This window comes from Callospermophilus lateralis, chromosome 1 (genome assembly GCF_048772815.1).
Source record: "Callospermophilus lateralis isolate mCalLat2 chromosome 1, mCalLat2.hap1, whole genome shotgun sequence".
Lineage (NCBI taxonomy): Eukaryota > Metazoa > Chordata > Mammalia > Rodentia > Sciuridae > Callospermophilus > Callospermophilus lateralis.
This window is the reverse complement of record NC_135305.1, coordinates 1,979,287-2,267,644: the sequence shown is the minus strand read 5'-3', so window position 1 is coordinate 2,267,644 and position 288,358 is coordinate 1,979,287. Positions and strand designations below refer to the sequence as shown.

Genomic DNA, 288,358 nt, shown 5'->3' with positions numbered 1-288,358 from the left:
GGGCTGTCTCCCCTCTAGAGGGACTGGTGGGTGCACAGGAAAGAAAGCACCTCCTCTTCTACTGGGTCCCAGAGAAGTGTGAGCAGCAGTGCACTGAGGGCAGAGGTCGGTGAACAGGGAGCCGCTGGCTCTGGGCGTCCTGCCCTACCCACCTGGCCCTGAACTGAGCACTGCAGGGCTCTGGTTCCCGAGACCATTCCCCACACCCACAAGCAGCCTGGCAGACTGCACCATGCGTGCGCCCTCGATCCACCCCGATCCCTCTCAACAGTGCTAGGCCCCTCAGCCCTCCCACACCAGCAGCAACAGGGCCACCCTGCACCCTCCTCACTGCTTCCCATCTCTGGATCTCAGCTCCTGTCCTCAGGCCCTCTGAGCCTGGCGCCCCCTGCCCTCCTCGTCACCTGAGTGGACCCTTGGCCACTCTTCCGACCGCTTGGTGTGTGCTTCTACCTTCTTAAACAAAAAGTCAACATCTGCAACGAACTCAAGGCCTGAGAGCCCATGACTGACCCCACACACCTGCAGCTTGGCTCTGCCGGAGCCTCCTCCTCCACCCCCTGGGGCAAGGAGGGGACCCACTTGGGGCTGTGGCCTGGCCACCCCATCCTCTAGGCCTGGAGAGGGCCAGGGAGACCAGAGAGGCAGAACACCCTTCCAAGCATCCCTCCCTCCAGCCAAAGGTCACCAGCTCCTACACTGCGCAGGCACTGTCCCAAATGCTGAAGGTAAACAGGATGGATGCGAAACAGCTCTGCCTTCATGGATGTGCACTCTAGAGAGAGAGGAAAAAACCAGAGAAACAAAACAAAACACACTAGCATGTCAGATGGAAGAGTTTTGAAAACACAGAGGAAACAAGACCTCTGGACTGTCCAGGGCAGCTGCTGGTCACAAGAACTCGGGCTTGCAGCTCCCTGGGAGGGGGCCACACAGAGTGGTGGGTGCCCGTGGGAAGAGGGAGGCAGAGGGGGAGGACTCTCACATATTCTGGAAGCACAAGGCCAGGTTTGCTGTAGAGGGAGCAAAGGGAAGAAGACCCTGGAAATCAGGGCCAAGCAAGTGTATGGCCAGTACGGCCCAGGAGACCCGGGAGGTGGGCGTCTGTTTGAGGCAAGGACTCCCCATCCCATGGCAAGTCATGCCTGGTCTGACACCCACATCTGCCTCTTCTGGGTCCTGGCGGCTCCTTCTCCCACCTTCCGGTCCCCACCACACTCATCCCATGAAGGCCTGCAACCATCCACGGCTCTGTGCCGCACACTCCCAGCTTCAGGCCTACTCACCCTGGGAGAGCAGTTGGAATAGCAGTTTCTGCCAGGCGCTGGACCCGCAAACAAAGGTACAACCCATCCCCAAGAAGCTCCAATCTTATTAGAAAGAAAAATACACTTAAAATGGGGAAAATCATTGAAAGGCTATTGCACCACAGAAGAAATAGTCCACCGACTGCAGAAGTACAGATTGGGAGAGAAGCAACACTTCCCGCGTATCCCCGTCACCTCTGTGTAGGAATTCGAGACCAAGACCAAGCCCCTCGCCAGGCCCTTCCCAGGCACGCTCTGTCACTGCCCAGTGCTGTCCCCACTATCACCCACCTCATCCCTTTCTTCTGGACAAGTCTTGGTCTCCCCACCTTCCTGCAGTGGGGACATTCCTGCCCTGTCCCCACCTGGAGAGTTCCACCCTCAGGACCATCTGACAAACCTGTCTATGGGGACACCTCTGGCCCGGCCGGCCCTCCTATGAGGGGCTTCTTGTGTTGCAGACCAGGTTGCTTCTTACTGGTGTAGAAGCTGCGTCTTGGTAATGCTACGCCTCACCCCTCACAGGTGTCTGGAACCATCTCAGGTCAGATGTTCCCTGGGTTTTGACGTAGTAATCGGAGGGCCTGTGCAGCTCACTCACCTCTCCTCCGTTCCTCTTCCTCAGGCTGTGCTGCAGGGCATCTGTCCTCTGAGGCCCCTCAGGTCAGTCCACAGGGAGCGAGTTTGACAGACCCCACTTCCTGACTCTCCTCTCTTCCCATCTCACCTCTAAGGCCAGAAGATACCAGCCCATATAATCCCTGCTTGGTGTGCTCCCAGCCCGCCTCACACTCCTGTAACTCCAGAGCCAAGTCCCCCAGGCAAGCAAAGGCCACGAGGCGCCCCCTACTCGGCAGGTGCTGCCGTCCTTTGGAACTGAGCTCTGGGCAGAGGCCCTAACCCGCTGCTCGACCTGCGTGATGCCAGGCTGCGTGCTCCGATGACCCACAGGGAATGCAGCTTGAGTCAGTCAGCTTTTCCCTCCAGTTACACACACTGGACCTGGAAAATTCTGCTTTTGGTTCAGACCTAAATACGTATTTCCTGCCAGAACTTTCTCTAGTCAGTTTTCAACTGTGCTTTCCAAGTCCCTGCCTGTCTGTGCCCCGTATGACCACTGTCCCTGACCCTTTGGGGAGAACAAACAATGAGGTGCTATGCCAGCAGTTCTGGCCCTTGGGCCTTGTCCTCCTGAGCTCTGGTGGCCCATTCCTGGGTGGTGCCAGTGGACTGTGCGCCAAGCCTGACTCTGCATGCCCCTCGCTGCCCAGGCATGTACAGGGTGCGACAGAACAGGAGCTCGGGCCCAGTTCTGCTCAAGCAGCTTCTACCTCCAGGATCTCCACAGGCCGAAGGAACGGCTTTGCTTCTGTGGGGCCTGGAGAACAGCTGCAGGCCCAGCAGCGATCCTGCCCAGGTTGGGCAGCATCCGGGTCTCTGTGAAGAGGAAAGACAGGGGAAAAGGGGAGGGAGCACGATCTGCTGGCAACACCCAGGAACGGACCACCAGAGCTCAGGAGGACGTGCCCAGGGGGGTCTGAAGGTCTTCTTAATAGATCCAAGTCAGATGTGTGAGGATTCTGACAACCCTTTTCTTGTCATTGAGCCCTAGCGCCTGTAACCTCTGATTTTAAGAATCTTATCTACTCCTCGTACTCCAGTATGACCATCTGCAGACATCTTCCTGTGTTGTGCTACTATAACAGAACACCTGAGTCAGGGTGGTTTATAAAGAAGAAATGCTCATTCTCTGACAAAAGGCTGGCCACCCACAGTTAAGGCAATAGCCTCTGTGCTGTGGCCCTCGCATGGCGTCTCTGGGAAAGACTCTGTCAGAATCTTACATACCTGGTAAACTTGAGCACACTCACCACAAGACCCAGCAACCCCACTCTTAAATATTCATCCAAGAAAAACACAAATGTGTGCTCACACAGAAACCAACCCATGAACATTTACAGCGGCTCATTCCTAGCTGCAAAAAAGCTGGAACCACTCACTGCCCCTTCAACAGCAAAGAGATAAACAGAGGGAGGGGCCTTCACCAAGTGGAATACATCTTGGCAATAACAGGGAGCTGCGGGCACAAGTAGCAACAGGAGCACGTCTCGCACTGCACCCAGGGGAAGAGCCAGTTAGAGCGGCTGCTCGCTGTCAGGTTCCCGGCACACAGCATACTGGACAGGCAGAGCCACAGGCCCCAAAGGCCAGTGCGGTGGGGCGCTGCATGAGGGAGGGACCGGCAGAAATGCACTCAAGGGAGATTTTCCTGACTCTGGATATGTTGTAAGGCTTGCTTTGGGTGGTGGTTACACCACTGCCTCTGTCAAAAATCAAAGAACTGAGAGATTAAGGTGCTTGTATTTTTTACCTCAATATATTTAACTTTAAAAATATGCCAGGTAGATAGATGTCAATTGACAAGAAAGCAATTACTGCAGCCCAGGAAAAAAGGAGGGCAGCTGAGGGGGGTGCTGGGGTAATGACCCACGTCCGTGCCTCGTGCTGTTCTGCACTATTAATCACACTGTAGTACACATGCTTAGACACCAGGTCAACACCAGGAATGCAGGTTGGACAGAACAGCGACATTTCCCTGAGAGGCCCAGTCTGAAGATGTGAAGCTAAGCACACACCAGAGCTCAGCCTCGCAGGCCTCCCTGCTTCTCCATCCACCTGAGCATGGTTTGTGAGAAGCTAGAAGAGGAACAGAAGCATAAGTGTGACCCTGAGAACCAATGCCTCGGGGGCCACCAGTCCCGGATCAGCCACAGAGTTGGGGCCACACGCTCTGCTTCTCATCCAGCATCTGTAGTGTGCAGACGGCTTCGAGAGCCATGACTTCTGGAAGGTCACACAGGCAGTGTTCTCCTTCGCTCTGCCCGCCTCACGACCAGGCGTTTCCTCAACGCTGCATGGAGCAGGTAAGAGGTCCTGAGGCGAAGGTCAAACAGGGAGCCACCTCAAATGCACCTTCCAAGGCAAACACGGGCCTGCCAGGTACCAAAAGCTCGTCCCCAGAGCCACTCTGCTGACAGGTGAGGAAAGCCCTCTCACGCCCAGGAGCTGGCTCTGCGAGGCCTCTTGAACACGAGTGTCTACCTGCAGGCCAGCCAGGACCTGAACCTGCGCTTGACGGCACTGCGAGGCCCCTTAGCTGGCACCCTGCTCCACACCTGGGTCTGCCGGGCAGGGCTTCTTCTCCAGCGCCAGCGCACTGACTCGGCGGCTGTTGGCAGGCACATCACTAGGGTTTTGTTTTTTTAGTATTGCCATCTGCACGACAGATTGTCTTTTGACCCAGGTAAAACTGGAAACCTTCTAGAAAGACGCATAGATGGCAATGTGACAAACAACACACGTGTCTGACATGCAAACAATGCGTCACTGTCATCTATCCGACGAACAGCCCCATGTTTTCAGTGCTAATTCTGATGTCTGAAATGGTGGACTTCACTACGTCTCCAACGAGGAAGACCATGAAAACAAGTTGGAGACCATTCATGCTGAGGTCCGTGTTGCTCAGACTCTGGTTGTGAGCCAAGTCAAGTTTCCCTTCAAGCGAGACAAGCTGTCAGGTGTCAGTACCTGCCCACCTATCACACCTGGCCTTCCGTTATTCAGGGAGACACCACCACTGGCATTTTTGCTTGGAACTTGACCTTGGGTGCCCTTCCCTAAGGAACAACACTAAGCAAAGCTGGGACAGAAACACAGCTTCACCTGGATCATCTGTAACACTGTCTGGCCACCAAAACCAGCAAACGTGGATTGCACTCACTGAGCACTCACCCTCCCTGGATGATGCTTCCGTGTGTTATCCACCTCAATCCCTACAAAAGTCCTGCAGGCAGATGCCATTACTCCCATTTTCCAGATGAGGACACTGAGGCACAGAAAAGGTTTACTACCTTGCCCAGGATCATATGCATCTAATAAGCAATGGAGCCTGACACGAACCTGTCTCTTTATTTCTGAAGCCAAACTTCCTCACATTCCTGTATTTCTGTATTTCTAAAAATACAGGCAATACCATAGTGGTTCAAAAATGGATGGAGTGACTTTTTGTTTCAGAATCTTTCCTTAATCAAAGAGGCGAAAGAGGCTCCTGTTTTATCTCCTCCATAGGAAAGAAGAGGAGTTCAACAAACTCCATGCTGGGTGCCTGCTCTGTGCTGCTTACTGGGATTACCAGAATTAAGAAAACAGGCAGAAATGACTTGGGATTCTGTGACAATGATGTTTTCTTTCAATTCATTAAAAAAAAAAAAAATGTATCTTTGGATTCAGAACCTGCTAGAATCCAAATCTGAAGCAAATGGTCAATTCCCCAAACTCCATGCCCTGTATTGTGGTGACTTCCATGACTCAGAACAGCTGAGAACCACAGTATGTACAATGTGGGCAACAATTTGTGGTCACAGAGCCGTAATGGAGAGACGGCAAACAGGCATCAAAGCCATGGGCCATTTGACGTATAAGTGCCCAAGTACCAGCAGCCCTGGGCCAACAGTCAAGATGGTGGGCTCTTGAGCTGCACATGCCGACCTGGGTATGCTTGGTAATAGTTGTTTTACAGCTATAGAGATATGCTTTCATGGTTGGTACTGAGAGTCATTTTAGGAATCTGAAACTCTTCTTTCCCCCCCTGGAGTATCTTTGGGAGCAGTCTGGATCATCCAAGGCAATCCCAGGAGCACCGGCCCTCCACAGCAGAACATACTTCCTTCTAACTTCATGAATCCAGTTTCCAGAGCTCACCCAGAGCCCATCCACACTCCTTCCCTCCCACAGGTGGTGTTCCGGGCAGGGCCAGCCTCCTACAGCCCAGCACTGACAAAGTGTCCTCCCTACACTCCCTCAACTCTGTTAGTTCCCATCTCCCACCAGCAGAACATCTCTCACCTTCCTGATGGCCCCCGACTGCTCTTGGTAAACACCCCACCCCACCTGTCCTGTGGCCATGCCTGTCATGAGGCCCTGGAGCCGGGCTCCTCATCCCTCACACTTTGGCCACTCCACCTTGGCCATTCCACCTTCACCGCTCCCTTGGCCGCTCCACCTTCGCAGCTCCACCTTGACCGCTCCACCATGGCCGCTTCACCATGGCCGCTTCACCTTGGCCGCTCCACCTTCACCACTCCCTTGGCCGCTCCATCTTGGCCGCTCCACTATGGTTGCTCCTTTAGGATACTCTCGCTCCTTATTTTGCCACGTCTTGACCTCTTCCTCCTCTCACTACCACTGTTTTCCTCCAATTCTTCTGATTCTGAGTCTCACCTCCAAAAATGCTCTCCTCTCTGCCTTCTACCCCTCAACAGCCCATCCTTCTTCCCAACCTGTTTCCGTTCTTCATGGACTCGTTTTTCTTTCCCGCCTAAACCAGAGCTTCCTTGAGGGTAGAGCTCTTTACTGACTGGACCTGGTCGTCACTGGAGTTCCTGGCAGAGCACTTGTAGAAAACATACCAGTGTAATGAATAAAACAAGGGACATAAAAATGTGAAAACATGCCACCAACTTCCCCCATGGTTATGCCGCGAATAACCCAGGATGGACATAAAAATATGCATATGCATAAAAATGTTGCAATACCAAGCCACAGAGAATTATAGAGCGATTTTTGAAACAGAAGCAGCACCTTATATATTATGCCTTCACTTCAGTATTCGTATTTCTACATGCATGAAGCAACTTATTAACGAAGGTTCGACTCAGTAGAAGTTCTTACATGATGTTTATTGGGAGGTCATGTTTGTTACCTATTTGTGTCTTCAGAATACAAAAGCATTTCAGGGCAACCACAAGAGGCTCTCGCCTCTCCTGGTATGGAACGGTTCACAGTGATACACACGTGAAACACAATGGGACTTTTACGATCCACACACCTGCTGTATTAAATATGGTCTCAACTAAATTTCTCGATGAGTCCTTTTAAGCGTAACAAGGGGTAGTGACAGTTATTGTAGCAGGATTTAAGGTAAATGGAAATAAAGCCCAGCAACAAGATCACTGCTATCTCAAGGCCCTAATCAAGAAGTTAAGTCCAATCAAAGTGAAATGAAAGGCTGTTTACTGGGGAAACTCCTGGAGGATTTAAGAAACGGTGGAGAGAACTACTATATGAACAAAAGAGCCACCTAAGACACTTGAAACTTTCATAAAATATGCACTGCCAAACTCTTTATGTAATAAGATATATTATATATATATAAAAGAATGAACTGAAGAAGGTAATTAGTGGTCTCATTTTAAACTCTTTATGAATTCATAAATTCTGGACTCATGGACTGAGGTCTCATTTAAAAGGTAGTGTTGATGTGTGACAGTTTCTGAACTGTGAAGCCACGGGTGAAGCTGTTTTCTCTCTATCCAACCATTTTCACCTGCACAGACAAAGCAAATCATGTGGCCTCACCCAGGGCTGAGGGGTGGCAGGAGATTGCAAGAGCAGCTCCCTGCCCTCCCGCCTGCGTGCACCTCTGTGCCAGGCATCCCCCAGCACCTCCCCTCTGGTTCTGGGCTCGGCCACGTGACTTGTTTTGCCTGGCGGCATACCCACAGGTGTGCAGGCACAGGCTCAGAGCAGGTATGGCCTCCCTGCCCCAGGAAGGGCATGCCTGGGCTAGCCAGCACAACAGTGAAAGGCTGTGGAGCAGGGCTGAGTTGGCCCTGGCCCCAGTCAGCGCCAGCCCGTCTTGGCGCACTGGCCACTGGCTGAAGGTTAGCTTGCTTTGGTTTCTTTTTCAGCAAACTGCCTGTTCATCCGAGACCAAAACAATCTTCAGCTGAGCCTGGATAGAATCTCCTACCTGCAAACTTGCCTATGTTTGAAACCCTGTGCTGGAGATGAGGGGTCGGAATTCAACAAGATGGCAGCCACATACTGACACAGCATAGAAACACTGAGGCTCAGGACTCAGGCGCACAACGCCAGGCCACACCCGGCTGCAGAACACTGACCCACAACCTACAGCAACCAGCCCTGAACCCATCTGGACCATCAGGGCCAGGACGTCAGGACAGTGGCCAGCTCCAGTATGCTTCGCCCCACCCTCCAATCAGGACCTAGCAGAGGAAGCCCAGCACAGGCTGGTTACAGTCACAGAGCTGAAAGACAGGATCCACCCAAGAAGTTTAAAGGAAATCAGAGACAATTCCGAGAGGAAAAAAAGGTCCTGGAGGGACGCAGAGGCCTCACCCTCAGCTGCAGCCAGCAGTACGACTCCCAGCAGGGGTGCCACACCCCACGCTGGGCCCGGCCTCAGCTCTGACTTCCACTGCACACATCCAGCTTCCAGCAAGGAAACAGCAACCCACAGGGGACAGAAAACAGCCACAGACGCAGCCATGGCAGAGAACGTGCAATCCGCAAATGGGGCTTGAAAACGATAATTGATAAGATTAAGGCTGCTATGGCTTGGATGGGGTCTGTCCTCCAAAGCCTCCTGTGCTGGAGGCTGGTCCCAACTGTCATGGTGATGAGATAGGACCTTAAGAGGTGGGAGATCCTCAGGGCACTGGGGTCAAGGTAGCTCCGTGGGACCCCAGTTAGGTCCTGCAAGAGCAAGTTGTAACGAAGCCTGAGCACGGCCCTGTTCACTCCCTGGCCTCCCGCCTGGCCAGCGACCTTCTCCTACTCAGACACTTTTGCCCTGGGAGCCTTCTACCAGGAGTCCCTCACCAGAGCCAAGCCAAGGCCAGTGCCACACCTTTGAGCCTCCAGAACTGTAGCCTGAATGGACCTCTTTTCTTTGTAAAGTAACCTGCCTTGGGAACAAATCAAACCATCACCTGACTCTGGTGGAAAAGGTAAGCAGCAGGCAAGAAGAGATGGGTAATGTAAGCAGAGAGAGGGACACTTCAGAAAGACCCAGAAGGCAACACCAGAACCTGAGAACACAGTCACAGGAGTGAAAACTGATGGAGCATGCCCAAGGCAGGAATCAGTGGGTCCACAGACACGTCACAGGGAACTTCCCAACTACACAGCCACAAGATGGAAAGATGCTCCACAGCATCACTGTCACAGAAATGCACATCAAACACAATGAGGTGCCCTTGTGTCCTTCAGGACAGCTAGCAACCAAAGTAGAAAACAGCAAGTGCTGGCAGGGACATGGAGCAACAGACCTCAGCTCCTGGAACCTACCCAAAAGACCTGACTCAAAGAAGTCACCAGCGCTGAAGGCAGCACTCCTGACCCAGCTAAAGGGGACAGCCCAACGTTGGTCGACTCCACCAGATGGACAAGTTGGTACACACACAATGGAATGTGATCGTCCTAACAAGAAACAGCGTTCTGACGTGTGCTACAACAAGGATCACCCTCCAACATGCCAAGAGACAGCAGCAGACGTGGAGGGCCACACGTCGTATAAAAGGCCCAGAACAGGCAAATCCACAGACACAGAATTCAGACTGGAGGTAGCCAGGGGCTGGGGCAGAGTGGGGGGAGACTGGGGTGGGGTCTGGCCCCACTGCGGAATCAGAGACGTTTTAGAACTAGATAGGGGGTTTCACAGCTCTAGCTGAACTAAATGCTAATGAACCACTCACTTAGTAATGGTCAACATTATTATGTGTGAATTTACCTCAAAAATTCTCTTAAAAATTAAGGAGAAATGAAGATTTTTTTTTTTTTTTTTTTTTTGGACAAATGAAAATGGAGGGAATGCCATCAGAAGACGTGTCTTGCAAGGAGAGTTCAAAAGGCTGTGCAGAGAGAAAGAAAGTGATATAAGTCAGACACTCAGATCCCCTTGATGAAGAGTGTTAGGAAGAAAGAATGAAGGCCAAACAAGCTTTTGCTTCTCATTTTCCTAATATCACAGTTCAATATAATTAAAAGAAGCAAAGCATTGGATGATTGCAACTTAGAAGTAAGTGGAATGGGTGGAGTGGTTTGGGGAAGGACAAGAGGGAAGGATTGGGAGCAGTCTCATAAGGCACCCACCCTGGCCATGGCACAGTGTAGTGTCACTTGAAACTGGACTTAGATTAGTTCTAAATGTCTACTACAGCAAACAGTAGGGCAACCACTAAAATACATTTTAAAAGAAGTAGAATTGATAAACTTGGAAAGGAAACAAAAAAGAATCATAAAAAATGCTCAATTAAAACCACAGAAGGCAGAAAATGGGAAATTTTTTAAAAATAATGAGTTCAAAAACTAGAAAAAGGTTACAAATATGCTAGATATCAATCTGTCAAGATAATGAATATATTAAATGTGAATATCTTTGTTTTAATTGGTATATTTAGATATACCAATTAAAATATACCAATTAAAACAAAGCTTGGGCTGCAGTTGTAGTTCAATGAGAAAGCGCTTGCCTACCACATACGGGGTGGTCCTGGGTTCAATCCCTAGTGCCATAAAAATAAAACAAAAGGATGGACAGCCCCAGCTGTGTGGATCTACAAGAAACCCACTTTTAATACAAAGATGATGACATGTTAAAAGTAAAGGGCTAACACCAAACAAAGAAGGCTGCAGTAGCTATATTAATTCCAGATACAGCAGACTCTAGAACAAGGAAGACTGACAGGGATAAAGAGGGGCAACTGCATAATGACGTGGGTCAACTGCCCAAGGAGTAGGAGCAATCTTCACAGTGTATCCATCCAACAGCAGAGCACTCAAATACACAGAGCAAAAGCTGACACACTGCAAGGACAGACAGATGAATGCACCATTGCGTTGGAGAGCTCCAGACAGCAGGTGGAAAGGCAGCAAGGATGCCGTCCATCAAGTGGGAAGCACCAAGGATCTGCTGAATCAACTGAGAACTGCAGAACACTTCCTCGACTCAGATGAAACACTCACCAAGACACACCACACTCTGGGCCTCACAGATGCCTGCACACTTGGAAAGAGTGGAAGCCATACAAAGCATCCTCTCAGACTACAAAGGAATTAACTAGAAATCATTGATAGAAACAGATGGAAAATTCTCAAATATTTGGAGATCAGAGAACATCATGAAATAAGACATGAGTCAAACAGGAAGCCACAAAAGAATTTTTAAAAAATATTTTGAATGCAATGAAAACATAAAATCTGAGATGCAGCAAAGGCAGTGCTTGAAGAAAAATGTGCAGCACTGAATGCAGGCCCTAGAAAGTCACAACCAGAGCCACTGCCAGCTCCCACCCGGACACCAGAGGAAAAGCAGACAGACCTAAAACAAGCAGAAGAAGAGACATTCTACACATTGAGCAAAAATATAAATCGAAAACAGAAATACATAGAGAAGCTCCAGAAAAACTAAAATTGACAGACCTATACCGCATGAAAAGAAGACAGAAGAACAAGTTACTAATCAGAAATGAAAGCGGGCACTGAGCCCCTGTGCGTTGAAAAGGTGGAAAAGGAATATATGAGCAACTGTATGCCCCCCACCTTGACGACTTAGATGGGAGGGGCCGATAGGGAAAGACGATGGGAACAGATCTATAGTTATCAAAGATATTCAGCCAATAGTTTAATAAGTTCCAAAAGATAAAGTACTCGGCCCAGAAGGTTGCATTGGTGAATTGTACCAAACACTTAAAAGAAGAAATGATACCAATTGTTTACAACCTCTTCCAGAATATACAGAATCTGAAATTTCCTGACTCATTCTGTGAGGACAACATCACCTAATATCATGGCTTGGATCTGAGGTGTCCCCAAACTTCTTTAGTGCAGGAATATTCAGAGGTGCAATGATCGGACTGTGGGAACTGTAACCTGATCAGTCCATCTTAGTTGGAATGGACTGAGTTGGTGGGGTGTGCTGGAGGAGTGGGTCCCAGGGGGCTGCCCTGGAAGGGGGGCTCTTTCCTGCAGCCCCTTCTCTCTGCTCCCTGACCCCCAATGGGCTGAGCAGCTTTCTTCTGTGGGCCCTCCCCCATGATGAGCTGCCTCTCCTGGGTCCCGGCAATGGAGTCAGCCTTCCGGGACTGAGACCTCTGAGACCATGAGCCCCACCTAAACTTCTCCTCTAGGTTGTTCTTTTCAGATATTTTGGTCACAGTGATGTAACAGCTGACTAAAACACCTGACCTCATAGATCAGACAAAATATAAACAAAAGAAAATTCAGACTAATCTCTCTCATGAACATAGATATAAATTCCTCAACAAAACAATAGCAAATAGAATCCAATAATGTATAAGAAGAATTATACACCACAACCAGGTGGAGTTTATCCTGTATATACAAGGCATATCATATTCAAAATCTAATTAATTTTATCTACTATATAAATAAGCTAAAGAAAAAGAGTCATATGATCATAGCAACAGATGAAGAAAAATTTGAAATTTAACACCCATTCTTGATTTTTAAAAACTCAGCAAACTAGAAATAATTGGGAATCCTCTAATATTGACAAATAACACCAAAAAAAAGCCTACAGCTAGCCTTGTATCTAATGGTGTAAAGCTAGAGGCTTTGTCTGTAGAATCAGGAACAGCAAGAGTGTTCCCTCTCCTCACTTCTGTTCAGCTCATCCTGAAAGCCCTAGGTAAAGCTGTAAGACAAGAGAAGAAAAGTAGACAGGAAGGAAGAAAGACCACCATCTTAGTCTGCAGATGACACAACTAACTGCCTATGCAGAAATTCTGATTATTTAGCAAAAATAAAATCCTAGAACCAACAAGCAATTATAGCAAGGTTGCTGGATACAGGTAAGTAAACAAAAGTCAATTGTTTTTCTATATATCATCAATAAATAAGTGGATTTTTAAACTAAAATCAGAATACCATTTATATTAGTAACCCCCCAAAACGAAATATTTAGGTATAAGATAGGTATAATATGTACAAGTTTTATATGAGGAAAATTATAACATTCTGATGAAAGAAATAAAAGAACATCTAAACAAATGGAAAAACATCCCATGTCCGTAGATAGGAAGACTCCATGTTTTTAAGATGTCAGTTCTTCCCAACTCGATTTACAGAGTCAACACAGAATCCCAACAAGCTGTACTGCAGTCCAGTTACTCTGCAGTTTACATGGAGAGGCAAAGACCCCAAGAGCCGCACGATGCTGAGGAGAGCCAAGTCGGAGGACAGCACCACCAACTTTAATTCACTGTGCAGCTGTAGTGATAAGGCAATGAGGGGTATTGACAAAAGAATAAAACAATAAGACAGAACAGGGGACCCAGAAGTAGTCTCACACAAATATAATCAACTGATTTTTGACAAAAAATAAAAAATAAAAGGCAATTCAATCGAGAAAGGACAATCTTTCCCATAGATGCTGCTGGAAATGCAGGACTTCTGCATGGAGGAAAAAGATCTACATACAGATCTTTTGAGGGGGTGGCTATTTTTAGTAGTAGTTGGACACCATACCTTTATTTAATTTATTTATTTTTATGTGGTGCTGAGGATCGAACCCAGGGTCCCACACATGCTAGGCAAGCGCTCCACCACTGAGCCACAACCCCAGCACCCCCAGCCCTCTTTTGTATTTTATCTAGAGACAGCGTCTCACTGAGTTGCTTAGCTCCTTGCTGTTGCTGAGGCTGGCTTTGAACTCGCCATCCTCCTGAATCAGCCTCCTGAGCTGCTGGGATCACAGGCATGCACTACTACACCCAGGTATATACAGACCTTAGCACATTTCATAAAATGTGTAATTCAACAAATCAAAGATCTCACTGTGAGATGAACAACCGTAAAACTTCCAGAAGATAATATGTAAGAAAACCTAGTTAACTTTGGTTTTGGGAATGACACTACCAAAAGAATAATCCATGAAAGAAATAAAATGACAAATAGGACTATGTTAAAAACCAAAACTTCTATGCTGTGAAAGGCACTTGGAAGAGAATAAAAAGAAAAGTCACAGAGAAAATCTTTGCAACACACATATCTGATCATGGACTTGCATATAAAATATACAAAGAAAGGGGGCTGGGGCTGTAACTCATGGTAGAGCACTTGCCTTGCAGCTGTGAGGCCCTGGGTTCGATCCTCAGCACCACATAAAAATAAATGAATAAAGATATTGTGTCCATCTACAACTAAAAAATAAAAATAAAATAAAATAAATAAATAAAATATACAAAGAATTCTTGTCACTCAACAACAAAAAAGAAACTATTTTTTTTTTTAATGGTCAAAAGATCTGAGTGGACAATTCACTGAGGTAGTTTTGCAAATGGAAAATGATCATGTGAAAGATGTTCAATCTCACATGTCATTAGGAAGTTGTAAACTGAAACAAAAATAAAATATCCCTACATAACTATTAGCAATGGCTGAAGTCTAAATGACCTGCCCCATCAATGGCTGCGAGGACGTGGAGCGGCAGGAATCTCAGGCACGGTAGCAGGGGTTTGCGAGGGCACAGCCACCAGGGAAGACAGTTGGTGGTTCCCTGCAAGAGTAAACCCATTCTCACCACATGACCAACCATCGTGCTCCTATTATCCATCCAAAGAAGCTGAAAACCTGGGCCTAATAAAAAACCTGGACAGAATGCTAGGCCACTTTATTCATGATCACAAAACTGGAAGCAACCAAAAGGCCCTTCAATAAAGAGAAATGGGATCCACCATGAGAAGACTCTGAGGAACCTCAAGGGCTGCTGCCAAGAGGAACCAGTCAGACATGCTGCCCGGTTCCCGCTCGATGACATGCCTGAAAGGCCAACTTCGAGACAGTCATAGGGCAGGGCTGCCAGGGTTCTAGTGGGCAGCTGGGGGGTAAGGAAGCAGAACAGTTGTGAATGCTGCACAATGACGGGTACATGACATTATGCATTTTTCAAAACTCTTAGAGCTACAAAAAAAAAAAAAGAGTGAATTCTGATGTAATCAGAATGTACAATAAAAATGTCAATAAAGGTAATGAGGAGCCAGGCATGGTGGCATATGCCTTTAGTCCAAGCTGCTTGGGAGGCTGAATAAGAGGATTGCTTGATCCTGAGTTTGAGACCAACTGTAACATAATGAGACCTCATCTCAAATATATGTGTGTATATATACACACACAAACAAATATGATAAATATAAAATAGACATTTATGTATTATTTATATATGTGAATACACTCACACACACACATATGTACCTGGGACCTAGAAATTGCAGTATGCTTAGCCTCAATACCTTTATCATGTCACACATTAGACACAGAGTGAAAACTAGTTGTAATATATTGGAGTCAACAGCAAAGGATGGATTTGCTCCCTTCTCTATTCAGAAAACAGTTTTTAAAGGAGATCATTTGTGTCACCCACCACTTTAGGTCACAGTTGGAGGACTGAAATACGATTCCTTCTGCCTTCCCAGAATAGGAGGCGTTTCTATTGTTCCTCATGATCATGTGACATCTGTCAGGGCACTCTAAACTGTCGGGGGAGGTATTTATGAACATTTTAAAGAAGAGTTGAAACATCTTTTCCTAAGCCCGTTTTCACTACTTTATTAATATAAAACAAAACCATAGCACAATCTGTAGGAACAAAAAAATTTCAGAAAGTCCCACTGGTGTACCTGAATCTTCATAGCAATGGCTGCTGCAGAACACTCAAGAGATTGGCAACTCCTAACAAATTTCTGGACCTCACATATTGCAAAACACAGAAATGACTAAGGGTCATTTGAAGAAAGTAAGTAGATGCGAACAAGCTTGGGATAGAAGCTGGCGACTGTGACATGGCTGTGGGAAGTCAAGGGCAGTACCAGATCAAGAGAAGTACTTGAAGGAAGGTGGTGACGGTGAAGGTTAAGGGCTCTGCTTAGGTTAAGCTGGACGTCCAGGGCTCGATAGAGAGGTGGGAGCAGGAGCTGTTCTGACAGCCTGGGAACAGAGGCCCTGGACTTGCAAGAAGGCTGCTTCCCAGCAAATCTACCTGAGTCAAAAATATCAACAGCCAAAAGCACTCAACAGCCTGATAGGCCCATTGAGAAGTCAAAGGCCCTGAGTCACCATGCCTCCCAGCACCTACTTGGCCCTCTGGTCTTCTCTTTCATCCATCTCCACCATTCCTAGGACAGCCAATAAAGATTCTGAAATTCTAAAACCAGTTAGTTGAATGAGTCCAACACAAAGAGAGAGTGGGCTCAGGACGGCCTCCCGAACAGGCTCTGCAGCTCACCAACAAATGCCCTGCAGGCAGACCATGGAAGATACATGCCTGGTGGGTTAGAGATGGTAATAAACCCTGTCTGAGAATGTTGCATCCTGATTATCTAACTTAACCCAACAAAACATACTATCTTGAGAAAGGATGAATAATTGTTCCTTACTCTTCAAATATCAACCATCCATATCAGGTCTGCTTTTGTTGAGAATCACAAAGTAGTAATTACAGGCTAAAATTTCAAGCAAAATCCTGCAGAAAATACTGTGTGTGACTAACAAGAATGACCAATCTATTTTGGATAGAAAACTTAGATAATCCAATCAATAAATGGTCAAAGGAACTGAACAGGCATTTCACAGAAGAAGAAATATAAATGGTCAAAAACTATATGAAAAAGTGTTTAAAATCTCTAGCAATTAAGAGAAATGCAAATTAAAACTACATTGAGATTCCATCTCACTACAGTCAGAATGGCAACAATCAAAAATACAAGTAACAATAAAATGTTGGCAAGGATGTGGAGAAAAGGTTCACTCGTACCAATTTGCTGGTGGGACTGCAAATTGGTACAACCACTCTGGAAAGCAAAATGGAGATTCCTTAGAAAACTGGGAATGGAACCACCATTTGACCCAGTCATCCCACTCCTCAATTTATTCCCAAAAGACTGAAAAGCAGCAAACTACAGTGAAGTGTCCACATCAATGTTTATAGCAGATCAATTCACAATAATTAACCTATGGGAACAACTTAGGGCCCTTCAACAGATGAATGTATAAAGAAAATGTGGTTCATATACACAATGGAATATTATTTATCAATAAAGAAAAATTAAATTATGGTATTTGCTGGCAAATGAATGGAACTGGAGACTATTATGCCAAGTAAAATAAGTCAATCCCGCAAAACCATAAGGTGGAATGCTTTCTCTGATATGTGGATGCTAACACATAATAAAGTAGGGGAAGGAAGAATAGAAGTTCATTGGATTAGACAAAGAGGAATGAAGGGAGGGATGGAGATGGTGAAGACAGTAAAATGGATCAGACATAACTTTCCTACATTTATATATGAATATACAACCAGTGTAACTCCACGTCATGTACAACCACAAGAATGGGATCCTAATTAGAATAAGTTATACTCCAAGGATGTACAATATGTCAAAATACACTCTACTGGCATGTATATCTAAAAAGAACAATTAAAAAAAAGTAAAAAAAAAACCTTGCAGACAGAGGAACTGTCATGAAAATTTAAGCAATTGGATGGCGGCAGAAATTTTTAAAAAAGGAATGTTTTTGAATTTTGGAAAGTTCAAGAGAAATCCCCTAAAACATACAAAATTGGCAGGCCCTGTACCAAGCAGTCTGCTGCAGTACCCTGTTTTAATCTCATCGAAGTTCCAGGGTGGCAATAGCATCTCCATTTGTCATTCAAATAACAACAGGAAACCAGGCCCACATGGGCTGCAGTGGCAAGAGGAGTGGGGCGAGCTCCAGGGCTCCCACCAGGCTCCAGAGCTTGACCTCTGTGCAGATCTCACTGTCTTTTCCTGCATAAGCCTCCTTCTGAGGCCCAGGCGGTAGCACCCACAGCTCCAGGCTCTCACCAGCATGCTGAGAGCTCCTCCACATTGGGGGGAATGTGGAGGAATTTCCCAGTACCACAGGGAAAGTAGCTGAGTGCCTCTGATTGGCCCATGGAGGTCACATGCCCACCCCTGGCTGTCCCCAGGGACAAGTCACCAGGTTTTCTGACTAGCTGAAGCTGGCCACCTGTCCCTCCCAAGACGGGTCCCCAGGCTACTCCTGGAAGATGCTGAGGGAGAAGGAACAAGATCCCCTTTACAGTTCAGGAGCCCATGGTCTAGGAAGATAAAGTGACTTGCTGAAAATCAGACACCTAGAAATAAGTCTAGGTTGACCTCAGGTCTACTTGCCACACCCATATGTACCTGTTTAGCACTAGAATTTAACACTGCAAAAAGAACCTTACTTAACTTCTAGATATATCACCAAGTTGAAACATAACATTACAACACTGCTCATTATGAATTTAATTTGGCTAATCAAAAAAAAACTCATAACCTATTTTAAATATGCTTTTGAAAATTTCAAAAAGGAGTTTCCAGTTTAGAAAATTCATTTCCACTAAGAAAAAATTAGAACCTTAAGTGGAGTTTTATTGTCTTCTTTCATAGAGATATCCAAAATCTATGTTAATTTTTAAGGTCCTTGGTGATCAATGACTACTTTCCAATCTACCTTGGTAACTTTTTCAGATTTTGCTTTCCAGGAAATTTTTAAAAAAAAATTTACATTTACATTTTTTGTACTGTCATATTTTATTCCAATTAAAGTACAAGAAAGTTAAACTAACAAAATAAAGTCACTGTTGTTTGAAAGCAGAAGAAAAAACTTCTACTGACCATGATGAAATATGAGTTAGATTTAAACAACTCAAAAATCAGATGAAAAGCGTAAACTGGTGGTTTGCAGACCTCGACAGCAGGCAGCACAGGACTCTGGTCCTAAGGAAAGGCCGTTTCAGCAGCCTGTGGAGTTCCCGGGCCCCAACGCAAACAGGCGCTTGTGGTGGAGGTGAGCACACAGCTCGGACTCCAGGCCAGGACAAAACACCCAGCAGGGAAGACCTGTGGAGGCTGCTCCCAGGCTCCTTGAGCTCCTCTAGGTCGTCACCTGAGCATGCACCCGCTCAGCCTGTGGGGATCGACCCGAAGCCCGGACAGCCCGGGCACTGCCTGGGGCATGAGGGCTGTGGCCGTGGGAAAGCAGCCCTGGGCAGCAAGCCTCTTTCAGCAGCTCACACCAGCGCCCACAAGGCCTGGCACACAACCGAAACTCCCAGGCACACACAGGGGACAGGAGACCCACAGAAACAGGCCCAGCCGTGGACATGTGTAACAAAGGCATGTGTGACCATGCCAGGTGAGTGACAGGACAGCTTCGGACACAGGTGACCAGGTCTGACAGTACCATCACGGCAGGCGGGTGAGCACGCCTCGCAACCCTGCACACCCACGGACCTGGCTGACCAGGCCCTGTGACCAGCGTAACCACAAGGGTGACCAGGCCCTGTGACCCAGCCTAACTGCGGCACTAGTGGACCAGGCCTGTGTGGCCTATGGCCAGGCGACGGCTGGTGCACCTGTAGACACCTGTGACCAGGCCCTGTGGCTGATGACAAGGCGGCGGGCAGGCGACCCAGCGGTGGGCGGAGGGCGCGCGGACCGCTGGAGGGCAGGTCGGCGGGGCGGACCGGACAAGCGCGCAGGCACAGCCTGGACCCCGAGGGGCCCGCGGCGCTGGGAACGGTCGCAGCCGACTGCCGCGTACTGCCTCACGGGTCCCCGCGCGCTCCCCTCCACACTGGCCAAAGGCGCGGTCCCGCGACGCACTGGCGTCGGGTCGTTGGCGCGACGCACGGGGAGAGGTCGACGCGCGTGCGCAGCGGCGGTGGCCGGCGCGCGTGCGCGTGGAGAGGACAGCGGACCGGTTGGGGGGGGGAGCATGCGCACCGCGGCCTGTGCCCAGGCGGCGGTTGCTACGGCAACGGCCAGAGCGGCCGACGAGGGCGCGCAATCGGTGGCGGAGCTGGGCGTCCAGACGGCGCGGCCGTGTGGCCGGGGCCCGCGCAGTTCACTAGCGACCAGCGCCTGGTGGCGTCCAGGCCGTGCACTGCGCGGAGCTGGCGGCGACCGCCGCTGCCGTACAGCGTTAAGGCGCGGGGTCCTCCACGGCCCGGCTCTGGGCCCGCCCTCGACGCCTGGGGACTGGATGAGAACCTCCTTCCTGGTCTCTCGAGGCAGTGACCGAAGGGACGAGGAAAGGTGACAGCACAACTGCAGGGCCAGCCTTCACTGAACCGAAGGCTGTAGAAGGTTCTCCGGTTCCCCGCTGCCTGCGCCGCCGCTCTCCTGGGTGCCGGTCCTTCGAGAGGCTGCCCAGTGCGGGTGACGGGCCAGCCCCGCACGTGCCGGCAGCCGCCGCCCCCGGACGCGCGGGAAGGTGGCCCTGGCTCTGCGCTGGGCCTCGGGAACGCGCGCTGCCGGAGAGGCCCGCTGGGGGGAGCCGGGGCCACCGGCCGTTCCCGGCACCCGGCGTCGAGGGGGCGTCGAGGGGGCGTCGAGGGCCGCGCACCCGGCTGCTTCCTGGAGGAGCGAGCAGACAGCGCGGCGGAAGGCAGCGGTGTGCGGGGCGACCCAGCGCGGCGGGATTCCCTTCCCTCCAGAGGCTGGCTGCCTCTTTCTCCCACTGGCCTCGAGTGCCCTCGCGTCCCCGCCCCTGGTGCCACTCGGTCCTTTCTGTTCCTCGGATCTCCGCTGTAGGAGGGTTTCATTTACTAGTCTTAGTTCTCTGATTTGGTCTGAAGTTTTGTTGCATTTATGTCTTATTTACCAGTAGCTTGTTCTTGTTTATATTGATATGTTCTCTCAAAGTACTCGACCACTGAGCCACATCCCCAGCCCTATTTTGTGTTTGATTTAGAGACGGGGTCTCACTGAGTTGCTTAGTGCCTCGCTTTTGCTGAGGCTGGCTTTGAACTCAGGATCCTCCTCCCTCAGCCTCCTGAGCCACTGGGATTATAGGTGTGCACCACCAGCCCAACATCAGTTAGACTCTTAATGTGTATGTTCCCAGAAAATCCATAAGAGCTTTTTATGTACACTCTGATTTTCTGTTCACTGTGTTTTTTGCAGCAGAATAATGAAAGCAATGTGACATGGTGTGATGATAGGATTTGTTGAAGCCAAGTCACAACTTTTCCTGATTCAGCATGCTAAAACATAAGGTACACCATCCTTCTTAAAACATACACACGCTTTTACTCATAGGATATATTTTAACTCGGCCTTTTGAGAGTGTATAAATAGTATTTGTACATTCTCAGTGGTGTTTCAGTGAGGAATTGTGAGCAGAGAGGAGAAGCATATGGTGTGGGGCAATGGAAGGTAGAGACAAGTGTTTCTGAGAGCTGCCCAGGCATCCGGTATGGGGAACTCGTCCATAGGAGAAATGTATTTTGACCAAAAAAAAAAAAAAATACAGGGGGCTGGGGTTGTGGCTCAGTGATAACAGCGCTCACCTAGCATACGTAAGGGTTTGATCCTCAGCACCACATAAAAATAAGTAAATAGAAATAAAGTTATCATGTCTACCTACAACTAAAAAAAATATTTTTTTAAAAAATGCACTGAAGTGCAAGATGCTCTTTAGGATTTGCCTGGAGTCTAATTTAATTAGTATGAAACAGTAGGTTTGTTTAGACATGCATAGGTTTATAGGTCATAATGAATTTATTTACACTATAATTAAGGCTTTAATAATCAAATAAGCAGATATTCCTGTTGTTAACCTTGCTGATGAGCCTGGGGTTGGCTCTGGTATAGAAGCAATGGCTTGAGTTCCTTTGCCAGGTGATTCCATCTCCCGTGCCATCAAGGGCCAGGCCTCATGTTTCTTCCCAATGATACATTACACAGTGCTCTTGTAAATGAGACCTTTTTCCTATTTTTTAGGATCACTCATCTAAAAAAGATAACTTAGCAATCACTGCGGTTGCTTTACAAGATCACATTTTACATGACCTTCAACTTGGAAATCTTTCAATAGCAGATAATTCTAAGACAGAAGTACGAAAGAAAGAGAACAAGGCAAAATCTCTGAAGAGAGATGCAAAAGCAGTAGTAGATACTGGACTTAAAAAACCCACGCACAGCCCCAGGGTAGAAGATCCGGAAAGAGAGTACGTTCTTGATCCCACACCACCACCGCTGACTTTAGGTAAGCTGATCTGACTGTCCCCACATTGGCTCGTTAGTGCTGATGAACCTGCTGAGTTTAGTAATAAAGGGTTTTTGATACAGAGATCCTGTGCTTACCCAGAAAGGTGTGTATGTGTTGAAGCTTACAAACAATGAGGGACAATGAGGGACAATTTTTGATCCAGAGATCTGTGCTTACGCAGAAAGGTGTGTATGTGTTGAAGCTTACAAACAATGAGGGACAATTTGAACAAGATCATAAAGACAGTAATATTTGGCAGAATGAGAATAAAAAACAGCAGATTGGAAGAAATACCCATTAATCCATACCAATAGAAACAAATAATTGAATAAATAAATTTTGTAAAAAAAAAAAAACACTCCTGAGAGTGGAATGACAACTAATTGCAGCTGCCAGGGTGATAGAAAAACCTCCACTTGGTGACCACCACAAGAATGGTCAGCAGCAGAAAGGAATTCAGGGAGAACCATGTGCAGACAGTGGACACTCAGTTGGAAAGGCAGTAACTCATTGACCTCGGCACACAGCACCTTCACTCAGCAAATTGTCCCAGTAGAGACTCGACTTCGTGTGCCTCCTGATAAGAGGTGTGACTTCACTCTGGGCGCTCTTGCCCCAAATGCACATCTGAATGTGACCATGAAGAAACCTCAGACCCAGATTTCCTGCCAGCACTCTTCAAAAGCCTCCTGAGAAGCAGAGACCTAGAAACTCCCAGGTGACAGGAGACTACAGGGACATGATAACTTAACACAATGGGACATCCACTCCGAGATCAGGAAAAGGACGTCAGTGAGACAGTGGAATTTAAATGAGGTCTGTGACTATGCAGTCCAACCCATCTGAGGAGAGTGTGTTCCCAGACCCCCATGGGTGCCTGAAGTCACAGATAGTGCGGAACCCCGTATGTAGTGCTTTTCCCCTATACATACAGACCTATGATGAAGTTTGGTTTGCACGTTAGGCACAGTAAGCGGTTAGCAGCATGAACAGTAACAGAACAACCTTGATACCCCGTGATAGAAGTTAAGTGGACATGTCTCTCAAAATACTGTCCTGTACTCACCCGTCATCTCATGATTAGCTGAAGTGAGCGACGTTCCTTGACACAGCCCTGGGCCACATTGGTGTCAGGAGCGTCTGCTTTGGGTGACCACAGATCCTTGAGCCCTGATGATGCCGATGGCTGGGGAGCTCCACGGTTGACAGTTCTTTTTGCCGAACCCTTTGGAGAGCGCTGTAGTGGGAAGTGGTGGCCGCTTTCCTTTTAACTCACTGAGCCATTGCTGTGGGGGTTGGTGACCACATGGCGACTTCAGTGCTGTGTGGCGTGGGAGGACATAGTTCACACTCTCGTCCTTGAGTGTCCTGCCGTGTAAAGCACTTTGGTGGGTTTGGGTGACGTCCATGCTGCTGGTTCTGCTCTGTTTCTTCCTCCTCTTCCTCTGTCCTTCCACGGTCACTGCACGGTGGCAAATGCTTCTCCATCTCCTTGTCTTGCTGCATGAACAATTCTCCTGACTTCACAGCCGATCCCAGGAAGCCTTTTAAAACATCCTCCACTTCACTCCCTAAGTTCTTCCAGCGGAGTCTCCCAGCTCTGCCCCACGTCCAGAGTAGGGTCTGCATCACTTGTTGGTCAGAGGTGGTCACACAGCAGGCACTGGGCCGGGTGACGTCCTGGTCAAGGGGCTGGTGCAGGTGGTGTCTGAGACGAAATACAGCCTTGACCTTGTCATTTTCACAGCAAACAGATTCAGGATGACCAGGTGCACTGTCTGTCATTGATAAGGCTTTAAATTCCAACCCTTCCTGTCCGAGTAAAAGGGCAGCAGCGTCTTCCTTGGCAGGCAGTCTCGCCGCAGTTTCCATGCTTTCAGTCCAAACCTGTCCCTGAATCATCCCTCAGGTGCAGCGAGTGTCTTGGTGCCCCTTGTTGCAGGGGACCCCTAGCTGAAGGCTTCACGGGCTTCAGGCTTCTGCTGCAGCTTGCTGCTGTCCTTGGAACATGTTCCTGTCTTCCACCCACAAGTATTTTAAACCTTTTCCATCTTAACTAGGCCCCTGGGATGCACGGTGGCTGTGACTTCTGCAGAGGTGTGATGGTGAAACTGGAGTGTGAGACAAAATGTGATTCTCTGCTTCTGCTGGTGGGGGAAGCCTGTGACCTCTGCTGCTGAGAAAGCCTGTTTTGTGTTGGCAGCTAATCACGGCAGGGGATACCTGCTGGCACCCACTCCAAGGGTCATGCCCAGCAAAGTCAGATTCTTCTCCACTAGGTGTGTTGAAGTTCTGTGCTGTAGTAGTAATTGTGGGCTGTGCCCTCCAGTGTTGCAATAGACCCCAGAGCTCACTACAACTTCTTTCTGACTTATTGTCTCACAAGACAGTGGAAGGCACGGGTTAAAGGAGTAGGGTTTATTCAAGTGAGAATGATAAAAACAGAACTCTTGCAGAATAAGAGGGAACCCCAATAGGGTTGCCACCTAGTATGCTAGTGTAGGGATTTGTAGGGTTTGGAAAAGTGCTAATGCTATTGTTCCAAATTTATGCTTATCAGGATTTGGTCTGCCCCACTTGCACTTCCTTGCTGCTCCTCGGAGTTGGGAGGTGAGAGGCTGAGGCTGCAGGATGGTGGATGCTTAGGGTTTGGGGCGCAGTGCTGTGCAGAGCAGGTGTCTGCACCAGGCCTGGGTTGGGCTGCTAAGGCACGGCAGGTTGGCACACCCTGGCTTGCCACGGCTCAGGCTCATTGCACCACAGCTGGTATGGCGGGCTCTGTGCAGCTGTGGCCCATGATCACCACACACTATCCAGTCCACCCTGCTGGATTGTTCCACTGCTCTGGCTCAGAGGTTTGGCTTCAGTGGCAAAACTTGCATGAATTTTATTTTTCCTTCTGCACAATTTCATGGATAGAAGATTTTGTTCTTACCACAGATATTAGCAACCTCATTGTACTGTTTTGTTTTCATGTTGTCAAGAATTTTCACCCTTTCACTTAAAGGAAACACTTTACAGCTTTTCCTTCTTGTATTTGAATTGCCAGCATCACAGTTCTTACATTTTGGAACCATTACTAACACAAGCATTGCAATACTGCAAGAGTTGATCCTGAATACCAAGATAGTGACTAAGGGTGGATAGTGTATGCTGTGTGGATACTGTGGACACAGGGATGGTTCATTTCCCAAGTGGATGTGGATTGAGACAGTGAGGTTTTATCATGCTACTCTAAATGCCATGCAATTTTGAAGCATTATTTCCATAATTTTCCACTCAGTATTTTCAGGCGTGGTTGACTATGACTAACTGAAACCTCAAGAAAGTGAAATTACAGATAAGGGGGACTGCTGTAATTGACAGATCATGTCAACATTGATGTCCTGGTTTTGATTGTTGTGCTAGGGTTATATGCTATGTTATTTTGGGGTTAAGAACATATGAGAATTCTTTCAGCCTTTCATAAATCTGAAATGATTTTAAACCGAAATGTTAAAGATTTTTTTTTTTTTTTTAAATGATGAGCATGGAGAATAGATTTGGTTGGAGTGTTGTGTCCTGATGCAGGTGGATGGACTCAGGGTTGTGCAGACCTGTGGGTTGGCGTGTCACCAGGCAGAGCTGTGCCACAGGGTTCTTTCCATGTCTGCTTGGAGAACATGGTTGGTCTGGCAGTCTGCTGAGGCTTGGAATGACATCACACAGTGTATCAGTGGACAGCGCCTGTGCATGTAGAGCTTATGTAGATGGTCAGATAGATTCAGCATGGTCAGTCTTAAAAATTTCATCAGGAAAGATTTATATTGGACATCAGGAAGAACTTCCCAATATGGAAAATAAAAGTGTGAAAGAGAGTGAATGAGCAGAACACTGTACTTCACGTCAGGTACAGACTCACCCACCCCCGGACATCAGGAAGAACTTCCCAATATGGAAAATAAAAGTGTGAAAGAGAGTGAATGAGCAGAACACTGTATTTCACGTCAGGTACAGACTCACCCACCCCCACCTCACTGCCCTGGGGCTCCTGTCTCTTCACTCTGACTCTCTGCAGTTCTCTGTGAGTTCTACGTACAGACCTCCTGGGATCCGACCACTGTGATGTCTTCTGTCTGGCCCTCCTTCTACCTTATCTGCTATTTTATAATAAATACATTTCATTTCAGTTGATGCCCTGTCCATTGGTTTTTCACCTTATTGTGTTTTGTAAAATTTTTTAGTTGTAATGAACATAATACTTTTATTTTGTATGTTTTTAATCTGGTGCCAAGGATGGAACCCCGTGCCTCACACGTGCTAGGCCAGCGCTCTGCCCCTGAGCCCCAGCCCAGCCCACCTGTTGGGTTTTGGGAGAGTGAAGAATCCTTCCCATTCGGAGCTGGAGCTCGCAGGGGTTTTCTTTATCTGCCTTTAAAGCTTTGTCTTGCACATTCCCGGCTCCCTCCCGCCTCAGCTGATCCTGTTCATTGGGAAACTGGTTGGAATGAGGCTTTGCTGCGTCCTCTTGTGGCTTTTGTTTCCAAGTCACTTTCTGTTTTAATTAATGTACTTTTGTAACGTGTTTTAATAGAGGTAAGAAAAGGCCCTTCTCATGCTTCCCCTAAGGGTTGTACACAGTTCTGCTGGAGATCTTGATGTCTTGGTTGGTGGAGGGGGAGTAACACATTTGTAGAGATGGGATCTGTTCCACAAATGTGGGGACTCTGTTGTCACTGTCAGCCATCGGTCCTCGACCCCGGGGTTCGCTGAGTAAGTTGCCAGGTCTGCAGGGGTGATTACTGTCTCTTCCCCTCCATTTTTCTGCCCTCTTTTTCCACTTTCATCTCTTTTTGCTCTGGCCAGGATTTTCTGAACTGTGTTAAATGTAAGTGGTAATTCTTGGCTCCCACCTCGAACCACCCGGTAGGGCAGCAAGGATTACTCAGGGCTAGCAGGAGAGAGAGAGAGAGCACGCCAGGGAGTAGCCTTTTATTGGGGAACAAGAAATTCAGGGGAGAATTCCATCCGATGAAGATTGAGGGGGGCCGCACTCCAAGGTCAGGGTCAGTGATTGGCTGCAGGGTCAGTGGTCAAGTCACACCCCCACACGGACAGGCTCTGCACCAGGAGAGGGTCGGGAAAGCTCTGACGCAGTTTAGCCAGAGCGCCTCAGACCCAAACCGGGAGTTGCCCAGTCACGTGTGAGAATGGCTCCCCACAGATGTCCCTTCGCCCTCCTGTCTCCCGCAGGGTGAGCTCGCCTTGCCCACTGCCCGCCCTCGGTGGAGGGCATTTCCACTGCGAGGTTTCCATGGCCCAGAGCTCCCTCTGCACTGGGAGGAGTCCTCTGTCAGGCCTCCCGCTCAGGGTCTGTGGACGTCTCTCTTGCCTCCTCCTCTGCAGAGCCCTCGTGGGCTGATGTCCATCACTCTTCTGCACAGGGCGTGGAGGGACGTCAATGTCCTGCTCAGGTGTGCTGCTTCTCCACGCCACGCGCTTCCCGTGGTGCGTGTGCCCAGGTCTGACGGAGCGGATGCCTGGTGGGTGCTCAGGCAGTGCTGGACCGGGAGTCCCAGGCGGGGATGAGTTGGCAGGGCAGATGTGTGGTTGCTGCACCCTTGTCATGGTCCCTGGGGGCAGAAGCAAGTCAAGGTGCAGGAGGAGGTGCTGATGGCCATGGGTAAATCAGGCAGGACACAGGGAGGAAATTTTTGAAAAAATTAGTACCCCTCAATTTCTCTTCTATAAAATTAAATATCCTGCTTGCCTTGTAGAATTATTGTGAATGCTAAATAAGATATGGGAGGTTCTTTGTAAAAACATAAATCACTATTGATAATGTAAGGTACCACAGTGACACATGCACGGCTGTGTTCGTAGCAGCACAGTTCACAACAGCCAGACCACGGAACCAGCCCAGGGGTCCGTCCATGGATGAAGGTAAAGAAAACAGGCTGTCTGTCCAACAATGGAGTTTTTTTTTCTTCCATAAATAAGAATTTATGGAATGAAATTACATCATTTGCAGGAAGTTGGATGGAACTGGAGACCATTATGTTAAGTGAAATAAGCCAATCTCAGAAGGTCAAGGGTTGTATGTTTTCTCTCATAGGAAAGATAGAGAGGAAAAGGGAAAATAAAGGTGGGGCGGGGGGGACTCATTAAAAACTGAAGGAAGAGCAGTAGGAAAGGAAGGGTCGGGAAGGAGGAGGGGAGGAAGGGAAATAGTGGGGAAGGCTATGGGCCAAATTGTGTTGCAGTGCTGTGTGCATGTAGGACCAGGAACAGCCCCACCACTGTGAATGATCACAGTGCACCAGTAAAAATGATCACCAGCGGAGGTCTAGGGAATGTTCCACCACTAAGTTCTCCACCGCTGTAGAAACGGCATTGTGCGCTGTTCATGGAGTGTGAGCCAGAATGCACTGCCTGTCCTTACTACCATCACGGGGCGGTCCATACTCTAATCATCACCCTCGTTTTTTGCTGTCTTCCCTGCAGCCCAGAAGCTGGGCCTCATTGCGCCTCCCCCGTTGCCACTGTCCTCAGAAGAATGGGAGAGTGTGAAACAGAGGTCCGTCCTGCACGGGGACTCCATGCAGCCGTGCCCCATATGCAAGGAGGAGTTTGAGCTGCACCCCCAGGTGCGTGGCATGCAGAGGAGCAGGTCAGGCTAGGGGCTGCCTTCTCGTCACAGTGAGCCAAGCTGGACGCGCCTGGATGCCAGGCCAGGCCTGCTCTCTCCAGCCCCATCCTCCCCTGACCCTTAAAGACGTTCCCCATGTGGCCAGTCAGAGGTGTGTGTGAAGGAGCAGACAGCTCGTGAGGCAGGTTGTGATTCACTGAATGATGCCAAGTCTCAGGGCAGGAGCATGCGCAACAGGAAGTGTTCCGTTGCGTGAGCAGAGGTGGCAGGTAGAGGGGCAGGGAGGCCCGTGAGTCCCAGGGCAGGGGAATGGGCACAAAGGGACTTTAAGTGAGTCATAAAAGAGGAGAGAGACTGTTTGAATGCCTTCAGAGAACTTGGGGGAGAACCCTAAGAAGGCCGCATCCTTTCCTCTTGGCCTTGAACCTGTGGTGCGTGAGCAAGGATCCCACCTGGGTTTGTAAATGGCTCGTGACCAGGGGCCCACTCTGCCTGCTGCTCTGTCGCCTCTGGGGAGCCAGACTCAGGCTCAGAGCGTCCTTGGTACTGACGACTGCCCTTCAGGGACTGTCTGCTGGCCGCAGCACCCTGCTCCCCCAGGACAGGCCCGCAGAGACCAGCAGCTGCGGTCAGAGCCGGCGCGGACCCCGGCCGCAGGAGCTCCAGGCTTCCCTGCACCTGGCACATAGTCTCTAGGGTTAATTTGCTTCAAAAAGCTTAATTATCGGGCTGGGGATGTGGCTCAAGCGGTAGCGCGCTCACCTGGCATGTGTGCGGCCCGGGTTCGATCCTCAGCACCACATACAAACAAAGATGTTGTGTCCGCCGATAACAAAAAATAAATAAATAAATATTAAAATTCTCTCTCTCTCTCTCTCTGCTCTCACTCTCTCTTTAAAAAAAAAAAAGTTTAATTATCAACAAGTAAGTTCACAATCATTAGACTTTTGTTCTTCACTAATTTGAATTTGCAGGTTATTTGAAACATGCTTATTATATTCCAGTTCTCTATCAGGACCTAATCTCACATACGTGAGTTGAGCATTTTAGAAGAGAGTTTAGAACAACAGATTGCCAGGTAGGACGATTTATAACTCAGTGCTGAGTGTAGCAAGAGAGTTAATAAACCCACGGGGATCTTCCCGGCCTCAGCAACCTCTTTCTTAATTACCCTGTGAACATTTAGCCTGATTGTTCATATGAAGATGGAAAACTCAAATATCTTAAAGGGTGTAAGGATACATCCTGCCCAATATTTCTTCCATTCTGCTCTTTGTTTCGCACTAAATTCTATTATTTTTGTTTATTTTGCATATCTAATAATCATTTCCATGTTAGCATTTTCCCAACACTTTACCATTTCAGAGGGCCTGCCGGTCAGGCTCACAGTTCTGAGGTGGGCACATGCCCACTTAGCAGATGAGGCAGTAATCTAAGTGCTCCACAGGCCAACTGGGAAACACGGGAGAGCCCAGCTAGAATTCAGTCCCGACTTCTAGGCCACTTTAGTCTGTTGACTATCAATCATTAATTTTTTATATCACCAGATGTTTGCCAGTAATGCATATTTGTGGACGTTTACATCTAGAAGTGTAATATTTTAAGTCTAGAGAAGTATAGTGTTATTTATTGTTGGTCAATCATCTGTTGATAAAACACCTGATTTTTCTACCAAGAGTGAGTAATTAAGTTCTCGGATGATTTTAAGCACAAATTTATCCAATTTAGACTTATTGTTGACAGGAAGCATCAAGGAAAGGTTTTAAAACTTTCTGAATTCTCCATTTCTTCCTTCGTTCCTATTTAAGAATCATGGCATGAGTGAGGGCAAGGAGGACGGGGCTCTTGAAACAGAGCCTCCCCGCCTCCCAGGGCCTGCATCTGAGACTGGGCCTCCAGGGCCGTGGGCACCTTGTGCCCAGGTGGAGGTGGGTACTGGGGGACTGAGCTCACTCAGAGACCACCCCTGCTGGTCTGTCTGCTTTTCTCTACTGGGCTAAGCTCATGTCCTTGGTCCCAGCACATCACTTTTGGTGGGGAATATGGGTCACAGAAAGGTAAGGTTTTCTTGTAAGCACTTTCCCCCAAATTTACAAAAGAAAAACTGGGGCTGGGGATATACTCAGTTGGTAGAGTGCTTGCCTCACACGCACAAGGCCCTGGGTTCAACCCCGAGCACCTCAAAAAAGGGAAAAACTGATTCCTTTATCTCCGTGATTTCTTGGTACTTAAGTCTCTCAGATTATATTTTAATAAAGCTGTGATTAAAAGTTAAGTTGGACAAAGCATTCTTCTGCTCCTTCCCACAAGACCTCGCCCTGTGCACGTCTGTCCCTCTCAGCCCCCATCTGCCTGAAAATAGCCCTGTACCTGGCGGCCCCACCCCTAAATCCACTCATTAGCGGGGCAGGCATGAGGCCTGGCTGCCACGGGGTCACTAGCCATGTTCTCCTGTGGCCCTGAAACAGAACGGTGTCAGTGACAGTCTGCCTTTCTGTGTCCCGAGTGTAATGCTGCTGCCCTGTAGGCCCTGACAGTCGCCTTGTAAGGATGCTGTGTTGACTGGCCCCTCTGTCTCCCGCGGACAGGTGCTGCTCTCCTGCTCCCACGTGTTCCACAGGGTGAGTCACCCCCGCCCCGCCACACTGCCCCCAGTAGCTTGCTCATCATCTTAGAGCGTCCCCAGAGAGCCCTCTGTTTTACCCATGATCACCACTTGGAGTTAGCACTGTGACTGTAGGCCACACTGCAGTTCATCCTGTTTTGAAAGCCATGAGTTTTATGTGACAAAAGAACCACAGACATTTGTGCAACAGATTGTCGCAGTGAGGCACCTCAGGGTGAGTGACGGACGGCGTGATTCCTGCCGTGGTCTCCGAGGCCGTCTTGTACACGGCTGCTGGCCTTACCACCCATAGGTTTTCAGGAGGTTTTGATGTCTCTGCATGTGTATTCTTGTAAAAAGTCATTTTTGGAACAGGTTTCATGAGGAAGGTGTTGACATCTGATGAAACTCCTTCACTTCATAGTCTAAATTGGACTAAGTCTCATAATTATGAGAGAATAGAACACTATAATTATATTAGAAGTAAAAATGTTGTTCATAAGTAATTACTCATAAAATGTTAAATGAAATCTTTTTTGCAGGCATGCCTTCAAGCTTTTGAAAGGTTCACAAATAAAAAAACATGTCCTCTCTGTAGAAGGAACCAGTATCAAACCCGAGTGATCCATGATGGGGCCCGTCTGTTCAAAGCCAAGTGTGCTACCAGGTAAGAGCTCTGCCCAGCTGTGGCCAGTGTCCTGCCAGGTGAGGCAGGTGTCTGGGGCCCCAGCTGCTAAGCCTAAAAGCAGAGGGTTTCATGTCCCTGCTGGATTCTGGTCACCTTGGTCTCCCTTGGGCCTGACTCAGCACAGGGCTCACAGAAGCACTGAAATATTTGTGGAAGTCACTTTAAGGCAACAGCAAGCAAACCTGTGTGTTGTAGGATCCAAGCCTGCTGGAGAGGCTACGTGGTTAGAAAGTGGTACAGAAGCCTGCGGAAAGCAGTGCCTCCCACAGATGCCAAGTTAAGGAAGAAGTTCTTCGAAGAAAAGGTAGGCATGGGTCGCTCGTCTCCGATGGTCTCTGTGTGCAGGTTCTCACACCTGGTCCGTAGAGCCAACAGGGGCAGGAGAACTTTGAGGCTCAGTTCATTTTTTAGGGCGTTTAGACGAGTGAAGGCCTGAGAAAACCCCACTCTCCACAGTGGCTCTCCGACCTTGATCATAAAACGACAACAGGTTAGACTGCAAGCAACTTTCGTTTCCCCATTTGGAAACTGGCTTGAGTTTTCACGTCCTGGTAGTTCTAAGGGAAGCAGAAGCCAGAGTTGGGAAGGAAGACGGCGGCGCTCTGGCTGGACGCCCCTGGGCTGTGGGCCACCGGATTGCAGCACGCAGAGCTTTGTACTGCTCTTTACTTCTATTTTTACTGGGCTGGGGGGTGGGGGGCGCTTATTTAACAATTTCAATGATTTGTGCCGTGTAACAAAGGCCAGGCATAGCAGAGGGGAGGGTGCCCCCAAACCTGGAGCCCACCCGATCCTGCCTTCTTTGTTCGGCCTGGTGGGCACAGGCAGGTCACAGATGCTCCCAGGCCTGTCTCCTGTGTGTGACAGGAGAGGGATTTCGGCTTGCAGTCTGAGCCCTGGTCAGCGTGTTTACGGAGGCCTCGCTCACAGCAGCACTGGGAGTTCCCACTGTGAACACGGCGTGCTGTCCCAGCTGATGTGCATGGGAAGGGCTTTGGAGCTACTGACACTCTGTGCCTTAGTCAACTCATTCGCTAAGCTAACCCTCACCACCACAGCGCCCTGTGATTGGCTCTCTGCTGAGCTCCTTGGACTCCCACTTGGACTAACGCGAGGTGGGAGCATGCCTCCCTGTCTGGAGCTGTCCCCTTCCCCATGTGCCCTGGGCCTGGGGCATGGCATAGTAGATCTTTTGCTTTAGGGATAAGGTCTGGGCTCATCACGGCTTGCTGCAAGGTTTCATGTGACTTGGTGTGACCTTGGACGAAAGCTCAGTGTCCTTGTACCTCACGTGCGGCTTCAGAGACCCCTTTGTTACCTGAATCATCCCAGAACCACATATGAGTCTGCAAGCCCTGGCCTCGGTGACTCTAACACAGGATGATCTTTTTCTAATACTGTTCCTCGTCACTTAAGTGTTTGTTTCAGCAACACAGATGTGAATGAGGGTAACAGTACATCCCATTGGCTTACTGTGGTGGACTATGCTGTCCCCTCTTGGCCTGGGTCCCAGGCTGTGGGAGGTGGGGGCCCTGCAGAGGGGAGTAAGGAAGACTGAGGTCCCACCACTGAACTGGGAGGCAGGGATATTTGAGGAAGGGCCACCTTCTGGTGCAAGACCTCCCCTGCTGTGTGCTGTTGGTGGTGAGAAGCTTTCCACCTGCCCACACTGCCTGGTTCTTTTTCAGACATCCCCATTTACAGAAAACACAGCAAATGGGCTAAAAGTTCTGACAAGTAACTGGATAAAGAATGTGTGTGGCCTCTACTTCTCTCGACAGCCCGTCCTCTCTTGCTGCAGAGAAAGCAGCAGCCAACTTCTTTCTAGGTCTCCGCTCTGGTCCTGGCCCCCGGGCCAAGGTCGCAGTGGCAGCCACGTTTGCAGCTTTGCAGATGGGAACAGGTTGGGGCGCCGTGTGTCCAGGCGGTGGCTCTCTCCCCACATGGAGGGAGCTGTAGCGGTCCTTCTCCCGCCAGGGGATGGTGGTCTCCCCTGTGGTTTCAGTCCTCTTGAACCCACCTTCTTGTGCGTTTTTGCAGCAGCAGTCCACGGTCAGGCTGTCCCTGGGGCCACTCTCCGTGGTCAGGCTCGCCTGGGGCTGCTCTCAGCATTAGGTTTCTGTTCATTTATTTGCGATGGATCTCACTGTTGCAGCGCGTAGGTTCCAGGTGACTACTGACCCAGTGGCCGGAAAGGAGCACACGTATGTTGCACGAACTGGTGTCACGGGCCTGGTCTGCACTTGGGGCTGAGATGACCCTGTAAAGTTTACCAGCTGACAAGAACCCGGGAGGCACAGTTCCTGCCATGTGTGTGCCCCTGCACTGGGCTGGGGGCAGAGGGTTAGGGACAGGCTCTGGAGAGCTGCCCTGCAGGGGCGCAAAAGCCACTGCAGCGCCCTCAACTCGAGCAGGAAATGCACCCTCACAGCGATGGCATGTGCCCGCCGCACAGGAGACCCCCGGGCTTCCTGCACCCCGCGCTCACATCTCTGTCCTGCTTCCTCTCCACAGCCCCGTCCCACGTGGCAGTGTGCTACTCACCTGGGGTGGTCCCTGGCTCCTGGGGAAGAAGCCCTGCACATTCCACAGAGGGACTTGCTGAAGAGGTTCTGAGGGAGGCCTGGCCTCTTGTCATGTGGAAGGGGGGGGAGGATAGGGCTTGTGTGAATTTGGAGCACTCTGAGGTCCTGCCAGAGCTCATGACACACACAGGAGTGTCACAAGTGTCCTGGGAGATCTGCTTTAGACTCTTGACCAGTTCAGAAACCCGCGAGCAGCCAGCCTTGGTGCTGCAGTTCTCACACCTCCTTTCTGAGCACTGTCCCCTCCCCTGGCCTTAACACATGAGGACTTAGGTCAGGGGAGGTGTTCCACAGCTCCTCCCAGCTCCTCAGCCCTGTCCCAGTCACAGGACCCCTGCAGTGGGGCCTTCTTCCTACCTTTAAGACTTTAAGGCTCCATTAGACTCCTTCCCTGAGCTATAGAGACACAAGGGACCGTTAGTCTGTAGTTTTAAAGGTCAGCCTGTTCAGGAATCTGAGGGCGCTCTGAAGTGCCTTACTGAATTCACCATGACCAAGGTGTCCTGTGACTGGGCTGAGGGTGGCTCAACTATCTGTTTGATGTTATCTCTGGGTGTGTCCATGAGGACACAAGCAAGATTAGCATCTGAATCTGTAGAATTAGAAAAATAAATGACCCTTCCCAGCGTGGGTGGGCAGTAGCCAGAGCAGAACAAAATGGCGGAAGAAGGAAAATGGCTTAAGAAGGAAAATGGCTTGGAACAAATAGTTAAACAACAAAATGGACTCGGCAGCTCAGGAGGCTGAGGCCAGAGGACCACAGTTTTGAGGCCAGCCTCGGAAACGTAGCAAAGCCATAAGCAATTTAGGAAGAGCCTGTCTCAAAATAAAAAGGGCTGGGGATGTGGCTCAGTGGTCAAACACCTCTGTGTTTAATCCCTGCTACCAAAACAAACAGATGGAAACAATGTGTTTGGAGGAAAGCATTACAAAATGAATTCATGATCTGGGATAGAAAGGACTTTTCTGAATGTGTTTTTGCATAAGCCATAAAGGAAATGATAACAACATAAAATTTCAAAACTTCTTTATAGGGGGATAAAAATTAAAAGATGACCACATCAGGGAAATGTCTGTAAGCACACATGTCTTTAATACACTGTGACAGGCAGTCTGCAGAAGAGGGACTGCGGTACAAGCTACGGTGCGGGGAAGGGACGTCTTCCTGTGGTTAAAATGAAAGGTAAGAACCGCCTCACCTGAGAGGCAAGAACTGGAAAGCAAGGTGATGACTTTCCAGCCCAGAGGCAGAGGGGGAAGGGACGTCCTGATGACCGTCCGTGGAGTGCTCGGAGGTTGCCCATACATGCCCGATAACAGCCACCTTTCTAAAGAGGAAGAGCACCAGCTACCAGAGAGGCTCCCACTGAGGACACCTGGGTGACCACTGCACAGCAGCCACAGAGCCCCAGGTAGATGTGCAGAAAGGAAGATTTTCAAGATAACGTGGAAAAGCAACGTGTGGAATATTTGATAGAATTTTTTAAAACATAAATGAGAAAAAAGTGAATCTGAGTAATCTTTAGGACAATATAGTAGCAATCTTAACAGTAGTTTTCTGTAGAGAAAAATGGGAAGACGAGGACAGGAAGAGAATCACCTTTTCTTTGAGCCTTTGTGGACTTTCTGACCTTATACACATAGGGTGAATTCTGTTTCCTTCACCAAAAATTATCTGTAGAGAAAATTTGTGTTCTCTGCTTTTTCTGCTTGGTATATTTCTATATTAAATTAAAAAATTGTCTAATATGTTAAAAATTATTCCAACAAAAGTCAGGAAAAGGGAAAAAGGCAACAAGGAAGGATGATCAATAGAAGGTAAGATGACAGAGTAAAACAGCAGTAACAGACATGACCAGGACAGACTTCCCTGTCTCATAGCAAACTCTTGGAGAACAAAATGAAACAAAAATGCTCCGTGTAAAGGCATGCTCATCACAACCATGCCAGCGACCAAGACGAGATCCCATGAAAATCAAAATAGCATGATTGAATGTTAAATTATGTATTTTGAAATTTAAACTCTAAATTCTGATGTTCATGACCAGAATACCAGTCTTATTTGGTGAATAGCTAAAGCTATTCTTAGAGGCAAATTAGTAGTGTCAGATAGAATTATTACTAAGCACAAAATATTAACAATAATGAACCACTCATCCAAGTCAGAAATCTGGAAAACAACACTGAACTTTCTCTTAGATAAAGGAAGTAGACAATATAAAGATAAAATAGATATTAGGAAAAAAGCAAAGCTGGTGGATGAGCTGGTATTTGGGGAGAATACTTTAAGACAAATATGTCACCAGAGTTTAAAAATACTGTAAAACCATTTCATGGGACCCAAAGCCTGTGGTTCTAGCACATACAAAGCTCTCAAGCAGCTTAGCAGAACCACCTGTCAGCACTCTGCAGAACTCGACTGTGCTCCACGCCCACGCAGGTCACTCGGCTGCTACCTACCCACAGCACAAGGTCATCACCCAGCTCCCCACCAGACACCCCAGTGCCGCAAGCAGACCAAATCCATCTTGGAAAAACCTTTCTCGCCATATTTGGTGGGTGTGGCTATCAGATCAGGTCTCCATCTGAGCAGCATATCGTCCTAGGCCCGACCCTCAGCTCATCGTCCACCGCTGGAGACTGTAAACCTTTTTATGAGACTACTAATTATCTTTTAAATAATCATTGATCCAACATTTCTGGACATTGAGGCCAAACTGTAAATGTCTTAATAACAACAATTTGTTCATAAGTGACATTGATATTGGGATCTGTTAACATCGTCCTTCCCCACACAGGAGGGATCTTGGAACCCTACACGAGCGCTGCAAATCTATAGGGTAAAACAGTAACACACCAGACCCACAGAGGTGGAAAGGAAGACACGTGAACAATGTGAAAAGACAAGGGAAGAAAGTGCTACAAACAAATTAAACCACACATCATTAGAATCATTGGCAGCTACAGCAGAAAAAAAATGACAGAATAAAGATTTCAGGATATACATGGTTAAAATGTTCTGTGAACTCAAAGAAACATAAGAGAACAAATACAGGCAGTGAAAGATCACTTCAACAATGAGCTACATAAACAAATCCAAAAAGCAAAATATCACCTCAACAGGGCAATAGAGGTTCTATAAAAACACCAAACAGAAATACTTGAAATTAAAGAAATAATAAACCAAATTAAAAACTCAAATGAAAGCATCACCAACAGAGTAGGCCACTTAGAAGATAGGACATCAGACAATGAAGATCAAATAAATCATCTTGAAAAGAACATAGACCACACAGTGAAAATGGGCAGAAACCATGAGCAGAGCATTCAAGAAATAGGCACAGCCTAAAAGACCAAATTCAAGAGTCATTGGGACAGAGGAAGGCACAGAGGTCCAAACCAAATGGATGAACAATCTATTCAATGAAATAATATGAGAAAACTTTCCAAACATGAAGAATGATTTGGAAATCCAAATTCAAGAAGCCTACAGGACGCCGAATGTGCAAAATCACAACAGATCCACCCCAAGGCACATAATAATGAAAATGCCCAACATACAGAAGAAGGGGAGAATTTTAAAAGCCACAAGAGAGAGGAATCAGATTACTTATAAGGGAAAACCAATTAGGATAACGGCAGATTTTTTAACACAGACCCTGAAGGCTAGAGGATCCTGGAACAACATATATCAAGCTCTGAAAGATAATGGGTGCCAACCAAGAACTTGTATCCAGCAAAACTAAGCTTTAGATTTGAAGATGAAATAAAAACCTTCCACAATAAACAAAAGTTAAAAGAATGTATAGCTAGAAAACCAGCACTACAAACCATCCTTGGCAAAACATTTCATGAAGAGGAAATGAAAAACAGCAATGAAAATCAGCAGAGGGAGGTATACATTAGAGGAAAAACTACCAAAGAGGAAAACCAAGTCAAGTAAACAAATATGGCTGGGAATACAAACCATGTCTCAACAATAACCCTGAATGTTAATGGCTTAAACTCACCAATCAAAAGACATAAGCTAGCTGATTGGATTAAAAAAGGCTCAACAATGTGCTGCCTTCAGGAGACTTGTCTGATAGGAAAAGACATCCACAGACTGAAGGTGAAAGGTTGGGAAAAATCATACCACTCACATGGACTGCAGAAGCCAACAGGGGTTTCCATCCTTGAATCAAAGTAGACCTCAAGCCAAAGTTAATCAAAAGGGATAAAGATAGACATTACATACTGCTCAAGGGAACCATATACCAACAAGACGTATCAATTATAAATATATATGCCCCAAACAATGTCTATCAAACAAACTCTTCTCAAGTTCAAGAGTCAAACTGACCTCAACACAGTTATCTTGGGTGACTTTAACACACCTCTCTCACCACTGGATAGATCTTCTAAACAAAAGTTGAATAAAGAAACTATAGAACTTAATAACACAATCAATAATTTAGACTTAACTGACATATATAGAATATTTCAACCTGCATCAAGATAGATTTCTCAGCAGCACATGGATCCTTCTCTAAAATAGACCATATATTATGCCACAAAGCAACTCTTAGCAAATACAAAAAAGCAGAGATACTACCATGCATTTTATCAGATCATAATGGAATGAAATTAGAAATCAATGACAAAATAAAAAACAGAAATTTCTCCATCACCTGGAGACTAAACAATATGCTACTGAATGAACAATGGGTTAAAGAAGACATCAAAGAGGAGATTAAAAAATTCTTAGAAGTAAATGAGAACATAGACACAACATATTGAAATCTCTGGGACACTATGAAAGCAGTAATAAGAGGAAAATTCATTACATGGAATTCATTCCTTAAAAGAAGAAAAAGTCAACAAATAAATGACCTCACACTACATCTCAAAGCCCTAGAAAAAGAAGAACAAGCCAGCAGCAAAAGCAATAGAAGGCAAGAAATAATTAAAATTAGAGATGAAATCAAAACAAAAGAAACAATTGAAAAAATTGACAAAACTAAAAGTTGGTTCTTTGAAAAAATAAATAAGATTGACAGACCCTTAGCTACATTAATGAAGAGAGGGAGAGAGAAAACTCAACATATGCGATGAAAAAGGTAATATCACAACAGACATTACAGAAGTAGAGAAGATTTGAGTCAGGAAGATATACACAATTTAAACAGATCAGTATCAAGTGAGGAAATAGAAGATGCCATCAGAAACTTACCAACCAAGAAAAGCCCAGGACCGGATGGATACACAGCTGAGTACGACAAGACCTTTAAAGAAGAACTAATGCCAATACTCTTCAATTTATTTCAGGAAATAGAAAAAAGAGGCAGTAATTCCAAACTCATTCTATGAGGCCAATATCACCCTGATCCCCAAAGCAGGTAAAGACACCTCAAAGAAAAGAAACTTCAGACCAATCTCTCTAATGACCATAGATGCAAAAATTCTCAATAAAATTCTGGCAAATTGAAAACAAAAACATATCAAAAAGATTGTGCACCATGATCAAGTGGGATTCATCCCAGGGATGCAAGGCTGGCTCAACATATGGAAATCAATAAATGTAATTCATCACAATAATAGACTCAAAGAGAAGAATCATATGTTCATCTCGATAGACGCAGAAAAAGCATTTGACAAAATATAGCACCCCTTTATGTTCAAAATACTAGAAAAACTACGGATAACAGGAACATATCTCAACATCATAAAGGCTATCTACGCTAAGCCTGAGGCCAACATCATTCTATATGGAGAAAAATTGAAGGTATTCCCTCTAAAAACTGGAACAAGACAGGGATGCCCTCTTTCACCACTTCTATTCAACATAGTTCTTGAAACACTGGCCAGAGCAATTAGACAGATGAAAGAAATTAAAGGTATATGTATAGGAAAAGAAGAACTTAAATTAGCACTTTTTGCTGATGATATGATTCTATACCTAGAAGACCCAAAAAATTCCACCAGAAAACTTCTAGACTAGTAAATGAATTCAGCAAAGTAGCAGGATATAAAATCAACACCCATAAATCAAAGGCATTTCTGTATATCAGTGACAAATTCTCTGAGAAGGAAATGAAGAAGACTGCCCCATTCACAATATCCTCAAAAAAAAAAAAAAATAAGATACTTGGGAATCAACGAAAGAGGTGAAAGACCTCTACAATGAAAACTACAGAACCCTAAAGAGAGAAATAAAAGAAGACCTTAGAAGATGGAAACATATACCTTGCTCTTGGATAGGCAGATTTAATATTATCAAAATGACCATACTACCTAAAGCACTATACAATTTAATGCAATTCTGATCAAAATTCCAATGGCATTCCTCATAGAAATAGAAAAAGTCATCATGAAATTCATCTGGAAAAATAAGAGACCCAGAATAGCTAAAGCAATCCTTAGAAAGAAGAGTGAAGTCTACTAGACCGTAAACTATACTACAGAGCAATAGTAACAAAAACAGCATGGTTTTGGCACCAAAACAGACTCATAGACCAATGGTACATAATAGAGGACACAGAGACTAACCCACAAAATTACAATTATCTTATATTAGACAAAGGTGTCAAAAACATGCATTGGAGAAAGGATAACATCTTCAACAAATGATGCTGGGAAAACTGGAAATCCATATGCAACAAAATGAAATTAAACCCCTATCTCTCACCATGCACAAAACTCAACTCAAATGGATCAAGGACCTCGGAATTAAACCAGAGACTCTGCGTTTATTAAAAAGAAAAAGTAGGCCCTAATCTTCATCATGTGGCATTAGACCCCAACTTCCTTAATAAGACTCCTATAGCGCAAGAATTAAAACCAAGAATCAATAAATGGGATGGAATCAAACTAAAAAGCTTTTTCTCAGCAAAAGAAAAAGGTGAACAGAGAGCCTTCATCCTGGGAGCAAATCTTTACCCCTCACACATCAGATAGAGCACTAATCTCTAGGGTATATAAAGAGCTCAAAAAGCTAATCACCGAAAAAACAAATAACCCAATCGACAAGTGGGCCAAGGACCTGAGCAGACACTTCTCGGAGGAGGACATGCAATCAATCAACAAATATATGAAAAAATGCTCATCACCTCTAGCAATCAGAGATATGCAAATCAAAACCAGTCTAAGGTATCATCTCACTCCAGTCAGAATGGCAGCCATGATGAAGACAAACAACAAGTGCTGGTGAGGGTGTGGGGAAAAGGTACACTCAGACATTGCTGGTGGGACTGCAAATTAGTGCAGCCAATATGGAAAGCAGTATGGAGATTCCTTGGGAATCTGGGAATGGAACCACCATTTGACCCAGCTATCCCTCTCCTCGGTCTATACCCAAAAGACTTAAAAACAGCGTATACTACAGGGACACAGCCACATCAATGTTTAGAGCAGCAAAATTCATAATAGCTAAACTGTGGAGCCAACCTAGATGCCCTTCAGTAGATGAATGGGTTAAAAAATGTGGAATATATACACGGTGGAATTTTACTCACCAATAAAAGAGAACAAAATCATGGCATTTGAAGGTAAATGGATGGAGTTGGAGAAGATAATGCTAAGTGAAGTTAGCCAATCCCAAAAAACAAATGCTGAATGTTTTCCCTGATATAAGGAGGATGATTTATAATGGGGTAGAGAGGGGAACATGGGAGGAATAGATGAATTCTAGATAGGGCAGAGGGGTGGGAGGGAAAGGGAGGAGGCAGGGGATTAGCAAGGATGGTGGAATGTGATGGACATCATTATCCAGAGTACATGTATGAAGACTCGAATTGGGTGTCAATCTACTTTAGGTACAAACAGATATGAAAAATTGTAGTATATATGTGTAATAAGAATTGTAATGCAAAAAAAACCAAAGTACATGAATAAAGACATGAATTGGCGTGAACATACTTTATATACAAAGATATGAAAAATTGTGCTCTGTATGTGTAATAAGAAGTGTAATGCATTCCACAGTCGTGTATTTTAAAAAATAAAATCAATTTAATAAATTTTTTAAAAAACCATTTCATGAAACAGAATACAGACATACAGAAAAGGAGGGTACCCAGTAATCATTTTAAAATTAGAAGGCTATTTTTTATAACTATGTCATTAAAGCTGAAAATGTAATTGAAATCATTTCCTATAAAAATAACAAACATGGAAATAAATTTAAAATATGACAGAAAAATTATAAGCATCCCAATTTTTATTGATAAGACATCAAAATTTAACAGCCGTTCCTAATCCTGGCAGTCAGCACCAGAGCCAGGTGAGATTTCCTTGTGACAAAGTCTGTGTAGGAAACTAAAGGCACCCGTTTCCCATGGTGAAGCCCTAGAGATACAAAATGAGCCCCCTGTCAGCGCACCTGGCCAGGCTTTGCTGGAAAGCAGCATGGGAGACAAGACAATGCCCGTATTTATGGGTCAACACGTAGCACATTTATGATGTCATCGTTTCCTGAAAAATAGCAATAATCAGAAATAAAACTCAATGAGAAATGATCACTTTCCTCGTAGTTGACACCAAGACCAAACTGAAAGAGGAAGTGCATGGCTTAAGACAGATTTTCTTCTAATGAAATAAAAGACTTTCATAAAATGGTGAATGCAAACAAAAATGTCTGTTTTCTCCAGATTATATGAACTCCGTATCCTTTTTAACTCACCAAAGAGTAGGCTTGACCATGCACTTGGAATTTTACAGGTGAATTATAAAGATTATCTCATCAAGTACAAAGAGCTAAACATTTTTTAGAAGAAAGATTAATGATCCTTGCTAGATATCTATATCTATCTATGCATCTATCTACCTATCCATCTATATATTTGGCAACTAAGATTCTTATGAAATAATAGAAAATCGATAAGCCGTAGAAAGTTGCATGTATCAGCCTAGAGGAATTCTTAGTCTGCAGTCAGGGGGACATTTCAGGTGAGTCGAGAAAGGCAGTCCATGTAGTGGGGGAAAGGGAGCATCCCTTCACACCACCTCCCCAGAAGGTGCATTAGCACTTGAATAAATGAAATGTCTGGAGCCAAGGACAGCTTCCTGGGTGCTGTGCTTTGTTAGGCAGGGGCGTCACCAGCCAGCATCCTCACCGCAGAGGATGGAAGACCCTGTGTTCAGGTGCCCCTGCTCCAGCAGGCTGGTACCAAGGAAGGGCCTGCAACTGGTCCTTGGCAAGGCAAAGTGGTCATCTTTATTTTTAGCAAGATAATAAAAGTAAGCTTTAGTAAAAGTGGAATATTTCTTTATATACCAATGTTTGGGGTTGCAACTGTTTTCTTGTGCTTTTTTAATTCCTTCTGTCCCATCATCCCAGATGATATGGGACACCCATCAGAACCTAAATTTAGCAACACATATTACCAAATATATGGTAACTTTGAAGTAAGTTATTAATTTTATTGAATTAACTGAACACTTGGGACTTAATGAGTTTTAAAATTGCATCATACAGTGAAGTATTTCACAGCTGTCTGAACATTACAAGCAACCCAGTAACAAATGCTATAAACACAACTTGACCCGCGCCCTGTGCTGGCAGGGTCCACTCTCATCACCGGGCAGCGCCACAGTACTGCTGGCCCAGGGTACGCCACCTTAGGGAATCGTTAGACATGTCTGGTAATGATAGAGACGGGATTTTATTATTTTCATCAAGGAACAAACTTGTGCTTCAGTAAAAAGAGTTTGAAACTTTTTTTCTTTACAGTTTATTTTCCTTTAAAAAAACCTATAAAATACTTTGCTTAATATGAGGTTGTAAATGAAGTGAAGATTTAAGATCTAGATGTCACGAATTAGGATATTTAGACTGAGAACATTATTGCTGGTCTTAGGTTCTTTTATTCATTCTTTTACTTCTGAAAGTTCTTTTCAGAACCAAAATATGCAATAAAGTAAGGCGTCCAGCTTTAGCTGAGCCAGGGATGCTATCTGTAGGCCTCCTAGTAATCGCTTCCACTAAAAGGAATAAGTCCAAGGCCAACAGGGACAGGCCTCTGTCGAGGCTCCTTGGGGCAGCAGACTGCTCTGCCAGGTGTGTGTCTGTGAGTGGGGGAGCTCACCACCATCCAGGCCTGCTCACTGCTGCCCTCGCACAGCTGCGGTGTGTGCGGGAGCAACCCACAGTTCTCTGCAGTTAGAGAAGTACTGAAGATCAAAGGTCTGGATTTTAGAAACTGGACATTTTTACAAAATGGGATGTGACTAGTTGTTAGTTATGTGTCAGTGACCACAGTTCTTGAGTCGGAGTGGCATGTGAAACCACCAGCCATGTTTCTAAGCTAATGTCCATTCTCACTGCTGGTGAAAGTTAAACTGAGGCAAATTCATTTTATTTTTAATTTTTAAAAAATGAAATTGCCAAAAAAAAATGAAATTGCCAATTACTAGGAGAAATAAACCATGTGGCACATTTGAAAGGTAGGTAGATAAATGTTGGAGAAATGGCAGCTGAGCTTCCTGTCTCTAAACAGCCCCTCTCACTCCTGCATCTCAGGGGCTTCCAGACTTTGAGATCTTAGAAGTGTGACAGAAATCTGGGGCTTCAACAAGTCATACCAACTTTTTATTTTACCAACTAGGAGTTGTATAAAACCCAAACACCATATACTCTCAGAATCATTTAGTAAAAGAGCCTTTAGCCTGGCAGGTGGCAAGGCCGTGCCCGGCCCTGCACACACTTACCTTCACCCATGTTCCAGCCTTGACTTTAACTTTCCTCTGCTGCATGAGAGTCAACGCTTCTCTTTGCTTCACTTAGGAATTACTGGTTTGGGTCAAAGATAAATCACCTTCAGGGAAAAGGAAGTGCAGCCAATAGAAAACGGGAAAGAGGATCATAATCTGTGTGATAATTTTAATGCAATAAATTAGGAAGAGTTGTTTCCTTGTTTCCCTGCTAGGAGGGATGTATGTATGACGCTCCATATTAGATCAGCTCGGGCCATTCTGGTTTTATGATTAATTTACTTTACTTGTAAAAGAACTGTGGTTTTGCATCTCTACTCCTCTGTTCCCAGGAGAGTCAGTGGTCTTTTCTTTGTTTTTCCATGTGTCTTTTGTGTCAACTAATAAACACAGGGTTCATCTCCGTACAAGTAAGAATACATACCCTGGGACTTTCTCTTCCCATAAATAGGCTTTAAAGTACCATTCGCACATTCCTAACAAATCAGCCACCACAAGAGGATGTGGTGCTACCACACAGGTACACCCACAGTCAAGTGTCAGAGAGGGCACTGGAGCTGTCTGGGGAGGACAGGCTAGTCCCTCCCACTTACGCAGATCTTGGGAACTCAGATCAAAGAGGGCTGGAGAGGCCACTGGAGCTGTCACGCTAAGTCCCACCAGCAGTGTGTACAGAAAGCCCAGGTTGCCCAGAGCCGGTGGCTGGTCCTTGAAAGCCTCTGATCCTTATCTGGGAACTCTGCTAGCATATGTCATGTAATTGAGGCATGGTCTTTTATTGCTGCAATTAAAACTTCTCAGATGCATTATGTTATCTCCACCCCAGCCAAAGCCAGGACCCTTGTTTGAAAGGCAGGTCAGCGATCTGTCAGGTGCTGCACCGGCTACAGGGGCCACGGCTCCCACCCTCCAGCCTGGGACTCCGCGGGCTTTTCATTTCCATCTTACCAAACAGCATAATGGTCTTGAAGTTTGTTCAGTCCTTTGACTTCCTTTATCACATAGAGATGGCAAACATTCTGTTGCTAACTTCAAGTGGCTCCAACCAGCAAGACTGGAAGGATATTAAACCAGTAAAAGCTTATCACCTGATTCATTGATATGCTGTAAATTCCAGGCTTTTCATTTTGCTTTTGAGGGCGGCCATAAGTCAACACATTAGTAAGCAATTTGCTGACATTAAGATGGATCGCTCAGGACAGCCTTCTGGGCAGACAGAGTTCACCTGGAATTCTGTTAGTAATTTTTTTTTTAATGTTTAGCCAGTATGTTATTTGTAAATGACCAGTAATTGCTTTACATATCAATGGCCCCCCAACTCTTGGTTACTTAATTTATCAAGTGTCTGAAATAGAAGACTGAAAAAGAAAAACATATTCTTTTTAAAATTGAACATTTTGTGTTCTTATCTGTTTGTGTGGAATTCATGATGTTGACCATAGTTTAAAACCCACTTGTCAGTCTCTTTTGTTTTCCCCCCTTTGGACACTTATTTCCATTTCATTTACTAAGGTCATCTCACCACAAGAAAAGTGAGAAAATAAAGGAAGAGAGAACGTTGAACACCTAAGGATCTATATTTCAGAAATGTTTCACAGTAGCCACCCTTGCAAAATTGCCTTGAGTGACTACAATAGTGGCCAGCCAATATACCTTGATGTTTAAAAATACTTTCTAGAACCCAGAGGCTTGCACATACTGATAAGCATGCCCTGCCACTGAGATGCACCCTAGACCCCAAAACATCACCCTTGCTAGCTCTCAAATACTTGGGGCTACAAGAAGAGTCGTATCAGACCACTTTCAGGAGCACATCATAAACACATGCCAAAGGACTTTGAGTATATTTGATAACAAGCTAGCACCAATGTTTCTGTTAATAACCTAAATTTTTTTAAAAATTCTGACACCAGAAGTAACTTCAAAATCACCAAAGGCTCGCATCACTCCTTTCTCTCCCCCCAAGAAGGAATTCTATTGCAGTCCTTTCAGATATATACACTCCCTCTGGGGCATATATTTGTCCCTATTTTTAATCCACTGCAAATCTGAAGTCAGAATATTTCATTGAATGCTAAGGGCTTTACACAGAGGACCCAGGTGCTTCCCTGCATCTGAAGGGCGCATTTGAGAAGAAGGACACCCTCCAGCAGGCAAAGGGACCAGAAGGTACTGAGAGCCAAGAAGAGAAAATGCACCTCCAGCCGAGCACCAGGGTGCCTGTGGAGGACTCCCATGGCCCACGGCGGTCCCAGGAGTGGCATGAGGGAGACGGAGACGGAGACCAGACAGGTGTTGAAGAGCTGGGTCAGGAGCCCACCTCCCAGGACCAGGGCGGGAGGTCTGGAGCAGAGCATCACGCTCACACAGAGAAGTGATGGCAGCCTGCAAAGAGGCAGCCGTGGGAAGCACGGCGGATGGCCAGGGCAGCACTGGGGCCACCTAGCCCTGGCCACTCGCCTGAGCTGTGCTACCCCTGGCCCTGTGCCCTGCTTCCACTTGCCAGCCCCCTTTCAGAAGGCACCACAGGTGGCGGGGCTGCCTGTCCTGCCACACGGAAGTGCTCCTTAGAGGAGTGACTGTGGTCACAGGCCTCGGGGCAGCTCGGGGCCGGGGGAGCAGCTCCGCAGCCCCCCAGCTGTTCTGAAAACCGGCTTAACCTCGTGTCATTCACCATGCAATACCTGTGACGGAATCAAAGAGCAGCTTTTGACCACTACTGCATATAAAGGGAGGTTCTTTTTCTCATTAAAAAAAAAGCCTTTAATTTCATAAGGGGGTGTAGGTGTTAAGTGTGAAAGTGTTCTTTGGTGAGGCAGACTCAGTGGTACCAGAGTATAAATTTGACTAACAGTGGAAAGTCCACCTCAACTGCCCTCCTGGGCTGACGCTTGGAGTGTCTGCACTTTGCAAAGCCGCATTCTCAGTGAGGAGCTGACCAGGATTGGCTGCTCAGCGCAGCCACAGTCACCCGTACACAGACGGCTCAGGGAGAGCTGGCTCTGCTGCCAGGTGCCTGCCTTTGCCGAGTCAGGAGAGACAAGAACATTTCGGTAAAAACACTGGAAACTGCAGGAAAGAGTAAATGCCACAAGGACAGGCCAACCGGAAATCAAGGGTAAAGTGGGGAGTGTGGCGTTTTAAAGGAGAGGAATGGAGATGAAACAGACACAGGGCCCCACCCCAGCTCCCAGAGGGTGTCCATGACCGGACCACAGCACAGGAGGCCACCCAGCCCACCTCCCAGGACCGGGGCAGGAGGTCTGGTGCTTCACTGGTGACTCTGGAAGCTAACCAGTGGGAACCCACGGTGACAATTTCGATGTGATCACACAGTTGCTGGGGGAGCAACCTAGGTAGCTCCCAGTTTGGGGAAGTGTTCAGGGGCAGACTGACCAGATTTGCTCATCAGCTGGACATGGGATTTGACGATAAAGAGACACCTGTGGGTGACAACTGGGACCTGGACCAAAGCAACCTGAGTGTACTCTACGAAGAGAAGGAGAAGATGGGGGAGAGGAGGCTGAGGGGCTGGGCCGGGACTACCTTGGGCTTGCTGCAAGTGACTGTCCATTGGCAATGGATGGACAACCTGGAGGTAGGGAAGAGGATTCCAAGCCGTGGGAAGCTGCAGGGCGATGGCAGGGGAGGAACAGAGAAGGTGGCATGTCTTCAGTCAGGAGACCAGCAATGCTAGGGAGAGCAGATAGGTGGCTTGTCCTGGAAGAGAGGAATGGTCCCCAAGAGAGAAATGACCAGGAGTCTGTGTGCTCCCAGCACCACCTCCCTGGTGGGAGGAGCAGCCCAGGGAGGGAGGGCCTGGCGGCCTGTGTAGGAGGAGACAGGTCCAGAGCCACGAGGGGAGAGAGCAGTGGGCGGGTGTCCCATAGGGGCTGGAAGGAGGAGCGTGGTCCAGGGCCGGGAAAACAAAATGCAGGCGTAAAACTTTCCTTTCTCCTCTTGTGCTGTTTCTTATTTTCTTAAAATTTAATGTTGTTCCAAGGAAAAGTTTTAACTTAGTATGGATTTTACCAGTTATCTTTAAACTGCACCATGCCAGGTCAAGTACAGACATAGTCATAATTCAAACATGGAACCACCAAATCACAGTTTGAATTTCTATCTTGTAATACCTGTGCAGCTCGTTCTGACCGGAGCAGCTGAAGGGTTAAGCGGATACTCGCCCTCGGTCCCTGGCGAGTGAGGCCTGGACACCCTGCGGCTGGCTCTCCTGTTCCTCCAGAGCATCGTTTCCCATGAAGTGGCTGTGAGGCCCTCACTTGCTGCGAGGATGTGTCGGCCCTGCCAGTCACCAGAGCTGAGAAGGGAAGGGAACGTGGGACAGAAGTCTGAAGCCCAGGACACCACTACAGTAGAAGAAGGCTGGCCACAGGGCCCCGGAGGGAGCAGCAGAAGCACATCTTGGAAAAGTCGAAGTAGGGAGCACAGAATCGGTGTGTACCAAACGAGAACCACGTGCAGGATCAGAGGCAAAAGGAACACCGTTTTACACCGACCCACCCGGCTTCCTCCAAATGCCTTCATTAAGGCGTGCTAAAGGATGCGTTCCATAGAGAGAGTGCCTGGATGAGAGGCCGAGGCCCTCGTGGCGGAAAACAGGAGCTCACGTGGACGTTGATTCTGCCCAGTGCGAACAGTGGCGCCCACCCGTTGAAGAAGAGGAATAAGGCAGGAGAGGGCCTGGAGTTCAAGTGCCCCAAGATCCCGCACTGTCTCAGAGGCTGTAGCTTCTGATACGCTGTGTGATTGTAAGTATGCATTTCTAGGGTGACAGCAACAAGAATAGAAACAGGCTTCATCTTCAAGGTGATAGAGAAAAAAAAGGCGCAAAAAAATCTTAATTGAAGAGGAGAGAGAAACCAATGGAAGGACAAAGAAAACAGGCCACTTGGAGAGCGGTGAATTTGCTGGCAGGTACACACCCTGTTACCTGCAGACGGAACCATGCCACAGCTGGGCTGTCTCCCCGCAGCAGTGCGGGTTCTGGCGGCAGCTGCCCTGGGCACTCTGCTGCACCACAGCCTCAGAGACTCAGCTGCACGGCCGTCCCGTCAGGAGGAACATCCGGGGCCCAGCGGAGCAGAGGCCAGTGTCCAGAGAGCAGAGCAGGAGAGCAGAGCTGCCGCCCACAGTCTTGCCCTCTAAGGCAAGGTCCTCCTGCCACTTGCATTAGGTTTCACCTTCTTTCAAAGGAGCCACTGGTGTGACCCCAGCAAGCTCTCACAAATGACATCACTGGCCACCCTTCAACAACCCAGCCTGAAACTGTGCACTTTCCTGTGACATGAAGGGTCTGGTACAGGTGGCCACAGGCCATCCCACTCAAAGTGCTGGTGCACAGTCCTCGGTGGGTGAAGGAATGTGAAACACCCACACAGCTCATGGCCGAGCGGATGTCAACGTACGTTTTGGTGGTGCTGATAGAACAAAAGTTAAAATTAATTTTAGGAGCTTTTTTAAGGTGATTACTCGAAACTTTTAAGAGTGCATGTGGCTGGGCTGTACTCCTTTGGTCAGTGGTCAAGGGCACCTCCTGAGCCATGCCATTAGAAAGTCCTCAAAATAATTGTATCATTGCTTCTATCCATCAGTCCACAAAGGTTTTTAGATGAGTGTGCGATATATCTCTGAGATGATGAGAGAGTAAAGTCAGATGCAGTCCATGCCCCAGGCCCTGAATGCTGCCACTCACTCCCGGGGACTCTGCAGCCTCTGCTCCTTGCTTTCCTCCTACTCGGGGAATCGCAGTCTTTAAACTTAATTGAAGTCCAGGAACTGCTCACGCTCCCCAGCCCATCTGAGGACCAGTTTTGGACTCAGAGCCTTTTGTGATCACAGCATCACTAATCCACCCAGGCATTTCTTCTAATGAGTATTGCTAGGAAATCATAGAGGGTTTGTGGGAGACACACTAGGGCAGGCCACGAGGGCAAACCTGTACCACTCTGTAAGCACAAGAGTAACAGAATCAGCCTCCATCCTCAAACCGACTGGAGGTGGCATCCCCCCGAGAGAAGGGCATATACACAAGGGTTGAACCTTTGTAATTTGGGAGGTTATACCCTGCCATAGTCTGGCTGGGCACAATTCAGGAGCCACTTATCAAAAGAAACGAACTTTATTTTTAGAACACACACACCACACCACCCAGCTCCTCAGGAAAACCTTCAGAGCCCAACTGCCACCACCGGCTTCCCACAGCCTCTCAACCTCCCCCACTCCTCCTGCTCTTGAGGCCGATTAGCTGGGTCGCGTGGGCGGAGCCAAAAAAAGTTCCCCAATGAGCAGCTCTGAAAGGGCGGGGAAACAGCCCAATGAGCATCACCGCAGAGGAGCCAATCAGTTGGCAGCTAGAAGTTTGCTGGGGCCGCTGTGAGCCAATCATCAGCTGGCAGCTGAAAGTTTGCTGGCAGCTGGAAATTTGTTGGGGCCCCTTTCAGCTGTGGCTCTCAACATCACCCAGCCACACCTTGCTGTGTATTTGGAGCTGCTTTGTCTGCCTGGCCCAGAAGTGGGAGAGAGGAAGTCACCTGTGAATCTGTGTGACATTTGCATGATCCTGAGCTCTGATCCTATGAACTAGCTGCACAAAACCTGCACTCGTTTTGCATCATCCTAGGACTCCTGTTTATCGCCATGAGGAGGTGACAGCATGCCCTGCCACAACCACCCAGCGGTCCTCCAGGCGAGCCTTTCTGTCCTCAGACTGCTGTGCTTTTCTAGATCTTTTTATATCAAAGTGTATCACCTTATCAAAGAAGTGGGCTTGGAAGCCACTCCAGAATGCCGGAAGGACAGGACTTTCAGAGCAAGTTTCCTGTAGTCTGGGGACAGAACGGCCGCCTCTGTCCCAGTGCTGGCAGTGAGTGCTGCAGGCTGCTGTGGGAGTCGACCCGTGTGCCCCAGAGGCTGCTTAAGGGCCTCAGGCAGGGAGTACTTTGAAACCAATGAGAGCCAATGAGAAAAGCAGGGTGAAGTCAGTCAAAAGAAGGCCACCGTCTTTCTCTTGGATTCTGTGTTTTTATGTCACACTAAATTCACCTAAATGCAACCTCTGTGAGGAGATGGCTGGCAAGCAGAGCGGTATGAACCAGCTCTGCTGGTGCCAGGGGTTGTGGCTTAGAGTAAATGGTGCCAGAGCACGATGACAATGTGACCTAATTCTGTAAAATCCTATTTCCTGTCTCCTACTTTTAATTTCAAATGCATTCTTTGCTTCTTTGCTAGAGTTTACAATGAAATAAACTATAGGGGAAGAAAATATATTCCCCCCACCCTCCCACATTCTTCACCTGGACAGTCTGGTAAATCAGAATAACAAGACAGATGACCAGAGACAGACACCCCTATGAATCTCACGTGGCACGGGCGCCTTCTCGAGGGCGTGAAGTCCTGAGCAACAGCTGAGCTCGGGGTTTTGCTAGGATAGATGAAGACTGGAAAGTAGAAGGGAGAGTGACAGGGCAGAGGATGGAAAGACCTGGCAAGGCCTGCCCTCCAGGTACACGGAGCCCTCAGAGGAGGGCACTCATCCTGACCGCAGGGGAGGGGCAGGGTCAGAGTTCTCCTGGACTTGCTGATTCTCCTTCAGGAAGGAGCAGGCCTTCCTTCAACTATTGAGCGTGTCCAGGTGCTGCAGCGTCTGCGAGCAGTGTGTCCTGACCCCATCACGACATTTTCAGTCATCTGTCCAGAAGGATGGCCAGGATCTATAGTCACTGCCCATAAAAGCACTGTTCAGACAGACCTGAGGCAAGTTAGTGAACAGGCGGTCAGGACTCCAGGAAGCTCCTCCCCTCAGCCCGCAGTCTCTTAGGCAGCCTCTCCCGTCCCCAGTTCATAGAGATCAGTCACCGCATCCTGTGCTCCTACGCCACCAACATAGAAGAACTCTTCTCAGAGATCGATCACTGCTTGGCTGTGAACCGAAGCCTTCTTCAGCAGTTGGGTGAAAAGTGTGGGCAAGAGCTCACAGAAGAGGACTGGGAGAAGATCCAAGTGCAGGTAGGCTTTGGACTGCCTAGTGACCCCTGAAGGAGTGGACTGAGGCACAGGTGAGTTAAGAGGGCGGGAGGAGCTCCGCAGGGGTCCTTGGAGGACTCAGGAGCCCGGGAGGCCTGCCCTAGCTGGACCTGCACCCATACGGGACGGTAGGCCTTTATGAGCCAGGTAGTGGCTGCCAGGGTCCCTTCATGGTGAAATCACTTAGATGCCGTCTGGCTGATGTGTTTGCTGAGCAACCAGAACTCTTCCTAAAGGTCTTCTGGGACTCCCCCCATCCTCAACTGCACCCACAGAACCCAGGGACAGAGAAAAGGCCTCCCATGACTCAAAGCCATGGGGGGAAACGACACTAAGCGTAAGGAGATTTAGTGGTTACAAAGACCCAAGTATTGTGAACGTTTCTATTTTTCTTGTTTAATTAGAAGGAACCCATGTTATCATTAATGCTCAGTATTTTACAAAGTAATTCTGTTTTAAAACTGCTCGTTACAAGTGGGTTACTATCTCTTCCATTTCCGTGTGTGTGTGTGTGTGTGCGCGCGCGCGCGTGCCTATAATTTGTCATCTGACAGGGTGAACTTGGTCCTTTAGAAGATCCACTCCCCGTCTCCAGGTCTGTACATCTAGCCTGATGGGACTAACCACCTCCCAGGACAAACCTGTCCACCCTGTGTTGCAGGCTGCTCATCGGGAGATCTGCGAGTGCTCCATCTGCCTGACCCCGCTCTCCCTTGATGCACAAGCAGCACTGGGGACGAGCAGCCACCTGTGTCCCCGTCCCCGGGCCACAGTCCTCCTGTCCTGTGCGCACCTGTTCCACCACACCTGCCTGCAGGCTCTGGAGGAGTTCTCCGTGGGGGATCGTTCCCCCTTCCACGTGTGTCCTCTCTGCCGCTCCTGCTACCAAAAGAAAATTCTTGAATGTTGAAAAGTTGTATAGTTCTGAGGAGAAAACTTAAGGACTGCATTGAGTTTTGAGTTAAATACTACAGGGCCATTTCTAACCCAGTGACAACTCTTGGTAATTACAGAGAAGAAATATAACTATACTGCAAAACCTGCCAACCAACCTATCTAGTTTTAGCCTTTATTTATTTTAAAAAATGTCAGATTCCTTAGTTTAATCTCTTGAAATAAAATGAGGAATTCTGTCACCTAAAATACAGTTAGTGTCTGACCAAGAAGCTGAGAAACTGAAGCACACTTTTAAGTTAGAGATGTTTTCCACCAACACATACCTTACAGTCTGTTGGTCCTAAACTTACTTTGTAATAATCATTTTATTTTGGGTAATAGATTGCTGTTGTAGTTGAGAACTTTGTGTAAAGCAATAAAATAAAAATATTCCATGTTATTCGATAGAGTAAGTCATACTTTAGTGTGGCCCCGACATAAGATGACCAAGCAGCCCCACTGACAGTTGTCTCTGAGGGGGAGACTGGCTGCAGCGCCCTCCTGGCTCCCTGCACAGCATCCCGCATGCTTCAGATCACCACTGTAAATCCCGTCAGAGAAGAATAACAAGGAAAGTCTGTACATGGTCAGTACAGATGTTATTCTGAATATTTTTGATCCAGGTTGGCTGAATCCACAGATGCAGACCCGTGGGTAGGGGCTGGTTATCTACAGTGGCCAGTTAGAGTGGCACTGCACAGAGGGGACCCCACCCAGTTCCTGCCAGCAGAGCAGTGAGGCAGGCCAAGGGTCCACCCGTCAGGCCTCCCAGCACTGCGGCTCCTTGACAGCACCCCTGGTAGATCTGCTCATCTGCTTGAAGAAGACAGACCAGGCCGATAGGTGGGGTCTATGTGCAGAAGTAGCACAGCCTGGCCCAAGGGTGGCAGAGGGGCAGGCTGCCAAGCATGTGACATGCCAGGGTCCAAACTAACCCAGAGAAGTAACCATCCATATTTCTATTTATTTTCATCTCAGCATTTTTTACTTTTGGTACATATAATTATGGGGAATAATGGGTTTCACTGGGGCACATTCACACTCTGGCATGGTTTTTTTATTTATATGTGAATAAATGTGCATGTTAGGGTTTGCTCAAACCCTTTATTATGATGGGTATATGACATTACAAAATCTAGAGACTGATCTGGAGAATGCTTTGTACAATTAGCAGGGGGATGCCACATCGCAGAGCCCCACTCTTTCACTCAGAAGGCCCAAGCAGCAGATGTGTCTCCCGCTCTGACAGGCAGGGCACTGTCCTGCAGCGAGGCCATGGGCAGTGACTGCACTGCCCTGACTCTGAACCTGCACAGAGCACCGGTGACAGCGAGTCCACTCCTGCTTTGGCTGGTGGTCTGTTTCTGTTCTTTGCAACCAAGTGCTCCCTGGTGCTACCTGCAGGCAACAGGTCCTCAGGAAAGTCAATGGGGACAGAAGTCTGGCATTGGTCATGGGACCCCATCAGGGATGAGTACTGAGGGATTGGTCTCAGGCACCCTGTGACAGTAAAGACCAAGTAGGTGATTATGGAAAAGTGGCCTTCTGGGATGGCAAGCCTATGAGGTGTGGAAACAACTGCAGCACAGGAGGAGAAAGCTCTTCCACAGGCAATCTGAGCACAACGCTTTTGGGTCCAGACACGAGGAGACGCAAACCTTTATGCTGCCACATCACTGTCCCATTAGGTCTCCCGGATGGAAACTGGAGCACTGATTGAAAGAAATAAGAGTTAGCGGGAGGGTTCAGTGGACGCGAGGCTGTGTCCTGGGTCTCCCTGTGCTTCCTTGCCAGGCAGAGCAGTCCCTTCGCAGGCGCTAGCCCCCTGGGTCACCTTGCAAGATGAAGCCCATTCTCCTCCTGCCTTCTCCTCACACCTCCCTTCTGTCTTTAATCCTCATAATTAAGAGCCTGGCATGCTCTGGGTTGGAGGCAATTACAAAACCACCATCAAGTGCAGGAGAAAATACTTGAGAGACTAGTGGAGCTGGAGGCATTTATAACAATTAAGGTTACAACCCACAATGAGGATATAACTGTCATGAATCTTTATGAACCAAAAAAAGATAACTGTTCAGTGCTTGAATCAAAAATGGGTTGCCAAGAGAAACTGTCAGAAAAAGGAATTAACTCGTCAAACCATAAACAGATCAAGAAAACAAAATGTCTGACAAGAGTGCATTGTATGCATCTCCACACAAATGTTGACTGGGTATCTGGGTCATATACGTGTCTTCGCTATTATGAATAAAACTGCTGTGAATACTCATGTATACATTAAAAAAGAAAAACTAGAGGGTCTTTTTAAGGATGCTGGGAACATCTGTGAAAGTTGGCCACATACTAGACCACGAAGAAGCCCTCAAAGGAGAAAGACTGTCGCCACATGCCTCTGAATGTGCTGCCCGCGGGCTCCTCCATCCCTGGCCTCCAGTGGGCCCATGGACTCACCAGACCTTGACTCCAGGCTTGGCCCTGGGGGTGTCTGACCCACGGGATGCTGGAGATGGCACTTACTCTTCTCCCCGCTTCAGGCTGCAGCTGATCTGGGGTGAGCCTGGAGAAGACCCAGTTCCAATCAAGAAATTGCCTGGCAGAGACATGAAATGCCCTCTGGGTACAAGGCCATCTTTGGGAAAGACCAGAGAGGACTTTGAGGGAGGAGGGGGACCATACAGAGGACAGGAGTTGGGCAGAGCAGGGGATGGGACACTCTTCCCACAGGCAGAAAGGCTCGGCTCACAACACTGCGAGGGCTGAGAGCCGCCCTGCTGCTGTGCAGCATGGAGGGGAGAAGAGTCGCTGGTGCAGATGGCAGTTGACACACCCTGCCATTCCTCCCCAGAGGGGTCTAGCCACGCAATGGTCCATCATGGAAAGACACGAGCCTATGACTGTGCTGTAGCCTGGAGTGATGAAGGTGTTCTGGGATCTGATGGCGGTGATGGCTGTACAACCCTGTGTCCATATTTAATGCCATGAATTATACGCTTTAAAAGAGTGGGTTTCATGGTAGGAGAATTCTCTCTCACTATTAGGGTAAACATGGGTAACTACATATTTTTAAATCTTGCAGTGGGGAAGGCCCAAGTATGACACAAGAAATTCATAGGATATGCAAATTTTGACATCAATATTTAAAGTCTTCATTCAGAAAAACATTGTGAACAAGTTAAAAAAAAACTGAAAAATTAGGATAGCACTTATGATACACCAGAAAGACAAATAGTATCCATAATATATTTTCATAAATAAGGAAATTATGAAATACCAGAAGAAAAATGGGCTTAGTGTGTTTAATGATAATTCACAAGAACAGAAATAACAGAGTTGCTCTAGTATTCAAAGTATCTGCCCTCACAAGATATTAAAAATGCAAAGCAAAGCAACGAAATGTTTGCCTGGAGTGGCCACTAGTGTAGAAGGACTGGTGAGGCCTGTGCCAGTCACAGAGCACACTCTCCACACTGCTGCAGCAAGTGCGGGGGTCCATTCTGGAGGCTGTTCAGAACTGCTGCGCTCTCTGATCCAGGACTTCTGCTTCCAGAAAGTCATTCTGGGGAGGTATCAGCAACCCAGATGTGTAGCAAGGTGGGTCAGTCATCAGGAGGTTATCACACGCAGCCACGCAGCCACGCAGCCACGCAGCACAGGACAAGCCCGCCTCTCCTGGAATGGAAGGATCCAGAACACAGGAAGTCCCAGGTGAGGCAATCCTGGGCAACCACGAGGAATCACCATGGCCCCACACAAACACTGGAGTTTAAGATGGAATGAAATTAATCAGGGGAAACGTGTTTGTGATCCAGTATTGTGCCTTCTGCAGAGTTGACATTTCCAGGACAAAGCCACACAAGAAAACTATGATTAATGTCTGACACGTGAGACTTGAAGCTTGGCCAGGTGAGACGTGATGAAGATACAGAACTGAGACTCAAAACTGATTTCCTGCTCATGATAGTCTTTTAACCTACCCAACATCAATCCAAAATCCTCTTTGGACTTGAAGAAACTCTGATTTTTTTTTTTTTTTTGAAATTACACAAATGAAAGTGTCCATAAGGATATCGGAGGGCATTTTGAAGTCTCACATGAACTAGACGAAGACCACATAACTTCTAAGGAAACCACCAGCTTCAGCTATTACTACACTGTTAAAAATTTTTAAAATTTATATTTATGCTATAGACGATCTGCTACAACAAACCGGACATTTAACTTAAAAGTCAAGTCAATATAGAACATTTAAATAAATGACCAAAAGTAGCAGCTAACACAAACCATGTGCCCAGGTGTACCTGGTGGGTATGGCAGCCAGGGTCCTGGTGCGGAGGTTACACAACTTCACACAGACACAAGCCCCGCCCACCCTCCACCAGGCAGGAGAGCCGAGGGCTCCCTCCCTTGGCAAGTGTGACACAGATCACTGTGGTTACTGTTCTCCAACCTGGACCACAACCCCAGGTGCCATCCTCACTAAACGGTGGGACAGACGAGGCTGTGCTGAGAAAGCTGATTCCAGGGAAGAGCCGCCACTGCAGGGCCGTCATGGGAGCCCCCTCTAGCATGGCGGTCATGGGAGTCTGCCAAGTCCACGCTGTTCTCAACCAGCAAGCAGCAGCAGCTTGAGGTTCCTGTCACAGCCTCCCCAGAGCACAGGACAGGAGACCTGGAAACCTGGGAGGCAGACAGTGGTGACAAGCTGAGTGGGGTCTTACTTCACTAGCTGTCAAAACAGTTTTCCTCCTTTCAAAGCACACTTGCCCGCACTAGTAAAGCTGGCCTGTCTCACAAGAGCCTCCAGCATCCTCAACAGGTCCCGCCCAAGACCGAGGTAATGATCTTGAAAAATGATTGGGCCTTTTAGTACCTTGCTTCGGTTCTTGAAGGAACCCAAGATGACAGGGCTCTGCTGTCTGTCCATAGAGGGACTCCTGGGTGAAGTTTCCTTGGCTACCAAGTGGAAGGACAGGGCCTGCTTCCAGCATTGTTGTGGGGCTGAAGGAAGTTACATCTGTGTGTAAGTCCAGGTACATACGCGGGGCAACACAGCAGCTGCACCTAGACAGAAGACACCGTGACAGCTACCACTGACACCTTGTCATCATTGTTGGGGGTTAAAGCGGGTTCCTTTTGCAAGTACACACGAGATTGGTCTCATAATCACACCACAGACACTGATCTGCATTAACTAAGTGTCAGCTGCATCTAAGTGGAAGGACATGGACAGTGGGAGGAGAGGCGCATCCAGAGAATGCCTGGTCTGAACATTCCAAACAAGCCAACAGGAGTTACCAAGAAACCAGGAAGGCTGGGGCTAAACTTGGACTGGCCACCATGGCCATCCAGTTCTCCAGCTCACTGTGGCCTTACACACCTTCAGCTCTCTGCACTGGGTTCCTTTATCTGTAAAATAGGGGTATTTCCCATTTTACAGGGAGGTTCTGAGGGCATGTGAGCTCATGGGCTCTGCCCCAAAGCCCTGTTATACCAGCCCCACCTCCAAGTCTTTGTGATAAGACTCCACAGTGAGAGTTAAAACAAAAGACAAAGGGAGCCACTCCAGCCTGCACCAAGGCAGAGCCAAGAGAGGGCCTGCCGAGACCACGCACAGGAGCGCACGCAGAGGCGGCTAGCACTGGGGCTGGCAATGCTGCAGTGTCCCTCCAGTATCCAGGCCCACTAGGGCCAGCTGCACCGCACACCTCGACTCCTAAGCTTTACTGTTAGTCACTTCACAGCAGCATTTCAAAGGAGAAGCCAAGACTTCATGACATTCACAAGCCTCTCACAACTGATGAAGCTTTCCTGAGACATGGCCTGTCTGAACCCGAACTGCCTCACCTCTGGCACAGGAGTCCTCTGCAGCCACTCACAGCACCCGATGCCCAGATTGTCACACGACCCTTGCAGGCCCGACTTCCTCAGGACCCTAACAAGCAGGGATGCGATACCAAGGCACACCCAACAGTCAGTGACTGCTGTCTGGTTTCCTAATCGGATTTTCCTGTTGTCTGGAAAAAGGACTTTTTCCTAATTCAATCACCTAAATTGGAAGTTGAAGCTTCTCTTGACAGGCTAGTGGTATGTGGCCTGAGTGACCCCCTATAAGACATGAATAGATCATCCATTTCTGAAATCTCGCCCATCATATTCACGAGTCTTCACCATTTCTGATTTTAATTACATTTCTTGCAGTGTGACAAGTAATTTACATATACAGTACTTTTGGTATTTGTAACATTGAATTTTGCCTTAACAATATTCGAAAGCCAAAGACCAAAGCAAAACAAAACAAAAAAGTCTTTACATTAGTTCTTCTTTCAAAGTAGACTCCAAAGTTGTTTTTTAAACTCAAGTTTACTATCCAGTACTAAATTGAGAAATTAACTTAGAGGTTCATGTCTAGTATTTAAAAAAATAACACTAGAACAAAACAGAAAACACCAGCATGCAGCACACACAGCCAAAGCGCATACTGAGCATATGAACTGAGTTACTGAGTGAAGTGTGCTGCTCATAGTGGACAAGAACCCACAGAGCCCCTGTGCATTGCCAGTGAGCCGACAGAGGCTGGCAGCGTTTCCTCTGCAGGACTCTGGGTGAAGCTGGCTAGACCACGAGCAGGAGCTGCTCAGTCCTAGGAAAGAAATTAGAGAAATCAAACAAATCTAATTAGCTTCAATAACTCAAAAAGAAAAAAACATATGCTTTCAACTACTGGTGTTTCATTTTTGGGTTGCAAATAAATTTACCTACTAAGAACTCTACAACAAAAAGAGAGTGACATTATCCACCTCTTCCTCTACTCGACATTTCACCAGAGTAATTATTGCCCTTTGTAAAACTGAAATGGAATTGCCTGTAAATAAGCTTTAGGCATGATGGAATAAAATACATAAACTTAAGTATTTGTAAACCAAATATTAAATTACTGTTTACAAAACTTTAATTTCTAAAACATTTTAAAAGTCACACAAACTATCCTATAGAAACAAAATAATTTACTAGTGTTTCCTAACATTGTTTTTTAAAGATTATACTAGTTTTTTAAAGTTCAAAAAGTTAGTATTGCATGTATGCTCTTCCTGTGTGCATTAAATACTGTGCTAAACACAGGCAAGCACACAGGGGCTTGTAAACAATGGGACCCTGTGCCACAGGCCCACGAAGTCATTACTGAAACTGCAAGGATAGTCTGCAGCACCTGGCAAAGCCAGGCAGGTGTGGCTGCTGCAAGCAGGGGCACACATGCCTCTGATACACATGAGAGGCAGAAAACCCACACTTCTTCCCTGCCCACTGACTAGTCCCTCAGCACAGCAATGTAAGAACCAGTGTGTGTTGTGTGTGCGCAGTTTCACATGAAGTCTGGTTTAGAGCAAGTCTCTAAAACAGGACGTATATAAAGCTTCATGAATATTAAATCTAAGAAGTATCCCAGAAAATTACTAAAAACCAATACAAATGTTACAATTTACAAAAATTTTTAACTGTAAAATCACTTAAATATTTTAGAACCAATTGACGATAAAAAGCTAAGTCCCCTCAACAACCTTGTTAGGTATAACGCCTGATGACCTTTTAAAATGGGAACTAGGACTGGGGTTGCAGCTCAGTGGTGGAGCACTTGCCTAGCATGTGTGAGGCACCGGGTTCGATTCTCAGTACCACATATAAATAAATAAAATAAAGGTCTTTTGACAAGTAAAAAATTACTTTAAAAATAATAAAAAATAAAATGAAAACTAAAGGCAAGCCAGAATACCCCACTTGACTTGAGGCAGTCACTCGGGCACCCTGTCCATCTAGAATAGCAAAGTAGCTGCTTTGCTATTGATGACCTCTTAGCACTCAGAGTACTGTCCTTCAGAGCCTGTTCACCTTCTCTTCCTCCAGCATACAACTACAATAAAAGAAAGGCCTCTCAGCGTGACCGTCCTCACCAGGACTCAGAACACGTGGCCTCGGCAAGCTACCGTCCACTTGTGTGGTTCTCATACAAACCAGCATCCAGCATATGTCCAGCAGAGCACCTGCATTCTAGTACACCTCACTCCAGAGGAAGAGCCCTTGTGTGTGACCACAGCAGAGCCTGGCAGGACTGTGGCTGTGCAGCAGAACTCCATATCTCACAGTCACAGGCACAGGGACCCCAGGGGAGCCACCCTTCCATTTGGAGCTCAGCCTGTCTCCACAGCAATGAAAGTACACCCAGCGAGTGTCTGAGACTGAAAACCCATACACACAAGACCTGACTTGAGTTCTCAGACGGAAGAGACTTCCAGATGAAGAAGAAGTGGAGACAGACACTAAGAAGTTTAATATTTTACTAAAAAAAGTTTTATACACTTACAAATATCCAGGAACTCTCTTTTTGGAAGTGCCTTGAAACTGGTTTAAGTTAAAGATGATTTTGGTATACTCCTGAGTTTTTTCTGTATTCTCCTTACTTGATCTGCTCAAAGTATGAATTCCAAGTTTCAGTAAAATCAAAGCTTGCAACTAATACTAAAATTGGGACAATTAACAGTGAAATTAGAAAGCAGCTGGTATTTATAATCTTCTAGGCATGTGGATCTTATGCTGAGAAATCCACCGTTACTAGACTGGTGGTATACACTGAGTGTTCCTGAGAACCACAACTGAAAATTAATGTTTTTTTTATTTTAAAACTAAGCTCATTGATATGAACTCAAAAAGCAATGTAGAGATATAAATAAAGGAGAAGTACACTCAGTGGAACTTATAAATATACAGTTTAAAGTTTCTTATTATTTTGGTGGTAAGTGGAAATACTGTTTTTCAAAAACGTCTCCCTAACCCCAAAGAAAACTTTAAATTCAACAATTTGAAAAAAAAAAATGACCTTTTACTTTTGTCTTGAGTACAACCTAAAGCCACACACTGAGTGCATGTGACACATATCCACACAGCTATGCAGGACTGACCTTGGTGCCAGTGGGCCAGCCATGTGGTTTGGCATGCACAGCCCTGGGTCCCTCCTGGTGACAGCAACGCAGAGCATCATGTTTGTGATCTCAGTTGTGGACTGAAGAGTCAAGAGACCATCCCAGCAACTACTGACCTGCCAGTGTCTGAATGACTGGCAAGTCCTGTGACGGTGCAAACCTATGCTTAACATGGAAACCACTAATCTTAGGAGTTCTGGGCGTTGAACTGGTAACTTTTGTAAGTTGGAAGTTTAAAATGGCATATACAAAAGTAGCAAAAGCCTGAAGAATATGAGGAGAGAAGGGGTTTCTCGCACTCAGCATTTACATTTTTCATAAATGTCACAGAAGCCAGCAAATTAAGTGATCTTTGAAAAATATGCTTTAAAAAGTTTTAAATGTACATGTAGCATAAAAGGCAAAATCTAAGTTATGAGTGTACTCACCACTGGCAATTGTCACAAGAGGTAACTTGAGTTATATGCACATAAACTGTCCATTAATTACAATTACTTAGTACTTCCTCTGTAACAGCTTACTAAACTGTACAACAGAAGGTATTCCTGTGGTGTCCACCAAGGCTCAAACTTTAAAAGAATTTAGTATTTTTCTCTTGGCTCAAAGTCTAATGAACTCTCTATAACATAAATCAGAAACTGTTTTTCTTTTAGTAAATAAAAATATAATTTGCAATTATTACAGCCCAATGCACCCACTGCTATGATGATTGGTACAAGCAGTTTCTACAAAACTTGAGCCAGCTGTGGTGATGCACCCCTGTGATCCCAGCTCTCTGGAGGCCGAGGATGGCCTGGGCAACACAGTGAGATACTGTCTCAAAAAACAAAACAAAACAAAACAAAACAAAACCACCCAGAATTTAGAAACTTCATTTTCTGAAGAAGCTTCACTTGGGGCCAACAGGACCTTTTGAAGGCTTCTAAATGCTCAATAAAGCATTCAGTGGGGTTTGCGTGACTCTTCAGAAAGTCTGGACATCTTCCCTTCCTCGCATGTTCGCTCCAGGTGGGGACTTTCCGTCTGGACAATGGCAAAGGTGTCTGCAGAAGAGTGTGCTTCTCCATAACAGTGCGAAAAATTTGTGTTTAACTAGAAACTATGGGGTACATCAGAAAGCTAAGTTTAAAAAATAAGATCAGTTATAGCCAGTTTCTTGGATAATGAAGAAAATGACACTGACAGGCCCAGTCCCTACACACAGACCAAAGTCGGTATGAAGTGCTCTGCGTTGACAGGAATGGCCTGAGTCTGGAGTCCCTGGGGCTCCTGTTTGCAGAGTGGCACCCACTGCGGGTCTCACAGTGCCTTCTGGTGCCCATTTGCAGAAGGTTTGGTTGATTCTGAATCCCTTGAAGTATTTGATAAGTGAAGCTTATGAAGCCCTGCAGAAAAATTGAGAAAATGGTGAGAAACGATGTATTGTTGAGGGGCTGGGGTTGTGGGGAGAGAATATTCCATTTTATTGTGGAAGCTGTGTGTGCTGGCCAAATGCTTTCTAGGAATGAAGGATTTCTCCTCCCCACTGGCAGCTCACCCTGGGGATGACCGCAGCTGAAGACAGCTGCTGGAAGGAAGTCACACCCCCTTCCAGGATAGTCTGCCTCTAGCGACTGGCAGGCGTGAGGGGCCTCTTCTTACCTCAGAGGAGCTCTGAAGGGTCATCTAGAGTCATGACTCCCCACAGGGCCAGCAGAGGCTTCAAAGCTCAATTTCTCTTCACAGTCCCTCCATTCTCCCCTTCCCCCTTCCCCCGTAAAATCTCCTCTTGGCAAGCTCACTCCCATCACAGAGCATGCTTCCCAGAAAACCCGAGATGGAGATGTTCCCATTTTTATTTTAAAATACACATGCACACCTGGAGATGTTCCCATTTTTATTTTAAAATACACATGCACACCTGGAACAGTGGTTCACACCTGCAATTCCAATGACTCAGGAGGCTGAGGCAGGAGGATGGCAAGTTCAAGGCCAGCCTCAGCAACTCAGTGAGACCCTAAACAACTAAGCAAGACCTTGTCTCAAAATGAAAAATAAAAAAGGGCTGGGGATGTGTGTCTCTAAGTTCAACCCCCAGTATTTCTCCAAAATACACATGCAGGAAAATGCACATGCAGGAAAATGTAGGGAGAAGGAAACATCAGAAATATTAAGCATGTAATTAAGAAGAAAACTAATGGGAAAAAATTACCAAAAGGGACAGAAAGAAATAACAAAGGAGCAAAACAAATATAAAAATACTTCATCACTCAAAGATGTTTTATAAAATAAAAATCACCATCTTTTTCAGTTACATTGACTTCCCTCTAGCATCCTGTGCTCTCACTTCCATACTGTGCCTGACACATGAAACAACAGTGTGCCCTCACGGGAAGGAAAGGTGTAAGAAAACTCAAAAGAGTTCAGGTGGCACGAAAGCCTCAAACACTTTCATCAAAAATGAAACACAGTGACACATAAGAATACATAAAAAGTACATTTACAAGAAAGAAATAATTTCCATGAAGATCAGACCTTTTTGACACTTCAAAAATGAATGAAGAAAAGACTCTTTTTTACTCCTAAAATTCCAGATAGTAATCTTCCTGTTAAGCAGTTTACATCACTCTTAAACACTCAAATCTCAATTTTAAAAATTTTTGTCACCTGTTTATCTTAAGGAAAGAAAAAGTGAAGTTGAACTTATGTATGGCATTTGAATGGGAAGGAAAACAGGCTCCATCCAAGAAAAAACAGTTCCGGTCCCAGTAATGGCCAAACCACTGAGCGAGCAGGGAGGCCACGGGCACAGTGCAGGGCATGCATTCTGAAAACCTGCGCGTCCCTTTTCTGTGGTCAGCTCCAGAAACAACCCCCCATTACCAACATCACCATATGTCCCAGGAGTTCTCTGAGATGGACACTGTTATTGCCAATGAACATAGTAGCAGAGGGGGAAGACTACAGGAAAATAAAAGGAAAAAAGGAGATAACTTTTAGAACCAAATTTTGCCTCTTTAAAAAAGTCACCCTTGAGGTCGGGGCTCATTCAAACACTGTAGGCACTTAAAGAGGATCTCCTTCTATGCCCAAATGGCCCCTGGAGAGCACCCCAAAGAGTAATGGAAAACACTTAAGAAAAAAAGGAAATAGACTAGCTTTTACAACGCAGAGTGGCCAACACGTGACAGCCCTTACCTCTGCGTGCCTACTGGAGGCCGCCTCAGCACAAAGGCAGCCAGAGCCCTCACTCAGCACCAGCTCACGGCCTCAGCCAGCCAGTGGCCAGTGGGGTTCTCCTGAGCAAACAAGTACACCTTAAGTTCGACCCCAGGCAGCTGACTGAGTGGCTCTATGAGTCCCACTTCATTTGCAGTTTTCATCTGGCCAGCATCATGAAACCTAGGCATTAACACTCACAAGTTACCTGGTGCTCTGGCTGATAGTAGATGTAGCTATTTTCTTTCTGCCAGTACTTCAGTCAAGTCGCCCTCACAGGGCACATTCAAAGAAAAATGCACATGGACTGGTAGGCTGAGATCATTTTTTCCTCCCAAAGGTCACCGGGTTGGTGGTGTGAGCAGCTTTACTGCTGCTCATGTGGTTAAGTTATCTGAGAGTTGGACCTTAATGAATCAATCAATATCTTGCCTTTGAAAGAGCTAAAACCACAGTGTTATATGGAGTATAAACATTCAAATGGTGTCAACTTGGGAAAATGAGCTAATGCCAGGACTCTCTATAGCTCTATACAATAAATTGCTATTTCCCTTCTTCTGTCTTAAAACTACATACTCCAAACCCAAGATAGCTTATATTGTTCTGGTTGTCCTAAAATATAAAACTTGAAGTATGCTTAGCATTCATGTGGATGTAAGCATGAAAAGTATACCCATAGCTCACAACAGTTTTCACCATGGTCACCATGCACATGATGCCCGTGGTGTGTGGCAATGCCAAGACATGGCCAAGACAGCCACTGCTGTCATCCTGAATTAGTCTGACTTACTGAAGAGAATTATGGGTCATCCTGACACTTTTAAACTTTGAGCCTCAAAAAAGTTTTAAGAAATAGTAAAAGGCATCATTATCAGAAAATAAGAGTTCGACAGTGTCATCCTCATCACCATCACCATGAGAATAAAGGAGCGGAGGCCCACTGGGCTCTTGGAGTAAGTGTGTCAGGCAGTGTGCAGAGCCCTCGGAGGATGCACTTCAGCAAGTATATGTTTTCACTGCCCCTAAGGAGGAAGAGTCACCACCCTTTCACAGACAGGAGCTCTGAGGCCCAACACTGTGACTTCACAGAGGTCACAATCCTATGCGGTGGATCAAGAACTGAACTTCTCACATTACACACATTTAGAGACTGAAGAAAGACTTTAAGTTACCTGAAATGTCAAAATTATTAATTAGCAAAAAGAAAAATACCCATAAACCTCAGGATTACCTAGGGCCTTAAAAAGTTCTTCTCGTACAGCAGAGGTGAATTTTCTGACCAGACACAATGTTGTCACAATGGCAAAGAGCAAATTGTAGGATAATACAATATAGAAATTCCCCAGCCAATTAAACCTTCCAAAGTCTCCAAGTAGATCAAATCTCGTGATTCCTGTTGGAAATAAATAAAAGAGCCCTTAATAAAGTCAGGTAAGATATATTTGTTACCAAATAAAGTACAAGTAAGATCTAATTAGGTCTCTCTCCGTTATGAGATGCTCTAATGAATGGTGCTGCGGACAACGCCTGGCTGTATCCAATGGAACCACCCACGCCAGCCCCACCCTGCTTCTTGTACACACCAGTCACTTGCAAGCAAGAGGATGGCACAAAGGCCCAGCACCTGCTCAGAATCCATGCCTCCTTTAAAAGGGAAGCTGCTGTGCTGCTTGCCTGGGGGGATGTGGTGACTGCAGCTGGCCACAGGAACCAGAGTCCTACTGAGGAGGGTGTAGGAGCAAATCCTCACACTGCCCATCTCCTGGGGTGAGACAGACTGTCCCCAAGAACAGCCAGATGCCCCAGCACCCTCTGACCCAAGTATATGTCTTCACAGTGTATAATACTTAATCTTTTTTTTTTTCTTTTTGGATTATTTATTGCCTATTTTCCCCAATAATTTTATTCCACTCCTATAATCCCAGTGCCCAGAGCAACACTTTACACATCTTAATATTGATTACATAAGAGAATAAATAAAGAGGATGATTTCTTTCCATAAAACATCATTAATCTGAATTAAATGCTACAGGTTTGTAAACTAAAAGGGCAAAACTGGAAATGCAATGGGATTATGCCATATATGCTTTTAAGTTACTTAAACTTACCTACACACACATATTTTTAAAAGTCTTATTTTTTAAAAAATTTAACAGTCATTCTATTCAGTGAGCATCACCCCAGGTCCAGTACTCACTGGAAAGAAAATGTGAGTGGCAAGATTTTCCTGACCACTCATAGTTAAATAGATCCCAACATTTAGGTGGTCAGTCAAGTGAGACAACAGGATTATAAGAGCCTTCAAGGAATAAACTGAAGAGCTACTAGGGAGCCATGCAAAAATGGAATTACAAAGAATTACAAGAAATAACAGAAACCATCTACAAAACTGTACAGTTATGTACATGATATATTATGGGTGCCTTAAGGATTCTACAGGTGATTTCAAGAATACCTTTGACTCAGTCTCACATTGTCAGCTGACGTGTGACCTTGACTCTCAGCCTTGCCAACTGCAGAGAGCAGCACAGAACTGCATACACACAACAGAAAACCCTCTCACAGAAAAGGGTAAGAACAGGGGATCCAAGCCTGCTCTGTAGTCACTCCTACCAGAGACCAAGCATGTAAATTTGAAAGACAACATCGAAGTATTTTTCAAAAACAGGATGAAATGCTTTCAGAAGTGTATGTGGAATTTGTCATGTGTTGTTATGAGATGGTGACAGCCATCTTGGCTGCAGCATCTCAGCTATAAGTCCAGTAAAGCTTCACTTTGTTAAAGGAATGGGTATCTAATTATATATTTCAATTTTCAAATAAAGCAGACTTTGAGGGAGCTTAGGAAGTTACCTGTAAATGAGCTATGGTCCTACCAAAACAAGTCTCCGTAATTTCAACTAAGACCCTAGATTGGCAGTTTATCTGACCTGCAGAGCAAAACATCCCTTTTTGAATCTGGTAAGGGTTATGCATTGCCTTACTAGAAAAACACACATATGTACATACACCCCAAATTTTGCACTCCATGAGGCTTATTTGTTAAGAACTGACAGGTCCCAGCCTAGGATGAAAACCCTGCCTCAAAGGTCCAGAGCAGACTCACCTGCCCAACAATGTGTGGATCATATACTGCCCTTAATAAAGACAAAATCTGGGCACATATACCTACCATGTGCTTTTAGTTATTCATAAACTATATATGTACTATTTACTAACATGAAACACTTTGGAAGTTACTAATACAAATACTAGGTCTAACGTTTTCTTCCCATGGCTCAATGGCTGATCTTAAGAAACTTGGAAACCAGCAGAACCTGCTATGTGGTCATCTGACCACCCTGGACTTGGCCTGCCCTGTATAGTGACAGCGCTACGTGGAATGAGAGTGGGGAGGTGAGGTCATGGAAACCCCACAGTAAGAATGGGTGGTGTGCCAGAAGAGGAGGGTGGGCTTTGACTAAGACCACCTCAATGGACTTGACCTGGCATCCGAGAGAATCAGGGCCCAGGCCTAACAAGGGATGTCCAGGAAAAGGACAGCCTTTAGCAGTAGGTGTGGTTCCCAGGATCATTCAGGTTGACCTCACAAAGACAAACCCAGGAGCCTGCTGCCATAGAGTACTGGGAATCCAGACAGAATACTAGCTCCTGGGGACTAGTCTAAAATAACTGCTGTTTCCACTGCAACTTTTCTTAAAAAACTGAACTGATATTGACAAAGATTACTGTGGACAACACACATAGCTCTTTAATTCTGAAACTTGAAGCAAAAAAAAAAAAAAAAAAAAAAAAAAAAACCTAAGCAATCACTTAAGATTCTGGCATTGAGGCTTCTATAACAGCAATAATTAAAATTATTTTCAAATTAAAAAGCGCCAATACTTAACACAATGCAGCCACACTCAGACAAAGCTTTGATTTATTAACACTTATCATATGAACATACAGTGCTTCAAAACCTGTATTTCTGGAGAAAGGCAAAAGGGTATTTGGACAGCAAATTTTAAAACACTACATGCCTAAATACACCCATTCAGAAGTTCCCTTTGTTAAAGGGTAAGTAAGAAGCTTAGTCAAGCCGCACCTGGGCAGAAGGTCACATCACCTGCATCATATTCTCTGCTGAGAATAAAATACTCTTCATAAAAAGTTGCATGTCAACTCCCCACCCCCACCCCCTGGATTCAATCAAAAATGTTTTAGGTGTAATTCTTTGAATGACAATCTTTTTCTACTCATACTTTAAAAGAACTAATGTACAGAATAAAACCTCATTTTAAGAAAGAGATGGCTACTCCACCCACAAGGTGAGTCAGACAACTCCTGCTGTTCTTAGCCCAGCTGAGTGGACTTGGCCTTTAGCAAGCACACTCGTGTTCTGCAGGAGCTGGTAGGAGAGCACTCAGAAGCTTGGCACACAAAGGACAGTAAAGGGACTTTGTCAATGAATTACACACGTGGCCTGTTGTACAAATGGCTGACGCAAATATCCATGACTTAGATGTAAGGCTGCCCAAAAGCACACAGTCATCTCATTATAAAAAACAAACTCAATACATTAAATTCTATTGAAATATTACGATGAACGTATTTTCTCTTTCTGGAAATGGTTAAATCACTATTCTGACTAGGTTTACAAATTCCCTTCTCTAAACCAAACTTTTAAAATAATTTTAGCTAAGATGGTATCAAAAAGCAAACATGACTCAAGAGTATGAAATAATAAAGTCTACATCAATTTAAACATCATGACTTCCAGGATAATGTACTTAGGCTCACTGTCAACTATTTTATTTGCTAGAAAAATCAAGGTATTCACAGACTAAGGGAGGTTCCAATGTGGGGCTGGAAAGGTAGATGACACTGCTAGATCAAAGATTTTAACTTGTGACACATTTTACTGTGAAAGTATATTTTTGTTAAATGACTTCAACTGGAAATATAATTACTGACTTCAGATGCCAGCCTAGATGGAGTAAAGGCAATTAGATTTTCCATCCTATTTAAATATGCCCTGGCAGCCATAACCAATATCCACACAGACTTCAATATCCACTGGACAAAATATACAAAGTGATGGCTTCAAGATCCTGGACACCAGGCAATGAGGGACAGAGACTGCTGGGAGATGAGACGTAAGGTGGGACCGTATGTGGCACCATTCACAGCCTGAGGCAGGCTTCAGGCTGCAGTGTATAAAGAAGGAGTCAGGTCAGCCACCTCCCTGAGATGAAGAGACATAGCTTAGAGCATGTGGATGGCTCTGTGTCCAGAGAGCTGCACACAGGAGCCCAGGACTGCAGGCATGTGAGGGAACACCCAGCCTAGAAATGGCACAGTTGATAAGATAACCTTAACAGTCCTTTAATTTCAAAAGCTAGGAAAAAACGATTGACTCTACAAGTAGAGATGTGAAAGATATAAAATAGTCTGAAATTGACCTTCTTCAAAGGAAAATTACAGTGGAAAATATGAAAAGTATAGTAGCAGATGGGAAATGGCAGATTAGACAATGCAGAAAAAGAAATTAGCAAATTTGAAGATAAAGTAATAGAAACTCAAGAGCAAAAGAAGACCAAATAGTGAACAGAGCATCAGGGAACTGTTGTTTCACTCCCGATGACTGATGTGCCTGTGATCAGAGTCCCTGAAAGACCGGGAACAGAAGAAAAATTATTTGAATAATAATAAATGAAAATCTTCCAAATTTAATGAATACTGCACACCAACAGATCAAAAAGCACGATGAACTCAAAGAAAAGAAATCCAAGGAAAATTATACCAAAGCACATAGCAACCAATCTGTTTAAAAGAATAAAATAAATAAATAAATAAAGCTGCCAAAAGAACTCATGTAAAAAAGAGCAAAAATTCTGGTTGCAAAGTATTTGTTGTTAAAGATAATGCAAAGACAATGGGGTAATTGTTTTTAGTACTGAGAGAAAAAAAAAGTAACATAAAATTTCATATTCAGCAAAAATACCTTGAAACACAAGGCAAAATAAAGAACTTTCACTTACAAACAGTTGAATATTCATTACCCAAAGACTTACACTGCAAAGAATGTTAAAGAAAGTATTTGAGGTAGAAGAAAAGCAACCTCAGAGAGCAGAAATGATCACCATGTGGATAAATATATTTTAAAAGATTCTTTAAACACTATTAAACTTTTTTAAAAGGTTATTGTTTTAGGACGGGGTAGATGTAGTTCAGTGGTAGAGTGCTTGCCTAGCATGCATAAGGTCCTAGATTTGAACACCAGCACTAAAGGAAAAAAGAAATCAGCATTTAAAGCAAAAGCAAAAGACCACATATTGTGAGGTTTATAGCATGTGTAAAAGTAAAATGTCTGATGATAACAGCACAAGAATGACATCAGAAGCATGGTATAGTGGAAGACTGCACCTTGCCCACCTATAAAAACACAACCAGACAGCGACCCACAAAGGAGACCAGCTCTGGAAGAGCCGGGCACAGCCATGGAGGAACAACCACAGGGTGAGGCAAAGAGCCGACCAAACAGAGAAGTGCAGGAAGAAGTTTCACTTTATTGCACCTTAGCACCAGAAGAACAGGACAAGCCAATGGCCTCCCCAGCTTCACTGTCACACACACACAGATCACTGGCAGTCCAACACAGCTGTGCAGAAGCCACTGATGTCCAGCAAGTGGCATGTGCCACCATGGTCACCAGAAGCCCCAACAGATTCTGCCACTAAAGAAACTGACAGCTGGTGCAACCACGGCTTACATCCTGCAGTTTCTGGCACTGAGGGTCTCAAGATTTTTGCCTCTGTAGATGGAGTGGCCCTAAGCCATCACCACCATGCTGAGTCCAGAACTGCTACTCCAACAACTGCTGCTCCAGGTACTCTGGTCACAAGACCTAGAACAGCCGGTATATGCATCTAAAACTAGCCCTGCCTCACACTGCTCCCCTAGAGCCCAGTGTTTTGTTTGCTAGAGGCCAGCTACAGCCCCAAACACTGGCCTTGAATGCTGTGTGTGCCCCCACTGACAGCTGGCCCAGCCCCTGCCTACCCGGGCATACTTGCTGCTGGACCCAGGGGCACCCGGAGGACATCAACAGCCCTGGCAACCATAACCAATATCCACACAGACTTCACCACTGAACCCCACAACTGCCTGAGCCACCACACCACTGACCCCATCCCCCAGAGCCAAAGCCCCTGCAAATCCCACACTTGACATATGCATGCCACTATGCCTGCGCCTCGTGCAACAGCACACTCCCACACATTGCCTAGGTAGTGACCCCGTGTCCCCCACAGCTGGGAGCTTTCCTTACTCAAGACCATCCATGAAGTCTAGAAGTTGATTATTGCCTCAACTGCCCAGATGTCAACACAAGGATACAAGAAAATGGGAAATCGGGAATACAATGAACTTCCAGTAAAAAAAAATAAATAAAAAATAAAAAAATCCACATCCACACATTGCCTAACAAAGAATCCAAAACAGAACTCTAAAAGAAATTCATGAGCTACCCAAGAACACACATAAACAGTTTAATGCAATCAAGAAAATAATATAAGAACAAAAGGAGAAGTTCAACAAAGAGACAGAAAACAAAAAGAACCAATAGAAATCTGGATCTGAGGACTACAATACTGGAACTAAAAATTTCAACAGAGCTTCAATGGCAGATTTGATCAAATGAGAGGTTTTATGAATCTATGACAATAGGTCATGTGAACTTATTCAATTGGAGGAGAAAAAAGGAAAGAAGGAAAAAGTGACAAAAGCCTACAGAACTTAACAATGCATCATCAGGCAAACCAACAGGTGCTTGAGAATGTTCCAGAAGAAGCAAGTGGGGCAGAAGTCTCATCTTAAAAAATAATAAAGGAAAGCTCCCCTTATTCCAGGTAGGGAAATATATATCCAGATTCAAGAAACCCACAAAACTCCACGTAGGGTGAACAAAAAAGAGTGGTCTATGCTGAGACACATTATAACTTAACTGTTAAAAGTCAAAGACAGAAATTTGAAAGCAGCAAGAGAATAATAGCTCATCTCCTACAAGGGAACCTCTACAAGACAACTAGATTTCTCAGAGAAGCTCTGCAAGCCAGGAAGGAGTGAATGATGCATTATTCCTACTGAAAGAAAAAAACTGACAACCAAGAATACTGCTCTGCAAAGCTACTATTGAAAAATGAAGGGGAGCAACTCGGGAGGATGAGACAGGAGAATTGTGAGTTCAAAGCCAAAGTGAGGCGCTAAGCAACTCAGTGAGAACCTGTCTCTAAATAAAATATAAAATAGGGCTGGGCTTGCGGCTCAGTGGTCAAGTGTCCCTGAGTTCAATCCCCAGTACAAAAAAAAAAAGAAAAGAAAAGAAAAAAATGCAGGGGATAAAACTCCACTGTGTATATACATCACATTTCCTTTTTTCAGTTCATTAATTGACTGTCACCTAGACAGTTTGTGCCATAGTTTGACTACTGTGAACGTGCTGCTATAAACATGGGTATGCCTATACAGCTATAGTATGCTGACTTTGATTCTTTAGGATAAAGACCAAGGAGTGGGATAGCTGGGTCATTTGGTGGTTCCATGCCTAGTCTTTTGAGGAGCCTTCAGACTGATTCCCACAGTGGTTATACTAATTTACAATCCCACCAAAAATAGTATAAAAGTGTTTCTTCTTCTCCACATCCTCTCCAACATTGATTATTCCTTGAATCTTTCTTTTTTTTTTTTTTTTGCGGGGGTGGGGGGATACCAGGGATTGAACTCAGGGGCGCTCAACCACTAAGTCACATCCTCAGCCCTATTTGTTATGTTTTTTATTTAGAGATAGAGTCTCACTGAGTTACTTAGAGTTTTGCTGAGGTTGGCTTTGAACTTGCAATCCTCCTGCCTCAGCCTCCCAAGCCATTGGGATTACAGGCACGGGCCACTGTACCTCAGCCTATTGCTTGTATCTTGAGGATGGCCAATCTAAGATGAAATCTCAGTGTAGTCTTGACTTGGACTTCCTTAACTGCCAAAGATACTGAACATTATTTGTTGGCCATTTATATTTCTCCTTTTTGAGAAGTGTCTGTTTAGATCATTTGCCAATTCATTAATTGGGTTACTAGGGGTTTTCTAGGTGTTAAGTTTTTTGAGGTCTTTGTATATTAAATATTAATATTCTGTCAAAAGTGTAGCTAGCAAAAATTTTCTCCCATTCTGTAGATCCTCTCTTCACATTCTCAATTGCTTCATTTACCATGCAGAAGCTTTTCAATTTGATGCCATCCCGCTTATTAACTTTGGGCATTACTTCCTGACATTCTTATGACCTTCTTTACACTGACCCTGGCAACAATCTTGGGGGTTATGACACAAAAGGCTAGGCAATAAAAGCAAAAAGAGTCAAGAAGGTTCTGCACAGCAAAGATACAATTAACAAAATGAAAAGACAACCAATGGACTGGGGAAAATATTTGCACACCATATAGCTGATTTGGGATTAATATCCAAAATACATATTTAAAAACCATTACAACTCAATGCCAAAAATATAAATAACCTGACTTTAAATAGGTAAAGGACCTAAATAAACACTTCTCAAAAGAAGATATACAAATGGCCAACAAATATAAATATATATAAAGATGCTCAACATCTCTAATGATTAGGGATTGTATATCCAAACCATGATGAGCTAACACCTCATATCTGTTAGAATGACTATTATAAAAAAGACAAGAGTAAGAGTTGGCAAGGACACTGAAAAAGGGGACACTTGTACATTGCTATGAGCATGTAAACTGGTATAATCAACCACGGAAAACAGTATGAAGGGTTTTTTTTTTTCATGTTTTTTAAAATTTGTTTTAATTAGTTACACATGACAGCACAATGACCTTGACATATCATACATTTGAATCAGATAGCACAAAGATTCTTTAAAATTAAAAGCAGGGCTACCACATGATCCAGCAATCTCACTTTGGGGTGTATATCCAAAGCAACTGAAACCAGATCACACAAAAAGATACCCACATTTCCTGTACACTGAAACATTATTCACAATGTCAAGAAACTGAAACAATCAAAGTGTCCTTCAACAGAAGAATGGATAGAGAAAATGACACACATGTACAAATCACACAGACGTACACATATACACACACTCTAGAATATTATTCAGTCCTAAAAGTAAAGGAAATTTGCCAGTTATGACCACATGGATAAAGAAATTATGCTAAGTGAAACAGACCAGACATAGAAAGACAAATACTGCATGATCTCACTTATAAGTAGAATCTAAACTCATCAAATTTATACAGAAAGTAGGATGGTGGCTGCCAGGGAATGGGGGAGATGGGTGACATTAGGTAGAGGGTACAAAGTTTCAGTAATATGAGTTAAGTTATCACAATCTGATGTACTTTGTGGTGACAATAATTAACAAACTATTTTGTATATTTATAATCTGCTAAAAGGATAAATCTTAAAATTCTTTCACCATACACACACTGGTAACTACACAGAAGTAATGACACTAATTAGCTTCATCACGATGATCATTTCAGAACACACATATATATCACCATGTCAAACTGAGCATCTTAAATAAATAAAATTTGAATATGTCAAGGATATTACAATAAATCTGATTTTAATAAATAATAGCACAAGATTAGCAGAGAAGAAATGAAAGAAGATTGTTGGAAGGTTCATATGTTACCTGGCACGTTACTTGATAGACGGTGATAAACTATATATAAATTTCTTACTAATACTACAAACCCTGCAGTAACCAGTCAAATAACACAACAAAGAGTTACAGCAAATAGGTCAACAAAGGAGGTAAAGCAGAACCATCTCTTTCAAATGCAATTTATTTGGATGAATGCAGATAAAGAGGAAAAGAGGAACAAAGGAATGACCGGACAAGCACCATGAGAGCTGATTCAGACCCAGTCATGTCCATGGCCACATTCAGAGTGAATGGCTTAAGTGTCCAAACTCAGACACAAAGACTGATAGGCTAGCTAGAAAACAGATCCAACTGTATGTTTATAAAATACCAACTATTTAAATATAAAGACACAAACAGGTTAAAAGTTTAAGAATGAAAAAAATATATATACTAACTAAAGAGCTGAAATAGCTACATTAATATAACACAAAGAAAATTTCAAAGAATATTACTAAGGATAAGGAAAATCATTAGCACTGTCATAATTATGAAAGGGTGAGTTCATCAAGGGGGCAGAACAATCCTAAATATTTATGTATCTGATACCAGAGGTTCAAAGTTCATGAAGTAAGAACTGACAGAATTGTCAGGAGAAATAAACAGATCCACAATAGAGTCAGAATTTCAAAACTCTCCTCTCAATAACTGATAAAACAGTGAACAGTATAGAACAGTATAGAGGGTACAAGTAACACTGCCAACTCAATTCACCTTTTACTATAGGACACACCGTCTACCCATAGCAAAATATACCATCTTTTCAACTGTACACTAAAGACAGACCTTATTCTGGGTCATAAAGCAAGTCTCAATAAATTCAAAATGATCCAATTCATATAAAATAAACTTCTTCACCATAATGAAATCAAACAAATTAAAAATCAGTAACAAATCTCTGGAAAATCCCCCCCCCACACACCAAATATGTGGAAACTGAATAACATACTCCTAAATAACTCATGGGTCAAAGATGAAATAAAGAGGTAATCAGAAAGTATTTTGAACTGAATGAGAAGCAAAATACTTACTACAAAAACTGGGAGGAGGCAGCCAAAGCAGAACTTAAAAGGAAATTTTTAGTGTTAAGTGACAATATCAGAAATGGAAAAAGACCTCAGATCAATGAACCCATCTTTTTATTTCAAGGCAACAGGAAAATCAGAGAAAATAAACTCCAAAGTAAGTAGAAGAAAAAAAATAAAAAAGATAAGGGCCAAATCAGTGAGCTAGACAATAGAAAAAGAACAGAGAAAATAAATGAAACCAAAAGCTGGTCCTTTGAGAGGATCAATAAAATTTCGTAAATTTGCAGTCATATTATTCAGGAAAAAAATATATCAATTACCCAATCTGCTTCAAAAGATTATTTCACTGCAAAATCTACTTCCACTGAAAGTAAGAGAACTCTTGTCAATAAACAAGTTGGATAAAAAAAAGCAAATTGCTTAAAAGACATTAACAAAGCTTGCTGGAGAAGAAATAGGTAAAACAGTAGCCTTCTATTTATAAAAGAATTTGTTACTAAAACCTTTCCAAAAAAATAAATTCCAGACCTTGATGGTTTCAGTGAGGAACTATATTAGAACTAAAGGGGAAAGAACTGATTCTACAAAAGCTTATCCAGATAACTGAAGAAGAGGGTATATTTCAGAATATTCTGAATGAGGAGAGCATTCTTTATATGTACATCAAAACCAGAGTAAAAGACAGTGTTTTAGTCAGCTTTTTCACCACTGTGACCACAAGACATGACAAGAACAATTAGAGGAGGAGAAGTTCATTTAGAGCTTCCCAGTTTCAGAGGTCTCAGTCCACAGCCAGCTCCACTGCTCTGGCCAGTGGTGAGGAAGAGCATCAAGGCAGAAGAATGTGGTGGAGAAAAGCAGCTCAGTACATGATGATGAGGAAGCAGAGAGAGGCTCCTCTCACCACGGATAGAACACAGACCTCAAATGCACACCCCAGTGACCCCTCCTCCAGCCACACCCTACCTATCTACCGCTACCACCACCTGAATCCCTATCAGGGGATTAAGGCACTGATTAGGTTGATGCTTTTGGAACCCAGTAATTTCACCTCTGAACTTTCTTGATTCTCTCACACATGAGTTTTTGGAGTACACCTAATCTAAACCATATGAGATACTAAGAAGGACAACTACAGACCAATATAGTCATAAACAGTGAAGCAAATCCAACAATATAAACAAGGAAAACACATCACGACCTCAAGGATCCTACCCCAGGAAGTGAGTGGTTTTAACAAACACTTGAGAACTACTCAACATAATTTAGCATATCTGTAGACTAAAAAGCAAAGCCATATTATCGCAAAAGATGCACAAAAAACATTTTTAAAAAATCCAACATCCATCCTTGATTAAAAACAACAACAACAACAACAACTTCATCCCTGGTTTAAAAAACAAAAAGCAAACTCCAAAAAAGCAGGAAAAAGAAGGAATATCCTCAACCTGGCTGGTATAAGTAACTACAAAAAATAAATAAATGAGAAACAACACTACAAAGGCTACAGCTACTCACAGTTGATATTGAGGGACAGATGCTTCTCCTAGAACGAGGAAAAGCCAAGCAAGAAGTCTGCTCCCCTCCTTCACTCATGCTGTCCTGGAGGCACCAAATACAAAGGGAACAAAATAAATAAAAGAATCTACTGGAAAGGACTCACCTAAGATGTCAAATCATCTAAGAAGAAAAATCTGATGATGTTCATAAGACAGCTACTAAAACTAGTGAGTTTACCAAGGTTACAAAATAAAAAAGATCAATACACTAAAATCATCTGTATTTACATTGTTAGCAGTGAAGTATTGAGAATAGAATATTTTTAGAATATCATTTTTGTAAATGAAATCTGAACAACAACAAAAGCTACAAAACATCAGGGAAAACAAAATAAAGAAACTAAGTGCACCGTGTTCAGAAGTTGGAAGAATATTGTAACAATGTTAATCCTTTCCAACTTGTTTCACAGATCCCAACAATCCCAGGATATATTCATCAACAAAAAGAAATATGCTATCAAACCACAAAAAGACATGGAGGGGGCTGGGGCTGTGTCTCAGTGGTAGAGCACTTGCCTAGCATGCGTGAGGCACTGGGTTCAATCCCCAGTACCACAAATAAACAAATAAATAAAGGTATTGTATCTATCTACAACTAAAAAAAAAAAAAAAAAAGAAATTTAAGAAAGAAAACAGACCTGGAGGGACAGTAAATGCCACTGCTAGCTGAAAGCAGCCACTCTGAAACACTATATATACCATGATTCCATCTATGTGACATTTTGGAAAAGTCAAAACTATAGAAACAATAAAAAGAGGGTGGTTGCCAGGGGCTTGGGGGCTGGGGTGAACAGGAGGTGCACAGAAGACTTCTAGGCAACGGTGGACACACATCATTGTGCCTCTGCCCAAACCCACAGGATGCACACCACCAAGTGTGAACACTTGTGTAAACTATGGACTCTGGGTGACATAGAGGGGCCCACGCAGTACTGCAACTGTGACAGACAGACTTCTCTGGTGGGGGACAGTGATAAGGGGTATGTGGGAAATCTCTGTACCTTCCCCTCAACTAGACTGTGAACCTAAAACTGCTCTTGGGGGGGGGGGGGGAAGGCAGGTCTTTGGTTGCCTGGCAGTAGTGCTGGGGAGTAGGTATAATGGAAAACACATGGGGTCAAAGAAAACATTTAAGGTGATGGGCATGTTGTTGATCTTGACTGCACACATCAATCAAGCTTATCAAACTGTACTTTAAATATGTGGGTTAATTGTATGCCAATGATATCTCAATAAAACTGTTTAAATGTATTTATTAAACTTCAGACTATATAATCAATATCCTGCATGGATATGTCAGTATATGGCTCAGCCCTTGAAATGATAATGAGAAACTATATTTCTGTATTTGTGTCATGAGTTACATGACATGGTTTTTTTTAAATTTCCTACCATATTCTTAACACTATACAGATTCTGTAGGAGTTACAAAGTAAGCATGTAAGGCAGTGATTTCCCCTCCTAGAACTGTCTTCTCAGGAAGAGAGGATCTCAGGACACGTAGTGTTCCCAAGGCATCTGAAAGTGAGCAGGAAGCACAGGACCCCGCTGTGCACACGGTATGATGGGGTGGGGCAGGCTCCTTTCCTCTGGGCTACTGGGTCAGGAGAAGAAACTGAGAGATCAGGATGCAGTGTGACACAGCAGGTCTGACTGTGTTCTGAGAGCAGAGAGGGATAAGAAGAAAGGGCCGAGGGAAGGCTCCTGGAGACTGCCCACTGAGCTGATGAGCCATCTTGAGCACCATGTCAGGTTCTGGGCAAGGCAGGCCCCACCTGGCGACGGGGAAGGTGGGGGGGACACTCAGGGTAGAGGAAGCAGTGTGTTCAAGGGCAGAGTAAACACAGCAGCCACACTTTCTGCCCAACACAATGAGGAGCGTGCCTTTATTAGAAACAGCTCAGAATGTCTCTGGAATGGCAGGAGATGCAGGCAGGGCTAGGTATAAAAGGGCACAGGTGCCCCTTAGGAGGCTGGGTGTTGTCTGAATGGCAAAAACCCTTGCAGCATTTGGAGCAGGGGACCACAGGGCCATGCTCTCACTATGTATGGGGTGGGTGTGGCAGGGATGGGCTAGCCTTTTAACCATGAGTAGATGGAACAGAGAAGGGACAGAGGAGGCCCTCCGGGGTAGGACTCTGCCTGCACTGCAAAAGCCACCTATGGTGTTCTTCCTGCCTGCTCCCTTTGTCCACTGTGTGTAGCACTGGAAGATGAATGAGAGAAAGTGACTTACACAGTTAGAAGTAGTTAAGGCCTTGGGATTTATGTATGCCGTGCATGGCCAGGGAACAGTGAAGAAAACCAGTATTTACTACGTAACACTCTTTTCTTCTAAATAATTTACTGAGGTGTAATTCACATAGCACAGAATTAACCATTTTAAATAAATAATTCAAGGGCACTGGACACCCACATGTTGGACCACCACCACCTCTGCCCAGCCCCAGCACCCATGCATCACTCTGAGTGAAACCCTGCACCTATCAACACCTGCCTCTTGAACCACGCATGTGCTTTCTGTCTCCGTGAATTCTCCTATGCAGGACTTTTCATCTAAACAAAATCATACCCTGTGTGGCCTTTTGTGTCAGGCTTACTTCATTCTGCATAATGTTTTCAAGGCTCATCCATACTGTACCGTGTATCAATCAGTAAGTCATCCCATCTTGTTGTTTTTAATTGTGGTAAAAGATACGTAACACAAGGTTTAGCAGTTTAACCACTGTTAATGCACAGTTCAGTGGTATTAATGGTATTTACTTTTTTGTACAACCTCATCATCATCCACTGCCAGAACCGGCAAGTCTGAAACTCTGAACCCATAAATGACAACTCCTCTCTTCTCCCTCCAGCTCCTGGAAACTACCATCCTCCTTTCTCTGTGTACTAGATGAGTCAGGTGCCTCTTATAAGTGGAATCCCACAGCCTTTGTCCTTGTGATGACTAGCTTGCTTCATTTGGAAATTATTCCTTCTTAGGGCTGAGTAACATTTCATTGTATGGGTAGTCCATGACCACTCAGCTGATGATGGACATTTTAGCTACGTCCACATTTGGCTATTGTTATAAGGGCTTTTTAAAATAATAAAATCTTAGTCAAACCAGTTTAGAACATGGAAATAAAGACAAGCAGTTAAAATCAGCATACAACAGTGACACAATCACATCCATGTTTATAGCACCTCAAGTCACAATAGGTAAGCTATGGAATAAACCTAAGTGTTTGTGATACAAATACACAATGGACTATTACTCAGCCATAAAGAAGAATGAAATTATGGCATTTGCCAGTAAATGGATTGAACTGGAGACTGTCATGCTAAGCGAAATAAGCCAATCCCCAAAAAACAACCAAAGGCCAAATGTTCTCTCTCTGATATGTGGATGCTGACTCACAATAGGCCAGGGTGAAGGGAGGAAGAGGTGATTTACCAGATTAAACAGGGCAGAGTGAAGGAAGTTAGCGGGGATGGGAATAGGAAAAACAATACAATGAATTGGACATTACTTTCCTATGTTCCTATCATGTACAACCACAAAAATGGGAAGTTATACTCCATACACACACACACACATGTCAAAATATATTCTACTGTCATGTATAACTAAGAAAGAACAAATTTTAAAAATTCTTTAAATTGTTTCTGGGAGAAAAAAAGAAGCAGGATAGAATCAGGACAACTGGAATGTCTTGGTTCATCTACTCTAAGAACACAGCCCACCTCAACAAGAAGCACCACTCACATCACAAATGCTTACTGACCAATGCTGTGAAAGATAAAAAGATGCAAGAAACAGGGCCTTGTCCTTGAAGTAATGTAAAGATTCTTGAGAAACTCAGGCAGGAGGCATGACACAAGATTTAAAATACAAGAGTTTAAGCCACCTTCCCACACAATATAGGATTTGACTGGCCTCAGAGAATGCAGAAGACTGGACAGGTAAAGAAAGGTCAGGGGAAAAGGCCACGAGAGCCCTCCAGCCAAAGCCTGGGAATGGAAAATGCATCTGTAGTGCTCAGAACAACCTTCAGGATGACTACATGCTGCCAGGGTGCTCTGCTCACCTGGGAAGGTAGTTCAATTTAGCAATCAGGTGAACTTGAAGAAAAGCCAGAGCCAACCAAGGAAAACTCGAGTCAGAGTCCAAGAAAGAACTAATTTGCAAAAAAGTGAATGCCTTCGCCTTGCAATGTAGAAGGCAGCTGTCTATCCTCCTGCAGAAACTCTCCAGAAAGGGCCTCTGCGACACCTCCCAATCACACCTTCTCACTGTGGGAGAAATTAAATTGCAAAACTAAATAATTTCTTAGTTCTTCTGGTTTGGCTTAGTGTCTTCTTACTCCACCCTTCTCAAAAGAAAAAAAAAAAAGAAAAAGGAAAGAAAGGAAGGGAGGGAGGGAGGAGGGAGGAGGGAGGGAGGGAGGAAGGGAGGACACCTGCTTAGAATCCACGACACTCCTTTCAAGGATGAACTATCAAGAGAAAGTCACATACAGCTCTCTGCTTTCAACACTATCAAACTCTTCACTTTTCCAAGAGAAACATGGGGAGGAAGATGAAACCTAGAACTGCTACTGAATATCACTGCAAGATGGCAGAGGAGCCTGCCAAAACTCTTAAGGTTCTGATTTGGCCTTTTGGATAGAAGTGTTCCAAAGACTGAATTCAGAGACAAGCACAACAGGCTCTAATTTAGAAAGGACCAGTACGGGATGGCAGTGGAACCCTGCTTGGAGCAGAGCTGGGCTCCTCTGCCTAGCTTAGGGGTGGGTGGTAAGTTGAAGGTTTGGAAGTGGGAACAAGTGATGTGTTGTAGTAGGTGCACAGCAGCAAAGCTAGAGGAGAAGGAGAAAAGGCGGCCTTGGTGATCAGAAATGAAGAAGTGGTGGGGGAGGGCCAAGGTTACAAACATCAAATGCCAGATTAATTAAGATAAAATCAGAATCCACAAGAGTAGACAATTAGGAGGTCACCAGTAACCTACACATAGAGATAGTCACATGTTTGGGTTTGAAATTCAGTTTCAGATGACTGAGTTCTGATAGAGGAAATTATTTCAAAATCTTTTCTTCTTTTAACTCCCACTGGGCAGTACACAAAGTCAAGAGCCATCAAAGGGAACAAGAATGCTAATAAAAGAATTAGAAACAAAGTCACATCCAGGTGAGAGTTAAAATTTCCTATAGAGAACACACACCCACATTTACAAGATAATATTTGAAAAGCTATAAACCAAAATGGTTTCTGGAAACTAGGGACTAGGATTCAAACTGGTGGTCTGAAGCCATTCTAGCCTGAACCCTCATTATAACTGTCTAGTTTTAACTAATACTTTAACTGTAACATTTTTAAAATTACCTCTTCAGGTTCCTTCTAGCTAAATGATCTGGGATTATTTTCATATGAAATTTATTTTATTTTATAGCAAACTAAGGTATCTGAATATCAACAGATGGCTAAGTCTAGATTCATCTGAACAATGTGTCATTTTCTCAGACCATTTTTCATCTCCCTAAATCAGTGTAGTATCAAAAACACAATAAGGAGACACAGGGAACATGAATTTCCAGAGAGTTATCATTAGTTGCCCCCTTAGACATCTGACACAAAATATTTCTTTAAATTTTTTTTTAGTTGTTGATGGACCTTTGTTTTTATTTACTTCTTCATATGTGGTGCTGGGAATTGAACGAAGTGCCTCACACGTACAAGGCACGCACTCTACCACTGAACTACAACTCAGCCCGTTAAACAAAATACTTTTAAGCATTCTTTATTCTTAAAAATCCTAACTATATATACAAATTTATAGTTTGCTATAAAAACATTAATAATCAAAAGTTAATTAATTCCACTCACTTATTATTCTCTATAATATATCTGAATATAACTAAGTCATTCAATATTTTTTGCTGAGAAACTTTCAATATGGGTCTTGAAATTACTTTTATATCAATATCATAATTTGCCATTGCTAAGCATCTGTAAAAGGATCATTTATTACAGAGAGAAATGAAGAGGTATATCTGAGGGCAAATATTAGTAACATATTAAAAAAAAACTCATATAAAGCCTTCTCCAAAAAAGACCATCAGAGAATAAGAGAGTAACCCACTGCGTCTCCTTTATGGGTGACAGACTGCATGGACCTGGATGAGAAACATGTAGAAATACTAAAAATAAATTCAACTTCATTTGAAATTATATTTTTATTAAAATGCCAAAAATCACTTTTTAAAAAAATCTGTATTATGGACTTTGCATATTTTATGCAAGAAAGACCATCTAGAATAAAAATAAAATAAAAATATTTCTGAAGCAAAAATTAGCAAAAGCATTTCAAATACTGTTATCTGCATTTGAGAAAAAATTTCTCCATCATTATAAATTTCAAAATGAAGAGCAATGAAAAGATGTCTCCCTTTCATTGTTTTCTTGACTAAGCACAATGAAGAGCATGACAGCAATCATACGAAATCTATTCTTAAGGAATTCACTGCAACATCTAAACTTGAAATAGTTATAGAAAAGTTGAGACATCTCTAGATGACCAATTTGATCCTGTTCTGTTTGTACCCCGTTTGCAACCATCTCCTCTTACCACTTGGAGAGTTCATTAAAGTAAACAGTAAACCCTTTACTAAAGGTAACGGACATCAAATGATCCCACAAACCCAATTTGGATTCTTCAAAACTAAAGTCTAAATGTTCAACAAAATAGCGTTTTGGAACATGGCATGGCTCAAAACTTTAGAAGGGCTTTAAAGGGTTCAAACACAAAATTTTAAGAAGAGTCTTTGTACTTCCTATGGGCAATAAAACTACCATTATGTTTGACTGAAGTACCTGGTCAAAACATTCCTTGCCACTTAATTCTCTGTAGCATGTGATATCCTTATTAAATTTATTGGTGACTTTATCTAAATAGTACAAAATTTTCTTCATTCAAATATTAACAAGCTTTAAATGTTGAAAGGAATTCTTTAATAAATGTATTATTTCACATTATGAACTTAAAGCTTTAATTTATAATGCCTATAATAAAACAATAATAGAATTCAGCAATTTTTTCAAAAGAGAAAAACACCCACAGAACAATTTTCACTTTTGAAGCAAAAATATCACCAAATTAATCTTACTAGGTTTGATGTATTTTCAATTTCCAATTAAAATTACAGACTTCACTAGAAAATTATTGGAATAAGAGGGAAAATGCACGATTCAGTTAAATTATGATTCTCCTTGTTACTGTCTCTCTTATGTCACCTAAGTGATGAGACACTGCTGGCTGATCCTGCAGGAGCAAATGAGACCACGTAAGGTCAGATTTCCTTGTGAGAGGCGAGGAGAAAAGAGTGGAAAATTTCACAGCTTGGAATTTGATTGTTAAGTACGTCCTCTATTCTAGTCTTATAAGCTTTTCAGCTAGTAAATTGAAATCCTGCTATACACTAGGATAATATTCATGACAATTCTCTATATTTTACCTTCTTAAAATCAAAGACTCAATTCTAAAGAGTTAATAGAGGAATTACAAAGTAACTCTCTAGTTTGCATTTCCCATAATACTAAAATAAAGCTTTATCTTTTAGTCTAGAAATTTGCTTTAACACTGTGAAAAGCCTCTGTGCATCTGTTTAGCGTATCTACTCCTTTTCATCTGTGCAGTGCCACTGGGCATAGCCTGCACTGCCGAGCGGGCTGACACCTTGCAAAGCGCCACATGACTCACTGTACCCTAATGCACTCCATTAATCCTGTTTGGACAGCTGGGCCCCGGCATTTGTTAGCTGCATCTTAATTGTTCCATCTTTCTTTTCTCCTTTTTATTTATCTCTATGGAAAACTACTCAGGAATTTAATTTGTCAGGCCTCAAAAAGTGAATTTTGCCCTGCTTTTTTTTTCTTTGTATTAAAACTATATTCAGTATGTAATTTTCTTCATAAAATCAATATCTATTAATAATCAGCAACTAATAGTAACAGAGCACAGTACATAAGCTTTCTAAATGTTTAAATGGCAGGGTGGCTGTCATATCACCAAAATTATTTGATGGACTAAGTAAATGGGTTTCCAGTGGTCCCTTTACATGTCCACTTTACACTTTCTATTAAAAAAAATGAAGTCTTCATAAAAATTATGAAGATAACTACAAAGCCCCCACTTTCATGCACAGCCTGCACTGCTGATGGCCGTTAGCCTTGAATCAATAATGGAGGCAACATGACAGCTAAAGCAGAAGAAACCCAGAGGCACTACAGTTGTTGCAGAGCACGTTGCTGAAGTTACTGTGTTTCTATAATCATTAGTTTCCTAAGTTAAAACCTAAATCTAGAAAATTATACAAAAGGGTCCAATAGAAAGTTTTGTTTGAAATAATACCTAGGCAAGAACTGAACCGTCTATAATTAATATTTTATATAGAAGGTCAAATGACCTTTCAGTGACAAAGTAGAAATCTGTTTTACTTTTAAAAGATGATCAGAATCCTCTGTATAATGACAAACTAAGGAAATGATCTGATTGACAGGCAAAGAGAGACTGAGGACCAAGGAAATCCTTGAACAAGCATAAGCTCCCAGAAACTGTATCATGCATATTTTTCAACTCTACTTTCATGAATACAAAGCAGCTTAAAACGAGTTTACAATTTTCCAGTTTTTTAAACTACATACTAAATTTTACATTCAAAAAAAGACATTAGTTTAATATTTTCTAGATGTAAATGGTTTTTTAAAGACAGTTTCCTCACTGGAAGATTCAAAAGCTGTGAATGTGGTGGGGGCTGGGAAGGGGGGGGAGTCTATTGTTTGGAGAAGAAACACTTTAAATTTTTTTTTAATGGTTTTTATTTGATGAAAGTGTTTGTCTTGGTATGGCCAAGTACAGAACTAAAGGTATAACAATGTAGGAAGAAACATTATATTTTAAAGGTGATCTTTTTGAAAGAGTTGAAAAAATAAAAGTTTAAAAGGTTTAGTAACAGTATCTTTAAGAAAAAAGTTTTAAATGAACATTTCTCATTTAAACTCACCCAGAGTTCTTGACATCACAGGTAGAGCAGAGCTCAAGACTAAGATTGATACACAATTACCAATGATCTGTGAGGAGAAATCAGAAAGAATACTGGGCAACTGGACAGCAGGATGACAGTAAACCACCAACCCTGTGGATCACTGCCGCACTCAGCCAGCTTCTGAGTGATGCTAACTGCTCAGTACAGAATTGCGAGAATAAAACTTTTTCTATTTAGAGTTATAACTGTGAATTCTATAAAATATTCACAGTACCTGGCACACACACACAGTCATGGAACACTTATGTCACTTTTCACTTAGACAATATACTTCACATTATTGGTATGACTGCCAATTTCAAAAAGCTTTGCTTGTCAAATAAAAAAGAATTTATTTGATTCTTCTTACTATATTTTTAAAACCAGACTACTGTTCAAGTTCTCTTATATAAGATCTACTTCTCTTTAAGATCTAATTTTAAAAGTGTCTGCTATTAAACATCTGAACTTAGTCACTCGTTTTCAAGGTGTCCTAGGCTGTTTGTTCACATTTAATAAGAGGAGCAAAATGCTTATTAATACTTACGATCATTTAAACTAGATACTAGATTATAAAAAACCCTCAACTATTGACTTTAAAGAAGCTTATTTATATATGTGTGTAAATGTGTGTGTGTGTGTGTGTGTAATATATCTTCTCCTTTTTAAATAAGTTAAAAATAAGAAACATACGATGGAAGAAAAAAGTAAGCCAGCAACTCTTATTAGTCATTCTTTGTCAGCCTGTGGGAACATTTTCCAGAGATTCAATCACTATATAAGATAACAGCCTTTATTATGAAGGCAATGACATATTGTACAAAGTCAAATTAACCTCAGACTACAAAATGTTTCTGAATAAAACTCTTCCGACTTACTTTAATTATTCAAATTTGAAATACTTTGTCTCTACTACTTGTAGCAACTAAGTTCTTCAGACTTCAGACAAGCTCCCAGAAGTAGAGTTAGTACAATCAAAGTTACTCATTAGCAATACGTTTTCTTTATAGGCAAAAAAGTCCTTTCAGGACCCTTCTATAGCAGTGAACAAGCTCTGCAGTTCTGTGCATTTACAAGTGAATGGACCCCATCCAAATCAAACAGAGCTCATCCTTTTCCCACTCACTCAGCATTCTGAAAATCTTCCCGTTTGTGTTTATGTAGCTTGCAAACCAACACCTATCACAGCAGATGAACCATTCGGAGCAATTACTAAATAAAACAGTCCGTTTGTCTTGTAAGGCAAAAGAGGGCCACAGTTGCCTCAGATTTTACCTTACCTTTGTCATAGTTGTGTCATCCTTCCTGGGTGTAAAGTTTCCAAAAAATCGGAGACTATAAAAACCAACAACAGAAGACACCATAAGATAGCTGTGAGAATCAAGGAAAACTCTTCAGAAGAATGCGAGTTTCCATGAGTTCTCAGCAACCTCCCAAAGGTCTTAAGGCCCACAGCAAAAACAAAACAAAACAAAACACCACTTTGAGTGCTTGGGGAAGACTGACCTGTTTTCTCTTCCAGACAAGTGTCTTAGTAAATTACCACTGTCCCAGAAACTAGACAGAAAACTTGTTAACAGACAGAAAATTCAGTTAAAGAAAGGATACAAAATCAAAATGATTTCAAGTGCAGCTCCCACAAAACCAAATGTAGAGAGAGAGGCATTTCCTATTCCAGGACCCTGGAGGAGAAAAAATAAAAAAATTTTCAGAATCCACTGACACCACTATATTTAGTTTTCCTAAAATTGTTGTTTCACAAACATTAGACAGTTGAAACTAAGAATGTTTAATACCTTGAAATAACATGTAGGCTTTCAAAGGCCAATTAAACATGACACCAACAAATTCAGCTACCATGTTAACAACTTTAACAAGTTCAAAAAAAAAAAAAAATCTGATTTACCTCAAATGTAATTTAATGTACTTGCCAAAATGATATTATACTTACTGTTAAAAAGTGTAGCAATTTGCTACTTGAGAAAATAGATCTTAAATATTCTTGGGATAAATGTTTTACAAATAGAATGTTACAATAGGGATAGAAAATATACTCATCTGAAGGCAAAATATACTCATTCTGAGACAACGTACAGAATTACACAAATTAATTGTGTCAGAGTTAAGCTAAGCTTAGAAAGAAAGTGGATGCCTATCCTATTTCCCTTCCCCAAATCTTCCTTAGAAACTCAGAGTTACAAAAAATATAACTTAACACAGATTGTTAAAAAGTAATGCATCATTTCTCCCCTAAATGTCACATCTATTTCAAAACCTAGAACTTAAAAAAAAAAAAAAAATCAAACCAGACAAAATATATTAATTTAATGAGCCCTGACAGGCAAAATATAATTCCCTAGTAAAGTGCAAACAATATTTTCAAATCTTACAACCTAATTACTGTTCTACTAGTCAGCTTATATAACACCACCAGAGATAAGAATGTGTAGTCAGACTAATAAAAAATAAGCCAATAAATATTATCATACACATTATATATCCATTCAATTTTGCCAACAAATGTAAGAGTAGCTATGAAAATCTCAGGTACAAACAAAGGGAAAGGAATTTATCAATTTCTTGCCAATATTTTGAAGACAGAAAGAATGATGTCAATGGAAAATGATTGGATTTAGAACATGCTACCCCAAAACCTGACACCTCGGTATTTGAGAAGACCTACAAAGATCACTCTCTGACCTCCCAAAGTTCTCTGAAGCAGACCATGGGACCCTTATTGTGGGAAGGGACAAAGGGAGGACCCTAGGTTTTCTCTAAACCCAGATACCAGGAGAATTCCCCTCTCTGAAGACAAAGGACACACCAAGTAAACCATACCCTCTTAGGGCCACGACTCCACTGACCAATCTGCTTCAAACCTCAGAATAAAGACACAGGGTTTCCTGTCTCTCTGAGTCTTCACTTCTGAAGGCTCCCGTGTCACATAAAACTTATGTTAAATAAATATGTTCACTTTTCTCTCATTGATCTCTTTTGATATACAGACCTCTCATGAACCGATGCTGGGTGAGGAAAAGACACTTTACTCCCCTGCATGTTGACTAAAATGGAAAATATTTTTGGAATACTCCATTTTAAGAGAAAGCTATAGCAGGATTAAGATGAACTAATTTATCTGTACAATCATACAGGAAGTCCTTAAAGGTACATGTCACTCTCTAATATCCACTCAGGGGGGTAGTATAAAAATGTGCCACAGAGCTTGGGACTTACTTTGTCTTGATGGGATATTAAAATGGATTAAAGAGTCAACAGGCAGTCAACACAGGAATGACTTCCTGGTCAACCCATGGTTTGAGAGATACAAAGACAAGGCTAAGATGGAGGAGGAGTACCATCTTGTTTATTGTGCAGAATGAGGCACCTGGGAAGTCGGTAGGTTTGCACAACTAAGTATGGCGATGGCAGTGGCAGATGGCACAAGGTCCCAAGCAGGCTGGTGGTTGAGTGAATCAAGAAAATGGCTAAAGAAATCGGTCTTTGAAAGAACAGGGGATCTTTTTCTGAAACTGAAGGGAAGGAATTAAGACAGACACTGGCTTGTTCCTATGAGAGACAAGGATATGTCATCTGGGTCACAGAGGGATCAGTGATATCATGAATCTGGCTATGGGGAATGCAAAAGCTGATGACTTGGGAAAAATAAAATAAAATTTCAAAATTTAAATGCCACTTTAAGGATTCAAACTTTTGTAGTAATATATAGAAAAACAATAGCAAATATGAATACGTCAGGATAACTATAGTACATATGAAAAATATATTCAAATAGGTTCATCAATACAATTAAATAACATCATCAATTTTTAAATCAGGAAAAAAGTTAATTCATGAAAAGAAATACTTTTATCCAGTAACTGTATATTTTGTTATAGTTCCACAAAATGTGGGATACAGTTAAAGTATAAGTCCCTATAGCTGTATATTTAGATCTTTGAAAAATCCAGAGAGTGGACAGGGGATGCAGCTCAGTGGCAGAGTGCTTGCCTAGCATGCCTGAGGCCCTGGGTTAAAAAAAGAAAAAATCCAGTGAGTCTAACAGGTATACTCTTTATACATCACTATTTTAGAGCATGCATTTTCTTAAAGAATCACCAATAGGAATTTCAGAAAAACCAAGTTTAACTCTGATACCAGAGTTTAAAGAGAACTCTGCAACCTGAAAAAAAGGACAACTCAAAGTAAAAAAAAAAAAAAAAAAATTAGAGAAATCAATATTTATAAAAACACTGTTTGAAAACTCTTTCCATAAAGAAAGTCATACAACTTGACCTCACAGAAAGGCAAATGTTTTCATTCACTTACTGAAAACACTCAGGTCTATACCCAGAATACATTTGCAAAAGAGAGGAAAGCACTTTACTGTACCCTTGCTCCCTTCGGCATTGCTGTTTCATCAACCAGCAGGCAGAGAATATTACAGGCCACCAGTAGGACCGAGATAGCCTGCAACACAAAGATTGGGCTGGGTCAGCTCTTGGTTCCAACATGCAGATGATAAGTCTACAGGACCAAATGCATGCTTCAGAACAGAGGGAAAGCAGCCAAGACCAAATTCCACAAACAAAGCAGATGACGTATAAATGCTCCAGGGTAAATTCTTTAAAATTCTGCAAATTATTATGATTTCAAAGCTTATGACAAAAGATAATGAGATAGACCATTCACTAAGTAGTCTCACCAACTGGAAACCCACAACTCTATAGATCTCAGACATGTAAAGTATCAACAGAATTAATTTCACAATGTAATTTTCATATCCTTTCAGCAAGTTTAAACTAGGGTTTCTACAACATCTTGTTTTCTCAAATGAGACAAAAGTCTGAATTTCCTCAGAAAACAGACAATTGAGGACTTTTTCTAATTGGCATTAGCTTCCATCTTTGCTCTAACAAAGGTATAAACGCATTTTAATCTTGTTCAATAGAAAATCTTGTTCACTAGAAACCATTTAGCTGAAAGCTACAATACTCAAAGGCTAAAGTAAATAAAATATAATATGCTTTATGAGGAATGCAAATAAATTCTTACTGTCTCAATAAGAAGTAAAATCATAACAGCGGGATACACCAAATTTCTTTCCCATGCTGAAGCCTTTTTTCGCCTCTCTATTAGAAGGAAAAAACAAGACAAAAATTTCAGAAATTTCTAAAAATTATCTCCAGATTTATATTTTCATCCCATCATGATATTAGCAGTATGCATTATTTTTTCCCATTTTGAAAAGCATAAATTACTTTCAATTTTCCTTCATAAATTACAAAAATCAGAGTTTTAACATCAATTTGTGCCAGGCGCAGTGGCGTACACATATAATCCCAGAGGCTAGGGAAGCTGAGGCAGGAGGATCCCAAGTTCAAAGACAGCCTGAGCAAAAGTGAGGCGCTAAGCAACTCAGTGAGATCCTGTCTCTAAATAAAATAAAAACAGAGCCGGTTATGTAGTCCAGTGGTTAAGTGCCCCTTAGTTCAATCCCTGGTACAAAAAAAAAGAATCAGTTCACTATGTTAAACAGCTCAATTCTGGGAGGCCTAAATTTTATCCCTGTAAAGACAATTCCATTTTTATGTAAACATACTGTAAATATACAGCTTACTTTGAAATACAGAAAGCTTTGTATTTGGTATAGATATACATACTGACATAGACATATCCTTGAATGAGTACAATAACATACATAAACTTTCCTCTAGCCTCAGGGACACTCCCAGATTTCTGAAGGCTAGAAGTAGACATCCATGGCTAGATACCAAGGACACCACGAACTATATACCAGTCCCCCTGCCAAGAACACCTGGACAAAGGAAATTCCACTTTTAAAGCATCTGCATTAAGAGACCAGAAAGCTACCCACATAGGAGAATTAGAAGCCAATATTTTCTGAATTGTGTGCAGGTGAGCCCCCCATGTACACCACTTTATCCCAAAGGTGTTTTTCAATAAGCAGCTGGCATGGATCTATGAGACTCAAAGATCAAGCAGAAATTATTAGTCAGAAGACAACAAAGTTAAAGCAAAACTCTCAGAAAACTCAACAGGGCCAGGGAGACAAACCCTGGAGTTTAGGCAGCCAGAATTTGAGATGCCACCATTATAGAGAGAAAGGAAGGGCAAAGAAGAGAACCTGACATACAGACCCACTCTCCCAGAAAGCCTCAGGAACCAAGAGACTGTGGAGAGCAGAAGGATGCAGCCCTGGCTGGAAGCCCAGCAAAGCTCTGCTGGCTCAAGTTTCTTGAGAAGCAAGCTAGAGTTCATTAAAAAAAAAAGACTGATCAAAATAGACAGGTTTGCAGTGAGGACCAATGAAATGCCATAACCCAGGATCAAGGTCACGCTGGAAACAGACCAGCCCAGAAGGACTAAGTTTTTATGTCCCACTCTACTGCCCACCAGAGGCCAAAGTGAAATTCCTCAGAAAGAAGAAAACAGCATTCAATTTCTATGATTCCGTTAGAAAAGTCTAGCTTTGAGTCAAACATGTCCAGAAGGCAGGATAAAGAGGAAGACAGACCCTCAGTTGGTCCACTTATAGACTTATCAGAAAGAGGCCTGAAATGATTGATAGGTTCAATAAGGTAAGTGACAAAATGGAAAATTTCACAAGTAAGTTTGAACCAATAAAAATAATCAAACATGAATTCTAGAACTGGAAAAAAACTATAACAAAAATTAAGAGTTCAACAGATAGTTTGGAATAGTTATGGCATAGCTGGAAAGATGGTGAAATAGAAAACAAGACTTGCAGAAAGTATCACAGTTGAAACATGGATATGAAGAAGGAGGGACATATGGACAAGAATAAGAGTGAAAATGTCTGCCATGTATATAACTGAGAGAATGAGGCAGAAACAGTGTTTGATGAGATGACGACCAATAATTCTCCCAAGTGGGTGAAGGACACCAAGCCACAGTCATGAAGGCACAGAGATATTAAGAACCATAATCAAGAAACCAAAAAAATGCATACACATGAAACAAACAATAAACAAACAAAAATCTGAGCACATCCGTGTAAAACAGCTAAACAAAGACAAAAAGGAAATATTTAAAGCCCTTCAAAAACCAACAATATGACTTTAAACCAGAAATCAGAAGACACTGGGGGGATGACACCTCCACAATGCGGAAAAGTAACAAATAAGAATAGAATTCTCCATTCTGTTAAAAAATGCCCTACAAAGTGAATGTTTCCAGACAAACAGAAACTGAAAGAATCACTGCAGGACACATGTACTAAGTGAAATTCCAAAGAGTGTTTCCAAGCAGAAGCTAGAAGGGCCCTGCAATCACAGAATGGAACATGTGATGAGAACACCAATGGAACACCATCTCCATCCACTACATTGGTAAACATTTTAAAAGTTCTACATTGTCAAGTGTTAGCAAGGATGGGGACAATAGGGAATCCTACTATGCCTAGAAGGAATGCAAAATAATGCAAATACTTAGGAAAGAACTTAGCATTTATCTACAAAAGTGAATATACTTAAGTACAATGTAATTCACTTCTAGAGTGCGTCCTGAAAAAAACATACACTAAAAGACACGCACAAAAATGCTTAAACAACATTATTCTTAAAAGCAAAATACTGGAAACATATCCGAAATCCATCCACAGTAAAATGACTAAGATAACTTGAGGCAATATAATATTACTTACAGAAATTAAAATGAACATATCTGATTTTGAAAACCTAATTCTGGACTTCTGAGGATGGAATGACAGGGCACAGATTTGCCATCCAGCCTGAAAGAATTAAGAACCAGAAAGAACCCATATTTGAAATGACAGTTTTCAAGACAGTAGACTTCTTATTGGGGCAGGACAGTGATCCCTGAAGATGGGAAACAAAGAGTATAAGTCTGTTTGACCAATCTTCTTGTGAGTCCCCAGACCATGGCACAGGGAAGATGAACCCAAGGAGAGATCTGCTCATTCCTGAGCAGAAGACCTGAGGGGACCAAACCTGCTGAAGCATACAGAGCACCATCCCTGAGAGGAGACTGCCACACTGGCAAAGAACGCCCAGGGCCTGCAAAGGGCCAGTCATGTGCTCAGTAATGATCAGATCAGACACGTCAGGAAACACTCCACACAAAAGTCGGAGGGAACAGAACTTGGCAATAAGCAAGGGCCAAGAACAGTGGCTGCCTAAGAGGCAGGGGACAATCAGCCCTGAAGGTGGCAGAGCTCTCATCCGGCCTCATAAGGCTTCACACCAAGACACAGTAACATCACATGGTTTACAAGTGAATTCGCTGCTCTCCAAAATAAAACGCCTCACTTCTGGAAGTAACAAAAATGGCACCCAAGCCAGGCGAGGTGGTGCACAGCTGTAATCCCAGTGGCTTGGGAGGCCAAGGCGGGAGGATGGTGAGTTCAAGCCTCAGCAAAAGCGAGGCATTAAGCAATGCAGTGAGACCCTGTCTCTAATAAAATACAAAATAGGGCTAGGAGTGTGGCTCAGTGGTCAAGTGCCCCTGAGCTCAATCCCCAATATCCCCCCAAAAAACAGCACCCCCAAAATTTTCAAATCAAAAACCACCAAGCATGCAAAGAAGCACAAAATACTACCAATAATGAGGAAGAAAATCAATCGAAACTTTTCAAGAATCAACACAAATGTAAGACTTATCAAACAAAAACATTCCAAGTGGTGTCATGATTATGTTCCTTATTTTCATAAAGGTGGAAGACAGAGATTGAAATGTTAGTTAGAGGTGTGAAAGATACCAGACCCAAAGAGAACTCACAGAAATGAAAACTGCACTCTCTGATGCAAATTATAAATCCTAGTAACTGGGAATAGAAACACACATGGGTCAGACATGCAGAAGGCAGGTCAGACCTGTAGAATAAAGATTAGTGAAAGGACAGACAAAGACCATCAAAAATGAAACAAAAAGAAAAGAGATAAAAAACACAGAAGCATCCTCAAAAAGAGCTATGGGCTAATCTACACATAACTTGAGCTCCTGATAAAAGGGTAGGGAGACAAGGAAAAATATATTTGCAGAAGTTAACAGCCAACAATTCTCCAAATTAGATGAAAAGTATAAATTCCCAGATCTGAGAGACTCAATAAATCCAAAAGAATACAGCACACTGAAAGGCTCATCATAAGCAGATTGCCCCAAATTAACAGTAAAGAGGTATCCTTATATCAGATACATAAAAAAGATATATTAAAAGATAAATATGGCCTAGGGCTGGGGCTCAGTGGTAGAGCACTTGCCTACGATGCGTGAGGCACTGAGTTCAATCACCATATAAAAATAAAAGATATTGTGCCCACCTATAACTAAAAAATAAATATTAAAAAAGATAAGTATTACAGATTATTTACCATAAATAATGTAAATGAGAAGACAGAATAGTAACACCTTTGAGAATTAGCATCTTTGAAAGTTATTAGTATATACACACAGAAAAGTGAGTGAATATATAACTGCCCTCTTCCCAAATGAAAAGACAGTCTTTACTAATGACTTTACACAGAAAGTTCTAACATAATCTAAAGACTTTGCAAATTTTCTAGTATTTCAGACTACACCAAAGAAAGGTCTTTAAAGACAATACATAAGAAAGGTCTTTAAAGATCAATACTTAAGAGAAAGAAGTACAGTACCTAGTTTTGTCTTAAGGGCCTTTACATTTTCAAGTTCCTGTTCCAAGTCCATTATGTTGTATTCCACCGATGAAGACAGACCTACCCAAAGCAAAAATATTTAGAAGTATAACAACAGAACCCTTAGCACATTAGAACATTATTGCAAATCCTGATAATGGGGAATAAAAACAAATGTTGCTGTGATTTATAAAAAAGCACATTCACATCTTTATTATTTAAAACATCCAGGTTCTTCTTGATTAAAAATGTTTCCTAGAAAATTTCTTAAGTTGATAAAATTCTTACTTGATCTATTATTAATCTTTTGTTAATTGTAAGAGCATCACATGATTACTGTACCAAGTGGGAAAGAACCAAGGTCTCCTCCTCTCCCTTCACCTCCTTAGTGACCACCATCACCAGCACAGCTGACGCTTCCTTACCTTTCTTCATTTTTGTGCTTAGCTTTCATCATATATTGTTGTGCATTTTTTTTTATTGGTTGTTTGAAACATTATAAAGCTCATGACATATCATCTTTCATACATTTGATTCAAGTGGGTTATGAACTCCCATTTTTACCCCAAATACAAGTTGCAGAATCACATCGGTTACACATCCACATTTTTACATAATGCCATATTAGTGACTGTTGTATTCTGCTACCTTTCCTATCCCCTACTATCCCCGCTCCCCTTCCCTCTCATCTTCCCTCTCTACCCCATTTTATATTAATAGGACCAAATAAGATGCTTTACTTGACCATTTGCTGTCCTTTTCAATGCTACATCCAAATTGACACATAGGGCCAACTCCACAATAGCTGAATAACATTCCGTAATAGGAATGTTATTCCATAATAGGAATGGAATAACTCAAAATTATTCCATTTGTGAATATTCAGGTTTTCTTCATTTTTTTGCCACTACAAACAATGTTGTAATAAAAATTATCATATGCACATCCAGTATGTTTTGATTCTATTATTTTTGTATGACAAGTTCTCTAAATTCATATCAGAGTCAAAGGTGTGAGCATTTAGTTTTATAAGATATTTAAAGGTTACATTGCCAAAACAGTGCCATTTACTGTAATAATTTAATTGACTGTAATAGTTTATATTTCCATCAATAACTTTTGAAAGTACCTGTTTTCTAGTCTCTTCCCCAGCACTGGAAGTGATGGGTGACAAGTACCTTCCCACAGCTACGTAACACGTCCTTTCCTTGATGTGACTGGCCACATTTCCACCTGGGCCTCCCCTCTACTCAGGTCTTCTGCTGCTTTCTCTAATGGTTTGTACATAATATCTCCCTATTCTTGTTGATTTATCTTTTAAACTCTGCGACAGATAAGTTAAAATCCCCAGCACACCTGTGCTTTGGTCAGATTTCCTCAGTTCTGCAGAAGCTTCTCCTCATAAACCTGTATTAGCTGCTGAGATTTCTCTTTGTTGTCATACCTATCACTGCTGCATCTTCATTATGAATCACACTTTTACCACTTCATGTGACCCCCATCTGCAATGCTTTATAACTAAAATTCTATTTTATGGCCTTAAATTCTAATCTTTTTTATTTGTCTTACTTGCATATTCACATACCTACACACACACACACACGCGCGCCTTTCATTTTAAACGTTTTCTCTTATCTAATCGAAACTTATTTGAGGTTTAAAACCCACATCATTGGTCATTGTAACTGAAATTGATTCCCTGATTAAAACGGAAAAGGAACTCATGAGATATAGCAAGAAACTTGCCAGAAGGCAAACAGAGGACACCAGGCAGCTGGAAGCGTCAGTGCAGGACCATCAGGATCTCCCTCCAGGTCACTGAAGAAGAGTCTGCCCAGCCACTTTCAGTCTTTAAGCTGTTGGGGTCAGGAATGAAAGCCCACGGGGCAAGTGCCCTAAGGACAGGGCTCAGAGTGACCCTTGAGCAAGTTAAAATCCCAGCACACCTGTGCTTTGGTCAGATTTCCTCAGGACAGGGCTCAAATGACCCTTGAAGGTTCAGTTCCTTGGCTAGAAGAGGTGGAGAACTTTGAAAAGCAATCCCACAGATCTTATCTAATGGGAAAACTCAAAGTCAAAGTTAGGTGCTTTCCTGGAAGAAAGGGCAAATGGAGCCTGCAGCCAACACGAGGAACGCATGCTCAACGACCCAGCCTGACTGGGCCTGCTCTGTAACAGTGGAATCCAGGTGGTTTACATCCTTAAGATCTGATTCTGCATTTAGAATGACTCGGCGTGGCAGTCGGTACACTTCCATTTCCACCTTCCTCACTGTACACATCACTGTAACAACAGAAATGCTACCCACTGCTTGCCCCAGTAGAAAACTATGATCAGTTTTCCTTTCTTTTTTAACATTCTTCTACCCCCAGAATTAGAAATTATTTCTTTTCATTTACTTATTAGTTTTCTATGTATTTATCACCAATTCAAACTTTGCACCAATAGTCTCTATTTTCTCCTGGGTTTTATATTCTTTGGAATTTCATTATCTTGACAGAGCTTCTCCTAGAGTCTGGGACTTGCCCGCTCCAGAGACTGCTGCCCCTGCCAGGTGCACATGGTCATCTAGGGCTGCCCTTCTTGCAAGCCCCATCCACTCCCCCTCACTTAGGTGGTGCGTGTCCTCCAGTGGCTTGCTGAGAACAGATGAACGGGAGGAAAATCACATGAGACTGCACAAATGGGAATACCTTTCTCTCGTCATTTGGTTAAATACAGAGTTGGGTGTGTACTGGGCTAAAACTTTTCTTTCAGAGTTCTGAAGCCACTGCTACATTAAGAAGCCTGCTGCTGTTCTTATTCCTGCCCCTTTGTGTGTCTTATGAGTCGTGCTTGTGAGTCCCACTGTGAAGTACACAGCATCTGAGTTCCCGATGTTCTCTCTGTGAGTCCATCTTCATGTGAGCTGTTCAGTGCAAGACGAGCCCTCCCTCTGGATCTCCAAACTCATGTCCCTCAAACTGAAAATTTTCTTGATTTTGTATTTTTTCTGCACTATTCCTTCTCTTCTCCCTATCTGGAATTCCTGCTAGCCATATATCAGATCTCCTGAAGTAGCTCTCTAATATTAACTCTCCCATTTTCCCTATTTTTGTCATTTTGACCAATTTCCTGGAACAGTTTTTCTTTATTGTTCAATATTCTAAGTATGCTATTGCTTCTAATTTTCAAGAATCCCTTCCTGCTCACAAGATTCCTTTCTCGGGAATACAATCCCTGTCCCTAGGGATATGAAGAGGGAGTTTATGATGAGCTGTTCTTCTCCCATGCATATTCTGTCCCCCAAGTGCTCTTGTTTGCTGTGCCACAGAGAGGCTTTCCTCAGACAGTTTGGTGAACCTCATTTGTCTGTTCCTGTTTAAGAATGAAGTAACACGTCTGGGGTTGGGGCGCAGTGGCAGAGCACTTGGCTAACACAGGTGAGGCACTGGGTTTGATTCTCAGCACCACATAAAAAGTAAATAAAGGTTAAATTCTTAAATAAATAATGAAGCAACAAAAATGCCAATTTGTAGCTCAAGACTCTGTGGATTGGACTGACGATGGTGACACTTCCTGTAGAATCATCTAGCCAACAGCTTATTGCTGGATGTGTAGCGCTTTCCTCTAGACGAGACAGATCCTCAGCTAAGACCCTCCTTCTCTCCCTACAGGACTGAAGCCTGGCTGTCTAGGTGAGGACAGGGAGCCTGTGCATCTCGTCTGTGGCACTCCCACCCTCACTGCACTGGGCTAAGACCTGCCCTCTGTCACCCTCAGAGTAACCCTCACTCCTCTCCTCAGGAGGGAGACAGGTGCCTGGAACCCTGCTCAGAGGGAGATGATGTGGGACTGAGACCCCTACCCAATAGGCTTTTCAAGCAGTCCTCCTCACTGAGCTCACACTACTCCGCTTGGTGGTGCCACCCTTTGAGACTCTGGGGGAGACTAGCATATAGATCAGACACACCTGGCTTAGGAGTCAGCTTTCTTGATTCTGCTAAATTGGCTTTTTCCAAAATTCTCTCAGGTCTGCTATAATCCAAAATTTCATTATAGTTTTCTTCTCTCAGTTTTTCACCCCTGTAAGTGTATGCTTCTCTGAACCTCAGCATTCCTATCTGTGAAACTGGGTGTATCTATTAGGAAGCTCACCACTAAATCAGAAAATTCAAAGTAGCTTAAAAGTAAGGAAATAAGTTCACAGAATTAGCAGCTTGGAACATAGAGCAAGCTTCCAAGTGAGTTTTCCAGCAGCTCAACAGTGACATCAAGGGACTGAATTGTGCCACCATTTTGGCTGAGAGACTGGTGATCTTTAACTCTATAATTTCTATTTTGCTATTTTCTTCCTCTTTCCCCAGCTAGTGGAATTCATGTTTATCCTTTTTCCCCCGTGTTAGGCACTTGAAGGTCACTTTCCCATTCTCTTTCCATTACATATTCACACAACGCTTTCCTAACTGCACAGGGACGCTTTCTAGGAAAAGCTCATGACTGTTTCATCTCATCATCACTCACTGCTCCCCACTCATCTCCCCAACTCCTTGATCTTGCTGAGGCTGTTTAACAAGATCAACGAGTTGGGGAGATGAGTGGGGAGCAGTGAGTGATGCTTTAAAAATATTAAAATATTAAAATATTTAGCTTAATAGCCAGGCCTGTGATCTCAGCAACTCAGGAAGCTGAGGCAGGAAGATCGCAAATTGGAGGCCAGCCCCAACAACTTAGTGAGACCATGTTTCAAAATAAAAACACAAAAATGGCTGGGGATGTGGTGAAGCACCCCTGGGTTCAATCCCCAGGACCCCTACAAAAAGAGATTTATCTTAAGACTATTACTAGGGGGCTGGGGTTGTGGCTCAGTGGTACAGTGCTTGCCTAGCATGAGGCACTGGGTTCTATTCTCAGCATCACATATAAATGAACAAAATGAAAAGGTCCATTGATAGTCTTTTTTAAAAAAAATATTTTTAGCTATTAGTAAATTGTTGCTTCAGTATGAAAGTTAGAAAAGTGCCTCGCACAGATTAACTACTCACTACAGATGTGAAATGAATAAGCATTGCTTTTTTGCTTTAGAGATGAATGGAATCTTTGAGATATGTGAGTTCTTAGAAGTAGTCTTTACCACCACCACCCCCCAACTGTGGATGATGTTCACTGATCCTTAGCAGGCTGCAAATGTCAAGTCTGATGTTGACCTGGTTTTACTTTGTAATTTTTCTATGTGACAGTTTAAGACCCCCTGGCCCCAAGTCAATATTTTTGAAATTCAGGAATCTTGTAAGATGAAGCTGGATCTTTTAGATTTATTGTTTGGGGATGGGGGTGTGGCTCAGTGGTAGAGCATTTACCTAGAAGGTGCGAGACTCTGAGTTCAATTCCCAACATTGCTTGCATAAATAGTGATAACTATATTTTACTTTTTATCCCAATTCTTCATAAATTATACAGTACTATAATTAACACTCAATTAGCCTCTGTATTCCATTAGTATAATTCCAAACTACATGCCATTTCCTACACTTGTAAAGAACTATTATTCCAGTAACTAATACAAGGCCAGAAAAAATAACCTTATGATTGTTCATCAGAATAGATGATATTTCCATTGCCGATCTGAAACTAAATGAAAAGACATACATGTCTACCTTATGAGTCCGCCTAAAAAAGCTCAATGCAAATGTCTAGGCCAGTCATTGTATGATTTTTCAGAGGAAAAAAACAAGTGACATTTCTGAAATTCTGTGCTTTCACTTCAGGAGGCCTACCTCTAGCCACACAACAGATGATTAGTAAATACTGACTGGCCTATGAAAATCAAGAACACATTCCTATTATCCACAAACTAGGTATGCTTTTGTTAAATAACAAGATTCATCTCTACCAGCACAGTATTCAAGGACCTTACCACCTTTATTACATGGTGATATACCAATATCTAAGTTTAAAAAGCAAGCTTTTGTGGGACAGAATATTTCATTAAAAATGACCAGAAGAAAATGATAGCTAGTGTGAGAAATTATGACACAGTAAAAATACATACTAGATGATTATATGAATTTAAGTTGTACTAAAAAATAAAAATATCCTGAAAAACTGTATTACCATTACTTTATTTCAAAATGAACCTAAAATGTCCAATGTCAACACTGTCTAGTCAATAAGCTGAATTGGTAGACAAAACCTGTTTAGACAAGTCGTGAAAAATAGAAAGGGATTCTCCAAGAAAACCACAAAGCAGCTCATTTAAGGTCAATTTAACGGTATTATTCTGTTTTTCTTCCAGCCCCGACATAAGATTTCACTACCTCAAAGGAAATTGTAAGAGTATCTATTTGCATTCCCCCCAGGTGATTGGCAGTTCAACACCAATTAGTTCAAAATTACACTGTTACTAGCATGCAATAAAAACAACACCTTTCATCTTTCTTACATAGGTAAGAATACCTTCAGAGCCAATAACTTTGATCAAATAAGTATTTTTGATCCTGCCCCACCCGTCTCTTTGGATTCAGGAAAACTAATAGCTAAAGGCAACTTTTCCCAGCTTTATTCTTAAGTTGAAAAATAGTGTGGTATTAAAAATATCTTGCTTCCAAGATAACAGAATTTCCTAAAGTCCAGCATTTCTTCAATAACTAAACTTCCTTATGCCTTTTCTTAACACACAAGACAGACTAAATACATAAGACAGCCTTCATATATTAAAGAGCAGATGCTAATTATTTAATTTAAAATATTCAATGTATTTTTAAAACAAATTTATAATCTCAAATGAACATGTAAACAATTTGAATAACTTAATGCAATACAATTATCTCCCTAAACTAAGCTCAGTGTCCTAAACTTAGTCTCATAATGAATATTTGAAATAGAGACCTCCAGTACACATTCTTCTTACATTTGACTTTTTAACATAACCAAAAATAGTTTGCTTAGGATATCTTATCCAAGTAACTCTTTAAAGAATTTGATCATATTTACAACTTTAAATATGACCAAACTGATCTCTATCCTCAAGAATGGGAGGTCACTCAACTAGTGTTAATTATTTCCAATCACTTAGGCAAACAACTTTGCTGTTAAAGTCCTAATAATTCATACAGCAAACAGCCTCCATCTCCCTAACATCTTCCTGTGTACCACAGGCCCAACATTGACTGAGCTAACTCCGGAAAGCATGCAAAAACTGAAATCTCCTGTCCAAATATCTCATGTCTATTTTGCATGAACTAACGTTATTGCAATCCACAAAGGAGAGAGAGAACCCATACACCAAAACTTTTCCTATGTCTATTTCATTCAGAATGCTGGTATTTGTTAAAGTAATAGTTTCTATTTATTTTATGACACTTTTTATTATTTATGATACTTTTTATGGTGTGGAGGGACACAACACAATGCCATCTACAATTATGTGGTGCTGAGGATCGAACCTGGGTCCCGCCTGTGATAGGCGAGCACTCTAGCATTGAGCCATAAAAAGTAATGTAAGATTTCTGATACCCAACAGAATTGTGAAAATGCAAATATACTTTCACTATTAATGACTGCAAGCATGATGGAAATTATTAAGCAGTAAACTTTAGGAATGTTATTTAGTGTTATACACAATTAAAATAGTGGTTTGGCTTTTTTTCTACTTCAAATATAAGCTTGATAGAGCTTAAACTATATAAGATGTTAAGACCATTATTAATGGTAGATTCACATAAGCTACCATTAGGAACAGCACCTCCATGTACACTGTGGTTGTACATAATAAATCCATCTTCTGTTACCTAAAGTTTGGATTATTTTTACAGTATGACTTCTTTCTCTAAATTTCATAGAAAATGATACTCAATGCATTATTCTAATTTGTTATTACAAAACATTCCTCCTCTACTCATATTGGAATAGTTTATATCTATTAGCTTATATCTTTACAGTTACCTCATTTTCTCTTGCAACAAATAATTTGTTTGGACCACATTTTAACGTCATGAAACTGATTAAAGGGCCCAAGAGGCTGAGTAAGTTATATAGCAAGCATCTATCACTGTTTCAGCCCCTGTACAGAAATGATTTCTGCAGACATCTGATCGCTTCCAGGATGTCTGACTTCATCCAGGCATTTTTTCACAATGGGCCAAAGTCTGAGAATGTCAAGACAGTCTCCCTTCAGTGATATATAGAAATATATATAAATTTCTTAGAATGACCACTGCCAAAACCTAGAAGAATGCCCAGAAAAAGCCAAGATGAAAGTAATGCAGAAGACATAGAATAAAATCTAAGAAAACTTTTCTTTTTTTAATATTTATTTTTTAGGTGTAGATGGACATAACACAATGCCTTTATTTTTATGTGGTGCTGAGGATCGAACCCGGGTCCCGCCCGTGCTAGGTGAGCGCTCGACCGCTGAGCCACAATCCCAGCCCCAAAGAAAACTTTTCGTATAAAGTGTTACATGAAAGACATCAGATATGCAAAGACCAAATTGCACACCCACCTGCCTGTGATAGCAGGAAATGCCTCTGAGGGGACACGTGACCCTAAAGCAGACACAGACTCCATTCTAAGCCCTGGCACCTTCACACGCCCCCTGAAAATTCAAACTAGGCTATAAACAGGAAGACTGGAGGACTGACAACAGTGAGAGCATCTGAGGGGTCACCAAGTTTCAGGAAAAGCTGCACAGCACATGATTTGCTCTTTCTAACCCTATACATTTCAGAATACAAGGGCACTGAAATCCAGAACTCAGCAAAAATGAAACAACCACCTCTGCCATACTCTTAAGAATAAAGAATATAAGCTTCAATGGAAAAGGCTTCTTAAAAAGATTAGAATCAAGTAGGAAAGTAATTGCTACAAAAATGATATACTAACTTTTTATCATGATGATGAAAATAGTATCTAACAAAATTGAACCAAATTATTAAGTTCAAAGGCTACAATATTTTTAAATAAATTACATTAAAAGGATTGTGGAGGTTTTGAACTTAAACAACAAAAAATAATTTCTATTCATTATGGTACTTCTAAAGTTACCCAGTACACCCATAGGCTATACACACACGAAAGCTAATTATTTCAATTAATGCTGTTACATTACCTAAACATTTAAACATGTTAATGATATATGTATCCTCTTAACACTGGGAAGGAATTACAGAAGATTTTCTACTACAATTATTGTAATGGGACTTGCTGTTGAGCTCCTGCTCAGGGGTCATGGAGTAGAAATGGTTCTTGATTGCTCATGTTCCATGGATACAAGAGGGAAACCACCTTATTTCTGTTATAGCGCATATGGTTCTCCTGCCCCCTCAACCTTGGTGTGTCTATTGCAGTCCCACTCTGGGCCTTCCTAATATTCTCCAGGAGATTTTGGTTTTTACCCTCTCACCAAATTTTACTTCCCCCACCTTATTCACTTCTATGGTAAAATGATACTCTCCATAGGGGGCATTTTCCATTTAAAGGAAATAGCGGGGGAAGGGTAGGGAAAAGCTGTTAGGGGAAGTGGCATGTTGGGTTTCCACACTGAAGAACTATAGAAAACAGAGTACCAGAGGAAGTGAGCTGGAATAGCAGGTGGCAGCACGATTCCTGAAGGTAGGAAATGTGAGAACTTGAGTTACTGCTGAAGGCCAGGACCAAATCATGTCACAGGCAGACAAAGCTTCACAAAAGAGAGGGCAAGACATTTCCCAGAGTGCTGTAAATGTCATGAGCGGGACACCAAAATCACCATGGACACAACATGCACGGAATCCAAGAGTGCTGAGGAATATGGAGCTAAAAAGTCCAAAGAGGGTAGAAATGGCCTGGAAGGAAAGGGGGTGACAGAAACAGGTCACGGTCTGAGAGCATGAGATTCCAAGGTTTGGAAAGCAGCAAGGAAGACAAAAGGGCACATACCAAACCCCAGGAGTAAAGGGAGAGATTTGGGAAAGAAGAGAGCCAACTCACAAAGTGGTCAGGGAGATTGATGGTGCTAGGGAGAGCCATATTTCTCTGAGGAAGAAGAAGGTTGAGGATCCAGGGTTTCATTAACAGGTTAACACTCAGTGTCAAATGGCACAAGCAGAAAGCTTCAGGTGCCAGGGGAAAGTGGAACATCAGATCAGAAACATGATGTACCGAGACACAGGGGCAATAGTCCTGAAGGCAAGAATTCTGCCTCTATGTTCTGGGCTCTTGATACTGACCACCTGTGATAGAAGGACAGCAAGAAAAACATGCCCATCAGCCCTGAGTCTCAAGGCAGAAAGGAGGGGAGATGTGTGCTGAGGGACAGAGCGGGTGGGAGTCTTTCCAGATCACAGAAGTTCTACAGACATCTCTTCACCCCCTCCATGCTGATGGGGACACAAGGCAGGGGCTATCTTAGCCAAAGGGGTACAGCTGTAGAGCCAAAGGAGTGAGGCTTTGTGTTACCTTCCTGCTCACGAATACACAGAACTACTCCCCCACATCTTTTTCTTAAGTGTTGATGCACTAGAATAAGTCTTTATATATTCTTATCCCTTTTCTTCCTTCTTCAGTCAACTGGTCTATGATCTTGAGACTTGGAGTCTTAATTCATCTGCACTACATTTGACCCTTAAAAGATATGCAGTAAACAAAAAGGAGGAGGCAGTAGAGAGTGGTAACAGGATGGCTTCTTTAGTATACTGATAAACACCGCAATAGTGCAAGACTTTGCTTTATTGACACACTTTATGGAAATGACAATATTAACAGGAACAAAGCCTCTTAAACAAAGCTTTGAACCTATAGCACCCTCCATGTTATGAAAATCTATTCTTGCTTTTTTCTCTATACATCAATATATTAAGAACACTGGAGAAGACATAGTTAAGACTTAGTTAACCATTCCATCTTACAGCTATACTAATATTTTTTAAATGAGGCATGAAAATTCAACTCCAATAACACAATAACTGCTACTCAAGCCTTACTACCTTAAAAAAAATAGTAGCAGGATTCCTACTACTCCCTTGATATTGTTTAAGTGTCATAATTTTTTCAAGTAACTGTAAAACTGAACTGAAGGAACCACACAGATGTCCCAGAGATTCCTATGATGTGCATCACGTGTCCCATCCCTCTCAGTATGCCACTGACAAAGACCATCCTGAATTCTGTGATACATCAGCACTCATATTTTGTATTTTAAAGTCTTTTTACTTTTATTATTCTACAATTATCTTCAATGGCAATAAAAAATAGAGACTTCTATTTTAGAATTTAAAATATAAAGTAACTTACAACAAAATATATCTGAAATGATACTAGGTCAAATAAAATACACGAGGATGGTTTATCCTATCAACCTATCTCTGTACTTTCTTTAAAAATAGCAAATTATGAAAATCTGTTCTTGCTTTTTTCTCTATACATATTGATCAATATATTCTACAGAATCTTGCAGTTGTTTTTTTTTTTTTTTGTGTGTGTGTGTGTGTGTGTGTGTGTGTGTGTGGTGCTGGGAATCTCGAACCCAGGGCCTTGTACATGTGAGACAAGTGCTCTACCAGTTGACCTATATCCCCAGCCCCAGAATCTTAGAATTCTTTTTTTTTCTTTTTAATTTTTTTGTAGTTGTAGATGGACAGAAGCTTTTATTTTGTTTATTTTTATGTGGTGCCAAGGATCGAACCCAGTGCCTCATATATGCTAGGCAAACGCTCTGCCTCTGAGTTACAGCCCCAGCCTTGGAAGATTATGAATCTTGCAATTCTTAATCCCTGTTAGTCAAAACATCAATTCTGCCACAGAACCATTTATGTATAATAATCAATAATCATTTAGCCTATTATCTCCCACCTGAAATAGTCCACAGAGGTTAACCAGCAGTAAAAAGCAAAATCATAACCTTCTCAGCACATCATCAAAGAGCTTTGTCAAAAAGATTTTTAAAGACGCCCTACTAGCCTGAACTATCACAAATGATGCCTGGCTAGCCAAAGCACTCACTGTCCTGACCTCTATTACCCTCTCTACCCCCAGACCATCCCCTCTGCCTTCTCCATGCTACTGGGATATCTCTCTTACTTTGATGTGGCTGCATTTTATATTATGGTTAGCTTTCTAGCCCATGTTTTCCTTTTGATTTCTTTGGATATAGTGAACCACTTTTGAGTTGAGGAGTCAAAGGATTGAGGGATTCTGAAGGAACCCTTCCCTACCACGCAAAAGGAAAGTGAGAATAGGCTTCATTTTTATTTTTTGTCTTGATAAGACTTAATTCTTTCATTCATGGAATACTATGTTTTACCCTTTCTTATCTAAAGACAGAAATAACACACACCACAGGCTGAAACATGTCTGTATACTGCAGGAGGTAGTCTGACATCTTGCTAGAAAGCTAACCATAATATAAAATGAAGCCACATCAAAATAAGTGACTCAGGCTTGTTTACTACATAATAGCATGATCATCTAAAGAAGACAAATTTATTTCAATATTCACTTTAATAAAATTTTATAAATTTTTATAAAGCTGATGCTGTTGACTTAAGTTTGTAATTCTGAAATTAAGTTAAGTTTAAATTTTAAAATAACTTTAATACAGTTAGAAAAATAAAAGACACATGGAGTTCTAGTCTTTAACACGATTTATCTGTACCAAATAAATAACTTAAGTTGATGAATTAATTTTCCTATTTGTAGTTGAAGAAAATATGTGTGTGTGTGTGTGTGTGTGTGTGTGTGTATACACACTCTAAGGTTTTAATTTAGTAATAGAAACTGGGCAGTCTGAATGAAGATTCAAGTAAAGAAAGCTGATGAAATTATTTCAAAGGACAAGTTATTGGAAATACATAAAAATGAATTAAAAAAATCTTTGCCTTTTAACAAGAACCACAGAAATGCCCCAATTTATATCTAGAGAGTCTTGTGTGGGATGCCTAATTGTTTTTTAAAAAGAGCACATTTTAAGAGGAAACATAAATAATCCTAACATAATGCTAGTAATAAATAAAACAAAACATATAATCCAAACTGAATCATCAAGGAGTCTTCAAACCGAGCTTATCACATACATTTTCCAGGACTGAGAAACTGTTGAACACTGACAGAGACAGTTCAACTTTCCAGCAAGATTTATTTTATTTTTTGATTCATTAATCTCTCTACCATATTTAGATATATTTCATATATATATGATAGACCTTTATTTATATGTGGTGCTGAGAATCAAACCCAGTGCCTCACATAGGCCAGGCAAGTGCTCCACCACTGAGCCACAGACACAGCCCCTAGATATATTTCTTATTTCTCAATATTTCATTGTAAAAATAACTTTCCGTTCTAAACCTACTCTTAAATTATGATTCTGAAACATAATTAGATATTAATCTGATCTTGGTGGAGAAAGGGTGGTTTTTCAACTTTTTTAAAAAATGCTACATAAGAGGAAAGTACAGGGTGAAAAATCACTCAGGTAAAATTAAAAGAAATTTACCTAAACTATGTCATTTCTCTGTTAAACTATTATTACACTTTTCTTCACTGGAAACCAAAAACAATACATAATTTGAAATGAAATTTTAGAATCTTTAATGTGCCTACTTAGTTACCAACTGATAGCCAACAGTATTCCTCAAGACAAGAGAGTTCATAAGTAAAACTTTGAGAGTCACGTTTGGCACCTTTGTGTCCAAGAAATATGCTACTCTTTATCTTAAAGATCTCAGCAGAATGGAAATGAAGTAGGGAGATAACAGTCACTAATGCTGCATACAGACCAAACCACCTCTGCACCTGCAAATCACCTGAAGAGCTGGTGGTAGAAGGCTGCTGGCCCCCCAGTGGCCACTTTCTCTAGAGGCCAGCTGTGCTTATCACAATGTATCTACATCCACTCTTGGCAGATCCCCTTCACCTGGAAGTCCCTTTGTTACTCTTAAGCCTATAAGAGGTTTGTATTTCTTTCCTTTAATTATCTGTTATTTTTTAATTAAACAGTTGTTACACTGGTCTAAATATGTAATATACATGTACCATTTAGCCGTCTCTGGAGTGCTTCTTCTTCTAGGGTAATAATATAAATTTGCTCATCCAGGTCTTCAAGAATCTAAATTTAAAGACAAAACTATTCAATTATATAACATTACAAAGTTCTTGTTTATTGACTATTTAAGCTACTTGGTCTATTATTTCAGATAATATATTCACTCAAATAACTAAGAACCCAAAATAAAATGTCCAAACTATTTTATTTATAAATTAAGCATGTTTTATAGACGTTGAATTTATTTTCTACAATTTAGTGTATAAATAAACACATCAAAACTTTATTCTCACAAAATCTACATTCATATAAATTGGATATTGTTAAAGTTTAAACTAAAAACATCTGCAGTTTTCTCAATGGCAAACAAATGTATGAATTTTAAAGAGTCAAAAAGCTAAATACAGCAAATATGTCTTCATGCCAAAGCTGTTATTTTAGAGCCGGAAGGAATGATCATCTAGTCCAACATTTGTCCTCCCATTTATATTTACTGACAGAATTTCTAGTTCAAGGAGTCTATAAACTACATCAGTAACATGCAGAACCTTCCATTTATGTCATGTCTATACACTAAAAACACTCCATGAATATAATATTGAACACTGATGATATCAAAATCATCTGACTTAGTATTGGGAATAATATTCGCAAATTATATTTTTATATTGTGTACATCGAAAGTATGAATATGTAACAAATCCCACCATTATGTACAACTATAATACACCAAAAAATGTAGAAAAAATATAAAAATAAAGTCAATATTTTGTATCATCTCATTTAGACATGACCCATTGCCAATATGTGCATATATAGAAATACACTGATCCTGTTAATCTATACAATGTTAATAATTATAATCTTTAAAAAAAAAAAGTTGAGACCAAAACAAACAAATCATCCAACAGACAGAACCCACTCACTATGAAGCCATACAATAGTAAGAAAAGAACCTCACTCGTCAATTACTGATTGTATGGAATATTACCTGCACTGTCTTAAAAACTGATAAAACCTAATGCTTCCAGTTCTGCCTTTGCTAACATAACCATCCTTCTATGAAAGGGGAAAACATGAAAGAAACCCAGAGCTGGTATCAATGTTCTCTATCATTCAAACTCAAAACTACTTACTCAATCATGAGGGGTTGGTGAACAAAGTGCAATAGTGGAAACTGTGTACCCTTTCAGCTGCCTAATATGATATTCCTAAATCACTCAATCCCTATCACACCTGGAATTTTAATAGTTTATGTTATATTTATGTAAAGCAATCCAAAAATCTCCAGTCTTTCAATAAGCACTTATGGTCCTAGAACTAAGCTATCAGTGGGTGGACATACCATTTCTTCCCCCAGGAAGCCTAAACCTGAAGAGGGCAACAAATAAATAATTAGGATGAATTAATGATGAATAAATAAAAAATGACAATGAATGACTGTCCTATGAGGGATAAGGAATGGGAAGAAGGGGAGGAAGTCTTCTCCAGATGACCAACAGTGAGGCCTATCCAGGGAGACAATACTTAACCTGAGACAAGTGGCACATGCCAGAAGGTGTGATGGTCCTAAGGGAGCAACAGAGTGGCCCTCTGACAGAACCAGTTGGATAACAAATCAGAGGTGCCTACACAAGTGGACAGGGGTATACCTGTATGGATCATGACAGGAAGGCTCTCTCCTATCAAAGCATTTCATCACTTTCTACTGTTTCGATTAGAACTGACCACTTCTGCTTCTTTTACTTGCAAATTACTGAATGTTACCTATCATCACAGGTGCTGAATGAGTGACAGCATTAGCAGGACAGAGGTTCATATGTCAAGTGCCCATGAGCATCATACCCTTGATTTCTACAATACCATAAAAACACTCCCACCATCACCATTTTATACTCCAAAAAACAATGGCTTCCCAAGAAATGCTCTCTGCCTTCAAAGCCTTTGCTCTACTATGAACTAATGAGGGCTTAAATATGGGTCAGACATAGTCTTTGACCTCAAATGGTAGAAGAGGTCAAATGAATTCAAAAAGTAATTATAGGATTAAAATCAATGTCAAAAGTGAGGCTTAAATAAAATGTTCTGAAAGGTTGGAGAAAGAAAGATTACTGCCAGTTAGGGAGAAGAAAGTCTTGGCCAGTGTGGCTGATGGCTGGAGCACATCACCCAGTGACCTGAACTGACAAGAGGAAGATAGGCCTTTCAACAAAGGAAACCATACAAGAAACACAGAGGAGGAGAGGTCCACTCTGCAGGAAAGCAGCAATGTTACTCTGGAGCTCAAGGAGGAACAGAACAGTGCTCCAAAATGGACTCTGAAGCCAGCCTCTGTGTTCAAACCTATTCCATCACAGATCTGTGACCTGGGACATGCCATCTCCCTGAACTGAAGTTAGTTCAGCCATAAAATAACACCACCTAACTCATGGGTTTCTCATTTATAACACCACCTAACTCATGGTTTAATCATCAGGAGGCAATGAAATTTTGTGTCCGATACAGTGCTTATCACTACGGGTTGTATAACCAACCACTGTTATTATGTGTTAGGAGTACAAAAGAGGCAAATGTAAATATGGCTTTGAGGAGGTCATTAATAAGAGACAGGTTTGGGAGAAAAATTAGCCTGAGGAGGGGAGACAAATAAGGAGTTTGGTTCTACATGCTGAGCTTGCAGCTCCATGAAGTACTGGATAGCATTTGAGGTGCTAAAGGCTATTTCCAATGTCTTCTCATTAGAATCAGACATTTAGAGGTGAGGTCAGAGTGGCAGGGATGGCCCAGAGCACCCAGAAGAGCATTAGCAGAACTTCAGAACACCAGAGGACCTTAGGCCTCTTTTTATAGGAAGCAGGGAGAAACTATAGGAATGCAGTGTCACAAAGCCTCTCTAAGATTTGACAGCATGTGTGCTGTGGGTGTGCATACATTTATGGAGTAAATATAAAGTTAGACTTTATTTTTAAAAGATATGATGAGATTATAATTTTCAAAATTAAATAAGCATTTACTAAATAATTATCTACTACAACATTTCCTCAGGGTTTTCCTTTAATGAATCACCGTGACAGGGGTGACAAACCCATAACTAAAATGACATAGTATTAGTCAGTTAAAAAGGTGAACGTGAGAAATGCAGAGGAAGGAGTTTGATTCTCGGCCTAGAGCAGAAACACACGAGGTTCAGAACCAGGCAGAGCCTGCGGCTGATGCTGGAGTAGGTAAGAGGGACAAAGGCATGACTGGAGGGGAGTGTCACAGAGCCTTGCGGGAGCTAGAAAAAGACTGCAGAGGGGTAGGAGAGGTCAACAGAATGGGCTAGGAAAACCCGAGAGCATGAAGGAGTTAGAATTGAATTTGTCAGCAATGACTATCCAGTGAAAATAACTTAAGTGGCAAATTCCTAATTACAGCCAAGAAACTATTTTCTCATTATTAAATATCTGACAAAATAGTTAAAGATAAAAGAAACTTAAGAATAGGTCATCAGAATTACTATCAATTCAAAATCATTTTTAAAGGCCTTAAGACACTTATTTATTTATTGTCTTTTGAGTCACATATTTTATTTTTTTCCAATTTTGTATTGGTTCTTTTTAATTATAAATAGCATTAGGTTCATTGTGACATAATTATAAAAGCATGGAATATAATTTGATCTAATTCAATCCCCAGTATTTCTCCTTTCCCTCCACTCCTCCCTCCTCCTACTCCCTTCTCTGTACTCTACTGATTTTTTTGCTATTGAAAATCATTTTTCAATGAATATAGAGAGCTGGGCAATCCCTGCAACATGGGAGGTTGAAGCAGGAGGAACACAGGTTAGATGCCAGCCTCAGCAACTTGGAGATATGATCTCTCAAAATAAAAAGCTCTGGGTAATGTAGTTCAGTGGTAGAGTGCCTCTGGACTGAATCCCCAGTACCACCAAAAAGAAATAAATAAAAGAATAAGCAAAGTATAATTCAATTATAATATATAATATGCAAATTTTCAAAAGCATTCTGCTTTATAAATGAAAACATGCAGTTAATTTTCAAACAATAAAATTGTTTGATATAAAGCAATGAATATCTGTAAATATCTGCAATAATTTTCTCTTAAAATTGCCTAGCCAAATTTTTACCAAAGTGCCTATAATTAGTACTTTTAAAGCAAAAACAAATATGGTTTCTAAACATAAAAAAAGATTTTAAAAAATGTAAAATTTAAGTGGTAAACCTACAAAAATACTCTATTTCTAAAGGCTAATTCACAATCTAAAAGAAGTTCAAATGTAAACATACTTAATTAATAAGCCAAATAATTTGTAATGGAATACTTACTGCTGGCTTCACTAGCAACTGGCCCATTACTGTGAACATGCGGGAAAGGCCAACTGGTGTACACACTGCAGAAATGAGAAGACCACCAACAGAGAGATATATACTTTAGAGCTCAGAAAGATAAAGCACAGAAAAATAAAACAACTCAAATAGCATTGTTTTAAGTAAATTCTTGACTCCAACAGATTCTCCCAGTTCTCTGTCAGAAGGTTCTTGCATTTCATCCATGAAGAGACTAGAGGCGCAGTGTGAGGGGCGGGCAGTGTGACATCTGATGAAAGGTAATTAAGGCGAGAGAAGGTTCAGGACACTTAAGATTCTAACAGTGGGATGACAATAAGTACTTTTGTTTAAAATAAATTGTATAAAACCAAGCAAAGAACAGATTAAATTTCATGTACTGGTAGAAGTGAGAACCTGAAAAGAATATTTAATAGTGACAACTATAGTCTTAAGTCCTTTGAAATACATTTAACAACTAATCCCTAAGATAGGATGTGATGCCTCAAGTAAAACAAAACAAGTTTTGAAATAAAAATCACAAAATCATCACATATTAGCCTACCATTTCCATTTAAAAACAGACTCTGGTGCTCTGAATGAGTTGGGGTGGGGTACTGGACATGTGAACAGGAAGCGAGCAAGACAGAGTATAAGAATGTGTGTCGGGGGTGTCCCTCTCTCTTTCTTTTTCCAACCCAGCAGAAAGGCTTTCCTCAGAGAATAAAAAAAGCATATAATTATTTCAAGATTTCAGTTTATCGAATTTATCTTGAATAATTAAAAATTTTCCAAGTTGTTAAGGAATCTCACCAGGAAGCTTTCTCATAATTTCCCAGAATACAAAACAACTACTCTCCTATCAATATCAGGTCAGAAAAATACTTACAGAGAAGTAACAAACATCCCATCAATGATATACAGGAATATAAATAGGGTAGGTAGAACTCCCAGAGGTCTATAAAAAATGTAAATAACTTTAATAAGTTCAAAATACTGCACATTAAGATGTTTTATCTTGATATAGGCTGACTATATTTAAAGTATAATAAACATTGTAATTGCTTATTTGAGTGTACTAAACCATATAATTTCTAAATTGTATGAATAAAAAAATATAAAATAGAAGGATAGAAAATAACCCTTTTGCAAAACCTGTTTGGAGGAAGGAAAAAAAAAGAGCCTCTCTAAAATTTTAAGAACAGAAACCAATTAATTAAAAATAAAAGGCTTCTTACTCATTCTGTATATATAAAACAAACGTATATTCATTTCTTAAATACATCTCTTAAATACATCTAAAGTCTTCTTAATTCTGTAAATCAACATCAAGGGTGAACTACATAAAGAATGATTTAAAATGTTATTAAAGCCATATGTAATTATACCCCAAACTATGGTCTCCATCATAGAAACTGATTGATACAAGTGAATCCGCACCATATAAAGATTCCATGCTTGCAGCATCATTGTCAATCAGTGCTGAAGCCACCCACACTATCCCAAGAATCAGTAATGCCAGCAGCAGCAGCATGACCAGAGTTTCCAAGATGCGGGCTCGTATTCCCTGAAAATGTGTGAGAGAGATGATTTTAATATCTTATTTCATTTCATGAACAATTAGGCTTCAGTCCATATAAAAGCTTATATAATCCTTTGGGAGGAATGGAAATACTTTTATTAGATTTATTTATATATTTATGAAATTTACCTTGTTAATTTACATAATGTTTATTACATCTAAATTTATTTGAATTTTTATTTATTAAAAAATATAAAATGCTTAGTTTATAATGAATAGACTGAGTTTTCAAAATTATAGTAAATACTATCAAGCTTGGAGTAAGCTACAAAAAAATTATGAAAACACTTTATGGAACCATTTTGAATAATTACTTTCCTAACACTTTTCACAAAGAAAATAATTTATGAATTTCTGCCCATGATTCTAATCAAGGGGCTCCAAGGCAGTTGTTGCAGCAGAGGGCCAGTCTGGGCAACACAGCTTGGTGGGAGCATGGTGCACCAACTCCCATGGCAAGAACCCACACAGCAGCTCGTGGCCTCGGGAGCCCTCTAGCGTGCAGCTGCAGAACTACTTGCTGCAATCCAACACCACAAACTCCAAGGGTACTATGGCAACTGCACATACTTCCCTTCTCATATTTGATAGAATTTGTGCTAATTCACAAGGCTGGAATATAATAATCATTACGTACATTTTCAAATGTAAAATAAATTCTGACCTAGGGACCAAACCAGAGGCCAGACTTTTAAGCTTGAAAACAAGACAAACACAGAAACTTCTTTATACTCCTGCAAAGTCACCAAATAATTGTTTCTGTACCTAAACTTAAAGATGTATATTATTGTTTTATACCTATAACATCTAACACAACAAAATTATAAGTATATATGTGTTTCTCAATAAATAATGTCATCTTTCACTCCATATTAAATAAAGACCTAAAACATACATTCATTTCAATTTTGTCCTAAATATTCTTTTCTATTATCTCAATAGCAGAAATAGGATACACTTACATCACAGCACCCTAGTTACACAAATTCAATATAGAGAGGAAATGTCTTAAAGCCATGGAGACTTAGTCCAAGGCCTGCGTGAGAACCTGAGGCGAGTGGCTTTCTCTTGCCAACCCCTCAACAGTATCATAGCCTTGCCACAGGGTTGCCCTTGGCAGACTTGAAACACTACATGGGATGTGAACGCCAGCTCACCCGAAGCACACACATTAAGGAAGGCTGGAGAACCAGGACCAACCAGGTCTGCGTCTTAATACATGAGCTCTAACACCAAGCAGCTATTGTTCACCTGAGAAGAAACTGAAAAAGTCATAAACTGCTACAGCCAAACATAATGGCCAGCCACAGTATTTCTTTACTGGAGAAGCTTTTAAATCTCCACTTCACAACTTCATACACCAAAACACACCATCACCTTTCAGTGGTGATTTCACCCTCTTTTCCTCCCACCCTCTCTTCTAATCAACAGTCGATACACATTAAACATTCTGGTGCCTATACACAAAACAGGTAAGGAGAGAGGAGGACTTTGGCAGTGTGTGTCATGCCCTCCCAGCTACCTTTTCTGCCTCCAGCCTGTCCCCAGAAATATGTGAGATAACCAGCAGGGTTCCCAAAACATGTAACTCGTGGGTTTTAAGAGTCAGGATATCTGAGCTAAATAGTTTAATATTGTTGGATTATAATACAGTAGGGCTCTAGGATCTGTCTGAAACTTAATATTCAAAAAAATTATAAAATTAGGTAGAGAGAAGTGATGGGAGGGGAGGGGAGGGGATGGGGGGATAGGAAAGATAGTAGAATGAAACAGACATTATTATTACTGTGTGTATATAGGTGACTGCATGACCAATATGATTCTGCAACCTGTCCACTCAGAAAAATGAGAAATTATATCCCATCTGATTCAAATGTATGATATATCAAAGTCATTGTACTGTCATGTATAACTAATAAAACAAATAAAAAAGTTTTAAAAATTACAATTATGTTAAATAATTATAATAACATAAGTATAAGCATCATGATAATAAATTTTGGGAAGCCAATCACAATAAGACTTACAAACTTCTCTGGCTGTCAGGTAAGAAATATTTGTTAGCAATTCCACTTGTTTTCTTCAAACACACCCCTCAGTTGGGAGGCACCTCTCCTCAGTCTCTGCCATTTCTCGACACCTGACAGAGGCAGAGACAGTCTTATTCTGGGCTGCCTTCTTAGGATGAGTATAAAAGCACTCAGCCTTCCATCTGGACTGTGCCCTCTGAAGCAGAGGACAGACCTGTTTACTGCCAAGGACAATAGAGACATGACCTCCAATCACAGGTCAGACAGGCTTGCTTGCAGCCCATAATGAATGCTGTGGGCTCCCCAAGCCTGGGTCTCCTCAGCTGTGACCCACACGCACCGTGGGGCAGGCAGCCTCTATCTAGCTGAACATGTTGCGCTGTGGGGCTCAGGGTCAAGAGGTACCTCCTCAGGAAATTTTTGCCCTTACTGTGCTGTGTATGACAAAGCCCTCTGTCTCTGACCCAGAAATCTCATGTCTCCAGCCAAAATCCACAAACCTGGCAGGCTGTCAGCTCTCACGCAGGATAAAGTCTCAGAGCCTTCACAGGACTTGTCAGTTTTGGCATTATAGAAAAAAAAGAACAAGCACCCATCCAAGTTGGGCTAAGGAATATGAAAAGACTATCCAGATCTAGCAATGATCCCAAATAGTGGGCAAGCTGACAAAGAACTCCATGCACCGACTGCTGGTGCACATCAGAAGCCTGTGCCATAGAAAGGACGTGGACAAACCCATGAGTGCCATGACTAGCAGGATGGACGTCACCCTGACTGGAACAGTAAGGCCAGCAATACCAGCTTAGAGATCTCACAGGCATGATGCTGAATGAAGAAGTCCTACGCTCAGTAAGTGGTGCCAAGAATGAGGCCACAGAGCTTTGTGTCACCTGAAGACATTAGCAATTTGGTTTGGCCACAAGCAGTCATAAGGTCACTAGGGATAAAGGTTCCTTGCTTAATGGGGCAGGCCATGGCCTTCTCCAAGCTCCATCGTCTCTCACACCCTACCCCAACTCAAATGCCACACAAAGAAGGACAGGTGGGCTAAAGTGGCAGTCTCTCCGTCCTGAGGGGAAGGGAAATCACACGTACCCACGTGAGCATGAAGGGGACTGCAGGCAGGAGGGCCTCAAACTTCTATGGCTCTGCTGACTGTAGTGGCCCAGGGCACCCTTCTAACTGGGCCTGGGAAATGGCTACACAGAACTGCTGGTAAATGATGAAAAAAAAATTAAATAGAGACAAATATAAATAATTACCTGTTTGGTTACACACTAAAATGCAGTGACAAAAAAAAATTTTGAAAGAAGTGATTTAATGATGATAATTCTAGTCATCTTACCAACAACTTGATGTTTAGATAGAAGGAGAAAAAGAATTCAAGAAAACCTCCATTTTAAATAGAAGTCATTTAAATTATGTCCCTTTTTATTCTGGTAATAGAGAAATTGAAATAATGCTATTAAAAATTTAAGAATAACACTAATCTTACTAATATCAAAGTCACAGTACTGGGCTGGGGTTGTGGCTCAGCGGAGAACGCTCCTCTAGCACATGCGAGGCCCTGAGTTCAATCCTCAGCACCACATATAAAAAATAAATAAATAAAATAAAGGTATTGTGTCCAACTACTTCTAAAAAATAATAAATATTTTTTTTAAAAAAGTTACAGTACTAGGACCTGGTATCAAAAGCAATATTATTAAGCTTTTATAGAAAAGAACAATCAACATAGTAAAAAGCAGAAAACAAGTTTAGCAAAATATTAACAACAAAATATATAAAAAAAATACTGACACAGAAAACATAAAAACCAAATATACCCACTATAACTATATAGGCAGATTAGGTAAAAAAAAAAAAAAAAAAAAAAAAAAAAATCAGCTGTATAAGCCATATCTATAATAAAACCATACTAAAAAAAATCAGTGAAAGCCATGCATGGTGGCACATGCCTATAATCCCAGTGGCTAAGGAGGCTGAGGCAGGCAGATAGCAAGTCCAAAGCAGCCTCTGCAAAAGCAAAGTTCTAAGTAACACAGTGAGACTCTGCCTCTAAATAAAATACAAAATAGGGTTGGGGATGTGGCTCAGGGGTCAAGTGCCCCAGAGTTCAATCCCCAGTACAAAAAAAAAAAAAAACTCATAGGGCAAAGAAAATTTGTATTCAGACATTCAAATAAGTTTTATTATTAAGGAAATAAAGTGCTCAAAATTTACAAAACCTGGGCTGGAGTTGTGGCTCAGTGGTAGAGTGCTTGCCTAGCAAGGCCTGGATTTGATCCTCAGCACCACATAAAAATGAAAAATAAAGATATTGTGTCCACCAAAAACTTTTTATTAAATATTTATTTTTTAGCTTTTAGGTAAACTAAAAAATAAATATTAAGAAAGAAAATTTGCAAAACCTAAAAAAAACCTAAATAAGACACAATAAAGGAAGAAATTAAATGTAGTAATTAACAGGAAAAAAAAAGCAAAATAGTAAGAAAATTAAAAGATGGCTCTTTAAAAAGGATTTAGATAACTATCTGACTAGAACAATCAAGAAAATAAAAGAACAAAACCGCAGGAATGAGAAAAAATACAAACAAGATACAGAATACATTTTCAAAAGAACTCTTGTCAATGAATTGAGAAACAGGATGAGATGGGTAGGGTCCAATTCTAGGAAATATATGTTGTTAAAACTGACTCAAGCAGAAGAGAGAGAAAAAACAAAAGAACATTATCCTTTGAAGAAACTAAAAATATTGGCAAAGAACTTTTTTCAGTAAAAGCTATTAGCATGATTGTTTTACAGATGAGTATATTTGAAACTTCCAAATAACAGAATTTCCATGCTAATTTTATTCCAAAAATAGTATGAAAAGTTACATAAACAATTTTTTCAGATATTAAAGATAAGCATATATACACACAAACTGAACCTACACATCCAACTATAAAAGACTGAATGAATTATGACACTTCTGCAGAGTAAGAAGCTATGTCTTAAACTATGAGAAATGTTCATAACACAATTCCACCATGTGGAATTAAAGTCTGCAGACCTCAATCTTTAAAAGTACATTCAGAGCAAGCAAGTGTAATCAGTATTATACTAACAGTCTTTATCTCTAGGGTTACAATTTTGGAGAGTTGTTTTTCTTATACACTTTTATGCTTTTCTATTTTTTCCAAATTTTCTATAGTGAGTATATGTGACTAAATAATTTTTAAAACAAACTAATATTTCAATTTTTTTCTTTTTTTTCTTTTTATTTTTTTCATCTTTCATACATTTGATTCAAGTGAGTTATGCATTTCCATTTTTACCCCAAATACAAATTGCAGAATCACATCAGTTACACATTCACAATGTTTACATAATGCCATATTAGTGACTGTTGTATTCTGCTGACTTTCCTATCCCCTACTATCCCCCCTCCCCTCCCCTCCCATCTTCCCTCTCTACCTCATCTGTTGTTGTTCCGTTCTCTCCCTTCCCCCCCCTTTCCCCTCACAACCTCATATATGTGATTTCGTATAACGATGAGGGTTTCCTTCCGTTTCCATGCAATTTCCCTTCTCTCTCCCTTTCCCTCCCATCACTCGTCTCAGTTTAATGTTAATCTTTTCCTCATGCTCTTTCCCCCTGTTCAGTTCTTAGTTGCTCTCCTTAAATCAAAGAAGACATTTGGCATTTGTTTTTTAAGGATTGGCTAGCTTCACTTAGCATAATCTGCTCTAATGCCATCCATTTCCCTGCAAATTCCATGATTTTGTCATTTTTTAGTGCTGCATAATACTCCATTGTGTATAGATGCCACATTTTTTTTTATCCATTCATCTATTGAAGGGCATCTAGGTTGGTTCCACAGTCTAGCTATTGTGAATTGTGCTGCTATGATCATTGATGTGGCAGTATCCCTATAGTATGCTCTTTTAAGGTCCTCAGGGAATAGTCCGAGGAGGGTGATAGCTGGGTCAAATGGTGGTTCCATTCCCAGCTTTCCCAGGAATCTCCATACTGCTTTCCATATTGGCCGCACCAATTTGCAGTCACACCAGCAATGTACAAGTGTACCCTTTTCCCCACATCCTCGCCAGCACTTATTGTTGTTTGACTTCCTAATGGCTGCCAATCTTACTAGAGTGAGATGGTATCTTAGGGTGGTTTTGATTTGCATTTCTCTGACTGCTAGAGATGGTGAGCATTTTTTCATGTACTTATTAATTGATTGTATGTCCTCTTCTGAGAAGTGTCTGTTCAGGTCCTTGGCCCATTTGTTGATTGGGTTATTTGTTGTCTTATTGTTTAATTTTTTGAGTTCTTTGTATATTCTGGAAATTAGGGCTCTATCTGAAGTGTGAGGAGTAAAGATTTGTTCCCAGGATGTAGGCTCCCTATTTACTTCTCTTATTGTTTCTCTTGCTGAGAAAAAACTTTTTAGTTTAAGTAAGTCCCATTTGTTTATTCTTGTTAAATTTTTTTCTTATAAAAGTTAAATTCCTCAAGATTGTCACCCAAAACACAACTTAAAATTTTCCTAGTTCAGTTTGTAAACTAGACAGTACAGTAAGCTGGTTAAAGCCTCTACTCTAGCAATTAAATTGACCGCTGGGTTCAAGTATTGCTTCTGCCACTTAGCATATAACCCTGCAAATTACTACATTTCAGCCACTTAGCATATAACCCTGCAAATTACTACATTTCAGCCACTTAGCATATAACCCTGCAAATTACTACATTTCGGCCACTTAGCATATAACCCTGCAAATTACTATATCTCTTTGTGCCTCAGTTTCCTCCTGTGAAGAGGGGGATATGAAAAGCACCCTCACCTCACAGGGCTGCTAGAAAGATCAGATAAATTAGTATGTGCAACATGCTTAGCACAGTATCTGGCACTCAGTCAACACAATGTAATAGTTAACACATGCTTCACATTATCACTTCTGATAATTATCACTTCTATTTCCAAATCGATGTTTTACTACCCTCAAATACCATCTTATCATCCTCTTCCCCTTGTCTCTGCCACCTACAAACCTATAAGAAGCAACCCCATCTTCCTTCATGAATAGGAAGCCACCTAGCTCCTAAGTGGCTGCCGTAATGTCCTCTGCCCTAATAAGTACAGTACAAGCTTGGGTCCAACTAACTTAACCTCCATTTTACCATAGCTGCCCACAAATGTGCTAATAATGCCTAACATCTTCAACTTCGAAACTGCTCTCAGTTCACAACCTCCCACTGTTCTCCAGTTTCAGACCGCTGACTTGGCCCAGGTGCTTGTGATCATAATTTCTTCTTGCCTGACCTCTCCAATCCTCCCATCGGTGCTGTTCACTTGCCTGCACTGTGAACTAGTAGTGCGTTTTCGTGACAATCCAGTCTCAATGATGTTCTAGTAGTCCTTGCCCCACTGACTTCCACCAGGCCAGCTTAAACAATTCCTTGAATGACTTACTCCTTGAACTCTCAACCCTGTGAAAGAGATTCACAAAACCATCAGAAACCTTGGCTACAACATTCTAAAGTGGGCCTCAGTGTTACTTGGCTATCTTAACACTGGCTTTTGGCTGGTTTTAACAATTCCCATCATGGTTTTTAAAGCATTTTCCTTCCTTTGTGATCCATCCTCTTCTTTCTTCCAACTATAGCTGACTTTATCTCTACCTCAGTAGGATATGGCAGAGTGGCCTGTGACCCCCTCGGCTTTCCTCCTCTACCCTGCTTCTGTATGGTTTTCTTTGATCCTATAAAAGAAGATACTTTGGGTCTCTTTTCTCCCATAAATCAATCCTAGATGGTTATCTCTTCACAAGCGATTATTAGAGTTTCTGAAACAGTGGCATGCATCAAAGTTACAAGGGGCTTGCCCTTTCCTGAACACTGATCCTGAAGCAGTAGCTCAACTAAATCTGGGTAAGATGGTTCACTGATACACTGTTCTTTCCTTATATGCTCTGACTCCTCCTGTAGCCACAACCCTGAATTGTATGTTTCTAGACCAAATCTTACCACTGTGACCAAGGCCCATAAAAACCAACTGCAATCTTTCCTAAGATACACACAGGTACCCTAAACTTATTTCTAGAATCAATTCATCATTTTATTCCCTGTATCCGCTCCTCCTTCAGTGAAATGTACCTCAACAGTATCATTATCCACTTTGTTTATGCCAACACTTGTGAAATATCCCTGTCACCTAATTTCCTGCACCCCCAATGCTGAGCTTTCATCCAAACACCAAGTCCTTCTGACTCTACTGTTCAACTCCAGAACATCCCCTCTCTTCCCCTGCCTCCACACCCACCCAAGAGACGCTCCTGTATCACATCTCTACAAGAACATCAGGAAGAAATGCAGTCACATGCCTTAGCTCTCAGGCCAGAAACATTTAGACAAGAAACAAACACCACTCTCTCTGCAGTAAAACCATATAAACTGCTCCAAAATTTATTTCAAATTGGTCAGTATTTTTTTTAGAGCAATATAATTACACATGGTAGTTGGTTCATTTCGATAAAATCATACACACTCAAAATTTTATTTCAATCCCATTCCTCTGCCTTTCCCTCCCCTTCTTCCTTCCCCTAGTCTCTATTCTACTCTCTATTCTTCCTCTACCCTTCTGACCTTCATTTCACTTATTTATTTATTTATTTACTTTTTTTTGGATTGGTACTTTCTACATATACATAAAGGTGAAATTTCTTATGGTATGCTTATATATGTATACAACATGATTGTTAAATTCATTCCATATTTCCTCCCTTTTCCCGCACTTCCCACCCTCCTTATAACCTTGTTCTACTTATCCTCCTATATCTTTATGAAATCTGATTCCCCTCACTACCTTCTTTCCCTTGTTTTGCTCTAGCTTCTACATTAGAGAGAAAACATTCAATCCCTGGTTTCTGAGGCTGGCTTATTTCCCTAGTGTGATGTTGTTCATTTCCATCCATTTACCAGCAAATGCCATAATTCCATTCTTCTTTGTGGCTCAGTAAAACTCCATTGTGTATATATACCACATTTTTTTGATCCATTCATCTATGGATGAAACTGGGTTGATTACATAATTTGGCTACTATGAATGGTGTTGCATAAATACTGAAGTTGGCTGTATCATTATAGTATGCTGATCTAGGAGTGAGATAGCTGAATCATATGGTGGTTCCATTTCTAGTACTATGAGGAATCTCCATATTGCTTTCCACAGTAGTTATACTAATTTGCAGTCCTACCAACAATGTATACCTTTTTCCCCACCACATCTCCAGCACTTATTATTTGTGTTCTTGATAACTGCCATTCTAGCTAATGAAATGAAATCTTACTGCACTTTTGATTTGCAATTCTCTGATTACTAGAGTGTTGAATATTTTTTCATATATTTGTAGGCCATTGTGTTTCTTCTTTTGAGAATGTCTGTTGGGTTCATGTGCTCATTTATTGATTGGCTTGTGGGGTTTTTTTTGTTTTTTTTTTTTTTTTTTTTGGCATGTGTTTTTTGAGTTCTTTATATATGCTGGATATTAACTCTGTCAGGGGAAGAGCTGGCAAAGAGTTTCTCCCTTTCTGTAGACTCTCTCTTCATGCTATTAATCCATTTCCTTCAGAAGATTTTTAATATGATAGCATCCCACTTATTGACCTTGGTTTTATTTCTTGAGCTTTAGGGGTCTTATTAAGGAAGTCAGTGCCCAAATCAATGTGCAAGATTATTATTCCTGTTTTCTTCTGGCAGTTCAATTCTGGTCTAATTCCTAATTCTTTGATCCATTTTGACTTTTGTGCAGGATGAGATAGGAATTTAATTTCATTCTTCTAATTAAGGATATCCAGTTTTCCCAGCATCACTTATTTAAAAAGCTATCTCTTCTCCAACATATATTTTTGGCACCTTTGTCAAGTATCAGATGCTGTAAGTATGTGGATTTGAATCTGTGTCCTCTATTTTATACCACTAGTCTCCATGTCTATTTTGATACTAATACCATGCTATTTTTATTACTACAGCTCTGTAGTATAATTTGAAATCAGTTACTGTGATGCCTCCGGCTCTTCTTCTTCCAAATAATTTTTTTTTTTTTAAACAGAGAGAGAGAGAGAGAGAGAGAGAGAGAATTTTTTTATATTTATTTTTTAGTTTTCGGCAAATACAACATCTTTATTTGTATGTGGTGCTGAGGATCGAACCTGGGCCGCACACATGCCAGGCGAGCGCACTACCACTTGAGCTACATCCCCAGCCCTCTTCCAAATGAATTTAAGGACTGTTTTTTTCTAGTTCTGTGAAGAATATCATTGGTATATTGATGGGGATTGCATTGGATCTGTATATTGTTTTTGGCAGCATGTTCATCTTGACAATATTAATTCTGCCTATCCAGGAACATAGGAGGGCTTTACAGCTTCTAAGGTCTTCTTCAGTTTCTTTCTTCAGAGTTCTATAATTTTCATTTTAGAAAGCTTTTACCTCCTTTCTTAGATTAATTCCCATTGTTTGGTTTTTGTTTTTGACGTTATTGTGAAAGAAGTGGTTTACCTCATTTCTTTCTCAAAAGAATCACAGTTGAAATAATTAACTTATGAGTGTTGATGTTGTATCCGGCTGCTTTTCCAAATTCATTTATTAGTTCTACAAGTCTTCTGGTGGAGTTCCTTGAGTCTTATAGATCATGTCATCAGCAAACAGAGACAGTTTAACTTCTTTTCCTATTTGTATCCCTTTAATTTTCTTGTCTTGCCTGATTGCTCTGGCTAGAGTTTTGGAACTATATTGAATAGAAGAGGTCAGAGTGGACATTTTGTCTTGCTCCTGATTTCATAGGAAATGCTTTCAGTTTGAAAGAAAAAAAAATTTGCAAAAATAAATCTGATTTTCAGCTATATAAAAAAGAATAAATTATGGGCTGGGGATGTGGCTCAAGCCTGGCATGCGCAGGGCAATGGGTTCAATCCTCAGCACCACGTATAAATAAAGAGATGTTGTGTCCGCTGAAAACTGAAAAATAAATATTAAAAAATTCTCTCTCTCTCTCTCCTCTCTCTAAAAAAAAGAATAAATTAACAATATTACACTTACAAAAAGGCTGCTACAGTATAAGCCATCAAAATTATTAGGTATAACTTATAACTTTTCAATGAAATACTAAGGGTAGCTGCTACAGTAAGAAAGACTGTTACTCTGTATTACTCTGACCTAATCCAGTATAAGGATGTGACAGTTGTATTTCCCTTTTTAAATTTTATTTCCTTTTTATGATTCAATGAGACAAAATCAGCCATGCACATGAAATCAATTAACTATAATATTCATGAACTTTTAGTTAAACTAATGGGAAGAGATAAGTTTATTCATTAAATGTAATATAGAAAATTTTTTTATCTTCAAAAACTTTAGGGAAGACATAACAGGACTATACATAATCAGAAATTTCATTGTTTAACTCAGAGTCAACTAGTTTACAGAAATACTAAAAATCTATAAACTTAATATCTTTCTTGAGAGCATAAGAATATTACAAAGCCTGAAAGAGTGCAGGATTTATAGCATGTAACACATGAGATTTTTAGGGTTATGGGTGTGATTCTGTCTGCAAAGTAATGAAAAGCATGATGAGCCCTTATCACTACCATTAATTGCCAGCAGGACAACATATATGCCTACTCTACAGTCCTTTTTCCATCCAGAGTCAGAATTAGGAGCTAGCCAGACGTTTCCTATCAACTCTACTCCTGCATATACTGAGCTAAGATATTCATCAGATGTTAGAACACCTCATCGAAATACCCTCAAACAATACAAGGACAAATATCATCAAGGGAGGAGAAGGGCCCTATGGCCGACCTTAAAAAGTGAGAAGCCTCCTGAAGATAAGAGGACTATGAGGATTCTCTTTACTATCAACAATTGCACTTCCTTCACATAATTCTGAATGCTTAGGCTGCTATGTCTACGAGGGCCTCAGAAACTTCACAGTATTGTTACACTCAAGTATGAATGCATATCTTGACCCACCCCAAAAGTACAACTCTAAGTTCCTCTAATGAAACCCTTCTCTTCGATTAAGATCATAGCATAACAAGCACAGAGCATATTCATGTAAAATACTATTGAGATAAGTACTCTCTGCCAATGAAGTGCCATGTTGTTTTCAAGGAATAAATATGTAATCACACTGGTTCACGCCAGTACTATTGTGAAATTACAATGACTTCAACATCATAATAGCTAAATTAGATGAAGTAGGCTAGTAAAGACTAAATAGAGACAGATTTATTTTAGATTTATATAAGCACTGAATGGATAGTCTACAATACTGAAATGTTATAAATGCTTCTTGGAATTTTTGTGCTGGTCAATGATACATTTAATTGCTCTATACTGAATATCAGTGAAGTGGAAACTACAATGTACTTACAAAAGCATCACTAAGAACTTGATATGTTTCTATGGTGATGAACAATTAAACAAGGTTTCTCCTGACATCTGGCCCTCCTATAAGGAATGCAAACACCACTCGATATGCCATGTCTCCACACACTAAGAAAGCCTGGGAAAACCTCTACGTTCACAGAACATGTAAAGATCAAGTCATTGTTTTCGTTTAATGAAAAGGGTTTCTTAGTAACTTTAAGATAAGGTTTACTCAGCATAGCATCAAGGCTGACCTGTCACACACGCAGTCATGGGGGAACACTAAAGCAGAACAGAAAATAAAAGGAGGACTAATGATTTTAAACCACAAGAAAACTGCAAGCAAGCACTTCTGGAGAGCATCCAATGTCCCCCTTATCCAACCACCACTAAGCGCATGCACAAAGGGGCTTGCCCAAGGAAACAGCTCTCCTCAAGTTCTGTGGTCAATAGTGAGATGCTCTTGAATATTAATATGTCATGCAGTCTATTTTAAAAACATATACAATGATCTACACAAGATGGAAAAATTGTCACTATAAAATACTCCAGCTATTAAAACTTTCCCAAAAAAGTATTTTAGGTAAGTTACAATAAAAACATTAATATAGTGGGCTGGGGATGTGGCTCAAGCGGTAGCGCGCTCGCCTGGCATGCGTGCGGCCCGGGTTCGATTCTCAGCACCACGTACAAACAAAAATGTTGTATCCGCCGATAACTAAAAAATAAATATTAAAAATTCTCTCTCTCTCTCTCTCTCCTCTCTCACTCTTTCTTTAAAAAAAAACATTAATATTGCTAGTTCAAAATGTTCATTATATTAAAATTTGTGGACAGAAATATCCCATGATATTAGATAAGCTCCAGACTATAAGTAAATAAAATAAAACACGAATTCCTAGCCAGAAATGAAAGAACTGAACTATAAAAACTTAAATGTAATTCTAAATTTGGGGAGAAACTACTTCTCACCGCACTACTTCATATCAAAACAATTTACTGGTTAGTCAGTGAGACTCTTTTCTTCTATTTCACAGTAATAAATTTCCTGTGAAATAGAGATGGGAGCTAACATGCAGAGCTCTCATCAGCCTTCTTCTACGTGCTTATCAAATCCTCACAATAAAGAAAAGGCTCAATTTTATTATCCACAAGAAGCTCAACTCAAGAGTAGTGATTTGCCTGTGGTCATACATTCAATGCATTTCAGAACTGACTTTTTAATTCAGGTCTGCCAACCTTCAGAGCCCATGCTTTCCTCTACCCCCAAAAGACAGAAATTAGGTACAAAAGAAAGAATGACAAGTAGAAAAGTGGGAAGAAAGCTTTAAACATATGACAAACCTACAATTTCAGTAAGGAACATAAAAGCTTCTTTCACTAGACATTAATTTTCAATTCTACAATAGCAAGCTCATACCACGGTCAAATGCTCAGTCTCATGGGAAACTTTTAATACAAGAGAACATCTTAGTCAATATCCTACTATTCCACTTTCATAAAACACCCAAGCACACACTCTAATATTTAGACAAAAAAGATTAGGATTCTTATTTATTACATTATTACACAAAGCAGAAAAGATATTCAGGTTTGCAATTCAAAATAAAGGAATGTCACATGACAATTTAGATAAAGTGTCATAATGCTTTTCTGGCAAAAAATACACTTACACAAAAGCACTAGAAATTCCAAAATACTACAAAAGAGCTGTGCTTTATGGCAGAAACAGTACACAAGCACATAAGAACTATAGGTGTCTGTTCTCTCTCTAAACCAGGTCCTGGGTGAGCTTCGCCAGGCTGTCTCTCCCAGATTTCTGCATTTCTTACAGCCCTTGATAAATGAGAGCAAAGCTGGGTGGTACATGCATGTAAATAAATTTTTCCACTGAAAATCAATAAACTAGTTTAATGTAGTAGCATCTGTTTTGTTAATGTGAGCCCATCACTAAGAAATGAATCATCTTTTTTCCTTCTATGTCTAAATAATAAAAGCACATTGTTCGGCTTTCATGTCTATTTATTATTAAATAATAAAAAGCACACTATTTGGCTTTGTATGTCAACTTAGGTGGACTATACCCAGGTATATACCTAACTTCAAAAAACATTACCATGACTGTTGTAGCATCCATGTAACCTCCCAATGACATCAACCCACCCAAAAGATAACAAAACACTATCATGTTTATCATTTACTTCAAATTTGTAATAAAATACATGAGACAGAAAATTCACCATTTTACCATTTCTAATTAAATAAGGTTCATGGGAGAAGTTTGTTCACATGCTGCGGTGGCATCTCCAATAGTCATCTCCAAGAACTCCTCTTAAATGGAAACTATGAGCCCATTAAACAACAGCTCCACTATGCCCGCCCCAGCCCAGGCAGCCATGCTTCTACTTCCTCTGTGAATGTAACTACTCGAGGTACCTCACCTGAGCATAATCACGCAGTATTTGTCCTCTGAGGACTAGCTTATTTTACTTGGCATAATGTCTGGGGTTTGCCCATTCTGCAGCAGTGTCAGCACATCCTTCCTTGAAGCAGAATAATATCCCATGCATGCATAATCACATGTTGCTCATCTACTCACCTGTCCCCGGACATTTGGGATGTTCCTATCCTCTCACCACTGCTGCGAGCATGAGTGTGCAAATAACTGCCTGAGTTATATGCCTGAATTATATGCCCAGTGGAGAAATTGCAGGATCCAATGGTAATTTTACTCTCAGTTTTTTTGTTTTTGTTTTTTTGAGGTTCCACCACATTTGTCTATCAGCAATAACTTTTCCATTCTCACCAATGACATTCCAGAATTCTAATCTCGCCACATCCTCATTAATGCTTATTTTCTGGGTTCTTTGCTAATAGCCATTCTAATAAGTGTGAAGTAATATTTCATTATGTATTAATCCTATGTCCAGCTTTCTTGTTAAATTTTCTTATTGGAAACAATAAATAATTTTTGGATTTTATACAATCTTTTCAATAATCATCTGTTAATAATGATCGTTTGAATTCTTCTGTTTTGTTTTTTGTTGGTGGTGGTCTTTCCACATCATTTCCCTGACCTGTGAGGTGAGGGTTACCTATGATGGAAAGGTCAAGAAGAAACCACTAGAACTACATCTACCTAGGAAACTAATAAACAAAGCAATACCACAATCTTGGAGGAATTACAAAGATTACTATCACCATCAGGGATTAAAAGATCCAGGGGAGGCAATTCTAACATTATTTAGAAAATAAAATTGATTGTTTGAAATAAAAATATTTGCAATGACATTCCAATTTTAAATACTTTCAACATGTTACCAATAAGTATTATGTCAATTATTGGCTTAAGGTAGATATTTAATATCAAGTTAAGAAAATTCCCTTTGTTCCTACTTTGTATTTGGGTGTTTTTTGTTTTGTTTTATTTTGTTTTGCTTTTTGGTGGGGGGGGGGGTCATTTTTCGGTTTTGGTTTTGTTTTTTTCAGTTTAGGGAGAACCCAGGGCCTCGCTCTTACTAGGCAAGCACTCTACCACTGAGCTCCATCTTCTAGCCCTTTTTATTTTATGTGAGACAGCCACTCACCAAGTTGCCAAGGCTGACGTCAAGCTCACCAACCTCCTACCCCAGTCCCCAACATAGTGCAATTACAGGCAATGTGCTCCTAATTTAATCATGAATAAATATCAACTTTATTGAATATGTTTTCTGTCCCTTTTCACCCAACTTGCAGAGAAGCTGCCTGTTTTCTTTCTCAGTTTCATACCACAGAGCAGCAAGGAATGCTACCTCCTCCATTCTGCCATCTTGGATGCTCACGAGTGGGTTGTTTTTGTTTGTTTTATCATTTTTACTTTCCTAATATGAATTACCAGTCACGCACCTCAATTTTTCAGGAATTACTTGCAAATATTTCTTCATAAATAACATCCCAGATCCAAGGTATCTATTTTTAATAAATAAAACCAAATTAAGCCTAAGCATTATTCTACTTTTTTTTTCTGCTTAGCATCAATTTTGAAGTTCTAGGGCTATCTTGATGAGCTACAGACAAGTTTTCATCAGCCAATACAGAACACTAATTCACTGAAGATTAAGCTGAGTAGCTCTACAGAGTCATCATCTTCAACTTTACTAGCATACTCCTCATCACCTTGTATTTAAGTATCAATGTCCCTTATATTTATGGTATTAATCAATCCTTCATTATGAGTATCAGATAAACAACACATGATTAAGAATTTTTAAAAACAAAACCATAATACTCAAAACTACTACTGTGGCTCATGGGGTTCAATGAGTGATCAGTTAAGTCCTGAAACCTTGAGCATGTACCCTGATCTCTCAAATTGTCTGGCATACTCACCAAATGACACAGTCACAGACTCACAACATGCCTTCAAAGAAAAAATATTTATAATATGCATGAATACATGTATTATTTATTGACTTTTTAAAAAACAGAAATATCACCATGAGGTATCTTTAGAGAATTAAACTGCAGGAACACTTCCGTAATTTCTGAAAAGTTTGGTGTACATATTCACAGGGTAAAAGAAAAAAAAAAAAAAAGACTTTTTGGGTTCACTATTGATTCTGTTGCTGACTATATACCCTGGAAATTTCATGAGAAAACTAAAATATTAAGACATTATCTACAAAATTTGTGCAATAAAGTATGCCTTGATTATCGCTCAGATATTTGAAATGCCAAATGAAATAAAATACATAAGAATACTTTAAAAACATTAAAATAGTAAATAAATATGAATCTTTCATAATGCCTGAATGCAGGGGGAAGATCTAGTGCCTGTTTTATGTAAGAATTGGATTCAGCATGTAAGATTTGAGGTTAACAGTAGTAATAGCATCCTCTAAATTCACTTCAACTTCTTAGCAACTGCATAACAAAAACTACAGCTGACAGCACAGCTGGAAGAACTCCAGCCACAAGCTCTCCTAAACCTGCAGACAGCACAGGGAGCAAGGCAGCACCAGATCAACAGAACAGGACTCTGAGGACACAGTGGGAAGAGGCAGCTGTGAGTTCCAGCAGAGGTCAGGTCCAGCCAGGACAGCTGTGGTGAGGCTAAGCTCCATGCCATCAACGGGGCAAACACTCTAGGAACTGTGGGAAACAGTACATCTGGTTCCAGACACATAAAATCCTAAATCTACCCAGCTAGCTGAGGAACCAGGCAGGGTTGGGGCTGGGAAGACATCCAGTCCTATAAACAGAGCTCAGGATGGTCAGGGGTCTGCAAAGGTTCAGAATCAGTCAACCAAGCTGCACTAAAATAATGCATCAGTCTAAGAGTCTTATTTTGTGTCAAGGTTCTAAAAACATTACATCCTGAAAGGAACTGCAGGAACCCTCTCTCCCACATAGGGCTCTGCTGGAACACACTCAGGTCCCACACCCCCAAGACAAGCAGAGGGAGACAGCAGAGTGCTCACTTTCACCCTTGTCTCCCTGCACAAGGACTCCACCACAGCACCCTAAGTATTCAAGTTAAAGACACATTGAGGAACAACCACAATCCTAACCCAAAGCAGTTACCATTACAAAAGAATCATGCTGGAGACAACACTCAGGAAAAGGATTCTGGCAGGAGTGTATTGAGGAACAACTGATTTCCTGGTAGAGGGAGAAATGTGAAGGAAGAAAGAGGTGGAGTGAGAAAGGACAGGGCCTGTTCTAGGAGAGGTGAGTTGGTAGGGAGAGACACAACACAGGGCAGGCAGGAAGCCCAGGGAAAGACTCGGCTTAAGACAGATGGAAGCCAAATTACACATAAGATGCTCCTATGTGTAATGCACCAGAGTTTAGACTATTTTGTTGGAATTAGAAGCTATCAAGGATTTTATGGAGCTGAGGTACATATACAACTAATTGTTAAGGAAGCAAAACTAAAAGGCACTACAGCAGTTACTTTGAATGGGGATGAAACTGGCTATAGAAAAAAAAAAAGTAACTTAAATAGTCCGAGTGAGAAATGAGGAAGCCTGAACCAAAATAACAGCAGGAAGAAAAGAAAATCTTATTCTGAATATTGAGTAAAGTATTTTAAGTCATTTAATGCAATAAATTCTCATTATAACATAAAGTATTTCATTACTTTCTTAAAAATTACATCAGAAATATAACTTGAATTCTATGTGTTTAAAAAAGGATGTAAAAATCAATAACAGTTATCATTCTGATACCTCAAAAAAAAGGTTTAAAAACATCTAAGCCCTTCACAAGTCCATTTAAAAATCAACTGCTTATAAAAATATTCACTGATGTGCAATGTAAGCATTAAATATTAAGTAATTCTACCTGAAATAAACTTTTAAAATATAAAATACTTACCTCTAGCCTTATAAAACCTAAAATTTCTTTTCCTATATTAAAAAAAAAAAAAAACAGGAAATGTTTCCCATAAAACTGATCCTTTCAATACACTTTATTCTGACTTTTTTGACTGTCAACATACCCTTATGTTTTTTCAGTTTTTGCTTGCTAACCTAATTTTTAATCACTAAAAGAAAAATGTGTCTTTTACATACATATAGTTTAGCATTTCAGTTGCTTTAAAGTTCAGTCACTCCAGAACAATGCTTGTCTTTCTAGATGACAATTTCCTTTCTTTAAACAGAAAGTTCAAATCAATACATTTTTAAGTAGTATCACTGTCAGTAACTTAAAGAAAAGTAGATGAAGCACAATCTAAATATTACCTAAGTAAAGTTATCAAACAATCGTACTGTCTTTGATGTGTCTGAGTACACAGTATCTATTTTTGGTATATAGATGAGCCAAATTAATGGATTGTAGATTGATATTATGTACCAAGTTTCAGCTACATATTGGCAAACATTTCATAAAGATCAAAGATCATCCTTGTGACATGCTGAATAAATGATTTTATAGACAAATAAGTACAAGACAAATGCCATGTAAATACAGGATTTTCACAATACAAACTCTAACCTCTTTGGTGAGCACTTACCTGGCAGTCATATGATATCATAATTACTTAAGAAGTCTGACATCTAACTTCACTTTCAAATAACATTCCTCTCAACCAAGGGTGGGTAATTTTCAATTCCCCAAAAAAAGTCTTGGAAAAAAATTCTAATGAAACAATTATTATTTCTATAAAACAGAAATGTGCTCTGCCTCTAAAATAATGCTTTCACCCTTCCTCTGACCAAATATTTCATGAATATTGGAAGTATTTGAGGCCAGCACAATTAAAAGTATAATTAGTTTAAAATCTGAACCTGGTGACTTTTTATTTCTTCCCTACCAAAACGTTCCTCAATTAACAAAGAAGCCTGAACTATGAGACATTAGTTAGTAATTTAATTATCACATAAAATAAAGTTCAAAATTTAGTTGCCTATTAAACATGAGACCTGTTTTTACAACCTGTACTGTTCTAAGATAAAACAGATCCTGTTTCAGGATACATAACAAAAGCTGGCCATGTCGATGCCAACATAACTGCCCATGTCACTGTGCTATGACATAAAAATCTGTCCTATACTAATTTTCCTGATGTTTCATCAACAGCTCTCACACACTTGTCACGTTTGAGATCTTTGTGGTAACTTCTACAGATAATGTGTCCTGGGCATTTCACCAACACCTTAGACCAGATCAGGACTTGAGTCCAGCTGCTCTGAACTCCAAAATGCACATTTTTGGCCATTACATTATTATGCAAATAAAAAAAGAATCTAGCCTTAAATGCAGAAATCCCTCATTATTCTAGGTGGAGAGAAAGATGAAAGTAATAGGTAGTAGTCCAATTCAAAACACTGTACTTTCACAAAGTATATGAAAACTAATTTTTTAAAAAAGCAGCTGCTATTCAACAATTCATTGTGACTATAATTTAATTCCCTCCAATAGGCAACTGCACTAAGAGCGATGAAGTTGATGCCATTTCAGGAACTAAATGAAGTTTCATTCAAAGTCTTTATGAATGCAAACCATCTCTAAAGAAAACCAGCACATGGTGCTCTGCTCCTCACACGATGCTTCTGCCCTTCCTCTGAGGGCCTGCGTGCGAGCCTCCCTATCTGAAAGGCTCTCCACCTATGCCTCACCGCCACACCTTTCACAGCAAAGGGGTGATTCCTAAGGCCTCCACTGCAAAGCACTGCCAGATGGAATGTTTTGAAAATAACCATTCTCTGCCAGGCATGGTGGCACATACCTGTAATCCCAGCAACTCAGGGGCTCAGAAAGGAGGATCCTGAGTTCAAAGCCAGCCTCAGCAGCAGCGGGGTGCTAAGCAACTCAGTAAGACCCTGTCTCTAAATTTAAAAAATATAAAATAGGGCTTGGGGTGTTGCTCAGTGGTTGAGTACCCTTGAGTTCAATCCCCAGTACCCCCACCCACATATAAAAAAAGAAAAGAACCATTCTCATCCACACTCATCTCTGAGGAAAAACCAGTGCTCCCAGCTGGGACAATGTAGAGCAGCTCTACTAATGCATTACTCCATGGTTTTCTTGCAGGTGTTGGGAGAATCAAATTAACACAAACAATAGTTAGTAAGATAGGACTTCATTTTCCGTAATAAACACCAAGATCAAAACATGCCCAAGTTAAATTTCCTTGAAGGGACCCAGCAGGAGCCTTCCTCTCACCAGTGATTTCCTCTCACCACCAGGACCATGCCAAATATGCGCATGTGCCACTAACACTAAGCAGCACTTCCTTAATCACTCATTCAACAATTTATGGATCATCAGTGGCAAAAAAAAAAAAAAAAAAAAAAACAACAACGAGCAAAAATAATGAAAGAATGCAATGAAAGCTCACAGAGACAGAGGCTGAACTTCCTACTCACTTCTCTTTAAGATGGAGGCCTGAGACAAATTAGCCACTGAGGGGAAAAGTCATCTGGTCATAAAATACAGTACAGGGTCACTTTTATGTAAGTTTGCCAAAAGGGACATAAACCAGGACAATCTCAAACTGTGACACAGGACAGAAACATATTAAAAAAATCTTTGTTCCTCCTCCATTGTGCTGTCATGTTGCTCGGCTTTATGGACGTCCCGAGCGCCAGCACAGAGCCTCTCGCTCCCACCTGGTCAGTCTAATTAATTAAGAAAGGAAGTCACCTCAAATTTTGTACTTTTTGCTTTTATTATTAAGCACTTGTTTGAAGTTATAGGAGTTAACCTCTTAATCCTGCAGATCATGCGATAGTTCTGGACAGTCTAGGATGTCTGCGTGGTTTGGATAATTGGTCAGGATGTTGCTGTCGCTGATGTTAAATTTTATACCAGGACTTCAAATCAAAGATAAGCATTAAGGTGAAAACAATATACATTTGTTCCCAGAAAAATCTTGGGCTTATGAATTAATCTGTCATTAAACTTATAAATAGTCACATTTGAGTTTTTTCCCACGTTCATTAGTTGCTAATCTGTTTCCTTATAACATTTAATTCAAAGTAGATGTTAAGACACAATATGCAACAAATAGATTCCTACATCTCATGTGAGCACCAACCAGAGATGATACCTCTAGAGTTCATGACTGAATCAGAAGCATCTCCTGATGACTGTGCAGCTAACCTAGAGGTCTTTCCTGAGGTAGAGGAGAGGAAAAACTACAGCTCTGATCTGAGGTATGAGAGCAACAGTTGCACTGTCTGCCATTAGATGACCCCAATACCCACGACCCACAGGACACCCTCCACTAAAGAGTAACGAAGCTCCAAACTGCAAAGAGGCATCTCCACCACAAAACCAAACAAACCCAATGATGTGCCTTTCTATCAGAAATGAAAAATTCAGATGTAAACACAGGATCAGGTTCAAACACACATGAACAAACTTGATGCTTGATGCAGCACATGAATCTAACAACAGAAGAATCTGCATCAACATTGAACTGCTAGTAGTTTAAGATCCAAGTAAAAGTTAGCTTCTTACTAAAAACTTTATCAAAACCACTTCTATTCTCTTAGGCTTAAGAATAATAAAGAAAGGGAATAGCAAAAAGATGGTCCTAATAAAATAAAAACACACGCCACAGTAAGGAGAAAGAAGAAAGGCTATTTAAGGGCCTTAAAAGGACATGGTCAACCCCCAGGCCTAAAATGTCCTGTTTGAATTAACATAGTGGCTTAATTAAAAACTAAGTAGAGAATTCTGCTTAATTTGATTTTCAATTCAAGCTCTGCATCCGCCCCATGGCCAGTGGCCAATTTCCGCATCTCGGGACAATATGCAAGGAGCTGTTTTAAAATCGATCGCCCAGGGGACTCCGTGGGAGTATGGTGGGCCATGTGCCACTTAGGGAATACACCAGACTAGACATAGTAAAACAAAACCAGGAGGGTGGTCATGGAGGAAAAAAGGAAATTTAACTTAACCATAATACAAGTTCATCAGGACTCAAATTATTGGGCAGCACCTGCCATTAGAAATGTTCTACCTTCTTCAGTACCAGTCAGAAATGAGTATGTCAAAGGTAACCAATGATAAACACCTTTTAGGAACATACATGAATACTTATTAAACAATTCAAACACTTTGTGACTGTGGTCGATGACAACATTAACATAAATAAAGCAGCAAAGTTTGTAGTTCTAATATAGCCACAGTGCCTGCCAAGAGCCATGCATCTGGAGCAACATCCAGAGCTGCACAAGGAAACACCAAATAATCCTATGCTGCAGAAAGACACCTAGCATTTCAACACACACACTGAGACTTAAAATGCTAATAACCCCTGCAACTTTCAAGTAATTGGTTTCAAAACTAAAAAAAAAAGAAAGAAAAAAAAAAAGAGCATTTTAAAATATCATGACCTAATCACCTAAGTTTAAATTTTCTAAAACATTTCTACTAGGGTCTAAAATGTACTGTAGCTTCAAGAAGGCTTTTTTCCCAAAGTATGCTACCTTTAATGCTAAAACTGATTTATTCTGCTTTAGTCAATCTATTTCAAAATGTGAAAAACAATTTGGAATTTTAGAACTGCTCATGATAATAACATGTGAATAATTAACAGCTGACTCTACTGTATTTGGTTTCTTTCTGAATCCCAAATAACATTAATATTGTAAGTAATATTAATGAGTAAAGAATAAATAACAATATTTATTGGTTGAATGCATTTACAGACTACCATGAAGACAGTGGTGGTTTAATAATAGTTAACATTTACAATTACATTAAATGCAGTCCTGGGCTCTATGCTCTACATGAACAATCTTGTCTTATATAATCATGAAAATAATACAATAAGGTAAGTATCTTTATTGTAGCCATCTTACAGAAAGAACACCTGAGATTCAGATGAAGTAACATGCCCAGGCAGCTGACTCTAAAGCCCACTTCCTTGCCTTTGTGCCCTCCCTCTTTCTTCCCTGGCCCCTGCCCTTGGGCATGCCCATACATTCAGACTCCCCACTTGACAGTTACTCTCCCTCCTCTGCCTTCAGGCCGCAACCCCCTTACTCCCCCTCTTTACTAGTATGAGAAACAAAACGTTTAAATTGGTCACCATAGCACCTATTCATTCCAATCTTCCCAAGTTGGATCAATGATAATCATCAGGGCTCTAACTGCCCCCTTTTTAAATCCTTCACTGGGTCTGGGAATTACCTGTCTGATAATCACAACTGTATCACACAAACATTCAACACTTCTGGAGGCCCTTGAAGGGTTTTAACAGATGAACACAGTCAAATTTGTGTTTAGGAGAAAGAATGTTCTTTTAATCATGAATAGAGAGACTAGGAGTAAAAAAAGGAAAAAAATTCAAAGGGAAGAACTATACAACTGTGTACAAGTGTAGTCGTAAAATACCTCTATCTCTTGGGTCCTTGTTCAGCTGATTCTCCCTTTTAATCTTAAGTCTATAAAGGGGCACAGAAAAAAGTAACGTTAGAGTTTTTTTTAAAGCCTACAGTGTGTTGCTGATCTGCTTCATCAAATGCAATCATGTTCCTTCCCTGGCTGACTGGTTCACCACATAGAGCCGAGTCCCTTCCCTGACTGGCTGGGCACTTAGAGGTAGCCAAGCCCCCTTTCTAGATAGTCAGGTCACAAGAAGGATGGAATGGTCTGTCCACGTCACATGCTATTTTGAAAAATTACCTAAGCTAACAATTAGAATTTCATAAAGAACACCGGGTAGATAGTTCTACAACACCAAACAGGGACATATTTAACACTGAGCAGTTCCAGTTGTTTCTTGCATTGGGGAACACTGCAAAGAGGAAGTATCAGGAAGAGGCAGAGCTTTCATGCATAAAGCAAACACCAACAGGCAGCTTTTGTGACACAGACCAAAATGTTCTATTGAGCAGAGCTGGATGCATATGATCTTTCTACAAAACTCAGTGCCAAGCACTCCCTGGCCCATGTGTTCCCTGATGCTCCTTTCCTTTGTGACATATGCGGAAACTCTAAAATGTGTGATTCACTTAAATGAAATGATAGATGGAAAAATCCTCATGGGAAAATGCCAGCTCCCTGTTGTCTACAGCACAGAATCCAAACTGCCTAGCATAGGATCAGTGCTTCCAGAACCTGACCCTGAGGGCTACTTGTGCATCTTGACTGTTCATGGTTCACATCTAGGTACCAGCCATTTCCCTCAATTCCATTAGAGTTCCAGGCCATGGCTCAAGCCTGGAACGTCACACTCTAGCAAATACTGCTGGTGGATCAGATCCCAGCTCAATCCCAGCTGGTCTCCTCCTCACAGCCTGCCCCTAGTGCACAGCAGCACAAGATAACCATTTCTTTCAGCCTCTTCCTTAGCACCTCATGAATAAGTTCATCAAACTGCAATAAGTTCATCTGGTTTGCAACTGTAAGTTCTCCATGTTTCCTTGGAAGCAGGAGACCCATTTCTTTATTTGTGTCCCAAGAAATTTCCTATAATACTAAATAGTAGTTAGAGGGTTGCTAATGCCTACAATAACCACTAACTAGCAGTAGACTACTTCATAAATCTCTTGGAATAAATGTCCATCAAAAGCTCTACCTCCAAACTCCAAGATGCTACAGAAGCCCACTGTTTCAACAGTCCAATGCCCCTTTTCTTCTGTTCATTCTTTTTAGTTCCACTTTGGTGGTAAGCATCTCCTGGAACTCTCTGTCCCTTGGCTTCTAGGTGGTCACCCCATTTTCCTCACACTAGCTGACAGTGTCAGAACTCTTCCTTGCGCCTCTCTTCTGACAGTGTTTCACGTTCATGTTCTGTCCTTGGCCACCTCGTTTTCCTACTGGCTTTCTTGTGCTCTCCAGCACAAGAAATTACACCGACCTGGGGAAGGTCAGACATGACCCTAGATATTCTGTTCTAATTGTGCTATTTTACATGGATGGCTCATAGACAATTTGATACAATTTAATATCAGTTTTCTCCTTATAGAAGAAGAGTTTGAACTAAATCCCTTTCAGCAATAATATTTTGTATTATTTCTTCAAGAAAATATAAACCAGCAAATAGCTTTCTAAGTTGAAAGAATACAATTCTTAACAGTATATAAATTTAATTGCCAATCTTAATAATATAACAGGATTAAAAAATGTCCAACATACAAAAGCCAGTTTTCTCAATGTGAGGCTTGACTGCCAAACACATTCCTTCATTCATTCTTATCTCGGAACCTTCATTAAATAAGAAACTAGCTGTTCCTTTTCAGCTAGCTGCAACACTTTCACCTATGGAATATCAGCCAGACAGCTGTTCCCGTGAGTCCATGGGGGAACAGCACTGTGATCATCACCCCAGTGATGCACTGCATCTTTAAAATGTATGGTATTTAAGGTTTAAAGTCAGAAGAGGTATCAAATGGTTAAATAATTTCACCTCTATGATCCCACACAGAGTTATACAAGATGAAAAGTAATAACAATTCACATGCAGTTTACAATTTCCCAAGCCAAATTTTCTGAATTAGCATTATACTATTATTCAATAATAAGATATACAGGCACATTTCATTCTGTATGCCACCACAACATACTGAATAGAACTAAAAGTCAGAAAGGCAAAACATGCTAAACTGTAACACTAGTCTCACTTTGCAAGTTTAAAAATCATTTAAAAGGTATTAATGTACTTAAATCTTTGCATTTGCATTATATTCCAAAAATTTATATCAAAGAACTGCATAGGTTATAAATAGAACCTAGTTTCTTTTTCTTTAAAATACTGTATTCAAAGAAATGTGGTATAGAAACACAATGAAATATTACTCAGCCATAAGGAAATGAAATTATGGTATTTGCCGGTAAATGGATGGAACTGGAGACTACCATGCTAAGTGAAATAAGCCAATCCCAAAAAAACAAAAGCTGAATGTTCTCTCTGATGTACAGATGCTAACCACATAATAAGGTGGGGGCAGAGAAAGAAGTTTATTGGATTAGACAAAGGGGAATTAAGGGAAGGGAGGGGGGACAGGAATAGGAAAGATAGTAGAATGAATCAGACATCACTTTCCTGTGCTCATATATGAATATACCACCAGTGTAACTCCACACCATGCACAACCACAAGAAGGGGAAATTTTAAAAAAATTAAATTTAAAGAAGAATGGGAATGTCAAAATACATTCTGCTGTTATATATAACTAAAAAGAATAAATAAAAAAATTTTTTGAAAATACTATCTTCAAGGATAGACTAAAGTACTGCCTCTTTTAAAGTCTTGATTAGTTTAAGAAGTTCCTGAGAAGTTTTCCCAGTTTGCCCACTTCTAAGCCTTCCACACTTACCTAAGATTAGTTACTCTTGGTATCCTGGGAATTTGACTACCTAATAAAGCATATCCGATTTTATAATGTGCTGCTACCCTGAAAATATTGTATGTGAGATAACTTTTACATCAAGATGTATTTTAGGATTTTTAGAATCTCCTATCAAGCTCTAAAATTGAATGAGATTACCTAAGAAAGCAGTAACACCAACCCTATAGGTTTATCTATTCCAAAGGAATACTCCACTAGAGTAATGCACAGCACAAACATATACAGGATTGATGGAGAACTTTCCCCATAAACATACAAAATAATTCAATGTGCAATATTACTATTATTGCTAAAATGTGGTTTTAATATTATTTATTAAACTTTTTATATTCTATTCAAATGCTTGTTTGATCTTCAGTTCAACATAAATGACATTTACTTCTTTTTTTAATGTTTATTTTTTAGTTGTACACAATACCTTTATTTTGTCTGTTTATTTTTTTATGTGGTGCTGAGGATCAAACCCAGGGTCTCGCACTCTTGAGGCAAGCGTTCTACCACTGAGCCACAATCCCAGCCCGACATTTACTTCTTAATTCCAAAATTCAATTTACTTACCTTTTTCAGGCCAGCAAATCCTTCTGATTCCAGAAAGAAAAATGCAAAGGGCATCAACACAAATAAACAAAGGTTGGAAAAGAGAGACGCAAGATTCCACAAACCTGTAAAGAAGATAACAAAAGAAGAGGAAACTCAGGTTAGATATTGACAGGCCTTTTGAAATTTCACTAAATGGTGATGTTAATCAACATCTATACCTTTTAATAAAAAAGTAAATATAAACTTGAAATAACAAATAATTTAAACTTAGAAATCAGAAAGTAATTGCAAACTTTAACTTTGTAACTTGTACCTATTGAGAAAGGCCAATATAGAAACTATTTCCTTTTTTCTAGTGCCTTAAAATAAATTAACTAAAAATATGACATGCAGAGATCCAAAGGCACATGTCTTTAGACATGTAGGCACCAGAATATTTAAATTAGAGCCACTAGCATCTACTGAGCACTTAATAAATGCCAGACACTCTGCTAATCATTTTACATGTATAATCCCATTTAATTTAAGCCTCATAAAACCCCGAAAATAATAACTAGCATTGACTGAGGCTGATGTGCCTCGCACCATTCTAAGTGATTTGCAGACCTTCCACACATTCGTCTGCTCTTCACAGCAGTCCCTGAGGCCGGCAGCACGCTACCCAAAGTGGACAGGGATGGCCACCTCATTTGCTAAGGCTCCAGAGCAGAGCCTGCAACTGGCAGAGCTGACTCTCTGCCTGGGACTTTAGAACCATTACATCACAGAAGTGCCAGTGAACGACTCCAAGTGGGGAAAAAGAGGTCACAGAAGCAGCAAGCTCATGTGGTGGTTGCCCTTTTGGGGACATTCTGCAGTCCTTTATAATGTCACAACAAAAGGCAGCAACTAAAATAAGAATAGATTTAGAAAGACCTTTAGGTATGTCATTGGCAGAGTGCTCAGTATCTCCTATTTTTTTTAATAGATAAAACACGAGAATTTTAAATTGAGTCTTAAAATAATGACTATCACCCTTACAAAAGTTTGTAAAATCAAAGCAAAGATAGAAATTATGCAAATTAAGATTTCAGTGTAAATCCAGTGCACCACATGCAACTGTAATCTGAGGCTTGGAGAAACAGGAGCCTGCGTTCTTTCCGCTCCACTCACAGCAGTGGTCACAGCACTGAGGCAATGATAAGCCAGCACCTCTGCTCACAAGGCTGCACACATGCTCCAGGGAAGAGGGTGAGCCTCAGCATGCCGTTCCCCAGCCACCCAGTATGAAATTAGTGTGCATGCTCTAGAATTGCTCTGCTCTTTCTGGAATAGTGTGAAAGACAATAATTAACTTAGCACTTGCACAGCTTATCTAGATTGATTCACTTTTTTTCTACATAAAGTAACACAATAAAAGTAATTTATAATTTCCTATCCAAAAGTCTGTACAGATTTTTATGAATTTATAATACCCATTTATCTTTGTAAGAAATAAAATGTTTTACAAAAATTCTTAGAAAGCAATGGCTTAATATCTTTTAGTGGAAAAACTAATTCGAACTTTTTAAATTAAAATTGTTCTATACATTCTGATCCTTTAAAAAAAAAATTGGGGGGCTGGGGATGTGGCTCAAGCGGTAGCGCACTCGCCTGGCATGCGCGCAGCCCGGGTTCGATTCTCAGCACCACATACAAAGATGTTGTGTCCGCCAAAAAGAAAGAAATATTTAAAAAAATTCTCTCTCTCCCCTCTCTCTCTAAAAAAAAATAAAATAAAATAAAAATAAAAATAAATTTTTAAGCTAAGCTAGGCATAATGGTGCAACCTGTAGTGCCAGCTCCTCAGGAAGAACACTTAGGCTCACAAGTTCAAGACTGGCCTAGGCAACACAGCAAAACACTGTTTCAAAAATAAGAGTCAATCATTTTATTGTGCCAATAACCAGAAAGGGCTACACACACACACACACACACACACACACACACACACTCTATTCAAAGACTTGGCCCACGTCCTGTCTGCACTTCATGTGACAACCTTGCTGAGGCACAGGTTCTTCATCTATAAAACAAGGCATTATGCCACATCTGTAGCTGTTGATTATCAGATGAAATAATGCATGTACAAGAACCAGCACAATGTCTATCACAAAATGAGCACTTAGTGACTGAATGCTTTTGTTACCGGTTACTTCACAGAGGCTACTAGTATGTAGCACTATCAGCTCCTCTGCCAACTGCTCTCCCTCAGAATACCCAGGTTCGCGGTTCACCTCCCGTTCTGCCAGCTACATCCGCTGCTCTTACTAACAATCTGCATTTGTCCATCCACATTTTCCCCCTCCCTTATACAAAGAGGTAAACTTCATTAGCACTTTATCTAAAGTAAGAATAAATGGACCCGATTCCAAACTGTGCCCTCCAGGTCCAGTTCATAAACTTTAGAGCATGGTCTCTGACCTCTATTTCAACTGCTTAACAGCATTTTATCTTCTTCAGGGTTTCTAAATAAGTTATTCCAAATACATAAGGTGATAATTAGTATTATGTGAACTGTTACATACAAAGTGGGTATTCTTTTGTAGGCTGGAGAACTGTGATTGTTAATGTGTTGCTTTATTCAGTCATGGTACAAAACACAAAGGCTCGTTTTAAATCATTGTAACATTGTTGTAAAAGATAAAACATCTTCATGTCAAAGATCATATTCAATTTACATGAGATAGCTTTAATCCAATTGTATGTCACACAGTCCTTCAGAAAACTATAGAAGAAAATAACCCACCACCTGTCACGACCTGACAGCGGCCCTGTGCTGGATGGCCAGGCACTGACTGATGTCTCCTCTCGAGCCAGGTCCCACTTCACAGCTCACCAAAAAGGTGCCCTGCCCAGAGCAGAGAGAAAGCTGCTCCCCTATCTGATTTGTTGACATGATTTTAGGCAAAATAAATTCCATCATTTCCTATAACTCCCAATTCTTTACAGATGTCTACACTTTTATCACTGTATGTCTCTAGATCTAAGCTCCAAAAGATACACACCACTTCTCTTCCTTTTTTATTCCCATGTGTCCACTCCAGTTCCAAAGAATCAGTAACAGGGAATCACTTGGAAGATACATCCTATACAGCTAACCACTAACAAGGAATCACCCTCTAGGAAAAGCTCACAAACCAAACTAAGGGGATAATCTCAGAATTAACTCTCAATTATCATTGCAAAATCAAAGCACAATGTATGCAAAAAATGAAAGACTAATTTTCTCAACTTTATTTAGCTATAACTAACATAAAGTAAACTACACAAGTGCACCTAGGGCTTATAGTTTGTGTCCTGCCCTGAAGGCTCATGTGCAGCAAGCTTGGTCTCCAGTGTGGCCAAGTTGAGGCGGCAGAACCCTCAAGAGGTAGAGGCTAGGAGGAGAGGGTCTGCCCTGGAGACAGGATGAATGCTCATCTCACAGGATGCACTCATGTAAGAAATTTCTTGAGGGCAGCTGTTATAAAGACAGCCCACCCTTGGGCTGGGGTTGTGGCTCAGCAGTAGAGCGCCTACCCAGCACATGCAAGTCCTGAGGCTCGATCCTCAGCACCACATAAAAATAAATAAATAAAGGTATTGTGTCCAGCTACAACTAAAAAACAAATAAGTATTTAAAGAGAGAGAGAGAGAGCCCACCCCATAACTGGGCCCTCTCTGCACACAGCTGGTTCTCTTTCAGCTTCTCTGTGGTGATGCAGCAGTGTTGAAGGTGGAGCTGATCAGGAGAACTATGATCTTGGACCTCAAGAACTGTGAGCCAAATGCTTCTTTGCTTTATGAAGTACCAGCAACGGTATTTTGTTGTAACAACATCGAATGGCCTAATATACAGTATATAATTTGATAAGCGCAGGCATAAAAACACACCAGTGACACCAGCACCACTTTTCTATACCTTATGCCACTCTCCTCCCACCCCTATCCCCAGTCAGCCATTGACTTTACACTTTAAAAAACATTTTCTAGAATTTTATGTAAAGTATTATGCCACCATGCATTCTGTAGTCATTTTTATCTTCTGCATTCCAGTACAATTATTTTGAGATTTTTTCAACACTGATTTGCTGTAGCATGGGTCAGACCCAAAATTTACTGGACTGCAGCCACATGTAAATGGGCACTTAGGCTGTTCCCAATTGGTGGCTGCTACAAATAAAGCTATTATAAACACTCATGCACCTGTCTGTGGCAGATATATGCTTTCTTTTCTTGTGAGTAAATACGAGGCATGGAATACCTGGATCATGCTGTGGGCATGTAGCTTATAAAACCACCACAATGTTTGACATAGTGGCTGCATTTCGCATTCCCACTATCGAAGTTCAGGTTCACCTACACACCTGCCAAACATGTAAGAGTAGTCTCTTTTAGTTGTAATCCTTTCAACATATGCACGGTGGCATGCCACTGCTGTTTTAATTTGCTTTCCCCTCAAAATGATGTGAACATCTGTTCATGACCTTACTTGCCACTGACGTCTTTTTTGGTAGAATGTCTCTTCAAGTCTGTTATCCATTTTTAGACCTGGTTGTTTGCTTTCTTATTGCTGAGTTTGATGAGTTCTTTATATACACTGGATACAAGTCCTTTATCAGGTATGGGACTTGCTAGATATTTTCTCACAAAAGTTTTCCTTTCTTTTGTCTTACAAAGAATAAAATTCATTAAATTTAACAAAGTCAAGTTTATCAAAATTTTCTTTTCTGAATCATGATTTTAATATCCAAGAAATTATGATCTAGTCCAATATCACAAAGACTTTCTTCCATGATTTCTTCTACAATTTTTTTATTTTAGAATTTGTATTTAAGTCCATGATCTTTGGAGTTACTTTTTGTATATGGTGCCATGTATGAACTGAAGTTCATTTTTGTCTGTGATTATTATCCAATTGTTCCACTCTGTTAAAGACTGTTTTTCCACTAAATTATCTTTGTACCTTTGTTTAAAGCCAATTGATAATGTATATGTGTATCTATTCTTGGACTCTACAGAGTTGGTCTATTTTTCTTTATGCTGTTATCATGTGATCTTGATTATTGTAGACTTAAAATGAGTCTCTAAGTTAGGTAATAAGTCCTCCAACCCTGTTTTCTTTCAAAATTGTTAGGCTATACTAAGTTCACCATATTCCCATCTGAATTTTAGATCAACTTATCAATTTTTACCCAAAAGCATACTGGGATTTTGACAGGCATTGTGTTCAATCTATAGATCAACTTGGGCAGAACTGATACCTTAGCAATACTGTTACGGATGGAATGTGTGCCCTCAAATTCACAAATTGGAACCTTAATTTTCAGTGTAATGACATCTGGGGTAAGGGCCTGCGGGAGGTAGTGAGATCACAAGGATTTCATCCTTAGGATGGGACAGTGCCTCTACTAGCAGCAGCAGAACCAGGTTTGCTTTCTGTTTCTGCTCTCCGCCTTACAAGGACACATAATGGCTACCAGTGTAACAGGAAGGAGCCCTCACCAAGAATCTCACCATGCTGGTCTCCCCGATATCAGACTTTCAGTATCCAGAACTGTGAGAAATAAATGTATTGTTAAAGCCACCTGGTGTATGGTATTCTCTTGTAGTAGCCCAAATTGACAAAACTATCTTGGAATCTATGAACGCAGAATATGTCTTCATTGATCATAACACACTTTTCTTTCAACAATATTTTGTAGTTTAAAATATATAGATCTCACATATCCCTAAGTATTTCCTACTTTTTTCTCTTTTAAACTCTTTACTTTTATATATATTTTAATTTGTTGATGGACCTTTTTTTATTCATTTATTTATATGTGGTGCTAAGAATTGAAGCCAGTTCCTCACATATGCTAGGCAAGTGCTCTAGCACTGAGCCACAACCCTAGCCCAGTATTTCCCATTTTTGATGTTTCTATATTAAATGGTATTGATTTTTAATTCAATTTCCAATTACTCATTGACATATAAAAATACAATTGTGTTTTGTATATTCATCTTATATCCTGCAACTTTTCATGATTTACTTGTTGGCTTTAATAACTTCTTTATAACAGATTCCAACAGAATTTCTATATGATCATATCATCTATCAGTAGATACTTTTTTTCCAACTTGTGTATAATTTCAAGAACAATGTCGAATACAATTGATTGGGAGCACACCTGCCTTGTTCTTGATCTCATAGAGAAAGTGCCCATCCCTTCACCACTGGCTAATATTATGTGCCAATTTTTCATCAGCTGCTTTTTGGGAGGATGATGTATTCCTTAGAAATGCTGTGAGCTGAGAGATTTTGTCAGGAATAGATGTCAAATTTCATCATGCTTTTTCTGAATGTATTGTGACTTCTTTTTTTGGCATGTAAATATGGTTAAGTTATACTTGGTTTTCAAAAGCCATAATATATTATCCTTCTTATATGCTGCTGTTCATCTTATAAAATTTTTGTCCAGAATTTATACACCAGTGTTCATGATGGATACTGGTCTGTAGTGTTTAATGTATTTGTCAGGCTTTAGTACCATGGTAATGTTGGCTTAATGAGTTAAGATTCCTTCATCTTCCACTTTCTGGAAGACTACATATAACTGCAGTCTTTATTTCTTCCTTAAACACATGGTAGAGCTGACAAGGAGTTCCTCTTGGCCTAGAGTTTTATTTTTAAGAATGTGTGTAACACTCTCACAATGTTTGAAAAGGTTTTAATAGTTTTTTCCTCTCAAGGAATTTGTTCGTTTCTCTAAATTACTGAATTTACTAACATAAAGATATTTACCATATGCATTTATTATCCTTTCAATAGGTGTATAATCTGTAGTAATGTCAATTCTTATAATCACTCAAAAAAAATTTATGCTCATCAGCCTAGCATCATCTATCAATTTTATTGATCTCATCAATTTTGTTTTGTTTCATTGATTTCTACTCTTTTTAATTTTTCCTTTATTCTTTGGCATTCATTTGTTCTTTTTCTTTTTTTTATTTTATGAATGCATTATAGTTATGCATAATAGTGGGGTTGATTTTGACATAATCATACATGCATGGAATATAATTTGCTCCATTTCAGTCCCCAGTACTACTTCTTTCCCTCCCCCGGTTCCCCTTCCTCTATTCTACCAGTCTTCCTTCTGTTTACTTATTGTTTTATTTTTTTTTAATCAGTGCTGTATAGGTTATACAAAAAGGAAGAACTTATTATGGTACATCCATATAAGTATATAGTGTAATTTGGTCAATTTCATGCCACAGTTCCTCCCTTTTCCTGTCCCTGCCCCTTCCCCCTCAATCCTCTTCCTTTACTTCATTGATTGTTCTTCTTTTTCTATTAAAATACAGAGTATTATTTTCTATTAATATATATAAAATACATCTTCTTAAGCTAGAATTTATGGAAACTGATTTGAAGCCTTTTTTTCTATTCTAATAAGGGATTTAGTGCTATAAATTGACGTTCAAATACTGTGTGCTTTTAAGATTTTCTCCTTGCCACTGATTCTGAGCAATCTGATGATAAGCTGTAGTGTCCTCTCCAGGCAACACTGTGTTGTCTCCCATCTCTTGAGTGATTACTGCTGTACAGACAATTCCCAACTTAAAATGGTTTGACTCATGATTTTACTGATTCTGAGCAATTTGATGATAAGCCATAGTATAGTTTTCTTCATGTTTCTTGTGCATGAAGCTAGCTGAGTGACTAGAGTAATATGGCAAAGCAAAACTTCTCATCTCATGGCCAGGGCAAGAAAGAGAGGAAGAGAAAGGAGCTCGGGCCTCACTACCTCTTGAAGGGCATGGCCCCAGTGACCTGAAAGCCTCCCACTAAATAGCACCAAGCTGAGAACCAAGGCTTCACACGTGGGCTTCAGGGACACTCCAGGAAGTGTAACACAACTCATCTCTGTGCAGCTCTTTGCTTTCCAGTATTGGCCTGATACCTTCTAGCTATCTTGGTCTTTCTGAACTTCCACCTTTCCTCCTCAACACAGAACACCAATTAGCTCCACCAGGTTCCCTCTCTTTGCACTGCAGTCTAGAAGTCTTCTCCAAGCGACACTGTGTTGTCTCCCATCTCTGAGTGATTACTGCTGTACAGTTTCAAAATGGTCTGACCCATGATTTTCAGCTTTGCAATGGTTCAATGGCAATATGCATTTAGAAGACACCACAGTTTGAATTGTGACCTTTTCCCAGGCTAGCCACATGAAGTCTAACTCTCCTGTGATGCTAGCCAGCAGCAGTCAGTTGCAGCTCCCAGTCACACGACCATGTGGCTAACCAAATGACACTCTGCAGTGCACTCTGTTACTAAGCGAGGATGTTTGGTAGGTCTGGTAGATTAAATGTATCTTCAACTTCTGATGGTTTCAATTTAGGATGGATTTACTGAGATGTACTCCTATCCTGAGTCAAAAGTACATGTATTTTCTTAAAAATCTAGTCCTTAAACCCCATCTTAGTCAAATTATATTTAGTTTTAAAGTGTTTTGCTATCAACACTTAAATACTGGTGTTCTTAATTTTTCTTAAGCTAAATCTAAGTGGAGCACAATTATACATGATTTTTTTATAAACAATACAGAAAAATCTCCAGGCACAAAATACTGCAGTAGAAAGTGCTTGCTCTTTACCTCTTATCTGTCCTGATGGATTTGTTAATCATAAAATAATGTGTTTTAAAATGTGGAGTTAGCTAGTCTATGCAAGTTGACCTCCCAGATTCTTATTGAAATGTCTACTCCTTTTTAAATATTTATTTCAACATTCAACAATAAAATCTTTATCATAAGATGAATAAACCTCTACTTCTATGTCTTAGTTTTCTCTTATTAGATGCATACTGTTTCCTATAGTGAATCTCTTTATTCTCTTGCCCTAAATACCTAAAATTTAACTATTCCATTGTACATTTCTATGGTGGGTCTCCCTGATACTTCACAAATGGCATCAAGTTTATTCTCACCCTCTTTCCATTATTATCTCCTCAAATGATGGGTTGTTAGAAATACTTTAAACATAATAATGAAGTAATTGCAAAGCCTGACTTGGGCTAAGTTCTTACTGCCCTGTCCAATACCAGCTACTGTCAATTTATTATCAGAAAGGAGGACAAAAATACTTAGAAAAATAGGCACCAGTTTTCTGTCTTCTTTTGATTGAATTGCTTTTGATTCAAAGAACTTTTCTTCCTGTTTCTAATGAACTAAACAAGGATCTTTGTTTCAATAAAATACTTCAGCAGAGAAAACATTTCTAAGAATCTGAAATTACGATTTATTCAAAATAAACAAAGTTTACTTTTATTTTAGTGCACCAAATACAATATAGAAACACAGAAATTTGTAACACAAAATAACTTAAGATTTCCTTGTCCAATTTGCTCATAAACCAAATTAATTTTTTTAAGGAGAGTCAATAAATTCCCCACAAATTCTATAACTTACAAATGATAAACCTGGACTTAGATCCCAGATCTCTTGGTCTTTCTACACTAGTATATGATAGATCATACATATCATTCTAAGTGGAAAAGACACAATATTTTGAATTTTGTTAATATTAGCTGCCAAAAAAAAACAAGTCCGTCAAATAAAATTTTATTAAGGGAAAAGTGACTATGATAACCCATTAATTCTACCCATCAGTGTAAAACAAAATGCTCAGTTGAATCTGTGATCAGACTATAAGAGAGTGAAACAGAAAAAATAAATAATTCTACATTTATTTTCTCAGTTGTTTAGGTGTGGGTGTTCCACATGTAGACCAAAGCCTTCTTAAAACCAAAACATTTTTCAATTCAAAGGAGATTTTAAAAACTCAATTTCAATAAAACTGAATATACTCTATGTACTTAGTGTACTATAATGTACCCAACCAAAAATAAGATATTCACACTATTTATATCTAAGTGAGTGACACTCTACATCTGACATGCCAAGATTTGCACCAATCAATGTATGATCTTAAAAAGGGACTTCAACTCTGTCACTCAGTTTTTCCACATAAAAAACACGTTACTCGTCATATGGCTCTTATGAAGGAACAGAAGAGAAATAACACCCAAAATGCTAAACAAATAAATGTCAATGCCTCCCCACTGTCCTTTTTCAACATGATACAAATGGTCCAAAAAACTGAAAAATTCCAATATTTAGAACTTAGACCACAGAAAGGTAAGAAAAATGATGTAATTAAGTATTCTCATTAGCTTCTCTCAAAAATGATTATACAACAAAAACCCATACACAACATTAAAAATATATAAAAATTACAATAAAAAAATTAAGCATAAGACAAATTGCAAAAAAATACACCAAAGTATGAATGGAGCACAATTACACATGACTTTTTCTTCCTATTTTTCTGCATATTCTAAGTTTTCTAAAAGGAGCACAGACAGTATTCCAAAAATATCAGAAGCAAGTATTTATATACTTTGTGAAATACATAATTCTCCATATCCCTCTATTACTTCCCCCATAAGAGGCATAAAAAGAGCATAGAACTAAGCTGAATTGAAATGGAGGTGCTGAGCTAGCCTCACTCATTAGCCACACAGCTCATTTCATTTCCTAGCCTCACTGCCTGCAAAATTCAAATTTTAGGCTCAGAAAAATTATCAATTATCACATATCAAGGAACTCACAATAACTCTCAACTGCTAGGCACAGTAGTGCATGCCCATAACCCCAGCTACTTGGCAAACTGAGACAGAAGGACTGCAAGTCTCGGGTAATTTTATGATACTCTGTCTCAAAAAATAAAAAGGACTGAGGATGTAGTTCAGTGGTACAGTGCTTGCCTAGCATGGTTTGATCCTCAGTCTTGAAAAGAAAAGAAAATTGCTTTCAACTGGTTATAACTGTAAATATAAATCCTCAAATGCAAAGGGTCCACTATATTTTTATAATCAGAAAAAAATTATTATTCATAGTACAAAAGAAAGAACTTTTATTGCTATTATGGGTCTATAAATACATACTTTCAAAATTTATATGTCTTTCATAAAGTGAAAACTACAAATTCAAATTCTTCTTTCAAAGTCAAAAGTGAGTCTATAGCCAAACCACCCTGAACATGCCCCATCTCATCTGAAAGTCAGAAGTTTAAAAATAAAGCCTACCTTAAGCAAAAGTTCATAAATTAGAAAGCAGTGTCTACTCTAACCAAGACATTCACTTAAAAATTAAAACTAAGCTGGGCGCAGTGGCACACACCTATAATCCCAGCAGCTCAGGAGGCCGAGACAGGAAAATCACAAGTTCAAAACCAGCCTCAGCAACAGTGAGGTGCTAAGCAACTCAATGAGACCCTGTCTCTAGATAAATACAAAACAGGGCTCGGGATGTGGCTCTGTGGCCAAGTATCCCTGAGTTCAAATCCAAGTACCCCCCCCAAAAAAAAAATCAGATAGTTATCAAAACCTAAATAAAGAAATTTTAATTAAGAGTTCATAATGAGCAGCAGCATCCGTTGGACAACTATAGAAAATGATTCAGGACCCAAAGGGTCTGAATACCAACCAATTCAGTGTGTCATGAAATCAGATGCCCTTTTTTCATGTACTTACCTACCAGCCTTCTCACTTTAAATAATTTAATGTAAAAAACTAAGTTTATTAACTACAGTAAATGTGAAAGTTTCAGATGAACAGAGCTCATAGTGATCCAATTATAATATTTTGCAATATATAAGTTAGTTACTAAGAGAAGATCAATATAAAGATACAACAATGTCTCTAATAGACATTGATAAGTCATTATATTCTTGGCAACTATGCAAAGTCAGAAAGTTTCTAGATTTTACCAACATACATCATGCCTTCACATGAAAATATCCCTTAATGATAGTTTATGATTCTGACAGACCATTCTTAAATTAAAAATTGTTATTTAAGTGAATACATGTATTTTATTTTACATTATTTATTATTAATTTATAAAATAATAGTCAAATATCTCTTCCTCAAAAAGCTAAAATTGCATGCTTCAATATAGTAGAACTCTAAAAATTCAGAAATGTTGTAGTTTGTCTAAATCAGTATCACTGACAACCTATATGAAAGATTCAATGCACCATCCCCAAAAGAAGTTTGAATTTAAAGATTAATAATCCCAAAATACTTGGTTTAAAACAAAACCAGACACGGCTGGGGTTGTGGCTCAGTGATAGAGTGCTCGCCTAGCATAAGTGGGGCACTGGGTTCAATATTCAGCGCCATGTAAAAATAAATAAAAGTAAAGGCATTGTGTCCACCTACAACTAAAAAGACATTTAAAAAAAGAAAAAAACACCAGACAAATAACCACAGGATTCATTAACTTCTAGCTCCATCTGCTGGAGTCACAAAATATTTCAAAATACAATATACAATTCTATAAAAAATATAATTTATAATTTTCTATGTAAACAAAACCTTTCATGAATTTAAATTAGAAAATTAATCAAAGTTAAGCCATATTCAAAAACTTCCAGAACAAAACTAAGTTAAAACCCCTATTCAGTAAAAATGAAGAATCTAATTGTCCAAAAGTGACATTTTTTTTAAACTGCTTCAAGAAAGTGTAAGCATGGGAAAAAAAGACAAGCGTGTTTTTGAATAAATAGTGTTCAAAGAACCTTAGAATAAGAGGAGTCTCTATTTACTTACAAGAAAAACAAAAAATAGTGAACATTTTAACTGTTAGTTGTGAAACTTGGTTCACCTTAACATACAACTTTTTTCTTACAACAAAGAGCAATGACATGTCCATGGTATAAATATCATACAATGCAAATAAGAGAAAATTTGTATCATATAATCCTATTACCCCGAGAAAAACACTATTGTATAGACCCTTGTTTTTTGTCTTTTTGTTTGTGACACTACAGATTGACTCTAGGACCTCACACGTGTTAGATGAGTACTCTATCACTGAGCTACACCACCAGCCCTTTTTTTAATTGTATTGAGATAGGGTTTTGCTCAGTTGCCTAGGCTTCCCTTGGCTTTGCAAAGCTCCTGCCTCAGTCTCCCAAGCAGCTGGGATTAAAGAAACAAAGAAGCATGGCGCCCACTAACCCTTTGTATTCATCCCCCAAGATATTTTTCTTTATACATATATACTTACTTCTTTTTACAAAAGGTACATCAGATTGTAAATAAAATTTTTTTCCAACATATTTGTATGTCAACAAATATTTGTCTATATTATCAATTATAATGGACAAAAAAAGCACTCCACTGTTTGAATCTACCAAATTTAATTAAAGCTAATTTCCCACTTGAAATGTTTAGATTTTTTTTTTTTAGACACAATATCTTTATTTTACATTTATGTGGTGCTGAGGATCGAACCCAATGCCCCATGTATGGTAGGCAAGTGCTCTACCACTGAGTCAAATCCCAGCAAGATTGTTTTTATTTTTAATATCATAAACAAATACCTCAATATCCAGTAGCTTTTTTGATGTATACTATAATAAATGATTAAGCTTTTAACACCAATTTAGTATTAAATTCTTAGTGATATTTAACTAATAATGGTAAAATAAAACTTATTAAGCACTTACTTTTATTTAATAACTTTATAAGCAAATATAAGTTTGCTTGTAATTTAAAACTGTTTTGACTTTCTATGTAACTTAAAATGCATTTTTTTCAAAAAGATGATTTTGTGCTGTTTCTTCACTTCCAAAATGGCACTATCATCTATTCCTAATGACAAATCAAAATAAAGCACTCAGTCCCTGCCAAGACTAATTGGATTCACTGTGGTTAATTCTGAACATACAAAATCCTAAGCTGAGCAATCAGGCTATAAATGTAGACCTCTAATCACAAGTGAATGGACATTGAAGCAAACCTTGGACACCAGGGAGGAAAATACCTCAAATGTTAAAGAATTATTTCCTGACTTTAAAGTTACAAATTAATTCTATCATTTTTCTATCTACCAAAATTTACTATTACTTGGTTCTTAATTTTAAACTTATGATATAAAAACAGTCACTTTAAAGTAAAAAAATCAGTGCATTTGGCATACTCAAAATGCTGTGCAACCAGCACCTCTATCCAGTTCCAGAACATTTCACCACCTAGAAGGAGACCCACCCAGCAAACAGTTATATCAATGTCTTTCCATTTAAGGAACTGAAGAATATATGTTTTTCCACCATTTTTTTGTTTTGTTTTGTTTTGGTTTTTTTGGTGCGTGTGGTACTTGAGATTGAACCCAGGGTCTAACAAATGCTAGGTAAGTGCTCTACCACTAAGCTACATTTCCAGTTCTTTTTATTTTTTATTTTAAGATAGGGGTCTCACTAAACTTACCAAGGCTGGCCTCAAACTTGTGATCCTCCTGCCTTTACCTCCCAAGTAACTGGGATTATAGGCATGTGTCACCACATTCAACTCCACTAACTTGTTTTTATTGCAGGGGCAAGGTTTTTGGGGTAGTGGGGATTGAACCTAGGGGTGCTTAACCACTAACCCACATCCCCAGCCCTTTTTATTTCTTTGAGACTCAGTCTCACTAAGTTACTTACGGCCTTGCTAGTTGCTGAGGCTGGCTTTGAAGTTGTAATCCTCCTACTCAGTCTCCCAAATCACTGGGATTATAGGCACGCACCACCACGGCCAGCTCTACTAACATTTTAACAATATTTAGGATACAAAAAGTAAATAGAAATGGAGTTTTTCTACCCATTTTCACCCCTTTATTTTAATTACACAACAATAAAAAATACTGCCGCCATTTTAATTTGTCATCTCTCCTTCTTTGTCCCTTCCTACAACAAACTGCAGCAGTTGGCATGCCACAGCCCACACTAAATGAAAGATGGAACATGCCATACAGATCAAGTGACCAGTGATAAAGACTACAAGGAAGAACACAATGACCACAGAAGATCACTACCAGTTCTGTCTAATCCAGGGCTCCAACATCACTTTTTATAAAATATCTCAAGCTGTTTTACTCATTCTCATTGTAGACAGATACCCGTCTTATTATTTGATATGCAGTCTTAGAACTGAGGTTGATTATTTATATTATGTATGTATGTACATATGTAAGTATGTATTTGTGTTCTGACTCACAGAAGTCAAGTCACATTCCCAGGAAATAAGACTAATGTGTAATATCTCAAACCTGTGCATCCAAAATCCAGACGCTGTATTTAAAATAAACTAACTACATTTACACATATAAAAGCATTATCAACACATATTCAGCCTCTAATCCAAAAGTATTCCTAATTATAGAATAACTTTTACTCCTTCAATCAAGGAATATTTATTGACATTTTCAATGTCCAATAACTAAAACAGAAATTCCATGGGAGATTAAAGAACTGAGAAATTTTCTGAATCTCAAAGAATCCCACAAATGCCATAAATGTAAATGGTTGACTGACAAATGAATACAGATGATATAACTGTGTACTAGGGAGGAAATAATCCGAACTTTTGAGAACTTCTGGACACTGGCCTTGTTCTGACATTGATCATGGGAGACTCAAAGCAGGGACTTAAAGAGGTCACATGATCAATGGAGTTTTAGCTCAGGTCAAACCCACAGTGTGTCTCTGAGCCCATCCTGTGGTTATCTCCCCAGTTCTGGCATGCATACATGGAATAAACATGCTCTGCAGCTGGTAAAACCCCCCACATTGGTTCCCTGGCCTTTGCAGTGAGGGCTTCCTATAGTGGAAAGGTCAAGGGGAAACCACTAGAACTGCATCTACCTAGGAAACCAGTAAACAAAGCAACACCACTAACTTGGAGAAATTGCAAAGAATACCACCACCATCGGGGACTGAAAGATACAGGGGTGGTGATTCCCACCACACCCCCATTCACCCACAAGGCCTGTGCAGAAGACAATCTGAGAGAATGGCAGTGGATTATCATAAGCTTTGGGAGTGACCCCATTTGCAGCCACTATGCAAATGTGGTTCCAATGCTTGAGCAGATCAACACATCTTCTGGTACCAGATACGTAACTATAGAAATGGCAAATACCTTTTCTCAGTCCCTGTCAATCAAGACAACCAGAAGCATTTACTTTCAGATGGCAAGGCCAGAAATATATTTTAATGACCTCAGTGGTCCACCAACATCCCAGCACTGTGATCATTTGTTTGCAGAGCTCTTACATGCATTTTCCTTTCACAAGCTATCACACTGGTTCGTTACAGTGATGACATTATGCTGACTGGAACTAGTGAGTGCAAAATAGCAACTACTCTGGACTTATTATAAGACATTTATGTGTCAGAGAATGGGGAATAAATCCTAATAAAATTCAGGGGCCTTCTTTCTCAGTGAAATTTGTAGCAGAAACTTGTGGTATGGAGCATATTCAGATATTCTTCTATGATAAAATACAAGTGGTTCCATCTGGCCCCTCCTACACCAAAAAGGGGTACAACATACAGTGAGCCACCTTAGATTTTGGAGGTAATACATTTCTCACTTGGATGTATCCATTTATTAGTTTACCTAATAAGATGCTAGTATTTGGTGGGGCCCAGAACAGAAGGCTCTGCAACAGGTCCAGGTTGCTACACAAACTGCTCTACCACTTGGGCCATGTGATCCTGCAGATCCAATGGTGCTTCAGGTGTTAGTGGTAGATAAGTATGCAGTCTGGAGCTCCTGGCAGGACCCCATGGATGAATCACAGAAAGGCCCTTAGGATGTTGAAGCAATTCCTGCCATTCTTTTCAGATAATTAATCTTCTTATGAGAAACAGCTATCGACATGATACTGGGCTTTAGTAGAGACTGAATTCTTAACCATATATCCTAAGCTGCCCATCAGAACTGGGCATTTTATGAAATCCCAATCCAAAAAGTTGGACAGCAGAACAATATCCCATCATCAATTGGAAGTGGTATATATGTACTCAGGCCTAAGCAGGTCCTGAAGGAATAACTAAGTTCATGAAAAAGTTGCCCAAATACCAACAGATCCCACCCCTGCTACACTGTCTCTTCTGCCTCAAGCTGCATCCATCTGCCGGCCTCAAAGAGAATCCCTATGAAAGCTGACAGAAAGTGGAGACCTGGGCCTGGTTTTTCATAGTCTAATGTGGACAGAAATGGCACTACAGCTCCTCTCTAGACACTCTGAAGTAAAGAGGTGAAGGAAAATCTTCTTAGTGGGCACTACAATGGGCAACAAATTTGGCCATTTATTTTACTTGGAGAAAGAAATGGTGAAATGTGCAATTACAAACCAATTAATGGGGCTATAGTGAATGGTTTGGATGATCCAGAACTTGGAAGAAATATAACTGGAAATTGGTAACAAGGACATCTGGGACAAACAGATGTGGAAAAACTTCTCTGAATATAATAACAGAGAGAATAGAATGACCCAAAGGGATAGGATGACTGTAGATACCAGTCAGCTGCTTTACAGCTATGCATGTCATCACCCAGGGGATCCATGCACAAAGTGGCCTTGGTGGCCTTGGAGGTTGTGCTTGGGCTCAGCAACATGGTTCTACACTCACCAAGACACCTGGCTACAGTCACTGATGAAGGTCCAAACTGCCCGTTATGCTACTTGTCCTCTAAATTTCTACATCAGATATATATTTCTTTAAACACACACGAACCATACATACACATGTGATTATCTGTGGTATGACCTTATTTATAATAAGCAACAATTGAAAAAACTTACCACAGAATTGTCGTATCTCCATATTATATGCAGTGGAAACAAAATATATGACTAGCTTATGAAAACCTTCATAAAATGTGTTAGCTTTTAAAAACTTAGTGGGACCAAAGCATAACAAAACTACAGTCTTTAAAACAATATCACTAGTACAGTGGGAAAGAACAAGGAATTAAAACTCAGCACTTATTTTTTCAAGCTTACTCTGTACCATCTGACTAGATAGATTTTTTTATGCTGTATATATGGTCCATATATCTTATTTTAAAATTAGATCTTTCTATTCCTTTGATAAAATACTGAAACTTTGAAAGCTTAAACAAATTCAACAAGGTTACTTCTAGTAAAATACAAAGTTGAAATTCAAACACAGATCTATCTGACTCCAAAATCTGTGTACCCAAGCCCAAAAACAAAACCCTATGTAACAATTTACAAAGTCAAAAATAGAGTATTTCTAGAAAAGCAGATAAAAATATATTCAATTGATGATACTGGGAAAATGAGCTAACTTTGGGAAAGGGACTAGAGAAAAGGTATATAAATGCCAGAGGGAATAACAGATAAGTACAAAGAAAACCATTTAAAAAATAGAGAAAAAGAAAAAAGTGCATATTTGTCACATCTCAGGATGAGAAAGAATTTTCTAAAATCAAAAGTAGTTAGAGAAACCAAAGGAAGAAAAGGACCATCCCATTTATTGATTCTTAGTTTTAATTCTTGCGCTATAGGAGTCTTATTAAGGAAGTTGGGGCCTAATCCCACATGATGAAGATTAGGGCCTACTTTTTCTTCTATTAGACCCAGAGTCTCTAGCTTAAATCCCAGGTTCTTGATCCACTTTGAGTTAGTTTTGTGCATGGTGAGAGATAGCGGTTTAATTTCATTTTGTTGCGTATGGATTTCCAGTTTTCCCAGAACCATTTATTGAAGATACTATCCTTTCTCCAATGCATGTTTTTGACACCTTTGTCTAATATAAGATAATTGAAATTTTGTGGGTTAGTCTCTGTGTCCTCTATTCTGTACCATTGGTCTACCAGTCTGTTTTGGTGCCAATACGTGCTGTTTTTGTTACTATTGCTCTGTAGTATAGTTTAAGGTCTGGTACAGTGATGCCACCTGCTTCATTCTTCCTCCTAAGGATTGCTTTAGCTATTCTGGGTCTCTTATTTTTCTAGGTACACTCAGACACTGCTGGTGGGACTGCAAATTGGTGCAGCCAATATGGAAAGCAGTATGGAGATTCCTTGAAAATCTGGGAATGGAACCACCATTTGACCCAGCTACTCCTCTCCTCGGTCTATACCCAAAAGACTTAAAAACAGCATATACTACAGGGACACAGCCACATCAATGTTTATAGCAGCACAGTTCACAATAGCTAAACTGTGGAGCCAACCTAGATGCCCTTCAGTGGATGAATGGATAAAAAAAAATGTGGCATATATACACAATGGAATTTTACTCAGCAATAAAAGAGAACAAAATCATGGCATTTGCAGGTAAATGGATGGCGTTGGAGAAGATAATGTTAAGTGAAGTTAGCCAATCCCTAAAAAATAAATGCCAAAATGTTTTCTCTGATATAAGGAGGCTGACTCATAGTGGGGTAGGGAGGGGGAGCACGAAGGAATAGATGAATTCTAGATAGGGCAGAGGGGTGGGAGGGAAAGGGAGAGGGCAGGGAATTAGCAAGGATGGTGGAATGTGATAGACATCATTATCCAAAGTACATGTATGAAGACACGAATTGGTGTCAACATACTTTATATACAACCAGATATATGAAAAATTGTGCTGTATACATATAATAAGAATTGTAATACATTCAGCTGTCATTTTTTTAAATAAATATAAATAAATAAATAAGTAAATAAAAATTAAAAATTCTTAAGAAGGACCAGATAACATAAAATATAAAATTCTGAAACTCAAAAGAGCAAATAAATTTAAAAAGCAAAATTAAAACAATCAAAAATATATATTCATGGAAATTAAATAATAATTATTCAATATAATTAAATAGTAAATGTGTCTCACGTCAACATACAAAAAGACCACATAAATCAATACGAAAACAAAATCGAAAAGGGCAAAAGACATGGAACAAATTATTCATGTACCTGAAGTTTTTATATCTTTGTGCCCTATGAAGAGAAGAAAGCCAGCCAGTGCTTTCAAGACCATCAAATGGCATGGAAAACATTCACAATGTGATAGTAAATACTTGAAAAGATGTGAATGGCATGTGCCACGTGACCCATACACACACACACACACACACACACACACATACACATACATAGCTACACTGAGAAAAGAGTGGGCTTTATCTTCTTCTTTGAACCATTCCCTATTTTCCATCCTTCTATAGTGAACAAATACTACTTTTATGTTCAGGAAAAAAGTCAGAAAGAAACCATTGTTGCTCCTGATGTTCTTAACATGCAGGGCCTGAGTCATGGCAACAGCTAAGGGAATGCTGAAGGAACCTCATCTACAAAAGGTACATTCTGTACTTCCTCAAACATTCTGTATTTTCTCAAATTTACTCATCTCATACATTAAACTGGTAAACTAGTGGATCTCTTACATTTTACTCTGTTCTTTTCTTTTGCATTAGTTACAAAGAACATGATAACAGCTAAAAGAGAAGTTGCAGCAATTTAAGGCATGCAAGAGGTATTTCAGTTGTTGCATATGGATTATCATGATAATATTACAAGGAAAGTTATTCCAAGGTGTATGTCCACTTGGGAGCCCCAAATGCACTGGCCTATACCATATATTTAATGGAGAGAAGCCATCTCTGATACATCTGTTTCTAGTCCAATGGCAGGTCAGCTGCATGTTATTAAAGAAGGACATTCTACCAATAACTCAAAGAAGGCTCCTTGGTAAGAAAAAGTCATGTTTTACTTTAAACATGGCATGAAGGAATTCAAACATGCAGCAAATACTGGTCAAGATACTATTTCCTAAACTGGGGTGTGGCTCAATGGTAGAGCGCTTGCCTGGCACGTGTGAGGCACTGGGTTCAATTCTTAGCACCACATAAATATAACAAAATTATTTTTTTAAAAGATATTATTTCATAAGAAGACACTCTTCAATAATTTCAAAGTGCTACTTCATCAGGATGGGGGGAAATTTGACTCCACACTAAAACACCTGAAAATGAGGTGCCCTAATTCTGTTACATGCATTTGGTTTTCATAAAGAATGTATCTTACCCACCATATAACTATCGAATTACATTATCTCTATAAGAAAATAAGTGTTAACACTAATAACTAACAACTAATGACACCAAAAAAAACAACACTTACAATAACTAGTAACAAAAAATACGTTGGGGCTGGGGTTGTAGGTCAGTAGTAGAGCACTTGCCCAGGATGTGTGTGTGAGGCATTGGGTTTGATCCTCAGCACACATAAAAATAAATATAATAAAATAAAATAAAGGTATTGTGTCCATTTACAACTAAAAAAATTTTAAAAAATACTGCTAATAAATGGGGGAGGTATGAGTAGGATAAAGAAGAAAAATATCAAAATCTCTAAGAATATTAATGAATTCTAAGAGACAATTATAAAAGAATTATACCAGCATGTTCTAGGAGAGAAAACAGTTTAGTGTACCTACACTAAATTAATATATAAAAAACAATAAGTCTCTTTAGGAAGAACAGAGAGAGAGAGAGAGAGAGAGAGAGAGAGAGAGAGAGAGATGAGGACGTAGCTCAGAGGTAGAGCACTTGCCTAGTATGCTGAAGGCCCGGGTTCCATCCCCAACACCACCTTGAGAAAGAGAGAAAGAGAGAAAGAGAGAGAGACAGAGAGAGAGAAGACACAATCTAAATAACCTATAGCACCAAATTAAGAGGCAGGTATTTTACATTAGTTATATTTCTAAACTCAAGCCTGCAAGATAGATCTTATTTATCATCCTAACTAAGAGAATAGGAAACAAGTCAGATAATAACTATGACTTGCCCAGTGTTTTAGTTTTTCCTCGCTGTAACCAAAATACCCAACAAGAACAACTTCGAGCTTGGAAGGCTGAGGTAGGAGGATCACAAGTTTAAAGCCTCAGCAACTTATCAAGGCCCTGAGCAACTTACCAAGATCCTGTCTCAAAACACAATAATAAAAAGGGGTGGGGATATGCCTCATCAGATAAGCATTCCTGGGTTCAAACTCTGACAAAAAAAGAACAACCTAGACGAGGAGAAGTTTATTTTGGCTCACAGTTTCAGAGGTCTCAGTCCACAGACAGCCAACTCTAATGTGGAAGGGTACAGGGGAGAAAAGCAGCTCAGACGTGGCAATCAGGAAGCGGGATTGGGGGGAGATCCTCACAGGTACAAAATATTAAACCCAAAAGCATGCCCCCAGTGACCAACCTCCTCTAGCCATACCCAACCTTTCTGAAGTCACCACCCAGTTAATCCACACCAGTGGATTAGGTTACAGCTCTCATAATCTAATCATTCCATCTTGGAACATCCTTTCGGTGTCTTACACAGGAGCTCGTGGGACGTTTTACAACCAAACCATAATGCCCAGGGTATGCTAGAAAATGGCTGACCAAAGTTGGAATGCAAGTCTACTTCCCTTCAAAGCAATATATCTTATTATCCATATTAAGTCAGTCATTACTTTTTTAAATCACAAAGTTTATACTTGATACAGTGTGTTTTCCCCCTTCCATCATATATTTTGAAATGACAAAGTAAACTAATAGAAAATAAATAAAACAGACTATGGTCCCTGATTTTTCAGGTTTTCAATGAAAATTCAACATAACCAGTTGAATCAAATTTTTCTTCCTAAATATTTAAATGAAGATATTTTATCAAAATCATAATGAATATTAAAAACTGCTTTTAGATTAAATAAGAGAGAAAAGCCTTTCACAGCTAAAAAACAGGAATGGTAAGTAAAATCCACTTTTCTGATTTACTAAGGATCCTAATGATTTACTAGAGAAAGTTACAAATTATGAAGGAAACTAAGAAAAGAAAAATTTAAAAATACAATATAGTAAGAAATTAAAATGTTAATAATGATTATACTAAGCAATATATACTAACCATGAATCAGGGAGCCATTTAGCCACTGAATATAGTAGTTTTGAGGAAAAGAAAGCAGGATTTCATTGCTGATTATTGAGAAGGGTAAAAGCAAAACAGCCCCAGCTGAAACTGCTAAAGTGAAGGTGCTCAAAAACAACCTGGAAGAGAAGAGAGTCATGGTCACTAGACAGGACAAACCAATGATCACAGAAGCAACATCAGAAGAATACAAACTCAATTTTCTAATCAAAAAAATATTATACAAGGATATCATTAAATATATGTATTTGGAAGACAAATGATACATATATGGTCCTGGAAGTTAAACTCTCGAACTCCCAAACTCCATGAAAAGATCAGTAAATCTGATGACTAGACCTAAAAGACAGATGATTTTATATATATATATATATATATATATATATATATATATATATATATATATATATATATATAAATAAATAAATAATAAAATACAACGTGCTTCTCACACGTTTTGCAGCAGTGGTTCCATTCATATTTTAAACACAAGTATTTTTTTCACAATTGTATTTAATTAATAGCTTTGACAATGTATGTTAAAAGCAATGCAACAACTGTCTCGGGTTGAAAAAAGACACTTGTGAAAAAAATTAATTTAAAATTATCATCTCTGCTGGGTGTAGTGGTGCAGACCTGTAATTCCAGCAACTCAAGAGGCTGAAGCAAGAATGCTACAAGTTCAAAGCCAGCCTCAGAATCTTAATGAGACCTCAGTGGTAAAGTGCCTGTTGGTTCAATCCTCAAAACCAAAAAAAATAAAGAAATAAAATAAAATGATTATTTCATGACAAGAAAAGGGAAATGCTAACTACCTTGATCTGATCAGTGTAGACAATATATAAATGCTGAAATGAACACTGAATCTCATTAATATGCACAATCAGTATATGTTAATCAAAAAAAGAACTATAAATGATCAAGAACAAGAAAAAGTATTAATCCTTCTACCACACAAATATAAATGAAGTTATACATTGTTACCTATTTAATAAATTTTATTTTCAAAAAATAGCCTATCAATAAAATGAATAAAACACAGCTCTAATGTAAAAAAAAAATCTAAAATAATTTAAGTCAACAAAACAAATTAAATAAAAGCATAAACAATAAATATAAAACATGCTTTCCCCACCCCATCCCCCAAAATGCACATATGCAATAAAGAAAAAAGAGACATAAAAAGTCCACACACTGTATAATAATCCATGGAGAGGTATATAGTTACAAGGGGCTTTCGCTTTCTCAGTTACACTTATTCCTAATATGTTTAAACTTTTTATATCAAATACCTAACTTGGAAAAAGTTTTTACAGAATATAATGGCAAAAGAAAAGAAAACTTCACTGACATTCAAAATAGAATCATACTAAACGCTCAAAATACACACTCACTAAAGTAACTTTGAGATCAGTGCCATCTTGTGGCCAAAAACAGAAGTGAAATATATTCCTAGTTGAAGTCAAAGTGCCCAGAAAACCTGCTGTGTTTGGTAAATTGATGTCAAAAACCTCAAATGTGGACCATGTGTAACATACCAACATATAATTCAGATAGAACACATGAGAAATGCTACAAACTGGTTCTGCTGACTAGACAGCACATGTCCTGAGAAAATCACTCTAGACCAAGTCTTCATCTCAGGGTGGATGGCAGCTCTAGTGGTGATCCCAGCAAACCTCTCTAGGAAAATGAGGATGTTAGCCCAGCTGCCATCATTCCTACCAAGGCCAAAGCTAAGATCAAATCCAAATTCTCCAGGACCGGCTCTCCTTGTGTGCTTTTCAGGATGCCTTTACCAGGACACACTTCAGCATACACTTAGACTTCCCTACCCACCTCGTTCCCTACACATCAAAACTGCATTGTTAGCATCCACACCTGCACCCTCCTTAAAGTACACTCCACATACCCACATGGCAAGTCATGCACAAATTTCAAAACAGACTTCACATGTCATCTGCCCTGAGAATCATTCCTTAGCTTCTACCATCTTGCTCCTCTCCAGAAAATTAGCTCCTCTCCCCTCTTGACTCCTGTAATACTCTCATCATACACCTGGCAATAAAGGCCAACACAGTTTTCAAATCAAAAACTATAACCAGTGGGCTGGGGATGTGGCTCAAGTGGTAGCGCGCTCGCCTGGCATGCGTGCGGCCCGGGTTCGATCCTCAGCTCCACATACAAACAAAGATGTTGTGTCCGCCAAAAACTAAAAAATAAATATTAAAAAATCTCTCTCTCTCTCTCTCTCTCTCTCTCTCTCTCTCTCTCTCTAAAAAAAAAAAAAAAAAAAAAAAAAACTATAACCAGTGATCTAACAAAAGGAGTCAGCTTCTGGGACAAACAAATTATTTAAAGTCACAGAAGACCCACAATTCCTGAACAATTGATTATCACAACTCTAATGCTTGATCTTTCATAAAAAACTATTAGAGCCTATTACACTTTAGTTGTTGTGATTGGCCCTAAAGATAACAAAAATATTTTTTAAAAATCACTGCTGCTGCCACTGAATATAGCTGAATAAAAAAGTTATTCATAAAAGGTTCATGTGACAGAGTTAAAGCTGGCAGAGAGCTGGTCCTTAAAATAAGGCCCCAAGTTGAAAAAGCACCATAGAACTCTGTGCTTTATATCACACTACTTATGTAATTAAAGAAAAGAGGCCTTTCAGAATTGAAGAAATTTCAGAAATGTCCTTCTGAAATGCAGCAGAATAAAAAAATTACATCTTTAGAGTAATACGTCTTTTGTGATAGTTGAGGGGATAAGACCAGTGTTTTCCCAAGTATCTAACATTCGTTAATATCTCCTTGATCCAATGAGAAAGGCAGAATCTCCCCTCCTCTCCAAAATGTGGTGAGGACCGACACTGAGATGTTGAATATAATGGGGGTAAAGACACTGGTCGTCCACAGACCAAATCTTGTGCAGTGATAAGACCACTTCAACTTAGCTGAACACTCCACAAAACTTTCATATACTTTCAGTTGGCAAACAAGAGCCAGAACCTTGTCTCTTGGATCTCTAATCCCCCGTTCTTGACCACATCTTCAAATCTTCAAGCTCTTTCCAAGCTTTTTGACATGGTCCTGCAGTGCCTCATTCCTGGAAAATGACAGTCTTCTCTTTCAGAATGGGAACCAGAAGGGTAAACTCCTTCCATACTGTTACTGTTTGGATATGAGGTATCCCCCAATAGCTCCTGTATTAATGCAAGAATGTAAAATGACTGGATTGCAAGAACTGTGATCTGACCAGTCCAACCTAGTTTAAAGGGGTGATAACTGTAGGCAGGTGGGGCATGGCTAGACAAAATGGGTCACAGGGGTCTGCCCTGGCAGGGATGCATTGTCCCTGCAGCCCCCTTTCTCCCTCTCCCCTTCTCCCACTTCTCCCTATTTACTTGCTGCCTTGAGGGCAGCAGCTTCTCTCTGCCATGTCCTTCCCCCACGATGTACTGCCTTACCTTGGGCCCAGAACATGCCCATCTATGGACTAAGACTTCTGTAACCAAAAAACTTACCCTCCTCTAAATTGTTCCCATCACGTATTTTAGCCACAACAACCCAAAAGCTGACTAAAACACTTACCATTTGGGAGCTCTCCACCCTGATGTCTCCACAGGCCTCCTGCCTCACCAGCTGGACATCTTTAACCATCCATGTCACCTTCTCTAGCTCCTAATCCTCAGAATAGAAACGTCCTACGGGATTTCTGATCTTTCAAAAAGCTTCTTGAGAGGGACATACAAGTAACATCTTTACTTCTACATCAGTTTTTTTTCTTAACACATTGCAGTAGGATTTCCACTCCTCACCACATGTTAGTCAGCTTTTCATTACTGTGACCAAAATACCAGACAAGAACAACTTAGGGGAAAGATCTACTTTGGCTCATTGTTACAGATATGTCAGTCCACCACGGCAAACTCAATTGCCCTGGGCCCTAGGTGAGGGCACATCATGGTAGAAGGGCAAAATAGAGAAGAGCTGTTTCCTTCAAGGCAGCTAGAAGCAGACAGAGTGAGCCAGAGAAAAGAAGGGGCCAGGGACAGATAGAGTCCCCTGGGGCATGTCCCCAGCGACTCACTTCCTCCAAATGTATCCAACCTGACAAGACTTTTGACCACCTCCCATAGTCCACTCAAATTATTTATCCATCAAATGGAGTAACCCACTGATAAGGTTACAGCCCTCATTATCCACTCACTTCCCCAAAGCCCCACCTCTGGACATTGCTGCCATAGAAATCAAGTCTTCAACACACGAGTTGCTGGTGGACATTTCATATCTAAACCCTAACCCCACAGTAGTGAAAAAGTTCTCCTTACGATCAAATCTATCAGATACTTTTAAGTTGCAATCTGAACCTGACCTTGCATGATATTTCAAGTTGATGAGCACTATTTCCATCCTAAGTGTTAATCTAGCTAATCAGTAAATATATGCTGCATGAAGTAGGCTCCCTCATCCCTCACTCTACATCAGTGGTTCTTTAACCAGTGATTGTCAGAATAACCATGTTATTCTGAGCAGCAGTACTATCAGCACCACAGAAGGAGTACCCAGCTCTAGCATCAGGACCCCCAAGGAGTAATAAGAAGCATCATTTGGACCACCATGAGGCTTTTTTAAACACACATCCCAGAGTATCTGACTCAGTGAGTCTTTTGGTAACACTCATTCACCAGAAAGATATATATGTTTAAAGATCTGTGCTAGGACTGTTCTAGGCACGTTACAACAATGAACAAAACAACCATTCTTGCCCTCATGAGCTTAGAATCCAGTTGGGAAAGTCAGATAATAAACAATAAAACAGTAAATGTGAAATCGTATAACATTAAAATCATAAACGCTACAGAAACATAATGCAAGGCACAGAGGTCTAGAAATTGAAAGGAAGACAGACGAGTTTCAGTATTAAGTATGGCCGTCAGTGTAGGCTTCACTGAAAAGCAAAGATTTAGATGGATGTGGTACGGCACACCTGTAATTCTAGCAGCTCAGGAGGCTGAGGCAGAAGGGTTTTAAGTTCAAAGCCAATCTCATCTATTTAGCAAGGCCCCAAGCCAAGTTAGCAAGATTCTGTCACAAAATAAAAAATAAATAGGCTTGGGATGGGGCTCAGCGGTAAAGTACCCCTGGATTCAATTCCTGTAGAAAGAAAAGAAAGGAAAAGGCAGGCTGGCTGTCTGAAATTTAGGGGGAAGGTAAGGCAAAGCAAAACAAAATGGAAGGGGCTGAAAGCTCAGTGGGGCAGCTGACAACAAAAGCACTCTGGGAAAACAAAATAGGTCTGAAAGCCCTAAGCCGGGCGTGGCCAGCCTTTAAGAAAAGCACAAGATATGGCTGCCTTTCAGCAATGAGAAGGGCAAGAGGGCCATGGAGGAATGTCTTGGGCCAGGTGAGCACTTTGGCTCGCACTCTGAGTGGGCAGGAGTGGCTACTCCAGAACTCTGAGCAGAAGGGGGCATGATCTGGCTAATGTTCTGACCAGAAGCAAGGACAGAAGAAGGAGACTCACTGGAAAGTTCCTGAAGCAGATATGGCAGCAATAGACAGTAAGATGGGCAGTGCGGTCCTGAAGACAGAACAGATAGATGCCTAATACGGAGAGGAGGACAGGGAGAGGCATCAGGGTGACTCTGCGGCTTTGGGCCTGAACTGAAAGGGTGGAGCTGATAGTACCTGAGATGCAGAAGGCTACAAAGCACAGCAGGCTGAAGGGGAAATGAGGATTCCGTTCACAGAAGTGTCCATGCTTCTTTCGATAGCTATGAGTAGCTGGGAATTGCTGTCTGCCCTTCTACTAACACTGTTGTCTATGATCACTGGTCAAAGTGGTGTCCACCAGGGTTCTCCACCATAAAGTTACTCTTTCCTTTAATTAGTATTCTGCGTAAGGTTAGTTCTTCTTGTCGAAACTTTCGATTTAATTCACTTACTGATTTCTGTATGGACTCAAAACCATTCTACTATACTCAATGGATTAGGATCCATTACAATGATTGACTCTGTTGCTTGAATTGCCTTTAACTTGGTATGAGAACCCTGAAGGATTCTGCCTCCTTCAACATATGCCCATCACTCTCTGGGTACTTGCTTGATTCTTTGCAATAAGATGTATAAAATTAGGGGCTGGGATTGTGGCCTAGCACATGAAAGGCCCTGGGTTCGATCCTCAGCACCACATTAATTAATTAATTAATTAAAGGTAGTATGTCCAACTACAACTAAAAAATAAATATTAAAAAAAAAAGATGTACAAAATTAGCCTGGGCCTTTCCTGACCCCAGCCTGAAACCCAACCTCTCTCCAAAAGCACTGTTCTGCTCAGTAGGCACTGTCTCTGGACATGCTGGAAATGCTCACTGATGCTGGGAAAGGCACTTCCAGGCGCCTCAGAGGGCAGACAGAGCTAAGCGGTACAGCATGTGCTGAGCACACACATGTGCACACAAAGACCCATATTTATTTCTATATTTAGTTCTAAACTCTCTAGACGCTGGAAAACATGAATTTACGCTGATACCTCCAATTCCAAGGCAACAACTTGGTAATTTGTTTCCATTTTTTCCTTTTCCTCTGATTGTTCTTGGTTCCATTATCTTTACAGAATCAGGCTTTGCCATCACAAATAACCAGTCTCCTATCACACTATCCCCAACCTGTACAGATAAGCACTCTCCTATTTATGGAGCTCCCCATTCTAGACTGTCTGCCATACAGACACCCTCCTTCCCCCTTGAATCATTCCACCACCCCAGCCAGACTCCCACAAGCACAGACACCATCCTCAGCCTGTAGGGACCCCCTTCTCAGAAGCTCTCTTTACCTATGCAGCTGACCTCACCGGCCAGGCTCCAACACACACACACACACACACACACACACACACACACACGCCAGACTTCCCTCCAGCACAGACATCCTCCTTGTCCTGCCCAGGCTCACAGCCAGCAAAAGCAGTCTCACCTATTTTTTTTAATTTTTGGATCAACTATTAATTCAAATCAAATTAAATACCTAGTTGAGAAGAGTTCTCAAAAATGCACTGAGTTACAAAGGGCAGAGGAAGTTAATTTAGGATTTTGAGTACACAGAAACAGAGCATGGAATAAAGGCATATCAGGAATAGAAGAGAAACCAAAGGTGGCCTCTAAAAGGGTCAAAAAAGCCAATAAGAGGCTTAGTCAGCCGTGGAAAGCCCTCTCACGTGGACAGAATGGTGTCACCCTCACCTGTGTCTCAACTCCTTTTTTGTCCTAGTTAAGCTTCCTGTTCTTCTCTACCTTGCTCACAACTGCTTTCAGGGAGAGGAGGGAAGGCAAGGGAAAAGGGAGACGGGAAAAGGGGAGTGACATTGATCCCACATGCTACACCGCAAGCAACCTTTTTTGTTGTTGTTGTTTTGCCAATGTTATTTAATTCACATCCTACAATGGAGATGAAAGCCCTCTTTTACAAATAGAGAAAGCCAATCTTTGCTTCTCCATCTCTTCTGGATGCAAGTTAATTTTGGGTGCAAACTATGAACGCATACCAGCCTCACTCTCTGGTTTTCGTTTTCACTCTTATCACCAATGCAGGGGAAGGGAGTTGACCAGACAACACTCATCCTCTCCAGTGACTCTCTCCAGGCTTCCCCCTCCTAACTCTGTTGAAACTGCAAACCCATCCACCTTTAGGAACAGGATACAGCACAAACCTCCATGACACAGAAACTACTAAGTGGGAAAGCCCCACCTACTGTCATGCTGTGCAGCTGCCCCACTGGAGCAGAGGAAGGAAGTAAACCCTGCTAGTGGACAGTTTCACATGAAAACAGGACACAGTTGCATCCTCATTAAACACACTTTTACAGATAAAGGTCAAAGTGATATGCTCTGTTAAGTTTATAAATTATTAATTTCCAAGTGCATTTAAGTACATTTACCACCAAAGCTGTGCAGACTAAATGATGAAGAGAAAGGCCCATACTTCACTTACCCTTCACACCTAGAGGATTTCACATGGAGGAAGATCTGCCTTTTACTCAGTCTGTGATTCATGACTGTTTTTCAGATGTAGTGAAGTGAATTGTAGTTTTACAGAAGCATTAATTTAGATAAAAATTTTGACAAATATCACAATGTTAGTAATAAAATTAAGACCTCTTAACCCTGTAAATTTAAAACATCAAGCTTAGGGCCTAAGTTGGAGCCTAAGGAAAGAATCTCTACAGTGAAGTTGCAATTATTTTTGTTTCTTATCCAACTTTCCTAGGACACTTGAAATAATTTAAATTGCCAAATCTAGTAAGGCAAAATCCATTTATATTCATTTTTCAATTATGAATCAAATCTGGCCTATTCAAGTCATTTGTTAGTAAAACTACTCTTTCATTGAGGCGAAATTCACACTATATGAAATCCACACTGCAAGATCTATTAGTCCTTCATCTCCTTTTATGTGAATACTGTTCTGTGGCATGTGACTACATGTGTTAGTACACGTGTATCAATGTATTGGAAGCACAGGTAATCTCTTTCCCTCTTCCCCTTTTCTTGCCCTCTCATCCCTCCCCTTATCAAAGATGCATAATCTGATAGTAGTCATGAAGAGACATCAGACAAAACCAAATAAGTGACCAGTACTCTTCAAAAGCATCAAGATCAGGAAACCTGAGGAAATGCTGACCAGGGTTGTTGTCTGAGGAAGACTAAAGAGACAAGATGACTAAATGCAATGTGTGGTTCTGAAGTGGCTCTTTTTGTTATGATGAACAATCAGGGCCCACCTCCCTGTCATAGAAGGTGCCCACTCCACTAACCAGAAAATATCTGTTCCCTGTTTCAAGACAGTCACAGTCTTTCCCACAGACAATTCAAACAGCTGGAGTTTTCTTTCTTAAACCCAGCAGTTTCTCCAAACTTCAGTCCATTTTCTCATTAAACTTTATGAAGATAAAATCTGGCGTCTCCTTAAATAAGCAAATTTTAAAACTGCTTACATATATTTGCTTAAATGTGCTTTTCAAAGGTAGGATTAATATTGAGAAAGGTGGGCTGGGGTTGTGACTCGGTGGTAGAATGCTTGCCTAGCACTTATAAGGCACTGGGTTTGATCCTCAGCACCCCACAAAAATGAATAAATAAATGAAGGTATTGCATCCATCTACAACTAAAAAGAATTTTTAAAATATATTGATAAAGTTGTTATAATACTTCAGGTAATTTTTTTCTCTGTATTTTTGACCAAAAATCAGAATTATTTTCAGAATTTGACTTCAGAAATAGAAACAGAATAACTGAACTTTAGAATACATACGAAATCCTGTTGACTATGGCATCTTCATCTTCTTGTTCATCTGCAAAAATGTTTAAAGTATTAATATCCTTTTTCAACAAAATGTTTCACTAATTTACTTAAAAATGTAACAAAAACATGAACTTGAAAAAGCAATTACTAAATAGAAATGAAGACTTTCAAAGAGCATTGTGTTTATTTCATCAAAGATCCAAATTTAATTCAGGCAGGATGGCATACAATTAGAGAAGGCAGTGGTATTTTTTAAAATCCTGATTGCATATGTAAATTTAAATTTCCCAAATATTTTCTCTTCAAGAAAATAAAAGTTAGTAGAACCTGAGGGCCAGTATGAAACGTACTGTCAAAGAATATTAAGTGAAATAGCTAATGAATTAAATTTTCTGGCTGATAACAGTACACTAAAGTTTTCACTATAAAATTAAAACTTATAATCTTAGAACTCGTCAAATTTTCTATAATTTGAGTTTGTCATTAGTAATGGCAATGAGATCCTCATTGAGAATGAGACCATCCTAAACTAATTTGGATACCACAGCCTTTTAAAATATCTTTTAAAACCTCAGTGTTGATGGTGTACTTGGGCCTTTCTGTTACTCCAGTGTCCATCCCTAATTCCAGGCTGCTCAAAACAGTTTTACAACCAAAAGGACCACAATGCAATAGTCACAGTTAGTTTATACACAACCAATCAATCATCAAGTCTTGGGAGGTACTTTAATAAACCCATGGCCACTTCAGTTCTACTCCCAACACCTGCTAAATCCAGGGTACCCTAAAAATTAAGTCTCTTAAATCTTCCTTTCTCAGTCTCTTAACTTTCCTTCTTATCACCCCTGATCTCCCCTAAAACAACGTATTTATGTTCACTCACTCACTCCCCCTCCTTCTGTGCCCATATCTATGAAATTATGCCAAAATATCTTTTAAAACAGCTAAGATTCCATCTCGGATTTGCAGATCTTCAAAATTTTGACCAATTACAGAATCTAGGAATACTTCAGTATGTTCAGAGTCAAGTAATACTACTAAAGTAATACACAAGAGAAAGAACTGTTTCCTTATGTCTCTCAGAAGTTTGATGGTTTTTAAATTGATAATATCAAAGAATCCTTAAAACAAGGAATCCTGCTATCAAACAAGGAATCCTGCTATTAGCCCAGGCTGAAAGTATTATGATTCCCAGAAAACAACTAAGATTTGTCAGAAAGCAGCAAGGCAGTTGCTTAGGTATTTGTGAAACTCTGACCTAAAAGTCTGTGAATTTAATTAGCACAAAGTTCACTGGAGGGGACGGGGGGTGCTGGGGCTGTAGCTCAATAATAGAGCACTTGCCTAGCATGCAAGAGGCCCTGGGTTCAATCCCCAATATCACAACAACAAAGAAAAGATATCATGGTCCCACTAGCTAGGTAAGGATAATATAAAGTACTAAAAGGATAGTAGATAACCGAATGCCAATGGTATTATGGAGACTATCAATTCTGGAGTACTTCAGAGAAAAAAAGATATTCTAGTAGCTGGAAAAGGATAGGTGGGACTGAATTGACTATTCAAAGTCAGAGCCAGTCACAAGGAACCAAATTGCCTCATAAACTCTGGAATTTCCCCAGATACTAAATAGCCCAGCACTATTATTAGCTGGGCATAAGAATTGTGATAAACAAGGACTCTGGTCTCCAAAGGTGATCCTAACAGTAATCAAATTCCCTGGAAGGTATTTTTAGTGCTCCAGTTCAACAGGCACTGTTTACTTCAACCATGGGCATATTCAATACATTACCACACTAACAAGTACCCAGAGAGCCCATGTACCACACTGAGAACAGGAGGCACAATAATGAAAGCTTTAACAAAAATGTTTGTACTTGCCTGATTTTCTCTTGTACCTTGTGATGATGAAGTAGGAAACGATGTACAGAATGGCAAAAAGAAGAAAACATATCTGAAACAAAACAAATTTAACACATCATTTACATTTTTTGCCTTTTTCTTAACTAATACAAGATACATCTTTTAGCATTTATAGGGAAAAGGATTTACATTATACAAAAGTAAAATTTTGGGGCTGGGATTGTGGCTCATAGTAGAGTGCTTGCCTAACACGTGAGAGGCCCTGGGTTCGATCCTCAGCACCATATAAAAGAAAGAATAAAATCAAGTTTTAAAAAAAAAGTAAAAATTTTAGACATTTTGCTAATATAAAGCTTTGATAAAATACTGATTTTATATGACTTCATCAATTAATCCATTTAATACTATTCCAGGGGGTAAAAATCCCAATGGAGAGTTTTCTTTTCATAACTTGATCAAATGTTTTTCAAAATCTTACGGAGGTGTCAAGAACCAGACTATCACCAACAAGTCTAAGAAGCAAAGTTGATGAGAATCCACTACCTACTACATATCAAAACACAGGAAAGCTTCAGTGACAAAGTGTGTGCTGGCAACAAGAATTCACAGATGAATGAAATAGATTCTATTATGTAAAAACTTAACATAAATGAGGCATCACAAATCAATGTGGGGAGCAGGGCGTAACTGTTCAATCCAGCAAAGCAAGCCACCAGGCTGCTTGGAGCCTGCCAGACAGGCTAGGTAGAGGCTCCAGGCACAGCTCATAGTGCAAAGGGGAGCCAAGGTGCAACGGCCCATCCGCCCACGCACCCCCCACCAGCAAACTCATCCATACACACAGAGTGGATAAGCTCTGAAGCCCCATTCCACAACCTCAACCTCCAGTTTCCTGACCTGGCACAAAAAAATGAAAGTGGGACAGACTTGAATGAAAGTTGGGACTCAAGAATTCACCAATATTGGGGGCTAGGGAGATAGCTCAGTTAGTAGAGTGCTTGCCTTGCATATAAGAGGCCCTGGGTTCAATCCCCAGCACCACACTCACAAAAAAGTATTGGCCAATAGCGTTACTATGTTTCTGAGCCCTAATTAGCATAAATTTCGACCAATAGCATAAGTACATTTCCAAACCCTAATTAACATAAATTTGGACCAATAGCAGTGAACCAACTGTTATATAATCCCCTAGACTGAAAAACCTACTGTTGGGTCCCCTCTCCCACTGCAAGAGTTCAATTCCTCTTCTTCAACAAATCCTAGGGTCACACTCACTCATCATAGTCTTCATTCTTCAAATTCAAATAAGAAGCCAGGAAGAATTAGGAACTGATGGTGAGTGCCTGGGGCCTACTGCTGTAACACTGGAAGGCATGGCCCACCACTGAGAGCTGCAATACTTCCTGGCTGCAGAGACCTGCACCTGAGGCAGACCTCATCCAAAAAAAACTCCATCTCACCTGCTAGTGGAAGAAGAAAATTGGGTTTCATCTCAAAACTCTGGTTTCACTATGATCAATGACACCATCTAGAAAATTATACCCCAAAAATGAAAACTATAAATCATGGGTCAGAGTTCTCCAAATACATATGGAAAACTGACAGAATACAACATGGACCTTGAACAAATGAGAGCGTTCACAAGCACCTGCACAGCCGGAGGACCTATTTGGAACACCAGCTACTTAGGAGAACATTAACAGAGACACCACCTCCTCCTAGTAATCCTCAGAATACAGGACATGTGTCATAAGGAAAACCAGTTGTTGGTAAAGAAATGTAAACAGAGGGGTCTTCTAGAAAGGAACTGAGGATAAGGGGGAAATGGTCTACAATGTAACAGAAGTCAGAGTAAGGTTTAAAGAAGAATGGAAAGAAGAGTAACTGAGCAGAGAAAAAGTAAATTATATGGTTAAAGTCAGTGCGATGAGTTGATATTTGACAGTTGATATAAAAAGAATTGATATTTCTGAGAGGCTAACTAAAATTCCTTCAATCAACAGAAATTTATTGTGTGTTCACTATATGTCGAGTATTCATTTAAGAACTGGGGACACAACAGTGAACAAAGCTGATGCCCTCATGAAGCTCACAATCCAGTGGGAGAAATAACAAAGTAAATGATAAAGAGTTAAATTGCAGTGTGTCGGATGACAATCCCGTATAGACTTGGGGGAACAGACAGTGCCAGCAGCAGTGGGAGAATGCCTCACCAAGAAGGTGACATGTGAGGAGAGAGTTGTGAGAGAAGACACGGTAAGTCATGCAGACACCCAGGGGGAAGTGAGTGAGGCAGAGAAAACAGCAATGCCAAGGGTCTCCGGCACCAGTGGCTCCTGTGTGTTCGAACAATGAGGGGAGAGAACTAAGAGATGAGGTCAGAGAGTAATGGAGGCCCAGTTCGCACAGACCTTTGTAGGAATTTCTGCTTCCTAGACATGGTAACTACTGTGTTGGTCCTGAACCTGAATGACATGGGAATCTACAGTAAGATTCTCAGCAGAGAGTTGATGTGATGAGATGTACATAACGTAGATGTAGATGCTCTAGTTGTTACATAGAAAATAAGCGAGAAGAGGGCGAGGACAGAAGCAAGAGACCACACAAGAATTTGCCACAGAAATCCAGAAGCAAAGTCACTTAGACCTATACAGTGGAGGCGTTAAGAAGCGATCAAGTCCTAGGTATGTTCTGAAAGCAGACCTGGAAGGACTTGCAGGAATGAACACAAGGTTCTCAGCCTGAGAAACTGGAAAAACTGAGTCAGGAAAGATCATAAGAGGAGTTCTGGGGTGAAACAAGCACTGCTAAATCTGAAATACATATATTCACTCAAGTAGAAAGGCTGAATGAGCAGTTGGATATAAAAATATAATAATCTGTACTGTGCAGGGGAAGGAACCAGGCTAGAAACTTTAAAAAAAAAAAAAAAAAATCAGCAGATGGTATTTCAAGTCCTGAGACTAGATAAGATTTCCAACCTAGGAAAAGAAGTCTGAAAACAGAGCCCCTGGAGCTCTCAAACATTTAGGAGGAATCTGCAAAAGCTGACAGAAAAGCATGGGGGGTAGAGGGGTCAACAGGACTAGGCACTGAAAGAGCCACATGAAGGAAAAGGGAATTATCAACAACAGTGTCAAATGTTGCTGACCCACCAAGTAAGATGAGGACTGAGGATTGACAACTGGGTTTAGCACCATGGAGGCTACTGGCGACCTTGACAAGAGTTGTTTTTCTATAGTAATGGAGGCCAACCCTGGACTGGAGTGGGTTCAGAGGAGTTAGAAATGGCAAGGCAAGTAGACAGTTCTTTCAGAGAGTCATTAGGAAGGAAGAAACAGATGTGAAGGGGAATGTGCAGTCAAGAGGCTTTTTACAAAAGATATAGAAGGTGGAATGAATATAGAAGGTGGAATGAATATGCCAGTAGAGAAAAACAACATCAACACAAGACAAAAAAGTAACTGCTAAAGTAATGTACAAAGTTGAGGGAGTGATATAAAAAAGTTATCCATAGCAAAAAGGAGGAGGAGAAAGAGAAGGAAACGGAATATCTGAGTTTGGTTACAGATGGGTAGATTGGTGGTGGAAGCAGAAACATCAGGTCTTTGGCTGGCTTCTATTTTCTCAGTACCATGAAATAAAGTTTATCAAATCAGAGTTGTATATGGAGAATGAAGGACGCGGAGGTATATAAATCATGTGAAAGAATAAATGGGAGTTATAGAGAAATACATAGAAACAAGCAGCAAGGGGAGATTCACTGGCCTTTGAAGTTCCTGGCAAGCCCAAGCTAAAACTCTCAGCAAAGCTCACAGCCTCGTGATGTTGTAAAACTGATAGCCTAATTCTTAGATGCTGAGGCAGGAACGGGCAGAGTCCTTGGGAGACCTGAGAACCTTGATGATTCTAGCAGATATCTTAATGTCTCTTTACATCCAAGCTCAACAAATATCCTGCACTTACAGATTTTCATCACTCATTCACTCCTTGGACCCTAATTTGACTTTGTACCTATCAGCCAACTCAATGGGCCCTGGCAGTGATAAGAAATGACCTAATAGTTAAATCACTCCTCATAATTTATTTGACCTCTATGCAGCAACATTTCTTCTTCTCTGATTTTTCTCCCAGCTTCCTTCACCAGCTTCCTTTTTCTGCTGCCTGGACACATAACTCTTCTCTGTAATTTCTGGGCTGAGCACCCCTCTACTCTCATTCCACAGCTCTTGCTAGGTAACACCATCTGCTCCCAGTGTTTTGACTTCCACCCTCAGATATCCCTTGACCAGGTTTGATAAGCATTGGCTCAGGGCAAGAGCAAGAGAAAGTGAATGAGGGCCTATGAAACCTAAGAAGATTGGGAGAAAAGCGAAACCAAGGACAAGCTGATGGACAAGAAAAGCAAAAACGTCAATCAACTGACTAAGCTCATAGCAAAGAGGCAGCTGCAATGAAAGCACAAGGAATTAACCAAGGAATTTGGAAGAGTAGGTTTTGACCCAAGGATGTTTCAGGATATTTTAAGTAGTGTTTGAAGGTGGGTGACAGTTTCAAAAATTCCAGGGAGTTCATGAAGAATTGAAAAATGAAAAAAACATGAAAGGAACAAAAGGAAATCAAGAAGCCAAAATACAAGGAAGGAAACTAATTGAAAACCATTCATTTAGAAGTAGAAGACTATCAAGTACAAGATTATCAAACACAGGGTTAGTCATTTTCAAATAAAAGATACCCACTATGAAAATTAAAATACCACCATGAAAGACTCAGACCAACTCACAGAACTGGCTAGCCATCTGTCTAATGGCAAAGGTAGACCGGGAGCAGACTCTCCTCTAAAAGAGCATGTTCTTTCAGAGAGACAGACCCACAGAGACAAGTAGAATGAAAGCAAACTGTGAAGAGGCACCTATTCTCCCTAAGCCCAGTGACAACAAAAGAAAATTCCTAACAAAAAAGACGGCGGGGGGGGGCGGGGGGGGGGTGGAGAACACGACATTCTGGCCTTCTACCACTAAAAGTGAGGCACAGCTGATGTAAGAAGACAGGCTACTGAGTGAGCATCCTGTGGTGCTCTGAAGACACTTAGCTTCTCTCTCCCAGTCAGGGAAGCAGCAGCCAGGCCACTGGAGCTCAGAGGGAATACTGGGTGCCAGCCCTCCAGGGGATAGGAGAGGCACGCCTTTAGTTCTGATTATGATCAAGAACAGACAGGCATCTGAGTGCTGAGTGATGCAATCACAAGTAACTGACACAACTGTATTGTTAAAAATGGTGCTGGGAAAACTAGATATTCATATGTGGAATGATGAAATTAGATCCTTTTCTCTTACCCTGCACAAGTCAAATCAAAGTGGATCAAAGGCTTATGAATTAGACCAGAAACCTTGGAACTGCTGTAAAAGAACACAGGATCAAGGGTAGCCTTGTAGCCCAGTGGTAGAGCACTTGTGTTGACCCATGTGAGGCACTGCGTTAGATCCTCAGTTCCAAATGAAAAAATAAAGTATCATTTCCATCTAGAATTAAAGATATTTAAAAGGAGGAAAAGGAGAGAGGAAGAAGAGGAAGAGAGGAAGGAAAGTAGAAAACATAGGGTCAACACTTTCATGTAGGTGCAGGCACCGACTTCCTCAATAAGACCCTAAAGCTCAAGAAATAAAACCAAGAATCAATAAGTGGGATTTCATCAAATTAAAATCTTCTACACAGCAAACAAAATAATTAAGAGTATAAAGAGAAAGCCTACAAAATGGGAGAAAATCTTTGTCAGCTGCTCCTCTGACAGGGGATGAACATTGAGAATATATAAAAACTCAAAAAATTTAATAAAAAAAAAACCTAATCAACAAATGGGCAAAAGAACACAACACACATTCTCAAAAAGAAGAAACACCAGTCGCCAACAAATATATCAAAAAAAAAGGTTCAACATCTCTAATAACTGGGGAAATGCAAATCAAAACTGAAGTAAGATCTCATCTCAGCTTGAATGACAATTATCAAGAACACAAATAATAAGTGCTGGCAAGGTGGTGGGGGAAAAGGTACACTCATAGAAACAAATTGGTTGGACTAGAAATTAGTACAACCATTGTGGAAAGTAGTATGGAGATTCCTCAAAAACAAGAACTGGAAAGACCATATGACCCAAATGTCCCACTCTGATATTTATCCAAAAAACTAAAATCAGCATACTATAGCAATACAGCTACTTTGATATTTATAGTAGCACAATTCACAGTAGCCAAATTATGGAATCAGCCTATATGCCCACCAACAGATGAATGAATGATCAAGAAAATGTGGTATACATACATGCATAGTGGAGTTTTACTCAGCCATAAAGAATAGAATTATGGCACTCACCAGTAAATGATGGAACTAGAGAACATCATGCTAGGTGAAATAAGCCAGACTCAGAAAGCCAAAGGTCAAATTTTTTCTCTCATATGTGGAAGCTAGAGCAAAAAAGGGAAAGAAGAGGGGGCAGGATCAGATATCATAATGATACTGGGAAGAAGAGGGGAATAGAAGGAGATGAGGAGGGAGGGAAGGAAATGAGGAGGAACAACCAAGTAGAGAAAATATGGAATGAATTGAACAAAATTCATAAGTATGAATATACATATATCCTTTTTTAAAAAATAGAGCATTGTAATTACATATTCATATTTGGGTTTTTTTCTCATTTCTAGAATTTTGAAGCCAGTTATTTTTTACAAATCAGCATTTTGAGGACTAGGATGTTTGATTAGTATATTTCAGTTTTGTTTTGTATTCTTTTATTTATTTTTTTTTACTTTTTCCTTATATATTTTTTCTCTCACTTATCTGTTTCCCATGATTCTCTCTCTTTTCTTCTGCTAAAATACAGTATCTATTGTACTCTTTCATTCTTCCTTTAGTTTTTACTTCTATTTTCTCTCCTTCTCCCTCATAATCATCACATCCTACATCACTTCTCTTCTTTTCCTGTCCACCATTCAAAATTGTAAACCCTTTTGTAAACTTACTGCTGTTACTGTGGGCAATAACTGATCACATCATTTCTGTTCACTGTGAGAATTAACATCATAGATGTCATAGCAGAAACGATTTTTGTTTCATACTGTATGTTGTTTGCACTGATTCTTGTTACTGTTTGTCTCCCGCTAAATAGTAAGGTACTAGAAATCTTCAGAGACACTGTAAGTCCACAGGGTAGAAACTCAACTGCCTCAGATCCATACTGTTAGATGGATAGACACACAAACAATACAAAAAAGCAAAGGAATAAATCGCCTCAGTCAAACCAAGATACTGGAGCAACAAAAGCTATTGACACCACAGTAGAAGAAATGTCAGAGAAGGTGTTCAGAATGATCATAATCAAACTGATATGCAAGATAAAGAATGAAGTAAGGAGTGAAGTCAGAGAGAAAATACATGAAGTGAAAGATCAAAGAGAGATTCTGAAAACAAGCAGAAATCCTTGAGAGGATTTCTGATTTATTGACGGAGTCAATAAACCAAATTTAAAATTCAATGGCAAGCATCACCAGCAAACTAGACCACTTGAAAAACAGAGTTTCAGGCAATAAAGATGAAATATATAATCTTGAAAATAAAGTTGGCCATGGAGAAAAATTGTTAAGAGATCATGAACAGAACTTCCAAGTAAGTAATGCTCCATGTATGTACAATATGTCAAAATATACTCTATTGTCATGTATATCTAAACAGAACAAATAAAAAGAAAAGAACTTCCAAGAAATATGGGGTAACATGAAACAACCTATTGGGATAATGAAGGCTCAGAGATACAAACCAAAGGAATGCACAATCTTTTCAATGAAACAGTATCCCAAATCTTAAGAATGAAATGAGAAATCAAATACAGGAAGCTTATAGAACCCCAAATACACAAAACTGCAACAGACCCACATAAGGCAAATTATTATGAAAATGCCTAACATACAGAATAAGAATAGAATTTTAAAGGCTGCCAAAGAAACTGGGTGTGGTGGCACATACCTGAAATCCCAGCGTTTCAGGAGGTTGAGGCAGGAGTTCAAAGCAAGCCTTAGCAACTTAAGGAGGCACTTAGCAACTCAGCAACACCCTGTCTCTAAATAAAATACAAAAAAAGGGCTCCATATGTAGCTCACTGGTTAAGTGACCCTGGGTTTAATTGCCAGTACCCCCCCCCAAAAAATAAATAGATTGATGAATAAATGGCAGCTGGAAAAAAATGACATGTCACATTTAGAGGGAAACCAGTCTGGATCTCAGTTGATTTCTCAACACATACCCTCAAAGCTAGGAGGTCTTGGAATAATATATACCAAGCTCTGAAAGAAAATGGATGCCAGCCAAGAATACTACACCCTGCAGGATTAAGCTTCAGAATTGATGATGAAATAAAAACCTTCCACGATAAATAAAAGTTAAAAGAATTCACAACTAGAAAGCCTACACTATAAAACATACTCAATAAAATATCCCATGAAGAAGAAATGAAAAAGAAAATTGAAAATCAGGAAAGGGAGGAACACTAGAGTAGTCAATGAAAAGAGAAAATAATTCAAATTAAAACTAGAAACAAATCAAAATGACAGTGAATAAAAATCATTTCTCAATAATAACACTGAATGTAAATGGCCTAAACTCATCAATACAGTGGCGCACACCTATAATCCCAGCAGTTTGGGAGGCTGAGGCAGGAGAATCGCAAGTTCAAAGCCAGCCTCAGCAAAAGTGAGTGCTAAGCAATATAGTGAGACCCTGTGTCTAAATAAAATATAAAAATAGGGATGGGGATATGGCTCAGTGGTTGAGTGCCTCTGAGTTCAATCCCCAGTACCAAAAAAAAAAAAATAGACTGGCCGGGCGCAGTGGGACACACCTGTAATCCCAGCAGCTTAGGAGGATGAAACAGGAGGATTGTGCATTCAAAGCAGTCTCAGCAAAAGTGAGGTGCTGAGCAACTCAGTGAGACCCTGTCTCTAAATAAAATACAAAACAGTGGTTGAGTGCCCCTGAGTTCAATCCTTGATACAAAAAAAAAAAAAAACAGACTGGCAGATTGGATTAAAAAACAAGACCCAATAATATGTTGTCTTCAAGAGATTCACCTCAGCAGCAAATGGATCCTTATCTAAAATGACCATATCTTAGGCCACAAAACAACTCTTTGCAAATACAAAATAACAGATAATACCTTGTATTCTATCTGATCATAATGGAACAAAATTAGAAAATCAATGATAAAATAAAAAATAGAAGCCACTTTACCACCTTGAGACTAAGTTATATGATATTAAATGATCAATGGAGGTGCTGGGGCTGTAGCTCAGTGGCAGAGCACTTGCCTAGCATATGTGAGGCACTGGGTTCAATCCTTAGCCCCACATGAAAATAAACAAATAAAATAAAGGTATGCTGTCCATGTAGAACTACAAAAAAAAAAAAAATTAATGATAGAAAGAAATCAGGGATGAAATTTTAAAAAAACTTCAGCAGTAAATGAGAATAACAACACAACATATCAAAATTTCTGGGACACTATGAAGGTGGTTCTAAGAAGAAAGTTCATTGCATTGAGTTCATTCATCAGAAGACTAGAAAGTCACCAAATAAATAACCTAACATTACATCTCAAAGCCCTAGAAAAAGAAGAACAAATCAACACCAAAAGCAACCCAAGACAAGAAATGATTAAAATCAGAGCCAAAATCAATGAAATTTTTTAAAAATTTTCAAAAAAAAAAATCAACAGAACAAAATACTGGATCTTTGAAAAATAAATGAAACTGATAAACTCTTAGCCAAGCTAACAGAGAAAAACTCAAATTACTAAAATTCATCATAAAAAAAGGAATATCACCATAGACACTACTGAAATACAAGACGATAATCAAAAACTATTTTGAAAATTTATACTTCAATAAAATAGAAAATCTTGAAGATATCAACAAATTTCTAGAGTCATATGACCTACCCAAACTGAGGACATGCCTCAACATTGTAAAAGCTATCCATGCTAAACCCGAGGCCAACGTGATTCTAAATGGAGAAAAACTGAAAGCATTCCCTCTAAAAACTGGGACAAGACAGGGATGCCCTCTTTCATCACTTCTATTCAACACAGTTCTTTAATCTCTAGCCCCAGCAATTGGGCAAAAGAAAGAAATTAAAAGGATACAAATTGGGAAAGAGCTCAGAGTATCCCTATTTGCCGACCACATGATTTCTGTATGTAGAAGACCCAAAAAACTCCACCAGAAAACTTCTAGAACTCATAGATAAATTCAGCAAAGTAGCAGAATACACAATTAACATCCATAGATCAATTGCATTCCTGTACACCAATGATGAATCAACTGAAAGAGAAATTAGAAAAATTATTCCATTCACAATCACCTCAAAAAATAAAAAAAAAATACTTGGCATTCAATCTAACAAAAGAGGTGAAAGACCTCTACAATGAAAACTACAGAATACTAAAGAAAGAATTGAAGACGACCTTAGAAAATGGAAAGATCTCCCATGTTCTTGGATAGGCAGAATTAATATTGTCAAAATGGCCATACTTACCAAAAGTACTACACATATTTAATGCAATTCCTATTAGAATTCCACTGACATTCTTCATGGAAATAGAAAAGGTAGTCATAAGATTCATTTGGAAAAAGTAAGAGGCCCAGATAGCCAAAGCAATCCTTAGAAGAAAAGCAAAGCAAGAGGCATCACATACCAGACCTTAATTTATACTACAGAGCTACAGTAACAAAAACAGCATGGTACTGGCACCAAAACTGGCATAAAGACTACTGGAATAAAAGACACAGAGATGAACCCATATAAATACAGTTAGTTTCATACTAGACAAAGGCACCAAAAACATACATTGAATAAAAGATAGCCTCTTCAACAAATGGTGCTGGAAAAATGTATATGTAGTAAAATGAAATGAGGCTCCCATCTCTCACCCTACACAAAACTCAACTCAAAGTGGCTCAAGGACCAAGGTATTACACTAGAGACCCTGCACCTACTAGAAGAAAATGTAGGCCCAAATCTCCATCATGTTAGCTTAGGAACCAACTTCCTCAACAAGACTCCTCAAATGCAAGAAGTAAAATCCAGAATCAATAAATGGGATGGAATCAAACTAAAAAACTTCTTCACAGCAAAGCAAACAATCAAGAATTTTAAGAGAGAGACTACAGAATGGGAGAAAATCTTTACTACATGCACCTCAGAGCATTAATCTCCAGGACATATAAAGAACTCAAAAAACTTAACACCAAAATAACAAATAACCCAATCAATAAATGGGCAAAGGAACTGAACAGACATTTCCCAGAAGAAATATAATCAACAAATATATGGAAAAAAATGTTCAACATCTCTAGCAATTAGAGAAATGCAAATTAAAACAACACTGAGATTCCATCTCACTCCAGTCAGAATGGCAATCATCAAGAATACAAGCAACAATAAATGTTGATGAGGATGTGGGGGAAAAGGTACACTGGTACATTGCTGATGGGACTGCAAATTGGTGCAACCACCATGGAAAGCAATATGGAGATTCCTGAGAAAACGTGGAATGGAACCACCATTTGACCCAGTCATCCCACTCCTAAGTTTATACCCAAAAGACTTAAAATCAGCACACTACAGTGACATAGCCTCATCAATGCTTATATCAGTTCAATTCACAATAGGTAAGCTATGGAACCAACCTAGGTGCCCTTTAACAGATGAATGGATAAAGAAAATGTAGTATATATGCACAATGGAATATTACTCAACCATAAAGAAGAATGAAATCATGGCATTTGCTGGTAAATGGATGGACTTGGAGACTATCATGCTAAGTGAAATAAGCAATCCCCCAAAAACCAAAGGCCAAATGTTCTCTCTGATATGCAGATGCTAGCACACAATAAGAAGGGAGTAGAAAAGTTTTGGAGTAGAAAAGTTCATTGGATTAGACAAAGGGGAATTAAGGAAAGGGACTGGGATGGGAATAGGAAAGGCACTAGAATGAGTCAGACATAACTTTCCTATGATCATATTTAGTACCAGTAAACTCCACATCATGCACAACCACAAGAATGGGAGCCTAATTAGAATAAGTTATGCTCCATATATGTATGATGTCAAAATACACTCTGCTGCCATGTACCTGTACAAAGAATAAATAAATAAATAAAACTAATTTATGTTTTAAAAATTATCAGATATTAAGCCAAGGAATACAATGGTTGGATTTTTTATTTCTTTCTTCCCCCCCTCTCTCTCTCTCTCTATATATATATATATATCTCCAAATCTCTCTCCCCCCCCTTCTCTCTCAGACAAAGCTGAATTTAAGAAAAAAATGTACAAATCAAGACAAAGTACAGCACTTCAGGAAAAAATAGTATAACCCACAATGAAGAAAGAACCATCATAAATCTTCCTATACCAAAAAACACAGCACCAAAACACTTTTTAAAACTGGACATAAAAAGATAAATAAAATATTATACTAGCTAAGAGACTGTGATTGATCATTAAAGAAATAAGCCTAAATCAAATAAATAATAATAAATGTGAATTTTAAAATATAATAATACTAGAGGGGAATCTCAATAAATATCTAAATACATAAATAACATTATACTTAATGATGAGAAACTCAAAGCTTTTCCATTAAGATCAGGAACAGGGGGCTGGGGATGTGGCTCAAGTGGTAGCGCGCTCGCCTTGCATGCGTGCAGCCTGGGTTCGATTCTCAGCACCACGTACAAACAAAGATGTTGTGTCCGCCGATAACTAAAAAATAAATATTAAAAAATTCTCTCTCTCTCTCTCTCTCTCTCTCTCTCTCTCTCTCTCTCTCCTCTCTCACTCTCTCTTTAAAAAAAAAAAAATCAGGAACAGGGCAAGGTGTCCATTCTCACCAACCTTTCTCAACATTATACTGATTTCTGTGTTAGTCACAATTGTGCTGTTGTGACTAAAATACCTGAGAAGAATAAATTAGAAAAGGGAAACTTATTCTGGTTCACAGTTCCAGAGGTGTGGTTCATGGCCAGCCCAGGCCACTGCTCTGTGCCCAAGGTGAGGCAAAACCTCACAGCAGAAGTGTATGGTAAAGAAGCAATGCCCCATTCATGGCAGCCAGGAAGCAGAGAGCAGAACAGGAAGGCGCCACAAGGAAGATGAACATTTCCAGGGTACACACCCCAGCGATCCACCTCCTCCAGCCACATCCCACTTGCTTACAATCAGTCCAATCAAACTAGGATGAACCGATCAGATTGCAGCTCTCATATCTATTCATTTCACCTCTGAATATTCCTGCATTAACACAGGAGTTTTTGAGGGGCACCTCATATCCAAACCATAACATATGGAGAATACTAGTTAATGCAATAAGACCAGAAAAAAAATGAGAGATATATAGCATTTGAAGGAAGAGATAACCTGTCTGTTCATAGATGAAAGAAAAAATCTGAACAAATCAACAAAAATAACTAGAACTAAGTAAGCAATTATAACAAAGCTGCAGGTCACAAGGTTAATATACTAAAGTCAATTGCTTTTCTACATACCAACAATGAACAAGTGGTTTTGAAAGTAAAAACACAATACCATTTACATTAAAACTTCAAAAAAATACATAATACTCAAGTATAAATCGAACAATATGTACAAAAACTACACAAGAAATACTAGAAAACTGAAGAAATCAAAAAATAATTTAATTAATGGAGAGATATCCTCTGTTCCCAGATAGACTCAATATTCTCAAATTTTCAGTTCTTCCCAACTTGATCTCCAGATTCAATGTAATCCCAACCAAAAATCTCAGCATATTACTTTGCAGATACTAACTAATTCATCCTAAAACTTACATAAGGCAAAAAAATCCAGAATAGTCAGCACAATATTAAAGAAAAAGAACGAAGTCAGAGAACTGGCATCATAAAGTTTCAAGACAGTCTATAAAGCTATAGGAATCAAAGCAGTATGGTATTGGTAAAGAATAGACAAATATGGGTCAATAGAACAGAGCTGAGATCTCAGATGTATACTCACATAAATAATTCTTTGACAAAAGAGGAAAGGCAATACAATAAAGTACTGTTTTTTTCAACAAACAAGGCCAGAATAGAAATCCATGTGAAAAATATGAATATAGACTTATATACTTCACAAAAGTTAACTCAAAGTGGATCACACATCTGAATGTAAAACAGCCCTAAAACACTGACAGGTACCCTACCCCACTACCAAGCAAACTGTGCCAGACTCACCTAAGCCCAATATGGTGCCCCACCACCACCGTATAGTCCTCAGAAACTGACAGCACCACACCTCACCTATGTGGGCCTGCCAAAGCAGCCCTTCCTGACACAACCCACAGAAACTCATGGCAAGTCCCACAGCCAAAGCCAGGTGCACCAGGCCCTGAGCCACTAGCAAACCTGCCCGTATGAGAACACCACTTACCTGAGCTAGGATTGTAGCTCAGTGATAGAACACTTGCCTAGCATATAAAGGCCCTGGGTTCAAGTCTCAGCACCACAATAAGAAGAAAAATAGAAAGAAAGCCAGCTGGTGGGATCCTCTAATCGCCAATGTTGACTACAGCTCAAGAAGCTACAGGACAATTCACTGAAGCATCCACCCAGAACCAAACCCAGCACAGCCTATCCAACTGGTCTCCATAAGAAAGTCTTTTTTTTTTTTTTTTTAAGAGAGAGGGAGAGAGGGAGATAGAGATAGAGATAGAGATAGAGATAGATAGATAGATAGAGAGAGAGAGAGAGAGAGAGAGAGAGTGTGTTTTAATATTTATTTTTTAGTTATCGGCGGACACAACATCTTTGTTTTGTATGTGGTGCTGAGGATGGAACCCGGGCCGCACGCATGCCAGGCGAGCGAGCTACTGCTTGAGCCACATCCCCAGCCCAAGAAAGTCTTAATAGAGAAAACTGATTAATTAGAAACAATGGAATGACATGTGCATTTATTTATCAGTAATAAAGAAAAGCAAATCAAGAGAACACAGATGATTAATGGATGTAAATGGATTAAACTCCCCAATGAAAAGATACAGACTGGCTGAATGGATGAAAAGAAAAGAAAGAAAAATGTAAAGAAAGAAGACCCAACAATATGCTGTCTACAAGAAGTTCACTTTACCAGTAACAACACATATAAACTGAAAGTGAAGAAAAGGGAAATTACTATACAAACATAAACCAAAAGCAAGTAAGAGTAGTTATATCATACAAAATAGATTTAAGCCAAAAACTATCTCAAGAAACAAAGTGAAAGTAACAGTTGTAAATATAAATGCATCCAATGCTTGAAAACCAGAAACTGAAAACAAGAGATATTCTAGAAATTGTTCTAATACATACAAATTAAACATATTCTCAAACAACCAATAGGTCTAAGAAGAAATCAAGATAAGAGATTAAAGTTTTTCTTAAAACAAATGAAAAAGAAAACACAACACACTCAAATGTATGGAATACAGCAAAGGCAATACCAAACTTCACCAAAAAGTAAAATTTATATCAATACAGGCCTACATTAAGAAAATAGAAATTGCCAGGCATGACAATGCATAATTGTAATTCCAGCTACTCAGGAGGCTGAGGCAGGAGGACAAGTTCAAGACCAGCCTCAGCAACAGAAAGAGACCCTATCTCAAAATAAAATAAAAATGGATAGGGAATAAGGCTGAGCAGTAGAGTAACTTTGGGTTCAATCCCCAGGGCAACACCAAACAAAAAAATGATGATGATGATGAGGAGGAGGAGGAGGAGAAGGATTTCAAGAACAAACTAACAATGCAACTCAAGAAATTAGAAAATAAACCAAGCCCAAAATTAGCATAGGAAAAACAAAGAGCAGAGCAAAATTAAATGAAACGAAGGAAAACACACAAAGATCAAAGAAATGAACAACTTTATTTTTAAAGATAAATAAAATCAATAATGTTTAGCTACAATAAGCAAGAAAAAAGAGAAATAACTCAAAGACACAGATAAACATAAAACTTTACAATTGATTCTGCAGAAATACATAGGATCATTAGGGACTATTATGAACAATGATATGCCAACAAATTTAAAAACCTACAAGAAATAGGTATATTTCTGGCAAAAATTACCAAAACTCAATGTTGAGGACATAGAAAGGCTAAAAAGATCAATACAAGTAAAAAACTGAACTGGTAAAAAAAAAAAAAAAAAAGCCTTCCAACAAAGAAAAAGAAAAGCCCAGGACTAGATGGCTTCACTGAATGACTTACTCAAACCATAGGGGGAAAAAAGTTATTTTAAAACTCTTCCAAATAACTGAAAGAGATGGAACCCTCCCAACCTCATTCTATAAGGTCAACATTACCCTGATACAAAAATTAGACAAGGACACACCCTGATGAATATAGATGAAAAACTTAATAAACAACTATCAAATTGAATCCAACAATATCAAAAATATTATATACCAAGATGGAGTGGATACAAGATGGCTCAGCATATACATATCAACAAACACAATACATTACATGAACAGACTGGGAAGTCAAAAACAATCCATGTGGTTATCTCAACAGATACCCCCAAAAAAATATAAAATTCAATATTCCTTCATGATAAAAATTCCTTCAGAAAACTGGGTATAGGGGGAATTTATATCAACACAATATAAGCGTTTTAAGACAAATCCAAACCCAACACAATACTGAATGGGGGAAAGCAGAAATCATTTCCTCTAATATCAGGAACAAGACAAAGATGTCCACTTTCAAAACTCTTACTCAACATAGTATTGGTAGTCTTAGCCAAAGCAATAAAGCAAGAGAAAGAAGTCAAGCAGAGGAGGAAAAGAGGAGGTCATATTATCCCTGGTTGCAAGACAACATGATATTTTTAAATATAGAAAGATCAAAAATGAAATGTCAGAACTGATAAAGTCATTACATGAATGACCTCTTCAGTGAGAGTTAGAAAGCACTAATGGAAAAAAATGAAGAAGATACATACAGGAAAAGTGGAAAGAACTATGTTTATGAACTAGAAGAATTCATATCAATCACTGTCCATATTACCCACAGTAATCTACAGAGTCAATGCAATTCCTATCAAAATACCAATGATACTCTTAACAGAATTTTTTTTAAAATCACAAAATTCACATGGAACCACAAAAGACCCTGAATAGCTAAAGCATTCCTGATCTGAGCAAAAAAGAACAAAGCTGGAGATAACGCAATACCTGATTTAACACATACTAAAAAGCCACAGTATTCAAAACAGCATGGTACTGACATAAAAACAAACATATAAACTAATGAAACAGAGTAGAGAATCCAAAAATAAATCCATATATCTACAGTCAACTGATTTTCAACAAAGACAGCATGAACATACATTGGAGAAAGGAGAATCTCTTCAATAAATGGTGCTTGGAAAATTGGATATCCATGGACAGAATAAATAACCAGCCCCTACTCTCATCATATAAAAAAATAAATTCAAGCAGGGCGAGATGGCACATACCTGTAATCCCAGCAGTTCGGGAGGCTGAGGTAGGAGGACTGCAAGTTCAAAGCCAACCTCAGCAATTTAGCAAGTCCCTAAGTAACTCAGCAAGACCCTATCTCAAAATAAAATATAAAATGGGCTTGGGAGGCTGGGGTTGTAGCTCAAGGCACCCGTCAACCACATGTGAGGCACTGGGTTCCATCCTCAGCACCACATAAAAGTAAAATAAGTAAAATAAAGGTATTGTGTCCATCTATAACATACATATATACATATACATACATACATATTTTTTTAAAGGGCTGGGGATATGACTCAGTGGTTGAGTGCCCCTGGGTTCAATCCCAGGTACCAAAAGTAAATAAATAATTTTTTTAAAAAAATTAATAAATTCAAAATAGATCAAAGACTTAACTGTAAGATCAGAAACTATGAAACCACTAGGAGAAAATGTTTCAGGACTTTGGTCTGATTTTGGATATGACCCCAAAAGCACAGGTAACTAAAGCAAAAATTGACACATGGGATTACATCAAACTAAAAAGATCCACACGGCAAAGGAAACAATCAACAAAGTGAGTAGACTACCTACATAATAGAAGAAAACATCTGCAAATTATTCATCCAATAAGGCATTACTATTCAGTATATATAAAGAATTCAAACAACTCAACAGCAAAAATAAATAAATAAATCTGATTTCAAAATGGGCAAATGACCTGAAGTCACTACTCAAAAGATTATATAAAAATGGCCAACAAATGTGTTTTTTTAAATACTCACTAATTATCACAGAAATGTGAACTAAAACCCAATGAGATGTTAGAATGGCTATTATCAAAAAAATATAAAATAACAATGCTTGCAAGGATGCAGAGAAAGAGGGACTCTTGAATTCCACTAGGAATGTAGGTTAGTACAGCCACTATGGAAAACAGTATGAAGTTCCCTCAAAAAACTAGAAAAATAACTACCACATGATCCAGCAATATATCCAAATATTTGCTATACACAAAGAAACTGAAATCCTATCATATTTTAGAGACATCTGCACTCATAAGTTGCTGCAGCACCACGCCTAATAGCCCAGATACAGAATCAACTTAGGTGTCCAGGTTGGTGGCTGAATAGGTAAAGAAAATATGGTATATACAGATGTTTATATGGTTCACACACAATGAAATACTACCCATTCAGCCATAAAAAGAATAAAATGTTGCCATCTGCAGCAACATGGATGGAACTAGAAGATATTAATCTAAGTAAGTTAGACACTGGAAAATGAGTACTACATGTTCTCATTTATATGCACTAGCTTAAAAACTGATGTCAAAGACATACAGAATATAATGGTGGTTCACAGAGTCCAGGAAGGGTGTGGAGGAACATGGAGAGGATGGTTAACAGGTATAAGGGTGCAGCTGAACAGGAGGAACAACTTGGGATGGCACAGGGATGGAAATTAAGCCTTTCAAAATAGCTATGGAGAGGATTCTGAATGTTCTCAATAAAATGATAAATGCCTAATAATTATATCAATTCCCTGATCATTACATATTATATATGTATGCTGAATTGTCCCACTGTACCCCATAATTAGGTATAATTACTTTGTGCCAATTAAAAGTAAGAACATATTTTTAGTCAGGCACCTGGCAAATTCTGTAATCCCAGCGACTAGGGAGGCTGAGGCAGGCAGATTCCAAGATCAAGATTAGCATGGACAATGAGATCCTGTCTCAAAATAAAAATAAAAACGGCTGGGGATGTAGCTCAGTGGTAAAGAACTCCTGGGCTCAATCCCCAGGACCAAATAAAAATGTATTTTTATAAACAAAAATAAATGAATGAATATAAAACACAAAACTATAAAACTCCTAGAAGATAACATAGGAAAGAATCTAGATGACACAGGTTTGGGGAGGACTTTTTAGATACAACACCAAAGGTTCATACTATGAAAGAAAGAAATTCTAAGTTTTACTTCATTAAAATACAAAATTTCTGCTGTGTGAACACACTGTCACGAGAATGAAAAGACAAGCCATACAATGATAGAAAATATTTGCAAAGTAATACCTGATAAAGGATACTACCAAAAATATATGAAGATTTCCTAAAACTCAATAAGAAAACAAACGACTCTATTGGAAAATGAACCAAAGAGCTAACCAATGAATATACAGAGACGCAAAAAAGCATACAAAAAGATATTCAACATCATATGTTACCACCACACACCTACTAGAATGTCTAAAATCCAGAACACTGAGACCCCAAATGCTGAAGAGGACGTGCAAAAAGAGAACTCTCATTTGTTAGTGGGGATGTAAAATGGTACCACCACTTTGGAAGACAGTTTTGTGGTTTCCTATCGAGTTAAACACACTGTTACCTAACGATCCAACAATCACTCTTCCTGGTACTTAGCGAGAGGAGGTGAAAATCTATGTTCCAGAAAAATCTGTAAATTTTTAGATTTTATAGCAGCTTCATTCGTGACTGTCAAAACTTGTATGCAACCAATAAGGTGCATCTATTCAAAGATGAATAGATAAAGTGAAACATTCATTTAAGACTATTATTTGGTGATAAAAAGAAAAAGGCTACCAAACAATGAAAAGTTATCAAGCAAGGAAAGGTAAAAGCATAAGAAGCCAACCTGAAACAGCTACATACTATACAATTCCAATTATACGACATTCTGGAAAAGGCAAAGGTATGAAAATAATAATAAAAAAAAAACCATTAGCTAGAGGTTGAGGGGGAAAGAAATGAATAAACAGAATATAGAAGACTGGTGAAACTGCTTTGTACCATACCATAATGGTATCACACATGTTATAAAATTTTTTCCAAACCCAGAAATGTACAATACCAAAGGTGAACACTAATATAATCTATGCACTCTGAGTGATAATGATGTTAAAAGTAGAATCATTGATTTTAACACATGCACCACTGGGTGGGGGATGTCAATAATGGGGGAGGCTATACATGTGTGAGAGCATAGAGTACATAAAAATCTCCATATCTTTTATTCAATTTTGCTGTGAACCTAAAAATTGCTCCCAAAAAAAGGTATTTTTAAGTAGTAGTAAGGCTGTTTGTTCTAATAGGTACATGCATTCACCAAACTCAAAGTCCTATACTCCTCACACCCCACCCAACCCCTTCACAACCACTCATCTGCCTTCTGTCTCTATGGATTTGCCTATTCCAGCTATTTCATATAAATGAAATCATGCTATGAATGACTTTTGTGTCTGGCTTCTTTCATGAAGTATATAATATTTTCAAGTTTCTACATACTGTAGCATGTATCAGTACTTCACTCCTCCAGATTACTTGAGAAAACACACTATTTGATTAAAAATATAGCTCAGCTGGAAGAGTGCTTGCCTCATATGCACAAGGCCCTGAGTTCAATCCCCGACACCACAAAAAAAAAAAAAAAAAACACATTGGGTTTTCTTGTAGCTGAATGCATTCCTTTCTATTAACCACACAACAATGTATTTATAAAGATGTTCATAATTCCACTATTTATAATTGCAACAAATTATCCTTCAAGAGAGAGAAGAAAACAAAATTACCAATGTCTTATCTAAGAACAGTTAATTTGGATACAAAACACTTGCTAATATCTACTCTTGTAACAGTTATCAAACTGCTATCATAAATTGCACTTTATCTTTCAATATGTGTTCCAATAAGGTAAAACAATAATACTTCCTCACAAACAGATAAAACATCAAAACCTTCCAAGGGGTAAATACTCCATTTTTCAGGATTATCACAGCAAATTTCAAGGCTATTAATGTCATCTACAGTATTACACATTGTTGCTTTTTGTTGAAGTTCAAATTCTAGATATTCTTTTTAGTCACCAACAAAAAGTCCCTTGTGTCCCTTCTGAGACCATACTCCAGAAAAACAGGAAAAAGACAGGCATCTCTTGAGAGGAGCTAGAGACCAAGCAGCAAGTGGTAAGCATCATTCATTATCCTGGGACTCTACATCCCAATCACAGCCAGTCCACCCAAACTCCTCCTTTCCAAAAGCCCACACCACCCCCACTCCTCTTCCACATTTTACCGTGATTGATTTCTGTTAGATGTTTCATGCAAATAAAAGTTGGCTCCCCCATCTATTATGATGTGCACTGACACAAGCACAATTTATCCTACACACACACACACACACACACACATATACACACACAATGAATGAAAACAAGTGTCAGGTGGATTACTGATTTAAATGAAAAAAATAAGTTTAGAAGATTTAGCCTTCTACAGCCAATTACACCTGCTGTAGAACATTTACAGCTAGTAACAAAACCAGAAGGACTGCTCTTCCTCCTGGTCACCTGCAAAAATGGTTAAAAATGAGAATATCACAGGGCATGACTGTAAGTCAAAAGCAACAGGAGAAAACTGGACACACTTGTACACAGAAACATCACACACACAATGTGACAAACATACCATGATTTAGATTGTGTAAATACACACAGAGAAATAAAACAATGGTACATATTTCAAAGTGGTGACACTTCAAAATATTTTTACTCTTTTATCTTCTGTTCTCTACTTCAGAATAAACTCAACTGATAACAGTAAGGACTATTATTTATATAATGAAGGGAAGAACAATGCTATTTTTAATATGAATAAAATAAAAATTTTTTCCATAACCCTATTAGAAAGCAAAGAAACAATATGCACCGTGATTCAGTGATCTTACTTTAAGAAGAAAAAAGCTACATGCATTAAAATTTTCATTGTAGCTTTATCTTAAGTAGTGGGATATTAAAAACCATGCTTCCATTATTAAATATTTAGGTAAGCATTATTACCACAATTAGTAATAAAAGCCACCACTAGAGAATATAAGAACAAGAAGCACTCATCAGTCATACCTTTGTAGTAAATTGATACAACATGAAATAAAGATTTAGCTCTGTCTTAGAAGGGCAACCAAAAGAACAACAAAGAATAACAACAATAAACACAGAGGAAATGGAAGAAAGGCAGTGGTATAAATATTTACCTAGTAGTGTAAGTTCTATCAAAAGCTAGTAGCCAAATCCTCAATGTCTTGTGTGGGAAGTCAATATATACTGTTAAGTGTTGGTAAAACAAATAATATTACTTAAAAATTCTTACTTCCTATATGTATTACAGAAGTGATTTGGGAAAATCTAGAAGAAAAAATAAGAGACTGGTTATGGATGGGAAGCCTTACTTTTCTTAAGGTCTTCTATCCTACTTGATTTATCACACATACAAAACTCTTACACAGTCATTTCCAAGTAATCCTTCAAAGACTTACCTACCATTCCTTCACTTACAGGAACGTTGTTTTTAAAAATTACCACATAATAAAATTCCTTTCTCTTAAAAAAAAAACAAAACTGTGCACCATAAAAAGAAATCTTAACAAGATTAAGGAACAGATCATTCTAAACATCTTAATGTTAAAAAATAAATAAATAAAAGATACCACCACTCATGATCATATATCTTATATTTAAAAAGAAAAATTAGGGCTGGGGTTGTGGCTTAGTGGCAGAGCGCTTGGCTAGCATGCATAAATAAAATAAAGGTGTTGTGTTTATCTACAACTAAAAATTATTTAAGATAATAACATTAAACTAATATTCACCATGCTAACCAAAACCTGTTATTTAAAATTAAATAAGAATCAACTTCAAAAAGTCCTAAAATAGGGCTGGGGATGTGGCTCGCGCGGTAGCGCGCTCTCCTGGCATGCGTGCAGCCCAGGTTCAATCCTCAGCACCACATACAAACGCCTGGCATGCGTGCAGCCCAGGTTCAATCCTCAGCACCACATACAAACAAAGATGTTGTGTCCGCCGGAAACTAAAAAATAAATATTAAAAAAAAAAAGTCCTAAAATAACTCCTTTGGATTAAACCTATGCAGAGACTAGATATCAGATATATTCTCAAGCAGCCATCAAATGATGAAGTCAAGGGAAGTCACCACACAGAATATAATATTTTTAATCTAAATCATACCATAAATACTATTCACAAAAAGAATTTCTCAGGTAAACCAAAGACTTAAAGACCAAAAAGATAACAGTGATTTCTCCTTTCAAGAACACAAAAAGATCTTGAAGTCATCACTCCACCTTCACAACAAGAATGAACAAATTGAAAATCACCAGCTCTTCTTAGGGCCATGAGAAAATTGAGATCCAAGGACAAACTGCTGCACCAGAAACTGGAAACAAAGTCCTATACCTGTGTTTGCTGCACCAGTCCCAGCAGAATCTCTAAGCTGCCATTGATGTGCTACTGCAGGATCAGCGTGGGCTGGGTGAAGGCTTAGAAAGTCCAGTGTGAAGAGGACTGCCATCCTTTGAGTTCCCAGGAACTCAGCCAGGTTCTCAGGGTAAGGATATGGGGATAAGGGAGTGTCCCTTCATTCTTCCTGCAGGGGCAGGAGGAAATAACCATTTTGAATAAGCCCAGAGCTTCATGTTAGCCTTATGAATGATCTGCCCTCAAGGAAAACAATTTTTACTCACATCCCAACCTATTTGGGGATTACAAGAGCCTAACCAATTGAGGGAAAAGGAAACGTACAACTCCAGCTCCCTTCCAGTCTTCATTACCTAAGGAAGAGAAAAAAAAGCTGAGCAGCATTAGTGAAGGTCACAGCCCAGAGGCACAAGCTAAAATCAAAAAAAAAAACAAAAAACCTGACAACATCAAATGCCGGTAAGCATGTGGAGCAACAGGAACTTTCACTGACCACCGGTGAGAAAGCAAAATCATATGCCACTTTGGAAGACCATCGGATGGTCTTCCATACAAAGAACTTAGTTACATACTAATTTTGTAGTTCCACACAAAGTTAAACATAATCTTACAATACAATTCGGCAATCTCATTCTTTGGTATTTGCCCAGTGAGTTGAAAGTTTCTGTCCATTCTGATGATATAGAAGAAAAATGAACTCTAACTCTGTTTCTCCTACACTCTTACTCAACAATAATCAACACAGAAGACTTTTGTGATTCCAATGTACAGGGATTTCTCCCCACCGTCACGCAAGAGCAACTCTACAGCAGACAACAATTCAAGTGAATTGAGCATTCAAATCAACTCAGTTCAGACACCATCTACTTGGAGGTAGTTATTTCACAGGTTGAGGGCTCAATCCCACCAGACTGCCCACACTTTAGATGCCACTCACATGTCCAGGCCTCCAGAACTTCTGACCAACCAGCTACAACTAAGGTGTAGACACATACATATACACACACCTTGTATACAAATACACCCACACCTTTGGGTTTGATTAATTTGCTAGAAGACCTCACAGAACTCGGAGAAGCACTTATTTGTTTATCAGTTTCTCATAAAGGATACACAAATAAATAGCCAGATAAAGAGATACACAGGACAAAGTCTGAAAGGGTCCCAAGCACAGACATTTCCATCCACTTGGAGTCAGGGTGTGCCACCCTCCTGGCACGGGATGAGTTCTAGTTTACATCCTATAAGTCTCTAGGTATTCAGCTGTCCCAAAGTTCCCTGAACCATGTCTTTTGGGATATTTATAAAGATTCCATTGCATGGTCATGATTGAAGCGTGAAAGACATGCAAAAACGTGACTGAACAAATCATCAATAGACTCATAGGGGAAACTAACAAGGCCTGTTGTGACTATCTGTTCAGATCCTTCTTGACCTCTGAGTGTGGCATTCTTTCCTCATACGTATGGGACAGGATCTCTTCCAAAACACAGGTCTTATGTTCCACCATCAGACAAGATAGGTCAGAGAAATTCTTTATGGCCAACATTGAGAAAGGTGGGGAAAGAGTTTCCATGACACCATAGGGAAAAGAAATTCTAGTTTCTATGGCCTGTCTTGAGAAGAAAAAGGAACAGGTAAAAGGGAAGCATGAGAAGTCCTGGGCAGAATAAAATTGTACTCTCTATGCTACAAGATAATGTTGAAGTACATAGAATTTCTGAGTGTGGAAAGAAATCCACGTTCATGGATCAGAGAATTTAATATTCTTGGGATGATAATAACTCCCAAATTGATCTACATATTCAACACACTCTGAAAATTCTAGTTCTTGCTTTCCTGCAGAAATTGACAAGTTTATCATAAATTCACAAAAAAAAATCCAACTAATCCAGAATTACCAATCATGGAAAGAACAAAATTGGTGGACTTACAATTCCAAATTTTAAACTTACTACAAAGCTACAGTGATCAAGACAGTGTGGTACTAGTACAATGACAGACACAGATCAATGGAACAGAACTGAACCCTTATATCTACTATGGTCAACTGATTCTCAACAAGAATGTTGAGACAATTCATTGAGGGAAAGAATAGCGTTTTTAACAAATGATACTTGAAAAACTGGATATCCATTTGAAAAAGAACGAAGTTCTTTCCTAAATCATACATAGAAATAAACTGTAATGGAGTCTAAAGCCAAATGTAACAGCTAAAACTATAACATACTTAGAAAAACAAAGTAAATATTCATGATGCTGGGTTGGCAAGGCCTTCTTACATATCACATAAAAAATACTAATGATAGATCTGAGATTGTAGCTCAGTGGTAGAGCACTTGCCTAGCAAGTGTGAAGCACTGGGTTTGATCTTCAGAACCACAAAAAAAATAAATAAAGGTATTGTGTCCATCTACAAATAAAAATGTTTTTTAAAAATACAAATAACAAAATTTTTAAACATACATAATTTAACTTCAAAACAAGTAAGAACCTTTGTCCTACAATTAAAAAAGTGAAAAGATGACTCAAAGGAGAAAATATTTGCAAGTTTTATATCTGAGATGGGTCTTGTATCTAGAATATTCAAAGAATTCTTCCAACTCAATAATAATAATAAACCAACTTAAGAATGGACAAAGGATCTGAATAAACATTTCTCCAAAGAAAATACACAAATAATAAGCACATAAAAAAGATGTTCAACAGAATGAGTTATCAGGAAAATGCATACAAAAATGACAATGAGAAACCATGTCACACCCACTAGGATCATTATAATTCAAACCAAAATGACAAGTAAAATGAAGATATGAAGAAATCTCATACATTGATGACAGGAATGTGAAGTGGTTTCATAACTGTGGAAAACACGTTGATAGTTCCTCTAAACAAAATATAGTGTTTCCATATGACCCAGCGTGTCCACTCCTCCAAATATGCCCAAGAGAAATGAAAATAGATTTCCACTCAAAAACTTGTACACAAATGGTCTTAGCATTTTCATAAAAGCCAAAAAGTAGAAACAACCCAAAGGTCTACGATAATTGAATGAACAAAATGTAACATATCCAAATAATGGAATAGATTTTGACCATAAAAAAGAATTCAGTCTGGGCTGGGGATGTGGCTCAAGCGGTAGCGCGCTCACCTGGCATGCGTGCGGCCGGGGTTCGATCCTCAGCACCACATACAAACAAAGATGTTACGTCCACCAAAAACTAAAAAATAAATATCAAAAAAAATCTCTCTTTCTCTCTCTCTCTCTCTCTCTCTCTCTCTTAAAAAAAAAAGAATTCAGTCTGATATATGTTTCAATTTGACAGAACCTTGAAAATATGCTAATTAAAAGAAATTAGATATTAAAAATTATATATTACACAACAATGTTTATAGCAGCTGAATTCACAATAGCTAAACTGTGGAACCAACCTGGATGCCCATCAATAGATCAGTGGATAAAGAAACTGTGGTATAAACACAATGGAATATTAATCAGCATTAAAAGAGAATAATATTATGGCATTTGAGGGTAAATGGATGGAGTTGAAGAATATTATGCTAAGCAAAGTAAGCCAATCCCTAAAAACTAAGGGTCAAATGTTTTCTCTGATTAGTGGATCCTGAGCTATGATGGGGGGAGGATACGGGAAGAATGCAGGGATGCTGGATTGGGCAAAGGGGAGGGTGGAGAGGGGTTACATGGATAGGAAAGATGGTGGGATGAGATGCACATCATTATCCTAAGTACATGTATGATTGCACGAATGGTGTGTCTCTACATCGTGTACAACCAGAGTACTGAAAGGTTGTGCTCCATTTGTGTACGAAGAATTGAAATGCATTCTGCTGCCATGTACAACTAAGCAGAACAAACAATAATAATAAAAATGAAAATAATAAACAATTCATAGAACTTTAAAAAAAAAAAAAGAATTAATATCCAAAACACAAGCAGGGTATAGTGGTGCATGCCTGTAATCCCAGTTACTCAAGAGCCTAAGGCAAAAATATCACCTAAACCCAGGAGTTTGAGATAAGTACGGGCAACATAGCAAGACCCTGCCTCAGGGAGGAGAAGGGAAATTATAAATGAAATTCCTATATCTCAAAAATAAAAACAACTAAAATCTGATTTTAAAATGGGCTAAAGACTTCAGTAGGCATTTCTCGAACGATGACATACAGCCATAGGTATAGGCAATGCAAGTGAAACCCCAATGAGATGACACCTCCAACCTGTACTGGTGAGGATGTGGAGAGACGAGAGCCCTGGCACACTGCTGGCAGAGAGGTAAGACAGTACAGCCTCTATGGAAAACAATTTGGCAATTCCTCAAGAAATTAGATATAGAATTATCACATGATCCAGCAATTCCTCTTCTGGATATAAACAAAAAGGAACTGAAAGCAGGGACTTAGATACCTGTACACTCATACCAGCATTATTCACAACAGCCTAAAGGTGGAAACAACCCAAGTCTGCATTGACAGCTGAATGGATAAGCAAAATGTGTTATATACAAAAACAGATTGTTCTTTAGCCTTAAGGAAATTCTGACACACACTCCAATATGGATTAACCTTGAAAACAGTATGCTAAGAAAAATACACCAAATACAAAAGGACAAATATTGTAGAATTCAACTCATATGAACTATCTGGAGTAGTCAAGATCATAAAGACAGAAAATACAATGGTTATTAGCAGCTTGAGGAGTAAGGGAGTCTTTGTTTAATGGATATAAAGTTTCAGTCTGAGATGATGATAAACTTCAGGAGATGGACAGTGGTGGTGGATGCACAACAACGTGAATTACTTAATGCTATTGAACTGGACCTTTAGGCAAATTTTATGTTATGTACATTAATCACAAGAAAAATATTAAACAAAAATTATAGCACTATATGAAAAAACCAAAAAGAGTTGAATGATTTTTAAAAGTTATGCACAAGTCCTAGAGAAAAGGCAAGTATTGACAGACACCCTAAATATGAATAATTTGAGGAAGAAATGCCAAACACTGTAAATCCACTGCACTTGGGTGTTAGGGTCTGTAAACAAAGTGTACTTATTGCCCTGATTCTACTGAAGGTGAAGTGCACTTGACCACCCAGGGGTGCTGAGCTGAGGAAAATGGGGTGAGGAGAGACAGAACTAAGAAACTATGATCAGAGAATCACTGCCAAAACTGAGTTGTTTCCAATGAAGTAGACAAAGGTAATAAAGCTCTGGACTACCATAAAATGGGTCCCTTTCTCAATAATAATTACAGAATATCTAATTAATTAATAAAAATAAAGCCAAAGACAACCAATGGCACAGCACAGAATCCAAAATTAAACCTCACAAATATAGAGCTGCCTGTGGCAAAGGTCATAAATAATGCCAAAGTGATTAAACATTTATGTGAAAAAAAAAATGATTCCTACCTCATACTATATACAAAAAAAAAAAAATTCAAATGCACTGTAGATTCAGATGGGAAGGGCAATTAAATAAAGCACTGAGAGAAAATCATACCCTAGGAGTAAGCAAAGATTCCTCAATCTTTTTTTCTTCTTCCAGTCAGTCTTGGGGATTGAGCCCAATGATGCTCTACCACTGAGCCACACCCCCACACTTTTTATTTCTTATTTTGAGACAGGGTCTTACTGCCCAGACTGGCCTTGAATTTACAATCCAACTGCCTCAGCCTCCAAAGAAGGTGGGATTACAGGCATGTCTAACATCATGATGCCGGACTGCAAGGAAAGGTTTCTTAGGACATTTACTCATCATACAGGAAAACATTTTGCGAAAATGAACTACAGTAAGAACTTACATGTATGTCAAAATAGACTCTACTGTCAGTATATCTAAAAAAAAAAAAAAAAAAAAAACAGATTTTAAAAAGTGAAAAAAAGAACTTATGTTCATCAGAACAATATCATTAAGTGTGAAAAGTTATCCAGAGAGTGGGAAAAAAGATTTGCAATACACATATATGTCAAAGAAATCATATTTAGAACAAAAAACCTGCAAATCAATACTACCAGGGGCTGTGGCTGTGGCTCAGTAGTGGAGTGCTTGCCTAGCACGTATGAGGCCCTGGGTTCAATCCTCAGCACCACATAAAAATAAATGAATAGAATAAAAGTACTGTGGGGCTGAGGATATAGCTCAATTGGCAGAATACTTGCCTCGCATGCACAAGGACATGGGTTCAATCTCCAGCACCACATACACACACACACACACACACCAAAAAAAATGGCAAATTTTACTGTATGTTAATTGTACCTCAATAAAATTGACACAAAAATTGTTTTTAAAAAAAAGAATAAAGGTATTGTGGAAAAAAAAAAAAAAAGTATACACTACTGGGCACGGTGGCGCACACCTGTAATCCCAGCAGCTCTGTAGACTCAGGCAGGAGGATCTTGAGTTCAAAGCCAGCCTCAGCAATATAGGAAGGCCCTAAGCAACTCAAGAAAAGTGTACCTGGGTTCAATCCCTGGTACCAAATAAACATACATTTATATACACATATACACACACACACAAATTTTAAAATGGAAAAAGAAAACCTTGAAGATATTTCACAAAAGATTATAAATGGCCAATAAACATATAAAGTGGTACAAATTCATTATACATCATGAGAAGGCAAATTAAAAACCTTTGTACAATGAATACCCTGACATCCTTGCTAAAATGCAACAATTTTTTAAAGGGCTCAAAAATAATATCAAGTGTTGGTAAAGATGGCAAGCATCACATTAGTGGTGAGAGGGAGGGACGACTGTTTAAAAGCATCCACTAACATAGAAAATTTCATTTATAGGTCTACACCCAACGGAAATGCACCCACCCAGTCACCAAAAGACATGCACAAAATTATTCATGGCCAAAATCTAGAAAGCACTGAAGTACCCATCAACAGTGAAAACGAAAAACTAAAAATAAATTGTGCTACAGTGACACAACTACAGCACTAAGAATGAATTATAACCACATACAACATGGAGAAATTTCACAACTCATTGTTAAGCGAAAGAAACTAGATACAAATGAGTGCATACTGTAAGATCTCATCTGTATGACAGCAGTGTTAGAAGCCAGGGCAGTGGTTAACTTTCCTTGGAGCTGAGGGTACACAAAGCGAGGGTGAGGAGGGGACCTCTAGTAAAATTCTGGTTCTTACTCTTGATTCGGAATTGCACAGATGTGTTTAGTAAGAAATACACACAGGGGTACACCTATGATTATATACATCTCCCTGTATAACATCCATTTTAAAAAAACAAAGCAAATTCCACTATCTGAAATTTTGCATCTCCTTCTATCCCAAGCAAGGTATGACTTGGCAAGCTGATTCTCAATTCTCAAGAACCATAAGTACACAAATTGAACAATTTTAAACCTCTTTTCAAGAGTGTGCCTGAACACCAGAGGTGTCAGAAGACAGGAGAAGTAAATACAAACAGATAAGTTAACGTATTTTACACGATTAGGGGCACACGTTTCCGCCCGCCTGCGGACTGCCAGCCCGCCCCCGCCCGCCGCGGCCCCCAGGCGGCCGAGCTCCCCGAGAGCCCAGCTCGCCGGCCGCTGCACCTGCACGGGTCAGGGAGGAGGCGAGGACAGGGGACTGGGGGGGAGGGGAGGGCGAGGACAGGGGGGTGGGGGACGCGGACAGGAGACGCGGGGAGGGGGGCGAGGGCAGGGGACGCGGGGGGGGGGGCGAGGTCGAGGACGGGGATGGGGATGGGAGGGGGGACGAAGGCAGGGGCGGGGGAAATAGGGCAGGTGACGGGGGCGCGGGGGCAGGTGACTGGGCCGGGGGGCGAGGGCAGGGGCAGAGGCCCTCCAATGCCAAGGAAGGAAGGGGTGGGGGGGCACGGACGCGGCGGAGGCGGGGTGAGGTGGGCGCCGCGGCCGAGCGCGGACCGCGTAGCTGGCGGGGCTGCGGCGGGGCTGCGGGCCGAGCGCGGACGGCGGGGCAGGGGCTGGGGAGGGCCCGCGGCGGCGCCGCCACGCACCGTGCACTCCCGCACTTGGCTGTGGAAGTGCTGCTCCCGCGCGGACACCTCGTCCTGACCGTCCATCTCCTTCATGCCCGCCGCCGCGCCGCCCGCGTCCGCGCGCTCCGCCGCACCATCGTCCGCCGACGCAGGGGCTCGCACGGCCGCGCCGGGCCCGGGCCGCAGCGGGGTCTCGACACCGCCTCTTCAGCCGCCGCCTCAGCCGACGGGAGACGCCGCTCAAGCTGCGGAGGACAAGTGCCGCGGCGGAGGCGGGGCCGGCGGGGCGGGGCCGCGCGTCACGCGGAGGCGCCGGTGTGTCAGAGGAGCGCGCCTCCGCGTCCGGGAAGCCGGGAGGGGCGGGGGGCGGAGCCTCGGGTCTGGGCGGGCCCTCGGGTCTGGGCGGGGGCTCGGGCCTGGGCGGGGCCTCTGGTCTGGGAGGGGCCTCGGGTCTGGGCGGGGCCTCGGGCCTGGGCGAGGGCTCGGGCCTGGGCGGGGCCTCGGCGGCCGGGGCGGGGTCGGCTGATGTGCTGAGGTGACGGGGTGGCCCGTTGCGACCCCTGCTCGCCCGACCGGTCCGGGCGCGCTGCTCTAGTTCCTCACAGGAGTTGATTACTGATGGTGCCTGCCTGGTGCCCCTGCTCGGTGCTCAGTGCTCCGTGCGCGGAACGCGGCCTCGGGGTTCTGGACCGGAGGAGGCGGGGTCCCCGCGGAGGCTCGCTTGGCCGAGGGTGCGCAAGCTCCGAAAGCTGTGCCCCGCGGGCTCCGGGCGCCACCCGGCCTTTCCCGGCGGACGAGGGCGTGGCTCCCACCTGCAAAACCGAGATAGCCTGGGCCGGCCGAGCGCCAGCCTTTCAAGGGCACGTTTTTTTTGGAGCACCACCAAATGTGCCAAAAACAATGACTAGTCCTCCCCCATTCCACATTATCATTGTTTCTGTTTTTGTGACCAAATTGAAATTTAAAGGAATATTTGCAATTTTGCTTTGTAGTTTATATGGCTACACAGAAGTTATTTAAATTGCCCTTGGATGTAGGTGTTGAGAGAACTCTGAGAACCTGAAGTTTGCACAGGCTTAGGCTGATAATCATCCAGGAATGACTTCCACCTCATTCATTCAATTCAAAATTCAACTTTATTTTTTAAAATGTCTCACCCCTAAAGAAATAATGAAAGATAAGGAGATAATCGAATCTGATTTTCTGACACACACATTCTAAAAGCAGGATTAAATGCCTTCCCAAACTGACCTATATAACTCCTGGGTTAATCTCTCCAAATCAGAGAGTGAGCAGATCAGGTCTGAAGGTGGGTGGCAGTTAGACGTGCAATGTTTCGGATCATTCTAATCCCACTACAACCATATAAAGCTTTTGAGTTTCTTTCATGCAGTTGTCTAACGTGCTTATATGCCTTTTATCTTGCTTGTTTCCCAGTCTTTAGAACTTGCAACATTAAATCCAGGATGACTTCAAAAATGGCCACAAACTCCCCTCCCTGGCCTTCTCTTTGGCTCACTCCTCTGCCTGGGGGCTCCTCCTCTCTTGCATCTGGACCTGACCATGTGGCTTGCACTAGCCAATAGGAAACCAGAGAATATGAAGCTGCTGATGGGCTTGTGCCCAACCAAGTCCCGCTTTTCTTGTGGCCCCAGCAGCCTCCAAGAGCCAGTGCCCGGGCAGACTGGAGATAATGGCCCAGTCACCTCTGCCGCCCCAACCACCCTTCTCTACATCCCTGTACAAGTTGTCCTGTGAGAAGCAGGGCATCACTCTAAGGATGCTGGCTTTAACTCTGGGAGAGGTGAGCAGGCACCATGGGGTACCGACAATTGGACACAATCTGTTCTCTCTTTGGAAACTGCACAGCAGGTGAGGGTAAAGGGGGAAGAGAAACTACAGTAATTCAGAGCCTGAGGTGGGCAGACCCTGAATATGTTTTAAAGAAGAGCCTAAGACAGGATTCCCTACCATACAGATGTGGCTGTAAAGAGGGACAGCAAGAGGGCTCTGAGGAAGGAGTCTGGCTTTAGAACTGGAAGGGCAGAGTTGCATCAACCAAGGGAGCAAAACACCAGTAGAAAAAGCTTTGGGGAAGAGACCAGAGCTCCTAAATTGTGATGACACTCCCTGGTTCCCAAAACTTGCTGTAAGATATTCAGTTTCATTTCACATCCAAAGAGTGGTACTCACAATGAATGTTTTAGAAAATGGTTCACCTCCTTAATACCCAGCACATGCAAACTGAAACCTAAATGAAACTTTTCTTATTCATCAGGTAAGAAGATTTTTTAGTCTGACAGTATCCAGTGTTGGCAAGAATGTGGAGCAACAGAAATCCCCTGCGTTCCTGGTGGGGGTGTGAACCAACACAGCATCTGGAGAAAATAACTGTCTTTGCCATTAAAGCTGACAATAGCAACCAGCTAATGCACTCCTGCCCAGACCCTAAAGACCCTCCTGCACATGTGTACCAGGAAGTTGAACAAAAACCTTTGGCTGCACTGCTTGAAAAAGCCAAAGTAAATGTGGTATATACACACAATGGAATATTGCTCAGTCATAAAGAAGAATGAAATTATGGTATTTGCTTGTAATTGGATAGAACTTGAGAATATCATTGCTAAGTAAAATAAGCCAGTCTCAAAAAAACAAAGTTCAAATGTTTTCTCTGATATGCAGATGCTAACTCACAATAAGGCAGTGGGAGAATAGGGAAGAATAGAAGTAGTTTGGATCAGATTTAGGGGAATGAAGGGAAGGGAGGGGGAATGGGAATAGGAAAGACAGTAGAATGAATCAGACATTACTATCCTATGTGTATATATGATTACAGGACCAATGTAATCATCATGTACAACCAGAACAATGAGAAGTTATATTCCACATGGGTATAATAGGTCAAAATGCATTCTACTATCATATAAAAAATAAATAAATTAGGGTGAAAAAATAATGAGAACTGCAAGCACAACTGTGGATGGATCTCTAAAACACAGTGTCGAGCAAAAGTGAGTCACAGGAGAAGGCTCACTGCCTTTCACTTGTAGAGGTTCAAAAACATGCAAAACACAAAGACTGTCACTTAGGGAGACAAATGGGTCGTGGAATGTAAAGAAAAGCAGTGGACACTCTGAGACAGGAAGCCAGAGAAGGGGTTGTTGAGAGGCCTTTGGGACTACAAAAAGATCAACAATGCTCTTTTGAAACTCAAGTGGGTAGCTCACAGCTCTGTGGTGTTGTTATTCTTTGCATCTTATGCATAATGTATGAACTTAATACTTAGCATTTTAATAAGCATCACCCTCTGGTAGCCTAAATCGTGGGTTCTCTATGTCAACTTGGCTTATTGCTAAAGACAGCATCTTAGAGGGAAATAAACCCCAAGCAAGGGTTCTGGAAACTAGGCTGCAGTTGTTCCATGCATCAGTCTTGAGGCTTCAGTTAGATCAAAGATGCCTGAGTTCCTTCCAGCACTGATATTCTGTTTCGGGACTTAGTCCATCTTCTGTTGTTAAAACAGAAGATCACAGAAGATCTCTATATAATGGAAAGAGATTCATTTTAGTTCAGGGTTCTGGAGAGTGGAAAGCCCCAGAGCGTGGCATCAGAGAAAGCACTGGGCTAGTTCAACTCAGGAAAGCAGAATGACAAGCGACTTGTGCAGAAGAGATGTCCCTGACAGCAGTCTGAGGAGGTCCCTCCAAAGAGGAAAGTGGGACCTCAACCTGGCCCACGTGGGTTCTTGGCTTTTGTCTCTGAAAAGAATTTCAGGGCACATCAGAAATAAAGCACAAGCAAAGATTTACTTAAAAACAGCAAAGATGTGCACCCCTGAAGGTGGGGTGCCCAGGCCCCTCACTTCTCAGAGAAGACAAGACAAATGGCCAGCCCAGGGTAGCACTCTTTGTTTCTGGAAGAAATGTGCAGGTTCTCAGGCAAGCTTCTTGACAATCAGGACCACTGGCAATCACTGTATTTTGGGGGTTCAAAATATTTCTCTTTGGTCAGTTATGAGCACATTTGAAGTCTTTGAATCTGATGACATTTAAATTAATTTTTTTATTTATTTTTTCTTTATTGTTCTTTTTTTTTATTATTGGTTATTCAAAACATTACAAAGATTACAGAATCACATCGGTTACACATCCACATTTTTACATAATACCATAATTCTAATTGATCTGATGCAAGTATATGCTGTGGGTTTTATTATCTGACGAAGAGCATGACGTCATGATGTTAGGTACAGGTCTCTGTCCACTAGGGTCTTTCTCCCCAAAAGGCCCCCTAGCTCAGAGAGCAAGAGAAGTTGAAGAGGTTAACCAAGGCTTTCTGACAAGCCTCCCTTGAGATTACCAGTCTCCTCCCTCAGGAGAACCCATGACCTTGAGAAAAGAGTCAGTACTCATGAGGACTGTACTCCATGACCCACACACTTGCCGCTAGGCCCCACCTCCCCAGGTGGCCACCAGGCAGTCACATGTCCATTGGCTTTTCAGGGGGACAGACCTGAGCACCCTCTTAAAACTGAATGTGGAAGCGTTCCACTCCAGCTGGTGTCTCTGGGCGTTTTCACAGGCTAGATGGTGAAAAGACAGCCCAAAGCGTCATCCCGAATGACGTTTTCCCTCATATCCCTGTCAGTCCACCAGAAGCACCGTGGGCCCTCCACCAAAGCACATCTCGATTCCGGCTGCTGCTCCCCACCTACTCCTCCAATGTGATCTGGTCCAAACCACCCCACCCATACATGGTCTCTAGCTGGTCTTCCTACCCCCTCATTCTCCCCTCTCCTATTCCCTCCCTCATGATAAGCACGTAGATCAGAGGGGCCCTCCCCCACGGGCTCCCATCTTTATTAGCCTCTGACTCCTTACCAAGACCTATAGAGACCCTAGGACCTGTTCGACCACCTCTCCAACCTTATCCCTGCCCCCCACACACACTGTGCTGGTCACTGCCCTCTGCCCAGGGAGCCATCCCTACTGCCCAACCTTATCCCTACCCCCCACACTGTGCTGGTCACCGCCCTCTGCCCAGGGAACCATCCCCACTACACAACCTTATCCCTACCCCCCCACACTGTGCTGGTCACCGCCCTCTGCCCAGGGAGCCATCCCTACTGCCCAACCTTATCCCTACCCCCCACACTGTGCTGGTCACTGCCCTCTGCCCAGGGAGCCATCCCCACTACACAACCTTATCCCTACCCCCCACACTGTGCTGGTCACTGCCCTCTGCCCAGGGAGCCAACCCCACTGCCTCCCCTCCTCTCTCTCCCCACGCATTACAAAGGACAGGGCCTTGGAGCCATCTGGCAGGACCAGAGCTACAGCAGCACCCAAACAAGTCCACTATGCTCACCCCATCATTGATCCTTTTCAAAATAGAACCATGAAGTCATGGACACATGGGTGGCTTTCTGTCTGCACAGTCTGGACATAGCAAGGTCTCATTTGCAGTTTTTCCAACACCAGGAGCTCAGTAAGTCTTTGTTGGATAAATAAGGCATTAAATATGTGGATGAGCTGGGCACAGTGGCACAGTCCTGTAATCCTAGAGGCTCGGGAGGCTGAGACAAAGTCAACCTCAGCAAAAGCGAGGTGATAAATAACTCAGTGAGACCCCGTCTCTAAATAAAATTCAAAATAGGGCTGGGGTGTGGCTCAGTGGTCAAGTGCCCCAGTACCAAAAAATATAAATATATGTGGATGAGAGCAAGATAGGGTACTGGGGAACCAACTTTTGTGGAAAACCTACCATATTCCAGGCACTTTGATGAATTATCTAATTTAAGCATCACATGACCCTGTGAAATAAATGTTGTCAGCTCCCCACTACCATGAAGACACTGAGACTCAGAGAGGTTAAGTAGCCTGTCCTGGTTCACATAATCAAGAGTCAAACCCAATATCAGGCATGGTGGCACACACATGTAATTCCATCTTCTCAGGAGGCTGAAGCAGGAGGACCTATGCCGGGCAATTTAGCAAGACACTGTCTCAAAATAAAAAAACAAAAATAAAAAGGGCTGGGTATGTAGCTCAGTGGTAGAACTTCTCTATGTTCATCCATAGTTAAAAAAAAAAAGAGAGAGAGAGAGAGAGTGTTGAACTGAGATCCACCTGACTCATTGCTACCTGTCCTCCTCTCTGCCCCAGGCTTCCTGTCATGCAGTAAAAACAAAAACTGACATCCCCATACATGACCCATAAAGCAACTCTCAGGTCCCTCTGCTGGGATTCTGCCCTAACTGCCCACTTTCCCTTTCCCTACATTTTCCTGCACTCAGGTTCAAGAATGCAGATGAGTACAAGTGTCCCCTCTTCCCGGATCAGTGTGCTAGGGCTCTCAGAGAAGCAGAACCTGAGGGTGCCTGGGCCCATCTGTGTGGACAAGGACTCAGCTCACACCGTTTGCAGGCTTCCGAGTCCCAAGATCTGCAGTCTGCAAGCTGAAGGCCCAGAAGAGCCAATGACATAGTTCCCGTCTGAAAGCCAGCAGGCTTGAGCCCAGGAGCAGGTATTCCCTTTTGAGGATGAAGACGGCCCAACAGTCCGTCAGGAGTTCCCTTCACGCACCAGAACTCCTCAGGCCTCACCTGATTGACAAGCTTTACTCACATCAGAGAGCACCATCTGCTTTACTCAGTTCCAAAGTTCACATTACCCAGAAATACCCAGAACCACGACTGACCAGGGCCAAATGAAGTGGACATATTTAAGCATGACAAGGTGAGACGTGGGGAGAAAACAGCCCCTGGTGCTTCTGCCCCCCAGGCCCTTGCTGTGGGGCTGCCTGTGCATCTCCCTGATGGTGTTATATTATTCCTTCCCACCAACTAACGGGACTGCTGGTCATAAGGATCTAAGAGTACAATTTCTAAAGCTGATATCACCCAGGGACATTCAATGCATCCCAGGTTGGTTCCAATCCTTTTGTTAGCTCATAATGAAGTCAGTCCCATGTCTTTCTCCTCAGGCTTTACGCATCCATCTGGACCCTTGTTTTCTTCCAGCTTCAACACACACAATTTAGGAGGGAGATGAGACAAAGGTTGTAACAATCAATGGAGGGAACCTTTCATGTTTTCAAAGGAGCAAGATATGTGTGGAGCACCAGAGAAACCACAGGAGTGTAAAGCCAGAGGATGAGAGATCTCTTAGCACCACAGTAGCCACAACCCAGAGAAATTTAGGGGGTTTCCTAAAGAGACACAAATGACAACCCAGACAGCCCAGACCTGCTGGCTCCTAGCCCATCACTCTTCCACAGCATCCCTCTGGAAGAAAGTGTGCACCTCACCAGCCCGAAACCCACTCCCTGGAGAGGCCCTTTTACCATTCTAGCCCCAGCCCCGACAGGAGGCACCTCCAAACCAACCCTCCCCCAGTTCTTAGGAAGGGCTTGGGTGGCAACAGCTGCTAGAGTGAAGGCCGGCCTAGAGTCTCACCTGCTTTCCCCTCGCAGGCACCTCCAGACCTGCGCTGCCGTCACTCCGCCATCTCTAAGACCTCCCCACATTGCAAACTCATTTTCCAGCTGAAATGATGAACATTTTCCACACCTGCTATTCCCAGAACCACGCTGACAGCCGTACATGTACTGTCCAACTCAGTGTCCATTTCCCACGCCCACTCTGCAGGCTAGAAGACTCAAGCCTAGAGGAGGGGCCAGGGGTTGGCTCAAGGTCAACCAGCAAATAGATGAAAATCCCAGAATTGAACCCAGCCCCCGATTCCAGTGCTTCTACCACTGTCATGTGCAGCCTCCTAAAGCCCAGTGCTCCCAGAGAAGGAACACAGACAGCAGTGGAAGTCCCCCCCAGCCCGACTTCATGTCTCCTTGGTGGAGACTAGGTATGATTACCTCACTCCTCAGCAAGCATTTGAGGCAAGTTATAAAGGAAAAAGATGATAGATGACAGGTAGATGATAGATATGTAAATAGAAAAGATGGTAAATATTTTTAAAATAAGACCCAAATAAGATGCATATTAGAATAGTTAATGAAGGAAAAATTCAACTTAGCAGATTATAAAGTAACCTAATCACTATTTCTGCATTTCAAGTTTCTGAGCTTCATGGCATCAAAAATGAAAAAGAAAATGAGATTGATTACATCCTTCTCTGTAGCCATCGGGAGGCCTCTCGGCTTCTCTGGAGAAGCAAGGCTGTTCCCAGAACTGTACTCCAAGAAGAAATAATCTCATATATCTCACATAGGCGTTCAGATCAAGAACACTACAAGATGCTGTGGAAAATATCCTTAAAAGTACTCCATCAGGGGCTGGGGTGGTGGCTCAGGGGTAGAGTGCTTGTCTAGTATCTGTGAGGCACTGGGTTTGATTCTCAGCACTACAAATAAATAAATAAAGTAAACATCCATTGACAACTAAAAAAGATTTTTTAAAGTACTCCATCAACAAATAAAACAAAAACTTCATAAAACTGTTTAGTGTACCATTCTTTAATTTTAAAAAAAGTCAAAGTAATAAGGTAAAAATCTCAAAACAAAAATTATTGAAAGCAATTATGTGAGCAATTTTATCACAGTTCTCCTTTACAAGCAATAAAAATTAACCCTGACTAATTTAAGCAGAAAAGAGACTTATTAAAAGAATATTTCCTCACTCCCTACACAAGTAGACATAAAATGGTGTCTGCCAAAATGTCAGAATGCAAGAGCTCCAAAACCCCTCTCCTCCCTGACAGCCAGGGGCGAGATGGGTCTCCAGGTCCAACCTCCCAGCCTTCTGGGAATCAGTGTGAGAGGTTCACGACAATTTCGAGAGCACTTGTGCAAGAAAAGAGCTGAGCGTTGGAAAGAAGGGCAGGCTCCATTGTGAAGAAAACACAGGGTAGGTCTCCATCACCTTCTTTCTTAAACACCAAAAGCAGAAGCCACAGCAAACGATGAGTCAGACTTCAACACCTGAAACCCGTGCACAGAAGACACGGCGTGACAGTGAAAAGGCCACCCAGAAAGGTCCCACATGAACCAGCACTCGGCTTCCCATGGCACACACGAACAGCTGTACAAGTGCTGTCAGACACACATGAGCAGCGGACGCACGTGCTCCCTTGCCCTGTCAACCGAGAGGCAGGAACAGTGACACTAGAGGAGTGATGAACACTCATGGAATGCAGATCATGGTCCTAACACCAAGCACTACAGAGACACCAGGCTCCTGGGAGAGCAGTGGATTCTAAGACTGAATCTGAGGACATACAAGATGAACCCTGGAGCACCACACAGTGCCAGAAAATAAGAAAGCAATGAAAAGCCAAGTCACTGAGAGCGTGGGGGCTAAGGGTGCAGCTCAGTGGCACAGCACTTGCCTAGTAAAGGTGAGGCCCCGAGTTCCATCTCCTGAACCGGGTAAAAGGAGAAAGAGAGAGAGAGAGAGAGAGAGAATGCTAAAGAGACCCAGCAGCCAACCTGAATGAGCCCCCAACAGTCAAAACTAGAACAACCTGAAAAACAAAATGAATATCAAAGCATTGGATTAGAATCCGAAGTATAAAATAAATATCCGTGAGTCAATCTGGGCAGAAATAGGAATGGTTGAATAAATAATACCTTAATTTAGATAACTCCCTCCCCCTGCATGGAAATGGAACTCAGCTCCCCACCCAAGTGTGGTCTGAACTTCCTGAGCTGCTTCCAGAATTTTAAGATGAAGCAAAAGTATCTTGAGAGTGGAGAAGCCCGGCAGACACTGCCTGGGCTGGGTGGCCAGGGTGACAGGCTCTGGGAAGCCACACCCACAGCTGGCACTCTACCCAGGGGGACACTGGGTCTTGCAGTGTGGCTTCCTCTCCAAGCCACACCCTCCTTCTAGCCTTGAGAAGAATTCACATAGAAGAACATGCTAGAGATACCAGACCGGGGCGCCCCAAGGTCGTCAGGCCATGGAAACCAACTCCCAGGCCCTGTCCCCGCCCAGAGCTCCAGAGGAGGATAAGAGTGTGTCCATGTGAGCTCGTTATTGTGGGGAATGTTCTGCAGCAAGATGTTGACAAAGGGGAGTCTGGATTGGGGAGTGCAGGGACACTTCCTACTAACTTTGTCAATCTGAAACGATTCTAAAATCTCTAAGTGCGCTCAGGCAGCTCCCTCCACTGACTTCTCTGGCCCTGTTCACTCCTAATCTCTTCTCACTTCTGGACCCTGAATGTGGCTGCTGCTATGAGTCCCACATGGTCTCCTCTACATGGCTGGAGGGGCGTGTCGGGATGGAAGGGCCTAGATGCTGGGCACACTCCCCAGGGGCAGCAAAGGTAAGTGTCTGCGGTTCTGAGCTGCTGTCTCTCCCTGCACCATAAGACGGGGATTCCCTTGACAAACAAGAGGCGTCAGATTCTGTTCATCCAGAAAGAACTCTATGGTCCAAATGCAAGGTTCTCTGAAGATCCAGCAGAACCCAGGTACAAAACCTAGACTCTCAAAAGAAATGAGCAGACTTGAGAATTTGGCAGGAGTGAGCAGCCCGTGGTAACGCCAGAGACTGCTCACTGGCTGCAAGAGCTGGTGACTGATTTTTAGGAATTTTTCAAGTCAGCTGCCCAATGCAATGCTGATTGGAAATTACATTATATTTTTACAAGGTAATAAACACACAAGCTCAGCATGTCCTGATCATCTTGTTATGCTGTGCACTCACCTGTGCTCTTAAGGCCACTCACGTCCACTGTTTCACGGTGCGCTCCTCCATTATATCCAATAATGTCACCTCAGAGCTACAGCTGGCCACAGGGAGAACACTTACAGGATGGAAATCACCTAAGGCCACAGATCAGGGCCCTTTGCCCCCAAGAGGCAGTCATTAAACTTGTCATCATGGCTCACCTTAGAGCCAGAAAAGCCTGCAGAGGCACCTGACGTGCAGATTCTCCATATCGGGGTCTCAGGTTGAAAGACCAGGTAGTGAAAACGAGCATCTCTGCTGGAAATGGAGGGGATTGGACAAGACCCCCAGTGGCTGACCACCCCACATGTCTGCAGAGGTGCATCAGGGGAGTCCCAAAGGGAAGGTGGGATTTTGCTGAGAAAACCAGTTCCAGATCTGTCACAGTCCAGCCGAGTTCAGAAGCGCCTCCCGTCACAGCGTAGAAGCTCGTGTGAGCCTTTTGGGCCCTCTTTCCAGGGAGGAGCCAAACATGTTTCTCTACTGTAGCAGGCAGTGTGTGCAGACACGCAGGGGAAGGCACCTAGAAGTGGTGATGCTTGGATCGGCTGGTCAGCCACAATGTGCCCCAGACTGGGCAGCTTAAGCAGCACCAGCCCACTTCCTCACAGTCCCAGAAGCCTGAAGCCCAAGGTCACAGAGGCCAAGGGCTGCAGGACCATCTGTGGCCTCTTTCCTTGGCTTGCAGATGGTGTCTGTGTCCTCACGTGGCTGCCTTTCTATGTGTCCTGACTGCCACTCCCTGTAAGGACAAGAGTTGTTTGACCAGGGCCTACCCTGACGACCTCATTTCAACTTGGTCACCTCTGTGAAGACCTGTCTCCAAAGCAGCTGCATCCTGAGGTGCTGAGGGCTTGGGGACCCCACTCGGCCCACGACAGGCAGCATGCACTCTTTCTCCTCTGCTTGCTGCTCTTTTCTCAGTGAAGTAGGTAGGTCAGCCACCAGAGGGAAGGACTGGTAGTGGGAGAGTCCTGCAGAGGAGAGGTAAGAGGCGATTTCGGGGGGGATTGAGAGGACCAGGAAATGCACCGTGATTTTCAGGCAGCACTGAGGTCCCTGCTGTGGGACAGGCACCTGACCCGGCACTAGTGGCCCATCCACCCAGTATCTCCTGGGGCCGATCTCAGCTTGGCATTGTGTAGCATGCGTGGGCACCATCGAACACAAACATTATTAGATGAGCAGACACTCTGAGGACTAAGCAGGAGAGTTGTTCAGAATGTGGGCTCAGAAATCCGAGTTCTGGGTCTGAAGGCCAGCTCCATCCCCTCTCAGGGCCCGGACCCTGGGCATGCTGCTTATCTCCTCCATACTTCTGTTTTCTCATCTGTAAAATAGGGGTGGGGTTATCTGATATAGTAATTGTAACTACATGATATAAAGTCATCTATTGGTATCATCGTTATCATTGTATCTAAAAACCCAGATCTAAAATCAAAGGGAGATCAGTAAAGGAAAGGGGATGGGGAGGCCAGGAGGAGGGAGTACTGGGGAGTGATATTGGTCAAATTGCATTGTTAATTGTGAGCATGTACAAATATGCAACAACAAATCCCACCAAATATACAACTATAATGCAACAATAAAAATGTGGAAAGAGGAAAAAATATTTTTTAAAACCTGAATCTAACATGGATTGCAACCCAATGACATACATTGGGTTGTTATGCAGATAAGTAAAGTGTTCAAATGTTTCTAAGAAATTCATGGCAAAGACTGAAAGCGCACTGAAGAGGGAAGGGAGGAGCTTTGATTTGTGAAGAGACTTGTGGAAGAAGTGCTCTTATGAGCTGAGATTTACAAGAGCAATCAGAGGAAATGGATGCAGGTGGGACTGGAACTGCTCCCGGAGAGCTACCAGAATTTAAAGGCACACATCATTTCACCCTCCTCAATGTCCATGTCAACCCTCGGTGTCAGTCTCTGATTTTAAAAAGATTTTTATCTCAAGACTACTAGTGTAAATTTCACCTGCCCCTGACTATCCCTCAGTGAAGTATAAAGAAACATACCATAGAGATTCTGATAGCAGAAGGAAAAAAAAAAAAGCAGAGTCGTGTACAGGTCATGTGTGATCAGAATCTAAAGCTATCTGCTTCCTGTGTGGCTCAGCTTAACATCTGCAGCAGGCTGCAGATGCAGGTCACACCACAGCACGTCGAGTTGCCTCAGGAAAGCAAGACCCCACCAGATCTCAGGTAAGAGATTGGCTAGACCTCATTCACCCAGAAACGCCTTACTGAGCTTCAGCCTTAGAGAAGCCTCATTTCTTCACTAAATGGCAGGAAGCAAGTTAGCAGAACAACCTGGGTCCATATGCCACAAGACCACGGAGGAAAGCAGGACGTGAGGAGCCAGAGAGGCTGAGCGGGAAGGGAGAGGGTGTTTTCCCCGCACACGTTGCAGACTTGGGCTTCACAGTGAGAATAGGGAGGCTCAAGGATGCCGTCCCGGGTTCCACGTCTGCAGCCCTAGGGATGGAGTGAGTTCCAATGTGGCTCCGGCTCTACAGACACTTTTCCCAGGTCCTTGGAATGAGAGGCCCACAGTCAAGTTCAGAAACTGAATAAACACACTGTGATTGACAGAGGGAGGAATGTAGGGGAAGGAATGAGAGGCACTGGGGACTGAAATGGAGCATAAATTCCATGTGTGTATGATTATGTCAAATGAACCCCACTGTCATGTATAACTGTGATGACCAATGGAAGCTTCTCCTCCCCCCCAGGAAAAAAAAAGAAAACACTGATCTCACCACTGGCTCATAAACCACTCTCATAAAAAGAACTGGGTTCCTGAAAGGGGTGTGAACTCACACTTTTCACACAAGCTTTTTAATTCTACTTCCTGGGGAGAAGTCAGGACAGTGAGGATGGCACATGTAAGAAGTTCACCTTTTTCCCCATATCCTCAGATCCAGTCTCTATAAGCAAGCCATTCTTCCAGAATTTTCTACTTGTACAATTGAGATCTGCTTTTCTGCTTGACATGTTTACTTGGCATCTAGGCTATTTCCCCACATTATGTGCTGCTCTCCTTCTTTGTCATGCTTGAGCAGAGTCTGTTGATGGTACAGGTTACACCCATCAGCCAGTCTCTCGGGTGGACTTTTGAACTGCCCTGTTTTCTTCTCTTTGTGTTCCCATGAAACAACGCCAAGCACAGGTCCTTGTAGTTCACTCTCTGCACACTGCCTAAGCCTGGAGAGGCTGCCTCCTGGGAGGAGACTTACAGCCCCGAGCTCCCACAGTCTCCCAGGTTTCCAGACCCCATGACAACATCCCCAGGGGTCCTCCTTTGGGGAGGGCTCCAAGAGGTACCTGCCAGGGACAGGGACAGAGCTGGCAGTGAAGAAAGTGGGTCAGATTTTCAGTCTTATTGGCCTGGGAGTGCCTCGGTAACCTCAGGGAATGCCCTCAGGGGGAACCCAGGCCTCAACCAACATCCCTGGGGGCTGGCAACCCCCTGAGGATAAAGTCAGCCCCCTTCCGGAGGGACGGCTAGGAGTCTGCCCTTCCCCGGGCACAGGAAGTTCATGCCCAAGATTCTAGAAGCCCCTGAAGTCCCAGGCCCAAACCACGGGGTTCCAGGCCTGAGCCACAGGCCCAGAGGTGAGCTGAGGGGGGCGGAGGGGGCAGCTGGATGGGCAGGTGTGTCCATCAAGGATCTCCCCTTTCCCTAGGCTCAGGGTTTCCTGGTTTTTCCCAAATGTCCATTTTCCAGGTGGGCTTGGACGTCATCTGTCATGCCCTGCCCTAAATCCTCTCGGCTTTTGATTGGCATTGAGTGGGAGGCTGGGCGTTTTACCACACAGGAGCCTTCAAGCCACAGTGGGGACCATCTTCTACTGAGCCAGCATCTTTATCCACTTTGGGCTCCTGGGTTTCAAGTCAAGCCAATGGACAAAACCTGTGAAGTCCTCCTGGGGACAGGATTCCCCTCTCTCCAGAGCCTCCTCTACCACAGGGGTGGGGCACTCACTGCAGCAGCCTGCACAGCCTGTCACCAAAAAGCCATTGTGGAACCAGCTCTCAGCTGCTGGCTGTGACACTGCAGGCCCTAGGCAGGTGCCTCCCCCAGAAATGAACCAGGGAAAGACTTACCAGGGCAACTGGCCAAGCTTGGCAGAAATCCCTCAGTCACCTCGATCTGGTGCAGGAACTCCCCAACACCCTTGCCCATGCCCCACCACTGAGTTCTTAAGCCAGCTTTCCACGAGGGCAGGCCACCAGCAGCCAGACCTCTCCACTGCCTGAACTGTAACAGCAGGATGCACCGTGCTGCTGGGAATCTCTGCCCTGCTCTCAGTGAGCTCACAGGAAAACCTGTCAGCAAGTCACCAGGAGGCAGCTCCACGCTCCACAGACCTGAGGAGCGCTCACCAACAGCAGGGGAGGTTTGGCAACGCGGGGGGACCAGAGCGATCCTTCACTCTGGGTGGAGCTGCTGATTTTGCAAGCATCTGCTTTCTGGGAATATTTCCGGGACCATGCTCTGTAATTTCTTCTGTCCGGTGCATGACTTCTCACAGGGCCTGTCCGGAAACCTCTATAGACATAGATCTGTAAAGTGATGACACACTCTAAGGAGTGATGTGTGTCAGGTGTGTCTATAAAGTGATGACAGAGTGTGTCAGGTGATGACACACTCTGAGGAGACTCAGAATGAAAGCCTTATGTGTCCACCCCTGCAGAAATCCTCACATGAAGTAGAATACGCTTAAATCCAATACAAAAGCACCTACTCACGCGCTTGCTTGGAAAATGGATCAGCGCATGTCTGACATGAGCCGCATGTGTCTGGACGCAGGGCAGAAAACACTGCAGAAGGTCAGGGCATCCCTCAGGACAGGGCTGAGCACTGGCTGGAGCTGAGGTAGTTCACGTCCTCCCATTTGTTGGACTTGGTGAAGGGGAAGGAGCCACCTGTTCCTCCCAGGCAGAGGGGACATGCCATGAGCCCTGAGCAGAGCTAGGGGGCACTCGTGCCACACTGGCGATTCAGCACACAGCCCCAGCCACTGTCCTGGCAGACAGGGACATGTCAGGACTCCTCCCTGGCTGCTCCTTGGGGCCTCAGGCCCTGGGCGGAGAGGGCTCTGAGTTTGGGGAGAAGACACCCTTCATTAACTAGAGGATTGGAATATTTTAACCAAAGGTGATGTTATTTAACCTACTTTCTTTGCACTTAATTTTTCTTTGACCGTGAACGTTCTTTCCTTGGAATGGATTGGGGGGCTCTGCCTTTTAACGCGCCCTCTGACAGTAGGTGCTGAGGGCTTAGCACATAGGCACCCGTGGTCTGGCCTGGGCTGGAGCAGATGGCTTGTGCACCACAGATTCTCCAATGTGCGCATAGCATCACAGATTACAGTGGCTCCAGCCAGGTGTGGTGGACCACACCTGTGGTCCCAGCTACTCGGGAGGCTGAGGCAGGAGGATTACGAGTTCAAGGCCAGCTGGGCAATGTAGAAAGACCCTGTCTCAAAATACAAAGTAAAAAGGGTTGGGGATACGTCCCTAGTGCTCAGTGGTAGAGCACCCCAAGGTTCAATTCCCAGTACTGCAAAGAAAAAAAATTACACTGATTCTCTGGGAATGGGTTTGAAATAAGAACTTATCCTAACTTCTTATCGCCTCCTAAACATTTTAATAATAATCATGTTTGACTTTTATGTGGCATTTTAGAGCCCACAAAGCATATGATATCTGTTATTTAAATTCACAATAACCCAACAAGAAGAGCAAGGGTCGTCCTTACTAACAGATGAGGGAACTGAAATACAGTGAGGTTAGAAGACCGTCGGGATCACACAGCTAGCAAACAGTCAAAGCAGTTCTAAACCACAGTCTCTTTTCCAAGCCCAGAAACTGTCACCTTGGCCTCTGTCTTACCTACACCTGTGCCCAGCACCTCAGTGACAACAGACCTCTTGCTACTACCTGGGCTCAGCCTGCTTAGGAAGCTTTGGAAAGGACCTGGGGAGGCAGGAAGCCCAGCTAGAGAGACATTTACATTATATCACAACGTTACTTGGTTCCAACAGAGATAGACAGACCAAACTGGCACCAGAAAGGCTAAATTGTGTGTGTGTGTGTGTGTGTGTGTGTGTGTGTGAGAGAGAGAGAGAGAGAGAGAGAGAGAGAGAGAGAGAGAGTTCAGATGTTGACACAGATTAGATAAGGTATCAATGACATGTGGATAAAAACAGCTATTTGGTGGATATAGCTGTTACAGATACAGCTGCATCATGCAGCTATGGCTGTGGATGTGGTTCAGATATTTAGTTACAGATAGATCAGATTCTGATATAGAGGCCAGTAGAAAGTACCCTTTGAACTGACAAAGCTAGGAACTGTTTTGTACAGCTGAAAAGCCCCAGTGTTCACCCCATCTCCTGATGACTCTCCAGTCCACAGCTGGACTTATTGGAGGAGACCACAGCCTCACCCTGGGAATGATCTGCCAACTAGAGTCCTGCCGTGACTGGTTGCATACATCAGGGGGATGATGACATGGACATTTCTCTTATTCATCAAAATTTGTCTGCTTTTTACATAACTAGAAAACGTGCGGACTTCCTGGACAGTCTAGGATATTAATTTACAGATATCTTGGCTTTGTCTTTAAACACATGAGGATAAAAGGTAAAACTCAATGAAAAAAGTGAACAGTAAAACATTTCTTACCATTATAAAATTAAATTATAATTTGGGAACTACAATATGTTTCTAACTGTATAGATTTTAAGGTAATTATGTTTCTCTTTGGTAATGTATTTGCTATCAACTTATTGCATAAAAAGGCTTGTTTTTGAATTCAAGATTATTTGTAGATTTATAGCCCTTTCAAGTGAAAGGCAGTTTTTCAGAAGTACTTCCGATTTTCAGCGTCTGGTGAATCTTCCATTTGCCATCAATAATACCACCTACAGAAACCCTCTTTCGTATAAATCCAGCCTGACATTCCTATAATGCACAGCTCCAAAGTGCTCTGAGGGCAAGAGGCAATATTGCTATGAATTATATCTGAACAGCATGTGGAAAATATTCATCCCACAATTCATGAATTCAGAATGTTCCCAAACATGTTTTGGTATTCTAAGTAGATATAGCTGTTTTTATATCAGTTGGCTGGCTTGCTAAATGTTCAGTGAGCCTTGTGAAAACTGCTGGCTTTAAAAATATATTTGATTATTGTTTAGTGTTACCCTAATGTTCCCTACTCATATTATCAAAATTGTGTGGCTCTATTACCCAATTTAAGGGGTTGGGGTTTCAGTTTTTAATGTAAAGACTTGATAATGGCATTGACTATCGCCTTGGCCTCTGTCTTACCTACACCTGTGCCCAGAACCTCAGTGACAACAGACCTCTTGCTAGTGCCTGGGCTCAGCCTGCTTAGGAAGCTTTGAAAAGGACCTGGGGAGGCAGGGAGCCCTGCTAGAGAGACATTTACATTATATCACAATGTTACATTATGTTGTTACAATGTCTTAGTTTAGGCAAACTCCTGACTATGTTGTTCAGGGCTGGGTTGCATTTTATGCTATATTCTTAACCTTACAGTGTATGTTATTTATATTGTATTGTCTGAGATTATAGAGCAAGAGCTGCAATATAGGCAAATAATAAATTTGAATTAGAGATAATTGAGGATGGAGTATTTGGGTTAAATGAGACAGAATGCCTACACTGTCTAAATACACTGAATAACTGTCATTCTCTTCACTTTCTGTTTTTTTGACTTTATCATTAAAATGTGGTTTTGCCAGGCATGGTGACACATGCCCATAATCCCAGTGACTCAGGAGGCTGAGGCAGGAGGATTTCCATTTTGAAGACAGCCTCAGCAACTTAGTGAGGCTATAAGCAACCTAGTGAGACCCTGATTCAGAACAAAAAATAAAAAGAACTGGGGATGTAGCTCAGTGGTAAAGTACCCCTGGGTCAATTAAAATGTGGGTTTTGATCCGGGTATGGTGGTGCAGGTCTGCTTATAAAGCTGAGGCAGGATTGCAAGGTCAATTCAAGGCCAGTCTGGGCAACATGGAGAGACCTTCTCAGAAGAAAAGTAAAAGGGTCAGAGATGCAGCTGAGTGGCAGGGCAGTGGCCTGACGTATGAAACCCTGGGTCAATCAATACCCAGGAAGGGAGGGAAGGAAAGAAGGAGAGAGGGAGGGAGGAGGGAAGGGAGGGAAAGAAATGTGGGTTTTGAGGTTTTTGTTTGGTTGTTTTTAGAGTGAAAGGCTGAGGCCTCTGAACTCGCCCACTTTTGGTGGCAGGGAAGCCTGCGTGTAGGTGCGTGTGTTCCTGGCGCCCTCAGGGGCGTGCTCACTGGCTCTGGGGCTCTGCTCCTGAGTGTCAGCATCTGCTAACACAGTGTTGATGGGCAGGGACGCTGCCTCCCTCTCCGGCTGTCCCCTCTCTGGCTATACACTGAATTCCATGGAAGTCTATGTGATTTAGCTCCTGGTACGGAGGTAGATCTAATATGAAATTTTAGTTGCAAAAACATGTGAATAAGCTTGTCGCATCAAATGGATGTGCCACAGGTGATTTCTGAACTTAGGTCATTGAAAAGAAACCATACGTCATTCTTTTTCTGAAAGATTCATTTCAGAAGCTTTGGAAATTCTCATGTAAAATAATCCAGTTAATTTTCACTATTAGCAAGGATAGGCTTTATTCTGAAATCATGAATGTTCTATTCTAATTAAATTCAAATGAGGTTGATTCCTCTTGGCACGTTATAATAATAAATAGCAGCTGTGGGGTGGTGAACATCCTTGATCCAGGACAAAAATTGGTTGGCTTACAAAGCATAGTGCCTGACGCTGTAAAAACCATCTTCTGCTTCTGTCATTAGCAAAAATCAATAGGTTGGGGTTGGGCAGGGGACTGACTGAAGCAGCCCAGTGCTGTCTAACAACACGCTGAAGGGCTCGGGGCTCTTGTTGGCTGGCCTTGGTTTATTCAACTTTGTTTCCTCTTTCCAAATTTTGTGAGAAAAAAAGTGGTGAGATTAGCAGCTCTTGCCCAGTTAGAACTCTGGGTGGCCTGGTCGTTGGCCAAGGGGCAGAGAGGGGAGTTGGTTCAATGCAACTGGGAAGGGCAAAGAGCTTCGTCCTGCCTCCCTGAGACGGGCAGTGAGGGCCCACCAAGGACAGCAGCAAGTTCCACACTTCACTGGAAACAGCAGAGTGAGTCCCATGTAACACACTTACCAAACTCTTGTAAGAAAAGTGACGGGGCTGGAGGAGCATGCTAGAATTTGAATTATAAGTTCTTCATCTTAAGGCCCCATCCTTGACTAACGCTGCTTGAAATGTGCAAGTACTTAAATATGTGTGCAGAAAACCCTCTCACTTATTTTTCCCTGGATGTAACATTAGTCAGACCTGTTGATGCTCTTGTCTCCTCTGTGGGGATTACCAAGAAGGTGCTTAGAGAAGGAGGGCTACCTGTGCCAGCAGTTGTGATGCTTGGACCATTGTCAATAGAATCATGCTTTCAGACGGAGCAGTGGCTCCTCAGTAGAACATTGTGCAGCACATGCAAGGTCCTGGGTTTACTCCCCAGCACTGCGAAAAATAATCACACACACGCACACACCCCATAGCTCAGCTTCTTGCACACACATATACAGATGAATACAGACTCATATACAGATGAGATCGTGCCATTTATATAAATAAATATCCAAATGTAAATGACTATATACATCCACCTATGCAAACGAACACATTTCCATATACGAATGAGCACACTTTTAATATGTATGTCTGTGGCCATAACTAAACTGAGGCTGAGGCTGGAAAACATGAAGATTCGGGTCAGCTTCAGTTCAGGAGGTTCCAGGGCAAATCAACACTGCGGACACCCTCTGAAAGGTGCCTGTGCCACTCACAAACCTCAGCGCCTTCATCTTTTCTCAGAAAAGTGCTCATCTGCTTGAGCCCACCACGAGACCCCTAAATAGACCAAGGTCCTTTCCTCCCCTGGGAAGGGGGACTGAGGCGGCCAAAGGGGGAGAGGGCCAGGTGTCCCTTCCCCCAAGCCTACCCCTGCCTTCATCTTTTTCCTGCTCCCCCTGAAATAAAAGACAGTCTTTTAAGAAATTTTATAAGATTTTAGCCAATTTTAAGTGTTTAAAAATCTATAAGCCTTGGGATGGGGCTGGGGCTCAGTGGTAGAGGGCGTGCCTGGCATGCGTGAGGCACTGGGTTCGATCCTCAACTATACATAAAGTAAAATAAAGACATTGTGTCCACCTATAATTAAGAAACAGATATCAAAAAATCTACAAGCCTTGAGGACATGATTAATTAACAAATCAGACATGAAAGGACGAGTACTATATGATTCTGCTTATGCAACACACTTGAAGCGCGTCAGACTCACAGGGAAAGGAAGGAGCACGGCTGTGGGAGGCTCCCCAACGGCCCCCGGCCCTCAGAAGCCTTGTCCCTGTCGGCCTTCAACTGCTGGGGTGAGTGGAGAAGGCTGCAGCTGGTAGAGGTGGGCCGGCGGCTGCTGCCGGGACCGTCCACCTAACGTGTCACGCTCCCTTGTCACTGTGCCAGCCAGTGGATGATGTTAAGGTTTCCTGTGGAGGCCTGTGGACAGGGAACCAGGCCTTAGGAGGGAGCCAACTCCCCGGTCGGTAACTGTGTCACTGAACTGACAGCCCCCTCCCTGCTTTCATGAACACCGCTCCTGTGCATCAACCCCTGCACCCGTGGGCCTCAGGTCTTCCCTGCCGTGGGGCTCTGAGCCTGGGAAGCCAAGGGCCTGAACCATGAAAACGCTACCAGGTGAACGAGCCTGGCCTGGAAACCTCCCTTTGCCCACTTGCCCATTTGCCTGGCACCAGGGCAGGGCATGGCTTCTCAGAAGCCTCAGCCAGGAGCAGCTGTCAAGGCGAGAGACAGGTGGAAAGAAGCAGGTGCTGCAGGAAGCCTCCCTGGCTCCGCACTCCTCCCAGGGATGACTTGGGGACCTTACCCTGACTCCAGGGCTTACAGCCCTGGCCCTGCTGCCCTCCTTGGACCACCTCCCCCCCAACCTGCCCCTTTCCTCTCCTCAAATGCTCACTGCCACCCTACTGGCTCTTTTTGTACCCATTTGCACATAAAGTAATGCTACAAATAAAATCTAAATGGGGAAATTAACCAGAAAAAAAAAAATAGCAGTCAGAATATTCCAAACCACTTTAGCTCTTCTGGAAAAGTTGAAGAGACAGTCGTAGAAGTTTAATGTTAATGCTCAATTGAGACCACATTTCAAAATGTCAAGTTTGTATGTGATGGTGCAATGAATTTAAACTGAGGAATCGTTGTAATTGTACTGTAATTTACTACTGTACCAAAATAAACTAGTAAGATAAATAAATACTGTTGCTTATGCCCAATTGACTAATATGACCCAAATGGACATAAAATATTGGATGAGAATGAGATGCCAAGATTAACCTAGATTAGTGACAGAATCTCAGTGTGCTGTTTTGATATAATTAAAGTGGTGATTTAATGTGTTTTCAGCTCAGAATCATTGTACAATTTTTTTTGTAATAACATAGAAATGAATACACACTTGCCCGAGCTGCAGAGGAATAAAAGGTTGTAATATTTTTGAGTTTTCTGGCAGAGTAATCCATTCTCATCAATCTCACACACTGCAGGAGGACATGAAGATGTTTTTCTTCTAATCATGCATGGTCATTATTTAATGCAGGGTAGCAGCCACAGTCTTCATTAATATGTTAACCTATGACTCCGAAAGGCCTTGCAGTAAGCCACCGACAGCTCCTCGTGACAGGTTTATGTCATAGGGCTTGGGGATGTTAACCATCTGAAATGCTGGCCTCTGGGAGAAGCCCAATGTTAACACCCACTGAGTATGGCTTACTGGCGTGGCTCAGTGCTGTTCTAGAGGAGCTGGTCAAAATGTGCGTGAGCCAGGTATGGTAGCGCATGCCTGTAATCCCAGCAACTCTGGAGGCTGAGGCAAGGAGGATCATAAGTTTGAGTCCAGCCTCAGAAACTCAGCAAGACACCGCTCAAAACAAAGTTTTGTTTTTTTGGTTTTTTTTTTTTTGGTTTTTTTTTTGTTTTTTAATTTTTATTTTTCTTTAATTTTTTGAAAATTTTAAATCATAAATTCATTTTTTTCAATAGATAACAGACAATTGAGGTTCTATATTTTATCTTGTGTGAACATTAGTAGATTGTACACATATGTTCATAGAAGGACAACTTATAATAGCTGCAGCAAGAAACAATTCAAATAGTCATTAGTAGGAAAATTGCTATGCAAACTGTGGTATGATCATATGAGGACATACTATATGCCAATGAGAACTAACACATTATCATTCTAAGAAGCCACATGTCTGGATATTCCACACATAATAGTTAACAAATAAATACAGATACAGTTGAGTATGTCTGTCTTTTTCTATTTATATTATGTTTAGAACAAGATGACACTGTTTTTGCTGTTGAGCATCATACTATTGACCTCTGGCGAAGAGCAGGCCCTGGGAAGAGGCATAAGGGGTGCTCCTGAGGTCTAACAATTATATTTATTGGTCTGTTTCCTGGTTACAAAAATGTTCTTCTTCTTCTTTTTCTTTTTTGGTTTAAAATGTCATTTTTTTATTACAGATATAATACATGTTCATTGCAAAAATAAAAAATTCTGGCAATTCTGTAATGTATGAGGTAGAGTATAAAAGTCCCAATTCTTTTCCTCTAACCCTTCCCTTAGAGGCACCCACTGTTAATACTGAGGCGTTGCTGCTGGTAAACAAGAAGTTGTAATAAACACATTTGGGTACATGCATACACATATATTCTAGCATGCATATCTTGTGTTATACAGCTAAAACAAAGTTTTTTAAAATGACTAGACCACATGGTAAATAATTCGCAGCTTCAAATATAGTAGCACTGTATGTCCAAAAATGGAACAAGTGTCCATAGATGTGTTTACATGAGAAAGACGAGTGTGTGTAATGGGCTCTCGTCAGCATCCAGGCTGACTCCTGGCCTGGTCCCCCAGAGCAACACCTGCCACGCTCCCTGGAAACAGAGCAGGCTTCTTGAAGTCTCCAGCTTTGAGCCACACTGTCACCAGGCCGTGAGCTTGTTTCTGTGGGTTCCGTCTCTTTGTTTCCCAGTAACTCACAGTGCAGGGCTCCTCACATCCTGAGCCCAGAACAAACATTTGTTAGCAAGGAAGCAGACTTGAGGAGGCCCTTGTCCCCACCCCATCAAGGCAGGTGCTGCGCCACATGCCCACAGCCATCACTGGAAAGGGCCCTGGCCACTGGCTGACACCAGAGGGGCCTACCGTCTTGTCTAGTCCATCCTGACAAAGGGCCTGCCGCTGCCCTCCCTCAGGTGGCTCTGCCAACCCCCAGGCATGCTCTCTGGGTTCCAGGAGGTCCCTGTCACCTGTGCCTATCCCTGCTGTAGCAACACCTGAGCTCTGGTTTCAACAGAGCTGTGGGAACATGGACTAAAATGTTCCTCACATTAAGAACCTGGCGTGGGGCCGGGGCCGGGGCTCAGCCGTGCAGAGCTCCCCCAGCACATGCGAGGCCTGGGTTCGATCCTCAGCACCACATAAAGATAAACCAAATAAAGGAATTGTGTCCACCTACAACTAATGATGTCTGTGGCATCATAGGCAAAAATAAATATTAAAAAAAAAAAAAGAACTGGCGTGGTTCCCGTTTCCATGGACGACAGACAGGGAAACCGCGCACGCTCTGGTGATGCTCTTCTCAGGACCCTGCAGCACCTGCCCCGGGCACCTCGAGAGTAGGGTGGAGCCAGGCCCTGACAAAGTGCTGGGCAGCCCACCTGCCTGGGCACAGGGACCCCTGCTGCCAGGTTGTTGGCAGGAGCAGTGAGGCCCAGGGTGCACTCTGCTGCCTGGAGCAGGGGCAGGTCAGGAATGACCGTGGCCATTATTGCCGTGGGGAAGGGGAGGAAGGAACTCTGCAGGGCTGATGTGTGGGGCCGGCTTCCCCTCCTCCAGACCTGCGCCCCGGCTCTACACGCCCCATCTCCAGGTGCCCAGAGCCCAGGTCACTCCCCTGAGATGTGGGCCTTACCTTCCATCTAAGGCGCCACTGGATGTTCACACCTGGGGCAGGCGCCTTAGAGTCCAACAGAGACCCAGGAAAGCCCTGGTCCCAGACCCTGAGCAGGGGGTGGAGGGGCACTTCCCCCCCCACCCAGTGGCCAGGCTGTCCCCCACACAGCTCACTCTCTCCTCTCCCTGCTTAGAGGCTGCAACACCCTCAGCTTCAGGCCCGAAGGCCCGGGATTCACAACCCCAACCAGCTGGTGCCAAATCCAGTTGGCTGCACCCAGCTGCCCGACTGCCTTCTCCCTGATGGGTCTTCTCTCCCCTCCCTCCATCCTCCATAGCCTGGTCAGCAGGCCAGCAGCTGGGCACTGCCTGGAACTTCCCAGAAATGCAGGGGAAGGGGCTGCAGGGAACAGGCACCTTTCCAGGACGCCCCCCAAGCTCCACCTCCTCCCGCCATGTCCTGCCTGTCACACTAGGATGGAGGTCGCAGTCGGCTCACCTCTGAACATTCCTGTGTTATAGGAGCTTGGGGGACACCTCAGATCAAAACCATGACCAGGAGCTGTTCGACTGTCCCACCACAACTCAGCGTGGTGAGCTCTCCAAATAGAAGGGAGCCCGTCGGCCAGATGGCCAAGGCTGACGACGCACACCTCCCACACTGACAAGAGGAGGTGTGCTCGTGACCAGGCACCTGGAGCGAATTACATTTCCACCTGCGAACCAAGTCAGGGCACAGTGGTGTGCCACTCAGCCTTTACCTGCTTCTCCCAATTTAATAGCTTGCAGAGCTAGAGAACAATATCCCAGCCAGGTGTTGACACTGTACAGCCTCAGGGCCGCCCACACTACGTCCCCTGCCCTGCGATGCCCACTTCCTACCCCTAGACCCACTGACCCGTCCTTCACTTCCCTGCCTGTAGCACTTCATGGAGGTTTCTGGGTGGGGTTGTGTGGTGTGTGAGGTTTAAGGGGGGCTTGGCTTCACTCGGAACAAGTTTGTTCTACTTTTTCTCTTTATTCCTGTGTTTTCACCCGCCTTCCTGTGTGTTGCCTGGGGATTGTTTGGAACTTCATTCTGTTTCCTGCGCGGTGCTTTGAGTGTGCTTGCTGGGCCTCACTGTCCCTCCCCTGGGGTCCGGGCGGACGTCATCTTCCCACGCAGTGCCACAGGACCCTGAGACCGGCTGTTGTTGCTGTTGTTGGTTTGCTTTGCTTTTCCTTCTCTTGTTCCTTAGCCCATTGCTGCCTCTCCGTGCTGCTGGTGGGCACAGCCACCGAGCCTTTATATTTTGGCTACTACATTTTTCATTTCTGAAATTTCTATTTGGTTCTTTTTTTCCTTGCTTGCTCTCTGAGTTCTTTGTTTTACCTGTTGAAGCTATTCATCTCAGAGCTGTGCCTGACAGGCATTGTGACATCTCTGCCAGGCAGATGCAAGTCCAGGCTGCCCACGCGGCCTCCTCCAACACCTCGCAGAACAGACACTGGGCAGCTCCTTGGGCCTGAGAAGGAATATGAATGCCAGTGACCAGCATGGACACTGGGCACCTCGTTATGGACAAACAAGGGGTCATCTTCATGCTCACTCCACAGGGACAACGCACCTAGTTATGGCCTCACAGGGAACACCTAGGCCCCCACTCAGCATGACACACGTCTGCCTCCTGTCCCACACTCGGCTCCTGCCTACGGCATCAGAGGACAGGATTCCCGGCGTCTGCGTGACCGCCCTCAGCTCTCCCGCCTCACTGCCTGGACATCCCCCTTGCTCCTGCGATTCATGGGCAGAGGAAGTTTTTTGACTCCTGGCCTCGAGGCTGGAAGTCCACGCACAGGCTGCTGGCTTCTGGTGAGGGCCTGACCTGGCAGAAGAGTTGCAGAACCTGCAGTCAGTGCACAGAAGAGAGGGCGGACCCCGGCCTCGCCGCCAGCCCCCACCAGCCTCGGTGGCTTCCTCCATTCCCAAGGGCTCTCCTCTCACCACCTCAAGGTCCCACTTTATGTCGTGTTTGTGTGTGTGTGAGTGTGTGTGTGTGAGTGTGTGTGTGTGTGTGTGTGTGAGTGTATGTGTGTATGTGAATGTGAGTTTGTTTTGTGTATCTGAGTGTATGTGTGTATGTGAATGTGAGTTTGTTTTGTGTATGTCTGAGTGCGTGAGTGTGTGTGTGTGTGTGTGTGTGTGTGTTTGTTTTGTGTGAGTGTGAGTGTGTGTGTGTGTACTGCTGGGGTTTGAACCCAGGCCTTGTGCATTCGAGGCAGGCACTCTACCGACTGAGCTGTGTCCCCAGCCCCCCTTTTGTGTTTGAAGAAGAGAGTCCTGGCGATTCCCACAAGCACAGAGCCCAGCACCCTGCAGACGTGTGGTCCAGACAGCCGAGAGGCCTGGGACCTGCCCAGCCAGCTGGCGCTGCAGGATCCGATCTCTGCACCCTGCAGACACACAGGTGGACACTGAGAGCCACCTTGAGAAGGGCACCGTGTCTGTGCCCAGTGCTGGGTGGGTCAGAAGCCCCGGGCGCTTTCTGTCTGAGGTCTGCTCAGCAGGAGTGACTGACACTACTCTGCTGCGACCTGCGTGGGAAGTGGGGTGGAGTGGAGGGAAGCCCAGGTGCTTCGTTTCGGGGGCAGTCCCGAGACCCGCAGAGGGAAGGGCTGTGTGGGACTCTACACAGGATCCAGGTCTGGGGGCTCCAGGATTGAGGGCGGAGGGTCTCACAGAACCTGCCACACCCCAGCATGAACCTCTGTGGACCCGTGGCCTCTCCCCGTCCACAGGGACACCTGTGGTGCTCTCCTGCCCTCAGAGCACATGCCCAGGGACGTGGAGAGAATCCTTACCAAGAGGCAAAGCAGCGGAGAGGAAGAGCGCCAGCCATGGATCCCGCCTGCGGTGCCCGGCCAAGGAGAGCAGCCCTGAGCCTCCATTCTGTTGCTTTCTGTTTTTGTTTTTCCTTTTTTCTCTCTCCCTCCCCCTCTCCCTCTCCCTCTTTCCTTTTTGTTTTCCTCGTGCTTTCTTTACCCTTTAAAAAATGTACAGAGTATGATTAGCTGGGCATAGAGGCACAGGCCTGTAATCCCAGACACTCAGGAAGCTGAGGCAGGAGGATTACGCGTCAGATCACACGGCAACTCGGCAAGACCCTGTCTCAAAATACAAAAGCCTGGGATGTGATTCAGTGTTAAAACGCCCCTGGGTTCAACTCCCAGTATGCCAACATTTTATTTTCAATTTTATTTCATCTTTTTACTGGATTCTATTTTTCTTACCCTTTTTTCCCCAGGGGTTGGAGCCCAGTCCTCGCACGTGGGGGTGCTGGGCCACTGCGCCACACCCCGGCTCAGCCCTGCGTCCAGCTCCAGGCGTTGCCAATCCCGCCCGAGCCTTCAGCTCTGCCACAGGGACTGAAGCTTCCAGCCAAGTGGGCACAGTCACCCCTGACAGCAAGAAGAAACGAGGCAGCTGGGGCGACTGCCACCCCCGCGAGGGCCCTCGGCTTCTGTGACTCCTACTTCCCATCAGATCGTGCCTCAGCAACAAGACCGAGTGCCGCGGAGGGCAGATGAGCACAGGGAAGGAATCAGAGAGCAGAGCCAAAGGGTGCTGCTGACAGAGCACAGGACGGGACCAGCGCTGGCTCCCTGAAAAGACAGGCGGGACTGACCAGCCCAAGAGGTCCAGCTGAGTGCAGAGGAGCCACGGCAGCAGATCCACGAAGGCGAGCGCCAGAGTGCGTCCTCGAAGTCTGCACGCCAATGAGTTGGGACCTCGAAGAAGTGGACGGATTCCTGGGCACATGACCTACCAAAACTGAACCAAGAGGATATTTTTTAAAAGCCCCAAATAAATCAATAACAAACAATGAGATCAAAGCAGGAGTAAAACACTGCCCAGAGGCTTCACAGGTCCGCAACAAGGCCGCCGCAGGAGCTGGCTGCAGGCAGGCCAGGAGACCAGAGGGGCCCGGCCCAGGACCCAGAAATGAACCTCTGCCTCTTGAGCCGCGGGCTGCTGACTGCGGTACCAACGACCCAGGGAGCAAGGGTGGCCTCCTCCACAGACGGCGCTGGGAAAAGGGGCATCCATGAGCAGGGGACCAAGGCTTGAGCACCTCAGTCGCCCTGTGCAAACCAACTCAAAATGGATCCCAGACCTTCATGTAAGACCCAGAAGCTGAAGCCACTGGATGAAAACTAAAGGGGAAACACTCTAAGATACTGGCCCAAGCAGTGATTTCCTGGGTAGGACTTCAACAGCTCAGGGACAAAAGCAGGAATTGACAAACAGAATGACATTAAATCGAGACCTTTCTCCTCAGCTAGGACACAATCTGAAAGGAAAAGAGGCGACCTATGGACAGGAGGAAATGCCGGCCAGCTCTCAGCTGACAGAGTATTAGTGTCCAGGATACAGATATGAAGAGCTCAACAAACAGAAAAGCAAGTAGTCCCATCAAAAAAATGGGAAAGTACTCTCAATAGACACATAAATATATGAAAAAAATGATCTGCATCTTTGGCATCAGGGAAATGCAAATCAGAACTACACTGAGAGTCCACACCCCAGTGAGGAAAGGAAGCCTCATACAGCTGGGAGAGCATGAGTCAGGGAGGACGAGCCGGAAAGCAGCGCGGAGGTTCCTCCAAAACCCAACAGAGGTGCCAGGCTCCAGCTCTCCCACTCCTGGCCTCTCTCTGCAGGAAATGGAGTCAGGGTGCCAAGGAGAACGTCTGCACACCGGGCTTACCGTGGTACTCTGTGTGACGGCCAAGACGTGGAGTCAGCCCAGGTGCCTGTCAACAGCAATGGGAGCTGGGTTCCCCTGTGTGGAGTGGGCTGCTGAGAAACATGGCGAAAAATCAGACAACACAGAAAATAGTTCTAAAGAGTGGGGGCAGGACGGCTCTTCGACCTTAAGGGTCGAGCATTAGCTATATGGGGGAACTTCAAAGGCTTCCTACAGAATGTTCTTAACCAATTAAGGTAGGAGATGGACTGTCCAGTTCCCAGTGGGTCCCACCCAACTCCAGAGCTACGAGATCAGTCTTCCTAGCCGATGGGAGACAGAGGTCACGTGCACTGTGCAATCCACTAGGTGGGAGGAGCCACAGAATAGCTTGCAATGCCAAACCAAAATCTCCTTGACTCCAAGGCTGAATGAAGGCACTCAAATAGCTCAGGGTGGTTCCCCGCACAATGTGGTACATGTGCCCAGTGGAATATTATCCAGCTGTGAAGAAGGACAAAACCCTATCCTTGGCAGGAAAGTGGGTGGAACTGGAGTGACTGATGGGAGGTGTTCACCGAGCGCAGTGTCATGGTGACAAGCGAAGGCAGACACAGACAACGTGCGTGGTTTCTCCCACGCAGAGACAAAGACCTGGAAATACAAGAGACATTCCAGGGGCTGGGCAGGGTTGGGGGAAGGGGGACGGGTGGGGCTGCGCCTGGCAGGCGCGTGACATGTGCAGGTGCACAGTGGGACCCTTCGCTGTGCAGCTGACACTTGTGGACGGTGGTGCTGAGCAGTCCTCAGATTAAAAAGAGAGAGAGCTTCCTGGGTCCTGCTCCTCTGTCCCCACCCCCTGGACAGAGCCCACCTCGGACACAGTCCTCTGCCAGTGATGGACGCTGGTGATCTGGCACTTGCTATTTGGCCTTTGTGTCACCAGCACAAAGGGAGCATGTAAGCCCTGAGGTGGCCTAAAACGGGCCTTGCACCTCATCCCTCTTCCTGAGTGGAGAAACTGATCGTCCCCACGAGGCCCGCGCGGAGCCTGTCACGCACGTACCCCTGCCAAGGGGGCCTCGTGGGCCAGGGTCTGCTGGCCCCACACCACTTCCTCTGGAGGCTTGGGGGGCATTAGAGGGATGAGTCCTCTGTTTGTCACTTCGTAGAATAGTGCTTGGATCGTAGTAAACACACACTAAACATCAGGATTCTTAGGGTTGACACAGAAAAATCAAATTCTATCCAAGTGCATTGTGTGCTAAATATGGTCAGTACAAGACACTGCGCAAGACTGTCCAAGAATAAAGATGGCACTGAAGTGGCACCCCCTTTCTCCACAGAAACGCCCTCTTCACCATGACTGATTTTGGGACTGTCAGCAAAAGAGTCTCTGTGAAGGAGTCCAATGTAGATAAACTTCCTATTTTCGTGTTGCCCTGTTTACTTGGCCACTGTCCGGGAAGATACCAGCACTCCAGGTGCTGGACACCCCTTACTAGTTTTTCACAAACGTATCCAGTATAGTACTTTGTAGAAATGTGCAAACAAGGCCTCTGGCCTTGAGCTGGGCTTCACAGAGAGGTCTACATTTTTAAGATAAGTTACAAATGGGCCCATGGTAACAGCTGGCAGGGGAGGAGAGGAAGGGGAGAAGAAGCCCTCCCCTTCTCAGGTGCTGTCCTTGAAGGGTTAACTTGCCCAGAACAGTGAGAGAAAAAGCTGCTTTTATGTGAACTTCTGCAGACTGGGAACTTCTGAGCCCCTCCCTTACACGCTGGGTATAAAACTCTGAGACTCCCTGAACTCGGGGTTCAGGGGATTGATTGATCCCAGTAAAAGCTGTGCCCTCTGAACCTGGCTGCAGCCCAATAAAACCGTTTCCTGCTGTCTTCGGTGCCTTGCCTCGTTTGTCCCTACCACAGCACCACAGGCCAAAACTGCTCTAAAGGACCTGTCACACTTTTCTAAAGATTTTTAGATATTACAGAGAGAATAAGTAGAATGATTAGAAAATAACACACCATTTCCCATATGAACCTTGGCATATACCAGGGGTCAGGGATTCCCAGCATCGAGAATTTTTATAAAATTTAGAATATATCCAGTCGAACCACCCAACAAACACATGCTTTCCCAAGGCCCTGAAAATACAGAAGCCTGGAGAAACGGACGGACGGACGGCAGAGAGAGGTCCTGTGTGGGTGGCGGGTCCTACGTGCGCGGCGTGGACGGGTGATGAGCCTCTGAATGACGGCTGGGTATTGAGGGGCTGCAGGGGAACGTGCCCCGTGACACATCAGCAATGTCATCTGCCCACCCATCCTTCCCCACCCCCTAGGAACTCATCCCCCAGCTTCCTGACGCCACAACCAGCCAAGGACCCCTCACGGGTGGCCACCTTCACCATGACCTGGGCACAGAGAGCACGCCAAGGAAACGGGGGGGCTGAGATACAGTCTCCCCTCTTTTCCTTCAAAACTGTGTGAGCCTGTGAGAAAGAACCTTCCTCACCAGGTAATGACTCTAAAGCTTGCGTATGTAAGTAAGCCACCACCATCTGCCCGGGAAAACCATAAGGCACAAAGTGATAGATGACTTACACCTGTCAACCTATCAGTCGGAATCAGGAGCACCTGGACCCAGGGCCATCCTAAATCATGTCAGGAATACCAGCCTCTGGAGTTCACCAACCTCACCAGGTGCAATCCCCTCACCACAAACCCCATAAAAGGAGGAACCCCACAGGACTGTCCACAGCGGCACCCTGACCCCATCACCTGGTCACTACCAGGAGACTTGCTCAAGGAAATCGCCCCAGGCTCCACTCTCCTGCCCATGACGCTCATGCCCAGTCCACTCCAAGTGGTCAATCTCAAACCGACACTGCTCTCCGTGGGGACCCTCTGCCTTGACGACTCTGCAGAACTGCTTGCTAAGACCCTCACCTGACCACCCACAGTGGCTCTGGGACTCTGCCTTCAAGCCTCTGCCTGTGCTCCTGGCTCAGCATCCTGTGACCTTTTCTTCTCTTTCTTAGTCTATATATGCCATGGTGAGAAGTCTCCTTTGTGACTTGAGAGTTAGAGATGTTAGAAGTGAAGGCTGTAATAGAAGAACGCGTCACCTGCTGGTGACCGTCAGCCAAGCATTTGGTGACCTGCCACTGCTAGGTGGTGCAGCCTGTGACGCGGTGGTTCCCAGTGAATCCCGACATTGTGGAAAGACAGACACGTTGGGGGTGTGTGTTGAAGGCACAGCCGCCTCAGGACGCTGGGGTTTGGGATCTGAAGTTGCTGAGTCAGGTGGGTCCTTCCAAAAGCAAGCCTGGGGTCAAAGGCTTTGATGCAGGCCACCAGCTACACTGCTGCCAGGAAGCCCTGACACGAGGTGGGAATGGAGACAGGGAACAGAGAGACTCCGGAGGATGTGCAACGAGGTCACTTACCAGTGGTCAGCTGGGAACGTGGGGACGGACCTCAGTCAGCCCAGCGCAGGGGAAGAAGCAGGGGTCCTGAGATGCCCAGCCCAGGGGCTCAGCCTGCTAGGTGCCGGCTCTCCAGAGAGGAAGACGTTGCTCACACCACTGGGTGCTGCGTGGGAGCCAAGGGTATCACAGGGAGTCTCTTCAGCCTCCATTTCCAAACCTTCAAATTGCCTGAAAATCTTATGGCCTCTTATAACATAAAAGAAAAAGGTGTTCTCCCTTCAGGACAAAGGAGATGTGCCTGGACATTATCACGGTTTCTGTTTGGATGCAGCGTGTGATCTGAGTGATTCTAAATGGTGTGACTTTGTCCAGGGACAATGCCAAGCAGTGTTTTATGCAATTTGAAAGAGCTGCACTCAAAGCCGTCAGTTCGATCCAGGCCCAGGGAAGACAGCCTCCAGGAAGACTGCGAGGGCTAGGGAAGCAGCAGGCGCCCTCGGGGGAACATTGTGACATGGGCCACACTCACAGCAAGTGTCCGCATTGGGGTCAGCCGTCCCCTGCGAGAACCCTAACAGGAAACAACCTGCATGTGAGGCTGCCCTGTGTGACTACAAAGGCTTGGCAACAAAGTCTTGCTTTGAAACAACAAACACAAAGAAACCAGTGAAATGTGGTGAGAAAGCTTTATGACTAACCAAACAGCCCTGTTATCGAGGGTAACACATGCATGTGTTCAAACTAGAGCTAAGGTCCATTCAAGGGCATTTAGGTGGTATTTGCTGCAGATGGGGAAAGCATCGCTAGATAATAGAAAAACACAGAGAGGGAAGGAAAAGTGTACAGGAAGAACAGGATGATGCATCTGAAGTTCAGCCAGAATTAGGTATAAGAACGGGCCAGTGGGCCTGAACTTTGGTCATCAGGGGTGAGATTGATAACCACAGTGAAAGCCACAGCATTAGTAATAAAGGGATCAATGACACACACAAATATATTTACAGATCATTGCCTCAACTTGAGGCCTGCAAAGGCCCAGATGTATCACTGCTTTCAAATTTATTTATAGATCAATGTCCTAATGTGATAAACAGTTGACTTGTAAACTAAAAATACTGAAGAGCACAACACAAAACTACGGCTTTTTTTCCTTCTCCGAGCTGTGCAAGAGATGTCAGCACAGGCCGCTGGGCGTACGGGGACAACTCTTACTCATCTGATGAATGGGATGAGCAGTGTCAGAGATGAGCTAGCCCTCAGCCAGCCCCTGATGAACAACAGCTCCAGGCCTGGGGACACGCTCAGCCAAGACGCTGGAGTTTCACTGGAGGCCCTGTCCACAGAAGTGTCCTTCCCCAGGTCTAACGTGCTCACTCTGCTGCTGGCCGAGCTTGGTGGGGGGCGCTGAGCCTCCCAGTTCTTGTTTTAGCCATTATTCCACAGGTGATTAATACACTAAGAGGAAAGGTGCGTCCGGCTCTCGGTCCATCCAGGTGTGAGCTGCCTGGCATGCTCCCGGAGTCAGCCCGGCCTCCCTCCAGTGTCCATCCGATTGTCATGGGCTGCTGCGTGAGGAGTCGAGGCCCTGAAATGGAAACGCTGTGGCTGTGGCAGGTTGACTAAGACGGTCTGGGCCTCCTCTTCAGACTCCAAGTCCGACAAGGGAGACAGGTGAGCGCAGAGCACCCCAGCAGAGGAAGCCTCCCAGCAGGATGCTTCTCGATGTGGGGGGGTGGCAGGGGCAGAAGCAGGGATGACCACCATGGGCAAAGTCAAGGCTGGACAGCGCAGAGGCCAGGGCTCCACCAAAGGGCAACCAGGAGCCGGAGGCCAGAGCATATCAGTCCTGCAAAACACAGTCCACGGGAGAAACAGGCTTCAGGGCCAGGCGCGGAAGGTCCTGCACTCCAGCCAGGAGTGGCACTGGGTTCTGCTGACCTCGCAGGTGGCCATGGAAGACCTAGAGCAGGGGAAGGGCAGGGAAGACAGGTGTGGAGAGAGTTGTGGCAGCCAGGAGCTGGGGGATGGCCACAGGCAGGACCGTGAGTGAGCGCAGCTCTGGAGGGAGACACTGCTGGAGTGTTCCCCTCAGGGTGGGTGGATGGCTGCCCCAGAAGGACCTGAGATACACACATGTCCCTGAGGGCAGGCAGGGTGCAGGGCGGACTCTGAAGAAGGGGTTTGCTGAGCTCTGGGCTGCTCCCAGAGGCTGGCTTCTCTCTCCCGTGGGCAAAGATGAAAACATGTGAGACGCCTTGGGTGGCTGGGGGGCAGGCACTCACTGCCCTGGGAGTGCAAACCAGCACCCTTCGGGGGTCAGCAATTTGGCAGTGTCTGTTAAGTTTAGAAACACCATTCATACGCTTTCCCTAAGCAACCTCCCTGGTGGGATCCTCCTGAATCTCCGCCAGCTCTGCAGGCGCTCCCGCTGGGTGTGCTGGGTGTGTCCTAACAGAGGACAGTCAGGTCTTGGTCCTGAGCAGACAGCTCACACCTGGAAGGTGTCCCCAGGGCCCGCAGGCTGCTGGTTAAGAAGCACGTCCCTGTGAGCCTGGAGGGGGCTTCCAGATGGAGCGCTACTGTCCGGGGAAAGGACCCACGCATCGGGGACCACACAAGCAAAGGGGAGACGCCCACATACTGTGTTCAGTGCAGACGGGAAAATGGAAAACTACATATATACTCTATTTGGGTTAAAAAAATCATAATGCGAGGAATGAATGTGCAAATGCCCAGAAGATGTGTTTCTGGAAGGGAGAGTTTATGGTGGGCTCCCCTCCTTGTGCTTCATATGAACTGAATCTTCCAATTTGTGTGGTGAGTGTGTTATTTTTATAATCAGAAAAAAAGACGATATTTTTAAAGTAACCAATCAATAAATGGATACACCAGAACAACACCAAAAAGTCTGTGAGCCTGAGTTCAAAGCCACGCTTTAAATCGCACACCCGCCCACTTGTGCTGTCACTTTCAACAAACTGTGGCAGGCAGAGCCCCAGCCAGCGACTCCTCTCCAGGCCGCTGGACAGCTGTCCTGTGCAGCCCACCTCAGTCTGGGCCTCCCTCAGCCCCAGGGCGCCTGGGTGATCCCTCGAAATGACAACCATCACGGCACACCCCAGGTCTCAGCCTCACGCCACCTAAAACACTGCAGGGGTCCCCACACTCCCAGAAGAAGACACCACACACCTCGGTCACCAGGTGTTGGTGCCTGGAGCCTGCCCGCCTCCCCACCCCCTACCACGGCACTCTGGCTGCTTGCAGCGCCCCCCCCTGCACCCTCGCACTCGCCATAGACCCTCCCTAGCATAAGTCAGCCCTGGGTGGGCCAGGGACAACCTGGTGACGTTCCTCATCTCACCAACAGGCGCAGTCCCTCTGTTCCCATCCCTTTGGGCAGCACCAGGGAAATAAGACTCCTTATGCTTCTCTGCACAACTGTCTGAGGCACAGAGAGAGGAGCTTGGCTGCTGGGGCTGGGATGCCAAGGCCCCCAAGGGAGAAGCAGCCCAGATCAGCACCAGGGCCCCCTCGCGTGAGGACTGGGCTGGAAAGGTACCCCATGATTGGCACACACCAACTCTCTCCAAGTCTGAGAAGTCTGACTTCAGAGCAAAGAAATCTGCACCCCAAGGAAGTCAGAAGGGACTTAAATGGATGGCTGCAGCCTGCCTGGCCTCAGAGAACGTGAGCAAGTGGAGGACTTAAGCCAGCAGTGGACTGGGAGCCAGCAATGTTTCCTGGGCCAGACCCAGAGCTGAGCACTTTGCCTCAACAATGACCCAATGCCCTGGTTCCTCTCACAGTGGGACAGTGGCAGGTTATTGGCTCCTTGTCCCCAGTTTGAGAGCTTATTGAACAAGAAGAGGCGTGGCCTCCTGAGGCCCCTGGGAGGCTGGGGGGGGGGTTTCTTGCTCTGCACCCTCCTCCCCACTCTGTTCATCCCCTGCAGTTCTGCAGAACAGTCCACAGCACACCGTCAGGGCAAGGAGGGGCGCAGTGGGCCCAGAACACAGGGGCGGGCTCCAGGGCCTGGGGCGGCCACAGTAGGAGACCGGCTCCGAGATGCTCCCAAGAGGAGTAAGTGGGCGGGGGACAGGTGCCAGCAGTGGAGGGTCCTGCAGCCCTGCAGTGGGGTCACCACAACACAGCTCACAGCACCAGCCCCTGAGGTACTGTTTCCAGGGGCCTCGGCCTGCTCAGTGGGTGTCTGAGACTGTATCTGCCCCAGGGGAAGACAGCCAAGAGGACAAGGGCCAGTCTGGGAAACGGGGGGGACCAGAAAGGGCCAAGCTGGGGAGCCTCTGCAGGGGGTGGGGGCTGGCTTAGGTCCCAGGGTGGAGCATTTGGGGCTTTGTTTCTTGGGTTCTGAGAAATGGATGTGACAGGGCGTGAGTGACCTAGGAAGTGGCAGAGCCCCAGCCTGCTCTGAGAGTGCTCTTCCCTGGTGGTCTCCTGCCTGCGGCTCTCTTCCCTGGTCACTTCTGAGCCCTGAATACTGCTCCCCCCACATGCCATCCATCACAGATTCCTGAAGGACACTGGTCCTGAGCAGCCTGGGGGACCTCCTCTGAGGCCCCCACTTCCAGGTGGCGCATCCTGGGAAGGTGCCAGGAGCCCAAATCAAAGCAGATCAAAGCCCTGCTTTGATCCTGCAGACAGCAGAGCCACGCTGGGCCACCACCTGGACGTGACAGTGGGAGGGCAGGAGAGACCCAGAGGGCGCTGCGCAGAGACGCCGCCTTCCCTTCCCACAGCGCAGCGACTTGGGCGATGCCTCATGGCCTGGGCACGTGCTGTGACCCCAGTCATGTCATGGCCCTCTGCAAACAGGAAGGCTGGAAGGCAGACACAGCACATTCTAGAAAGATTGCCATGGAGACAGATTACATAATGTGCGTATAAGGCAGCCTGTGCCAACCTGCTAGATGCAGGGGTCACCGTGTCTCATTTCCACTCTCAAGGTCTGCTCTTGACCCAGAATCACAGAATGTGGTCAGAGGAGGTGAGGGTTGCAGGCCCTTGAAGTGGACATCAGGAGAGAAGGCACTTGGAGCCCCAGGAAGAGCTCCTTCCCCTACTTTGAATGGGGGGGCGGGGGCAGGGGGCATGGTGGAGGAGCAAGTGGGAAACAAAGTCACTTCTCTGGCACCTGGAAACATCCATGCACACTTCCCTCCCCCTCTAGACAGCGCCACAGGAACCTCAGCTCTCTGTTCCTCAGCCTCAGGAACAGCCTTGCGGGCAGATTCCTTTTAAGGTCCATCTAGATGCCAATCAAGATCTCTTCTCTTCGCCCGCCCAGGCCCCCTGCTGAGGACTCTGCTGGGAAGGAGGGTGGGCACCTTTTCTTCTCCCTCCCCTTTTGGCTTCCATGTAAGTGCAACTGGAGTTGGGATGGGGCTGGGTGCTGCCCTCTCTCAGAGCCACCCACCCCTGGCTGAGACGCTGCTCCCCCCACTCTCCTCCCCTGCTGTTTCCCACCTGGGGACAGGGAAGGGGAAGAGCCCCAGGACCTCCCGCCTCTGACACAATCCTGCAGCTGTTCTGTGAGCTGTTTGAAGATGAAGGTGAACTGCTCTGGAGGAAGGTGAGCCTGAGGCAGAGGACTACAAGTTTGAGACCAGCCTCCTTCCCGGTCCCCTGCCTTCTGCAGACACCCACAGGAGCCTTCATGCACAAGAGCTGGCTGCACAGTTCACTGTTATGAGGAAGTTAGAGATGAATCATTAAAATGAAGAGTCCTGACAACAGGGAATGGTAAGACCTACCTGACATCTAGCTGTTCCTGGCTGTATTCATGTGAAGCAGCACAGTACTGTCGCTCGTCCACATGGGAAAGGATGGAAAGACCAGACACACACACACACACACACACACACACACACACACACACAAGCAAATTGGTTGAGAAAACACATGATTTTAAATATTCTATTGGCATTGGGTAGTTATCAGTTGAACCTGATTTTCTATACATCAAAATTAAAAAACAGAAAGTCAAAGAGTAAGCATTTGTTAAAAAATGAAACCACAGGAGAAGAAAACAACGAAAGAGACTTTAAAAAAATCTTTGCGTGGGGAAGGTCTTCAAAATATGACAAAACCTAGATATCACAGAAGACTGTCATTTTGACTACGTGGAAGAAAACTTGAAGTTCTCCATGGCAAAAATGAAAATAAGTAAAAGTCAACTGGGGAAACAATATTTGCAACATTTCATGAATAAGAGCTGATTCCTCAGCACAAAAAACTACTGTTAAGAAAGACTGCTGTATTCCACAGACAGGTGGAGAAAGAATATGAACAGAAATTTCGAGAAAAGAAATGGAAATGACTCCGAAACACATTTATGATTAACTCCACTTTTGTTAAGAAATATGACAATTAAAATTTTAAAGAGATCGGTCGGGCACGGTCATGCACACCTGTGATTCCAGCCACTGGGAGCTGAGGCAGAGGACTACAAGGTTGAGACCAGCCTCAGAAACTTCAAGATCCCATCTCAAAAATCTGAGAAAATTCTGGGGGCGGAGAATGTAGCTCAGTGGTGGAGCACCCCTGGGTTTAATCCCCAGCACCATAAAAAAAATCAATGCGGTCATTATTCTTCCACCAAAGTGGCAATGGACATTCACTGATACAACCTCTACGGCTAATCCTTCAGCCATATCTATCAAACTTGCAAAATACAAACCCTTCAATTCAGAAACCATGCATCTCAAAATATAGCCCTCAAATTCTACTCTGATGAATGTAGGCTGCTGTATATTCAAAGATACTCACTGTTGCATCATTTTTAATATGAATATGTTGGAACCATAATGCCACGGGGTCCAGACTATGGTTCATGGTCCTCGGAAGACTGAGGCAGTAGATCACTTTAGTCCAGGAGTTCAGGACCAGCCTGGGAGGGGAAGATGGAAGAAAGAAAGGAAAGAAACGAGGTCAGGGAGGAAGGGAAAGAAAAGACTGCAGTCAATAAAAAGCAGCCAAGCATCGTTTCCCATCGTCCACTACCAAGTGTCCTTTGGTGCCAGGCTCTCTCAGGCCTGGAGACAGACCACAGGACAAGAACCTGTGCTCGGGGGGCCCGCGTGGTGGAGGGAGCAGACAGCAGCCAGTGAGGTGCACAAGCCACAGGACCGACGTTGGAGCAGGTCTGAATGGGGAGTCAGGGTAGCCCAGGGAGGACACTGACAGAGAGGGACCAGGAACCCAGGAGCTGAGAGGAGAGCAGGGTAGACCTGGGAGAAAGGGAGGGAGTGAAGGCAGATGGGCAGGCAGAGCCTGGACCCCACCAGGCTGATGAACCACTGGGGATTGGAGTGCTGGTGCCGAGCGATGCTATTTTTGTATTTTAAAAGTGTCACTGTGGAGTGTTGGTGAGGATGTGGGGAAAAGGCACACTCAGACATTGCTGGTGGGACTGCAAAATGGTGCAACCTATGGTGATTCCTCAGAAATATTGGATTAGAACCATTTGACCTAGCTATCTCACTCCAGAGTCTATACCCAAAGGATTTAATATCAGCCTACTATCGTGACACAGCCACACCAATGTTTATAGCAGCTGAATTCACAATAGATAAACTGTGGAACCAACCTGGATGACCATAAATAGATGAGTGGATAAAGAAACTGTGGTATATACACAATGGAATATTAATCAGCATGAAAAGAGAATAAAGGGCTGGGCTGTGGCTCTGTGGTAGCACACTTGCCTAGCATGTGTGAGGCACTGGGTTCAATTATAAGCACCATGTATAAATAACTGAATAAAAATAAAGGTCTATCAATATTTAAAAATAGTTTTAAAAAGAGAGAATAAAATTATGGCATTTGCAGGTAAATAGATAGAGTTGGAGAATATTATGCTAAGCAAAGTAAGCCAATCCCCAAAAACTAAAGGTCGAATGTTTTCTCTGATTAGTGGATCCTGAGCTATGATGGGGGGATGTTGAGAGCCACAGCCCAAGGAGCCCCAGCAAGCTTCCAGCTGCCAGCAAACTTCCAGCTGCCAGCTGATGATTGGCTCACAGCGGCCCCAGCAAACTTCTAGCTGCCAACTGATTGGCTCCTCTGCGGTGATGCTCATTGGGCTGTTTCCCCGCCCTTTCAGAGCTGCTCATTGGGGAACTTTTTTTGGCTCCGCCCACGCGACCCAGCCAATCAGCCTCAAGAGCAGGAGGAGTGGGGGAGGTTGAGAGGCTTGTGGGAAGCCGGTGGCTCTGAAGGTTTTCCTGAGGAGCTATGTGGTTTGCTGTGTGTGTTCTAAAAATAAAGTTCGTTTCTTTTGACAAGTGGCTCCTGAATTGTGCCCAGCCAGACTGCAGCATTTGGTGGCCCGTACGGGGAGCGACTGAGGGTAAGTAAACAGCTCACCCCTGAGGGCAGGGTGAGAGGATGGGGAGCCATTTTAAGATTCCTCTTTTGTTTTGCTTCACCTTTGTTTTAAGTTGCCTGTCCCTGGAGATGAGTGAGACGGAAGAAAAACCGCTCACATCTGAGAAACAGATAGGGAGAAAGGACGGATGGACATGTCAGGAGGATAGAAAGGCTATAATGATTTTGTGTTGTTCCAATTTTGTTTCACTCTGTTTCAGTTTTGTTTGGCGTCATCTTCTTGGGTTGTATTATAGTTATAGTAGAAATATTCAAGTAAAAGAGAAGGTCTCTCGAGCTAGTCAGACAGAGAAAGAAAGCTTAGAGCAGAAAAAGCCATCAGGGGAAAAGTTACAACAGGAGACTGCTACTAACACCTTTCTATCACCAGAGGGCGTAGTGTCCAACTAACAAGGCCACCTCCGTATGCTGGGAGGCCCCCAACCCCCCCAGTTGATAGTTGGGATCCTGAGACAGGACCTCAAATATTAACATGTGTTGCAGTCTGCCTGGACACAAAATCATGAGCCACTCACAGCCTTGTAGATTCAAACAGCAATTCTTTATTCCCGATCTCACACCGACACTCTGCAATCACGTTCTGGGGAAATCCACGTTCTCTACCCGAATCCACCTCCTCTGCCTCCCAAAAACTCTCTGAATCCCTGGAGAGACTCAAGGGGAACTCAGGCAGCAGGATACGTCCTATTTCCAGCAGGAATAATCTTAAACCTGGAACCGCCCTAAACCCAGATCCGCCCTGGTCCTTGAGCAAGGTCACCTTACATGCAATGTTACTGCAAAATGTCCTATTTCCATGAGTCCTTCCACTAAGCAACATGGGGTACACTGGCAAGGAAATTGTCATACCTACTTGGCTAATGGCTCCCAGCATCTCCCCCCTTCTGATTAATTAAACAACAAGTAATGTGGCTTAAGGACCGTGCCTGGTAGGTTGTCCAATTCAACATATGGTTCTTACCCGTCATCGGAAAACTGACCTTTAGGCGTCAGCCTCCTGTCTTAGGTTGATACCACTGCAATTGGATCATACCCGTCACTGACTATCAGTCCAGCATATAGCCATTGGCCCCCAAATTTTAGACCATCACTAGCAGAAGGGAGGAGGATACAGAAATGCCATGACACCAAGCCAATTGATGGCTCCTTGGGAAATATTGCATCACTGGTGACACCATCAGCAAAGATATGCCAGCACTACCACAATTAACATGGGGTGTGCTGGCAAGGAAATAAAAATTGCATCACTGGTGACACCATCAGCAAAGATATGCCAGCATTACCACAATTCACTGCACCAAACGATAGTTACATAGTCCAGGCAAGTTCTGCAAGCAGTTCAAAGTGGAGGAATCTATCAATATGTCCGTCTGCTCCCAAAGTCCGTTTCCTCCCATGTTAAGGTCTGTAAATAAGTCAGGATGGTACCTGGTATTTTGCCAGGCACCATGCAGACTTGTTTACAGACTCTAACATTTCTTGGCAAAATACCAGGTTCCATCCTGACTTGTTTACAGACCTTAACATTCCCAAAGTAAGTTGACTCCTTGATTGAGCATCACTTGTTGAGTTATTATTCACTGATGCATCAGTTTATACAGTTTACTGTGATAGCCATCATAGAAGCTGTAGTTTGGTTTTATCTTTGTCTTCACCGGCACTGGGATGAAGATAGGAATTCTGGCAATGATGCTAAAGAGACATCCTGAAAAGAATTATTAAATATAATGAAAAGGAAAGGTGAAAGTAAACAAACAGATCTGTTAACCTCCTTTAAAAACAATCCTTAACAGCTGTTTACCTGATTTAAATTAGTAAACAAACAGATCTTTTAACCACCTTTAAAAACAATCTTTAACAGCTGTTTACCTAATTTAAATTAAGCCATTTAAATCACGTGAATAGAAAAAAATAATTCGGATCCATATTTTCATGAGCGCTCCTCATATATGATATATGGACATACACCCACACAGACATACAACACAAAACACAAGTGTGCACACAAACATACAACACATAAGACAATAATAAAGGCCTTGTAGCTTTACCTAGGTGAAATCTCCATTGCAATGTTTAAAAACTACAGGCAAAAAATAAAACTGATCAGAAAAACATTAACCTAGGTTTGTATGAGCTCAAAAATAAAAATAGAACCTTATGATGTGGAAAAATGCAATACTAAAATAGATATTGAAAAAAGCACCCTGGTTAATCACTGTCACAGATGTAAGAATAGCCAAGCTGGAGCTCTGGATATCAGCTGTTATGGATTTGAGGCAAATCATCTTCTTTTTGATGTGTAGAAATTGTTTTAGTTAATCTCTCTGGAATCCAAATCGGCTGCTGTTCTCCCTGTGGAAAAACACAAACAGAACCCCAACTCCAGACAATCACTGGGTCAGGACCTTTCCATTGTCCTGCTAGAATATCTTTCCAAAGTACTTTAGGCTTATGTACATTTTTTGGATACATATGCCTTTCCGCAGCACTAAGTCCTGATGAATCCAAATTTTAAAAGTTTAGAGTAAAAAGCGTTATTTTAAGTTTATCTTTGGGGGATATATACCCCTTTCCAATTCCCTCTTTTTGCTTTAATAAGTACGTTTTAATAGTTTGATGAGCTCTTTCAACTATGCCTTGTCCCTGTGGATTGTATGGGATTCCTGTTATATGAGTACTACCAAATGACGAGCAAAATTGTTTAAAAGAGGTAGAGGTATAGCCAGGACCATTATCTGTTTTTAACTGTTTAGGAACACCCACAGTGGCAAAATTTTGTAAGCAATGAGCTATAACATCTTTAGTTTTTTCTCCGGCATGCAGGGAGCGCATCAAAAATCCGGAAGAAGTATCAACTGTAACATGTAAATATTTTAATTTTCCAAATTCTGGCAAGTGTGTGACGTCCATCTGCCAAATATGGTTAAATATCAGTCCTCTAGGATTGACTCCAAGATTAACTTGTGGTAAAAAGGTCACACAATTTTGACATTGCTTTATTATATGTCTGGCTTGTTCCTTAGTTATTTTAAAACGCTTTTGTAAAGTATTAGCATTAACATGGAATCTTTTATGAAAATTTGTAGCTTCTTCTAGTGTAGAGAAAATATGTATGTCATGTGTAGTTTTATCTGCTAAATCATTGCCCAAACTAAGGACTCCAGGCAATCCTGTATGTGCCCTGATATGTCCTATAAAGAATGGATCTTTTCTGTCCCAGATTAGACTTTGTATAGTGGAAAACAAAGAGAAAACAATAGAAGAAGGGGAAATCCTACCTAACATTCCAGCAATATGTTTTTATCTTTATGTGCCAATAATACATCATCCATATAGTGAAATATTTGTAGTTCAGGATTTTGATTTCTAAGTGGCTGGATTGCTTTGTTAACATATATTTGACGCATAGTTGGGCTGTTAGCCATCCCTTGAGGGAGTACTTTCCATTCATATCTCTGATCAGGACCTTCATGATTTAATGCAGGGATAGTAAATGCAAAACGTGGACTATCCTTAGGATGAATTGGAATTGAAAAAAAAAACAATCTTTAATATCTATAGCTAAAACATGCCAGGTTTTTGGCAAAGCAGACAATTGAGGAATCCCTGATTGAGCAGGTCCCATAATAACCATCTCATTATTAATGGCTCTTAAATCTTGCAATAATCTCCATTTACCAGATTTCTTTTTGATGACAAAAATGGGAGTATTATGGGGAGATATGGAAGGTTGTATATGTCCTTCCGCTAATTGTTGTTTGACCAGATCATGGGCTACTTGTATCTTTTCTTTAGTCAGGGGCCACTGAGGAACCCACACTGGTCTTTCTGATTTCCAAGTAATTTTGATTGTCTCAGTGGCCCCTTCTGAAAACCCAATCCATGTCTGACTGTTCCTTGATCTATTTGTATTGGTGCTGCTATACTTTGTCCTTGTTTTCCTAATCTTTTTTCTTTCCTAAAACCTTGTCTAGCCCTAGTAATGGGCGCATTAGGATTGATGTTATTTGTTAACGTCAAACCTAATTGATCTAGGACATCTTGTCCCCATAAATTTATAGGAAGATGATCCAATACATATGGCTGTATAGTTCCTTCACATCCTTCAGGATCCTTCCAATCTAATACCATTGCACTTCTATGGGGATTAGTCGCCACTCCTAGGCCTCGAAGCATTTGAGTGGCTTGTTGTAATGGCCAATGTTTTGGCCATTCTTGACGAGATATGATGCTAAGGTCAGCACCTGTGTCCAGTAGCCCATTAAATTCATGTCCTTGAATATTTAGTTTTAACATTGGGGAGAATCTAAATTTAAAGATAGCATAGCCCAATCTACACCTGTGGAGCCTAATCCCCTGGAACCTCTTTCTACAGTACGACTGGAAAATTTATCATGCAGACTGGGTATTATTAATAACTGTGCTATTCTATCTCCTGGTGAAATTACTGATATACCTCTTGGAGAACTAGCTATAATTTTTATTTCACCTACATAATCAGGATCAATTACCCCAGGACTTATCATAAGTCCTTTTAATGTAGAAGAACTGCATCCCAATAATAAGCTACTGTTCCTTGGGGAAGAGGTCCTTTTACTCCTGTGGGAATGATTTGAACTCCCATCTCTGGAGTTAGTACTGCTCTGGCGGAGGCACAGATGTCCAACCCTGCGCTCCCTCGGGTTTGTCTGATGAGGGATTTAATGGACAATGTGTCCTGGGCACTACCCTGATGGTGTTGCTGAGTTCCTCCTCTGCCCCGTAGATTTGTGGTTGTGGGCCCCGGAACATTGGGCCCCCCTGTCCGTTTTTTGGCAATGGAGCCTGATGCCTTTCTCCATGATATCGTGGGTAAATACCTGGTCCTTGTCCGTTTTTTGATAAGGGAGTACCCTCTATGGTGGTTTGAGAACGGCATTCATTAGCCCAATGTCTCCCTCTATGGCATCGTGGGCAAATACCCGGTATTCTATTTCTTTGATACCTAGCTTTGTTAAACCCTCCTCCTATGGGGCAACTCCTTTTAAAATGTCCTGTTTGTTCACAATTGTAGCATGTTTTTGGCCTGGCATCTAAAGCCTGTTTTACTGCGGCTGCCACGACTTGCCCTTGTTCGTTAATATCTCTACATAATTTAATATATGTGTTTAAATCTTCATGTCTCTATGGTCTAATGACCTCTCTGCAGCAACGATTTGCTTGGTCATAAGCCAGTTGTTTTATTAATGACATTGCTTGTTCTGTATCCCCAAAAATTTTGACAGCCGTTTGAATTAGCCTATCTACAAAGTCAGCGTAAGGTTCATTAGCTCTCTGTATTACCTTAGATAGCTGACCTTGTAAATCTGCATGTCCTTGTAAAGTCTTCCATGTCCTAACTGTGTCTGCAGCAATTTGTGCATATATAGCAGGATCATATTCAATTTGTTGCCGTTGACCCTCATAAGCTCCTTTTCCTAACAACATATCTAGATTTCTTTGAGGGTAACCGGCTGCTGCATTTCGCCTGGCTGTGTCCGTGCAAAATTTCTCATTGACAACCTTCCATAACAAATATTGTCCTCCATTTAGCACAGATTTACACATGCTAGCCCAATCTGCTGGCGTCATGTCCAAGTTAGTAATGGACTCGACCATGCTTACCGTGAAGGGTGCTTGGGGACCATAGGTTGTTACAGCCTCCTTTAACTGCTTCACTGTTTTGAAATCTAAAGCACGGTGAATTCGCTGCCCTCCTACCTGTTCAAGTACAGGGCATGCTAATCTTTGAGGTCCTGTCTCAGGATTCCATTTATCAACTACGGGGTTTGAGGGCCACTCAGCTGTCTCTATCGGTGGGGCTGTTGGTTGAATTACACCCTCTTGTGATAAAACGGAGTTAGTAACAGCCTCCTGGTGTGGCCTTTTTCCTAACAACCCCTTTTCCTTTAAATTTTCTTCCTCTGTCTGACTAGCTCGAGAGACCTTCTCTTTTGCTTGATCTAAAATGTCTTTCTCCATGTTCTGAACCTCTAACAATTTACCTAACATCTTTTCAGTTTGTTTTTTACTAATTTCTAATCTACTATAAAGATAATGCAACCCAATAACATAACACAAAACAAAACCAAAACTGAATGAAACAAAAACGGAATAAAAAATCGTTGTATCAATTTTCTCTTCCTCAGGGCCGACAAACTTCAAACATTTAGTCAACCATTTTTCCCAGTTTGCCTGAGAAATTTCTAGGGATAGGCAGCTTGAAACAAAAACAAAATAAATCAAAATAAGAACACATTGTTTTTTGAAATGGTCACCCATTCTCTCGCCTTCCCTCAGGGGCGAGCAATTTCACTTACCCCCAAGCTTCAGGCGTTCCGCGTACGAGCCACCAAATGCCGCAGTCTGGCTGGGCACGAAATCACGAGCCACTCACAGCCTTGTAGATTCAAACAGCAATTCCTTATTCCCGATCTCACACCGACACTCTACAATCACGTTCTGGGGAAATCCACGTTCTCTGCCCGAATCCACCTCCTCTGCCTCCCAAAAACTCTCTGAATCCCGGGAGAGACTCAAGGGAAACTCAGGCAGCAGGATACGTCCTATTCCCAGCAGGAATAATCTTAAACATGGAACCGCCCTAAACCTGGATCCGCCCTGGTCCTTGAGCAAGGTCACCTTACATGCAATGTTACTGCAAAATGTCCTATTTCCATGAGTCCTTCCACTAAGCAACATGGGGTACGCTGGCAAGGAAATTGTCATACCTACTTGGCTAATGGCTCCCAGCAAACATGCCCTGTATTTGAGGCAGGAGGGCAGCGAATTCACCGTGCTTTAAATTTTAAAACAGTGAAGCAGGTAAAAGAGGCTGTAACAACCTATGGTCCTCAAGCACCCTTCACTGTAAGCTTGGTCGAATCCATTAACAACTTGAACATGACTCCAGCATATTGGGCTAATATGTGTAAAGCTGTGCTAAATGGAGGACAATACCTGTTATGGAAGGTTGCCAATGAGGAATTTTACAAGGAGACAGCTAGGCGAAATGCAGCAGCTGGTTATCCTCAGAGAAACCTAGATATGTTGTTAGGAAAGGGACCTTATGAGGATCAGCAGCAACAAATTGCATATGATCCTGGTGTATACGCACAAATTGCTGCAGAAGCAGTTAAGGCATGGAAGACTTTACAAGGATATGGAGGTTTACAAGGTCAATTATCTAAGGTAATAAAAGTCGCTAAAGAATCTTACGCTGAATTTATAGATAGGCTTATTCAAATAGCTACCAGAGTTGTTGGGAATACAGAACAAGCATTGCCATTAATAAAACAACTGGCTTATGAGCAAGCGAATCGTTGGTGCAGAGAATTCATTAGACCATGGAAACATGAAGATTTAAACACATATATTAAATTATGTAGAGACAATAATGAACAAGGGCAAGTCGTGGCAGCTGCAGTAAAACAGGCTTTAGATTCCAGGCCAAGAACATGCTACAATTGTGAACAAACAGGACATTTTAAAAGGAATTGCCCCATAGGAGGAGGGTTTAACAAAACTAGGTATCAAAGGAGTAGAATACCGGGTATTTGCCCACGATGCCATAGAGGGAGACATCGGGCTAATGAATGCCGTTCTCAAACCACCATAGAGGGTACTCCCTTATCAAAAAATGAACAAGGACCAAGTGTTTATCCATGATATCATGGAGAAAGGCATCGGGCTCCATTGCCAAAAATGGACAGGGGGGCCCAATGCTCCAGGGCCCAAGACCACAAATATACAGAGCACTGGAGGAACCCAGCAACCCCATCAGGGTAGTGCCCAGGACACATTGTCCATCAGATCCCTCATCAGACAAACCCGGGGGAGCGCAGGGTTGGACATCAGCGCCTCTGCCAGAGCAGTACTAACTCCAGAGATGGGAGTTCAAATCATTCCCACAGGGGTAAAAGGACCTCTTCCCAAAGGAACAGTAGCTTATTATTGGGACGCAGCTCTTCTACTCTAAAAGGACTTATGATAAGTCCTGGGGTAATTGATCCCGATTATGAAGGTGAAATAAAAATTATAGCCAGTTCTCCAAATGGTATATCAGTAATTTCACCAGGAGATAGAATAGCACAGTTGTTAATAATACCCAGTCTGCATGATAAATTTTCCAGTCGTACTGTAGAAAGAGGTTCCAGGGGATTAGGCTCCACAGGTGTAGATTGGGCTATGCTGTCTTTAAATTTAGATTCTTGCCCATGCTAAATCTAAATATTCAAGGACATGAATTTAATGGGCTACTGGATACAGGTACAGACCTTAGCATCATCTCTCATCAAGAATGGCCAAAACATTGGCCATTACAATAAGCCACTCAAATGCTTCGAGGCCTAGGAGTGGCGACTAATCCCCATAGAAGTGCAATGGTATTAGATTGGAAGGATCCTGAAGGATGTGAAGGAACTATACAGCCATATGTATTGGATCATCTTCCCGTAAATTTATGGGGACGAGATGTCCTAGATCATTTAGGTTTGACATTAACAAATAACATCAACCAAAATGCACCCACTATTATGACTAGATAAGGTTTTAGGAAAGGAAAAATATTAGAAAAACAAGAACAAGGTATAGCAGCACCAATACAAATAGATCAAGGAACAGACAGACATGGGTTGGATTTTCAGAAAGGGCCACTGAGACAATCAAAATTACTTGGAAATCAGAAAGACCAGTGTGGGTTCCTCAGTGGCCCTTGACTAAAGAAAAGATACATGCAGCCCAGGACCTAGTCAAACAACAATTAGCGGAAGGACATATACAATCTTCTGTATCTCCCCATAATACTCCCATTTTTGTCATCAAAAAGAAATCTGATAAATGGAGATTATTGCAAGATTTAAGAGCCATTAATAATGAGATGGTTATTATGGGACCTGCTCAATCAGGGATTCCTCAATTGTCTGCTTTGCCAAAAACCTGGTATGTTTTAGTTATAGATATTAAAGATTGTTTTTTTTTTTCAATTCCAATTCATCCTAAGGATAGTCCACCTTTTGCATTTACTATTCCTGCACTGAATCATGAAGGTTCTGATCAGAGATATGAATGGAAAGTACTCCCTCAAGGGATGGCTAACAGCCCAACTATGTGTCAAATTTATATTAACAAAGTAATCCAGCCACTTAGAAATCAAAATCCTGAACTACAAATATTTCACTATATGGATGATGTATTATTGGCACATAAAGATAAAAACATATTGCTGGAATATTATGCCACACTACAAACTTATTAAAAATTATAATCTAGAGATAGCAATAGATAAAGTACAATTAAATTTTCCAACTAATTATTTAGGAGTTCTATTATCCTCAACCATGGTCCGTCCACCAAAAATTCAAATATGAGTAGATCAACTCAAATCACTTAATGACTTTCAAAACTTATTGGGAGACATAAATTGGATAAGGCCTTATCTAGGCATACCAACAGGAGAGTTGGGACCTTTATTTGATATCCTAAAAGGTCCATCAGATCCAAATTCACCTCGAATGTTAACGCCTGAAGCAAGAAAGGCATTAAAAATCATTGAATCATATATGGAAAATATGCATTTGGATAGAATTGATATAAGTTTGCCTTTATTATTTATTGTACTACCAACAAAAAATATTCCTACAGGAGTATTTTGGCAAGAAGGTCCATTATTGTGGATACATTTATCTTATTCTCCTAACACTATTCTTACTAGGTATCCTGAGGCTGTAGGACAATTAATACTCAAAGGAATAAAAGCAGCGAAGGGAGTGTTTGGAAATTCTCCCAATAAAATTATTACTCCATATACTATGGATCAAATTGATGAGTTAGCTAATGAGTTAAATACTTGGGCAATAATCATGTGCAAATCTAATGTTTCATTTGATAACCACTTACCATCTAATCCTTTGTTGTCTTTTTGGTCTAAGCATCCTGTAGTTTTTCCAAAAATAACAAGAAAAACCCCTATCATGAATGCTCCAAATATATTCACTGATGGGTCAAATAATGGTACAGAAGCAGCAGTTACCCCTGATCAAACTTTTACATTTTTAGTACCCAAACAATCAGCTCAAAAGGTAGAGCTGAATGCAGTATTACAAGCTTTTGTGATGTTTAAAGATTCTGTATTTAATTTATTTTCCGATAGTCAGTATATAGTTAATGCTATAGTATCCCTTGAAGATGCTGGTAGGATTTCTCCTTCCTCTATTGTTTTCTCTTTGCTTTCCACTATACAAAGTCTAATCTGGGACAGAAAAGATCCATTCTTTATAGGACATATCATGGCACATACAGGATTGCCTGGAGCCCTTAGTTTGGGCAATGATTTAGCAGATAAAACTACACATGATATACATATTTTCTCTACACTAGAAGAAGGTATATATTTTCATAAAAAGTTTCATGTCAATGCTAATACTTTACAAAAGCGTTTTAAAATAACTAAGGAACAAGCTAGACAAATAATAAAACAATGTCAAAATTGTGTGACCTTTTTACCACAAGTTAATCTTGGAGTCAATCCTAGAGGACTGATACCTAACCATATTTGGCAGATGGACGTCACACACTTGCCAGAATTTGGAAAATTAAAATATTTGCATGTTACAGTTGATACTTCTCCTGGATTTTTGATGGGCTCCCTTCATGCCAGAGAAAAAACTAAAGATATTATAGCTCATTGCTTACAAAATTTTGCCACTGTGGGCGTTCCAAAACAGTTAAAAACAGATAATACCCCTGTGTAGGGAGCCAGCGACCACACCCTAAAAATGGCGTTGGTCTCCTTCTTCCGCTTTCTTGGCAGTTGGAGTTGTTGAAGTAAACAACTCCTTGTAAGGCTGTAGAGCTGAGCTCTGACTTGTTTCCGCTTTCGTGTACCAATCAGTTTTTCCCACGTGACACAAGTGCGTTGGCTGGGTGAGGGATTTAAGCTAGTGCAGACTGGGAGAGAGAGTTTTTTCGCCATGCTTCAAGGGTCCTGAATAAACTGCTGAAAGAAGAATCCTGTGTCGTGTCTTCCTTGCTGGTGAGGGGACATGACACCCCTGGTTATACTTTTACCTCTTTTAAACAATTTTGCTCATCATTGGCATTACTCATATAACAGGAATCCCATACAATCCACAGGGACAAGGCATAGTTGAAATAGCTCATCAAATTATTAAAATGTAGTTATTAAAGCAAAAAGAAGGAATTGGGAAGGGGTATATATTTCCCAAAGATAAACTTAAAATAACCCTTTTTACTCTAAACTTTTAAAATTTGGATTCATCAGGACTTAGTGCTGCAGAAAGGCATATGTGTCCAAAAAAATGTACATAAGCCCAAGATACTTTGGAAGGATATTCTAACCGGACAATGGAAAGGTCCTGACCCAGTAATTGTCTAGAGTTGGGGGTCTGTTTGTGTGTTTCCACAGGTAGAACAGCAGCCGATTTGGATTTCAGAGAGATTAACTAAGGTCCTGACCCAGTGATTGTCTGGAGTTGGGGGTCTGTTTATGTGTTTCCACAGGGAGAACAGCAGTCTATTTGGATTCCAGAATGATTAACTAAAGTGATTTCTACAGACCAAAAAGAAGATGATTTGGCTTAAATCCATAACAACTGATATCCAAAACTCCAGTTTGGCTATTCTTACATCTGCGACAGAACCAGGATGCTTTTTTCAATATCTATTTTATTATTATCCTTTCCCACATCATGAAGTTCTATTTTGTTTTTTGAGCTCATACAGACCTAGGTTAATGTTTTGCTGATCAGTTCTATTTTTTGACTGTGGAGTTTTTAAACATTGCAATGGAGATTTCACCTGTAAAAAGTTATAAGACCTTTACTATTATGTTATGTGTTGTGTGAACACTTGTGTTTTATGTTGTATGTTTGTATGTACGTATGTCCATATATCATATATGATGAGCGCTCATGAAAAAATGGATCCAAGTATTTTTTTTATTCATGTGATTTAAATGGTTTAATTTAAATTGGGTAAACAGCTGTTGTGGATTGTTTTAATATGTGAACAAAAAAGGAGGTTAACAGGTCTGTTTACTTTCACCTTTCCTTTTCATTATATTTAATAATTCTGTCAAGATATTGTAAATTGTTAAGAAAATTGTTTTTTTTTAATGCCTTCTGAAATGTTACATAATTTTTCTTTAGCCATTATTGCCAGAATTCCTATCTTCATCCCAGTGCCGGTGAAGACAAAGATAAAACCAATCTACAGCTTCTGCAATAGCCATCACTGAACTGCTTGCAGAACTTGCCTGGACTATGTGTCACTTGTATGCATTGTGAACTCACTTGTATGCATTGTGAACTATCTGTTGGTGCAGCAACTTGTGGTAGTGTTGGGGTATTTTTGCTGATGGTGTCATCGGTGGTACAATTTTTCCAAAAGGAGCCGTCAATTGGCTTGGTGTATCTTTCTCCCTTCTGCTTGTGATGGTCGTTCAGCTAAAATTGGGGGCCAACAGAGGTGAGGCAAAGAACCTCACCCCCGCCCTACTGATACAAAGACCTATCCACAGGTGTGGCTGTATGCTGGACCGGGAGTCAATGACGGGTAAGATCCAATTGCAATGGTACCAACCTAAGACAGGAGGCTGACGCCTTGAGGTCAGCTCATCCGATAACAACTAAGGACCATATGTAGTATTGGACAACCTAAGGCAGGCACGGTCCCTAAGCCACATGCTTGTTGTTTAAACAGAGAGGGGGAGATGTTGAAAGCCACAGCCGAAGGGGCCCCAGCAAACTTCTAGCTGCCAACTGATTGGCTCCTCTGCGGTGATGCTCACTGGGCTGTTTCCCCGCCCTTTCAGACCACGGAGCTGCTCATTGGGGGACTTTTTTGGCTCTGCCCACGTGACCCAGCCAATCAGCCTCAAGAGCAGGAGGAGTGGGGGAGGTTGAGAGGCTTGTGGGAAGCCGGTGGTGGCAGTTGGGCTCTGAAGGTTTTTCCTGAGGAGCTGTGTGGTGTGGTGTGTGGTTCTAAAAATAAAGTTAGTTTCTTTTGACAAGTGCCTCCTGAATTGTGCCCAGCCAGACTGCGGCAGGGGGAGGACACGGGAAGAATGCAAGGATGTTGGATTGGGCAAAGGGGAGGGTGGGGAGGGGTCACATGGATAGGAAAGATGGTGGGATGAGATGCACATCATTATCCTAAGTACATGTATGATTGCACGAATGGTGTGTCTCTACATTGTGTACAACCAGAATACTGAATGGCTGTGCTCCATTTGCGTATGATGAATTGAAATGCATTCTGCTGCCATGTACAACTAAGAAGAACAAATAAAAAATTTTTTAAAAATACGATCTTTTGTAACTAAAATGCTTTTTAAAAAGTGTCACTGTGGTTGCTGTGCTAAGACTGAAGCAGGGGGCTGAGCAGGGAGACCAGAAGCCTTTGCAATGGCCCTGGGGATGGCCAGGAGGGCTCTGGTGGGCTCTGCTGGAGGGGGGTCTCCCAGGCACACTGGACAGTGAAACAAAGCAACCATGCAGAGTGGTCTTCAGTGGGCTGTCAGGAAAGGCAGCACATGTGCCCCGAGGGCCACTCGCAAGATGACTCAGGGCACAGGTTACTGCTTCCTGGAGGAGAGCGGGGGCTCAGCTGGGGCTCAGCAGCAGGAACAGGAGGAGAAGGACTCTTATTCACATCTTTTTGCACCTCTTAAATTTTTACTCTGTACATAGAGTGCATTGTCTATTAAAATTAAGTGATTTATGTTTTAGAGTATCTTGAATATTTGAAGGAGGAAAATATTTACACATAGGAGAGACAAAAGATTGTTCAAATTTTTTCCTTGTAAAAATTCCTAAGATGTCAAGGGCTGGGGTTGTATCCCAGTGCTAGAGCGCTTGCCTAGTACATGGAGGCACTGGGTTCAATCCTCAGCACCACATAAAAATAAATAAATAAAGGTGTTGTGTCCAACTGCAATTAAAAATGTTTTTCAAAAAAAAATCCTAAGATCTCTAAGGAACTCATGTTCATAACATATGGCAAAGGTTATAAGCCAGAGAGAAAACGTGAATTGTCAAGGTACATATAAAACAACACTCACAGAAGGAATTAAAATAATGAGATACCCGTTTGACACAAGTGGGCAAAAATTTAAGACTTTTTAAAAATATCATGGAAGAGACATCGAAGTTCTCAAACTGATTCTGAAGCTGTACAGACACCCTGGGAGGAAACAGACCTGTAAGGCTGGACACCCCAAGCCAGCAATCCCACTTCCCCAGGAAGACCCTCAGACCAGAGTGCTCCGTGAAGCAGTGTGTTATAGAGAGACACTGGAGCCAGGCAATCCCAGGGGCTTGGGCAGGAGAATCCTGAGTTCAAAACTAGCCTCAGCAACTTAGCAAAGTCCTGAGCAACTTGGCAAAACCCTGTTTCAAAATAAAATATAAAAAGGGATGTAGGGTGTTGGGCAGTGATTAGCACCCCTGGGTTCAAACCCCTGGTACCAAAAAAAGAAAGAAAAGAAACATTAGCCACACACTAAATGTGTTCATTAGATCACATTAACACCCCGGTATGAAAGACCTGGTAACAAAGTACCACAAACTGAATGGTATGAAGCAACGGAAATTTCTCAGATTTGGAGGCTAGAAATCCAAAATTGGATGGCAGGGTTGGCTTCCTCTGGGGACTCCCAGACAGGATTTGTTCCTTGCTTCCCTAAAGAAAAGGGGAACAGTAAGACATGTCTCTGGACGCCCCCTTCTCTTCTCCCCAAACCTGCAGAGTTAAGGGACACCAGGAGCAAGCCTGGGCTGCAGTGTCGGACACACACTGTCTTGAAGGACTGGCTTTCCTCCTGCACAGTGGGAACCAGGGCCGGTCAGTGTCCCCTGGAGAAAGCCACTTTCCTGCATTGCCCAGGACAGCTGCTCCTCAGGATGCTGGTCACACCAGCAGACTAAGCAAGATGATGCCCATGAGGATAGCCCTCCCGCGTGGTGAGTGGGCAGACCTGCAGGTACTGGGTAAGGACAGGTGTCACTCATCCTGCTGGTTTCCTTGGACAAAACACGAGGGACAGATGTGCTCCTTTCAGCCTGTTGCCACCAAACTCTTCTTGAGGCAGTCACTGATGTCTATAATTGCTCCCCAATAACTCTGTCTCGCAGGCTGCCTCTGGCACTTTGGCCTTCCCTCTGCCCTGCCACACCTGGGCTGTGGACGAGACATGAGGCTTGCAGACACATGAGCCCCATCTCCACCTGCACATGGCCAGCTCCCTGGGCGTCCAAATGCCCCTCTTCTTCTAAGATGCCCCCAGTCCCTGGATTGAGGGCTCACTCCAAATCAGTATGCCCTCATCTAAACTTGCCTACATCTGGAAAGACCCGATGTCCACACAAGGACACATCCCAGGCTTCAGGTGGACACTATTTCATCTCAGTGCACTACCAACAGAGGACCGTTGAATAAATGTGTGGCATCCTCTTAAGCAGGACTACACTACTCTCAGGAAAAATGAGTCCTTAAGGAGCCCCAAGGCAGAGCGCAGGTTGCAAATGGCAGAGCTGTAAGGCTGAGCACGCGGCTCCTCCCTAGGATACACAGAACCTGCACGGGGCCTTTCCCCACGGGCACACGTGCGAACACGCACGGCCCCGCGACGCCCAGCTGCGGCGAGCTCTGGGAGGGTGTGGCCGGACACAATTCACAGGTTCCCTTTGAAACCCAATGTTCTTGTGTCCGCTACTGCGGGCCCCGGCCGGCAGGGGGCGACACCCGCCAAGCCCCGCGCTCGCTCTCGCCCGGAAGTCCCGCGGCGGAAGTTGTGGTCCGAGATCATCCCGGAAAATGGCGGCGTCCGTGACCGCGAGAGCGGCCAGTTCGGGAGGTGGCCGAAGGCGAGTGGTTCGTAAGAAGCGTGGCGGCGGGCGCGGCGGCGAGGGCGCTCTGCAGCGGCTGCGGGTGGCCGTGGAGGGGTTCGTGCGGGCCACCTCCGGGGGAGAGGCCGAGGGGCGCGGCGCCGTGGTGCGCTCCCGGCCGGGCGGCAGGAAGAGCCGCAAGGAGCTGCGGAGGGAGAAGCGGCAGCTGAGGAAAGCGCGGCGCCTGCAGAGGGCCGCGGGCGCCGCGGCGGGGAAGCAGGAGGGCAGCGCGGGGGAGCCCGCGCCGCCCCCGGCCCAGGCCTCGGCCCCCGCCAGGGCCACGGCCTCGTCCCGCGCCAAGGCCGCGCCGTCCCCGGCCCTGGCCACGGCTGTCCCCGAGGCCCCAGCCCCAGCCAAGGCCCCGGCTCGCCCGGGCAAGGCCAGCCCCGCCGCCGCCGCCCGCAAGCGGGCGCTTCTCGCGGCCAACGAGGAGGAGGACCGGGAGATCCGCAAGCTGGAGCGCTGCCTGGGCCTGAGCAAGCGCAGGAAGAGGGCCGAGGGCAGCGCCGTGCCGCCCGGCTTCGCGCGCGACGGGCTGGACTACATCCTGGGCGTGCTGGGGTCGGGGGCCGGCGGGCTGTACGAGAGCAGCGGCGACGAGGAGGAGGAGGAGGCGGGCGCGTCGCTCCCCGAGAGTGACCTGGACAGCGACTCGGAGCCGCAGAGTGCGGAGGACGCCGCGGAGCCCGAGCCGGACAGCGGGGAAGAGCCCGAAGGCGAGGCGCGGGAGAAAGCCGGGAGGAAGAGAGTCCGTTTCGCAGAAGACGGAGAAGAGAGGGCAGGCTCTTCGGGGGCGGACGGCACGACCCAGCAGGTACCGCGGAACTTCCCTGGGTCCCGGGGATGGCCGTCAGCCCCGGAGCCAGTGCGCTGCAGTAGGGCGCTCGCGGTGTGTTAAAAAGTCAGTAGACTAACAGCTGCGCGGAGTTGGTAGTTCTGTGTATAAATATGCATTTTCTTTTTTGCGAATATATTATTCTCTTTTTTCAAGGAGAGGCTTTGTGAAAGTGGCGAAAAGTACATCCCACCTCGGCTGCGGCCAGCCCAGGAGACAGTGGACCAGCGCAGGAAGGAGGAGTTAGAAAGGCTGAAGAAGCACGTCAAAGGCCTGATTAACAGGTAACCTTCCAGAGTTGTTGCGCTCTCTCCCTTGGAGCAATGCTGTTTCTAAAACACAGAAACTGTCCCAGAATGACAAGATGCAAGTGATGGGCAGGACTTGTAGCTGTTTTCAGATCCCTTCTGTGCCTGCCTTAGGGCAACCACATCCTTATGTTGAGGAAATGTTGCCCAGCTGTTTGGTATGGTGAGTCCTTACAGGGTTTGAAGGCAGCAGGGGACTCCTGTTGCCACTCTGAGGCTGGAATGGGGCAGGGAACATCCTCCCAGGAATAGTGGAGGAAGACCTGGCAGGGATCCCCCTTGCAGAAATGAGTGCACCTGGTCAGGATGCTGGTCCTTCATCCCCCTATGTTGACATTTAGACTCTAAAAGGGTAATTGGAAGCCATGTAGCTGGGACCACACCACTTAACCATCTACAGTTAGCCTATGTTTTAAGAAACAAGTTCAAGTCCTTCTTGCGCTAATGCTCTCCTCCAGTTCTCCCATAACTCTCACCAGAAGACCTTCATGCCCCTCTTCTAAATCCTCGAAAGGCAGCCACTCTTTTAAATGTATATTGCTCTTTTTTTTTTTTCGGTAGATTCATAGGGTACAGGGCATTCCTGCATGCTATACACCTGCCTTCTCCCAAAGGTTACATTTTCTATTGCTAGAGTACCATTGAGAAGCAACCAGGGGCTGGGAGTGTAGCTAGTGGTAGAGTGCTAACCTAGTATTCATGAGGCCTGGATTCCATCCCCAGCACCACACAGACATATGAGGGAACTGATGTAACAACCCCTAGAGCTTGTTCAGGTTTCACTGTTTTTATGTGCTTGTATGTTTGAGAGAAAGAGGTTCTCTGTAGTTTGTTACATGAAGATTTAGGTGACCACTGCCACAATCAGGATACAGAACCCGTCACTTGTGCCGCCTCTTCCCCTATGTTGCTTAATTGAAATTGAAACATTGCCAGTGGTGTCCCAGAAGTTTTACTGAAGCAAGGTGTTGTGATGTCCCTTTTAGTAGTAGCACAGGTGTGTGGTGAATAGTCTTCCTTGCACAGTCCTCTCTCACTACTCATTCAGACAGAGCACCCTCTTCAGTGTAGAAACCGTGCATGTGTGCCATCTAAGAAGTGGGCGAATTGGTGGTTTTCCAAATGATACACTGCTTAGATGGTTCCTACACCTGGGAATGTCAGATCAGGATACCCAAGTTTCTGCAGACTCACAGACCCTCCGTGGCATACCTCACTGGTTACATTTCAACTGAAAAGACAGTTGTATTATTTCAGAACTCTATAGTGTTCTGTGATGATGAGCAGAATATGCTGGGTTATTGCAGCAGGATCAGTTGTTTCTGGGTCAGAAGCATATATTAGATAGGATATATTGGTAGTATTGATAACTGAGTTTGAACTGGAAAATTATATTTAATTGTGTTTCTGTGTTTACATTCCTGCAGGTTGAGTGAGCCAAACATGGCATCCATAAGTGGGCAGCTGGAGGAGCTATACATGGCCAATAGCAGGAAGGACATGAATGACACAGTGACAGCTGCCCTCCTGGGTGCCTGCGTCACTGCCTCAGCCATGCCCAGCAGGCTGATGATGGAGCACGTCCTCTTGGTCAGCATCCTTCACCACACTGTCGGAATTGAGGTACGCTCCCACCTTTTCTCCACCCACTGGCCCTGTCACCTGGGATGGCCTTGGTCCTCCATGGTGTAGGTCAACAGTTACTACATGTGATGACCATAGGAAAGAGGCTGACTCATTAAGTGCTTGCTGAGTCCGTTTACAACAGGGAAGGAGATTTTCTTGTTGCAATTCTGCTCTTCCCCTTTCCCTGCCTCCGCAGTTCTCATTGCTCTTCCTGGGAAGTTTAATGAACCATGGTTTTCTTAGCCAGCAATGGCAGCATTGTGGCAACATTTGGAAAGGTGGTGGCCTTATGACCAACTGAGCACAGGGAAGCTGAGGGCAGAAGAAAGTGGCCCAGGCCCCACAGCTGGTTCAGGAGTCTGCTCAACTGTCTTGGGATCTTTTGTGGAAACTCTGCACCAGCTACTTGGAGAATCGCTCTTTTTTAAAGTGTTTTTCCCCCTAAGAGCCATACTCCTGTTCACATATAAGTGTGAAAGTCCATTATTTTGCCATTACAAAACATAATGGAAGCTCTGGACATCTTTGCTGGTGCCCCAGGATGACCATAATTCAGTGCTGTTATGTGGCTAGCTTAGTCCGTACCCTATCCTTCTAGATGTCTCTGGTGTACTTCAGCAGACTTAATAATCGAACTGTGTTATAAACAGTATTTCACAGTGAGTTACATAAAAGTCATGACCCTGATCACCCGTAGCACGTGGGGAGTCAGCTTGATGTGAAAACATGGGGTTAGTGCTCCTGCTTCTCATTCACACCTTCACTAATAGCACGAAGGACAATGAGGTGGCTTGTTCCAAGGGGAAGTCATTATGGTACTTCAGCTAATGACAGTCTCTAAAACTTCTGCCAGATAGGACAAGCGCTCAGGATGCTGGTTCCATTAAACTTCTTTCAGAGCTATACTAAAAAAACATCTCACAGAAATTCATGGGAAGAAAAAAAATGTGTTAAAGATCATGGTGTCAGCTGCTGCATTGCTCCCATAATCATTTACAGGGAAACAATCAGATCTGTATGGGTTGATGTTAAAATTTGCCAAACTTAATTTTAGAAAAATGAATTTTTTTTTAGTTGTAGATGAACACAATATGTTTATTTTTTATGTGGTGCTGAGGATCAAATCCAGTGCCTCACACATTTGAGGCAAGTGCTCTACCACTGAGCTACAGCCCCAACCCCTAGAAAAATGAATTTTGAACACATTAAGTGGAATTATTTTTGTGCAGTGCTGGGGCTCAAACCCAGTGCCTCACATGCTCACACATGCTGGACAAGCGCTCTGACACTGAGCTACAGCCCCAGCCCCCTAATTTCTTTTTAATTGTTTTTTAATAGAAGATGATGGTCATACCAGGGGATTATATTTTTCAGATTTATCTTTAGTGAAGGGACTTGAGATGGGAGTTTACAGGTTAAATGTGTTTATCTCAGGCCTTTAAAAACTAAAAGGCACATCCAGCCTATGGGAACTGGCTTCTGGGAACCCTCTGTTGCCTGCTGCCAGTGGCTGGGCTCTTTTGGCATTGAGCAGGCGGCAGCCCGGCGGTGACGCGCCTGCTTTCCCACCGCACCCTGCAGTCTGCTGGAGCTCCTCCTCCCGCGGACCTTCACGCATGTGCACATCTGCAGCCTGACCTGCAGTTAGAGTGTAGTAAGCTCACACAGACAGTCCAGCTCCCAGCCTCCTCCCCACCTGCTTAGAAGTCACCCAGGTTGAAAGCCTGGAAATCACACACACCTGATGTGTTGGATCAGGCCTGCCACACCCTGCCAGTGTTCCTAGGGATCACTGGCACCCAGCCCTTCCTTTCTGACCCAGCATGGCTGCCCTGGTAAGGCCATCTCTCCTGTGGATTGCCAGCATCACTGGAGTTCACCACCACATCCCCGCTCCCATCTGCTTCCTCTGGTCTCAACTGGAGTTGGGATTTGAGAGAAAACAGTTACAAGATAGTAATATGGCAAGATGACAGCTGCCATTTTTGAGTTAGGTCTCAGTCTTACAGAGTGACAGGATGGAAGTCCTTCCTCCTCCAGGACATACTTCGGGAATCTGGACTAGAATGTGCCAGAAGAACAAGAGGATGGCTCTCTGGTGAGCTTGCCCTGTTTCACCAGGCCACTGCTACTTCTTGGCCTTGTGCTCTCCCCAAAGAACAGCACACCCACATCTGGGCCCTGAGAGTGGAGCTGAGTCACTAGAGCTGCTGTCCTTCCTCTGGCACCTCCTGGTGATGAAGCACTTGCCTCTGGGGACCTTTGCTGTCTGTCGAGAATGTGCTGTTTTCTTTAAAGTTCACTTACACTGCTTATTAGAGGACAGTAACTTGAAATAAGCAATTCTGAGAACGAGTGTTACTAGGTAGTAGAACATTTTTAGAGATACAGTTGTGTTTTAACGTTTGTGGGGGGCAGGTACTGGGGATTGAACCCAGCAGCACTCTTCCACTGAGCCATATTCCCATCCCTTTTTAAATTTTATTTTGAGACAGGGTCTCAGGCTGGCCTTGAACGTGTGATCCTCTCTCACTTCAGTCTTCCAAGACAGATATCGCTGCCACACCTGTCTTAACACATTTTTAGCAAGTTTGTTTTTCCAAGGAACCAGAATGGACATTGCCCACCAAATTACGACTTTGTACTTGGCCTAGAGCGGAGACCCTTTCAGCACAGGTTGGTGCTCAGCTGCTTACCGGCGTGTGCTCTTGTGGGGCAGCCATACTTGAGTTCCTGAAGGTTGCCCTGTTGGAGTTTATGTTCTGCCTGTGTACAGGCACTTATTCAGTGTGTTGAAGGAGAAGTCCCCAGAACGGGTGACGACACGCTTGCTGTTGTCCTGCTCAGGTTGGTGCTTGCTTTCTGGAGGCTGTGGTGAGGAAGTTTGATGACGTCTACAGAAATGGAGGTGAAGGGAAAGAGTGCGATAACCTTTTCACCATCATCGCCCATCTGTACAACTTCCACGTGGTGCAGTCTCTCCTCATCTTTGACATTTTGAAGAAACTTATTTCAACTTTCACCGAAAAAGACATTGAGCTGATCCTGTTAATGCTGAAAAATGTGGGCTTTGCATTGAGAAAAGATGACGCCTTGTCGCTGAAGGAGCTGATCACAGATGCCCAGGCCAAAGCCATTGGGGCAGGCAGCATGTTTCAGGACCAGACCAGGGTATGAGTGCCATTTGACCTGCTTCCTGAGTGCTTGAGAGCATACAAACTGACCAGAGCTTAACAATAAGCCCCTGGGGTAAATAGGACACTTCCCTTCCTCAGTGGTTTCCCTTATCTTCAGCCTTCTCTAGCCCCTGTGCAGCAGCAGGGCCGAGTCTTGCAGGCCTCTGTTTCCCCATCTGTAACTCGGGGCTCTCGGCTTTGCCCCTGCAGTCGTGAGGGGTGGGGAGCAGCACCTGATGCGCCTGAGGGGAAGAAGACGTGATTGTTGAGGAGGAAGGAGAGGGCCATGTTAGACCTGGGGACACCACCAGGAGTGAGGAGAGGGGGCCGGGCCTGGGGCCTTCGTCATGGAGGACCCAGAGGGTTCTCGGCAGGTACTCCAGGGATGGAAGTTGTTTTAGGAGTCACTTTGGTGACAGTGTAGAAGAGAGGGGAAGTGGCTGGAGGAATTGGGGGGGACGCTGTAGGAGTCTGGGAGATGGTGGTGACATAGGCACCCTGGCAGTGAATGTGGCCTTGGGAGTCAGAAGCAGCCAAGTTTAGTGGGGAGCAGGGCTGAAGGAAGTAAGGGCAGGGGGCCCCCCTTCAGGTGCACGGGAGGAGGTGCAGGAGGAAACCCACATCTCAAAGGGCAGTGAGCCAGGGGTCACCCTCATGCCAGGAATCCTGGAAGCCATGGGAGTATGTGGGATCCCCCACTAGGGTGAAGGGATCCCTGTGGTTACAGGCAGCAGTGTGGAGCTGCAGGAAGGAGGAAGAGCTGGTGGGCAAGGTGGCAGGATACTGGGGGGTGGGTCACAGAGGCCAGAGTCCTGAGAAGAATTTACTCTTTAGGTGGGATGTTGAGGTCAAGGGAAAGGGACTGGATTTTCATTTCGATCATTGTCTGATGAGGAGCATTATTGATAGCTGCCCTTTGTGCACCAGGGCAGTGGGTCTGCAGAGGCAGCAGGGGGTGAAGTGGGGAGTGGGTGGGGTGGGAGGGAGTGCAGATTATATTCTTGCTGGCTAATGCCCAAAAGCTGACAGCAGAGGTGGCCGCCTGGGGCAGGGAGGTGGAGAATGCCAGCGGCTATTGAGGGATTGGAGTTCCTCTTCTGGGCATTATGCAGATTCTAAAGGTGATTGTGGGCACAGTTGCCTAGCTTGGAATATACCGGAAATCACCTACTTGTTTATTTTAAAGAGGTTGATTTTATGATGTGGAGATCGTATCAAGAGTTAATGTTTGAGGAAGTATGTAGACAGACTCTGTGCTGTCCTTGTAACTCTCCTGTAAGTGTGTTACTGTTTCCGGTTGATAAGTTGGTCGGGGAGAGGCTGAAGATCCAGCAAGGGGGGGATGTCCAGGAATGTTCAAACTGCTTGAAATGATGGGAGATTTCATTTTGGTTTGGGGTTTATTTCTCCCCTTCCTTTTCCTTAAAGGTCCGATTTATGCTGGAGACGATGCTGGCCTTGAAGAACAATGACATGCGCAAAATTCCAGGCTATGATCCCGAGCCCGTGGAGAGACTGAGGAAGGTGCAGCGAGCTCTGGTGAGTGGCTGCCTACTGCCTTGCCCCGAACCTCAGGGCAGCAGGGCCCCATTGGGAGAGGGAGCGGGACCTGTGAGTTGGGGCCTGAGAGAAGACGGAAGCTGCCCTGTGAGTGGCCTCCGCCCTCCTGCACAGCCCCTGTAGCTGGTCCTCCCAAGGTGCTCAGCTTGCTGTGCAGTAGGAGCCTGTTGTCACGACTGTGCCTAAGAGACGTTACTTGGGTGGCAGACCCACAGACCTCACACAGAATACGGTGAGTTGACTGCTTGTTTTGGCATTATTCCAAACAGACTAACTGTCCCAGTTGCCAGAGACTTATTGCAATGTTCGTGCACCAAAAATTCCATTATCAAAAATATGAAAGTGAGCCAGGCACAGTGGTGCACGCCTGTAATCACGGTGGCTCGAGAGGCTGAAGCAGGAGGATCTCAAGTTCAAAACCACACTCAGCAACTTAGAGAGGCCCTAAACAACTCAGCAAGATCCTGTCTCTAAATAAAACATAAAAAGGGGCTGGGGATGTGGCTCAATGGTTAAGCACCCCTGGGTTCAATCCTGGACAAAAAGAAAGAAAGAAAGTATGATCACAGTACAGACTATGAACCAATTAAAGCATCTCATTAAACCTTTTTCTCTAATCAGGTGCGCAGTGCCAGCTCAGGTTCTGAGACTCAGCTTCGCATCTCTTGGGATGGTCTTTTGAATGCAGAACAAACTGGGCGTTGGTGGATTGTGGGGTCTGCTTGGAGCGGGACTCCGATGATTGACAACAGTCATCATGCACTTCAGCAGAAGCCGCCTGCGGCCTTGGTATGGAGACCCAGTGCTTGACTGGCACCCTGCTGTGCTGAGTGCCAGCTCTGCTAGAGTAGTTCTGATTATTCCTGAATGGCTATGGAAGTGTGCCACTTAGGTTTATCTGAAAGCCTTATAAAAATTGCCAGTGTTAAGGTATGATTTAAATCCAGGCATGTGGTACATGCCTGTAGTCCCAGCTACGTGGAAGCTGAGGTGGGAAGAACACTTGAACCAGCCTAGGCAATATAGCAAGGTCCTGGCTCGAGAAAACAAAACAAACATATAATTCAGTTTTTGTTGTTTCTTTTTTAAGGATTTTAAGAGTCCCAAAACGCATTGTGCAAAAGATCTAAGAGTTGAAGGGAGTGTGTGAAAATCAAGACTGACTTTGCAGATACCCATTCTTGAGACTGGGATGTGTTCTGTATCCCAGGAGATGTAGGTTCCAGTCCATTAGCATGGATGAAACATCTTCCCATTTATTTGTATTTATCATTATTAGCTAGAGTTGGAGCTGGGTGTGGTGCACACACCTGTAATCCCAACTGCTCGGGAGGCAGAGGCAGGAGGATGGCGAGTTCAAAGCCAGCCTCAGCAATTTAGTGAAGTGCTAAGCAACTCAAGTGAGATCCTGACTCTAATAAAAGTACAAAATAGGGCTGGGATGTGGACAGTGGTCAAGTGCCCCTGAGTTCAATCCCTGGTACCATCCCCCGCAAAAAAAAATAAAAGTGGAAAAAAATTATTTACTAGCATCTGTTCTTGATCTCCTTCCTTGTCCCCAGTGTCCTTTCCTGCCCTGGGCCCTGGGTACACCTGATGACCATGATTCCCATATCTGAACTTGATCTGAGATGCTCAGGCTGATGTTCCACCCTCCTGAGATCCCAAATCCAGTGCTTCTCTCCTCCAGTGGCTTTTTCTCCTGCCACATTTTCCCTTTGTGGTGAACCAGAAATGAAGATTTGGAATTTACCTACAGGTATTCACGTGCAATTTAGTTATACTGAGCTGAAGCCACAAAATTGTACAAGTTGTTCTTTAGAAACTTTAGGAGCACACTCAACCAAAGGTGGCATGGTATTTCTCAGGAAACAGCTCTCAAGACATTTGTATGGCCCACACACTAATCCTTCCTTTTTCAGATAAGCTCAAAGATGTTGGATCTTGCTCGGAAGCAGAGAATGAACACTGACATTAGGAGGAGCATCTTCTGTACGATGATGACGAGTGAGGATTTTTTGGATGCTTTTGAAAAGCTGCTCAAGTAAGCATTTGTTTGTTTGTTTTGACCTGTCAAGTTAGAAGTGGTGAAAGAAATAATTTGATCTGGGGTTTGTGTTTGGAGGACTGAAAAACTGGAATTTTGTCACTGTCCTCTCACTTGGGTGGGCCACATGTCTCTGGCAAGCCACTCATTCCTACTAGTGTGCCCTGGTAGACCCTCAGCGGAGCCCTGTAGGAGGCTGCAATTTGAGGGCTTCGCAGCCAGTATCTGGTAGCCAGCCACTGTCTTCGGCAGCTGTTGGTTGTCATGAATTGCTTAAAGTGTATGAGCCTTCATGTTGAAGCTGCCTCTTGCTTCTCATTTAAAATGTCCCAATATGGTTCTGTAATAATTTGTTGTAGCAGGTTTTTAAAACATTTGCATGCTTTATGCAAAGTGCTTAGTTATCAGATAACAATTAAATGAACAATTTAACTCATTTTTCTTTATTTGCTTCAAACTCATAATGCAATACAGGGAGAAATGGCTCATTTTAGTATTCTGATAGTTGGGGTTTTGTAAACTGGGGTGCCTTGTCAGTGTGGGAACCCTGAGCGTACCTCTGTGTTTTCTAGTCAGTCTTCATCTAACAATGAGTTTTTTCCCCATTTTTATTCATCACAGTCATTGGCTGACCTGGGGTTGAGGCTCAGTGGCCTAGTATGCATGAAGCCTGGGTTCCATCCCTACTACCAAAAAACCCACACGCCCCTCTGGGGAAAGGGTGAACAAACCAGGGGTCCTTGCTGCAGTGGGTGGGATCCTTACAGTTCACTGTTACAGAGGGCGAAGTACCAGTCCCACAGCTGTATGGGTGACTCTTAAGTGTGTTCTGCCAGGTTCAAGAGGCTGGACACCCGCAGCTTCTGCTTTGTGGCTGTTTGTGTGGCATTCTGGCAGAGTCAGAACTAGAGGACTGGAAAAAAGATTGGTGGTAGCCCGCAGCTTGGGGAATGGCTATCTGCACAGGCGTGTGGGTGTTGTGGGGGCGATGAAATTCTTTTTCCAGTGTGGTTGCAGTTACCTGACTCTGGGGGATTATACAGCTGCACCCACAGGACTGTACACTGTGAATTTTAAAAATGAAAAAGTGAGCCAGGCACAGTGGCGCACGCCTGTAATCCCTGTGGCTCTGGAGGCCGAGACAGGAGGATCGTGAGTTCAAAGCCAGCTTCAGCAACTTCGAGGTGCTAAGCAACACAGATCCTGTCTGTAAATAAGCTGAGGGTATGGCTCAGTGGTTGAGTGCCCCTGAGTTCAATCCCTGGTACCAAAAAGAAAGAAAGAAAGAAAAAGTGAAATCATTATCTTAGCAAGACCTGGTTTCATTTGAGTCCTGCCTGTGTCAGTTGGACTTGGGTCCTGGGCTTTGTGGTGGGGTAGAACTCGAGCCCTGTTGTGTCCTCCCACACTTTGCCACATCACTAGAAAAATGAGGCCCAAAGAAACTGGGGAAGGCCAGACCTCTGGCTTGTGTCTGGTTGCTGCTACCTGCCTCCTGGCTCACTTTTAACCACACTCTTCCAGACAGGAAGGACCCGTGGGCTCTTTGGCTGTGGAAGTGGGAAGTGGAGTGCTGACTTAGCTGGGCTGTTTCTGTGCTGCAGGCTGGGACTGAAGGATCAGCAGGAGAGAGAGGTGGTCCACGTGCTCATGGACTGCTGCTTGCAGGAGAAGACGTACAATCCCTTCTATGCGTTCTTGGCAAGCAAGTTCTGCAGCTATGAAAGGCGATTCCAGGTAACTTGGTCAGAAGGCTGCCAGTTACCTGTGTCCTGACGCTTTTCCTCAGCATTCTGTCCGGCTCACATTCTAAACATGAGTTCTTGGAGCCAGAGTACTGGGTAGAGGGACCACCTGCACTAGGAGGCTGGATGTTGCTTACACCACACCAGTCTCTTAACGTCACTTGTCAAGAGCTTTCTTCAAAGTGCTTATCTGCTGGGGTGGGGTGGGGTAGGGTTTGGTGGTGCTGGGGATCCAACCCAGTGCCTTGTAAATTCAGGGGAGAACCACAAACAAAAGATGACTATAAAGCTGTTTCAAGCTCCTGACCATTTGAAAGGACAGAATAGTTGCTCCTGAAAGTCCTGAGTTTCAGAATATTAAAAATAAGTGAATGAGAGCATCTTAGTGGTTTAGTCTACCGATTGTTGAATTTTAATTTTTTTCTTTTTATTAACTGTTACTAGATGACTTTCCAGTTCAGCATATGGGATAAATTTCGGGACTTAGAAAATTTGCCAGCCACTAATTTCTTGAATTTGGTTCATCTGGTGGCACACTTGTTGAAGACAAAATCGCTTCCGCTCTCCATTTTGAAGGTTTGTAAGCAATTTAAAAATCACTGTGTAGTTGCTTATTTTTTGTACTTGTAAAGCATGAATTTTCCAAGATTCTGGACAGTGTTTCATTGTTGTGACCATTGTATACACAGTATAGATTTACCTAGAACATTAGTGCTCGGTTCCAGTTTTCTTGCTAACTTAAGTAAATCTGTTCTGGGTTTGAGATTGATCTTAAAATCCTGGACCAGTCAGTGCTCAGTAGACTGGCACTGCATAGAGGCCTGGTACTGGGTCTGCAAAATAGGGTGTTTGAAAGCTGCAGACTCCCTACTCTGTGTTTGAGACTTCAGAGCCATAAAAACATAGATGCCCAATGTTCCTCTGGAGGAGATGGTGGACCTACCTGTAGAAGGCAGGATTTGAGGTGGGCCAGTAAGGCTTGGGTAGTGGAGCCACCAGGGTGTGGGTGCCCTAAAAAATTCTGAGCATTTGAAGAGCCTGAGGGTCAGGGCTGGGCGAAGTGCAGAGACAAGTTCTTCTCTGTGCCCTGCGTACGTGGGTGTGCTCCCCACCGTGGTCAGAGCATCTGCCCATGACTGCCTGCCTCTCGTAGGGTGTGGGATGTGGGGTTTCCCACTGCACTGAAAGTGTGGGTACAGTCTTCACACCCCATTCCGAGAACTGGAGTAATTTAGAACACATAAGATAACATCTTCTCATCGTTGAGCTAAATCTACGCTTCCCTACTCAAGTCAGGCTCAGTGTAGAATGGGTCGGTGTGGCCCCAGGTGAACAGGAGCAATGGAAGCTTACTCGTGGGCAGTAGAACTTGGGTTCTCCCTGGCTCCCAGCCCTGCCCTCCACTCTCCCCACTGGTGTTCTTTTTGTTTGTTTTCTATTTTGATACTGGACTGGAACCGGGGTATTCTACCGCTGAACTACTTCCCAGCTCTTTTTATTTTTTGAGACAGGGTCTGGCTAAGTTGTGGAAGCTGGCCTCAAACTTACAATCCTCCTGCTTCAGCCTCTGATATTACTGGGATTACAGGCATGTGCCACTGCACCTGGCTGAGGGGCCCTCTTTGATCAGAATCTCTCCCTGGCGTGGTTTTGTACTCCCTGTGCTGTGCATCTACAGCCAGTACATAGTCTACCCTCTGTTTGGGCAGAACCGTGTAGTCATCTTGCTCTTGTGACTTTCCACGGTTCTTTTTTAAAATTAAGTTTGCAATTTATATATGTTAATATCTATAATTCTCTTCTCTGATCTTCTGTGTGATCTTATTACTTCCACTGTATAAGTCTAGTACATTTATTTGCTACACTACTGAAATTTAAAATTATTTCTGGGGTTTTTGATAGTTTTCTAAGATGGAAACATATCTGAGTTCATCTTTCCTAGACCTAAGCTCTACACAGAGATGTGTTGATAGGGGTGGTCCAGACTCTACCAGAATGCCACATAGACAGCCATAAAGCAGAAACTGCAGTGTCCAGCCTCTTGTACCTGGTAGAACACACTCAAGAATAGGCTTCTGTTCTAAAAACTACATTCCTGGCTTGTGAAGTATAGGCCCCCTAAGCTGTGTTGTGCTGCCAGGTTGACCAGCCACCCCTGCCAGCTCTGCAGGGTCCCCATGGCACCTCCTCCTTACTAGCAGCTGTTCATTTTTAGCAGTTAAAAGACCTTCTTAAACCAGGCTGTGTGGGCAGTGAGGAAGGGTCAAATGCCTACTCATTAGCACTCTTTACAGATCACTGGAGAGTTGGCTAAGCTAGTGTCACTTTTTTCTGTCTCCTGACTGTAGGTGGTTGAGTTCAGCGAATTGGACAAACCCAGAGTCCACTTCTTACGGAGAGTGTTGACTATGCTGTTAATGGAAACAGAAGTTGAAGACCTGGGTTTAATTTTTGCAAGGTATGTGCCCAGGTGTTTCATTAAACATGAGAAAGGGACAGAAAGATGTTTTCATTCCGGTTGGTTTACAGAAGCAGCACTGTGCTTCACATGTAGCTATATAAGTCATGTCAGTCTTAACGTTAAGCTGATATCTAAGAGTGCTTGTTGTTTTCTCAGTGCTGGGCTCTTGCCCAGGGCCTTGTGTGTGCTGGGCATGCAGTTTTAACACTGAGCCACCTCCTGTCCTGAAGTTCTTCGTTGAAAATTCTGCTTTACATAGAGTCAGGCACAGTGATGTACATCTGTGGGTTCAGCTTCTTGGGAGGCAGGACGATCCCTGGGGCCTAGGAGTTTTGAGGCCAGCCTGAGCAACGTAGAAGACCCTGCCTCAAAAACAGAAATAAAAAGGAACAGAAGGCCTCGCGGTTTAGCTCAGTGGGAGATGGTTTTGTGCGTGTAAGAGGCCCTGGTTCCTTCCCAGCACCACAGGGAACAGAACTAGGTTACGACTGCCTCCTGGGTACCTGCGTTGAGATCTGTCCTGACACGCGTCTGTCTAATTCTCTTCCAGAGTGTCTGAGAACCCAAAGCTGGGGATGTTGCGAGAGGGTCTGAAGCTCTTCATTGGCCACTTCTTACTGAAGAACGTGCAGGCCCACCAGAGTCCCGAGGAAGCCAGCGTGCTGAGAGAGAGGGCCAGTCTTGCCACGCGGTCTCTGCAGGGCAAAGCCGCCCTGAGAATGTAGGCATGTCCAACCCACAGGTGTCCTCAGGATCTCCAAGGCCTGTCCAGCTCAGTGAAGAGGAGGAGGGCTAATGTCACAGTCTGTCACATTGTAAATGTTATTTATTGAGATGATTTTTTTAATCCAAGATTGTATCGTGTTGGTGTTTTTTATAACTTTATTATTTTTTTTAAATGGTGCTGAGGATTGAACCCAGGGCCTCACATGTGCTAGGCAAGCGCTCTACCGCTGAGCACAACCCAGCCCTATTTGTGTTTTTAATAACTTTCAGATGATGCATTAGGGGTGGCAGGAAAAGGTAGGGAGGGGCAGGCTCTGAACTGTGCACCCTGTGCAGTGAGACTGGTGTGGTGTTTTGGTTTTGTTTTTTTTAATGCTGGTGATTGAACCCAGGGGCACTCCACCTGAATTCAGCCATATCTGTAGCCCTTTTTATATTTTTATTTTGAGACAGGTCTTACAAGTTGCTGAGGTTAGCATTGAACTTGTGATCCTTCTGCTCAGCCTCCCACATTGCTGGGATTACAGGTTGTCTTAATTTTTAATAGATAAAATAGGCCACTAGAGGGTGCAGTGATTATAAATGATACATTTCTGGTGTTTTTTTTTTTTTTTCTATTGGCTAAAAGTTCGTTGAGGTCTAATTGATTATTCTGATGTGTCCTCAGGATCTCCAAGGCCTGTCCTGCTCAGTGAATGCAGTTGGGTTTTGAAAAGTTGGTTGATGTCCAGACCGTGAGTGTCCTTGTGTAATGTGGTGTGGGTGGGTTTCCATTGCTGCTCACCTGATGTGTTGACTCCAGAGAGGACACTCTGCACAGTTTTATGTCTCTCTCCACTCTTTAGTTCTGCATCGCTGCGGTATGTTGTTAAATAACTCCAAAGTCACCAAGTAGCTGTTGGATACTTGGTGGGTGCTGCTTGCTGTTGCTCCTGGGTCCTAGGAGATGTGGATACGAATTAAACAGTTACCGCATGCAGGGAGTTGATAGGGAGTGTCCAGTCCCCCTCACCAAGTGCAGGGAGTTGACAGGGCATGTCCAGTCCCCTTCACCAAGGAATCTGGGGAAAGAGAAGTGTCCTCTGCCTCGCAGCCACCAGGGTGCACAGGTGTGGGTTGTTTCACAGTTGCTCCTTTCAAATGCTGCAGGCTTGGTCGGCCTCATCTTCAGCTGTTGAGAAAGCCACTGGGGTGAGTGTAGAGGTCGTGGGTCAGAACCTGTTTCCCAGCGAGAGTGCCGTCATCTGAGCAGGTGGTCACGGGCTCCTGTGCAGAGCACTCTTGTCTGGTGTGGGGGGCCCTGTCGCAGTCAGCATTCCAGGGTCACCATGCGAGGTCTCAAGTCTCCATGTATGTCCCTGCCCTGAAGGTGTAAGCTCGGCAGTGAGCAGGCAGCCTGGAGAACCTCAGTGCTGGGTCGGAGCTCACGCTGCGCAGCCCCTGTCCTTCACTGCCTCCGCCCCAATCCAGAAACCAGCCGTTGGCCAGAGGCCTAATTAAACCCTGTGCCTTCCACCAGATCGCAGATTTAGGTGACAAAGGAAGAGGACCGCAGCTGTTGACATGTTAGTGAAGCCTTCACTTTGTGCAGGGCTTTGAACAGAAAAGGCCTCGTCTTGGCTTAGGTGGGTCAGGGAGTGCCATCCGTGCCACTGGGGCCGGCCCTGGGGTCAGGAGTGGAGCTGAGCTGACCAGGGCTACTCCTAGAGCCGTCAGAGGGACCAGAGAGCTTCTGGCAGTAGGGAAGACGAAACTTCTGTCAACAGTCGTGCTTCTATATTGACTTTTATTATCAAAGCAAAACTGCCTCTTCCTGTGTCGTGGACTCTTGGTGACTTTTCTCCCTGCCTGAGGTTTGCATTATATGGGAGATTGCCCACAATATGTGTACTTTCTAACAACATAATATGGTTACACGTGACAGTAATTGTACTTCAGTGTAAATATTCAGAATTACTTTCAAATATGTAGGTTTGAAAATGTGTTACAGTGACAGCTACATTGGAAAAGTACTGCAAGGCGCTTGGTGTAGCTATGTATTTGTGGATTTCTTGCAATGCAGGTGGACAACTGTTAAAGTGTATGGAATTAAAAGGAAGCTATGTTTTGGGGATTTCATCCTTAGGGGTACTAGAAACAAGCTTTAATGTGTTAAAGTATGTACATAAAATCTATTTTTTCTCCTCTGCAGAGTGTATATAGATGTTTATTTTGAGAGAAGAGCTTTGCTGGTGTACTAGGGTCTGTATCTTTCCGTTTTAAGAAGTCAGAGGTAGAGGGCTTGCCTACCATGTGTGAGGCACTGGTTCAATCCTCAGCACCACATAAAAATAAAGATTGTATCCACCTATAATTTTAAAATAAATATTTTTTAAAAAAAGAAGTCTGCCTAGCTGTGTGGTTGAGGAAAAATTCATTCTTCATCCCATCCTCAGAGAAAGCAAATAGGAAATTTTAACTGCTGGAGGATGGGGTAAAGTTTATATAGTTGAAATATATTCTTGTAACCTTGCTGTAAATTTAAAATAGTTTTTATTTTTAAAGCATTTGTAATTTAGAACTTATTCTAAACAGATGTAAAATACTCTAGTCTTCTTTCGCAAAAATAATTCAGCAAACCAATTCAGATGGCCTCTTCCCTTTGTGAAGGGGGTGGGCCCGGCTGAGCTGCAGATGGCTACCTACGTTAAGTCTGGGTGTCCTTCACCCCGGTCAGCTGGCTGCCGACTCCTTCCACTCCCGAGTTGGCAGGTGAGGGAGCAGGAGGGGAGGCCAGTCTCTGGCCTCAGTGTGGAGGGCTGCACCGCTGGTGGAGTGCTGTGGGGTCCTGTGGCAGGGCAAAGCTCTTGAAGGGGCCAGAGGAGAGTTCAGACTGGACGAAACAGAAGATGCCAGCACACACCTGGTCAGTAGGTTCAGGGGTAATATGTTGTTTTTGGTTTTGTGCGGTTTTTTTGGTTTGTTTTTTTTCCTGAATCACTTGGGAGTTCTGTTATCATATCCTTTCACCCCAAGTGCTTCTCTGTGTATTTCCTAAGAACAAGAGCTTTCGCATCTGTAGCCAGAATAGTCACCAACTCAGTGCTGTGGATAGAAGGCCAAGTACCTCCCTTGGGCTTTCCTGCCTTTCCTGGTGGGCTGGATGCCCTTCCCGCTGCACCTCAGTGCGTCTCAGTTTACCCCACCTGTTACATCTGCCTTGATCAACTGTTAAAGTGTATGGAATTAAAAGGAAGCTATGTTTTGGGGATTTCATCCTTAGGGGTACTAGAAACAAGCTTTAATGTGTTAAAGTATGTACATAAAATCTATCTTCCAGGGGACTGTCTTCCAGGGCTCTCCATCGAATGCTTACTACCTGTCCCCTTGGAACTGGTAACCAGTGCGAGGGAGCACCCTGACCTTGCCCACATCAGGCACCTGGCTGCTGGGTCGCTTTGACAGGCATCTCTGGTTCTGAGTCAGGGTCTCAAGGATGTGTTCAGGTCACTCAGGCCTGCTGCCCTCTGAAGCTAGATGGGGGCTGGAGGAGCCATTTCCCAGCTGACCCCTGCTGGCATCTTGGCAAGAACACTGCCAGCCGGTTGGTGCCATGGGGCCCTCAGGGTTCTGTGTGAGGATCTCCACATGGCTCCCGGCAGCCTTCAGAACAGGGAGTCCCAGCCCAGGGCTGTTATGACCTGACTTGGGAATCCCAGGATGGAAGGGTGCCTTTGCAGTCTGCAAGACCCAGGCGGAGCCTGTTCCTCACCAGCTGCCCCTCATTGTTCTCCCTGGGCTCTTGCTGACCTGTGTGGGCTGGAAGAGCGCATCCACTCCTTTAGAGCTGTTCGCATTCTGCAGCCAAAGGCATCCCTCCCTGCAGTCCTCAGGTGGATTCTGGGTTCCTCTTTTATTTGGCTGTAAGCTAGGACTGTGGTCTGTCTTATATTAATTAGTTTTTTTGGTACTGGAAATTGAACCCAGGGGTGCTTGACCACTGAGTCACACCCCAGCCCCACCCTTTTTAATTTTATTTAAAGACAGGGTCTCACTGAGTTGCATTGGGCCTAAGTTCTTGAGGCTCAGCCTCCTGAGCCACTGGGATTTCAGATGTACTCTACTGTGCCTGGCTGTAATCTATTTTATTAAACCATGTTTTTGCACAGTTGACATAGGAAAAGCTCGATGTGTTTAATGTGTACAACTTTTTTTTATATATTTTTTTAGATGTTGATGGACCTTTATTTTATTCATTTATTTATATGCGATGCTGAGAATTGAACCCAGTGCCTCACACATGATAGGCAAGTGCTCTGCACTGAGCCACAACCCAGCCCAGCTAGAGTGTACAACTTGATGAGTTGGGATGAGTGTGTTCCCGTGCAGCCCCACCTCCTTGACTCCCAGGGGCGAACCCTTCCTCACAGCTTCCTCCTAGCCCTGCCACTGCCACCTTGGTGTGGGAGGGCACGGAGCAAGGCCCTCCCAGCAAAGAGGAAGTG

The 288,358-nt window shown here is 42.5% G+C and overlaps 3 protein-coding genes and 1 long non-coding RNA gene across 15 annotated transcripts in view; 2 read left to right on the top strand and 2 right to left on the bottom strand.

Annotated features, from left to right (window-relative positions):
* LOC143401759 (uncharacterized) overlaps nucleotides 1–243 on the bottom strand; it is a 1,010-nt gene extending 767 nt beyond the window's left edge. Inside the window, exon 1 of the long non-coding RNA XR_013091698.2 lies at nucleotides 1–243. This exon is cut by the window's left edge and continues 44 nt beyond it. This is a non-coding gene — a long non-coding RNA (uncharacterized LOC143401759).
* A 19,757-nt stretch (nucleotides 244–20,000) lies between these two features.
* Rnf32 (ring finger protein 32) lies at nucleotides 20,001–54,753 on the top strand. 2 transcript variants are annotated; one of them, XM_076859373.2, is made up of 9 exons: nucleotides 20,001–20,254; nucleotides 21,128–21,216; nucleotides 21,944–22,208; nucleotides 28,695–28,837; nucleotides 31,428–31,460; nucleotides 31,987–32,111; nucleotides 32,328–32,436; nucleotides 53,264–53,431; nucleotides 54,111–54,753. In XM_076859373.2, exons 2-9 carry the CDS (start codon nucleotides 21,202–21,204, stop codon nucleotides 54,357–54,359), a joined length of 1,107 nt encoding a protein of 368 aa, XP_076715488.2. In that variant the 5' UTR covers nucleotides 20,001–20,254; nucleotides 21,128–21,201; the 3' UTR covers nucleotides 54,360–54,753. The 2 variants fall into 2 exon arrangements, with proteins under 2 accessions (XP_076715488.2, XP_076715482.2); XM_076859367.2 differs by having other exon boundaries at nucleotides 21,125–21,216.
* Nucleotides 54,754–57,667: 2,914 nt separating this feature from the next.
* On the bottom strand, nucleotides 57,668–212,367 carry Lmbr1 (limb development membrane protein 1). Of its 11 annotated transcripts, none has more exons than XR_013092942.2 (19): nucleotides 212,115–212,367; nucleotides 180,265–180,337; nucleotides 178,393–178,432; nucleotides 169,055–169,194; nucleotides 146,291–146,394; nucleotides 118,348–118,474; nucleotides 117,797–117,865; nucleotides 116,908–116,972; nucleotides 112,570–112,642; nucleotides 98,581–98,661; nucleotides 93,980–94,056; nucleotides 93,317–93,394; nucleotides 90,536–90,609; nucleotides 90,208–90,298; nucleotides 88,907–88,973; nucleotides 67,787–67,948; nucleotides 63,337–64,742; nucleotides 59,256–61,025; nucleotides 57,668–59,062 (listed from the first exon to the last, which is right to left on the bottom strand). XR_013092942.2 is itself a non-coding variant. In XM_076873062.2 (17 exons), the coding sequence occupies exons 1-17, from the start codon at nucleotides 212,187–212,189 to the stop codon at nucleotides 64,657–64,659; spliced, it is 1,482 nt and encodes a 493-aa protein (XP_076729177.2). In that variant the 5' UTR covers nucleotides 212,190–212,367; the 3' UTR covers nucleotides 62,702–64,656. The 11 variants fall into 11 exon arrangements, 7 of the variants coding, with proteins under 7 accessions (XP_076729177.2, XP_076729197.2, XP_076729244.1 ...); XR_013092943.2 differs by having other exon boundaries at nucleotides 59,256–59,446; XR_013092944.2 differs by having other exon boundaries at nucleotides 59,256–59,446; nucleotides 63,786–64,742.
* Nucleotides 212,368–269,309: 56,942 nt separating this feature from the next.
* Nom1 (nucleolar protein with MIF4G domain 1) lies at nucleotides 269,310–284,000 on the top strand. Its single transcript, XM_076873045.2, has 11 exons — nucleotides 269,310–270,204; nucleotides 270,382–270,509; nucleotides 271,961–272,156; nucleotides 275,007–275,330; nucleotides 276,764–276,874; nucleotides 277,517–277,684; nucleotides 278,818–278,939; nucleotides 280,547–280,679; nucleotides 281,132–281,263; nucleotides 283,036–283,145; nucleotides 283,699–284,000. Exons 1-11 carry the CDS (start codon nucleotides 269,320–269,322, stop codon nucleotides 283,871–283,873), a joined length of 2,484 nt encoding a protein of 827 aa, XP_076729160.2. The 5' UTR covers nucleotides 269,310–269,319; the 3' UTR covers nucleotides 283,874–284,000.
* Nucleotides 284,001–288,358: the final 4,358 nt, after the last annotated feature.

Bases quoted from the DNA above. Each gene is read 5' to 3' on its own strand.
- Rnf32 (XM_076859373.2), top strand. The intron at 31,461-31,986 runs GTGAGTCACCCC...TCTTTTTTGCAG, and splicing joins GCTCCCACGTGTTCCACAGG to GCATGCCTTCAAGCTTTTGA. The intron at 32,437-53,263 runs GTAGGCATGGGT...TCCCGTCCCCAG, and splicing joins AGAAGTTCTTCGAAGAAAAG to TTCATAGAGATCAGTCACCG.
- Nom1 (XM_076873045.2), top strand. From the start codon at position 269,320: ATGGCGGCGTCCGTGACCGCGAGAGCGGCCAGTTCGGGAGGTGGCCGA. The intron at 272,157-275,006 runs GTACGCTCCCAC...TGTCCTGCTCAG, and splicing joins ACCACACTGTCGGAATTGAG to GTTGGTGCTTGCTTTCTGGA. The intron at 276,875-277,516 runs GTGAGTGGCTGC...TTCTCTAATCAG, and splicing joins GGAAGGTGCAGCGAGCTCTG to GTGCGCAGTGCCAGCTCAGG.
- Lmbr1 (XM_076873062.2), bottom strand. From the start codon at position 212,189: ATGAAGGAGATGGACGGTCAGGACGAGGTGTCCGCGCGGGAGCAGCAC. The intron at 118,475-146,290 runs GTAAGTAAATTG...ACACATTTTCAG, and splicing joins GATTTGCTGGCCTGAAAAAG to GGAATACGAGCCCGCATCTT. The intron at 98,662-112,569 runs GTACATGTATAT...TGCTTTGGGTAG, and splicing joins ACTCCAGAGACGGCTAAATG to GTCTGTCTTCATCGGTGGAA.